Source organism: Lepidochelys olivacea (genome assembly GCF_965140295.1).
Source record: "Lepidochelys olivacea isolate rLepOli2 genome assembly, chromosome: 10".
NCBI lineage: Eukaryota > Metazoa > Chordata > Testudines > Cheloniidae > Lepidochelys > Lepidochelys olivacea.
Window position 1 is genome coordinate 19,467,287 of NC_140420.1, and position 288,358 is coordinate 19,755,644.

The window sequence follows — 288,358 nt, forward strand, 5'->3', positions numbered from 1 at the left end:
TATCTTGATTAAAAACCTCTCTAGTATTCTATAGTGATGGTTCAAAATCCAATGGCATTATGAAGATCATTCATTCTTACACTTCTATATCTATCTATCTTTGTTTAGATTTCAGATGCTTTAGATATTTTAGTATTGGAATTGTTGATGTTTACGGTTACTTGTATTTGGAGAAAAAAGTCAAGTCAAGGTCACAGACAACTTCCAATTAAATAGTAGTCTCAGGATAGGACCAAAAGAGATAGAGGTGCTCTCTGCCCTCCCCCACCTCAGTGTGGTCTCATACTGGGAAGTGCATGAATGTTGGTGCTCTTTGGCTTGGGTTACACTATGTTTTCTTCTTGCCAATACTGTTGTATAGCAGAATGAAACAAACTGAGTACAGAGTCTTGACTTCAGTCCTGATTCAGCAAAGCTTTCAAGCACATTAAATTGAAGCTCATGCTTAGTCCAGTTGATTTCAGTGAGATTACACGCATTTTAAAGCTGCTGGATCGGAGCCCAACGTAATTACGTAGCACAGAGTAACTGAAGAGGCCTCCGTGGGAAACAAAGTAAAAGGTTGTTTCAAATTGGTGTGTGTCATTTCATCAACAGATTTTAAATGTAAATAAGCTTTGGTATTCATCAGAAGATCTGTTTCTGTTTAGGCACATTCACCATAGCTGAAAGAGCCCCATGTGTAAAGTTTAGTCACCCTTTGATAATAAAAAGGCCTTGCATCAACTTTTATATACTGTCTATAAGCTGTCCGCAGGGTTAGCCTTAAGCACAGATATGCTTAGGGCCCTGACTTTTTACAGCTTCCACACAGATTCGCATTTCATGGGCTCATCTGCTCCCCGCTTACAAATCCATGTCCAATTCCACCCAATCTACCCAACAGCTTAGGCTCACCACAAATCATAAAAGCTTTTCTTCCTGTGAAAAAAGGATACTAGACTTATATAATGGTGCAAATGAAGGCCCGCAGATCCTTAATCATGTACCACAAATGCAGAATGTGTTCTGATAAAGAATAATCTCTGCACTGAATTACTTGTAATTGTAGATATTATGCATCACAACTTCTGCTCCAGAGGCTTTTAGACCAGTCATTTTTCCATATGCACCGGTGAGTACACTCAGATCCAGTGCACTCACCAAAAAGCACAACAATTTAGAGTTACTGTGACAGGGCTAAAGTGGAGACTGCGGTGTCTCAGTAAAGACAAGATAATTTGGTTCCTACTGTTAAGGTACACACAATTCCAGCACATAAGAACTCCTTTGTATATTAGGAAATATAATAGATAGGAACATACAAAAGACAAGATATAAAAAAAAACATAGAAAATAAGATTGGTTCAGTATTGAAAGAGATAGAAAGTCAATTTCCTCTGCTACTACTGATGGCTTGATTTTGAAATAAGATAATTTGCAGTTTATGGAAGGATCACCCCCAAAGTAGCTTGTCTGAATTAAAAGAGAAAAAATTGTATTATATTCTGTAAAATTCTCCTTTTCATTAAGCCAAACACCTGCTCTGTTTTAATGCAGTTTGGATGTTTAAATACAAAGTAATGTCATTTAGGGATAGCAATGAATTACAGATGTTATCAATGAAAAAAAGAGCTATTGCTCTGTGCAGTGTTGTTGCAGCCCTGTCGGTCCCAGGATATTAAAGAAACAAGATGGGTGAGGTAACACCTTTTATTGCACCAACTTCTGTTGGTGCGAGAGATGTGTAAACTCGAGAGCTTTTCTTTCTTTCACAAACAGAAGTTGGTCCAACAAAAGATATTTCCTCACTCACCTTGTCTCTCTAAAGAGCTATTGGATCATCCAATCTATTCCCTGCCAAATGTAGGATTGTTCCCTACGGGATAATTTCTAGTGTTTAGAAAATGTAGTCTAGTTTTAAAAGTCCAAAGATATGGGACTTTTCCTACACAGAAAAATGGACAGCCTAATAGAGCCTCTCCTCTTGAAGTCTTCAAAGACTGGATGCCTTTCTAAGAGATATGCTTTAGTTTAGGAACAAGTTATTGACGTAATAGACAAGAATAATTCCTTCTACTACTGGAATTATTGGGTGTAAAACTATATCCCTGGGGTTCTAAGGTCAAGTTACATGATCACAGTTGTCCCTTCTGAGCTTAAAATAAGAATGGCACTGCCAAAGTTTTTCTTGTCCTTAATTTGATCTCATTGCTCCTATTTCTAGTCCAATGACCCACACTAAAGCAATTTCTCTCAATCCTGGGTGTTGACATTTTTTGTGGTTTGTGTATGGACCAAACCTCCTGAATGAATCCTAAAGAGAAAGTAGACGGGGAGGAGGCTCTCTGGATGTTGCTTTCATTTTTCCCAAGAGCACATTTTTTGTTTTTTGTTTTTGTTTTAATTTTTAAGAGGTTTTTTTAGGGGTTTGCATACCTGTTCATAAGCACCAATATCTATACAATAGTCAGACCCTTAAAATAAAGGACAACCAGTAAGTCACTTCTTGACAAGAATGATTTCATAAATAAAGAGGAGCTAAAAAAGAAATCCCTACCCTTTGTCTTCCTAGCAGTGATTCTCAAGGAAACTGGAAGACAAAGAGATATATGGGTCTATTTTAAAACATAGTACTCAGTGGCCACTTCTTTTTGCAGGAAAAATGAAAATATGTTTATTCACACTCTTACCTGCTTACTATCTTTAATATGCTGTGAATAATTCACCTAAATATGGGGTACCATAGCACTCATGCTCAGCCTCAGAAACTCGAAGCGATGAGGTGCTCTGTGCTAACACTAAAAATATGTATTTATCAAATGCTGTAAATGTGATTTTATTTCAAGGAAACTAAACATATCTATCTACAATATATGATTACCCTTTTATAATTATGTTTGAACAAGTAAAATGAGTTTCCTGTAACCTTTGTGCTTTCAGTTTTAAAGGACCATAGCAAAAGGCTAGTAAAGTATAGTCCTGTACACAGAGACCTAAATCACTGTTTTATCATTTTGAATATCCTTTTTAAAATGTACTCAGAGCAGCATATTTCTGTGTTTATCCATTACTAGTCCATAATTCTTTTTGAACTGAACTCTCTCTCCTCATTAAGACTTTGTCATTCTAGTTGTCATGCCAATAGAGAGAAAAGTCATGTCATACATATGTATGAATAAACAAAGTAAGTGCTCATTTACTCATAACACACATTGAACTAATATTTTGTTTCTGTTGATAAGTGTTTCCAGTTTTGTTTGCTATTAAATATGCCAGTTAAACGAGTGGTCTAGTGTATCCTACTCTTTAGAAGATGATTTACAATGCATGAGATCTAAATGAATGTGCAACATGATGTGTGGTTCATATAAATCTGACAGATTTACTAAAACCCTTCCCACTCTATATTGTAAACATTTCTCAAAGTAAGGTTTCCTAATAATTTTGCCTACTAGCTTTTCACATGAAAATAGCTTACAGTGAGAGACTTAAGGAGCTCAATCTGTTTGGCTTACTGCAAAGGAAAATCAGGTGGTGACTTGATTGTGGGAGAAATTACCAACTCCCAAAGAGCTGCTTAATCAAGCAGGCAAGGCATAACAAGAATCATAGGCTCTCTGAGGCAGGGAACATTTTTTTGTTCTGTGTTTGTACAGCGTCTAGCACAACAATGACGAGCGCTCCTCATCACTAGCATACTACTAGTGATAATAATCATCAGCATCAGCATCATCAGTGGCAGGAAGTTACAGCAAGACAAAGTCAAGTTTTTAGAAATAAGGGACAGGTTTTCAGAACAAAGAGTGATTACTTTTGGAACAAGCTACCCAAGGAAGTGGTGGATTCTCCATCTCTTTAACTACCGGCCCCACAAACTCAGCCTAGGATGTGCAAGTCAAGCTGCATTCCTCCCTTTTCATACTTCAACACTAGGAACAAGAGCCCTGGAGGCTAAATTGGCTCCTCACTGAGACCAATGCACTATTGTACTTTCAGTGAATTTGCACAGGAGTAACTGAAACAGATTAGATAATTCTGTTGATGACGCACATGATTGAATAGAATCCAGCAACCTCTTTTATACCTGCACTGGCTCAATAGCAGTAACAAGGGAAGAGCCAGACTGACTTGCATGCTCTGGCTGCTTTGCAATGCTGGTGAATCTGGCCCTTATTTTGTCATTGAAGTCAGCAGATATAATACATCCACAGAGCAGGTCTGTTGAGTAAAAAGGGGCCATTTTTTTCCTACTCATCTTCCATGGCAGAACCATACAAATACTGAGGGGATTGAACAGTGATCAAAGAGGAAGTATTTTCATAACATAAATGATAGTGGCAATACATACTTGTGTGAGTGATATCAGAATTTGGCATTACATCTACAGTCAATAAAATTCTTCCTGTGTTCTTACCTGGCACTCACTTATCCCCTTAATGTAGGATAAAGTTTGCAAAAGGTTGTTACTCTTGTCACAGATACACAGATATTCAGATACTAATATTTGTCTGTAGCAAGAGGCAATTAAGGAAAAAGTGAATAAAATTCTGAAACAAGGCCTGAAGGAAGGTCCTTGGATACTTGAAGCCAAGCCTATCATATAAACTGAAAGCTGAAATTTTGAGGGGAGCTATTTCTCTGAACATTTTTCCTGGTGTTTTTCCACAGAAATCCCTTTCATCCTTGAAATACATCCATGACACTATTATTAGTGACTAGGCTCAAAAATGTACCACCTTGTATGATCCGAATGGGTCCAGTAAAGAATTCTTTGAAAAGTACCATTAAGATGATTTATAGCCTAATTTTGGTTGCTATCGCACTTAAGAGTCAGACTTATGCCTGGGGCGTGGTGCCTGGGGTGGGGGGAGAAGAGTCTCCCGCTCACTTGAAATTCAGGAAAAGATTTCAGTATTGTGAGAGAAGCTCGAATGGCTGAAGTCATATTTTTAAGTTTACAGAGGCTACTCCTGGTTTGGTGTTGCTATGGTGACAAAAACAGCCTATAGTGGTTTTGCTGGTGTTTGGTTACGGAGCCCTGAATGATACCTCTCAAGAATGCAGTTTTAGCCACTTTAGTCGAAGAATCCATCTAATATGAGTTTATTACAATATATATTATATTGCCACATTCATTTTTCTGCACACTTTTAAACGCTGATTATTATAATAGCCATTACTCTGCAAAATTAACAACTAATGTGGATTAACAGAATGCAAACAATGAATATGTAATACAAGAAAGCTTTGTAGACCTTAGAGGTAGGTAATCTTCATTATTGCTATCAACCCTTTTTATTGTCCTAGACTAAAAAGTTTAAAAGATAGTGACCTAGAGACCACTCCATCTTAGTGTTTCAAACTCTGATCCAAAGAAGCAGAGAGGTATATTGGGTCATAAAAAACACAAGTCAGGTCAAAATTAAAAGCAGATGGAGAGAGAGGATAAATCTGATTTATCCTCACTCTCCATTTTAATACTTTAACTGTAATATCTTCATTTACGTAGCAGCTTTTAACAGAGGATCTCAAAGCACTATATTTGTGGGGAGGGGTGTACACACCCTAACACCCACCAGTTCCTCTCAATATCACCCTGTGAGGTGGCTAATTTTTATCCTCATTTTATAATGAGGAAAGTCTCTAATTCTGAAAGTTTCAGTTTTGGGGTTCTGAATCCAACATGCTTTAAGTGTGATTTTCTAAATGCTGAGCCTCAACATGTGCCACCATTCAGCACCTTTGAAAAAAGTGTCTACTTATTGAAGTGTCTAAATAGGACGGCCAGTGTTCAGGGATTTGGTACTCAGTTTCAGCATTACCAACCCACGTGGTTAAAAACCATGATCCACGTGCCCCAGAATCATGAGTTTTTAAAAATAAAACGTTGGATTCTTTGTGTTTCAGCCTTTCAGATACACTTCTGTACATTTCCAAGGTTTCCTCTGCTATCATGAGGGCTAGAAACTTAAGGCTTGTCTACACACACACAACCACCCCCCACTCCTTTCCCCAGAATATACCTATATAATTGTATCCAAAGGTGCTTTATACTGGTTGGGGACATACCAGTACAGAAAGGGGTACACAATATCTTTATCCTGGTAGAACTGCATCCACACAAGGGTCTGTACCAGGATAACTACGTCAGTAAAAAAAAATAAGAAGTCATACGCCTCACAGAGCTATACTTTGTATAGACCAGACCTAATTTTTTTCATTAAAAATAAGAGTCTCACATTAATCTTACGACTTCAGGACCTTGAGATTTAAGAAACACAGCAAATACCAGCCTGAGGGTTTTTTTTGTTTTTTGGCTGCAGTTTTGGGTCATAAAATCAAATCCTGTCTCGCCCAATCTCTACACATTTAAAAACCCCTCTATTTACTTCAGCTCTGCAGGATTTACCCCAGAATGGTTTGATGATACCTTGCTGGGAACCATACTAACGGATTAGTCTTTCAAATGAAATGCAATGCCATACCCCCACTCCCACCCCGGACACAGATGCACACGCCTTATCCAGTTCAGCATAACCGTATGTGAAATATTCTTATCTCTAACAATGTTTCTCTGAAATATGTCTCTTGGAGATCTGATCACCTTGTGACTTCCTGTTCCAGACTTCTTCCTTTCTACAATCTCGCTGCCTCATTATCAGCCTGAAAACCATTCTCGAAACTGTATTTCAAATGGAACCACAGTATCACCCAGTGGCCATGTAAGCTAATTCATAATGCATAACTCCTCTGAATGTTCTCAAGAACCATCGACGTCTACACTCTGATATTTGAAGAGGGCACTCTGCATTAACAATTATTGACCCTGCTGGACTCATTATTGGGCTTTCCCCCCACCACTTTCTCCTTTTTAATTTCCATGGGATTCTACTTTTTGCTCCTTTGCAGAAGTCCTAGAACGAGATTTTTATCTAGCCACAAGTCAATATATAGTTTATAGATCTGTGTCTGACAGCAAGATTTTATTGCAAAGAGTAGGCGCATATTGTTGTTTGAATCTACCAAATATGGTTGTGCATTTGCGTCCACAAAGTGGACTGGCCCAGGAAACACAAGTGCATAAGATCTGCTGCCATTCCTTAATGTAGGCAGAGCAACATGATCATAATTCTGCTAGGATACCAATGGTTCTGGATTATGCCTCATAGATTCTGTACATGGATGCAAGGATGTGCTTTCCTTGATGAAGAATCAAGTAGTACTCTTCCATCTCAGTTCCAAATCCCCTTTAGACTCCTCATAAAAGACCAGAAGTAATAGTTCAGTTATTTTGGGGGTTGGTTTGACTTTTTTGGTCAAATCCATATGTGAAAAACCCACTCCTCTTTTGAATCTAAAAAGGAAGAGCCCTTAATTACTAATCTTGTTACAGTAATACACTCCATAAGCCTTTTTCTCTACCTCCACGAGCAGAGTATTATTTTTCTCTGTGATACCAGCTGCACTCTTACTTTTAAGCCCTACATTGAGCAAATCAAATCAACCTAACAATTGCTAAAGAATGTGTCTAATTCATCTAACATTTATTCACAATTACTCTCATGTGATCTCAATGAAAATTCACAAAAAGAAAAGGAGTACTTGTGGCACCTTAGAGACTAACCAATTTATTAGAGCATAAGCTTTCGTGAGCTACAGCTCACTTCCTCAGATGCATATCGTGGAAACTGCAGCAGGCTTTATATATACACAGAGAATATGAAACAATACCTACTCCCACCCCACTGTCCTGCTGGTAATAGCTTATCTAAAGTGATCATCAGGTGGGCCATTTCCAGCACAAATCCAGGTTTTCTCACCCTCCACCCCCCCCCCCCACAAATTGACTCTCCTGCTGGTGATAGCCCATCCAAAGTGACAACTCTTTACACAATGTGCATGACAATCAAGTTGGGCTATTTCCTGCACAAATCCAGGTTTTCTCACATCCCCCCCACCCCCATACACACACAAACTCACTCTCCTGCTGGTAATAGCTCATCCAAACTGACCACTCTTCAATGACACTTGTGTCCCTGTAGCCAATCTCTCTGGCAAGGAACCCATCTGCTGAGTGACCGGTGGTATGAAGGTGAAGGCCGACAGAGACAAGTCTTCATCCATGTTGGCAGCCCAGGATGTTGCCCAGCGGTGCAAGGAGCTGGGCCTCTCTGCCCCTCACCTCAAGCTGCGAGCTTCAGGTGGAAATAGGACCAAGACTCCTGGACCTGGTGCCCAGTCAGCCCTCGGAGCTCTCACTCATTCTGGAATGAAGATTGGGTGCATTGAGGATGTCATCCCCATCCCCTCTGACAGCACTCGTAGAAAGGGTGGTCGCCGGGGTCGTCGTCTGTAAACCATGGCTGGCTTTTGTTTCATCATTAAATCTCTCAAAGAAAAAAAAAACATACAAAACAAAACAAACATATATTACTATAATGAAAGAGGACTTTCTGATCATGAATGCTGTACCCTGGGAAGCCCATGAAGAACAGAAGTGTCCCATAAACAGCAAAAGTTGGGGATAAAAGGACTGCTGGTGAACTTTTCATTTTTTCCCCCCATTTGGATTGTACAGTACCGTGGGATTTCAAATAATCGAACATACTGAATTAAAATGTACAATTACAAAGTTCTTACCAAAGAGAATTATGCTCCTCTTCAAATTTACCTTAGAAACTACCAACCATGGCACATGAATGATCTCAACAGGACACCTCCCTTGACCCACCCCATCCTCTTTATTGCCCCTCTCCCCCATCCCACACAACTCTTTACCGCTGCATAAGTGCTCATGTTCCTATCACTTAAGTGTTACCAACCAATGCTTCTAAATACAACACTGTGTTTCCAGCACAGTGCTTAAATGGTAAACAGAGAATTTAGAATCCTGAGGTTTGATGCAAACCCACATTTACAGTAAGCACACAAGGAAATTTTGTTTTGTAAGCTATCTATAAATTTTGAAAAGAAAACTATTATTGGATTACTGTAAATTTTTTCTTTGGTTTGGTTTCTAAAATAGGTTTTTGGGAAATCCTGATTGTTTCCCAGCACTTATTTCAGAAAGTGTATTTTGGCAGAACATGACATGATCCATAAGAGTCTAATATAGGGTTGCCAGTTTTGGTTGGACATATTCCTGGAGGTTTCATCACATGACAATCTAAATTAAAGATTAATTTTTATTCCTGGAGACTCTAGGACAATTCTGGAGGGTTGGCAACCCTATTATTGAGAAAACAGACTGCTAAATACTTTTATTTTTTGCTTAAATAAGTGTTTGGGTTTTTTCTTATTTTTTAATCTTCATAGTTTCCCCAGTAGCTCTAATCTGTAATAGAATATTAAACTGTAAAACATCTCACGTAGCTTTAGTTACTGATAAGATTTGATTCCTACTGTTCTTAAAAGCCAAGTGACAGGCTCTCTCAGTGCTTTCATGGCCTTTATAAAGTAGTGGCCCACTAGGAACTGCGTCAATTGCACTAACCTGTCAAAGAACAATACACTGCAGAACAAGTCTTGATGCCTGTACTTGAATAAGAGCACCCTAGGAGAACACATTTATGAAATAGCTACAGGTCTGAAAGGTCATTCTCAATGTATCTACTATTTCTCAGAAGTAAGTATGGTTGTTTTCCAGTGACGCTCTCCCTGATTGGATTGGGCTATTACGTTGGGGCTTGGATCTGAAGGAGCAGGACGACAATGATTTATATCAGAAGGTCTTATATACAGAGCCTTTGTTCATACAATTTTACTGTATTTCGGTAGCACTAAAGTTATGTCAAGAACTGATAAAAGCCGCGAACTTGAAGGCCTACTGCTCTCTCTAAGTTGTGTGTGGAATAAAACGCATGCTGGTGTATCTGAAGTGCACATCTTTTCAATCTCCTATATCTTACTCTCTCCCTCAAACTCTCACACAGTTGTCCTACAATAAGGGAGTCACCCTGGTCTGGTGAAATCCCACAAAGCATTCCTAAAAAGAAAAGGAGTACTTGTGGCACCTTAGAGACTAACCGATTTATTTGAGCATAAGCTTTCGTGAACTACAGCTCACATCATCAGATGCATACTGTGGAAACTGCAGAAGACATTATGTACACAGAGACCATGAAACAATACCTCCTCCCACCCCACGCTCCTGCTGGTAATAGCTTATCTAAAGTGATCACTCTCCTTACAATGTGTATGATAATCAAGTTGGGCCATTTCCAGCACAAATCCAGGTTTTCTCACCCTCCACCCCCGCCCCCCACAAACTCACTCTCCTGCTGGTAATAGCTCATCCAAACTGACCACTCTCCTTACAATGTGTATGATAATCACGGTGGGCCATTTCCAGCATAAATCCAAGTTTAACCAGAATGTCTGGGGGGGAGGGGAGGAGGAAAAAACAAGGGGAAATAGGCTACCTTGCATAATGACTTAGCCACTCCCAGTCTCTATTTAAGCCTAAATTAATAGTATCCAATTTGCAAATGAATTCCAATTCAGCAGTTTCTAGCTGGAGTCTGGATTTGAAGTTTTTTTGTTGTAAGATAGCGACCTTCATGTCTGTAATTGCGTGACCAGAGAGATTGAAGTATTCTCCGACTGGTTTTTGAATGTTATAATTCTTGACGTCTGATTTGTGTCCATTTATTCTTTTACGTAGAGACTGTCCAGTTTGACCAATGTACATGGCAGAGGGGCATTGCTGGCACATGATGGCATATAACACATTGGTAGATGTGCAGGTGAACGAGCCTCTGATAGTGTGGCTGATGTTATTAGGCCCTGTGATGGTGTCCCCTGAATAGATAGGTGGGCACAGTTGGCAATGGGCTTTGTTGCAAGGATAGGTTCCTGGGTTAGTGGTTCTGTTGTGTGGTATGTGGTTGTTGGTGAGTATTTGCTTCAGATTGGGGGGCTGTCTGTAGGCAAGGACTGGCCTGTCTCCCAAGATTTGTGAGAGTGTTGGGTCATCCTTCAGGATAGGTTGTAGATCGTTAATAATGCGTTGGAGGGGTTTTAGTTGAGGGCTGAAGGTGATGGCTAGTGGCGTTCTGTTATTTTCTTTGTTAGGCCTGTCCTGTAGTAGGTGACTTCTGGGAACTCTTCTGACTCTATCAATCTGTTTCTTCACTTCCGCAGGTGGGTACTGTAGTTGTAAGAATGCTTGATAGAGATCTTGTAGGTGTTTGTCTCTGTCTGAGGGGTTGGAGCAAATGCGGCTGTATCGCCGAGCTTGGCTGTAGACGATGGATCATGTGGTGTGGTCAGGGTGAAAGCTGGAGGCATGTAGGTAGGAATAGCGGTCAGTAGGTTTCCGGTATAGGGTGTGACATAGCCCCTCTGCCATGTATATTGGTCAAACTGGACAGTCTCTACGTAAAAGAATAAATGGACACAAATCAGACGTCAAGAATTATAACATTCAAAAAACAGTCGGAGAATACTTCAATCTCTCTGGTCACGCAATTACAGACATGAAGGTCGCTATCTTACAACAAAAAAACTTCAAATCCAGACTCCAGCGAGAAACTGCTGAATTGGAATTCATTTGCAAATTGGATACTATTAATTTAGGCTTAAATAGAGACTGGGAGTGGCTAAGTCATTATGCAAGGTAGCCTATTTCCCCTTGTTTTTTCCTCCTCCCCTCCCCCCCAGACATTCTGGTTAAACTTGGATTTATGCTGGAAATGGCCCACCGTGATCATCATACACATTGTAAGGAGAGTGGTCAGTTTGGATGAGCTATTACCAGCAGGAGAGTGAGTTTGTGTGTGTGGGGTGGAGGGTGAGAAAACCTGGATTTGTGCTGGAAATGGCCCACCTTGATTATCGTGCACATTGTGGGGAGAGTGGTTGCTTTGAATGGGCTGTTACCAGCAGGAGAGTGAGTTTGTGTGTGTATAGGGGTGGGGGGGGGGTGAGAAAACCTGGATTTGTGCTGGAAATGGCCCAACTTGATTATCATACACATTGTAAGGAGAGTGATCACTTTAGATAAGCTATTACCAGCAGGAGCGTGGGGTGGGAGGAGGTATTGTTTCATGGTCTCTGTGTACATAATGTCTTCTGCAGTTTCCACAGTATGCATCCGATGAAGTGAGCTGTAACTCACGAAAGCTTATGCTCAAATAAATTGGTTAGTCTCTAAGGCGCCACAAGTACTCCTTTTCTTTTTGCAAATATAGACTAACAGGGCTGTTCCTCTGAAACCTGTCACAAAACATTCCTGCATCACAGACACCTTTTGTTGACTAAAGATAAGGGCCCCCTTTTTTGCCTGCAGTGATGCTTACACTTTTGCAAACACTTTACAAGTGGAGTTTACAAATGTAAAGTGTCTAAAGTTTACCACAAAACTCAGACTCAAAAATTATTCCCAGTGGTTTGACTCAGCAGACTCCATACAACTTTGAAGCTTTCTCAGCTAAGAGAAAGCATGAGTGTTTGAGTTTGAGCTAAAAGAAAATCCTGTCCCACCCACTAAAGTCATTGCAAGCTTTGCCACTAACTTCAGTTGGAGCAGGATCAAGCCCAATCTGTCCTGCTCCTTCAGGTGCACAGTAGTTCTGTGAATCAGGCTTCACATTCCTTATGCTTATGCTCAAATAAATTGGTTAGTCTCTAAGGTGCCACAAGTACTCCTTTTCTTATTCCTTGCTCTGTGAAGGAAAAGTATAAGCAGGAAAGGCAGGGAGCCCTGGCGACAAAAAATCAAGTAGAAGAGTCCAGGCATTGGGATCTTGGCAATGAACATCTTATTTCAGAACTTGAGGCCATCTGTGATACCATGTAGAACATTGCAAGACGTGCTGGGCTAACCCAAACCCACAAAAATGCTCCCATCTTATACAAATTGTTACCCCTTTTGGCTCAAGTGGTTGGCAAATATTCATGGAATGGTGCGTTGTTTCATAATCAATTTCTTCTTCTAACAGAGAGAAAGATATTTCGTTGGTGCAATCCTATTTTTGCACAAAGAATGTACAAAAAGTCCTATTTGCGTGAACACAGTAGGAACAGAAAACCCGAAGCAGTTTCCTTGCTCACAGTTCTAAGCCTACCTTTCCAGCCAGCTCTCTGCTCAGAAGTCTCTCGCCTGGCTCTCTCCCACGGCTACACTACGAACACTTCTCATGCAGTCTCCTGCTTTCAGGCTGCTCTCTCGGTTTTCCTACACTGCTTTCTGCCTGCTTTCTGCAGCTGTCTGATATATAGACAGCTGCAACCAAATCAATCCCCAACTCCTGTTGTATATTCAGACTAGTCTTTGGGCAGTGGCTTCCCTTGCTTCAGCTATCGCTATACGAAAGAACATTTAATTGTTCTCTCACTTAGTCTGAATGGAAGGCGGCTAGTATGCCCCATCAGCTTCAACAAGATCTGACTGCCCATAGATCAAAGAAATGCTTGATGAGAGCCATCTAACCTCCAGCGGAACAATATTAATATCCAAAAACTGAACTAGCCATTCAAAGTGTGCAAAACCTACCTGGTTTCATTGCCAACCCAGAATAAAGACCATGTATGGCAAGAAGGACTAAATATGCAAGAGTAGACCCCGATAGAAACCTGCAGTAAAGCTTTCACTGTAAAACAGTGTGAATTTGAAGTGACAAAATCCAGATAGCTTTTTTTTTTTTTACTTCCTCCAATCTCCAGTGTGTCATGTTTCCGCCCCTTGGAAGAAAGTAGGTCTGTGGTCTGGGGTGGTGTAATAAACTCAACACTGGAGCATGCACAGTCAAGTCCAGCTGTGTTACATGGCAGCACTGTCTTCTTACTGGTTTTCCAAAACACATTAGTAGTGTCTCCTAATGTTCCAGGGAGTAGAAGAAATAAAACCAAACCTAAACTGTGCAACCTCTGTAAAATGCTGGAGCTGACCTGGCATTGGACTACCTGGCACAATCACACAATTCAAAATGGGATTTTTATCATAGTATTTTCGTCCCCAGTCAATCATGGTCTGTATTTATAGATCATTTTTCATGTACATTGGCCACCGACTGCTCTTTCTATCTCTACACTGGTAAATATTTTTTTCCTTGTACAAAGGAAATAAGAACATCATAACCAAGATGAATTCCAGCATTAGAGCCTGGTAGCTGAGGTGACAGTGACATACAGCATGATTTTAGAGTACTGTAGTATCAGAAGTGTACAGTAAATTTGAGTTAGGGATGTAGCCTTGAGGTTTTATAGCAACAGTCCAAGGAGAACAAAGATGGAGTGTGCCTACTCCAGCAAGACAGAGTCAAGTTGGCTCGTTCAGAATAATCTGCCATGTCAATTAAATGTAACCTATAGATTGATCTTCCTGCAGGAGCCAGTCCAGGTGCTGTAGTTGGCATTTGGGCCTGTTTCATACAACCCTCCAAGATGGATCAATAAAAGGAAGGTAGAGTGCAATATATGGTGCTTATGTATCTGGCTAAAAGAATTAATTGACTCAGTAAATGCAATTTAGCCATGCCACTTTAGTCCTGCTAGATAAATATAGGTATTGTATGGTTTATTCCATATGATGTAATTTAAAGGATTTAAAGGTTATTTTAGTACTGAAAAAGGTGCATTTTTCAAATGGGTGGGGACAGGGGAGGTATAATTTTGTACCTCTGCTTTCTGGGAGACTTTTCAGTATCGGTTTTATTTCCAAACTATAGCTAGTTGAAAAGCAGACACAGTACATGTCATATAAGCAAAGAGTCTAATACATTTACAGTAGGTCTCCATTTTTCAGCAGACATGAATCTCGGGTCTTAGGAAATTAGAATTATTTAGGAAGCAGACAGTAGATTAAATCATCTTTTGCTTCTGCTGTCATGCACAAAAATAAATGACTACAGCCCTGTCTATGTTCCAAGTTGCATCAATGTAATCAAAACTGTGATTTTTAAACCCATTTATTTAAGCTTGTGAAAAATCCTGAGTGTGGACACTCTTAAATCTGTGCAAATCTGCTTTACATTGATCAACTGTGTTTATAAGACAGCTTTATACCCAATTGAGAGTGTCCATACTGGAATGTGCACTGGTATAACTAAACTGTTCTTTTTTTAAAAAAAGAGACACACCTTTAATTAAATGGCTGTAACTCTGGGTATAGACAAAGCCTAGCTGCCAATCTTGCTAGCTGCTTTGCATAAACTGATGTATGTGCAAGCCTGGGCCCCCAAGGACTTCAGTGGAGCTCTCTGCAGGTGTCTGCCCACCTAGAGCAACTTGCAGGATTAGGGCCTAACATTTTCCATTTGAAAATCCTGCCATTTATTCAGGCTTTTTCCTTCTGGGATGTAGCAGAACCTTGCGAATCTGCGGAGTTCTAATCATCACTAACAACCTGGTGATATTTTCCCCCATCTCTCAGCTACGATTTAATGCAATTACTGAGAACTCATCATTACAATACACACACAGTGCAATACACCTAGCCTAGTCCATCATACATTATAAATTATACAAACTAAACTACAAACTATAAAAAAATCAACAGAGTACATTTACGTAAGGCATCATTTCCCCTTTTTAGGAGGGTGCTTCTTCACTTCTTTGATCATTCATAAAACTCCTTAACTCAAACTTGGGTCACCAGCACTGCATTGTGCCATCAGGGGAGTTCTGCTTAAAAACAAATGTTGCATTACAGCTCCCATTTATTAGTAGTGAGGTTCTACCTTAGTTGCCTTTCAACTGAAAAAAAACAAACAAACAATTATTCATGGATACCAAACAAATATCCAAAATACACCAGGTAATTCTAACTTATTTATCTGGATTTAAGCTAAAGAGCACAGGATAAATGGGTGTTATGGGCATTTGTCATTTAAAAGTCTACCTAGAAAACAGCAGTGCATTTTTCTAGCTCAATATTACAAATCAAGATCCAAATCTTGTGAAGACATAAGTACATGCTTAACTTCACACACGGCAAGTAACCCCCATTGATTCAATGGGACAAACAGAATGTAAAGTAAAACACTAAGCCTACAGGGTCAGGGCCTAGCAAAAAAAATCTCCACTGCCCACATCCATCTCAGCCCTCTCCAAATACCCTTCTCCCTGATTATATGAGAGGAAAATTAGGTGTTACTTGTACCCAGGTTTGGTTATGGCAATAAACTCTACCCTACATTAAACTCCTTCCACTGGAACTCTCTCTAAGCAGGGCATATGTTATTGTTCCAAATGGAATCTGATCAGCATTTAGAGCTACATGTTTATGTCTGCTCAATACCCTGTTATATAAGAATTTGTAGTCATCTGGCATGCAGAACTGTTACTGGCATCAAAGGAAGCTATATACCCTGAACAAGTGCAGTTTATGCACCAGTGCCTATGGAAAATCCCCAGTGTGTCGTAAATTAGGGAGAGACACTTGCATGATTCTGAAAGAGAAGAATAGCACCTTTAGCATCATATTAGTCAACTCACTAACATGATGCAGATGGAGTATTTTGGGACATGGAGCCTGAGTAAAGTGGATATTGAATTCTCCTAATAAGATTGCTGTACTTTACTCTTCATATTTGTAAGTTTATATAAAATGTCATAAATTTATATGTATAAATAACAAAGAAACATTTCTTGCAGTTTGAAATAATCCATAAAATCCTATCACAGTAACAGCCTCTTTAAATTTTACCCCTAAGGTTTTTGATAACTCTATCCAATAAAGAGTACAATAATTTCATCAAGCAAGAACTGGAAAGGCAGGGTGGTAACTGGGTTTGGGAAGTAATGGCAATGAAACTCTATGCATGCAGCTCTTCAAACTGGCACTGATTTGATAAATATGCAAAATGCAAAGTCATTTTAGGCTCATTTTTCTACATCTTTCAGAGAGTTAAAATACTTTTAAAGTGATTGTTTGAAACCCTGGGCCTTCTAATAAAACTCTCTCTATGGGTAGAAAGACAAAGACGTCACTGCTAGCATTTCTAATCACACTTGGACCATGGGCTCAATCCTTTTTCATGCCTTACTCAGTCTAAACTCCCATTGACTTAATCACCATACATCCCTTGGTTGAATTTTAACAGCCTCAGCTGGCACTTGGGCAGCCTCCACAGAGATAACAAAGGCTGAACTAATTCATTTTCTCACTCATAGGGGTTGCCTTTCTAGGCAGAAGTTGGGACATACTGGCAAGGTGGTATGTGGAGACTTGTACTTCTGCTGCCCATGTTGTATGTACTCTATTAGATTAACAGGTGTTTTATTATTAATTATTATTATTATTGTGTGTGTTGCAATAGCACCTGGAGGCCCCAATGGAGAACAGAGCCCCACTTGATTAGGCACTGTCCATATTGTTATATACAATCTAGATTAATGAGCAGCTGTGCCATTCTTGCCCTGCAACCTTGGGTGACTTATGATATCTTGTTGAAAGTTTCCAGCTGGGCCGCTCACAAGCAGGGTTCTAGCTTGCAAGCCACACTCTGAACGTTTGTGTGAAACTGCAGCCTGCCAGCCACACTTGGGTTACACTCTAGCTCTCACCAGCCTTGATTATACTGCAGGGGACCCCAACATACTCCCAGTCTTAGATTCCCCCTCCAGAAATGTAGGTCCTGTACTGCCCAGCCCTCTCCTGGACAAGACAAGTCCATTATTCTTGAACAGAAATAACATGCACACAACTTGCCACCACAAATGGAGTTTCCCCAGACACTTCAATTTAAAGACACGGGATTAGAAAAAGGGCACGTCCACACTATACATTTAAGTCGACCTATGTTAGATTGATTTACAGCCACCGCAGTAATTACTGCGTTTTTTCACATCCACATTATCCTCCTTCTGTCGGTGTTGTGAAGAAGCGTTTCCACTGACTTAAGATTGGCAACGTGGGGAGCTGCTCCCTGGGCTCTTGGCTCCCTGCTCCCCACTGGGAGCCCAGGCGGCAACCTGGCTGGAAGCTGAGGAGCCCGGGCAGCAACCAGGGAGCCAGGACGGGAGCCATGAGGGCTCTAGCTGGAGCCCCCCACCTGGCCCAGGATGACCACCTGTGCTGTGAGCCTGGCACATGGTTCACAGCAGGGAGTCTACCAGCCTTCCTTGTCAGTTTCACGGCTGCAGCAGGGAGCTGTAAAATTGACAAAAAGGACAGTCCACAGCCCAAGTAAGTGTATTGCCCTAACTACACTGATATAAGCCCTATGCCTCTTGTGGAGGTGGACTTATTATGTTGCTGTAGTAGGGCACTTACACTGATGGGAGCAAAGCTATAGTGTAGACACTGACATAATTATGTCAACATAAGCTGGAACAGAAACTTGGTCTCCCAACTCCCTGTCCAGTAGACCATATCGTATAGGGCTGTAAACAGGTCATCTTTCATCAGCACTAAACTCATGTCACTACTTTGGGAGGTTAGGGTTTTTGAGAGAAAGCTCTTGCACCAGAGGAAATCAATAGGGAGCCAGATCTCTTTCACTCTTAGTTTACATCAGAGCATGAGGACCACATGCTGACATCGCCTCTGTCAATGCCTTCTCCAAAAGATACAAACGTTTTCAGTATTCTTAGACCAGACTTATTTAGAAAATAAATATGGTAGGTAACCTCCAGGTGGAAAGGATACATTACACATTTCTCTTTCAGTTTATGCTCTTCCCTCAAAAATATGCAAGAATAAATCATTCCTTCTGTGTCTCTAATATGATTTTGTCATATCCTAAAAGGTCAGAGCATGTAACTGGTAACATATGAGAGAGCAAGAGAGAGAGAGAGAGAGAGAGAATTAATGTTTATAGAGGATTGGGTTAGAGGAGTATTGTCATGCCAGTTTCAGACTTTATGTTTATGTTGCTTTTCTACAAACCTTTCCAATGGGAAAGTAATTCATGGGTGACCTAGCACGTACAGGTGTGCAAATCTCTGGTTTTTTGGTTTGCTGGCAATTCAAAAAAAGTTTCATTTTGTTAGATACAAAATGTTTTGTTCAGATTTCGAGCATTTTAAATTTAGAGAAGATTGGAGATTTTTAAACAAAAAGTTGTTTGACTCAAAACATTTCTTTTTAAAAATGTTGAGATAAAATATTGACTTTCTGAAAGTTTTGGGTTTTTTTTACTAAAACTATACAGCAAAACTGACATGAATTCACAAAAAACATGTTGGTGTCTCCAAATCTGCATTTTTTTGCCCATCTCTACTAGCAACAGAACTGTGTACAAGCTTACAAGTAGAAACATTTTTCACTGTTTGCTCTTTTGTCATTCCCTTACTTTTGCTGATCAAGTGCAATACGCAATTACCCCGATTTGTATAAAATGCTGCATGCATTTGAATTATGAAAAGGTATCACTAATGTAATATACTTTGTTTAAATCAGTGGCTCTCAACCTTTCCAGACTCCTGTACTCCTTTCAGGAATGTGATGTGTCTTGTGTTCCCCAAGTTTAACCTCACTTAAAAACTATGTGCTTACAAACTCAGACATACAAATACAAAAGTGCCTCAGCACATTATTACTGACAAACTCCTTGATTTTTCATTTTTACCATATAATTATAAAATAAAGCAACTGGAATATAAATATTGTACTTACATATCAGTGTACAGTATATATACACACTATACTACAGAGCAGTATAAACAAGTTATTGTCTGTATAAATTTTTTAATCAAACTGACTTCAGTAGTGCTTTTTATGTAGCTGGTTGTAAAACTAGGTAAATATCTAGATGAATTGATGTACCCCTGGGAAGACCTCTGCATACCCCTAGTTGAGAACCACTGGTTTAAATTATATGGTGTGTCCCCCCCGGTTGCTAATTTAATACATTACATGTTTTTTTCTTTGTCATATCCATACTTGACAACTCCCTGAAGAGTTGGATAGGAGAGAAGTAGAGACAGACGTTCCCACATATAAACATACTAGTCACTTGGAAGGGAAGCATCTCGCCCAGGAGAGAATAGGACTGAGGCCATGGCCTCCTAAAGACAAGAGTGGTTGGAGGCTCAACAGCAGTAAAGTTATGTCTTTGTAAAATGGCTTCAGATTTATTCCAGCAAGTCTGTTATCTCCAATGTTACAAAGGCCTCTGTATTTACAACATGATTCTGTAATCTGTGAAGCTTTCCTCGTAGATTCATTCACATAGGTTTAAATTTCCTTCATACACTGAAGAACCAGTAATTCGTCTGAATGTTTCTTCTACCGCATATGTATGGGACTATGCCAGATATTTCCTGCAAGCTTTGTAGCTCATGGTTGTCTAACTCTTTCACTGGAGCGCTGATTAAAATTATTGCTGTAATAGCTATCTGAGTAGCACTAGCCTGGATTCAGTGTTGTACTGGTTGAGTAAGGGGGTTTAGGACACTCTTTCTGCCAGGGCGGATGCAGGCAGAATGCCTCAGGAAGCCATGAAGGGAACATATTAGACAGTGCTTCTAAGCACTATTGGTGAAAGAATGTAGCATGAGCTCCCAATGACCTTGTCGGTGATGCGTAGTCTAGATGACGAACCCTTCTGCATGCACCATCTTGTTCTTAGAGTGCTGCAGGCCTACTGGCTGGGACGCTTCACCCTTGCATTCAAGCCAGCAATGGGAGGGACACGGATCACCGTTCACATTGCACTCCCCGTCAGTACCTGGCCCAAACTGGGGAAGCTTGATTCAACCAGCGTACCAAATGCATCTTGGTCACGTGCCACCTGAGGAACATTGTGCAAATGCCATGAAGAAGTAGTGCCACCATGCTGCTAGGGCCTCCCCAGAAGAGCTGCAAGACCCCATCGTAACATTGTATGTGATAGCAGACAGCTGACATCTCTGAATAGATGCATCTTTGTCATAGAAATAAATGGATAAAATTAGAGAAATTTTGGTTCCTAGGGCCATCAATCCAGTACCATTGACAAACATTAAATCCATTTAAACAGATCAACAAACCTTAGGGGCCGAGACACATTCTCTCCTGTTATTTTATTCTCATTCCTCTCTGATGTGTTGAAATTGGCTTTCTATCTCCTAGATGTATGTCCTTGTCTCATTCTTGCTGATGTTCAGGTCCTCCTTCATGCTTTTGTTTCATCCACTCTTTCGATTACTGTACCTTTTTTTTTTCCCTAATAAGATCCCTGAATGTGCAATTAAGAGATTACAGCTTGGTAGAAAGTGCTGCTAGGATCTTGAGTGCCCAGTGTCAGCTGGAATAAGCATGTAGTTTGCTTGACTCCGCTGCACTGGTTGTCAGTCAGTCTCTGTTAGTTTTAAGCTGCTTTTCTTATCTTATTGTCTTAATACCAGCTCAGCTCTGCTCCCCTCCTTCCTGAATTAGAGAGGTAGGACAATTCATCCCCAGCCTACCTCCCTAGCAGTGCCACGGGGTCACCTCAGTATCCAAAACTGTTATGGTAAATACATCAGTGCCTCTAACTAGGAAGGATAATGACCATAAAAGTCACTTTGATATAAACAGAGAAACATCCATTTTTTCCATTTAATACCAGATACTCAGCTAAGTTTATAAGAGATGCCCCAAGGGTATAAGTTGAATAATAGAAAAATCCAATTGGTTTCTTCAATGAGTTAATTATAGTTAACTCCATAATAGACTGAAGAAGCGAGAAAGAATAAGCGATGGCTCAGAAATAGCCAAAACACAAGTCTTGCAGTGTGTTTCAGGTGGGTTATGTGAATGGAACCATGCAGGTTCACTTGGGGGGGTTGGTATTTGTCCCTCCCCTGCTAGTTTTCAGGGAGGGGTTTCTGTTAGAGCTACCCATGCCTCCATCCACTCTTGCCATGGCCTCAGTCCTACTCTGCCCTGGACCAGATGCCTCCCTTCCAAGTGACTATATGTGGGAACACCTGTCTCTCCTTCATTTCAGTTTCCTGTTTCTTCACTTAAAAATAAGTGTGTGTGTGCGCGCGAGTGAGAGAGCAATATATATGTTAATACATAAACACACACCCCTAAAGAGATCATAGAATATCAGGGTTGGAAGGGACCTCAGGAGGTCATCTAGTTCAACCCCCTGCTCAAAGCAGGACCAATCCCCAATTAAATCATCCCAACCAGGGCTTTGTCAAGCCTGAACTTAAAAACTTCTAAGGAAGGAGATTCTACCACCTCCCTAGGTAACGCATTCCAGTGTTTCACCACCCTCCTAGTGAAGAAATTTTTCCTAATATCCAACCTAAACTTCCCCCACTGCAACTTGAGACCATTACTCCTTGTCCTGTCCTCTTCTACCACTGAGAATAGTCTAGAACCATCCTCTCTGGAACCACCTCTCAGGTAGTTGAAAGCAGCTATCAAATCCCCTCTCATTCTTCTCTTCTGCAGACTAAACAACCCCAGTTCCCTCAGCCTCTCCTCATAAGTCATGTGTTCCAGACCCCTAATCATTTTTGTTGCCCTTCGCTGGACTCTCTCCAATTTATCCACATCCTTCTTGTAGTGTGGAGCCCAAAACTGGACACAGTACTCCAGATGAGGCCTCACCAATGTCGAATAGAGGGGGACGATCACGTCCCTTGATCTGCTCGCTATGCCCCTACTTATACATCCCAAAATGCCATTGGCCTTCTTGGCAACAAGGGCACACTGCTGACTCATATCCAGCTTCTCATCCACTGTCACCCCCTAGGTCCTTTTCCGCAGAACTGCTGCCTAGCCATTCGGTCCCTAGTCTGTAGCTGTGCATCGGGTTCTTCCGTCCTAAGTGCAGGACCCTGCACTTATCCTTATTGAACCTCATCAGATTTCTTTTGGCCCAATCCTCCAATTTGTCTAGGTCCCTCTGTATCCTATCCCTGCCCTCCAGCGTATCAACCACTCCTCCCAGTTTAGTATCATCCGCAAATTTGCTGAGAGTGCAATCCACACCATCCTCCAGATCATTTATGAAGATATTGAACAAAATCGGCCCCAGAACCAACCTTTGGGGCACTCCACTTGACACCGGCTGCCAACTAGACATGGAGCCATTGATCACTACCCGTTGAGCCCGACAATCTAGCCAACTTTCTACCCACCTTATAGTGCATTCATCCAGCCCGTACTTCTTTAACTTGCTGACAAGAATACTGTGGGACTCCCTTGTCTTTGAAAGGGAATGTAAACCCATATGTAGTTCACGAGTTGTACAATGTTTTTTTGGATTACAAGATAAGCTTTCAGAAGGTCTGAGGCTCAGCTAACCTATGAATTGCAGAGGCAAATCTGGGAACCTGCACTTTTGATTTCCATTATAGGTACAAACCATCTGCATAATAAATAAGGGGTGGGGGGAAAACACTTTATTCTTTTAAGTCTTGTTATGTAGCTTTTCTCAAAGGCACAGAGGTGTTCAACTGCCATAGACTTTTAATGGGACAAGGTGGGTGAGATAATATCTTTCATTGGACCAGTGTCTGCTGGTGAGAGAGACAAGCTTTGGAGCTTACAGAAAGCTCTTCAGGACTTTTAATGGAAATTAGGTGCCTAACTCCTATTTGTACCTCTGAAAAATCTCTCCCCTTAAATCCCTATTTTACCAATACTTAAGCCATATGCTTGATCTCCATACTGTGAGCTACTCCGCTTGAAGTCAATGAGACTACTCGCATGCTTAAAGTTAAGCACATCTTTGTCTTTGCAGGATCTGGGACATAGATTGGTGTAGTGGAAAAGTGGATACTCTAGCAGGGGGGCCACTAATATGGTCTTTTATAGATTTGGAATGAAATAAAGTTCTAATTCTTCATAATTTCTCGTATACTGTAAATTCCTCTTTTAGGGAACTCAGTGTGTTACTTAACAGCACTTACTTTGCAGACTGAGAGAAATTCTAAAGGGACAGTATTGTTGTGCAAACTATTCGAAGACTACTGTGCTAATTCGCTTGAACAAACAACAAAATATTACATTAAGGAACAACAATTAAATGTGTGTTCAGTCATAATTGATAAGATTTGATTACAATAATTGGTTAGAAGCTAAACCAATGCACCAAACTTCAGGTATCAAAAGTGCATACCCAGGCACATAGGTGCTTGGTTACTATGGTGATGAGGACCTAGGACATGAGAATGCTTTCATAACAAATACATAAGTATGATGGATAGTTTCCCGCCTGTTCTAGTTCCTACCCCAGAGGCACCTATGAGTCAGGAGGAGGAGAAATTATTTGTTTTTGGGGGTTTTCTCAGGAGCCTTCTCCTCATTCCTGGAACTTCATTCTTGAAATTACATCACCAGCCTATCAGGACTTTCCACCTTCATTCTCTTAAGCAGCTGACTTTACGGAAGTGAAATTACAGTTTGGGGATATGGAGCTAATCTGGGAATTAAATCTGTTATTAGCCATCAATGTTTCCAGGATGCCTAATATAAGGGTGAAAATAAATAGTGGTATTTAGCATCCCTATAGGTGGGGTATTTCCTGAGTTGTACCTTCTTTGTATATACAGAATTTGTATTCCCATTATTTCTATATACTTTGTCGAAGCCAGAAAACCATCTTTTCCCTAATCAATTAACTATTGAATTGTTTGCGAATGGTTAAAATCTCATTTACAGTACCTAGCGATATGTTTAGACTAGAAAAAATATATATCGCAGCCCATTTATAATGTGTATTGTTCCATACCAGTGGCTTTTGAATTCTGAATGAACAATAGTAACAGGAGGAGAGACCAATATGGGAGTATTTTTAAACAGATGGAATTTTAATATGATATCCCATAGCAATTTCACAAAGGGACTCCAGTGTGTGAACAAACCATATTTCAACACAGTCTACCACTCTGCCCTCCTTGGTCACTTCTGAGACATTGGGTGACTTATCCTGTAATCTAAAAAACATTGTGCAACTAGTGAACTGACTACATATGGGCTTACATTTACTTTCAAAGACAAGGGAGTCATATATATATATCTCATTTTTAAGTGAAGAAATTCAAATTCTGTGCCTTACTCACTTTCAGTATCTGGCAGACCCTTCTTTGCATCCACTCATGCTTCTGTATTCTCTGTAAAGGACTGTGAGTCTGCAGACTTCAGCCTGCTTCAGTCAGTTCTAATTACCAGTTAACAGCTAAGGATGTTTTCAATTTAGACAGTCTGTAGAAGGGAAAGCCAGGCATTTCAGCTGCAAAGCAGAAGAAAGGATTTGTTCTTTGTTTCCCAGGATGGTAAATGATGCTTCTCATCTATAATGAAGATGCACATTGCAGCAAGGAAGTGAATGAGCTGATGGGCAAATCTGATCAGGGCCAAGATCATACTGTTTCATAAACTCTTTTAAAATCACCTTTTTAATCCCATTGGAGACTGGGCTGGAAAAGTGGACAAGTGCACATTGCTGTCCAAGATGCCACCAGGCACCGGAACAACTACAGGAAGTTAACATAAAGGGTCTCTTGCATTTTTTTTAAAAAGATACAGGGAGATTTTCAAAAGCACCTAAGGGATTAAGGAGCACAAGTGATAGTGCAACAGTAATAGAGCTGGTCAAACTATTCCTTATGGGCTGTGGCACCTTACTCACGTGAGCAGTTACTCACTCAATGGGACTGCTCATGTAAGCAATACGAGTAAAGGATTTGCAATTTGCCCATATGAATGTAGATCCTTCTCTTCCTCCCCCACCCAAACAGTGAGGAGTTTGTAAACTGATCCTCATTTTCTTCAGACATATTCATTATTCGTAAATATTGGCCAAATACTTTGGATTTTCAGATTATGAGTGATACGCAAGTTCACATTACTTTTGTGAATGGATCCCATAAAGTTGGATGTTTGTTCCTTTAGTGTAATTAGTTAAAAAAATGTAGGTGAAGATTAGTTTTAAAAAAAGTATTATGCTCCAAAACCATTGACGATGCATTTGAAAACCAAGTCTTTTGAGGAAGGGAGAAAAAAAAAATCTAGAAAGTCTACATTAAAAGAATGCACATCCAACATTTGGGAGCCCTGGGCAATCTGTTACAAATATACTAACAAACAAAACAGACCTTCATATATGCTCTTTGGAATGGGGATTGTCTCTGTTTGTACAGTGCTCAGTATAATGAAGCCCCCATAATACTGAGGCCATTGAGAGTTCCCACAATATAATTGTTCAGTAACAACAAGATAACACTAATGTTAATATACTCCACAGAATCCCCACTGGGCTCTTCAAATATGGTTACCCATAGCAAACTTAATTCACTTCTATTATTTATTGAAATAGCCATGAGTCAGGGTTTGTTTTTATTATGGAACCAAATGAACTAACACAAGAAAAAGGTGTAGTAACTAGACCTCCAAGATGGGCGAGCCCAGAAAGCCAAGGGTTCTTTGTGTCTCCAGTATCTGCCAAGTGCCTGACCTCCTAAAGGCACTCCAGGCTGGTATTCTTGGAAATACCACCTCCAGATAACAAGCTCATTTGGGAAGACATAATCGAGTGACAGATAATCAGCATCTGGTAGTATCTCAATGTCACTCCTGGAAATACAACCCCTTTTGCACAGTCGTGCTACCAACATGAGTTGCAAACAGGTGAAACTCATTCAGTTTGAAAGTTCTACAGTTTGGTTACCAATGCACTCAGCTCCCTCCTCTTTCCTCAATGACTCACATTTTGCCAGAACAGTTCACTTACTAATCTGTGTCACATGCTATATTTAGGAAAAGAAGGATTACTCTTTGCCCAATTAAACTGAACACAAGCAGCTATGGTACAACCAGTGGAGCGTTAGTTAAACAAAACATAAGCTTCCAAATGATCTCACTGATGATCAGTAATCAGACAGCCTGTTTCTTACTTGCGAAGGAGTAGGCATTCAGTTACTGTTTTAATTAAAAGTATCTTGGTTAAGGTACTGGTTCAATGGAAATAAATTGAATTTGTTTTGTAGAAGTGTCTTGGATGAAACCTTAAAAACCCTACGTCCAAGTGTCAACTGAATAAAGTATTAAATATGCCCTTTGAGACTCAGAATATACAGTTTTCAGAAATCACTTTAGATAAGCTATTACCAGCAGGACAGTGGGGTGGGAATAGGTATTGTTTCATATTCTCTGTGTATATAAGTCATTATGCAAGGTAGCCTGTTTCCTCTTGTTTTTTCCTACCCCCCACCCCCAGATGTTCTGGTTTAACTTGGATTTTAACTTGAAGAGTGGTCAGTTTGGATGAGCTATTACCAGCAGGAGAGTGAGTTTGTGTGTGTATGGGGGTGGGGGGGATGTGAGAACCTGGATTTATGCAGGAAATAGCCCAGCTTGATTGTCATGCACATTGTGTAAAGAGTTGTCACTTTGGATGGGCTATCACCAGCAGGAGAGTGAATTTGTGGGGGGGGGTGGAGGGTGAGAAAACCTGGATTTGTGCTGGAAATCACTTTAGATAAGCTATTACCAGCAGGACAGTGGGGTGGGAATAGGTATTGTTTCATATTCTCTGTGTATATATAAAGCCTGCTGCAGTTTCCACGATATGCATCTGAGGAAGTGAGCTGTAGCTCACGAAAGCTTATGCTCTAATAAATTGGTTAGTCTCTAAGGTGCCACAAGTCCTCCTTTTCTTTTTGCGAATACAGACTAACACGGCTGTTACTCTGAAACAAGTTTTCAAAGAGTGAGTCATGTTCATATAATCTCCAGTTCTGCATGAAATAGATCTCAGTTATAAATCACAAATTTCAGGGAGGGGAAGGAGACTAGAGATCTGGATCCTTACTTCCAACTCTATTTCAGACTTCCCGTGTGGCCTGGGCAAGTCACTTAACCTAAGATTTTCCATTAGTAAAGTGCGGGTAACAGTACACATTCCTCTCAAGGGAGCTGGGAGGCAGAGTTCATTTGTAAAACTTGAGATCCTTGGATAGGACAGGTTATACAAGTGCAATCCATTCTTATTTATGTGGGCTAGTCAGCTAATAATAATAATTAACAGCATCCTCAGTAATTCCAGTAAGACTGGTGTGGAATTAGGGACTTTTTAAATGGGAATAATGTACAGTAATGAAAGCGTAGAAAGACCCAGAGCCTGCTAGTCATTTTGCACAGGTTACAGTGAGGCCTATGCTGCATGGTTGGCAGGTTAGTTCTCCACAGATTAATTAGCTGAACCCAGCTACTTCCATTTTGCCAACCTATGATTTCAATTTCAAAACTACAGGTTTTTTCCTAAAGCCACAGGCCCTGGAATCACATGAGAATCTCACTTTTCATTTTTAAAAAAGAAGAAATCGCTAGCCCTCATGGGTGTGGAGCAGATCTTGAAAACGTATACTTTAAAGACCCCAAAACCCATTGGGCAAATAAAAATATAGAAGGCATATTTGCGGTTGGCAATGTTGAATTTTCTTTTCATAACCATTTACCCAATTCAACTATAAGTCCTCTGTAATTTGATTTTTTAACTTCCATAGCGGTCATCTCCAAGCCTTTCTATTAGGAAATGGAAGAACATGTCTCCTAGATTTTGACTATAAGACAACAGTGGGTGTCAAAGTGTTCAAGGCCACTTCCTAGGTCACTAGAGGTTTGCTGTCTAGTGGAGCCAGCTGAAAAATGCTCCTCTGTACCAGAGGGACTGAAGAAAATCAACGGCACCTCCATTAAAGTGTAGTCTCTTGCAGTGAAGGATTTGCAAAACCCACAGGAAAGCAACTTTCTACCACAGTTAGTTTCTAGTCTCTTGTAAAAGATAACTCTATAGCCTGGTTTGAACCCTCGGACACATATCCGATATCACCTTATGTTTTACAAGACTAGTGTTTAGTCTCCCCAGATGCTTATACTTGCTATAGTGGCAAAGTATGACCAGGCTACACATATTGCTGTCCTGAATGAAATTTCTAGTGTTTCCTTCTTCAGTGTTGTTCCACATGAGAACCCTTCTCGTTTGGTACGGGCTTCTTGACATATGAGTCCTGCCTTTCTACTTCTTTAGTTGTTGCCTCCCTCTGTTAAGCTAAGGTGGTGAATTCACGAAAGACAGCTTTGTCTTTGATTTGAGCAATGGACGAGGAACAAGAAAGTACCGAGTTCTGATTCCAGCTCTATCTAGAACATGAGTGGCCTCAGACAAATCTATTAACTTCTGATAGCAAAATCCTGCCCTCAACTGCTCCAATGTCAATCCAGAGTAACTTCTGGCACTCGACAAGTCGTCATGTCAAGGTGAATCTTAGTGTAGCAAAGACTGAGCAGTTTTAGTGAGTCACCCAAAAGGTAACATACAAAGTTTTAAAGCATATTGTACACGTGCTCAAGTACTTAGGCAATGAGTGCCCTGTCACTAATTAAACAAATGAATAAAGTTCAGCAAGAAGTCAAGGAAAAAGTCATTTAACTAAATTTCCATAAATTAATGAAAAATGTTATCAGTATATATTAAAATAATCTTATTAAAAATTCAGCAAACTTGGATACAAAACTTCTGGTTTCATCTATGCCCAACTTAAAATTCACAACATAGTTTGTGTAGTTGGTAAAATTGCTAAGAGGAAACCAGAGGAGGCAGACAGCATCACTTATTGCATGCTATACCAGCTTTTCCACATAACATTGGATTTCTCTTCATTGTTAGAGTTAGTGTTTTCCAAAAACAAATCATCATTAGAAAAATACAAATCTCTCCTCACCCAAAATAGTTATTCTCCGAAGAAAGTATGAGAAGTATTTAGACAGGATATGCAGTAAATATCTAATTTAGCCATCTGACTGGTTTGGAGAGAGATGACCAAATATAGCCAACTGGACAGAACTGATAATTATTCAGCATGAGCCAAACTAACCAGATGGGCATTTTGAACTGGTTAGAAGGACAGGTGGTCATAGTGCTTTCATAGAACCATCCTGAAAGCTCTATATCAAAAGAACAGTGCCAGCTATCATGTATTATTACAAGAAAACCCACTTTCAGAGGGCTTCATTCTGCCATCTTAATGCCTGTTAAGTAGCACTTATTCATAAAGGGGATGAAGAGTCCAGCAGGAGTCCAACATCCACTAATGAACAGCTAGTGTGGTGGACCTACTGTCTCAGGAGGAGGGTGGGTAGGGAAATAACTTGTAGCATCCTACCTCAAGGCCTGCAAACAAACTCTAAATTCATTGAACCTAATGCTGCTTTGACCTAGAAGTAGTCAGACCTTTTACACAATAGTATAACTATTCACAACCTCATGGTGTTTCTAAAACAAAACATTTGTCGCAACAGGAGAAATTTAATCTCTGACCTTTATTTATGTTTCTCCCAATTCCCCAAACAATCAGCCTGCAACTGGAACAGGGAGATATTGACAGGTTGATTTCTATTCCCAAACAATGGAGAGTCTGTCACCTCCCCTCCTCGCTGGTATATTGACATCAGTGTGGAGTTACAAGGTCATGTTGATTTGCAGCCCCTTGGGGGTTACAGAAGCCACAATCATCTGTCATAGCCCTCAGCATTCCATTAGAAGCTTGCTGATCTATTTCCAAATTTGCTAGTATGGTGAACATCTGTAGAGGAATCTCATTGCCCGCAACAACAGAGAGAGAGACAGACAGAGAGAGAGTGTGTCACTGGTACACCCAATAATAAATAAAGTTTCCAAGAGACATGAGGCAATATCAAGTTATTGCTTGTAATCGGTTAGATGAAAGGAATTATATCACTCCTTTACTTTTTATTTAAATTTTCTAAAGATTATGTGGGGATCCTTGAAGATACTCAGTTGGAAGTGGGATGGTGACACTGATCTGAGAATAGGCTGGTTAGTCAAAGTACTTTTGATGTTTCCCCAACTCACAGTCTCAGGACACAGCTGTGATGGATTAGGAATATAAGAACAGCCATACTGGTTCAGACCAAAGGCCCATCTAGCCCAGTGTCCTGTCTTCTGACAGTGGCCAATGCCAGGTGCGTCAGAGGGAACGAACAGGTAATCATCAAGTGAGCCATTCCCAATCTTCTGGCAAACATCCTGGCTAATAGCCATTGACCATCCTGACTAATAGCCATGGATGGACCTATCCTCCATGAATTTATCAAGTTCTTTTTTGAACCCTGTTATAGTCTTGGACTTCACAACATTTTCTGGCAAGGAGTTCCACAGGTTGACTGTGGGATATGTAAAGAAATACTTCCTTTTGTTTGTTTTAAACCAACTGCCTAATAGTTTCATCTGGTGACCCCCTAGTTCTTGTGCTATGAGGAGTAAATAACACTTCCTTATTTACTTTCTCCACACCAGTCATGATTTTATAGACCTTAATCATATCTCCCCGTATTCGTCTCTTTTCCAAGCTGAAAAGTCCTAGTTTATTAATCTCTCCTCAGATGGAAGCTCTTCCATACCCCTAAATCATTTGTCAACCTTTTCTGTACCTTTTCCAATTCCAATATATCTTTTTTGAGATGGGGTGAACATATCTGCATGAAGTATTCAAGATGTTGGTATACCATGGATTTATATAGCGGCATTATGATATTTACTGCCTGTCTATCCCTTTCCTAATTGTTCCTAACATTGCTAGCTTTTTGACTGTCGCTGGACATTGAGTGGATGTTTTCAGAGAACTATCCATAAGACTCCAAGATTTTTTTGAGTGGTAACAGCTAATCTAGATACCATAATGTTATATGTATAGTAGGGATGATGTTTTCCAATGTGTATTACTTTGCCTTTATCAACACTGAATTTCATCTGCCATTTTGTTGCCCAGTCACCCAGTTTTGTGAGATCCCTTCGTAACTCCTTGCAGTCTGCTTTGGACATACAAAACTAGTCAAGATTGTTATCACCTGCAAATTTTGCCACCTCACGGTTTGCCCCTTTTTTCCAAGATCATTTATGAATATGTTGGATAGGACAGGTTCCATTACAGACTCCTGGGAGACACTACTATATACACCTCTCTCCATTCTGAAAACTGACCATGTATTGCTACCCTTTGTTTCCTATCTTTTAACCATTCCCTTAAGGGGCTGTTCTGCTCTGAAGTATTTCTGTAAAAATAGCATTGTGGAACTCCATGTTTGTTGCATCAGCAATTTCTCCATCAGAGGTGCTCAATTTCCAGCAGCCCTCCGACTCAGCAGGGAAGGAAAACTGGATTCTTTCCTTCTCATGTATTGGGACAAATATTAGGACTTCAGCAAGCCAAATTATACCTCCAGTGATGGAGTGGCTTACCTGGTCTAGCATCATGTTGTTCAAGTCTCAGTTTCCCCTTCATCAGTGCCTCACTTTCTCCTCAGAGGTCAGCAGCCTCCCTCTGGCTGGGCAGTTGATTTGGGATTTAGTCCTTTAGTCAAACCAATGAATCCTCCCCTGCAGGGACACAAAAAATTCCAGCAAAGAGTCCAAGTCTTCCACCCGCCTCTTTGTTGAGTCACAGCACTCTTGAAGGCCTGTCATTCTCCCCTTTCCAGGCCACGACAATTTCCTGTCTGGGGCCTTCCCCTCGGATGGAGGAGTTTTTCCACTACCATTTAGTGTTAGCATTAGAGAGCTCAGGCCATGCCTCTACTCAAGGTTCTAGCCAGGGGACACTATTCTTTGCACAGCTGGCTGCTGTCAAACCCCAGGATGCCCTGCTTCTGTGCTTCACAGAGACACCTCCTCCAAAGCTTTGTTTGCCAGTTTTCTTCTTTCCAGACAACCCATCTCAGTATCCTTCTCCCTAGATCATTCCCTGGCCCTTACCCAGTCCATCTTCAGCTCATTTCCCCAGGTCACCAGGAGTCTGATCTCTCCTTGAAATGAACAGGCACTTCTTGTATAGTCCAGCCTCTTTTCCCAGGAGGTCTTGTTGTAGGCTGTGGTCCCATTTGTGGGAACAAGTCTCAGATTGCCTCGGGTAAAGGGCCAGAATTTGGAGCAGAGACTGCCTGGATCCATGCCTGACTCGAAAGGGACAACTCACCTTATTATGATGCCTGTGCAAGCCTCATTTTCTTCAGATTATGCCCTTTGATACCTTTGGGTAAACTTATTGCAATGATTTAATAAATGGAGCTTTGTGGCAAATGAACATAAAAGAGGCGAGAACAAAGCTGAAGCAAAATTCATTAAAAAGTTTGACTCTGAAGTGCTTTCTGGAAGTTTTTCACAGCATTTGACCAGCTCCCATACTGAAAGAGGACTGTAAAACAAAAAGCCATGAAGAGAAAAAAAATCTGGTTTTGTTGGATTTATTTAAATCAAACCCTTTCAATATGTGGAAGAACTTTTGAACCTCATGAAGGCAAAAGGAATTTTGGGGAAGCCAATAGGAGTTTGACATGCATTGGGAGTACAAGCTGTGGCCTATAAACAGTCACAAAAGTGACTTAGTGAACTAAGATAAGAGAAGGTCAAATATAGCAAAGGAAACTGTCCATGATGATATGATCAAACTGAGATTAGAGATCATGAATGGTCTGTGGACAGAAGAGGACAATTCCAGTTACTCTAAATGAACAACTCAGGAAAGGTGCCTGGATGTATAAAAGAGCTATTTACTTCTAAAATGCTTGGGGGGTGGAGGGAAGGGGGAGAATCAGAGCTGTACAGGAAAAGAGGCGGTTATGATGGAACATGTAGGTACAAAGTGGACTTTAGGGAATAAAGATTAGATACTTAGAGGGAGGAGGAAGCTGTGTCTATATTAAGGAATGACATACCCAGTTTAACAAACACAGCATAGACCGGAAATAAGCCAGGTATGATAAATAAGATAGGTGGAAAACTTCCAAGGTTTAGTGATCAAGATAACGTGAGCTGTAATATTTTCCTGAGAGTGTTATTTCAAAGAAAGCAATTTGAACAGTTTAAAAAAAAACCACCACAGGGTTTAAAGGAGTGTGAATTGAAGAAAAACTGATTGTACTCAATTATTGTCTACAACACTTGGGAGTGTAAAAGTGGAAAGCATTTAAGTCATGGTTAAAGAGAGTGTGCACTACACTCAGCCTAGTAACATCAGCTGAGTAATTTCAAACAGGCCAAATCATGCAGCCTTTTAGACACAACTCAGGCTGAAATTGCTGGATTTGTGTTTAGGATCTAGAGAAGTATGTACTAAGCACCACAAACCAGCATAGGCAGCAATGATGAAATGAGCGTTCGTGTGAACAGATTAACAAAATTCATTCAGTGGAGGACATTGACTACTAGGCCAAGGTGAGATAAAAATAGCAACATCCTGAAGAAATGAGTAATGAATGTTAAATAGAGCATCCTGACTTTGGGCTAAATTTGAGTTTGTTTGTTTAAGCTTATACTGATTTACCCTTTTCCTTGTGTAGAGTCTGATTTACATTGACACCATCTGGCAGCATTAAGGAACATTACATTCACACCTATATTAAGACCCCTTTACACTGCCAGAACAATGGAGATTGGCAGTCTGATTTTATGCTCAGGGAGGGATTCTGGCAAAATAACAGTCCATTTACTCAGTGACGCCAGCTACAGTTTGCAAGATAATCCTGAAGAAACTGAGCCTAATGTCGTCATCTGATTCAATTCCACGATATCATCAACTTGAAAACAGGGCAAGAAAAGGCAAGACCTGAGCCTTCATCTTTCTCTCTTTTTTTATTTTTCATTTCATTTCAGTTTCCTGGTCCCAGTATATGAGAGCGGAAACATGTCAGTTACACGCTAGTGAGAATGTATTTCTTTATGATGATGACAAAGAATGTAATCATCATACATTCCCTTAAATATATATTTACAGTTAAAATTGAATAGTGGGGCATCTTTTCCTCTATCTGGGTTTTTCTAAGTGCTTTAAATGTATTTAATGCATTTAAGTGGACACATAAGGGATCAGATGTCCAGCTGGTATAAATCAATGTAGGTTTACTGACTTCAGTAGAAATACTCCAGCAAGTTCCAAATAGTCCAACATTCTCTGTGTCAGCAGAGAGTGTCTCATGGTTATTATAGGAAACATTATGTCAAACCAGTTGGGTTACTTCTTTAAGTTGGTACACTACCATAATTTGGCCACAAAACAGGTGCATGTTAGTGGAACTGAAGTAGGATTTATGTGGCTTTCTGGCACAGTTGCCAATATTTGAAGTTTTCTCAGGGGACCACAGAAGCTAAGACTCTGTGGATGGCAAGGAAGTTGTGCGCACATGATAGTGAATTTTTTGAATCTCTTATTAGAGACTCAAAATTATGATATCTTCAGGCTGTTCTGCCCTCTTACCAGCCCAGAGGTCCACTCAGTACTTTTTGCCCCTTAAGTAGCATCACCACGTGATGTTTCATCACAATAAGGCAATGCCAGAAAGACCCAGCAAAACCAATAGCAAATATACAATGTGTGTGGGGGAAGTAGAGAATACTGGAGGTTTGGCGTTCAGAGACAAGCTGAAATCTAGAGGTTTGCTTATTTCTACACCAGTTCCTGACAGGCTCAGGGATCCTGCATCTGGAACAGCTCTGCTTCTCAACACAAGCTGGCTCCCACTACCTATTATTTCTTAGAAGTAAAATGTTGTAGCCTCCTACTGTGACTGAGGGCAGCCCATAAGCCTACCACCTCTTCTGTGCCCACTGTGGAGGTCTTATCCCGCTCCTGTGGTATTTTTTTGAAACTCACTTACCCAGTGCCTCCTTGCTCCATTCACTCAATGAACAGAGCTAGATCCGCTGACACTGTGCACTGGCTTGTAGTCAGCAGCGAAGAAGAGCAAGAGACAATGAATGGCCCCTCTAACAGCAGCTTGACGTGACCAACTTCAAGAGATTGGTGGGTTGTTTTTTCCCCCCCAATCCCAGCCATTCAGCATAGATAGGGGACCTAGAAGAGGGCTATGTCTCAAGACTGTCCAGCTCATAGCAGTTCAAGAGAAGTTCCCTCTAAGTAGGGTGACCACATGTCCTGTTTTCATCAGATGGTCCCCTTTTTAAGCTCTGTCCCGAATGTTTTTTTTTTTGGCAACAATGGGCTTTTATCACATTTTCTCTTGCCTTAGGGGCTGCAGAGAAACGTTTGGGCAAGAGCAAATGGGACAAATGCCCAGTTTTGCCAAAATAGTTGTGATGTCAGCTTTGGCGGGTGGCCCCACATAGTGAGGTTTGGGCAAGCGGTGATGCCAGGTGGGGCTGGCCTGAGCCACCGGGCATCAGTGCTGACCCAGTGTCCCATTTTCACGGTCAGGAAATATGGTCACCCGACCTTTAAGGCACATTTTTCCTGACTATAGTAGGATAATCTACAAAGGGGAGAGACTGGAGAAGATCAGCTATATAGGACAGTATGCTCCCCCATCTGTATGAGGGTGCCCTGTTAAGTATGCCCAGCAGCCTTCTAGAATTTGAGCCATGATGCTTAATATCAACTCCAGACATTATATCTGCAAAACAAGATGAAAAGAAACAGAATATGAATGGAAAGTCATATGTCTGTCCAGGCAATTTGATAACAGCCTCCTTTGTAACACTGTTCCAACACTTCTACTTGGGCCACTCACTTTTTTTGGTAAGGTGGTCAAGGACAAAGAGAAACCAAAGCAGAATCTGGTTTCTAAGGAATGTTCCATTTCTGTACGTAGTACGCAGAGAGTGGACAGATGTTGCTTTGCTGGAGGCACTAAAACGGGATGCAGGAGATCTGTGTCTGATTCCCAGGCCTCAGTTCCCCATTTTAAAATAGGAGAAATGAAGTATTATGCCCAACAGTTGTCCATCTCATCTACCTATACTGGAAGTTTCTCAGGGAGGGGCTCTCTTGCTATGTTGTTGTACAGGGGTCATCAATTTTTTTTTTTTTGGGCCAGGATCCAAATTTCTTGGTCAAGGTATAGTCAAGATTCAGACTCCAGAGAAAACAAACAACAAAAAGATTTTATGGTCCATTCAAGAGCATCTGGATTTGACCGATAGCCTGCCTATTGACTACCCCGGCCTAGGACAACAGGGTCCCGAACATGGTTTGGGTCTCTGCGGAAGCCAGCATAATACAAACATGCACATGCTAAGTAATTCTGAAGTGGGCACCATTAAAACATGAGTATACTTTACATCTTCCTGTATTGACAGGGGTTGATACTGCTGCACCACAATTGCTGCAGAATGCCAAAGGTTGAGTTTGTAATGGAACCTGTCACACTATTCAAAAGGAACTGGGAGGTGGAGGGTGAAACTATAAATAGAAAAATCTCTCTAAACTAAATAGGCAATATAGCTGGAGCCAGCAAAGGAACTGAGCTTCAGAATTAAAGCCACATTTCTATAGTCCTTCAGTTGTTTCATTATAGCAGCACACATGAGGATATAGAACAGACAGTATGATCACTTATGGTTTTACGAATACCAGTTCCAAATGTGTGCTGACCCAATAGGAAAACAATGTTGGCTAGCCTGCAGACTGTCTCATTCTTCAACTGCACAAAAACCTGGGAACGGCACTATATGAGGGTAATTTGTTTTTGTCATGATGCAGTCGTCTAGAAATCATATTTGTCCATCTGTTATTTGGCATCCTTCCTTTTCCTAAGGCACAGCACATATTGCCTTTATGCTGGAAGGAATTTAGGATTCTAGGTTGGCAAATGAGTTCATTGATCATAATGAAATATGGCAAAATATCAATAGTCCCTGTGCTGAGATACTAGAAGGATTCACAGTGACTGGTTCCATGAACAGTAAAAGAAAATCCTGTTTCAACTTTTATTTGGAGTTTAGTTGTCACCAGTGTAACTTAACTATTTGCAAAATTTAATTTTCTCCTACTAGTAAAGTACAATGTAGGAATGTGTGGGGTCCAGTTGCACAAAGCTTTAGCTACATGAGTAATCATTACTCATGTAAGTAGGTCCACTGCTTAATACAGCTACTTTACTCTTGAAAGGTTTGCATGATCTGGTCTCGTATCTTCTAATTATGGGCTATGGTGACCACAAAGAAGGAGGATCAGTTTCTACAGTGTCCATTGCCTCTTAAAAGGTGAAATTCACCCCTATGCACTGCATAGACCTTGTGTTGGTCCTCTGTCCAGGGATGAATTTCACTGTAACTGAGCCTGTCATAAATATAAAGGGAAGGGTAACAACCTTCCTGTATACAGTACTATAAAATCCCTCCTGGCCAGAGGCACAAAATCCCTTTACCTGTAATGGGTTAAGAAGCTCAGGTAACCTGGCTGGCACCTGACCAAAAAGACCAATAAGGGGACAAGATAGTTTCAGATCTGGAGGGGAGGGGGAAGGTTTTGGTCTGTCTGTTCTCTGTGCTTGCCGGACACAGATCAAGGAAGCAAGCAATCCAACTCCATTAGAATCAGTAAGTACTAGCGAGGGAATGCATTAGCTTATTTTTCTTTTGGCTTGTGATTTTCTCTGTGCTGAGAGGAAGGTGTATTCCTTGTTTTCTTTTTGTAACTTTAAAGTTTGGCCCAGAGGGAAATCCTCTGTGTTTTTGAATCTGATTGCCCTGTAAGATTATCTTCCATTCTAATGTTACAGAGGTGCTTCTTTTACCTTTTTTCCTTTATAATAAAGTTCTGTTTCTTTTAGAATCTGATTGGGTTGTTTTTTTTTAAGTGTACTAAAAAAAAAACCCCAAGGTTGGTCTGTGCTCACCTTGGTTATTCTCAAGCCACCCCAGGAAAGGGGGTGTGGGGGCTTTGGGGGATATTTGGGCGGGGGGGGGGTAGGAATTCCAAATGGTTCTTTCCCTGAGTTTGTCTAAATCACTTGGGGGTGGCAACGTTACCTAATCCAAGGCACAAGGGAGAATTTGTGCCTCGGGGAGTTTTTAAACCTAAGCTGATAGAAATAAGCTTAGGGGGTCTTTCATGCGGGTCCCCACGTCTGTACCCTACAGTTCAGAGTGGGGAGGGAACCCTGACAGAGCCAAAAAGTGCTCATAAAGTTATTACTTCCACCACTTTTCATTTTCCAAGCCAGCAAAATCAGTTAGTAATAATGTCAAGAAAGAAAGGAATTTACTGCTAGATTAGTACTGAATACCTAAAACACCTGAAAGGCACCACAGTCCAGATTCACTGAGGTTAAAAAAAATCTCTCTCCATTCATATTTTTAAAAAATGATTGGCCTGATTTTCAGAAGTGCTGAGTACCCAGAGCTCCCATTGACCTGGCTGAGAACGACAGGTGCTCAGCACCACTGAAGCCATCGGGTTACAGGGGACTAGCACTGCAAGAAACGTAAGCATGACGTTTATCTAGACGCCCTCAACACAGGCAGTGGCATAGTGCATTCATAGTTACCAGTCATGATTTTAACCTAGTCTAGACGGACCAAGCTCTCAAGTGGAGAGAGGGGATTTCGATTACATGCTAATTTATATCTGGGTCTCTCCTGTGAGCAGCTTGTGCCAAATTGAATATGGTGCTTTTGTGATATGGGATTACAGTTAAAAGAATTAAGGAGGAACGACCTAATTAATTTCAGTTAATTTTATTAAAAGATTTACGGCTGTATGTGAACCAGCCTCCCAGAGGTGAAAGAGTGCAGTAGTATTTCATTCACAAGGCCAGCCAGCCTCCATAACATATTATAATTAATAGAATTGTTACCAGTGCAGAAGATCTGTATTTGCATATCTAAACAGCACACGTGGATACCCAGTCTTCTCCTTTAGTGCAGAACTTCACAGCAGATACTGCTGTCTACTCAAAATGCTGTGGGCAGCCCAGTCTTTGCTGGGGGTGACATATCTTGATGCGTTTGATTGCTGTTTTGCTGCAGACTACTGTTTTCAAATATCATTGTAATATACACAGAATGACAATAGCTCTAATTATAATGAGTAAGGAGGTAACATTCTGTGGTAAGGTGCTATTTATAACTAGGATGACACTTTATATGAGCTAAGAAGCAGAATAAACAGGCTGTAAGTGGACTAATTACCTGGAGGCTTGGGAAGGTCTGAACTTTCTTCTCCTAATGAGGGGCACAGCACGGAGCATCTTCATATCCGCTCCATGATTGCTATAAGACTTCAACACTGTCCACTACATGCCACTACATGCAGGGTTAAGCCCCAGGGAGAACCTGCCTCGTTGCAGACCGACTGACCCCTCCGGCATCCATCAAGCCCTTCCCACAGTCTGCCAGTGCCATGTCCTCAAAAGTCCCCTTTGAAGGTCTGCTAATGTGATCTTTGTGATCCTTCAACCCTGGATAGCTGTTCAAACCTTGACCTACTGATTCTGCTATCGTCCTGTCTTACCGTGGCCCTTACCGAACCAACCATGTCTACTGAGGGTAGTTAAACACTGGAACAAATTACATAGTGAGATTGTGGAATTGCTGTCCTTGGAGGTTTTTAGGAACAGGTTACACAAACACCTGTCAGGGATGGTCCTAGATAATACTTAGCCCTGCCCTGCCCTGCAGGACTCTGCACTAAATAAACCATCAAGATGCCATCCAGTCCTACATTTCTACGCACCAACCCTACAAACACTGATGCACATGCTTATCTTTAGATGTAGAAAAAGTCAAGTTATACATTGAAGTCAACTAGACTATTCACAGTGTGCAAGATTAAGCATTTGTGTAAGCATTTGCAGGACTGGCACCTCAGGGAGTGCTTCTTACAATATTCTGTTAGACCATACGTCCACTGTAAATGCAAAGTTAACAATAGACTGTGGGGCCCACCCCATTCTCCCTTGCTCTTCCCCAAATCTGACCTCCTTGCCTTTATCCATCCCTCACTGTGGCACCTTTCGTTCCAGCAGGGAAGGCAGAATTTATAATGCGATTGGTGTCAATGCCAGAAGTCAAACCAATTTTTTTTAAGATGGAATAAAGGTACTATGAAAGGTACTGTGCAAAAGGCATAAAAGGGAGCCAAGTTCAACTAATGAACAAGATCACCTACAGAAATTGATGTGTGCATTAGCATTATATCTTCATGTGACACCAGTTCTTTTTGTATAAAAATACCCTTTGCAGAAATTCAGCTCAGCGCAATCTTCCTAATCGTTTAGAACAGGGGTGGGAAAACTTTTTGGGCTGAGGACCACATCTGGGTGGGGAAATTGTATGCAGGGCTAGGGCTGGAGCAGGAGTTTGGGAGGGGGTGTGGTGTGCAGGAACAGGCTCAGGGCAAGGGACTGGGGCAGAGGAGGGGCTCAGGAAATGGGGTTAGGGTGCAGGAAAGGTGTGGAGTGCAGGAAGGGGCTCAGGGCAGGGGTGCAGGAGGGGTGTGGAGTGCAGGAGGAAGCTCAGGGCAGGGGGTTGGGGTGCAGGAGGGATGCGGGGTGCGACGGGGGCTCAGGGCAGGATGTTGGGGTGCAGGAGAGGTGCGAGGTGCAGGCAGGGAGTTGGAGGGCGGGGGGCAGGAGGAGTTCGGGCTCTGGCACAGCGCTGCTTACCTAAAGCGGCTCCGGGGTGGCCCTGCTCCGGGAAGCAGCCGGCATCACGTGCCTGAGCGGCCCCCTGGGGGAGTGCGGGGGGGGGGGGGGGGCATAAGGCTCTGCGTGCTGCCCTTCTCACACCTCCAGGTACCTCCCCTGAAGCTCCCATTGGCTGCGGTTCCCTGTTTCCGGCCAATGCCTGGAGGCAAGGGCAACACACAGAGCCCTCTGCCCCACCCCACCTGGGGCCCCAGGGACATGGTGCCGGCCGCTTCTGAGAGTGGCGTGGGGCCTGCGTTACCATGGGGGGCAATCCCGTGGGCCAGATCCAAAGCCCTGATGAGCCAGATCCGGCCCGCGGGCCGTAGTTTGCCCACCCCTGGTTTAGAAGATACGCCTATTCAGAGACACTGGGATTATTATTATTTAAAATGCTATCCAAACCATACTGCAGCATTCATGGAGTTATTTAGAATACTCTAATTAGTCCAGCCTGCCAAGAGCCTTGACCTGCTATCACTAGTCATCATCATTCTACTCTTAACATACCAAGTTCAAACCTGTAGTCGGCGATAGGGTTAAGCCTACTCATAACCAATCTGTAAGCACTGCATAGAAGAACTGCAGGAAAGGGTAACATCTGCAAAAGTCATGCTTAAAGCAGATCAATACAATTCACCTTTTGAGGAGAATGGAGCCTTCCCAATACTGTTTATGTGCATGCAGATAGTCCTATCTCAATTTGCTCAGCTAGATTAGAAACCTAATACAGTTGCAATGTTTTAAACTAAAGAGCCTCAAGTGCTTTGTTTTTCTTTTACTGATGTACAACATGAGGTTTTATTGGCCAATGATTCCTGTTTCAGGGTACAGTAACCTTGTGTAGCCACTGGTATAAGTTAAGGTTAGAATTTAAATCAATATAATCAAACGTATTCAAATCTTGGTGTGAATACTCATATTTCAACATTACACTGGATTGTTTAGCTCAAGTCGGTTAGAACCAGGTTTAACAAAACCAAAATAAGCCATTCTTAAATCAAAATAAGTTTGTCCACGCAGCCCTTTGCGTCAGTTTAACTATATTGTCTTAAAAGCCAATTAAGATTATACCAGTGCAATTTTCTTATGCAGCCCTAAGTAAAAAGGAATAGGATTGTAAAACAAAAACATATTAAAAATACATAGGCAAATGCACACATACTAATTTTATAGTACATTTTAATGTATAAGACCATGAGTGGGTAAGTTTTTTGTAATTAGTAACTGCACAGGAGCAGTTGATTTCATAATACCTGAAGGCGACTAGCTGTTCATCAGTTAAAATAATCATGGCATTTCTTTAGTGCATATTCTGTACACTATATCCTACAGGGTCAACTAAAACAGAGTAAAAATGAAAAACAGAATGTGACACTTTCCCGGTATGGCTGAGTTTTTTCTGAAATCCTTTAGAGATTTTGCATTTTCACACAGTTTTAGTTAACTCTCTATCATATGCTCTACAGTATACACATTAAGAAAATCCTATGCATCACCCTACATGAGGATCTGGCCTTCTGTTTTTCCTCTCTTAGAAGATACTACTGTAGAATATATTGAATTCTATTTAATTACAAAATTTCTAAACTTCTCCCATGCTTCCCAGCTAGGAAAGGGATTCACAGGAACAGGGAGGAAGAATCTGGCCCTCAAAGAAGGAATGCAGTTTACCAAACAGAACATCTTAATCTGTGAAAAACAAAAGGAAAGTTCTAAGCAGCTCTATTTGGTACTACATTTAAAAGCTATTTGATGTTAAAATGCTTTAAAAAATTCTGTGTGTATTTTCTAAATGTCTGTGTCGATCACAATCACTGAATGATAAGCATAGCTGTTGTCCCACCTGGAGTCTGACATGCATCTGCCAGCAGAGGCTGGGTAGAGAAGAGGACTAGGATGAAAAAAAATATTACTTAAAATGTATTCCATGACTGATCTCTCTCTCTCTCTCTTCCCATCCCCTCAGTCCTTCTGTCTCCAGCTAACTGTTATTCTCAAAACCCAAACACACTCGGATGTATTTGACTACTATAGATTGTACATGCATCCTATGGCCATGTTGGTATCTTCAGTATATCATAGGCCTTATAAACAGACAGAACCTTTTTGTTTATCATAAGCTCTTTGGAGCAGGGAATGCCATGTAAAATATGTTTGCATGGTGCCTAGCACAATGGGGTCCCCACTGTTTGAAGCCTCCATGTACGAGTGCAATATAAACATATAAGAGTAAAATATACAAATAATGCTCAAGTGTAATCTGTAATACCAGAAGAGCTTCAGCAGGTGGCAGCAAAGGCAGACCTGACCCCAGGCCCAAATCACAAACCTGGGTTCCAGTCACTTTCAGACTAGAGAGAACTGGGAGGTGGCACAGATGAAGACTACCCGGTGAGAACAGATGTATCAGTGAGGGCTAGACTGTGCCGATCTTGCTCAGATTGTTGGTGTGCACTTACAAGAGGAAGAGAGTTTCACAATAGTAGTAGCTGTTTTTTCGTGGGGGGGAGGGAAGAGAATTAAATAGGTATTTTTAAAAAGTAACAACTAACTTTTTCAGTTGAAACTATTAGGAAAGTAAGGGAATGGTCATTTTCTTAATTACTGCTTTCTCGCATATTTCAGCCTTCCCTTTGCACCACCTTCTGATGTGCAATTTCTGAAGAGGTATTTGCTTAACCTCTGGGTTGCATGATGTCAAAATAAAAATAGATAGTTTTGCTTTAGATAGTAATACTAATTGCTAAATTTGCATCAGAATATTTCCCCTTATCAATTCGGTTGAATGTTAAGAAGAGTCACCTCCCAAAGTTTCCCCAAACTGAACTGCATCTGCCTTTTACTCTGCATGAATAATAATGTCACATTTTAAAAGTCAGAGTTACACATACCGTGTAGTAAGAGATAAAAAAAAAAAGTCCTCAACTGAATGGTGATAAGGTTATAGTTCTATTCCTTCAACTAGGGTTTTTAATTTCTCCGAAACCATGTGTTGTATGTAAATTCAAACCAAGGAATTACTGTGCCACATTTGTTATAAAACTTACACAGAAGAGCCAGAGAGAAAGAGCCTTAGATTTTATCATTATTTTAAGCCTATTGTCATCTTCAAAATGGCATCAGTTATTGTGGTGGCTTTAAGTACTTCATGCAAAACCCATTTTTCTTTGTCAAATGCTTTATATGATATGAGGCTATATTAGGCACACAGACTGCGTACTTTTCTTAGCAACTCAGCCAAGCATGTGCATGTCTTTCTCCTACTCTCCCCCCGGATTTATGTTAAGAAAAGATACATATATTGAAACAAATCATTTTCTCTGCACAGGAAAAACAAAAAGAAGTTAGACAGAAGAGATGGTGAGGAAAATAGAACAGCAGTAAATAATTTGAATCCCAAAAATATATTTAAAGGCAAGTCCAACATATGTTTCAATTGTTGTGATAAAGCATACGGAGCTTATCAAGAAGCTGTGTTTGGATGGCAGTTTGTATGTGGCTTGAAGATAAGGGAACAAAGACATTTTCTAGCTCTCTCCAGTCCCTTGTGTGGGCAACTTTTAAGATCTCTGTAAATGAAGGATGATGTTATGAGGAGAAATAAGGTGTATTTGGTTATTTTTGCTCCTAATTTTATTCAAACAATTTATGAAAATGGTGTACCCAAAGAGCTACAGGGTACAATGCTTATTACCAGGAATTAGTTCCATTCCCTTCAGTGGGGACTCAGAGAAGTACGTACGTACTACACCTGATAGTGTTTGCAAGACTGGACCTTAAATGATTGCTGCATTTCATGCAGCTTAGAACCACATGCACTAAAGTTTTAGTTTAATAAAATGCAAAGTAGTTTTACTTTCACATCTAATGGGTCCATCACCATAACACAGGGCCCTTACACACATTCAGAGGATGCAGAGAAGTTTGGGGAGAAAAAAGCATCCTTCTTCCTCTCCCTCCCACATTACAAATACTGCCTTCTTCCCAACACTAAGCAAGTTAAAAAGTCCAGCAAATTAAGTTAAAAGACAACTACTGTAGGCCTCAGTCTACCAGGACACACATATGCATAACTTAAACACATTAATAGTCCCACTAATATCACATACTTAAGCACTTTGCTCAATTAGGGCCTTACACATCCTTATCCAAAGATCATTTCTATCAATGGGAATCTTTCCATTGTTGTCACAGGGCTTTCAATCAGACCCTTAGTGAATAGTTCTTCACCCATTAAATTGATGGCAAATTTCTCCCAGAGTTTAATCAGAGCAGGATTGGGCTCTTAATCCTTGCACACTCCATTTTCTCAATAGCAAACCAACATGATGGTAGGAATGATAAAGATCAAATGAATTTCAAGAAAGGCAGAATTTAGCAAACTCAGGGAGCTGGTAGGTAAGATCCCATGGGAAGCAAGTCTAATGGGAAAAACAGTTCAAGAGAGTGGCCAGTTTTTCAAAGAGACATGATGAAGGGCAGAAGAGCAAACTATCCCACTGCGTAGGAAAGACAGGAAGTATAGCAAAAGACCTGTCTTAACCAGGAGATCTTCAATAATCTGAAACTCAAAAACAAACAAACAAACAAAACAAACAAACAAACAAAACCCCAAGAGTCCTGCAAATGTGAAAACGAGATCAAATTACAAAGGATGAATATAAACAAACACCACAAATCAGTAGGGACAAAATTAGAAAGGCACAAAACAAGATTACTTTACCTAGAGATGTAAAGGGTAACAAGAAAACATTCTACAAATACATTAGAAGCATGAGGAAGACCAAGGACAGGGTAAGGCTGTTACTCATGGTGGGGGGAGGGGGAAGAGAAAGGGACACGACACAACAGAATATGTGGAAATGGCTAAATGACTTTGTTTCAGTTTTCACCAAAAAGATTAGTAGTGATTGGACATCTAACATAGTGAATGCCAGTGAAAATGAGGTGGGATCAGAAGCTAAAATAGGAAAAGAACAAGTTAAAGACTAGTTAAACAAGTTAGATGTTTTCAAGTCACCAGAGCCTGATGAAATATATCCTAGAATACTCAAGGAACTGACAGAGGAGATATCTGAGCCATTAGTGATTAATTTAGAAAAGTCATGGAGGACTAGAAAAGGGCAAATACAATGCTAATCTATAAAAAGGGGAATAAGGACAACCAAGGGAATTACAGACCAGTCATCTTAACTTCAGCACCTGGAAAGATAATGGTGCAAATAATTAAGCAATCAATTTGCAAACAGAAGATAATAAGGTGATAAGTAAGGTTAAGATTGTGTCACGGTTATTTTTAGAAAAGGTCACGGACAGGTCATGCGCAACAAAGAAAATTCATTGCAGCCCGTGACCAGTTTGTGACTTTTTCTAAAAATAAACCGGGGGGGCAGGGCTAGATGTGGGAAGGAACAACAGCTGGAGTCCAATGGGGGGTGGGTGAGACTGACAGGCCAAGCCCTGGCTCCAGCCTCCCCCGCCCCCACAAGCCAGGAGTGCACAGCCCTGGCTCCAACCCCGGCTTCAGCCACTGACAACTGAAGCAGAAGAAGTCATGGAGGTCTGCTAAAGTCACGGAATCTGTGACTGCCATGACCTCTGTGACTAATCGTAGCCTTAGTGATAAGTAACAGTCAGCATGGATTGGTCAAGAACAAATCATGTCAAACCAACCTAATAACTTTCTTTGACAGGGTAACAAGCCTTGTGAATGGGAGGGGGGAGTGGAAGAGAGTAGATGTGGTACATCTTTATGTTAGTAAGGCTTTTGATACGGTCTCACATGACCTTCTCATAAAGAAACTAGAGAAATACAACCTAGATGGAGCTACGATAAGATGGGTGCATAACTAGTTCCCAAAGAGTAGTTACCAGGGGGTCTCAGGGATCAGTTCTGGGTCTGGTTCTGTTTAATATCTTCATCAATGGCTTAGAAAATGGCATAGGGAGTACACTTATACAGTTTGTGGATGATACCGCACTGGGAGGGATTGCAAGTGCTTTGGAGAATAGGATTAAAATTCAAAATGATCTGGACAAAGTGGAGAAATAGTCTGAAGAAAATAGGATGAATGCAATAAGGCCAAATGTAAAATATTCCACCTAGGAAGGAACAATCATTTGCACACATACAAAAGGGGAATGACTGCCTTGGAAGGAGTTCTGCAGAATGGATTTGGAGGTTATAGTAGATCACAAGCTAAGTATGAGTCAACAGTATAACACTGCTGCAAAAGAAGCAAACATCATTCTGGGATGTATTAACAGGAATGTTGTAAGTAAGACACAAGTAGTAATTCTTCTGCTCTTCTCCATGCGGATTAGGCCTCAGCTGGTGTATGATGTCCAGTTCTAGATGCCACATTTCAGGAAAGATGTGGACAAATTAGAGAAAGTCCAGAGACGAGCAACACAAATAATTAAAGGTCTAGAAAACATGATCTTAGAGGGCAGATTAAACAAACCCAATTTTTTTCAGTCTGAAGAAGAGAAGTCGGGGGGGGGACACACGATAACAGTTTTCAAATATATAAAAGGAGAAGGGAGAAAAATTTAACCTCTCTTTAGCCTCTGAGGATAGGACAAGCAGCAATGGGCTTAAACTGCAGCAAGGGCAGTTTAGGTTGAACATTAGGAAAAGCTTCCTAACTATCAGGGCAGTTAATCACCGGAATAAATTGTCTAGGGAGGTTGTGGAATCTCCATCATTGGAGATTTTTAAGAGCAGGTTAGACAAACACCATCAGACATGGTCTAGATAATACTTAGTTCTGCCGTGAGTGCAGGGGACTGGAGTAGAAGACCTCTCAAGTTCCCTTCCAGTCCTACGACTCTATGATCGCTGCATATGCAGAAGTACACCATGAGAAATCCAGGAATATTAAAAGGTAAAGGCCTGATACCCTGTTGACACCAATTAGCATTTCTGTGAGAGCTGGACAAATTAAAATATAGTGTAAGAGGATGCAGATCAATTGGCGTCAGCAGAGTAGTGCTGGGACAGAATTTTGACCCATGCACTCCCTTGATTGATTTTAAGAACATTTAATGAAACCTAAATTCATTGAGAAGTATCATAACTGTTCGAATATCCCTAATAGATGTGTAGTTTTCTTTCTATGAAAGAAGTTTTTATGAATTTTAGCACAGGTTCTTCTAAAAAAGAATATTTCCACACTGGAAACTAGTGTAATATTTGTAACAGTTCAAACAGTATTTTACAAGGATAATGGTTCATTATATACTCTGGCGGCAATGCAGAGATTTGAAAGCAAAAAGCAGAAGGAATATAAACAAATATTAATGCCTGTTTCATCTGCCGTGTAATATTTTAGCTGGTGATCTGCCAGATTCTTTGTCTGAAATTCAGCTAGAATTTGATTATTACAAGCAAACGGCTTTTTTTGACTCACCATACTTATTATCAGTAATAAAAGAAAGAAATTAATAAGTGAATGCTACTGTTATTACTAGCTAGTGTTTAAACCTTTCTGGAACTTGGAAATGAATTGAGGCCACCTTTTGAAATTTCATATTCCTTCAGCAGAGGTTTTCTGAAAGCTACATTTTTCAATTATTCCGCATGATGTGCTGCCTTCTGGTTTGGATCACTTATGCCACATTAGGATGCATTCTCGGCAGGGTTCCACAAGGACTTTTATGTTTTACAGAATGCTTTTTAATTTATTCTGAAATGGCTTCAGAACTCAGGGCACACATGTAGCTTTCTGACTGGTTATCACGGATGTCAAACAAACTTTTGTAGTGCCCAGAATGGCATTTGCCTTATAAATTCCATTACGTAACAGAGATGGCACACTCCAGACAGTGCATTTCTAAAGGCCTATTGCCAGAGAAGGGGCAACTAGTTCAGGTAAATTAAGGAATGACTGGAAATTTTATCCAAGACCCTGAACCAAAAAAAAACAAAAAAAAAAAACACCCTCTCGGTCCAGATAAAGTCCTCTCCTGCCACCTGCATTTTCTATTCCATTTCTCTCATAATAAAAATTTTAAAAAATTCTTTTTGGGTTAAACCAAATCTGAAATTTTTATGAGAATTTTCAGTGAATTGAAAAAGTCAATTTCTGGTCTGTTCAATGGCACCAATTCAAACCTGGGTCTCCCACATCCCAGATAAGTGCCCTAACCAGTGGGCTAAAGATTATAAAGGTATGGAGAAGGGTGGGAAGACAAAGGAAATAAAAGAGATGGCATCCCCAGAATGACATTTGCCTCCTGTTTTGTGAAGGGCCAAAACTATTTATGTCAAATTCATGAACAGTTTTGGATCAACCAAAATAGCATTTTTCAGCAAATAAATTTGAAAAATTTCACCCAGCTCTGCTCTCCCCACTAATTCAGTCAACCTCCCCTCCCCATGTTTCACACCCCGTGCAATCTCTCACATACCTCATTGGAATATAAAATAGCAACAGTTAAGCCACTACTTGGTTCCTCCTTGTCGTTCGAATATTCCATCCATTCAACTTCCAAACCTACTGCCAGTGCAGCTGCCAACCCAGTCTGACTGCCCCATTGCCACTTGCACTTACAATGCTACTTAACACAACCTCTGGCTTCCTCTCCCTGCCCCAATTTGGTCTCCTCCCAATAGAAACTTGACTCTAGCCCACCCACGTTGGGTCATTGGGTTCCAAAATTGACTTGTTCTTCTCTGATTGCAGGGGAGAATAGCTCTGAATGAGGATAGATTGATTTTTCTCCATTAATCTGAAAAATAAATTGATGAACACAGCAATCATAACTTCCAACTTTAGGGCCTGATCTAAACCCCTTTGAAAGCAAGATCCCCATCAATTCCAATGAACTATGGATCAGACTCTTCGTGCAAATACAGATACACGAGTAAAATGGGACGTTATTCTATCTTTGAAAGATATCCTCTTTCCACATGCATGGTGATCATGGCTTTGGACATTAACTCAGTGAAACAGGAAAACACCTTCCACTCCTGAAGATTTTGTTGATACATTATTTTTCCCTCTTTGCCTGAACAAATGGCTGATGGAGGATGAAAAAAGGGAATAGTAGAGTTTTAGAAAAATCTGAGCCTGACTCTAAAGTGGCAGGACTTTCTAGAGCCAAGATCTGTCTCTATCTTTAGCTTTTCCTGACACGCAGTGCCCCATTGGTATAGGTATGTTGTGTTTGATAAACTAGTAATTTTAACTGTTACACTAGAACCTCAGAGTTAGCAAGTTACAAACTGACCAGTCAACCACACACACACGCGCACACACCTCATTTGGAACTGGAAGTACACAATCAAGTAGCAGCAGAGACACACACAAAAAGCAAATACAGCACAGTGTTAAACATAAACTACTAAAAAAAATAAAGGGAAAAGCAGGATTTTTCTTCTGCATAGTAAAGTTTCAAAGCTGTATGAAGACCATGCTCAGTTGTAAACGTTTGAAAAAACCATAACGTTTTGTTCAGAGTTACGAACAACCTCCATTCCTGAGGGGTTTGTAACTCTGAGGTACTACTGTAGTCCTACAAGATTTTTTCCCAAAACTTACCCAGAAACATCACACACAATGATATATAATAGAAATTGGGGTTGGAAGGGACCTCAAAAAGACATTAGTCCATTCCCCTGTGCTGAAGCAAGATCGAGTATACCTAGACCATCCCCGACAGACATCTTTCTAGTGTATTCTTTAAAGCCTCTAATGATGGAGATTCTACAGCTAGCCTTGAAAACTTATTCCAGTACCTGACTATTCTTACAGTTAGAGAGTTTGTCCTAGTATCCAACCTAAATCTCCCTTGCTACAGATTAAACTGATTACTTCTTGTCCTGCCCTCTGGGGGCATGGAGACCAGTGATGACTGTCCTCTTTATAAACACCCTTACTGGATCTGAATTCCATTATCAGGTCCCCTTCCAGTCTTTCTTCTCTCAAGACTACAGTTTCTTTAACCTTTTCTCATAAGTCAGATTTGCTAAACCTTTTATCATTTTTGTTGCTCTCCTCTGCATTCTCTCCTATTTGCCCACATCTTTCTTAAAGTGAGGCATCCAGAACTAGACACAGTACCCTAACTGAGGCCTCAGCACTGCCAAGTACAGCAGACAGTTACCTCCCATGTCTTACATAGGACGCTTCTGTTAATCCACCCCAGAATGACATTTGCTATTTTTATTGCAGCATCACACTGCTGAGTCATATTAAATTTGTGACTTACTATAACTCACAGATCCTTTTCTGCAGTACTACTGCCTAGCCCAGGGGTGGGCAAACTTTTTGGCCCGAGGGCCACATCGGGGTGCGAAACTGTATGGAGGGCCAGGTAGGGAAGGCTGTGCCTCCCCAAACAGCATGGCCCCTGCCCCTATCCAACCCCTTCCACTTCCTGCCCCCTGACTGCCCCCTCAGAACCCTCCACCCTTTCAAACCCCCTCCCCCCCCGCTCCTTGTCCCCTGACCGCCCCCTCCTGGGACCCTGGTCCCTTACCACCCCCCTGGAACCCCAGCTCCTATCCAACCCCCCATTCCCTGTCCCAACTGCCCCCCCAAACCTCCACTCCATCCAACTGCCCCCTGGGACCCTTATCCAACCCTCCAGCCCCCTTACCATGCTGCTCAGAGCAGCATGTCTGGCAGCCGCGCCACGTGGCCAGAGCCAGACATGCTGCCGTGCTGCCCTGCATGAGCGCGTGGCAGTCTAGAGGAGGAACAGCAGGGGAGGGGGCCAGGGGCTAGCCTCCCTGGCCAGGAGCTCAGGGCCAGGCAGGACTGTCCCGCAGGCCGGATGTGGCCTGCAGGCCGTAGTTTGCCCACCTCTGGCCTAGCCAGTTATTCCCAATTCTATATGTGTGCATTTGATTTTTCCTTCTTAAGTGTAATACTTTGCAGTGGTCTTTATTGAATTTCACCTGGTTGATTTCACACCAATTCTCCAATTTATCCAGGTCATTTTGAATTCTAATCCTGTCCTCCAAAGTGCTTGCAACTCCTTCAGGTATGGTGTCATCCACAACTTCTATAAGGGTACTCTCTACTCCATCAGCCAAGTCATTAATGAAAATATTGACTGGTACTGGACTCAGGACAGACCCCTGCAGCACCCCACTATATCATTCTCCCAGTTTGACAGCAAACCACTGATAGCTTCTCTTGGAGCATGGTTTTTCAACCAGTGTGCAGCCACCTGTAGCGAGGGGAGACTCACCAGTGCAGCGCCTCCTGCTGGTCATCTCGGGAATTAGCTCTTTCCAGCCCGGAGCGCCCTCTGCAGGCTGGTGTCTCGCCTGCCGCTGGCCCCTTGTCCTCCCAGACCTCGTGCCCTTTACCATCTAGCCCCTGCTCACTGGAGCAGACTTCAGTGTAATGGCTATTCATCATTGGCAAGGAGTTAGGACCTGTTGCCTATCCCCAGGCTGCCCCTCTGCAGCCCCAGTACCTTTTATAGGCCTTCACCAAGGCCTGCAGCCTTGGGGTTTACCAGGTTGGAGCTCCCCAGCTCCCTTTGCCCTTCCCCAGCACTGCTCCACCTCAGGTGCCTTGCTTCCAGGCAGCTAGCCCTTCCCACTCCAGGGCTAGAGTGAGACTCCTTCAGGTTCTGGCCCACATCCCTCTTATAAGGGCCAGCTGTGGCCTGATTGGGGCGTGGCCCCAACTGTGGCTGCTTCCCCCAATCAGCCTAGCTGTTCCCAGCCACAGCCCTCTCCAGGGCTGCTTTAACCCCTTCAGGGCCGGAGAAGGGTGACCACCCCACTACAACACCTTATAGTAGTTTCACTTCGATCACACTTCCCTATTATGCTTATGGGAACATGCACTTAGATGAAACATTTCTTACAAAATCTTACAGGGAACACTTAACGAAGGATATGCAAAACTGTTCATTTATAGCCATCAAAAATCAATACACCCTAATAAGGGTTCTATTTAAAAGGCAGTTGGCCTCACTGAATGATCATTTTTAACGTATCTACCAAGGTTTCTTTGCTCTGTCGCTTGCTTTTTGAAAAAGGAAAAGGAAAAAACCTACATATAGCTGGTCATATTTGGTCTCTTTCTGAATTTCTCAACCCTCTTTCCCTCATAACTCCAACTTGTCTGTAACATGTGCAGGCATTTTTCAGCTGCAGATCTCTGTTTAAACATACATCACATAACATGACCCACTCATGTAAATTACACAAAAATTCCAGATACAGGCTAAATACGGCCTTACATTATTCTCTTGTGCATTCTGTTGCCTTAAAAAATAACCAAAATAAAACCCAAAAAACCCACAGACATTCCATAGTCACAGTCCTACACTTTAAAAGTATATCAACTGGATTTAAATGGTAGACATCATACTCAGAAGTATGTTTCTGTAAGAGACAATAACCTGAAAATGTACTTAGACCTTCAGTAAGCTAGCCCTGCCTATATAACACCCTCTAAAATGTCCGCCTCCCCGGTGTCTATTCTATTACCCAATGCCCAGAGCACTGAATCTGTACTTTTGCATTTTCCATTGTCTCTGTTTTGTGTCATGATTTAAAACATTCCTAACAAACTGGACTAATAAAGCTTATGCTCCCAGACGGGTAAAATCTTAACAGCATAAAATGTAACAAATGATTATGTTTACTCTGTGGTAAGATATTATGTGCAGTACACCCAGATGAGGAATTTGAATTGACAGATCCTAAAATCAATATGGATAGCAACAGCTTGAAAGAAAAGAAAAATCATCCAGAGATTTAGCTTCAAGCCTTTCTGAAGCCACTTGATGACAGTTATGACTAAAAACAATTGTATGAGATGCAAGCACTTGGGGAATAGCATTTAAATGGGAAAACAAATAGGGCTTTAGCCAACTTCCAAGCTCTCTGAAGAAACTAAGCAAATTATACACCAGTGACGCACCCAAGTAAGACAATAATAGACCAATTCTCACAGGATTTGATCTGAAAATTGTCATCACAAACAATCCCTGTTAATCTTACTTTAGCCATTCCATCAAATAGGTAGGAGAAACTTAAGGATAGCATTACATATATTAACTATATATGCTAGCCAGGCCTTAAAATGTACATTTATTATAGAAGGAAATGGAGCTTGTGTTTTGAGTACTAATACCACCACTGTACTAGAGAGAGATTTTTATGGTCACCAAAGGTGCTCTGTTGCAAGTGAGGCAGGCTTATCACAGCTTATGCTGGTTCCCTGGCTATTGAAGAGGAATGGTTTTGCCCTCCTTAGACGACGCAAAGCCCTTTTATATCAGTACAATTACATTCATACCAACACAAGCTCTCATGTAGAAGTGTCACAACCACCTTACCCCCCCTTCCACCAAACTGACAGTTTTAAGTGTAGAGCGGGCCTTAGAGGAATCCCCATTGGTGGCCTGGCTCCCTTCTCTTGAGTTACTGCTGAGATTTGAAAGAGACATTTTTGACACAGCTAAGTGTGAACTGCAAAGGAGTTCTGTTGGAACCATCTTAATACCAAAAGCAAAGTGAAAGTGGCCTGTAATGTCATCAACAGCCTAATCTAGCTAGATAGTCTGAATAGTTGATGGGTCACACAAAATATTACAAGAATAGCATTACAATCATCCATTATGGCAAATTTCCTATGGCATAACTCTTTTGACTTCACCCGAAATCCAAGGATAATCATCAAGGATATACATGTATTTGTAGAGCCATGCTTTTGGATTCAGGAATAATCATAAAATACCACAGTGGGGCCTGAGCTCAACGCTCATGCAGAATAAAAGTTTTGAAAGTATAGGAAAAGAGAGCCTACTCCTCAAGCTGAGTGCAATCACTTCCCACTGACTTCATAGGAAGTTGAAGGGATGCGGCATCTTCCATTATTGAGTCCCATGTCACAGATAACATTATGTTATTCATGAAGATGTTTGTCATGAGATGCTTGGGTCCCCATCTCATTTGTTCATTCATAGGCTGACAGTATGGTTTGGTACATAAAGTACATGTCATTCTCCAAACATTACTATCATGGTACTGGGGTGTGATATTAGCTTCTAGGTCGCTCAGTATTACTCAGAACCTACGATGATAAAGATGTACATTTCTTTATCCAAAGCACCTCCTGACATTTGGGGAGTTTCCTGTGTCATACACACAAGTCCCAGATAGCAGAGAAGGTACACTGGGAATAGATGTAGATGAAAAAAAGCAATGTCAGATTAAAGGATAGAAAATAAAAATCCATATTTTTAATCCCCTCTCTTGCCCCTCACCGCATAATTTAGGCATATACAGTTTTCATCATTTTGTAAATCTTAAATCTCCACTGTGTCTAATCCACTGTCAGAAATCCCATTCTGAAGGCATTGCCTCTCCCCAAATATCTGTGAGGTATCTGCAGAAAGTGTATTTTTAATTATACAGCACTGTGGATTTGTAAGTGGGAAAGTCTTCAGTTGCACCATAACGCTGTACAATGTTTAGTAATTAAGTGAGAAGACAATTTATTAGAGCTCTGTGTGTGCATGTCTTGATAATTGGGAAGTCAAACTACAGTGGATCAGCATTTTCTTCCTGAATACTAATTCAGAAATGGGCCAAATTTCAGGGGCCTGAATCTCCTCTCGAACCAGATTTACACCAGCGTAACTCAACTTCAATGGAGTTGTTGCTGATTTACACCAGCATAACCCAAAGGAGAATCAGGCCCCAAGAATGTTATCCTAAATATGCAGGTTACCATGTTCAAGAATCTACCACCAGAGGATCTCCTGTATATTTAAAATAAGGGTTCATGTTACATGTAGTAACAATTGAGACTAGTTTGGGTAAAGGTTTGAGAATACAGCACCGCAAACATCCCTGGAGAATTGTTGTTTTAAAAAGTCATACAAAATGCAAGGCTCTTACACAAAAAAGTGAAGGGTGTAAGACCCAATCCTGCAAACCCTTACTGACATGAGAAGACCATACCCAGTCCAATGGACGGTGTAGGTAAGGACTACTCATGCGAGTCAGTGTTTGCAGGATCAGGTCCCTTTCCTCAAAGAAACAATTCAGGTTTTCATTGCTATCTGGTTTGTCCTGTTTTTCGATACTGCAGTGCCTAGACTGGCTTCTAGAACATCAGACACTTATTTTTGGGTCCTGTCCTTTAACCTTTGCTCCTGTGAGCAGTCCCAAGGAGATCCCAGGGAGTACTCCCACGAGAATCCATGAGGGGAGTGAGACCATGCTCCCTTATGCCAAGGCAAAATGAGTCAAATTAAAACAGTTATGAAGTCCTAGTGATACAGTGCACTGGCTGTTTGCCTTTGGAGACCAAGGTTCATATTCTGAGATAGGTTAAGTGGAAATGAGTCAAGGTGTTATCACTGCCCAATGTGACACTTCTTATATTCTCTGCTAAAGAAGGGCCCTGGACTAGAGTAGCAGGATTCAGATATTACCTGTGATTTAAGAACATATTCCATTTCAGGGGACTCGTACTTTTTTGCCACCTAAATATTAATGCAGGAGCAAAAAGTGACTACTAAAGTTAAAACTGCACAACAGTTTCACATACTCATGGTTTAAAAATTAATCAAATGGACTCCTGGCATAACTCAGCTGAGAATCAGGTCTAGACATTTTTTTGCTAAGAATGGAGCAGATTTTGGTGAGTAAGACAGAGCCTCGGTACAATTTTCCTCGGTGTTAGCTGGCATGACTCCATTTTGAAAAGGCTTTGGACGTCATAAAGCTGGTGTAAATGGGCAAAGTGCCACTGAAGTCAACGAAGCTGCACCGATTAGCAGCAGACAACTTGGCCCATTTTTTGGTTTTGTTAGGACCATGATTTCTATAAGAAAACCCTTATGTACTATAACTTTCATTCCTCGAGATGAAGTTTATGCTTGTTCTCCATTTCAAATTGAACAGAATTGGCAACACCCTTTTAGTCAGTACTCAGCCTGTCAGACAGGCTGAGTTGTGTGTGGAAGCTTCCATTACAGCCCGCAATGTCTTCTCATTCTACACTCATGCCTGCACTTTACTTGACCTTACTGGTTCTCTCTCATGTTGCTTAGAGTTTGGTTTTGATGTTATATGACTAGTATGTGGGAGCTTCAGCTCTGAATTGCCTTTGTTTTTTTTACAGTTTACATCAGATTCTTAATGGTGCTGTAAAGGAATTAATGTTTTCTATTATTAATAAAACTAAGTAGTTACATCATCATAGCCCCCACAATATTCCACTCAGATACCCAGCAGAATCAGAAAGATTAGAGTAATTCAAACAAGCACACTAGCAACAGACAAAATATTTTTAATTAATTATTTACCAATCTGCAGGGTTTCAGTGCCACACAGAGTTAGCATAGCTTTCTAGATTAATTATTCAAATCTTTACAGTTCAAGAACAAGGCAGCTAGAAGAGGCACAACACACAGCACATACTAGGAAAGCCACCCTCTTTTGTCCCAGGTCTCAATAGTTTGCCTGGCTCAGTGCCAAATCCGATCCTAAGGATCAGTCAATATATAAATTCAGACCAATTATAACCTTCTAGCATTTCATATCTGCTCAACCCCTCCCCTGCGTCTATAATTAGCATTAGAGGCTCCGCCTACCCCCCCCCCCCCAGGCACAAGTAAAGAGTATCAGTAACATCAAGGAAACATGTCAGAGAAGGAACATAATTGCTAAGTGGATCGGACAAGTAGTCCATAAAAGGCAGTATTCTGTCTCTGCAAGTGGCCAGTGCTTTGGAGGCAGATTCAAGAAACCCTGAAATAAGCAGTTATGGGAAAACCTGTCCCTATGGAAAGTCTCTTTCTAACCCTCCCATAATTAGAGATTGGCTTATACCCTGTTGCTGGAGGTTTTACCCTTTCCCAAACTCATGTGTGTTGAATATTTAGTATTAAAGCTCGGATAACTGTGTTAGCTATACAAGAGTCCAATTCTTTTTAAAACCTTGCTAAGCCTTTGGCTTTTAAGTATATCCTGGAGCAATAGTTCAACCAGCTTAATTGTGCATTATGTGGAAAAGGTGGCATGCCCAAGACACCCCCTCTACCTTCAGCCACCACAAAGTGGTTGATGAGAGGTTTATTATTTTTCCCTAATTAGGAGGAGTCTGGACCAGATCACTCTCAAATTTCAAGGCCAGAAAGGACCTCTTGAATAGCACAGGCCATAGAACTTCCCCAAAATAACTCCTCGAGCAAATCTGAAGTGAAGCAGCTGTGGATTTTTCCTGTACAGTCACTGATGTTGTGAGAATGACATTTGAAGTGTGATACAAAGACATCAGATTTTCAATTTTATCATGTCTTGCAACACTGCTGGGAGGATAGGCCCCACTGACACTAGTGAGCTCTGATTCAAAGTGGCGCCTCACAGCGATGACCTTACAGACAGATACAGCAGTTTGGCATATTAAACAATGGTTTTGCATTTAAATGAGGTGGCATTATAAAAAAAAAAATCCACTGTCCAGTTTGGGTTAAAAGCTCAGTTTTTGCTGTCTAATTTGTGACGTTTACTTCCACTCGCATTCAAATGCCTTACTGAAGTCTAAGTGTATTATATCAAAGCTGTTACCTTTATTAAACTTGTAATCTCATCAAAAACGATATCAAGTTAGTCTGACAGGATCTATTGTCCATAAATCCAAGTTGATTTGCATTAATTATATTATCCTCCTTTAATTCTTTAGTAATCGAGTCCCATATCAGACACTCCATTATCGTGCCCCGTATTGATGTCAGGCCCACAGGCCTTTAACGTCCCACGTCATCCCATTAACTCTTTTTAAAATTGGCACATTAGCTTTCTTCCAGTATTCTGAAACTTCCCCAGTGCTCCAAGGCTGGTTGAAAAGTCAATTAACGGTCCAGCAAGCTCCTGAGCCAATTCTTTTAAAAGTTATGAGCTTGCTGATTTAAAAGGGGCTAAGTTTAGTAACCTCCATTTAACATTCTCCAGTGATACTAGTGGAATGGGAAGAGTGTTATCACCATATGATGAGACTAGATCAGCAGTTCTCAAACTGTGAGATTTTAATGAGGTCACCAGAGCCAGCATTATATGTGCTGGGACCCAGGGCTGAAGCCCAAGTTTCACCCCCACCCAGGGTGGCAGGGCTCAGGCTGCAGCCTCTCCCCCGACCCCCGGAGTGGCAGGGCTTGGGCTCCACCCCCCCCCCCCGAGGTCATATAGTAACTTTGTCAGAAGTGGGGGTCATGGTGCAATGAAATTTGAGAACCCTGGGACTAGGAATACACCATCTGTCCCCCTGCACCGAATATAGAACAAGAATATGAAGAACTGCCTTTTTTACAATTGCTAATTCTGCCATTTCCATCTCGTAATGAACCAATACCATTGTCAGGATTCTTTTTGTTCTAATATATTTTAAAACACTCATTCTTATTGTCTTTAATTGTGCTGGCCATAGGTTTCTCCTTGTGTCGCTTGGCTTCCCTCATCAATTTTGTATAATTCCTAATTTCTGATTAATATTAATTACTATCAACTTTCTTTTTCTTTCATGTATATTTTTATTTATACACACACACTTACAGCTGCCTTCACTTCCCCTGTAAAGCCAGGTCAGTTTTTTAAACCGAACAGACTTGCCCCCAAACCCACAATCGAGGAACATCTAGTAAGGTGTTATAAAAATTATTCCCAATTATCATTCACATTTTTCTAATTAAGTTCTTCCTCCCAGCTGATCTGGCTCATAATTGTTTTCAGCTCTGTGAAGTTGGCCCTATTAAAGCACAGTATTTTCTTTTTTATACATTTTACTGGTCTGGACTATATTCTGCTTGCACATTATAAATGTGATCAAGTCATAATCACTTTTACCTAAGCTACCATTTATTTTTTGGTCTATGATCGTAGTTTCTCTTTTTCTGTCAAGAAAAGATCAAACAAAGAACACCCTGTGTTTGCTGCAACACTTTTTGAATTATAAATCTTTATGAATTTTTAAATCTATAATGTTTAAAAATTCCAAGGATGCTTTAGTACTGGCAACATGAGACCTCCGACATGTGTCACTCAAATGGAAGCTCATTCTCTTTGTGACAGTTACCTATGCAGTAACCTCCATGGTCTAGGGAATGGGATAGGGATGAGGAGACCGAGCTCACTTGCTCAAATGGCAGATGACCGTGTCCATCTTCAACAGTTCCCAGGAATGGTCCATGCAATGCACAGCTCAGTTATGCAGGAACAACAAGTCTGTGTCCCTTTATTCTTGCATAAGGGTCCTTGGATCTAACTCCCATTGATTTAGTTTTCCAAGGATCAATCCCTTAAACAAGGCTAGGATTAGGTTCTTAGTGGCAATAAAAGAGTTCCTAAACAAGGAATCTGGACATCCTCTTTAGGTGTACACATTTGAACCAATGGCTAGGCTAGAAATTGGTGAATAGATTCTCCCACTGTCTCATGCAATGGATACCTGAGAACTGACCTCCAGACTGGGATTTTCAAGTGTGTCTTGGAGAGTTAGGCATTCAAATCCGATTGAAATCTATAGGATTTGGGTACCTAACTCCCATAGGCACCTTTGAAAATCCCAGCCTGGAGGTCCATTCTTTCCTGTATCTCAAACTACAGGAGTTGACAGCTTAGGCAACCACCAAAAAAAAAAGTTTCCTAATGGATTATAAATTATAGAAGGAACATTCTTTGCTATGTAATTAATGGAAATTTACCATTTTTAAGCTTCCTGCAGGAAATTTTCCATGTCAAATCAATTTGCAGATGGGACCCAAGAGGCAGAAAAATCACAACTGCTTCAGTATGCTTCTTCATTAGATTGTTGCTGCGGGTTTAATTTTCAGTCACGTTCTTTGATGACTTTGATCTTTGATGACAGTGTTAACTCTATTTGGTCCTCAGTACCACATTGATTTTTAAACAGTCTTTTGAGATACCCTCACTAATTATTTTGCTGGAAGTTTAATTAAATCTGTTCACACAGGAATCAGCTTTCCCCCACCCCACTTTGGAATAGCAGCTAAACATTAGAAGGCATGTAATCAGTGAAAAAGAAGGATGCATAATTGTAGCTGGCAGACATGCACAGAAGGAAATAAAGCAGAATATGGCTGAAAAGTACCAATTTCAGTGCAAGCAAATGTCTACTAGCCTTCTCAGAATCCATTGTCCAACACACACAACAGAATTCATGCCTGTTTGAGAACAACAGGGGCTTTTGAAAATCTGGATTTATTCTACCTAGGGAGGTAATCTACCTAGGGAGGTGGTAGAATCTCCTTCCTTAGAGGTTTTTAAGGTCAGGCTTGACAAAGCCCTGGCTGGGATGATTTAACTGGGAATTGGTCCTGCTTCAAGCAGGGGGTTGGACTAGATGACCTTCTGGGGTCCCTTCCAACCCTGATATTCTATGATTCTATTTTCAGTATAAATAGTTCTGTATAAGAGGTTTCCATTTGAATCAGACATTACATTTATATGGCACAGTGGCACTGTTGGAATTTTAAGGATTTTACATGAGTTTGTGTTAAATTTAGACTCAGATGATTATAATGGATGTAAAATATCTTAATTAACGTTTTGATATTTACAAGTCTGACACAAAATTGCAGGCAACTCTGCCAACATTTATTTTTATGAAAAAAGAGAAGACATGGAACAAGTGTTTCTTTAGGAACATACAGTTCTTTTGTCTGCAGTTGTGTGTCTGGGGCTGTAACTAACATATATAGTTTTCTAGTAGAATCCTAGGGGTTTAGAACATTAGATTATAATGGAGATCAATTGTTCCGCATCTCCTCCCAGCCATGCATTCATTTTTAGAAAAAAGAAAAGGAGGACTTGTGGCACCTTAGAGACTAACAAATTTATTTGAGCATAAGCCTGGACCAGTCCACACAAGAGATCCACTTCCTGGACACTACGGTGCTAATAAGCGATGGTCACATAAACCTACTGACCGCTATGCCTACCTACATGCCTCCAGCTTTCATCCAGACCATACCACACGATCCATTGTCTACAGCCAAGCTCTATGATACAACCGCATTTGCTCCAACCCCTCAGACAGAGACAAACACCTACAAGATCTCTATCAAGCGTTCTTACAACTATAATACCCACCTGCTGAAGTGAAGAAACAGATTGACAGAGCCAGAAGAGTACCCAGAAGTTACCTACTACAGGACAGGCCCAACAAAGAAAATAACTGAACACCACTAGCCATCACCTTCAGCCCCCAAATAAAACCTCTCCAATGCATCATCAAGGATCTACAACCTATCCTGAAGGACGACCCATCACTCTCACGGATCTTGGGAGACAGGCCAGTGCTTGCTTACAGACAGCCCCACAACCTGAAGCAAATACTCACCAGCAACCACACACCACACAACAGAACCACTAACCCAGGAACCTATCCCTCTAACAAAGCCCGTTGCCAACTGTGTCCACATATATCTATTCAGGGGACACCATCATAGGGCCTAATCACATCAGCCACACTATCAGAGGCTCGTTCACCTGCACATCTACCAATGTGATATATGCCAGCATGTGCCAGCAATGCCCCTCTGCCATGTACATTGGCCAAACTGGACAGTATCTATGTAAAAGAATAAATGGACACAAATCAGACGTCAAGAATTATAACATTCAAAAACCAGTCGGAGAACACTTCAATCTCTTTGGTCACTTGGTTACAGACCTAAAAGTGGCAATTCTTCAACAAAAACACTTCAAAAACAGACTCCAACGAGAGACTGCTGAATTGGAATTAATTTGCAAACTGGATACAATTAACTTAGGCTTGAATAAAGACTGGGAATGGATGGGTCATTACACAAAGAAACTATTTCCCCATGTTTATTCCCCCCCCCTCCCACCGCTGTTGCTCAGACGTTCTTGTCAACTGCTGGAAATGGCCCACCTTGATTGTCACTACAAGAGATTTTTTCCCTCCTGCTCTCCTGCTGGTAATAGCTCATCTTACCTGATCACTCTCCTTACAGTGTGTATGGTAACACCCAATGTTTCATGTTCTTTGTGTATATAAATCTTCCCACTGTATTTTCCACTAAATGCATCCGATGAAGTGAGCTGTAGCTCACGAAAGCTTATGCTCAAATAAATTGGTTAGTCTCTAAGGTGCCACAAGTCCTCCTTTTCTTTTTGTGGATACAGACTAACACAGCTGCTACTCTGAAACCTTTCATTTTTAGGGATTTCCTCCTCTCTCCATTTATTCCTTCCCACAGCTTCCACTTTCTCGTAGCAAAATGAATGAATTGTTCACCATATCTCACTCACACAGCTCTAATTAGCAAACTGCTGTCTCAAAGATGCAAAACCTACATCCAGAAAACATTCTGCCTGTGCACACCATATATGTATGGGTATATACACACATTTTTCATGCTGAATCAATGGATACCTGTTTAGGACTCGAGTTAGCACACGCCTACATTCAAAGGCTGGGCAAAGCATTCCTTAGGTCAGACATCTGTTTGTCAGCTAACATATGTTCTAATGCTAATGGTATAAAATAGTGACATTCATACATAAATAGCCCATTTTTGAAGAACACATCAATATCGGTTACAAAAACATGCTATTCTTTCTATAAATGCTGTTTAGGAGCAAAAGAAAACTGTTTGGAAGCATAAGATTAACTAAATAAACCCGGAGCGTGGAGGAGCATATGGATCAGACACAGTACAGGTAGGATCTGACAGAAAAAAGTCAAATGAAAAAGTCCCATTCAATTACATCATGGCAGACAGCTAAAAAGTGACAAATGTATAAGTGCTTACATACAAATACTAGAAGTCTAAATACTAAGATGGGTGAACTTGCGTGCCTGCTATTAAATGAGGATATTGATATAATAGGCACCACAGAAACTTGGTGGAATGATGATAATTAATGGGCCATGCTAATACCAGGGTAAAAAAATATATAGGAATGACGGAATAGATCATGCTGGTGGGGGAGTGGCACTTTATGTGAAAGAAAGCAGAGTCTCAAATATAGTAAAAATCTTAAATGATCCACACCTTACCATACAATCTCTATGGACAGAAATTCCATGCTTGAATAATAAGAATATAGCAGTAGGGATCACTACCGACCACCTGACCAGGATGGTGACATGACCATGAAATGATCAGGGAAGTTAGAGAGGCTATAAAAATAGAAAACTCAGTAATAAATGGGGAATTTAACTATCCCCCTATTTACTGGGTACATGTCACCTCAAGACAGGATGCAGAGATAAAGTTTCTTTAAACCTTAAATGACTGCTTCTTGGAGCAGCTAGTCCTGGAACCCACAAGAGGAGAGGCAATTCTTGATTTTAGTCCTAAGTGGAGCACAGGATCTCATCCAAGAGGTGAATATAGCTGAACTGCTTGGTAATAGCGACCATAATATATTTACATTTAACATGGAGGGGAAGCATCAAAGAAGCCTACCACAGTAGTATTTAACTTCATAGAGGGGAACTACACAAAAATGAGGAAGCTAGTTAAACAAATTTAAAAGGTACAGTCCCCAAAGTGAAATGCCTGCAAGCTGCATGGAAACTTTTTTAAAACCACTATAGAGGTTCAAATTAATGCCTCTATAGAAATCTATGGTATGCCCACAACTGGAATACTGCATGCTGGTCCCCCCACCTCAAAAAAAGTATTAGCATTGGAAAAGATACAGAGAAGGGCAACAAAAGTGATTGGGGTATGGAATAGCTTCCGTATGAGGAGCGATTAATAAAACTGGGACTCTTCAGTTTGGAAAAGAAATGACTAAAGGGAATATGATAGAGGTTTATAAAATCTTGACTGGTGTGGAGAAAGTGAGTAAGGAAATATTATTTACTCCTTCACACAACACAAGAACTAGGGGTCACCCATATAAAATTAATAGGCAGCAGGTTTAAAACAAAACAAAAGAATGTACCTCTTTACACAACATTCAGTCAGCTGTAGAACTCATTGCTGGGGAACGTTGCGCAGGCCAAAACTATAACAGGATTAAAAAAAAAACCATAAAACCCCCACACAATGAACTAGATAAGTTCATGGAGGATAGGTCCATCAATTGCTATTGGCCAAGATGGCCAGGGATGCAGCACCATGCTCTGAGTGTCCTTAGCCTCGGTTTGCCAGAAGCTGGCAGTGGACAACAGGCGATGGATCACTTGATGATTGCCTGTTCTGTGCATTTCCTCTGAAGCACCTGGCATTGGCTACCGTCGGAAGACAGGATACTGAGCTAGATGAACCACTGGTCTGACCCAGTATGGCCATTCTTATGTTCTAACAAGTATGCAAAAAGCAGAATTAACGCTTATTGACAGGTGGAATAATGTAGTGAAAGATATTCATGTTCTAATCTGAATTTTAATTCAGTAGAATTTACTCCACACACATTCACAGGTGTAATTCCATTGGCTTCAAGAGGACTATATAAGGGCTTGAAGGATTGGACCCTAAATTAGCAGAGGCTCCAGTTTACTCAGTCCCAAGCTCCACATGTGGCGAGTTCAAAATGATCAAAGCAGACTTAATACAAGGAAAGTGAATAGGGGCCTTTGCTAGACAAGTGCAAGGAAGAAAGGAAGCAACTCGACAGAAGCTGTATCGGAGGTGGTGTTTGGTGACAGAGATGAACTGAATAGAAAAGATAGTGCAAACCAAGGCCTATCTCAAAACAAGCACGGGTGCTAAGGGAATGAGCTGAAGACCCCCCATGGGGACTTGGTTCTTCATGTCACATAGCTAACACGTCCAATTCAACAGCACACACTGAGCACAACCGGTTGAGGAAAAGGCTAGTCATTTCTGAGACCTTGAAAGAATGACCTTGTGCAATTGAGTGCAGAGCTCCTCATCCAGACAAGACTAAAAACAGGCACTGCTGTCAGTAAATAAACTGAAACTCAGACCTTAACACTGCACTGTCTTAATCCGTCTAAAGCAGTGGCTTTAGACGGATTAAGACAGTGCAGTGTTAAGGTCTGAGTTTCAAACTTTAAAACTGGTGCTTTGCTATCTTTGTTCAGGGAGAAGAATCTTTGGTGGGAGCTCGTAAATATCATACCTTTTCAGGCACATGTGATCTTCAAGCAGATGGTGTCTCCTAGCTGGAAACTGAGATAAGCTGTATACTAAATTCTTACTGCTTCAGGTTCTCATGCTCTCGCTGGAGCAATTTCTAGAACAGTGCACAATACAGAATTATTATTGAAATGAAGCTGGCTGTCAGCAAAACCGATAGGGGGCCCAATCCTGCAGTCCAGCCAGCATGCAAAACCCCCACTGAGTTCACTCTTGTGATTAAAACGCTTGAAATAAGCTAAAAATCAGTTCCTGTGGTGATGTTAGTGCTTGCCTCGGAACCAGATGCCCTATAAACCTTCTGTCTTGCACAACGTGAGTGCAGAAAATCCCTTTTCAACAACATATTCTCAAGCACTATTGCAAATGGAATAAATGCCATCTTCAGTATCTGTCACTGACCTGTAGAAGACTATGGGATATTGTACAGAGATGCAAGTGTAATGCCTAGAAAGTGGCCTTTACTTCCCAATGACTCCTGCTGAAGGAAAAACTGCACCAGCTTCTCTCAACAGCCTCTCCTGGCTGACCATTGAGTAATTTGTAATGGGAAACTAACACAAACCTTTGAAAGAATAATTTCCCAGAGAGCTGGGAACATCCTGGGAGCTTTCATCAGAGAACTTTGAAATTAACCCAGCCCATCAACCCACTAGTACAGTTCCCAGCATACACCATAGTGATATTCTACACGGCTAAATTACAAAGAAACTTAGCACAGTGAAAGGATTTAATTAAACTTGGCACGTCAAGTGCTGAATATTTGTGTTTGACACAGACTAAGTCCATTGCCAAATGCTGTTGCTATCTATTTTATTTCTGCAGGCACAATATTGACCCTGCACTGGCCTTAGAACCCACAGAGGGATGAATCGAGTCCAGGGTGTTTACATCTCTAATTTTAGCAGGTTTTTCCCATCAAGAGCATTCTGAGAATCCCCAAGCAGCTGCACCCTTGCAATGCATTTCTGTGTAACTAGGTTATTGGAAATATTGTTCAGGCCCTTTTAGCAATATTACAGGTTTTGTATCTTTACACATCGGCAAGCATTAGTGAGTCAACAAAGCTAAATGGAAGTGATATTTGCACCTGCCAGCCACACTTCTTGTCAGAGCTGAAAGTCATTTTGAAACTGCTACAGGGTCAATGGGGAGGAATTCAGGCTAATTAGCACACAAGTTATCTGGTCCAATTATTCAACATAAAAAATAGCTGCAGAAGAAGAAACAGCACCAATCTCACATGCTAGAATGTTCCTGTAATGCCTTAGGAACACAATACAGCTGGAAAGCTTATGTTCCTAATCTCTCAAATTAAGATCTGTAAGCTTTTTAAAATAAAAGAAAATAAAGTCACCCCAAGTATACAGTTAAATCAAATCAGCTATCTGAAAAGGAAAGGAAAAAATATCTGAAAATATCTACCATAGAGACAGATTGATAGTTAGATTTGTTTAGAGGCTGTTGAATGTTTAAGAAAGTCCCCCATTTTGATCAGAGTGGGAGAAAATATAGATCTCTGTGGAAATTTGATTAGAATGGATTTTCTTCCCCAGCTTCAGTTCAAGTAGAGTGCATTCACCCTTCATAGGATTTGTTCATTGTTTTCTGCTACATGTGAATCCAGCTCAATTTCAGATCTCATTGTTAGACAAGGTGAGACATTCAAAATAATATATTCAGCAACTTGTTCGATTCAGCAGTAAGTAACAGCTACAGAGAGAGTAGAAGTTTGTTCCAAGTTTTAGCTAAATCTGGGTCTCCCTCTCCAAACTTCAGCATTCTAGGGACTTGAGAAGAAAGGGGTCCACAAATCTCTTATTTTTCTAACGTATTTGTCAAAAATACAAATTAAGGAATATCTGAGATATTTGGGAATAAGTTTCACCAATAACTAGAGTTAAACATACATTTAATAGAAGTTATTCAGCCAAGTCTTAGCTCTTTTCTCCAAACATTTTTCAGGTTCAAAAGTGGCAGCATTTTCCATCTGTTCACTACATCCCTACCTTTGCCAATATTCCATTCAGTGGGCTGCGTTCTCTGCTCGGTCCATTTCTGCTGTTCTCAGGCTCGCTACAGATCAGCATGTCCACTTGTATTCACCTGGGCTTAGAGCTGCATGAGTGAGAATAGGCAGGGGCACATAAAGAGTTAAAAGGAAAGGAGGACTTGTGGCACCTTAGAGAGGTGCCACAAGTCCTCCTTTTCTTTTTGCGGATACAAACTAACACAGCTGCTACTCTGAATCCTACCATAAAGAGTTAAGAGAGCCATTTACAACTTCAATATGGCTATTCTTAAATATTAACCTGTTTTCCAAGGTGACCTAGCTATAGCAATTCAGCATGGAAACAGATAAAAGTAGATTAGGAAGAGCCACTCCAGGTGCAGAAGTGTGAGAACACCTGGTTGCTTTAATTGGCACTGAGGAGGCAATGAAATGATAACACCTAACACTTTTAGATAACACTCTTCAACTGGAGATCTCAGAGCACTTTGCAAAGAAGGGGAAAGATTAGTGCTACCTTCCTGTCGGTGCTCCTGCAGTGCACAGATTTCAGGCTCCTAAGAAAGGAAATCATATAACTCCAAGGGCCAGGCTATCTCTGAAAACTCTTGATCTACATCAGCATAGGATTTAAAAGCACAAATCACTGAGGAGATTACAATGAAATAACTTCAATTTGCAAAACAGCAAAAAGGGGGGGGGGCTTTACAGTCCCAAGTTTTAAGAATGTTTATATTTGATCTATTCTTACAGTTCCTCCAAATAACCTGCATGTCCTTAGGAAAACATTTATCACAGACATAGGCCCCAGTTCTGGGCTGTGGTCAAGCTGAGTCTGGCACAGTCTAGGAAAGGGTGGACTTTATGCCATCCTTACACCTCCTCAGTTCAGGGGATGTCAGGAGCTAGATCAACTCTCAGTGTAAACTAGAGCAGCCCTAGAGACTGCTCATATTTACATTCTGATTACAATGGTCCTCAAGGGTCCAGCCGGCAATAGCTGGCACAGAGAATGCTCCAATTTCACTCCTCCTCTCTTTGGGGCAAACCCCCAGCACAGTCCTGCATCAGCCACTGTGAGGAAGCCTATCCTAGGGCTAGTCTGCCACCCCATATATTTCCAGGGATCCTGCCTTATGCCTGGGCTATTCCCAGAATGAAAAGATCCAGCGGCCTCCTTTATACCACTGGTAGAGTAGAAAGAGGCCAGGACACAGCCTGGAATCAATCATCCCTCTTCAAATTAAGTGAAATTAAGTCTGCATAGAAACTAGTCCTTCTCTGCTCATCCTCCAGGGCCCAAATATCAGAGGGAGGAAAAAGAAACAAAAAAGGACCCCCCCCCCCCCATGCCAAACCCAGAGCACACTGCCTGGTCCTCAGAAAATACATTCCCCTAGGGACTGGACAGTCCCAAACTGGTGACAGATATCCTTATTTTACATACAGGAAAACTAAAGCACAGAGAACTTAAGGCCCAAAGGAGAGATTTTTAAGTGCCTAAGGGATTTAGGAGCACACACTCCACTAACTTTTAAATGGGACTTGTGCTTCTAAATCCCTTTTGCACTTTTAAAATACTTCCCCACCTCCAAGTTTCAAGTGCTACTAATTTTGAGTGCCCAGATTGAGACACATGGGGCCTGGTTTGCAAAGATTGCACAGCACAATCTTGGACTTTTCTCTGCCAGCAAGCCCACTTTTCAGCTCTTTGTGTTTCTGTCAGGAAAGCTCATCACACTGACTGTCAAGATGCATTGCTGGGATGAGAGATGAAATGAAAGGAGAGGAAACAGAAGCAGTTCAAGGGAGTTTTTATGAGTTTTACAATACTTTGAAATAAAGTGACTTCTCAGTTTCGGACTGTTTCAGACTGAGTCTAGCCCCACCTTTATGCTTTTCATCTAATGTTGTATCTATAACCAACTCTCTGCCACCATAGCATTAAGTGTATCTGGCAGTTTCCTGATCATTGTGTGTAACTAACAAAGAGATGCTAAGTTGAAGTGGCAAAGATTAGGGGGAAGTGAACAAATGTGAACAATGGAAAAATGAGGGGACATTCGGGAGAGGGAGAAAAAATAAGAGGAAAAGAGCAGTCAATAGGACTACTCATGTTGAAAACTAAACATGAGCATAAGTGCTTTGCTGGTCTCGGGGTAGCGTGCTCAGCACTGCAGAGGCTCAAACCCTTAAATCATGAGCCAAAGCTCAAGGAAGTCAGTGGAAGTCTATTGACATTTATAGATTTTGGATCAGGCCCTTAAACCACTCTCCTAGCCATCATTACCTATGGACATGAATGGAAGCAGCCTCTCCTCCAGCACAGCCATGCCATACAGCAACCAGCTACTAGGAGACTGGACAGAAGAAATCAAGCTTGATATAGTGAAGACTTGCCCACTCCTAACATCCATGTTCTGCTGTGTAGCACCGAATACCCAAGCCACAAGCAGTGTTGGATATTTTAACTGTGTTTCAAACTCTAATTTTTCATTAAGCCAACATGTCAAGAGCATTCACAATTTTGTTTGATTGCAAATATGTTTAATCCTTTGTCCATTGGAGCATTACAAAAACTCATCGAAGCATATAATTCAGAAAAAAGCAAATCTGCCCAGCAGAACTGTTAATTTTGAGACACTCTGTGGAATTCTAGAATTAAAGACAAACACATCTTTCATATTGGCAAATTATATTGTTTACAAGTCTTCCTGCAGCCTTGTTGAAGCAGCAGCTAATGATCCTTCTCTTTTTAGTAATCTACTCCATGATGCTTGAAATATTTTTGCATTAAAAAAAAAAGAGACTGGAATAACCTGAGCATCTTGAATGGGTGTGATATAACACCAAGGGATGTAAAAAAGAATCAATACGGCAATCACCTACACCTGGGATAGAATATCTTGATTTATATTTAAAGATCCCTAGATAGTATAATCTTATGAACACCGCTGTCCCCCCAAAAGCACGTTTAAGAGCAAATTTCAACTATTAATTTCACTGCTTACTAGCATCTAAAGCAGTAGTTCCCAAACTGGGGTTCGTGAACACCTGGGGGTTCACGAAATGTTACAGAGAGTTCTCGGGAAAAAATTCCCTAATGGTGGACAGAGCCTTGTGGACTTCCAAGAGCTAAGCAGATCAAAGCAAGCATATCTATCACACTGAGGAGATTTAAACTTCAAGACTCCTTATACAAAATAGAAAGGGAGGTGGATATTTTTTTCTGTTTTTAAAATTAAATAGGCCACTAGTGTTGTTTTAAAATTATTATGAAGAACAAGTTTAAACTTTGTTGTAATGTACGTTGTTTGCCTGGCCTGCTCAAGACCTGAATGCGTGTGTAGGAGGAATTCTTTGATTTGGCTTCTTAAATACCTTCATGCTGTTTCACATCTGATACTCCTTGATGAAACATAGGTGCCAGAGGCTCCAGTATGGGTCACGGATGAGGGTCACGTGCCTCCCCCATGCTGGCACCTCCCCCCGCACTGGTTCCTCACCTTTTTTTCCAGCAGCCCCAGCAGGGCCTCCCCACTTTTCCAGCAGCCCCAGCAGGGCCCCCCCACTTTTCCAGCAGTGCCCCCCCCAGACTCCTTTTTTCTATTGACGCCTCTGATAGGAGCCTTGTCTTATAATAGGTTTAATCAAAAGCGATACAAGCTACAGAAGTGAGATCTTGGAAGAGTGTTGCCGTTTTCATAATGTAATAAAAATACTGTAATGATAATTAATAAATAGTGTGTAATAAGCATGACATAAAACAAATTTTATATTTCCAAGATCACTGCTTTTATAATTTATGGTGAGGTAAGCGAGAAAATCCCTGGAAATATTCATTTTTAGAAGGGGGTTCACGAGGCTTGACATTTTAGTGAAAGGGGTTCACGGGTTGTTAAAGTTTGGGAACCATTGATCTAGAGGTACCTTGAATCTGTAGCTTTGTCTTCTTAGCAAATTCTTGGAAATTAATGATTCAACAAACACCCTTAAGAGGCGAACATAGGTAAACAGAGAAACAAGGGGTAATTTTTATTAATTATTAAGCATTTATATAGCACTGTACATAGAATTGGAGTTAGAACTGTTCCGTGCCTCAAAGAGTCAAATAAGATATAACAAAAGATCACGAGAGAGAAGTTTTAGGGGTTATTAATCGTAAGTGATAATGCAAGGGGAGAGGCAGCCTTCCTACGGAGGGGGTTTTGAAGGCTGGTTGCTGGCTGCCTTCACAAAGACAGGGGCTTCAGCTTCCAGACACTTTAAAAATTAATCTAAATATTGCTTTTGCATTTCAAGCATTATCTCACGATACCTCCCCATACACACCCATCCATCTAAAAGCATGATATCATCCACATGTTGGAGGTCCTTGAGGATAAATACGTTAGCAGATTGGGAAGTGCTTCAAGACGTACTGTATAAGAGCAAGTACTATTATTTGTGTTTAAATATTAAATGGATTTTGGGAATCTAAACTGTCTCTTGAAAGGAAGAGTCCAAGGAAAATTCTTTTAGGGCCATTATTTTCCCAAGGGAGTTTTCTGGTATGACATTCAGACCTGTTTGCATATTGATACTATGGTGATGAATGAATTAGAAATACTTTTAAAGAGACGGATAATCCAATTTATTTTTCAAACTGCTAATGACTATATCATCACTGTATTAACTGAGACACTAATTTTACCTGAAAAACTATTGCAGCCTATGGAGCAGTGTTTATTTTATTCACAATCATGTGGCTAGATTAGACAGTCAGAATTAAGGATTTATAAGAGAATAAAACAGCAACTGCTTTATCACCATATTCATTGTGTTTCAATTTGAACCTTAGGATATGCTGAACTGAGAGAAGCATTTTGTGAAATCAATGCACACTGTGTATACACAGCCTGTTTCAAGTATTAGTGTGCAGGCTGGTCCGTGTTTTAATGGAAACATCATCTACTGTAAGTAGCCAGCTGTGATACCACTGAAAGATGTGTTTAGATTGGCAATGCTAATAGTGTTATGATATTGCAAGTATTTTTGATGTGCCTGTAAGCCGAAAGCTATAATGGCCTGTGGAGAACTTGCTTCATACAAATCACGTTACAGTAGATTGATAGTTAGTATAGCACAGAGGTATATTTTAAAAATAGCTAAAGAACCGTATTCGGACATAATATTTGAACCCATTCTTTGAATCACATTTAATCTTCCACTTGGCTCCCTACAGGCTAGAATGAGAAGAAGGATGGTTTTAGGATTAAGGCACTGGACAGGGACTCAGAAGGCCTGGGTTCAATTCTCTGTGCTGCCACAGACTCCCTGTGTGACCTTGAGCAAATCACTTAATCTCTCTGAACCTCAGTTCCCACATGTATAGTGTAGATAACAGTATTTCCTTCCTTCCACCCTTTGTCAATCATGTGGATTCAGACTGTGGGCTCTTCAGGGCACCATGTGAGTGCAGAGCACCTAGGTGCTGCCATAACACACTCAGTAATAATAATTAATACAGAATCATAGAATATCAGGGTTGGAAGAAACCTCAGGAGAAGGCAAAACACACATTTCCTAGCTTATTGTGAATGACGGCGCATGGGCAGAATCAGTAGATTATTCGCCAAATTGCTGTAACTTAAAACAACAAATGGCAACATGTCCTGGCAACAGTGAAAGTGGAAGGCAATGGCTGTGCTCAAGCTGTTACCATTAGAACCGGATGAATAACCAACACTTTAGTTCAGTGGCCAGTCCGAAACATAGTGGAAATAAATGTTTTACATTGAGCCCCAACTCAATAAAGAAAACAAAAGAAAAAAGGTTTGGGGTCAAATTAACATTTTTTTTTGGTTTTTTTTTGTTTGTTTTTTTGGAGGGGAGGGGGTGGGGGGGGGAAATGTTTTAAATTTAATAAAACGTTAGGAAATGCCAAAACAATGTCCTTCTGAAACAAAACAGTCAAAACTTTTCATTTCGGAAATGCTAAAGCAAACCATTTTTGACATTTCCAACTTTTTTTTAAACTAAGACCTTTTCAGATGACCTGAATCTACATTTTTTGGCAAAACAAAAATACCACTTGCATTAAAAATTTCACCCAGCTCTAGTCACCAACCTAAATCCATAGTATTTCAACTGCTCAACATGTAACCAGCCTGCTTAAGCCTTGGGCTAAAATGTAACCAAGCATTTCCAAGGCCAATTCAGGATCTGCTACCCCAGGCAGGTTACTACATGAGAAAAACCCAAACACCTGAACAAGAGCTCAGGCATTCTTACAGATCCAAGCATTAATCGCACACCTCTGTTTGACCCTCTTCACTTACTGTACTTCATCACTTGGCAAACATTGGCACAGTTCTATTGTGGTCTCATGATCTGGAGTGATTAAATATCAGAAAAAGTTAATGGCGCAAAGCTGAAAAAGTTCAAATCTTTTGAATGGGAAGTTTATTTTTAAAAAACTTCTGGATGGTTCTCTGGATAAAAAAAAATGGTTATATGTAACTACGTAACCCACACACCTTCTAGGTGTGGTATTCTGTCCCATCTAGGGGCACTGAGACCTCCAGTTGGCTTTTAGTTTATGCGGTAGAGGCTTATGCATTTAGCTCCAGAGATCCCAGGTTCAATCCTGCCCGCCCACGACCGAGGTCTATCGGTGTCATAGTTATAAAAATATCTATAAATAAATTTAAATTGGTATTCTATTATTGCTTAACAGTACAATTAAATGTGTGATTAATCACTGCTTTTTTTAATCTTGTGCAATTTTTTAATCGTTTGATAGCCCTATATTATATATTAGTAGTGAAAAACCCATGCTGTTGCACAGCGTAATTTGTAGTCACTTTTGTAAAAAAGCTGAAAATGGCGGAGAGTTTAAAAACTGGACAGCAACAGACTGAATCCCAGTGATGACTGAACCTGGTGATAAGTCTAAACCAAAAGAGCCCTCAGCCATGCTTGTAGCTGTTTCCATCAATTCACACTGACTCAAGAGACACTGTAGGCTCCAGAGTGATGTTTGGGGTTATTGTGTAATTGGTTGCGATGATTTGCATGTGGGTTGTGTTGTGCTGGAGAGTTGTGTGGATTTATGTGGGTGGCAAATGAGGGATGTGTTGTGTGATGATAGACTACATGTGTTAGGGGTTATTGAGTGTGCTGGTTGTGGTGTGTGGGTGGTTGTCTTGATTTGTGTCTAAGGGAGACATGTACCCATTTATGCAGGTGGCAGTTGGGCCAAGTAGTCCACTTATCTGTGCAGTTATCCTTGTACAATGGAATTGCTGCCTGTAAATTAGCTGGAGTCAGGATGGTGACTGGTTGAGTTACCTCTGACATCACAATGGTCTAGGACTCTTGGCATGGCATAGACATGCGCCTTACTGTAGCCATACACCCCATGGCTATAATTTGTAAAGTTAAAATGGCTGAGAACTTAAAAACTGGACTGTCACAGATCATGAAACCCAGTGATGATGCAACCTGGTGCTATTCTGAACAAAAAGAGCTTGCAGCTGCTTCCATCACTTCATGCTGACTCAGACTTGTAGGCTTCAGAGTGACATTCCTGGAATGACTGAATAAATGGATGAATGAATCTATCTATGGCAGTGGGGCAGGATGGGTCCAGTCCTGTAGAGTGCAGAGAGTTCTCAACTGCCATTGAAGTCAATGAGGATCCAGGGAGATCAGCACCTCACAGATCAGGGCCCATATTCACATTGGGCCTGCACCGAGTACAGTATTTCTGTTAATTTGGACAAACCTCCATGTGATTTAGATTAATAGTGTTAAACAAAACAGATTCATTGAGCAGAACGCACAGATTCTTGTACTACTATTTCTCTGTCTAGTTTATTTATTTGGGGGTATGCTTAGCCATAATTAAATTATACTGATGCACTGTTTAAACAATTTCTGCATGAATTCACCCATGGGGGCTGCCTGCAAACTCTCTCTTCTCATTCAAATGAACAAAAAATGCAAGAGTTTTCATCAAAGAGACACATTTTATAGCTCTTTTTAAATGATAAAATAATGATTATTTTATTGTTGTAGTTTCTATTTAAAATGGGATGGCTGTGATTTATTTTGGGAATTTCCTGAAATGGACTCAATTCTAATCTGCTGGTGTTGTAAATAGTAATTTTTCTATTATTCTGCCTGGGTTTTATTTTTATGGTACAATAATCAGATAGTTTTATGACCTTGATGTCAAATAGGCAAAGCAGCAAGGGAATTAAACAGTAAGGTAGATAACTAGTCTGAATCAAATAGAATACAACAGTTTTCAAATCTCCTTATCAAAACAATTTAGCAAATATACATTTGCATCCTGGACCTAGAGAGATAATATATAGTTTTAAAATGTATGCTACAGTGTGATCAGAAAGGTCCGCTGAATAGTTGTATTATCTTGATGTATTTGGGTTAGTTATAATCTTGAAATTTTAGAAATCTTGAAATTTGGCCAAAAGACAAACAGGATAATTCTAAAATTAAATATATAGTAGATTTGGTAGCCATCTGGAGAAACCTTATAGTTACTGTAAATCTGTTAATTTTTGGAAACCGATGAGCTCTACATGGTGAGTTTATTCTTGAAAAATTAATCATATTCTAAAAAGTCTCCAGAAACATGTATACAAATTTCTCAGTAATTAATGAAAATGGAGAGTATTAATGACTGTGACATTGAGGTCAAGGTCAAACCCCAGATTTTCATTGAAAATCCAAGGAAAATTATCTTTCAAGTACCATATAACAGAATGTCCAATTTACCGATAGGAGGTTGCATCCAATTTATTATATATTCAAAAGAACTAGATTTCATGTGGGGCTTATTTTTTTCCTAAACACTGATGTAGATTTTGACATTCTATATAGTTCTGTGCTATGATTTATCTTGTTCAGTTGTCCCCTACATCCATTCATTACCATCTTAAAGTACTTGAAAAGATGACTAACCCTAGTGGTTCCCTTCCTCTCTTCTCAATGCTCCTCTATGCATCTTATATTACCAAGTACCATTTTTTATCAAGAAACAAGAGACCCTTTGGAAATACACAACACAGGAATTGTTTCAGGATAGTGGGATGTAGAAGGGTTCTATGAATAAGGAGTGCTTTATCAGAGTTAAAGCTGATGACATTTTTTAGAAGGGATATAAAAATCTCAGATGGGGTGGACCGGAAGCAGGGTCTTAACCAAAGTCCCTTTAGCATTGCTGGTCCTTCATTTAGGGCTAAAATTCTTGCGCCAGATTTTTAAAGGTATTTAGGGGCCTAAAGATGCAGATAGATACTTAATGTTTTTTTTTTTCCAAAAATGCCAAACGTAATGGGCGTTAGAGGCCTAGTTGCTTTCAAAAGTCCAGTTAGGTGCCTATCTGCATCTTTAGGTACCTAAATACCTTTGAAAATTTGGCCCCTTGATACCTGCACAGCAAGTAACAGGGCTCCCTGTGGTTTCTTTCTCCCCATAGGGGAGCCAGAATATGGCCTTTGCACACTTCTAGGGTGAAGGGGGTTGACACCCATAATTCTGCTTTGCATATGTAAATGGTCACAAGTATTTAGGCATATAACTGCTCAATTTACTTATACAAATGCTATTTGTACATGCAGTTTGAAGCGACTGGGTGCCCCAGAACTTGGATACCTGATGCTTGGATACCTGGGCATCCATCTGGGCATCTAAATTAGCTGTTTATTTAATATCATTTGGAAAAATTGGCCTGCGGTCTTAATTAACACAAAGAGCTCATCATTATTTAGTGTCTGTATCTACCCAGGATAGTAATTACAGAATTGCACATTATAATTCTTCTTCTAGAAATTGTTTAAACTAGAACCCATACAAGCCTGAATGGAGCTGCTTTTACAAAGTGCACTAAATCAAGCCAAGTCTTAACTTTTCCCTTAACTTTTATTACAGCATCGTGACAGTGCACACATCAATACATCTAGAAACATTCAATGTGGCGTCTCTCCCATGCCCAGTCTTGCATTCTTGTTTCAGTTCATGTCAAAATAATAATAATAATAATAATCCCTGAAAATTACTTTGCAGTGAACAACACACACCGTAAATAGCAGTTCTCTTACTCCTGGTAAAGAGCAGCAATGCGGAAAATTTACAATTCCCTGCTTGGATCAACTATACAGTAATTCAAAGCAAACAGGATAAATACAAGTTTAGTTTCAGCACACGTGTAAAGCTGTTATATAAAAATGCGATTCGACAATGTTTCAACAAAGAACCCCTGATATTATTTTTAAAGCTATTTTTCTCCTGGTGTGTGTGTCTGGTTAGTGTGTAAAAGATACTGACCCAGTCCTATCACTGGCAGGTATAGACCCAGATTTTTCAAGATATTTAGGCATTGCTGCACTCAGCATTGTAACACCTAACTGATTTAGGAGCCTAATTTCATTTTCAAAAGGGATTTAGGCACTTAGAAGGCTGGATTCAATGTTACTAGCACTGGGGTCAGTGGGCCTGCAGACCCTGCAGTATGCTGTGGGTGTGGGTTAAAGTAAGGGGTTAAGAGATGATGGGGAAAGCACAGCTCATCCTCTGCTGTTAAAATCAGAGGTAGATTTCTTCTCCTTGGCTTGAGTAAGCAGTACACCCCACAGCTCCCATCCATGGCTGGTGCCGTGAGAGCTCCCTGTCTGCTTCAATCTTCCTTTAACCACTGGCTATGATCCCTGTGCTCTGCCAGAGTAGTACAAAGGCTACATCTTCTCTACGAGCTAGGGCTGTGATTCCCTGGCTCACATACACATACTCCCGTGGGCTCTCATCCAGCTCGCATGAATGTAAATACCAGTGTAGCTGTGGTAGCAGCTGCAGAGGTTTAGCCATGACAAGCACAAAGTACCGAGTACACCTGAAACCTAGGCCTCTGCTGCTACTACCTGAGCTACCATGGCTTCACTGCTCCGTATACACGTGAGCAGGGCAATCATGCTCTGAGTTCATAGTACTCACCACCAGGGGTGATAAAGCTACCCTAAACAGGCTATGCAGCTACCACCCCCTCCCCTCCCAGCACTGGGGTTTGTCTCACGTGCAGGAGGAACATGGCTGAAGCATCAACCGACATCCATTCTCAAGCTACTGCCATAGTTACCTCTTTCTCCCAGCTCCTGCAACCCTCCCAACACTGTATTCACAAAAGGGTATTGTGCAAATTGTCTGCTCTTTCATGGGCTAGATGGCTCCCTCTTCAGATCTTTGGTGTCCTTTCGTGGCTGCTCCCTGCAGCCAAGTCTTTCAGAATCACCAAGTAGAGGCCATTAACTGCCAGACCTCTAACTACCTTACGGGAAACAGGTTTCACCTTCCCTTCCATAAAGCAAAAGGACAGGGGAACTACTCCCACTGGCAGGACACAGCACTCCTAGCAAATGCCCCATAATCCCTAGTGCATTGATGTGACCATGGTAGCTCCATCAGATACAATAGAAAAGCAAGTGGTTCATGCTGTGTATATGAAATTGACCCCACTGGCTGTAGTAAAGGGAGGGACACACAGGAGTGCTGTAAGAGGTGGCTTGTTAATTGCCTGGCCCAACTTGTGGTTATGATAATTGTGGAGGGGAGGACAATTTAAAATAAAGAGGTGGGAACCCATCTAGTTTGGCCTTGGACAGTTATGGTAGTAATGCAGAGGACGGCTAATAACAACAAGGTACTGCAATAGCAGAAATCGAACATGTTTTCTTTAAAAGACAAAAACACATTGCTTTTTCTAGAGGCCTTTAATTTTATGAACAGCATCTGCAATGAGCTGCTAATAATCATACAGCATGCCATCAGGGTTCTGCACCTATTTACATATAAATAGTTCAGATCAGAGCTGGCTACCAACAATGGTTAATTTAATTTATTGTCCTTTGGCAAGTGAATAGTCACTGGTTTCCTAGCACTCTTAACCTTGGTAAACCCTTGGGAAATAAAAATTAGATTGAGAGAAAATTACTAGTGGTGGAGAACAGTATAAAAGTGACAGTAGCATATATAAACCGCAGGCAGCAGTGGAATAAAGTGTCATATTATTGTATGCTGTCTTCTAAAGTTCAATATTGCTTTCTTGATTTATACTTCTGTAATTTTTTCCTCAGTAATTTTTCTTGCTTTGGGGAGTCTTGCACCTAACTTTATGATTTTTAGCTGGGAGAAAGGATTAACCTACTTAGCATGAAAATCTATCAGAGTCCATAAGAGGAAGAAAGCAATGTGCAACCAACAACAGCTAAACGAGGTGACGGTTACTGACCATTAGTGACTGAACATTACGATGAGAATATTTTCTCACCACTCCCATATTGCTTGCATGGTAATAAACATGAAAAGCTAGATCTCAGCTTCTGGAGCCCCAGGAGAAAACACTACACCCAGAGCCATGTCTTTCCTTTTGGAACACAAACTGCTGTCTCCTGGCTTTCACTTCAAATGCAAAAGGCTTGATCATTTACTACTGATGTTGTGTGAATGCAGTGAAGTAAAGGTTTGGATAATTTATATAATAAAGATCATGAATTTAATAATAAAGACTGTCAGTTCTGGAGTTGCTGGGAGTGTTAATAATTTGACAGGCTTTTTAACGTACAAAGATGTGATTTTTTCCCCATAGTTCAGTGTAATTCTTTGGAACAAAACAGTAAAGAAAATAAAAATCACATGAGTATATCCAGTGAGCCAAATATTAGTCACTCACTGAACTCGGGAAAAGGCTTGCCATTGGAGAGGAAGAGGTAAAGGACTGGCCCAAGGGCCTGGGTTCAATTCCCAACTTCATTTATTTATTTAACTACTTGTGCTGCTGGAAAACTTTGGAGCCACAGTTATGGATCAGGATCCCATTATGCTAGGCACCGTGCAAACACAGAAGAAAGAGATACTTGTCAGAGACTCCTATTAGACCTTGGGCAAGTCATTTAATCTCTAGGTCTCAGTTCCCCAGCAGTAATCATTCCTTTCTCCCACCCTATGTCAGCCTTGTCATTTTAGATTGTAAACTCTGTCTGTTATTTTATGTTCATACAATGCCTAACACAAGAGGACTCATATCTTGGATGGGGCCTTTTAAACACTACTATCACCCAAAGAATGACGACAACATCAATACAACCAAAAGCTGGCCCTGTACTTTCACCATCAAGTTGCAGCTGTACTATTGTCAAATAGACAATCTATTCATGGAGAGTGAAAAGGCCCGGGTCCAGCATCCCACCACAAGGTTTATGGTGAATTCCAGTTAAGCCGTATATTTAGGTTTTAAGATTTAAACTAGGATTTAAGTTACACCTAGGCCTTGTGCAGAGGTCAACTTCACTCTTACAAGTTACAGTTTTCAAACAGATAAGTTCTGCCCGCTGGTGAATTATGGGAGAGGGGAAGCTTATAGTCTCCCTCTCACTTGATATATATTGTTCATTGCTAGAGGCGTTTCTTCCTGTTCTCATGTGGTAGGTCTTTCCTAAACCATTCCCAGCCCCTCCAGCCCTGGCCAATATTATTCTTAGTGGTCTGTTTTTTTTCTCCTCAATGCTTAACTTGGATCAGCTCCTCTGCCTTCCACATAAAATACCATATTTCATTATTAGATTTTTCTCATCTCCCCAGCTGCGATCTGTAGAGAAGAGATTGTCCTGGACTATTCTCCCAACGTTAGTTTTACACGTAACGTTTATTGGGTTACCTATAGGATACAGCATGACATAAAATGCAAGTAGCCATTTTTTTGCAATTGCTCTAAAGTCCAATTATTACATAGTAAATATACCCAATGAGGTTGCCTTATTGTCATGACAAATCAGCTACAGATACACGGAAGTAAACTGCACCAAAAAGCCAGGCTGTAAAATGAGGAATTCAGTAATGTGACATCCCTAAATCCAGCCACAGATGCAAAAGATTATCACTTTAAGTGCCTCTGTGTAACAGGAAAATTCAGAGTAACCTGGATGCTATCATAGTAATTTTGAAAAGATAGGGAAAAAAGAAACTTAAAGGCCAATTTCTCAACCTAAGTTCACTTGCTTTTGAGCTGCTCCAGCAGCACGAAGGGGACGTTAAGCTGCCTAGAATGAACAGATGCAGAATTCCCAGCTTGGATGAGTGTGAATTTGCCGAAAATTCCAAACAAGAAGACAGTGATACCGGTACGAAAGGAGAAACCTCAGGTGGGATGAGATATTTGCCTGTCTTGCTGATGAATGAGACTCCATTTTGTCAAGGAAATCCATAACCTAGGAGATGCTTCCAACTCCTCAATTGCTCCTGGATTTCCAGTTTGTCTTGGTAGCTAGAAACTTCTTTTCCATCTGCACCTCATTAGATGATGTAGCTCTTGCCACAGCAACTCATGCCTTTGTGAACTCTTGGACTGGCTTACTGTAACACACACTCCTCTGGGAGACTGCTTGGACATTTGTGCTTCTGGAGGCTATAACCATCTGCATCCATGGTAGAATCTCCCAGAAGGAATACTCAGCACCTCTGCTATGGTGGTGCTTATTTTGTACATTTATATTCTGAAACACTTCATACTGTAGGGGCAGAAAAGCCAAATGCAAATGAACAATTCAACCACATAAATAAACAATTCAAGGAAACCAGGGCCCCCCAGTAGACACTCAAGTTGTTTTTGCCACAAGAGTAACCTTACCAAAAGGTACCTACCTCAGTAACCTTATCCAAAAAAGGAAGGATATGTATATTACATTCCATGTAAATCTCCAGATAATCTAATCAAACCTCATCTTGCATGTAAAAGGGTTACATAGCATAAATTATCTGACAGGGCCACAGTTGCTATTTACCTCAGATCAATTACAGGAGCAAATTAATAACCAGCACTGTAAAGAATGATGGATAATACTATGTAAATGTCCATGTATCAATAAAGCTAAATTACTGCAATGCCCATGCTGTCGGATAAAAACGCTCAGACATTTATTTTGCCAAGGTGGAAACAGTTACCATATGCTGGTGTTTGGGACACCATCCTCACTGCTTATTAAATCGGTAAATTTTGCGAGGAGAAATTGAGACAGAACCTTTGGAAGGTAAGCAGTGAATATTTTCATTGCCGTCTTAGTAATGCAATGTGCATTTTCCAGTATACAGGAAAAACTAGTTTTAATAAGATGCCAACAGGACCTTACTTGTCAACTTTGGGGGTTGTTAAAATCTTTATTTAGTATGTGACGCTTTGGGGATAGTACTCTCCTTTGCACTTTAATTTTGTACTATTCTAAGGTAGTTGGTATAATTATTCAGTGTGTCATAGTTTGTGGTAGGAGCATCCAGGGTTTTTTTTTTTTTTTTGGTTTTTTTTTTTTACAACTTCTACATGACTGGCTGATAAAAGAACAAAAGCATGCATATCTATATGTGTGTGTGTCCAAATGCTCCATTTCAGGAGCCAGCTGTTTGGCCTTTGCTGACGTGAAGTAAACCCAGCCCTCCTAACAGAATGTTCAGGGGGAAATTTTTGCAACGTTTATTTCCTTCTCTTTAGCTCCCTACTGTGGGCTCCCTCGTGAAAAGGGGTGATCTGGCTGAAAGCATGGAAACATGCCCTGCGGGTACAGTCCATTCAGCTAACTGACCTGCCAGGATTGGATCCCTCAAAGGCAATCTGACTTTCTCTTTTAAAGGCATTTTCTCTCTCTCTCTTCAGAGACCATCTACTCTCTTCTCTTTCCCTCTGCACTTCTTTAATTTACTGCTTGAATGTACGCATTCACCATCACCCTCTGCTACTCAGTGGATAAAATCCATCCTTGCTATAATTCTACTGGCTTCATTGGGCCTACACCATGATGAATTTGGTCCAGTATGTTGGATTAGATGTGATTCTAGGGACATGTGATTATTTTAACTTCTGTAGGTAACCCTCTAGATGGCATCAACCATAATGTTACAGGGCAGTTTGGATCACATCCAGTCCACTGGTACTCACTGAGCAGTAAGCACACAGGAAACTATCACCCCTCTTCCAGTGCCTGCAGATAGTCCAACATTTCCAAATTGGTCACTCCTTGGCTTCAATACCCTTCTTTATTCTTGAGCCCTGCTGCTTTACACCTCTTACTAAGGAAGTGTTCTTCACTCTCTGTGCTGCCAGGGTCTTGGAATAACATCCCCCTGCTTCTACAGTCATATCTGCAGAAATTTTTCAGAACCTAATTTCTGCTCCTAAGGGCTTGGGTATACTGTGACATTGCTAGATCCATTATTGCATCGGGAAGTTGTAGTCTGAGTTTGGAAAAACTAAAATGAAGCAGGGGAAAAAAAAGCGTGAGTAGATGGATGTCACAGCCGAGTCAAAGGCCCCTGTACTACAGCTGTTTGTGGAGCTGCATGGATTGTTGTTTTAAATTAAAACAAACAAACAAACAAAAAAACCTTCATTAGATTTTCCTCTTTTGGTCTCAGCCTCTGCTATTCCACAAACTAGTGATGAGGAGGGCACTCCTGCCCCTGAATGCACCTGCACCCTTTCTTCAAAGCCCAGCTGTGCCTCCAACTGCTTTTAATGTTGGATTAGAGCGTTTGAGAACTATGTCCTTATTTCCAAACCAAGAAAACATGCTCCTCTTATTCACTGCCTTGGAGCAGATAAATGATAAATATGATAATGCACTCACTGCGTTACAGAGGTTTTTGTGTGTGTCTAAAGTAAATATGGTAGCTGAACACTGTGCATTTCACCAGCATGAACAGAAGCTAGGGGTATCAGCATATTGCTGCTTTAAAGGAATTGATTGTCACATGTAATTTTGGCAACACGGCAGATGAAATGATTCAAGATCAGCTTGTGAAGAAAATAATTATGTCCCATATCAGAGAACACGGACTACTTGAATTGGACCTGACATTACAGAACACCATAACCATTGCTAATCACATTGAGTCAGTTATGGTGGAGGCAAAAACAACAAGTGCAGGTGTAATCCAAGCCATGCAATCCCTACAGATGTTTACTACAACAAAGCAGTTGAAACATTACAAGGGCAATGCAAAGGAGAAGTTAGAGGCGCAGTGACTTCAAAACACAGGAGGAAAAGTATGCTACTGCTGTGGATCTACACAACGTGTCCTGCAAAGGCATTTCAGTGCAATCACTGCAAAAAGACCAGACATTTTGCTAAGGTACCCCAAAGCAACAAGCCTAATCAACAAATATATGCAATTACTGTGCCTGACATTACTGTGGGTTTGTCTATGCTACCGCTTAAGTCAATGTAACTTATGTCGCTCAGGGGCTAAAAAAGCCACCGCCCCGAGCAACGTAAGTTACATCGACTTAAAGCATTGTGCACACCGTGCTATGTGGGCAGGAGACACTCTCCTGGTGACTTGGCTTCCACCTCTCGTTGAGGTGGAGTAATTATGCTGACGGGAGGATGCGTCTGATGCGGCTGCGCCGATGTAGTGCGGTAGGGTAGACTTGCCCTGTTTTGAGCATGGACGGAAGGGATACATGTTTTGAGCATGCCTTGTGGATACAATAATGTGTGCTATTCATGTTTCTGCTACCGAAGGAGGGACTCCCCAGGCAGTGGAATGAATGTCAGACAATGGCTCTGCAGTTTCTATACTACCTGAATTGATTTACTTGCAATACTTTGGATGCGTGACACTTACTGAACCAAGCTTACGCCTAGTACACTACTTGATGACCCGCATTCTTGTGCTTAGTTGCTTACCTGTAACTGTGACTTCTGATGTAGAATTCTATATTGTGCACAGGGGTACTCCATCCTAAGCAGAGATTTGTTTGCCACACTACATATGCAGTTAGTCAATGAGGGCATTTCTTGTGCTCCACTTGGCACCACTACCCACAAACTCCAGTCTCCCTGCTTAATGAGGATGGGGAAAAGGAGCCTTTGGCTGTGTATTTGGATTTGTTCACAAAATTAGACTTCGACCTAATGTGACACCCATACGACAGAATTTGTGCCATCTAACATTCTCAGTCAGGGAGGCGGTATCACAAGATTTAAAAATAGCTGGTACAGAATGATATTATTGAAGAGATTGCACAGTGGTGACAAAAGAAGAAGACTGGCATTCGTCTCTGTGTAGACAAAAAGGAGCTTGATATAGCGGTTGTGATTGACAGTCATCCACTTCCACATATGGAAGAAATGTTTGTGGAACTCCACTGCACAAAGATGTTTCCTACTCTTGATCTATAGAGTGCATGTCACCAACTTATGCTACAGGAGGACAGCAGAGATCTCACAGCATCTATTATGCATGATGGATTATTCTGCTTGAAATGTGTACCATATGACTAGCATCAGCCCCCAACACTTTCCAAAGAATGATGTCAGTGATTCTAAAGAACCAGCCTGGAATCAGAATGAAACAGCATCTACAGGACCTGTACTGGTGGCTGGGAATAGATGCTCAAGTTGAAGCCGTTATAAAAAACATGCATTGCTTGCCAGTTACATGACAAGATGGTGGTGATCCATGCCACCATAACAGACTGTTCCTCTTTCAGATGCAGCATGGGAAAAAGCTCGTCATTGTTGTTATAGGTACATTTGACAATGCACTGAGTGACTGTTGCTACGCTATCACCCTGTGCAACTAATTCAGTAAATGTCCAGAAGGGGCATTTATGTCCCAGAGCACATTTGCTACAGTGATCAAGTTCTTGTTGACAGTCTTCAGTAGGAAAGGACACCCAAAAAAATTGGTATTGGACAATGCGCTGTAATTTATCTCACTGGAATTTGAAATTTTTCTTTCAGAGAGGAACGTTAGATATAGAAGCTCACCCGTGTATTAACCTGAGGGTAATGGGGAAATATGAATGATTCAATATAAGTTTGAAAGACAGTATCCAGACAGCTACGCGGGAAAGAAAAATCAGCGACTACCTTCCCTACAGATTTCTCACAAATCTACAGGGCTACACCCCATGCCACAACGTAAAGCTCACCTGCTGAATTATTGCATGGCAGAGAGATGTACACTAAATTAAACGCTGCTGGATTACAAAGACCTACATCGGATAAATCTGTACAGCCAGATGCAAGACAAATAGTTCAACATAAACAGCAAAAATATAAGACCCATACAGATAAATGTTGTGGGGATAAGGAACCAAAATTTGAATGTGGTTCATTTGTAAGAGATGATAACCTGGAATATTATGAAAAGGAGAACATAAGTTCAAATCACCCCTGAAAATTGTTGCCAAAAAAGGACCATACACTTACACGCTGTCAGATGTTCAGGTATGGAATGCTATTCATCTTGGTACCTGCTTACCAAGAGTGAAGCAGAGATGTTTCAGCCTTCTAACCGGTCCTGATTATTTTACTTTGCCACTAACACTATAGATTAAACAATAGGACATTGGGCCTGACAGACATGCCGTCAAAGCCAGATAGCCACCTGTAAGCGGGGGAATAGTCCCGCTATTGTGGGGAACTTTCCTGGCTTCTGCACTACCCTGGTGAAGTGGGCTAGCGAAAGGATCTGAGTCCTCACTCTCACTTCCTTTACCCAGTGGCCTCCCTGCCCTTGAAGACTCCCCTTCCACTCTCCTGCCTGGCAGAGGCCTCGTAACCCCAACAAGGCTGGGCCCAGGATTCCTGGGGGGCTCGACCCCCAACACTGCTGTGGTCACCTAGGACAGAGGCTAGGGTGTCCCCACTCCGGGTACTCTCTCTGCACCGGGCACTTCTCTGACCCACTGACCATTACATACAATTTAAAGCAAATGCAAGCTATTTAATCAACAATTAATTTTAAAAAGACTAAGGAAAAATGGGAAAGGTTAAGGAAACACACCAACCCACTCTGTGGCAGGGAACATCACAAACAGTGTCTCTGAAATGTCAGGGCAGTTCACAGTCTGTTCCTTAAAATGAAAAGGAGTACTAGTGGCACCCTAGAGACCAACAAATTTATTTGAGCATAAGCTTTCGTGAGCTACAGCTCACTTCATCGGATGCATCTGATGAAGTGAGCTGTAGCTCACGAAAGCTTATGCTCAAATAAATTTGTTGGTCTCTAGGGTGCCACAAGTACTCCTTTTCTATTTGCAAATACAGACTAACACGGCTGCTACTCTCAAACCAGTCTGTTCCTTGTAAGTCCCAGGCCTTCTTCTCAGGCCCTGGCTGTGCTGCGGGGATGCTGTGGGTTGGACACTTGCTCTGGTGGTGGCCACACGCCCTCAGGCTCTAAGTGGTAGACCCTTCTTCCCAGTGTCACCCCCTGCCCTGTCGGGGTTACAATCCAAGTCTGGCCTGCAGAGCCTCTTGGCTGAGGCGTCTCCCTGTGCTGGGCCCGCTGCCCCTCGCTCTCCCCAGCTGCTCACCACACCCAGCTCCGGACTGCTCCAGCCCCAGCTCCACCACTCTGTCTCAGCACTGCTGCTCTGCCTCCAGCTCCCTGGGCTGCTTCTTTGGCCCCTCTGGCTCTGGTTGCTGCAGCTCTGCTCCCAGGACAGGTCTGCTCTGCAGGGTGCTTCTGTGACTCTGCTCCCAACCCTGACCTGCTTCGTGGGCTGCTTTTCTGGCCCCTCCAGCTCTGGTTGCTGCATCTCTGCTCCCAGGGCAAGTCTGCTCTCTCTGGGCTGTGCCTCTGGCTTTGGGGCTGCAGCTGTGCTCCCAGGACAGGTGCTGCTCCCTCTAGATCTGGCACAGCTCTGCTCCCCAGCTCAGCTCAGGCCCCTGCTTTCTCCTTAGCTTGGCCCCACTCTGTCTGACCCAGGCAATTCCAGCTCCCATGGAGGACAGGAGCTCCCTGGCCTCCTGACTCTCTGATTAGCTGCCCGCCCTGTCATTCAGGCGGACCTGGAGCATTGGCCTCTCCCCATTGTTCCTGGGGACTATCAGTCTCAGGGTCCTGATTTCCGATCGACCCTTCCCCTTTTAGTATTGGGAGCTAGCCAACCAAAACACACGCACTGAATGTTAGTAAGGGGGCAACAGTCCTCTTACACACCTATATGGACTAGAGACGTACATAATTATTAAAGGAAAAGGGATTAGTTTTCGATTATAACTAGAATTCTAATTGTAGTTACATAAACAATAACAAAGAAGAAATGTTATTTATTTTCTAATTACTTAATTGGTGTTTAATATAGTAGCAAAGTATTGCATTATTATTGTTGTGAGATTGGGTTTGTTCTTAACGTGAGGGGAAAATGTCATGTTGCTAGATCCAGTATTGCATGCTGGGAGTTGTAGTCTCTGAGTTAAGAAAAACTAACAGGAAGCAAGAAGTGTTTCATACGAACACCTAGTTACTTCCTATTGCATTATTGACTTTTTTGAGAGCATGGATATAGCTTAACCCTATCTTATGCTTGCACCATGAGAGACAGAAAAGGAAATGCCCACAGAAGCCCCTATCCAAAGCCCATTTAAATCAATCTGAGTCTTTCCATCAACAATGGTCAGGCCCAAAAGGTTGGGATCTTATTGGCATCAAGACTGAGAAAATTTGAAATCCATATATAGCTAAGCTGATTCAAAATTTACTTGAACAAACTCTCTTTCTCTATTTGATTCCTTAAACCTTGTTCCTACCATCTGAGGATATTTTCTTACTTCTAGCACCTTTGTTGTCAAAGAAAAGCTGGAACCCTGAGATGTTCAAAGACTTTTTTTTTAACCAAACTATTTTAACTAAAGTATCTTTTATGTCAAGGCTGTGTTATCAGTGATGCTTTTTCATCCCACAGAATATTTCTGTTAAAAAAAGAAAATCAATAACTAGTGATAGGAAGTGAATTTCATCCTCAGCTTAGCAAATACTTCCATTCTCTTCCCCCCCGCCCACCCCCCCACCCCAATAAGACCATTTTTGAGTCTCCATCAAATCTGGAGAGTTGTTTACCAAAATATGCTTCTGTATTTTGAGAGGTATAAATATTGGCTTGTCGTTTTTACAAACCCATAGTTAAGAAGTGTATTTATTTGGTAGTAATGTGACTGTCAGGTGTATTGCCAGCTATTTCAGTACAAGTTAACATAGTATCTGAAAAAAGATGTTTGCAAATGACACTTGATAATATATAAAGGAATTATATTACTCTTAGATTTTTCTGAGATGGTATCTTCTATCTTAGGTACTTACATGGCTTCCAATAACATAGCACCCGAGTACCCCACAAGCTTTAATGTAGTTATATTCAAAACACCATTGTGATGCAGGAAAGTACTATCGTTTCCATTTAACAGAGGAGGGACACATATTTAATGACTAAAGATGCAGGTAGGCACCTACTGGAATTTTGAAAATGCCTAGGTGCCTAACTCCCATTGAAATCAAATGGGAATTAGGTGCCTACGTACATCTTTAGGTGCTTAAATACCTTCGAAAAGTTTACCCAAATTAAAACTTTTAAATGCTCCTAAATAATAGCTGCTCAGGAATTTTCTCATAATACAGATTTCTCTCTGAGCAAGATGTGTGGTGCATCATGGGAGTCATGTGACTCTGGAGGCATCATGGGTGATGTAGTCTGGCCAGAGAGCCTGGGCCATAGGGAATAATGGGAGCAGGCTCCTGAACTACAACTCCTAGGAGGCAACGCATCATTTTGGGATAATGCTGTGTAAAATTGAACTCTCTCAAAACTAAGTGTTTCATGTCAGTTCCATACACTGCAATGACTCCTTTTTGTTTTCAGGAATCTAGTTTTGAAATTTTCCTCCCACTAGCCCATCCCCTTTTTCTATCCTCCCTCTCTATCTTGGTACAGTATTAGTGTTAGCATGGATGAAAAAGCTGAACACATTTTTAAAGCTGTACTCTAAATATCTTGCCATGCATTTCAATTGCCATCTATTACTAGCAGAAGTCACCATATACTTAGTTTGACAATTGGTAAAAAGAATATATATTAATTAATTGGAATGCATTTCTAGCCTGACATAATGGTTGCTGTTATTACACCAGTTCTGTAAAAGAGGGGAGTCTTGTTACTAATTTTCACTCAGTGCAACCTCTAATCTACTCTGACAGCTCCCAAATAAAACATTCACTATAAATCAGGTTTTGAAGGGAAAAGGACAATACTCATCAACAAGTGGTAAATGTTCATTAAATTTCCCTCTGAAGGTCGTATTCATATGAAAAACTAGATTGCCATTGATGTAGGTGTGGTATGTTATAAATTTCATGAAAATCCTATGGTAGCTCTGCCTTAGTTATATCTGCTTGAGATAATATTAGTGGTTTGCTTGTAAATTCACTATTTAGCGAGCAGCCAGTTTGTTTTGCTGTCACTTTTGTACGTTGTATAAAGGATATTGATTTTAATCTGTCGGGCATATTATTGTCCCAGTCCTGCAAAGAGAACCAGTCTGGCAGGCCTCTGTGTCTGCATGGAACCCTACTGAAGCCAATGGGCCTCTGTATGGATGTGGAAGGCTGAGGCCTGCATAGTTCTCTGTAGAATTAAGATGTCCAAGTAATTAGTTGATAAAATGTATTCAGCATAAACCAGTCAGGTGTCAGTTGAAATCCCATATAAAACATAGCTCACACCCAACTATATATACCATAAATCAATTACGTGAGGTTATATTTGCTATGGGATGGTCCAGAGTCCATTGAAATTAGTGGGATCCTTACCAGCGACTTCAATGTGCATTGAATCAGGCCTTCTGGAAGCAAAGGTCAAGAGGGATCCAGTACCATGAGATGTATTTATGAGTTTCTGTATCTTTGAGGAATTCAGCTGAGTCAGCTAGGCTATGCAAGCTACATAAAGTTGCCCTTGAAGCCTTCAGCTGTGGGCATCTAAGTCTATGCACTCAGATATGGACTTTGAGTTGACTGGGACAATGTTTCTTAGGCTATTGAATTCTTAAATCTATTAGTCTGTAGGCTTATCACAAGAGGATTTATGGCCCTCACGAACTCCAAGGCATCTCATGTTTGGATAAAATGTCATCAAATAGCTCCAAAACTAAACCACCACACTTCCCAGAAATAGACAAAAATCTACACCTTGGTGAGATCAGCAGAACAAAAGAGATTTGAAATTTCAAGACCAACCCATTTGTTTTTAAATGAGGCAACAACAAAAGTAGGACATTTTTGGAAAAGTGGATTTTCGAAACTCTCATGTCCCACATATCTACACTGACTAATCTCCAGTTTTGTTTTGTGACATTTCAGTTTGTCATGGGAAGCACCACTCACCGCTGGTCTGGCACCTCCTTCTGTCTCTCTGAGGATTAGCTCTAAACTTTCCTCCCTCTTCCCAGGGAGTAAATGTCCTTTCTCAGCAGCAGCCCCATCTCCTGCCAGCTACCTGGCTTTATACAGCCTCCGTCTGTTCCGGCACAGCTGAGTCTGCTTTCCATTAGTTCCCTGCTCCCCAGCTCCTCCTCTAGGTGCAGCCTGCAGAATTAATTGGCCTCCCTGGCCACTTAACCCATGTACAAAGCTATGTGGGGTGGACACCCCATCACAAAGTTGACTTGCCTTACATTTGGCAAAATTAAAGAGTGAACCAAACAGTGCTTTAAATGGAAACCTAGTCAAGACAGACAGGTAAGCCAAAGTAAACAGGAAGCCCACAGTGCTTTTGATTTAACTGCAAGTAAAAAAAGTTAGTTCTGCTGAGGGAAAGATCTAATGAAAGCAGCCAACAGTTCAGTTACAGAGTGCTCTTTAAGGAGCTGTGGTACAGTAAGGAACTCAAACAGCATTGCTAAGGCAGCTTCTGAACAAGAGTAGCTTCTATTGAAACATATACATCCCCTCCCACTCCCCCTCCCCATACTTGAGCACCCCTTTCAAAAATCCTTTTGGTATAACTTACGTTGATCGAAACTTGAGTCATGCCAATGTAAACCCTGATGGAGGTCGCTACTGTTAGAAAGGCAGGCAGGTGCCACAATCACTCTTACAGCAATGTGGCCAGCTCAGCCCAAGCTTAGGTGAGGCTCATGGGTAGGAGTCATGTGGGCAGATGGGGACTGATTCAGCATATCCAAAGCAAAGGTCAATCCAGCTAATGCCACAAGGGACGATGAGAGTATTGCTTGCCCTCCTTTGGAATTAATAATCCCCCAGATGGTGCAGGGACCCACACTTGTGCATGCTAGACTTTTTAACCTAGAGTTAGTGTTCTCTAGGCAGTTTATAGCTTTCAGACATTTTAGCAGCTTGAAATACAGACTATGGGGGATTTTAGGACGTACCTTGACCTGTTAACACGTGTTAATACTACAAACTGCCTTGTCTTCACAAGGATTTTCCCTTGTACTAGTTACCACATGTTAGCTAACCTGAGGTAAGAACTCCCTTTTTCCCTAGTTCAGGGAGGTGTTATTTATACCTCACTGCACCAACACCAGTGAATCTCATATAGGCTCAGACCTTCTCACAATGGGATTGTGTTTTCTTAGTAGATTGTTGTGACAGGATGTGCAGAGCTAAGAAGCTGAACTTAGTCGTGACACTGTTGCCGAAATTACAGACAATGATAGTATAATGCAGGTGGGAAAGAAAGTAAGGGAGGGAAGTTGAGAGTAGAAGCCAAGCATGCATGGATCTAAGGAAGGCAGAAAAAAAAGGATATAATCATTAATTGCTTTTTCATGACTGTAAAATAATGCGCTCCTATTGGTTAGATGCTGCTCATTAGATGGACACAGTCTTCAATGTTTAAAAAGGATTCTTGAAGGTTTATTATTGTGGGGAATTATCAGAATGGCTCCCTCCAAGCTCTCCCTCCTGCTTCACATTCCTTTTCTTTTTCAGATTTCCATCTTTTCCTTTAAAAAGTAAACAACAAGCAGCCCAGGTCTGCTTTTCAGAGCTGAAGGACTCATTAACCCTCAGAGCAGGGAGTGGGAGGAAAAGGACATTATGGTTAGACTGTCTGATTGCAGTAAAGGGCAAAACTATTAGCAGCATTAATGCAGAGAGATGAGAAACTTCAATATGAAGGTATTAAAAATGCACACAATATTGATCGACAGACTTACCATAACTATGAAGTAGAACAAGCTGATTCAGCTGACTGTGCTTTCAAACAGTCTGGGTGATATATCTCCCCCAGCTCATGAAATACAGGAGTCTGGCTGTAAGAATATTGACTGACAGCTTCATTTTAATAATTTTGCTATGGAGCACTAGAACTATTCTGTACATCACTTTATCTGAAGCTCAGTAAGGGCCTGATCTAAAACCCATTGAAGTAAATGGAAAACTCTCTTGACTTTAGTGGGCTTTGGATCAGGCACTAGCTTCCATTTGTGAAAAGATGACGGGCCCCATTTGTGAAAAGATTTTCAAAGGGCAGTTAGGTGCTTAGCTCTCACTGGAAATTAATGGGATTTGGGGTTCCTAACTCCCATTTGTGCCTGTGAAAATCTTCCCCTATATACTCACAAAAGAACTACATTAAAGGAGCACAAAGGGGACAAAGTCAAGCTCTCAGAAGCTGGGAAATGCCAGAATTAAGGTTGTCTGTGCAATGAGTCCCTGTCTCAGTTCTCTCTCTCTCCTCCCTCTCCATCCAGACCCACTCTCCTCACCTACTCAATTACTCTCCAGTCCTCAGGCTTCTGATTCCAGTCCCAGCATTCTTTCCTGCAACTCCTAGTCTTACCTTTCTGGACTGCCCGGTCCAAGTTTCCCCCAATCCCAATATTTTTGTTCAGCTGTTCTCAACCCCCCACTCCTTGTCCCGTCTCCTTTCCAGCTGTTCCAAGTCCTACTGCTCCCCACTAGTCCCATTCCCCCTGTCCACCCCCTCTGATCTCTCTTTCTCCCCTCCACCCATGTTCCCCATCCCCACTGGGTCCTAGTCTCCCTCCCCAGCCTTCTCATCTACTCTCATTGTCTCCACATCCCCTAACTCCTTGTCCCAATCTTAGTCCAGCGAGCCAGGTATCACCCCCACACCTATGCTCTTTGTGAGGTTTGTCTGTCCTCTTCCCCAAGTACACTGGCTACCAGTCACCTGATTTTCCTCTCGGTACACATTCTGTGGGAATGGTGTACATGCAGTCCAGTCAAACGTATGAGCTGTGAGGAGATGAAGCATACTCAGTGCACATGGAATCTTCGGAGCTTTTAATTGCTGAAATCTAAGTCTCTAGTGAACATGTGCAAACTGAGATTTTTCACGGGAACAGCAAGAGGCACCTCTCTGCCCCAAAGGATGGGAGTGCTAGATGTTTCAAAGTAAAGGCCCCCAGAATGTTTTAAGATTGCAAAACTGCATTTTCCTTTCACTTCATTTTTAGAAAGGGCTGAATTGTTTTGGCTGAAATTTAAACAAACGAACAGGCCAGATGGTTAAAGTTATAAGCAACAGGTCTTCTATGGAAAGTGCTGAGCAACCTTAATAGGCAGCACTACCAGTTCCACTGATAATTTATATATTAGCATTCCTTTCCTACGGTGTCTACATCAGCCTTTACAGCTGCTGCAAACCATTATGTTGCTCTTGAGGAGGCCTTCTACCAGGTTTACCTATTTTCCCCTTTACTGCATTGTTTTGTAACCTTGACGGTCAAAGCTACTGAGCTAAATATACATAGGGACAAAGAATGGATCTATGTTGCTAAAGTGCCATTACCTCTTCGGTTTCAAATAACTTCAAGAGGACTTTTTCTTTGAACCTAGGTAGGGCTTGATCCAAAGGCCACTGAACTCAGTAGCAGCACCTCAACCTCAATGACCTTTGGATTAGCTCCCACACCCCCTAGCCAAAAAAAGAAAAAAGCTTTTCAGATATGGTGGCCTCTGATTGATTCTGTCATTAGAAGGAAAAGGAGCACTCGGGCACGGCTAGTGTCACTCCTCCTTATTTCAACCTTTACAGTTGCATTTTAATGTCATTCCTCATTTGTTTTCCCTTAAAGATTAAAAGGTTTACTCCCCTTTACCAAAGTCCCACTCCTAGAGATTTAATAGATACTTCATGTCAAAGGATCATTAATGGGACCAGAACAAACTGGAGTTTTATTAAAAATTGCCTATCTGTGAGTGCTAATTTACAAGCTACTACAGTTAATTTTATGACAAGATGGTATTTGGAAAACAGGCTGAGGGGAGGGGAAGGAGAGAAAAAACAAAGTACAAAGCTTATCAGGTGAATATGTTAATTATGCTTGAAAATTCTTAGTTGCCTAAGCTGCTGTTGACAATAACAAGCAGCTTCCTAAATTATAAATGTGTAATTTTTTTTAATGGCGATTACCGTTCTAGTTGCTCCTTCTTCTTTATGTTTGTTCTTCTTTGCTGCATTGCATAACTGGAGGAATACCAGGCATTCTGAAGACAGTGTTATCACTTTTTACGGAATGCTTTATGAGCTTATTCCAATGAACACAAATAGTGAGGTGCCTGGAACTGTGTAGATGGTTGAACCCCTTGACAATGACTGTCACTTCTGATAAAACAAAAAAATATATAGTTCTGCTTGTGTCAATCTGCAAAACACAGGGTGCCCGGAAATGAGACCTAGGAGCACCCCCAAGAAATCTCACTACCTGCTATTTCATGGTACTAGTTTTAAAAGTGAAACGGGGAAAAGGACTTGGACGCTGGTGCAGAGTATGCCCATAAAATTTGCAGGTGGGAAGGTTTGCAAGGATTTTGAAGGACCCGATTAGAATTTAAAAAAAACTTGATAAATTGGAGAATGTGTCTGAAATCAACAAAATGAAATTCAATAAAAAAAAAATTCAAAGTACAACAATTAGTGCTTGTCTTCACTACTGGGGTAAGTCAACCTAAGTTACGCTACTCTAGCTACATGAATAATAATGTAGCTGGAGTCTACGTAACTTAGGTTGACTTACCCTGGTGTCTACACCATGCTGCATCAACAGGAGACACTCTCCGGTCAACTTACCTTACCCTTCACGGAGAGCTGTAATACCGGAGTCCACCGGAGAGTGCTCTGCCATCGATTTAGTGGGTCTTTGTTCCTAAGGGCTTGTCTTGACTAGACCCACTAAATCGACACTCGCTGCATTGATTGTAGCAGCGTCAATCTCTCTGGTAGTGAAGACAAGCCCTTAGGAACGAAAAGTTAAATGCACCAATATAAAATGGGAGATAACGGTTAGGCAGCAGGACTGTAGAAAAGGATCTGGGGGCAACAGTGGATCACAATTTGAAAATGAGTCAACAGCGTGATGCTGTTGTGAAAAAAGCAAATGTCATTCTGGAGCATATTAAGAGGAGTGTCCTATGTAAGACATGGGAGATGATCATCCTGCTCTACTCAGCACTGGTGAGGCCTCAGCTGAGGTACTACATCTAGTTGTGTGTGTCACACTTAAAGAAAGATGTGGACAAACAGCAGAGAGCAAGGAGGAGTGCAACAAAAATGATAAAAAGTTCACAAAACATGACCTATGGAGAAAGATTTAAAGAATTGGGCATGATTAATCTAGCAAAGAGAAGGCTAAGTGGGGACCTGATAACAGTATTCAAATAAGTAAAAGGTTGTTATAAATAGAACAGTGATCAATTCTTCTCCATGTTCACTGGGGGTAGGACAAGAAGCAATTGGCTTAGCTTACAACAAAGTCAGTACATACATAACTGAAGAAAACATATAGAATCATAGCTCTGCCAGACAAAAATAAGCAGCTGGGAACTCAGCCATTGCATAATTCCATTGAAGCCATTCAAGTAGCACCAGAATCAAATTCATCCCTCTCATACCTATGTGAGATTCTAGTGAAGTCAGTGGGAAGCTGCATGTGCATACCTGAAAGCAGACTGTCGCCTGCTCTCTTCTCAAGTGCATATGCATTTCGGTCCTTGATCCTGCACAGCTGATTCAGGTTAAACTCCCATTGGCTTCTATGGAACAGCAGGATTGGGGCATATGACATTACAAATGCACAAACTCTTACAACTCCACATCCTCTTCCCCACAGGTTGTGTGCGTGCATCTGTCCTTTCAGCTTTCATTCAAAAAAAAAAAAAAAAAGAGCTAACTATGATGCTCCCACCTCCAACCATACTAACAAGAATTGTGTGTCTCTTTTTGCAAGTAATTAGTGTTTTAATTGGGGCAGGGGAAAGGAGGGAGGATTACACACTGCATCATGGGATGGTTGCCAATATGCTTGCTACAGAAATATTCCAAGTACACAGAGGGAGTCCACTCACTTCTGGACACTAGTTCACAGTTCACTAGCACACACACTTTGGAATAGAAATTCACCTAAAACACTCAAATCTGGAGACCACTAAGGTGTGGGGTGTTCTGGAGTTCAGTTTTGCAGCTGGAAGCCATCGCTAGATTTTTTTTCCCCCTGTGATAGTTACAGGTAAGTAAAAAAATAAAATTGCTAATGAGCTATGGATGAATTCCAATTACTCTGCCACAACTCTTCACTGCAGGAAATGGTTTCCAGGTTTGAAAACCAACAGATACCTTGGGGCCGTATCGTGCCACTGATTCACAAGCAGAACTCCAGTGGTGCAAGTAGAATTCATTTCTTACCGATACGCTGCACCAGTTGGGGAGCGGGGGGGCACTTGACCCCTCACATGACCCGCCCTCTCCCCAGCCCCCCACACTCTCCTCCTCCCCTCCCCATTATCCATCCCACGTTAGCTGGGTGGGCGGGTGGCGGGGGGGGACTCTGTCCTCCTCCTGCTGTTCTAGAGACTTCTCCACCGCAGGGCTCTCCGGAACCGCAGCGGCAAAAGGAGCACAACGTCAGGCAGCCCCACGCTGGCAGCTCCTCCAGCACCGCTGTACTGCCCCCAGCTCCACTCCCAGCCCTGTCCTCCTTGGGGCTGCCTACAGACCCCAGACAGGAGACGCTAGATGCAGCTGCGTGGAAGGGCTGGGGGCGGTACAGCCGCACCGGAGGAGCTGCCGGCATTCTGCTCCTCTTGTGTCTTTCCGGTATGGTGTACCGGCTATAAATAGCTTACTGGTATGGCATACTGGACCATACTGCCATACTTGCACCACTGGAGAACTCCTAGATTAAATCAATGGGCTGAATCACTGGCATGACATGCTCCGGTTTTTTAAATACTCAGGTTACTATCCAGCCATTCAGCAAAGCCCCCCCCTCAAATAAAATTCTCCCTGCCTCAGCCCTGCTTCCCCCACTCACTACCCTGGGACTATGACAGCTCTGTTAAAATGCATAAAGGAAGCCACACATTTAACATGGACAAATGCTGAAACAGCTCTGAGTGAGAGCAAACCCGAAGGGATAGAAACAATCGTTAGAATCATATTTGCACTGAGAAATGTTAATGTTCAAGGCTTCAGTGTTCTGCTTTGTCCTAAATCAGCCTGATCACCTCTCCTGCCTCCTTGTCTATCACAAACCCCTGTGCCCTTCCAGTTGGGCCAGCTATGGGTCTGAGGTGAGATGAGAATAGGCAATGTGTCCACACTTGGAGCTGGGTGGGTATATGTGAGGGACGCTAGGGGAGTAGTGGATGGTTTCCTGTTCAAAAGAAAGAAGGGGAGGAACCAGTGGTAACCCCCAGCCAGGGCTGCAATAGAAAAGGAGACAATTTTTTTCCTAGGGCCTGGAGTTATTACTACCACCTACAGAGTTCTGTCAGCATGTACCATGTCATACTGGAGCAATAAATGCCACATTGCATGTTTGGCAGCATTACCTAAACCATACTAGAGGCTGTACTAACAGTACTATGGAAACCTCCCCACCCACCAACACAGAGGAAACCCCAAGCCAAAGTATATTTCTTCACAGTGCAGTGGATTTTCCTTCATTACTAGTCTGGGCTTCGTTAACTGCCTTGTGCACAAACTCTGCCGCAGAATCTGTTTTGGGGAATAAAGGCAAACCTCCCACCATCATATCCAGATCTGACTGCGTTCCCGCTTTAGGAAGAGTCGCTGGACCTCAAAGAGCTAACACACATTTCATGGTTTTGTACGCTAGCCTCTGAAATGGCTATTTCTGTGGCAATGAATAGAAGTCATTGTACATGTGCACTGAGTGAAACTGAAACCTGTTCTACTGCAGACTGCTGCTAGGACTTGGCATGAAATATTAAAAAGAAGCCTTCATGCCTGGAGTCTTTACTGGGTCACCTTAGAATTCAGCAAGCCTGTAAGCTCAATCTTCTCCTTGGGGCGTAATTAAATAAGGGCAAAATGTTGTGAACCTGCTAATGGCTTCTCATTGTCCAAAAGGAAATAGCTGAATTCCCTGGGATGCTCCGTCTGATTAAGAATAGCACTTGCTTGACTGAGGTACTTCATTTGGCAGTGAGGCTAACAGTATATAAGCTGTGGAACTGAAGAGCATGAAAGAAAAACCACCTCAGAATTTGCTTTTGCAAAGGAGAAGAGCAGTGAGGTTTAAAAAAAAAAAAACTATCACAGAATATATGTTCATGTTCTCTTTGGAAGAATTTGGTCCAGATTCGGATTTCACGTGTGCTAGTATAACATTGCAGTTACTCTGTTGAAAATCAATAGAGTTACAAAGAATTACACCAGTGCAGCAGATCTCAGGAATCTGGTTCATAGAGGTGAAAACTAATATTTGATCCAACAAGACATAGTTTAACTCAAAAGTTGTGTATTGGCATATGTCAACCTCTAAGTATTGGGGGATAGGAGGAAACTTTCTCTGGGGGCAGATTATTGCACAGCTGCCTACTGGAGGGTTTCTTGCCCCTTTTCCTGAAGTGTCTGGTGCTGGTGAGTGTTGGAGACAGGATACTGAACTAGATGGAAAATGGGTCTGATCCAGTCTCTCAAACTCTATGTTCTCTTTGTCTGTGTGGTGCAAGCAAAAGTGGAACAAAGCTGTGCTGGGAAGATAGACACACACACACACACACACACACACACACACATCCCTATGAAAAATAAGTTGCAAGGTTTCAATGGCCCCTTTTTCAGATGTAATTATCTTCAAAGTAATTATCTCTGGAGGAAGATAACTCTGCTCCATTACATTACGCTAGCGTTATTTTCCCTTTCGGAAGCAGACAAAGCAGGACTAAATCTTAATACAAAGTAGCATGTTTAGCAAGTGAAAAAACACTTGTTCAATTATAAAAGAGCAGCTTAATTTTTGCTGAGGGACAGGAATTGAGAGACTGAGTAATGGCCATAGTTTTTTCATTTGGAGAACAGAGCTTCTTTGGATACAGTTAGTAGCACTTAAATGACAGAATTAATGGTACAGCAGGATGCCTTTCCAACCTACATACATTACTGTTGGGGAAAATATGTGGAATTGTTGGATCATATTAAAGAAGTTCTGTATTAAAATCACAAATGAGTTTGATTCCCCATAGTTTAAATTCCAGGGTATTACTAATTAAGAGGTCTCTTGGTTTTTGGTGCTGTTTCTCTCCCTCTATGTGTGAAACTTGCAAGCTGCTAATTGTGTTAGTACATTCTAAGACAGAGTCTGTTCTCAAAGCAATTCACACAGAGAGAGAGACTCAAAGCAATACTCTAACAACAGAAACAGCCCCCAGAGACTCCCCGCCCTTTTGTTGTATTAACAATTGTGATTAAAATAGAGATAGAGGATGTATGTGGATGGATGCTTGGTGTGGATAATAACTGAATGATCAGGGAGGTGCCAGCCTAAGAATCCAGTGTCCATCGGCTGAAGAAGGCAACAAGTGGAAATAACCAGAGGACCCCCAGAGGGCAGACTGGAATCCACCCAACAGCCTCAAGAATGGGAGAACCAAAGAACAAGATAACATCTAGCAGCACGGAGCCATCAGGAATGTGCTATCTGCCGATTGATTCAGCAACAGCATGATGAAGCAATTCCCATAGACTGGCATAGGAAGAAATTCCTATAAAAATAGGCTCTAAAAAGTGAGAACTTTGGGGTCTGATTCTGCAAACCAACTTCCAGGAGCATCAGATGAGCATCTGACAAGGCCCTGCTCCCTCCTCATGTCCAGGCCACCTGGCCAGTGGCTTGGCATGAGCAACTCTAAGGCTGGTAACTATGATAACAAGCTTGCAGAACCTGTGTGTGTGTGTTTGTATGAATGAATGTGTGAATAAATATGAGATTGAATGGAATGTTTTAGCTATAACTAACTGCTTACTATGATTCTTTCTGTATTCACAATAAATGTGGTATTTTGCCTTTTTCCCTTTAATAAGATCCTGCTGGTTTTTATTTTATTGGTACAACAGAATTACACATGGAAGTTATTAAGATTTATTTCCACTGTCCACAACATGATAGCCACTGTTTATATACCCAGGAAGATACAGCCAATGTCGGAGAAAACTCAGCCTCAGAAGACAGGCAACAGACCAAGGCTGTGGGATAAATACAAAGTTATTCTTTTATAAGCACAAAATGTACTATACCCAACCACCCAGCTCCTTAGCCATTATTAGTGGGCAAAGCATTGCAGATGTTGCAGTAGAGATGGGCATTGTGGGTGGATTTGAAAGAGAAAAGGGTACCTTTCAGACCAGATGAGGGAGGACATTCCATGCATAAGGGGTAGTATGGCTGATGAAGCAAAGAGGGCCATGGGAGAAATGTGCGGAAAGGGGGCCCGCATAGTTGGCGGAGTGGAGGAGATGGGAGCAGGGGTATGAAAGGGACAACAGCAGATGAGTAAGAAGGGACAGGGTTGTGAAAGACCTTGAGGCTCACAACAAGAAGCTTGGCTTGCAGTAGTAGAAGAGAAGCCAGTGGAGAGAAGCAAAAAGTGTGTGGGGGAGGTGTCATGGCCAGAGTGACTGCTAAGGATGATTACCCTGACAGCATCATGTTGTGTGGCCTGAAGGGGGGCAACATAGGTGACAGAGACCAAAGAACAATCAAAACAGGCAATAACTAGGGCCTGGATGACGAGGCTAGTTCTTAAAAAAGTGTTGAATTGGAAGAAGCGGGAAGTTCTGAGCATTTTCTGGACGTCCTGGGGACAAGATAGAAACAAGTCAAAGATGATCCTCTCAGTTATGGGCCTGAGCATTGGGGAAGATGGCATTAAAACTGAATTACTTCTTCAAACCATTTCCTTTTCTCTATCAGTGCTGATTTGTTTGCTCTATATACCTTAAACCTGGAGAATTAACATACAATTGTCAATTTCACTTTCAAGTTCACCTGCATTAGCCCAAAGCTGTGACGTTTGAGGGAGGGAACGCTTGGATTTAAACAAAGAACAGTTGTCAATGAAAATGTAAATAATGGAAACATTTACTGATATTTGTTAGTAAAACCCTATTTTTGTTTGGGCTGGTTCTTGATGAAATACTAACATTTTGAGTCTGAATTACCCACTTCCCTGTACATTTGTAACAGATCTTTCTGCCTCTTCTCACCAGCAGCAACCCTGGAAAATCCTGTCCTGACATTTGACACAGATGTCATAGTCATAGCACACTGGGTGGAGACATGAGGGGAATGGTATTGATTCATAAAACAATGCAGAAGAGACTAGCTCACTGGCAGCTAACCCAGCTCTCTATTCTCTCAGCAGTATGGATTTGTAGCTGCTAAGTATGGGTTAGATGTATAAATATATGTTTAGCTAGAACCAGCTAGCTGTAGTGTGGAAAGATATTGTATGGAAAAACACAGAGAAAAATTCAGTGAGATTCTGATTTTGATCTCACAGATGTAAATCAGCACAAATTCTACCAAAGCTGAACAAGCAATATTGGGGTAACAGTGGAGGACACAGGATCTGAATCCAGACCTTTGTGCCTCTGATTTCATTAGAGTTGGTTTAGCTAATGACACATTTACATATAATTTTTGCAAATTATTTTCTCTACCACTTTTGACCAGTTCTAACAGACATCTGCTTTTTTCCTTATTAACACCTTTGTGACATCTTTGACTTCAACAGATTTCAGAGTAGCCGTGTTAGTCTGTATTCGCAAAAAGAAAAGGAGTACTTGTGGCACCTTAGAGACTAACCAATTTATTTGAGCATGAGCTTTCGTGAGCTACAGCTCACTTCATCAGATGCATAAAATAAATTGGTTAGTCTCTAAGGTGCCACTAGTACTCCTATTCTTTTGACTTCAATAGAGTAACTCCTAATTTACTGAGTGTGTATGAGAGCAGAATCAGGCCCAGTATTATTTACTATTGGTATTCCAGTAGTGTCTAGAGGCTCCAAGCAGGCTCAGGATTCAGTTGTGGTAGTCACCATACAGGTACATGGTAAGAGAGTCTCTGCCCCAAAAAGCTTACAATTACATAGACCAGTGCTTCTCAAGCTATCTGATGTGGGGGACCGACAATTTTTTTTTCCCAATGTGTGCACAGACCGGCAGCTGATGGCTCACAGACCACCACTTTGAGTAGCACTGACATAGACAACACAAAGGGTAGGAGGAGAAAGATGCACTGACATTTGCCCAAGGTTACGCAATAGGTCCTTGGAAAAGCATAATCAAACTATGTGAATAAGCATTAATAGAACCCAAATTTTGAGGGGGTTTGAATCCATTTTGGGGTGGGAGGAGGGCAGTTAGAAAGATGGGCTAATTGGAAAACTAAGATTCAACCTGAGTTAGATTTTGAACAACCCTAAAGCTCCAGAGGTTTGATTCAAACCCATCCCTAGTTACCAGAGATGCAAAGGTAATAACCTTGGTATCCAGCCAAGAATGATAATAAATCTTCTATAGAGTTGGACTTTTGGGGCATGTCACAGAATTCTCTAAAGCATCTTCTTTCAAAATCATCTGATTCTGGGAGCTGTGGTACTATTTTGCATTTATACTATATGGCCCATCTACCTTAACAAACATTAATTTCAACTCATGGCACACCACTGAGGTAGGCAGTAACCTAATTTTATAGCTGAGTAGCCTGAGTCAACTTTCTGCTGCCCTAATTCACCTTGAGTAGAATCTTAATCCTCAAATACTCCTATAGAAATCAATAGGAGCCCTTGCAGAATGAGGTACTACTCAACGTGAGAAGGAGTGGCAGATCTGAACCACTGCAAGTTAGAGTCAGCTCTGGGCATAGATCCCAGGGAGTTCCGATTCTCCTCTCCCGTATACCAGTTTCACATTGACCTTAATGGAGCAACTTCTGATCTACACTGGAGTACATGAGAGGTGAATTGGAATCAAGCCCCTCATCTCCTTCTCTAATCATCCAAGGCCCAATTTTTCGCACATTGCCACTAGTGTAAATCAGGAATAACTCAGTTGAGGACAATGGATTTACACTGATGTAAAACAGACATAACTGGGAGAAAATTTAGGCCTTCTTTTTCCTACCAGTACCTTTTTAATTTAGAGAGAAGCAAAATAAACTGGAAAGCTCAAACACAAGACTGCATAGATACTGGTGTATCTAAATACTGTAAGCCCTGTGTGCAGATACATGTCTACAGGACAGTCTCCTTGCTGTTGTGTGTCAGCATCATTTATCATCAGTGTCTCTAGCAGAATGCCAGCCCTCCTGCAGGACCTTTTAATGCTGCTTTAAAGGGTCTCATGAAACAATTTTCTATCCCAGCAAACTTTGGAAATTTCATTAGACCCCAGGAAATTATATCAGTCAAAGATGCCACCAGAGGCCTGTTTGGGAAACCTGAGCTGCACAAAGCCACCCAGCCCCACAGATATGGAAATATCTCAGTGTCATCCTCTCTACTGAGCCCAGCATAACTTACTGAAGCATATGGGCCCAGCTGGCTGTGAGGTGGAGAAGGAAGGGCTCCCCCACCCTGCAGCCCAGAAAGAAAATGCGTCCTGCAAGATTTACTGCAAGCGGCTTATATCTTCAACTTGGATGCTGATGCTGTCTTGGTCTGCGACTATCCAGGCAACTCCCTTGACTACATAATCATTCTGAACCTGAGCATGTGTAATGACCCTCCAAGTGGGTAGCCAGCAGGGTTTGAATCTTGGACCTTAAGCACTAAAGCACAGAACACTACCTCATGAACAAAAGGAGCAACTCCATTAAGTGGGCTCCAATAATAGGCTCTTATCTTCTGTGGATGAGGTGCTAGAGGGGAGATATGACCCACACTTTAAAGCGTGTTACACATATGGATGGACTAAAGCACATCCTCACTTGTTTTTTCAGCAACAATTCCACAAACAAGCAACTGAATGTGGGAACAAAGGGCAGCATTAGTATGGGGCCAAAACTAGCTATCTACAGAGGGCCTCAAATTGGAAGGAATGCTCACAGGTATGGGGTACGTGGTCTGGGTTTGTTTGCCTCCCCTTAAAAAGTAATCATTTTAAGAAGCCATAGACTGATTAAAAAAATTTAAGCCACCTACAGCAGAGTTTGTCATCTCTGGCTTTTTATCTTTGCACATCCCTAACATTAATAAACTCTTCATTGAACCAAATCCTATTCTTGTTGTTTTGGTTGGCGAAGACAAGGGAAATTCTATACCTTTAATTTAGTTAGTGAAAACTCCTGCTTAGATCTCTTCTATCTCTAAACTCTATCTGTCTAATCTCATGGTGTAGAAGAGTTGTGATCCTACAAGTACCATCCCCTTCTTCAAGTCTCTTTTGAAACCACTCCTGACTCTGCGGACGTGCACACACCAAACTGCTACTTGTCTGTTTGTGACTTCAGTTTATAAACACTGCAGGTCAGCGACTGTATTTGCTTGCTTAGCATAATGAACCTGCTACAGAGTGTAATATGCAGTTATGTCACAGCTATGCCAATAATACTAGCTGAAGTCCTGCTAGTTAGTTTGCTACTTACGTTATTGGGCAGTTCAGATGTCTCTTCTCCTGTCAGACACAAGTGGTTTTTTCAAGGCTGTTAATGGAGGAGTTTGGAAAGAAAGTGAATGTTAATTGCCTGCTCAGAGTCAAATAGACTTCCTCATTTACTTTTTAAAATTTTAACTGCCTGACTTGACATTAATGTGAATTAACCAGCATCCCATCCTGCTACCCCACTGCCATTAATGCCAGTGCAATGTGCACTATAATTATGATATATTATATTACTGGCAGCTCATCTCCATATTATTCACCTTTTTTCCCCAAATTGGTCTGATGGTAGGATCACACATTTCCTAATTAACACCTTTTTATGGTTCCTAATGAGTGTGTTGATGTTACTCCTTCAGGCTGCTTCTCTTATAATAAATTCTTGTGGGTATAACAGACTCCAACCGTCCACTTTAATTAAGAGACAGATGTCACTGACTCACTTTCATTTAACACACACATTTTTCTCTGGATGTTAGCAGGGTTTGGGGGGGGGGGAGGATGTTTCATCCTTTGACTGTTTCTCCTTTATACATGTCACATAAACCAAACAGGGCTCTGGGGAAACACAGTATTTTGGAAAGGGAAATAGGAAGCAATACTAGGAATAGTGCAGTTTGGAAGAAGACCAGCCTTAGACTTTCTGAGAGAAAAAACTGGGCTAAGAAAGTGAATTATGGAGAGAATGGAGACTAATTAGAGCGATCATGGGAAAGAATAACTGATCTTTTTAACAATAATTATCAGTCTCGCCTACAGTTCTGTCTGAAGATCCACTAGTATCCAGAGTTTACCAGCTGTGCTCACTGGATATTTCTGGGACAAAGGGCCTGAGCCACAGCCCATTGGAGTCACTGGAAAGACTCTGACTGACTTTGATGGTCTTTGGATCATGTTCCCGATATTGAAGAGATTCCATGTTGGACATGTTCATTCAGAAAAACAGCCTAACAGCAGAGACAAGTTTTTTGCAGAATAGATACACAATGTGTGCTAAAGGGAACATTTCAGAAACTTACTATCGTGGGCTTTTTTAATTGACAAGCAAAATCTAAACTAACCTTTAAAAAGAAATCACTGTGAAATGTGTATAAACTTCGTAAGAGCAGATTTATTCGTTTAAGAGACCCTGTAATCACATTTCTCCTGTTAGTACACAATGCTGTCATAGGCCCAATATTTTTATAAGCATATTAGGAAAGTAAATTTTGTCTTAATTGTTAAAGCTGGAATGTAGGATGCAGAGTTTAAATTACAAAGGCTCAGTTTATAGTTTGCTTGTTTTTTAAAGGCAATTTCTAAGCAATAACTTTCAACAAACAAGGATGTTTTAAAATATTGTTTCATGTCGGGCCACATCCTCAGCTGATGTAATTCAGCATCACACCACTGCAGGCAGTGGTGTTAGGTCAATTTTCAGCAGCTGATGATCTGGCTTTCAGATGGCATTCAACAACAATCCCTACACTGGCAAGGCTTAGTTTTCCTACTTACATTTCTCCAGTGACAGTTACAGGCAGGTTCACTCTTTTCCCTGTAGTCAGATCTTGTTCACATTGGTATTGATTAATGGAGCCCAGTTCTCCTCCGCCCCGCACATTGTGTCATCATTTATACCTTTGTAAGACAAGTGCAAAGTGCTAGCAGTTTACACCCTCTGTGCAGAGGGTACAAGGTTCAGGACAGGACCATACTCTGTGTTCTTAAGGTCAGGAACCTGAATGTTACTTGCAGTCCCTTTGACACTTGCAGTTTGGTTTCAGAGGTGTTGACTGTGTGAGAAAATCAACCAGATGCAAATAAAGACGTAATCTGTGCCCATACCGATCCCTGATTGTTCCATACAAAGAATGGATTTCACTCTCCCCAGCAGCTTGCACCCTGGGGTAGATCTACCCCCCACCCACACCCGACATTGGGGCTCAGCACATGGGTAGAGCTATGTACCTGGAGTCCCTGTATCTCCACACCAGATTTGGATGCTGTTGTGGGGTAGGTACACCCCATCACAGGGACCGGGTACATATGGGGGGAAGAAGGGAAAAAGAACTGAATAGCAGTTTGTCAGGTCCTATGTCAGTGACCCTGACTACAAATGTGGCAGCGCGGCCTAGTGGCCAGAGAGTCTGTACGCAGCCCTTTGGCTCAGGGCAGTCCCAGTGGTGGGGGTGCTTACCACCGAGTCAGCGGGGATCCTCCCGAAACACACTGACCAGTTCCCCCTTTCACTCACCGGAGAAGATTCTAAGTCTCCTGGGCTGCTTCCTCCCCTTTCTCCCTCAGTGAAGCTCCACATTTCCCCCGGGTCTGCAATGGCCTAGCTCCCTCCAGTACGGTCTCTTCCTGGGGCTCATCAGGCATTCTGGAGTCTGTCTGGGCCTCTACATGCCCTGCTCCTGGGGTCAGAGCCTGCAGTCTGTGTCCTCTCCCTTCAGCAACCTGCCTAGACTGAGCTGGGCTGCTTCCTTTTATAGTCCACCTCCAGGTTGAGCATGCCCAGAAGAGTCTGAGGGGTGGGACTTCCTCAGCCTGTAAAGCAGAGTTAACCCTTTCTGGGCTGCTGCAGGGTAAGTACACCCCATCACAGATGCTCATTGATTTTCACAGCAGCATGGCATCAAAAGTTCAGCTTCTTCAGCACTATTGGATGGCTGTGCCTAATCAAGGCCCACAAGTTGGGGAAAGTGGGTGGGAAGACCATGAGAATAATTTCCCCAATATTATCAGAAGTATAAACAATAGGGGGAAACTATTGATATGGGGAGGGAGGAGCAAGCATTGCTCTTCCAGGAAGAGCACAATACCCTGTAAAAAGAAAAGGAGGACTTGTGGCACCTTAGAGACTAACCAATTTATTAGAGCATAAGCTTTCGTGAGCTACAGCTCACTTCCTCAGATGCATATCGTGGAAACTGCAGCAGGCTTTATATATACACAGAGAATATGAAACAATACCTATTCCCACCCCACTGTCCTGCTGGTAATAGCTTATCTAAAGTGATTTCCAGCACAAATCCAGGTTTTCTCACCCTCCACCCCCCCACACAAATTCACTCTCCTGCTGGTGATAGCCCATCCAAAGTGACAACTCTTTACACAATGTGCATGACAATCAAGCTGGGCTATTTCCTGCATAAATCCAGGTTCTCACATCCCCCCACCCCCATACACACACAAACTCACTCTCCTGCTGGTAATAGCTCATCCAAACTCTCCAACACGAGTTTCTACAAGCCATTACCCTCTGATCCCACTGAGAGTTACCAAAAGCAACTACAGCATTTGCTCAAGAAACTTCCTGAAAAAGCACAAGATCAAATCCGCACAGACACACCCCTGGAACCCCGACCTGGGATATTCTATCTACTACCCAAGATCCATAAACCTGGAAATCCTGGGCGCCCCATCATCTCAGGCATTGGCACCCTGACAGCAGGATTGTCTGGCTATGTAGACTCCCTCCTCAGGCCCTACGCTACCAGCACTCCCAGCTACCTTCGAGACACCACTGACTTCCTGAGGAAACTACAATCCATCGGTGATCTTCCTGATAACACCATCCTGGCCACTATGGATGTAGAAGCCCTCTACACCAACATTCCACACAAAGATGGACTACAAGCCGTCAAGAACACTATCCCCGATAATGTCACGGCTAACCTGGTGGCTGAACTTTGTGACTTTGTCCTTACCCATAACTACTTCACATTTGGGGACAATGTATACCTTCAGATCAGCGGCACTGCTATGGGTACCCGCATGGCCCCACAGTATGCCAACATTTTTATGGCTGATTTAGAACAACGCTTCCTCAGCTCTCGTCCCCTAAAGCCCCTACTCTACTTGCGCTATATTGATGACATCTTCATCATCTGGACCCATGGAAAAGAAGCCCTTGAGGAATTCCACCATGATTTCAACAATTTCCATACCACCATCAACCTCAGCCTGGTCCAGTCCACACAAGAGATCCACTTCCTGGACACTACAGTGCTAATAAACAATGGTCACATAAACACCACCCTATACCGGAAACCTACTGACCGCTATTCCTACCTGCATGCCTCCAGCTTTCACCCTGACCACACCACACAATCCATCGTCTACAGCCAAGCTCTGCGATACAACCGCATTTGCTCCAACCCCTCAGACAGAGACAAACACCTACAAGATCTCTGTCAAGCTTTCTTACAACTACAATACCCACCTGCAGAAGTAAAGAAACAGATTGATAGAGCCAGAAGAGTTCCCAGAAGTTACCTACTACAGGACAGGCCTAACAAAGAAAATAACAGAACGCCACTAGCCGTCACCTTCAGCCCCCAACTAAAACCCCTCCAACGCATTATTAAGGATCTACAACCTATCCTAAAGGATGACCCAACACTCTCACAAATCTTGGGAGACAGGCCAGTCCTTGCCTACAGACAGCCCCGCAACCTGAAGCAAATACTCACCAACAACCACATACCACACAACAGAACCACTAACCCAGGAACTTATCCTTGCAACAAAGCCCGTTGCCAACTGTGCCCACATATCTATTCAGGGGACACCATCACAGGGCCTAATAACATCAGCCACACTATCAGAGGCTCGTTCACCTGCACATCCACCAATGTGATATATGCCATCATGTGCCAGCAATGCCCCTCTGCCATGTACATTGGTCAAACTGGACAGTCTCTACGTAAAAGAATAAATGGACACAAATCAGATGTCAAGAATTGTAACATTCATAAACCAGTCGGAGAACACTTCAATCTCTCTGGTCACGCGATCACAGACATGAAGGTCGCTATCTTAAAACAAAAAAACTTCAAATCCAGACTCCAGCGAGAAACTGCTGAATTGGAATTCATTTGCAAATTGGATACTATTAATTTAGGCTTAAATAGAGACTTGGAGTGGCTAAGTCATTATGCAAGGTAGCCTGTTTCCTCTTGTTTTTTCCTACCCCCCCCCCCAGATGTTCTGGTTTAACTTGGATTTTAACTTGAAGAGTGGTCAGTTTGGATGAGCTATTACCAGCAGGAGAGAGAGTTTGTGTGTGTATGGGGGTGGGGGGATGTGAGAACCTGGATTTATGCAGGAAATAGCCCAGCTTGATTGTCATGCACATTGTGTAAAGAGTTGTCACTTTGGATGGGCTATCACCAGCAGGAGAGTGAATTTGTGTGGGGGGGTGGAGGGTGAGAAAACCTGGATTTGTGCTGGAAATCACTTTAGATAAGCTATTACCAGCAGGACAGTGGGGTGGGAATAGGTATTGTTTCATATTCTCTGTGTATATATAAAGCCTGCTGCAGTTTCCACGATATGCATCTGAGGAAGTGAGCTGTAGCTCACGAAAGCTTATGCTCTAATAAATTGGTTAGTCTCTAAGGTGCCACAAGTCCTCCTTTTCTTTTTGCGAATACAGACTAACACGGCTGCTACTCTAATACCCTGTAAGCTGCTCTAATATAATTCACTTTTCTTCATCAAAGCATGAGTCTTTTACATTCATAAGCTCTTCTCTAATGCATAGGCCCTTTATAATTGTAGCACAGTGCGACTGGGATCCCAGTGCGGGCCAGCTGTGGTCACTCAATTAGGGTGAACTGCAAAGAATGGGGCAGACAATCCCCATAAAACTGGTAGATATTCCAGTACTTAGATTTACCAAGCCAGCATAAAACAGTTTCTTTATTACCTTTCTAGTTACTCTGAAGTGCAAACACCACAATTCCCTTAAAGTGATCCAGCCTCAGGCCTCCATCCAGGTACCTGTATCAAATATGATGATTTCTGAAAATCTTATTTCATCATATAAAAGAAATGGTTCTACGAATTCCAAAGGATCGGACACATTACCTCCCAGGTTATTGAATATTCCAGATCTTACCCAAATACATGCTACATCCAATTCTTATTAACTAAGCTAAAATGTATTAAAAAACAAAAGAGAAAGAGAATGGTTAAAAGATCAATATATGTACAAACATGAGTTCAATTCTTAAGATTCAGATTCATAGCAGTGACGGTGAGCTTTGTAGTTGCAAAGGGTTCTTTCAGAAATAGTTCCTAGGTTATAGTCCAAATATCATATTCAGGCCATACCAGCAAACAAAGAAAGAAGAAGTGGGACAGCTAAACACTGAGGATGGAGTGGAGGTCAAGGATAATCTAGGCATGGCCCAATATCTAAACAAATACTTTGCCTCAGTCTTTAATAAGGCTAACGAGGATCTTAGGGATAATGGTAGCATGACAAATGGGAATGAGGATATGGAGGTAGATATTATCATATCTGAGGTAGAAGCGAAACTCAAACAGCTTAAAGGGACTAAATCGGAGGGCCCAGATAAACTTCATCCAAGAATATTAAAGGAATTGGCACCCAAAATTGCAAGCCCATTAGCAACAATTTTTAATGAATCTGTAAACTCACAGGTTGTACCGTATGATTGGAGAATTGCTAACATAGTTCCTGTTTTTCAGAAAGGGAAAAAAAAAGTGATCCGGGTAACTACAGGCCAGTTAGTTTGACATCTGTAGTATGCAAGGTCTTGGAAAAAATTTTGAAGGAGAAAGTAGTTAAGGACATTGAAGTCAATGGTAAATGGGACAAAATACAACATGGTTTTACAAAAGATAGATCGCGCCAAACCAACCTGATCTCCTTCTTTGAGAAAGTAACAGATTTTTTAGACAAAGGAAATGCAGTGGATCTCATTTACCTCAATTTCAGTAAGGCATTTGATACCATGCTACATGGGGAATTATTAGTTAAATTGGAAAAGATGGGGATCAATATGAAAATTGAAAGGTGGATAAGGAATTGGTTAAAGGGGAGACTACAACGGGTCCTACTGAAAGGTGAACTGTCAGGCTGGAGGGAGGTTACCAGTGGAGTTCCTCAAGGATCAGGTTGGGGACCAATCTTATTTAATCTTTTTATTACTGACCTTGGCACAAAAAGTGGGAGTGTGCTAATAAGGTTTGCGGATGATACAAAGCTGGGAGGTATTGCCAATTTAGAGAAGGACCGGGATATCATACAGGAGGATCTGGATGACCTTGTAAACTGGAGTAATAGTAATAGGATGAAATTTAATAGTGAGAAGTGTAAGGTCGTACATTTAGGGATTAATAACAAGAATTTTAGTTATAAGCTGGGGACGCATCAATTAGAAGTAATGGAGGAGGAGAAGGACCTTGGAGTATTGGTTGGTCATAGGATGACTATGAGCTGCCAATGTGATATGGCCGTGAAAAAAGCTAATGCGGTCTTGGGATGTATCAGGAGAGGTATTTCCAGTAGAGATAAGGAGGTTTTAGTACCGTTATACAAGGCACTGGTGAGACCTCACCTGGAATACTGTGTGCAGTTCTGGTCTCCCATGTTTAAGAAGGATGAATTCAAACTGGAACAGGTACAGAGAAGGGCTACTAAGATGATCCGAGGAATGGAAAACTTGTCTTATGAAAGGAGACTCCAGGAGCTTGGCTTGTTTAGCCTAACTAAAAGAAGGTTGAGGGGAGATATGATTGCTCTCTATAAATATATCAGAGGGATAAATACCGGAGAGGGAGAGGAATTATTTAAGCTCAGTACCAATGTGGACACAAGAACAAATGGATATAAACTGGTCATTGGGAAGTTTAGACTTGAAATTAGACCAAGGTTTTAACCATCAGAGGAGTGAAGTTTTGGAATAGCCTTCCAAGGGAAGCAGTGGGGGCAAAAGATCTACCTGGCTTTAAGATTAAACTCGATAAGTTTATGGAGGAGATGGTATGATGGGATAACGTGATTTTGGTAATTAATTGATCTTTAACTATTCATGGTAAATAGGCCCAATGGCCTGTGATGGGATGTTAGATGGGGTGGGATCTGAGTTACCCAGGAAAGAATTTTCTGTAGTATCTGACTGGTGAATCTTGCCCATATGTTGAGGGTTTAGCTGATCGCCATATTTGGGATCGGGAAGGAATTTTCCTCCAGAGAAGATTGGAAGAGGCCCTGGAGGTTTTTCGCCTTCCTCTGTAGTATGGGGCACGGATCACGTACTAGAGGATTCTCTGCTCCTTGAAGTCTTTAAACCACGGTTTGAGGACTTCAATAGCTCAGACATAGGTGAGAGGTTTTTCGCAGGAGTGGGTGGGTGAGATTCTGTGGCCTGCATTGTGCAGGAGGTCGGACTAGATGATCATAATGGTCCCTTCTGACCTTAGTATCTATGAAACTGGGACCTGAGTCTTGTGACTCAAACTTCCCTGATGAAGCCTAAACAAATCTGAGATGAACAGGATCAGGACCCAAGGGTCTTTTTATACAGTGTTCTAGCATCCACTTGATCACACAGTCCTAGTTAAACAATAGGCTTTTGATGTAACCTTTTGCTTTCTAACCACCACCAGTAATTAATTACACAAATTAACATAGGGCAATTTATCCATTAGGCAGTCTATTACAAACTTCAAAGAGACATATAGACAATGACATTATTTTACCCAAGATTCATCTAAATGTTAATATTCCCTTTTGATCTCTGAATTAATAGTTATAGTGACAGACAGAAATGGTCTGTTTCCATGCTAGCATCAAAGATACCCACAATTAGTATCACTTCTAACAATACAGGTTTGCCTTTCAAAGTTCTAGCCTACCTAGCCATACAATGACCCTCATTACCATTCGCATACCTTTTTAACATGACTTTAAAGGTGGGCTTTGGGTCATTCAGCCTGCAAGCTGTTTAACCCTTTCTGGCCATGAGTTATATCTTGTATAAGATTTGCTGCCATTATATAGCAGTGGTAGCAATAACGATTTGCATGGTTATATTTTAATCACACAACGTCACAATAGGAGGAACTAATGATATGGAGAGAGAGGAGCAAGCATTGCTCTTCCAGGAAGAGCACAATACCCTGTAAGCTGCTCTAATATAATTCACGTTTCTTCATCAAAACATGAGTCTTTTACATTCATAAGTTCTTCTCTAATGCATAGGCCCTTTATAATTGTACCATAGGCACATGGCCATTTTTAGTCTTCTAGTATATGAAAGGCATCACAGGATTCAATGTGTTTTTTCCCTCATTGTCCCTGTGCTTAATACATGGTTGTTGTACTTTTGCATGTCATAGGTTAATGTCTTCAGCAAGATAAATCGGTAAGGATAAACACCAGACTTCTAAAGCTGCTACCTCCGAGTAATGACTACAAGCAAAAGGCTGACACACTTTGACTTCAGAAGCTGACCCCATTTTCCAAAAAGGATATGCTAATATCTTGTTTATTTACTCTTCTTTTATTAGGCTGTTTATTTCCCTAAGCCAAGTTCTCTCAGTCATTTGTGATTATTAAATCACCACCCTGTTAATATAACTAAAGGGTGCTCATAAGGATTTCTCCTGAGATAGCACCCATTCCCAACTGGCAAGCAGCAAAGCAGTGACGAGAGTGAAAAGGCACCATCTCCAAAGGTGTGGTGTATCTGGCAGTAATCATGAAAGGGAAACAGGTAGGGGCTAATGATACTGGTGTTTCTTAATATTGTTTCCAAACAAAGACACCTTTTAATGCCTTGTATTTATTATTTCAGACATTCTATCTAGTAAAACACTATTATTGCTATTGTTTTGTATGCCACAAAGTATGCACTTCTCTCTACAATTTTCTTTTTAGTAGGTTATCTATCTAGGTAAATTGAGGCTATATTTTCCTCAGCTGAGCAGCCTGAACAGGGATGCTTTATAAACACTTGATCAGATTAGAACTTTTCCAAGGAAGAAACGTGATTAATTACTCCCATTACAGCCTCACATGCAGTAGCAACAATCATTTAACTACACTCTGTCAATTGAACACACAGGTTTATTCACCATTAATGCTGTGCTCGTGAAAGGTGACAAATTGCCCTGCTAAGGGACCCCAACACTGATCTACAGGGATGGTTGGTAAAAGAGAAAATGTCTCCATGCACATTCGGTTCTAGTCCTCTCTGCTGAGATCACAAACAAGAATGCCAGTTGGTGACAACTGGTTTTCAAGGCTGACTGTATCTGACTATTAAGAACTGGATGAAACCACTCACTCATCTCACTCAGACCACCTGTAATCTTATTTTTCATAGTTATTCTCTGTCTTGAGGCCAGAGAGCCTGAGTTTACAAGTACAAATAGCATTCTGCTTACCTTGAAGTCAATGGGACTGTGTGTATATGAGTAATGTGAGCAGGATTGTACCCTTTGTCTGCATCATCTTCAACAAGTTACTTTGAACAATACCTTACAATAAATATTGAGTAATAGTAGGAAGTCAGAATTGCTTGTGATCATTGTTTGCAAAATGAAATCAATGGGACTTCTTATTGCTATATATAGCACTATAGCCAGGTCTCTTTCAAAGAGACAGTCAAAATGTTTTGTTTTCATCTGATGCAGTGACCTTGGGACCATCAATCCATGCAAACTATCATAGAGGAGGTTGAAATCATTGAGTAAGGGCCAATGACTTAATACCCTCTCCTCTTTTTCCTCTTCTCACGGTCCTGTCCTTCCCTATTCATGTATGTCTTCGCCTGTTTCATGACTGCTACCCCCATGACCCCACCTTAACATGTTACGGCTATGTCATACTGTATTTTTCATTGTGTTCTGTTTACGAAAAAAATGTATCCCCCCTGCCAAACAACTATTAATGAGTTAAGTCCCACAGAGACCCCGCCGTGAGGCAGAGAAGGACAAAGAGTTCCCAGAGTTATCAGAGGGTAGAACTGGGCTCTGTAGATTCTGTTTTGCCTCTCATGAAGCTGATCCATGCTGGGGAGAGGGAGGAAGTGCACTGCCATTAGAATGGTTCCTGAAATGATTTTGTTCTAAAGGTCTCACATCTCTGGGGCACTGGATGCAAGACTTGCTACACCAGGGACAGCTAGCACACCCTCGGCAGAACTGCTGGCTTGTCGACAGACAGGCTCACAGCCACTCAGACATGCACCCTATGGGACCACCAGCACTGCCAGCATCCCTAGCTGATCCCACACATTGTGCTTCCCAGCAGCCAGCCAAACTCCAACTGCCCTGCATGTGTGCTTACAGTGCTCCCCGCACCTTTACCTCCCACTCATACCGGGACAACCATAATGTAGGCATTACATACACATGCATCACTTGTCAGAAATATTTGACAATGATACTAGAGATACTACAGACTCGGATATCTGGAACCTTTTCCAGTGAAGTAACCAGTCCTGGGTCAATTTCACGTCAATAAACCCAGGCTCATGTCTCTTGCAGTCAGGCTGTATATCACAGACTGTCCTTAAGAGTCCAAGGTTATCTCTTAACTAGTGGTTGAATGGAAAGGGATTGTCCTTGCCTGTGGTGGCATTTGCTCCTCTCTCTGGATAGTACAGCACTAAAACATTCCTTCCAGGCATGCCTTGTATTCCTGCCTCAAAGACACTTCTGCTGAGCAGATTTTTTGCCTTTGGACTGTACCAAATGGCATAGTTTTTTCCTCTTAAAATCCTATGGTGATGATATATTGACACACACACCCCCCACCCCACACACCACCACCAGGACTTTATCCCCTTCCCCCCTGAAAGTTATTCACTTCAAGCACTGCCCTTACGTTAATTCTTGCCCCATTGCCTCAGCTGGCCAGCCTGTTCTCTGATTACACACTTGGAGGAAGCGACTCCTAGAGAAGGGAACAGAGCTTTGCTTTCCTAAAGAAAGCAATTGAGAGGGATAGACCATGATATCTGGACTTAAACAGTAAGTAATAGTGGCTATAAACTTAAAAAGAAAAGATTTCATGACCTCAGTTCTGTGGGCAGTGTAAATCCTTTGAATTACACAGGATCCTGGTTAAAAACTCATTATTTGCTGCTCTGGAGTCTTCCAGCAGTTTTCATCCTTTGCTACATTTATAAGCACTAAATCCTTTCCCTGAGAGCAATGTCTTTTGGGATACAGATGCTGAAAGATTTAAAAGGCATACAATCCAAGGGGACTTTACAGTGAAAACAGGCTTCAATAACATATTCTTAATTGTCACTATAAATTGACATTATATAATATCGCAGTCTCATCTGCAACAGAAAGATTTTGTCAGTGGGAATTACTGATTTGCAGGCCCTGTCTATTGCCTTACACATATTTATAATCTTGATAAGACAGGGAGCTTTTTCTCCAGAGATCCCAGGAATAAACACACTAGTTAATTGAGGAAAAAATGGTGATAGCTGCTCTTTCATAGGATAGCTTCTGGGACCTTTTGAGTGGAACTTCTTAGTAGTACATTTCATCCCCATTATCTGAGACACACACACACACACACACACACTTCTAAGGTTCACGTATTCTACTGTTTTTTTTAACGGAAGGATCTTTCTTATATATTTTTTGCCTTCAGGGCAGGACTTCATATTGGGAACAAATGAGACTTTCAGGCCAATGAGGGCCGAATCCAAAATCCACTGAAGTCAACTGGAGCCAATGGAAAGATTATTACTAATTTCCCAGGTGTTCTAGAAACATTTACCATTACAATATAAACGTGGGTGGGAGAAGGCAAGAACCAACAACACGAAAGCAATCTACCTACATAAAGGACTTCTGTACTAACTACTTGTATGGTATTCAAGCACATTATCCAACATCTCATTCAAACTGCTAATTCAGTTAGAAATTTGGTTGTTCCTCTGCACTGGTACGGCACTATAATCTTTAAAAGTTATCTTTAATTTTCAGAATTTTGTGGGCCACAAAAAAAAAAAGCTTGAGAAATTCTGGAAGATCAGTGGAAAAGAATTATCTGATGAATTTCATACACTGTCTGGATAGAGAGAGAGAGATCTGTACAAAACACCAGTCACTTTAAAATCTTCACTGCAAAAAGAGACATCCTTTTTGCACTGAAATAGTTAATTCAATGTAATATCCTAGTGGAGATAAGATACAAGCAGTTTTTATGTCAGTGTAGCTAGTCATGGTCAACCCATTACCCAACACCCAGGGTTCACCTCAACTAGCTACACAGAGAAACTACTTGTGGATTCTAACCACTAGAATTTACACTAAGATCGCTCTCTTTATGTAAAAACACCCCCATTGCCATCCCCCCTGAAGGCGTAGCCTAGAGGGTGTATCTAGAAGAGGTTTGTATGGTACTTTTCTTTAGTTCTTATTTGATTGGCTTCACATCCCCACAAGTCTCACTTTGAATTTTTGATCGGAACAAACCCAAAAACTCCAAGCAAAACTCATTCATACCAGTGTAAAATCACAGACTTCATATGGTTCGAGAGGTGCGGGAGCATCAGAATTTACATTCAGATCTGGATACAAACTTTTCCAAAGTTCAAGGGATGTATTCTCAAAAGTTTGTGTCGGACATTTCCCATGTTTTGCAAAACCATAAATGGACGCAAGTTTTTGCTTGAAAAAGGGTTCCCTGCTTTCTCAAGAGTTTTGTGAATGGTAGCAAAATTTGTAACCAGTTTTAGTGGTGTTTGCAAAAAAACACAAAAGTAGGCGAGACTCATGTGGTTTCAGACTTTATAATGAAAGTTTGGCACTGCTCTGCCATGGGCAGGAAATGGGTGATTTGGAGGTTGTGCATGCTATAAGCAAACAATCCAAGTGCCTGTTTGGGAGGTGACATCAAGATTCTACTTTCCTCAGTATATCTGTTCAGATCCTTTCAGACAACAAAACATTGGGGTGTAATGTCAGCAATAGAGGGTGGGCTGAAATCTCACTGGATGAAAGGTGCAGAGTCATGCAGCAGAGATTTGGTAGCTAGAATGAGGATACTGTGTTTTGTAATACAATTACAAGCGGCAGTTTGTGCTTTTCTGCTAAACTCTGTTTGTTTTATTGAAACCTCAGCCTCCCATCCACTTGTTTGCTTTGTCCACCATCCTATCTAACATGTAAATGGTGAGCTCTCTGGGAGAAGGACTATATTCTTCATTATTTAACCATAAAGTGCCTAGACTGGTCTTTGTTCAGACTCTTATTCTACTGCAATATAAATAATCTATATGATAAGATTCCAGTAATGTGACTCTGTGTTACTCTGAGGCCTAAATTGTCTGTAGAGTCAGTGTGAAATGATGGAGGCAGCTACAAGAGTGGCTGAGAACTTCTGTTCAGAATATCACTCGGATGAATTGTCATGGGAATTCACAGCCTGTTACCATCCAATTTTCAAGATCTCAGTCATTTTGACTTTACAAATTACATCTGTGTGGTGTACAGCTACAGTAAGCTATATCACGCCAAGAGTATTAGATCATTCTGATATCAGAGGTAATTCAACCAATCACCACCCTTATTCTACAGCTAATTTGCATGCAACCATTTCATTGGTTGTATGAGGGAGACTGCATAAATGTTAGATTATCTGGTCTATCTGACACACCCTGCACCCAGCTGGACAAAGACAGAAAAGACCCTTGCTATCTCAAAGATTTTTTTAAAAAGGCCAAAACAAGGTATTAATACATCACAATGCAGCAAGAGAAGGCAAAAAAATGTTTTTTTTCTTTGCAAGTCACCTTTAAAGCTTCATGTTTTCAGATTTTTTTCTTGAATTAACTTGTTAAAGGATGCAGCTTCTTAACCTGTTTGGCACATTTTAGGTCCAGAAAGGCAATTTGATACAGTTATCTTTTGCCATGTCAGCAACTTTTGCAAAATGCCCACTTTCAACTATGATTGTGATTTCTATAACTTCATTATAAATGAAAGTGAAAGGGCAATACACTCCCTTCTTGATGGAAACAGGAACTGTCTTTCCCTTCTACTTTTGTTCAACTGATAAACATCTGTCCAGATGTGAGCATGACTTCATCTTTTGTAATACATTTAATAGTGTGAAATTTTATATTAATGAGTAAGGTTAATATTTGCTTGGAAATAATGTTTGTGGCAAAACTGCAGAATTGCATTTACCTAATAAAATCCAAATATTCTGAAAAAGAATGTGGAATATAAGGAAGTTAATTATAAAGCTTTACAATTTACCTACACAAGGGCTCGATCTTCCTTCCCATATTTATGTGAGTAATTACCTTTATCAATAATCCCATTGAATTGATTCAGTGACAGGTTATGCCCTTCTTTGGTAATAGTATCAGGATCAGGTCCATGGTGTAGCTGATCAAACGAAAGGAATGCCTACCATGTTGTGAATGAGAACTATTAGATTTAATAACATTTCTGAGCCTGCTCTTTTTTATGTCAAGGGAAATTAGGCTGAGTTCTGTTCCCATGGAAGTTAATTGGCCAATTGATGATAAATTAGTTCCCTTTTTGTTTTTTCCAAATATATCCACTTTAAAATTTCACATTCTTGCGGTGGGCGTTGAGAGTTTTTCGAGAGCTACCTCGTGCGTAACTGCAAACAGAGGGAACAAAACTGATCCACTTACTGTGAGACCATCATACTTTTCAAAAGAAAGCACTATTTGTGCCCCTAATGCAAGAGACATTGACACAGCAGTGAAAAATCCCCAAAGAGATGGACATGTTACGCAGATGGGAGGAGGAGGAGCCAAGGAAAATGTCACTTTTATTGAATTGTGCAGCATATATTTTGGGCAAGCTCCTCAGCTGGTGTAAATCAGTGATTCTCCATTGAAGTTAGATACCAATTTATACCAGCCAATGATCTGGCCCTCTAATTTTTTTTTCTTGAGTGTAGACAAGTAGGATTGAGCCCTGGTGTAGGTAAACTGTAAAGCTTTATAATTATCTGCCTTTATAAAGTAATGGGAACCAATTTCTAATTGTAGGCTTGATTCTGGTCAGGTCCTGTATGGATATATGAAGGGTGTACTGGGAGGATGGGAGGCATTTTTCAGTTTCACCCTCTTTTCCCATCAGTTGGGCTATGTTCACTCTTCTGCTGAAATACAGTGAGAATCACCATTGCTACCGAGATTAGAAAGGAAAAGGACCTCATTCCTGGCCATGTATGTTTGTTCCTGCCCACCATTCTTTTCTGACAGGGATTCATAGATTCCAAGGCCAGAAGCGACTACTATGATCATCTAGTCTGCCCTCCTGTATGACACAGCCCATAGAATTTTCCCCACATAATTCCTAGAGCAGATCTTTTAGAAAAACATCCAATCTAGATTTAACATGATCAGTGATGGAGAATCCACCCTGTCCCTTGGTAAATTGTTCCAATTGTCAATTACCCTCACTGTTAAAAACGTGCCCCTTATTTCTAGCTATCTTCAATCATGCTATACCTTTCTCTGCTAGATTAACGAGCCCATTATCCAGTGTTTATTCTCTATGTGGAGATTTATAGTCCCTAAATAGATTGAGCTCCTTGACTCTATTGCTATAAGGCGTGTTTTCTAATCCTTTAATCATTCTAGTATGCAATATTCACACATGCCGTCCTGTTGCACCTCACTGCTTATCTTGAGACGTACAGGTAGATATAGAAATCTCTCTGAATCAATTTAAGCTAATTATTGCACTATTCCCCTTTTGTGGACTACAACAAACATAAAATCAAAACTCAGTTTTGCTTCACGACTCTTTAAGGTTGATTTACATGGACATGCTTAACTGCATCACCTTAATGCGTACTAGGGACTAAGCCAGAGGTGAGTAAACTACGGCCCGCGGGCCACATCTGGCCTGCAGGACCCTTCTGCCCAGCCCCTGAGCTCCTGGCCCCGGAGGCTAGCCCCCTCCCCCGCAGCCTCAGCTCACTGTGCTGCCGGCGCACTGCTCTGAGCGGGGCTGTGAGCTCCTGCCGGGCACCGTGCTGCATGGTGGCGTGGCTGGCTCCAGCTGGGTGTAAGGGGGCAGGGAGCAGGGGGGGTTGGATAGAGGGCAGGGGAGCTTGGGGTGGTGTTCGAGGGCAGGTGTGTGGATAGGGGTCGGGGCGGTCAGAGGGAGGGGAACAGGGGGGTTGAATGGGGGCAGGGGTCCCAGGGGGAGCAGTCAGGAAGGAGAGCAGGGGTTAGATGGGGTGGCAGGGGCAGTCAGGGGTTCCGGGGGCGTTCAGGGGACAGGGAGAAGGGGTGGTTGGATGGGGCAGAGGTCCCAGGGTGGCAGTCAGGAATGAGAGAGGGGGTTGAATGGGGCAGCAGGGGACAGTCAGGGGCATGGGGTCCAGGGGCGGTCAGGGGACAGGGAGAGGGTGGGTGGTGGATAGGGCAGGGGTCCTGGGGGGGCCGTCAGGGGGCGAGAAGAAGTGGGGGTTGGATAGGGAACAGGGGCCGGGCCACGCCTGGCTGTTTGGGAAGGCACAGCCTAACCGTCTCTCTGTACAATTTCAGAAACCCGATGTGGCCCTCAGGCCAAAAAGTTTGCCCGCCCCTGGCCAAAGGAGAAGATTTTCCAAGGCACAGTAGGAGGCCAATTCTCATTGAGTTTCAATGAGAGTTGGAAACCTAACTTTTCTTTGTGCCTTTGAAAATCTACACCTCAGTTTTTAAATGTGGTGCCCTGGCAGCTGAACCAGGGTTTAAATGCTTCTTTACCACCCAAAGTAAGGTAGTTGGGTATTTCTTGAACACAATTATGGGCATGAATAGTACACTATTGTTAGAAGCCAGGTTTAACATCAGGGCCTTTACATTTGTAACTTGTCCTCCCAGTAAGGCCTGAAATTTTTATCCAAGCATGATCACCAAAAATGTTTTAGCACATCATCTGTTGTAGCTGCAATACCCAGGTTTTTGTACCAGTTCTCTTGGGCTTGAGTCTCCTCATTTATACTGGTGAAGTCCTAATGACTTCAGAGGTGTTTCTGTTGGTTTACACCAAAATAACTTATTTCAGAATCGGGTCTTATCCTTTCATTATCTCCAAATCTCCCATAGAATTGAGGCTTGGGTGAACAAAGAATGTACCATTGGTTCCATAATGACATCTCAGCAATAAAAGAGATATTTTAAAAGAGTTAAATCTATGAGCTATAGGGGGATTTTTAGTATATTCAAAAGCCTGTGATACTTAAATAAATAAATGAACTTATTATAGCACTTTTCACTCACATGCCTGAAAACATGTATTGTTACCCAATAACTATAGACTTCCATGAGTTTAAATATGTAAATAAGGATCACTTCTGTCAGTTAAGGTTTGGCAAATCAGACCCCAGATGACAACCCAAGAAATTATTTTATTAAGTTACCAAGTTACTGAGCCCAACATTTCTGAGACAATGTTGTGGAACTTCTGAACAAGCAAAGGTTAATATTAATGGTCCAGTGCTGCACAGAAATACCCAGATGTACCCCTAAATACTGGTACAATCTTTGAATCCTAACTCATCTGAGTAGCCCCTCCTCACCTCAACCCAAAAAAACTGTCCAGCTTTCAAATGAGGACTAAAAGGAAGAAAATGGATAATGCATATAAGAGAAGAGGGGTTTAATCACACAACAGATAAATTAATAAATGGAATGTCATTCTTACTTACTCATATCCGATGATACGGTAGTTGGAAATAAGTTGGAGAACTGAAAGCCCCTAGAACAGGGGTTCTCAAACATTTTTATAGTGTGAACCACACCTTAACATGGAAATGGTCTTGCAAGCCACCAGGGCCAGCCCTAGGTTTTTTGCCGCCCCAAGCTCTGAGAGCTCAACGGCCCAAGCAAAAAGAAAAAAAGAAAAAGAAAAAAGGATGGCCAGAATGCTGCCCCTGGAATTGTGCCACCCCAAGCACGTGCTTGCTTTGCTGGTGCCTACAGCCGGTCCTGCAAGCCACCTCCCCACTTGTACAGCAACTACAGCAATCATCTACATGGAAATTTAACATTAGGAAAGTATCACTTGTATTTGGAGCTGTCTTCTACTGAAATTCAGCAGGAGGAAATGAGGAAAGCCAGTACCACGTCACCAGTCAGCTTTCTGATTACCATTGCCAAGCACACCTTGGACCTAACTGTTATAGGCCACTTTGGATACCTCTGCTTTAAATGCTAGGGGGCAAGCAATGAAGTGCTAATGAAAGAAGGCGGGGGGGGGGGGATTATTCTTCAGGCAGTAAGTATCTGTCCATGACATTTTTTAAATGCTCTCCCGTTTAATATTCTGGTAAAGTTAAGAGATTTCCTAATCTGGATATTTTAAACATGAGGAACAGGTTAACTTTTTTTTTGCCCTTTTCTATTATTCATAGCTTCTCCACCTTGTTCTGTTGCACTAGTCCTTTACCTATTTTATAGTATCCTTCACTTGTATTAAAACTGAGAAGTACCATGGGCCAGATCCTCAGCTATTGTAAATCAGAGTAGTTCTGAAGTGCAAGTGAAATTTAAAATCTGAGAATAAATGTTAAATACTAGAGCAGTGAGCAACTCTTCCCTTTTTCCACCTAACAAAATGAGGTATTTTTTGGTTTGGTTTTAAGGATACAAAGCAATTGAGGTGTGTGTGGGGGGGGGGAGGGAGTTATACTCCTCTCCTTGCTGCAAAAGCAGTGTAAATTCATTTCTACATCATATATAAACTGTGGATAATCTCCACTCAGCAAAGAAATAAATGCTGCATCAAACTGTCTCTCAAACCTTGTGTGTGTGCAAAAAAGAGAAACTAGATCAGCCAGGAATGTAAAGTAGAAAAAGAAGTGGGTGTGCAGCAAAGACATCAGCTATTATTGTTTTAGGGAGATTGGGAGAGAGATTTAAGAGTTTTTTCAGAAGGAAACTGACATTCGTATCTGATTGGAAATATGTATGTACATAATACCACTTAAAATCCATGCTACTATTCCCACTTAGCTATTATAGCTCTTTCCATCCACAGATCACCAAGCACTTTGCAAATGTCATTAAATCCATCATTTATGGATGGGAGACTGCTGCGCAGTAAGGTGATGCAACTTGCCCAAAGTCACACTACAGCTCAGTGGCAAGGTGGTAACAGAAGCCACGTTTCCTAACTCCCAATCCAGCAACCTTGCATGAAACAGAGTCAAACTCCATTAACAGTCAGAATCTTCTGCATGCAAAGCATGTGCACTGAATTTTTACTGCGGTTGCTTTTGCCAAGAGTTTAAATCTGTGGGGTGCTGAGCTCCCATTTTACGCTCAGAATCTTGTAGGATCAGGAACTGTAACTGTTGTCATGCCCCAGGTTGTGCTTGCACTGAAGTCAGTGGTATTTCTGCCACTGAATACAGCGAGAGCAGGACTGAGTACCATGACATCAAGTCTCACTGCTAGTGTTGAAGAGTTGCTCAGCTCTAAATGAGCAATCGTTACTTGCACTGGCTAATAGGTAGTATGGGTGCTTAGCACTTCTCAGGCTCACATCCTGAGACCCTGCTCCTACAGGATCCTAAACTCCTTCTGAAAGGTATTAAGTGCCCCAGCTCTCATTAAGATAATGACATGAGTAGTCATGCTGAAGTCTAGATGGGACTAATCTTAGTAAGAGCTACAGATTGGACCATTATCCACTGAGGATGAGTTTGTTACTTAGAGACGATCCATACGCTTGCACTACTAGGTCAGCATTAAAGAAAGTGAAATCTATAGCTTAACAGCAGAGGTGAATATTGTTGTGAACTCTAGGTGCATGGTGGTTTAGACAGCTATTCTCCAGAATTCATGTGTTTCAAATAGCTTTGAGAAGATAAGGAGGGAGTACGCAAACACAAAGAATAAAGAAATTGAAAATTGGATGGACTGATGTACATTCCTCGTCTATACACGGTAAGTAATTAGCCTTTAATAAAAATTCAATTTGGAAGCAATTTTACTTTTATGGGAAAAGTCAGTGTATGGGCTTTGTGATGTTACACCCCATATTCTTTATGGAAATATGGTATGACTAAGACATACTTTATGCAAGATGGGTCTTGTAAGGTATCATTGGAAAAGTTATGATTTACTGAATGTGTTTATCCAATTTGTATTCATGTAGCATTTTTGTATCTTAAGCTGGGAATATTGACCATGTCTCTGTATTTCAAATGTGCTACATTGGATGAGGCCAAACAATGTTAGTGGCTTATTGAAGAAATGCAGACAAGCATACAGATTACCCCAGGAACCGTGTGCAATAGAAACCTCTCAGAATAGCTCTACACAATGGGAACTGTTTGACGCAGGTCACAGCAAAAAAGCTTTCCAGCGAGTGCGGGGGGGGGGGGAAGATATATAAAAGAGGGATAACGACAACATGAAGGGTCCTCACTCTCCCTACAACAACACACCTGAAAACACCCAAGGAATAAAGACTGAACTGTGAGAAGTGATGGTCCCAGGGTAAGATCTTTAGCGTGTGTAAGAAAACCTGGGAAAGCCAAGGCAACTTGTGCCTTAAGAATCTGCCACCCTGTTTATCACTCAGGGTGAGAATTTGTTAATTTGTATCCTACCTATCTAGTGTGTTAAGCTCAGTCTGCGGCTTTTGTTTATTTACTAAAGTAATCTGCTTTGTTCAGTTTGCTCTCCCTTTAACCACTTAAAATTCACCATTTGTAGTTAATAAATTGCCTTGTTTATAATAAAACCCAGTTTATGTAATTTCTAACTCGGGGACAAGAAGTCGTGCACATCTCCCTTCACATTGAGGAAGAGGGCAGATTTTTATGAGCCTGGACTGCGCAGATTTTTCTATACAGTGCAAGACAGTATTATTTTGGGTTTATCTCCCAAAAGGGGTGTGCACATGAGTGCTGGGGGAGGTCTCTCACACAGAGCTGACTTCAGTCTGTGACTGCAGCGGGGTGTGTCCCTACCTGTGTGTGTGTACTGCAAGAGGCCAGAGAGCCTAATTCAGCAAATCAGGGAGCGGGAATCCTGGCTGGTTGAGCAAGCGGGGCTCAGTGATTTCCAGTACATCAGGTGGCACCCAGAACGGGAGTCCAACCCATCACAGGCTTACAATGACTTGTCCATCTAAAACACAGACAGAACATATTTTAGGTCACTTTCAGTTTTCAGGGATGGATGAGATTTCCTGTCATTTATGTTGGGAAATGAAGAAATGTATCCATACTTTAATGGAGAAAGACTGCTAGTTCTTGCAGTGTAAAAGCTAATGCAAAATGGCACAGTGTAAACTATATGAATGCTAGGTATAAACTGGCAAGTCATCCATCTTTGACAAAGTTCACCTCTTAGAAAAGAGGTTCACCTCTCTTTGACCCACCTCTTAGAAAAATGTATATTCGTTAGATATTTATAAAGAGTTGGTCGATAGCAGCAAATATTCTCTCATTGCAGGGGTTGTCTACACATGAACATTAATCTGGAATAAAGTACAATGTGAATTTAAAGCAGATTATCTATTCCTGATTTATTCCATGTGTGGATGCTTTTATTTCAGAACAGAAGTGTCCCCACCTGGAGTTAATTAAGAATAACTCTCCATGTGTACTAGCCCTCAGCCCCCCAGATATAATTTATGAGAAGATTTTTTAATATTAAAAATATTAATGCTGTATGATTTTTTGGGGTGAATGACATCAGTAATCGTGCTTTGCGTTTAGTTAGAGGCTGTATTCTTCCATAAATAAATAATACAGAGATAGTGATCTGTAGCAGCAACATTGTATCTATTATAGAACAAACTTCATAGAAAAGCAGCTGTGAGTCACCTTTGCAAGCAGGTTTCAAAATTGTCCTTGACAAGTTATCAGTAGTTAGTACAGTACCCTGAAATACATTTGATTTCTGATCAACTATATAGAGAAATATACAAATATGGAGAAATGTCCATTTCCCCACATTCAGAGCACTACAGTGTATTCCTATCCCATTTTCCCCCTTTCAGAAAAATAGAAATTTCAATTCCCAAAACAACATGCCACAAGTCCTGCCCTTGGATAACATTTTAGATAATATTATGTATTTTGTGGTACTGCCCCAAACCCCAATCAAGATCATGGCACCATTTTGCTGGGAGCTTGGCAAACCTAGTCCCTGCCCTCAGGAACATTCCTGATTCCAGTGTGTTTGCTCCTTTCTGCCCATATGATTTAGAAGCCTCACATCACTATCTATGTATTTTACATGTGCATCAAAGGAGCAGTGGTGCATAGTAGAGGTCTGAGGTACTGTGTACATAAGGGCAGAGTGAAAAGCTATACTGAGAGTGCATGGGAATCTAATCCAACTTTAATGAGATCACTGCTACAGAGCCATCAAGTTAGACCTATCTAACAACAGGAAATAAAACCAAAGAGAGGAGAGCATAACATTCATACCAGCAGCATTGTGCTTAAATTCATGCCTCCTAAGACAAAGGTAACCTGCACATACACTCTACCTCCTTTTTATTCTGTAATCAAGGGAGCTGGAACACAAAGACTTGCGCAGTGCAGAGGACTACACTTACTTAAGCCCACACACACGCTCCTGCATTAGAACACAATAAACTTGATGTGCACTGTGCTCAAGGTCTTTGCAGGATTAAGACCTAGACACGGATGCTACAGACACTTACAATGTGTGCATCTATATATGGGGGCTTTCTTGAGGATGTAGGGAAGGAGCCTTATGTGTGGAGGAAAGGGGTATTAAATTATTTGTGGATGTGGAAATGAGTAGTCAAGAAGGGACTTTAAGAAAGTGTAACATTCTAACAGATATTTACAGCTAGACTGGACAAAGCATCAGACGATATACCAGAGGTAGGAAACAAAGCTACTTTGGTAAGGACTGAGCTATGTTATCTGACATGTCTTTGATGGCTATCCTAGGCTTCATGTTTTGAAGTTCAACACCACAAGGCCTTTAAAAAATCTCAATCGCAAACAAGTTAAATCCCACAATAAAAACTCTTTTCAAAACAGCTGAACAGGAACTTTGGGCACTAACTGCAGTGGTAGCACAGGTAGGATTTCAGCTTCTGTCTGCTAGGTTTCTCTTCATGACAACAAATTGAAAAATTCTTCAATTTGTAAATATAGTGGGATGGATTCTGCTCTCAGGGTCACAAGTTTAACTCCACGTGAACTTCACTGAAGCTCTAATGAGGTTTTGCTGGAGTACATTGGGAACAAAGTCTGGCCTAACATCTCCAGCGGTCTGAAGGTGAGATCCATCACATCTAATAAACTGTGATGGCCAGATATGACACTTTTATTGCATAAATATGCAGTGATGTCTAACAAGAGAATCAAATGGATGGAGTTACAGTCCCTTGGTGAAGGACATGGTCCCCATGTCAGAATAAGCAGAGCAGTTCCTCGAGAAGGGCACTGAACTGCAAAGAGCCCTTGCATTTCATCAAAAGCTGTAGTATTAGCAATGTGTAAAAGGCTATGTACAGCACTTGTTAGTGGTTTCTACCCTCTCTGAATTCTGCTTTTCACAGCTTTGTATTATGCTTCTTTGTTTTCTTCACTTCACTAAGTGTTGAAAGCCCTGTTTAAAAAACCCCTCATTTCTATTTTCACCAAATTACCTCCTTTCTGGAATCTACTCTTCAGTCACTGACAAAGGCCAGGTTTGGCTGTACTTAAACACAACTCACCATGATTTCATTCTTTCCCCGTTACACCCATAGAACCCTACGAGCTGCAGCTTTGTCCAGCCAGGGCCCAATCCTGTTTTTCTGTTGCCCTTTTACACTGCTCCAGTGGTGAAAATAAGCCCTATAACAGGCACAATTGGTTCCCCAGGAATAACCCTGATGTGCATAGTAGGGTGTTCCTTGCTTATTATAAAGTCAGTGGAATTGATTTGTGCCATCTCCTCCCTCTTCTCTCTACAGCCCCCAGCAGGAGGAAGCAAGCCTAGAGAGAGTGGGGGGGGGGGCAACATGTCACAGGCATGACTGGAACACATTGTGCTCTGGCTACTGGCTTCCCATGGAACTTACAGAGCTGTGAACAGCTGGAGCAAGACTCAGGGCACTAATGAGGTTGCTCTGACTTCCAACTGGGACCAGTCAGGCCCTTGGCTCCCATGAGAAATCTGGGAGTGCAAAGATGGCTTCGGCTACCTCTGCACCATCCCCTCCATTCCTACAAGCACAAAAATAGAGCAACTGAGATTTGGGGCTCTGGAGTACAGATCACATTCTGGCCCATTGACTTTACAATTGGGAACACTGGAAACATCACATAGGACTAAGAGGACCTTCTGCTTCTAGGGCCCGATTCTGCTCTTATGAACACAAGTATAAATGCAGAGCGAGCCTATTGACTGCTGTGGAGTTACAGTACGTGCCGAGCATACCAGAGATGGGAGTCTGGTTCCCACAGCTTGTTATTCACTTTTATGTCACAGTAGCAAAGACTAGACTCTGAGGAAATAATTGATGTGATGCTTGTGCTGTCTGTTTAGGAATGGGTAATTGGTTTTATAGCTTTTTATGAAGTCTCATTTATAATAGAGCCAACTGCTTTATCAGCCACCACTTTGTCTTGAGCCCTTTCTTGATGCTGCTAACTTTTCCTCTTGACCCCTGCCTTGGTCAGTTCTCAGAAGATACACAAATCCTTTTCCAGTGCCATTTTCCTCAAAATCCAGCATTGTCCCTATCTATCCAAGAGGAGAAAGCTCTAAGTCTCAGAAACCATAATTCCTCATATATTTTCTCACTTTGGCTTATCATTGCTCATCTCTGGAGAACTTCAGCCTTTGAAATTAATCTTTAATAAACTTGTGTGGAGCTCTGAATTTCAACTTCTCTGTATATCCAGTATCTACTACATGCCATACAGTACATCTAGCAGGTGCTCTGGGCAAGCTTCCCATACACAATACCACCAGTGCACCTCACTCCTTACACCATGCCTCTTAATTGAGTTTTAAATCTCTGAGCAGAGGCAGATGGTTGCATCAAGATGTGTGGTAATCTTTGAGATGTTCAGGAATAGACAGTAAACTCAGACTGCAGATCTTGCTTCACTTGTGTGAAACCTAACCTAGATTTTAACTCATGCCTCCAGGTCCCTTGTGTTCCACTTACAGCTCCCATATGTTCCACCTACTTCACTACTATTTTTAATGTGGTGCATTCATCTTGTCCAAACAGCTTCATAGAACTATTGCGATAAGGGTTCCTTTTCTACTGGAGAATGTTCGGAAAAGCTCCAGCTATTAATGTGATGGAAGAGGTGCTAGAACCTACAGCAAATATCAGAAACCCATACAAGAGCTCTGCAGTGTTTTTACTCCAAGTTTATGCAACTGGGAGATGCAGAGAATGTTTTGTTCATGGTCACCGTTTCAGGCATTCAATGATCTTCTATCAGATGTTGTGGCCCCATTTCCCGTGTTTCTGTTTCACCTCCGTCTGACTTAGTATCACTCTCCATGGGAGAATGCTCAGTTGTCTCCAGGCCTATTACACCTACTATTTCCAGGTAGTGGTACCAAATACTGAGTGGTAAGAAATTTGGAAAATACTTGTTCTCTTATAAATTAAGAAAATACTTGTTCTCTTATAAATCCAAACCTATATATTGAATATAGGTCACCATGATTATCCTCCTAATATATCTAACCATTCTTCAGCTTGCTGGGGGTATTTTAAATGTAATGCTGAATTGATATTTTTGGAGACTCAAGTCCTCTGTTTAGGTGAGTAAAGGCAATGCTGACAATACACAATACTTTCTGGGTGGATGATCTCTAAAGGTGTAATAGTTCAGTCTCCATGTCCATGTTATTCTGTCCTTATTCAAGCTGCCTACAATGGTGACAGCTATGGTTTTATATGACAGGGATTTATCTGACTTCTAGGAACTGGCCTCAGACTACTTAATCACCCCTTTGTTCACCCTTATTTCCTTAGGTAAGAACAGTAATAGTTTCTAATTCTAATCAAGTTGACTCATTTCTCTGCAAAGTCATGATGCTTGGAAAGTTAGTACTTTATGACATCCAGTTACATCTACTCTGTGATTTAAAAGAGTGATTCATTTAAAAGAGTGATCAGACCTTAGTTTATTCTTGTTTTCTGGCTCGCAAAACTTTTTAATTAAAATTTGAAAACTAATAATAATGGGAGACCACCAAACTAATGCCTGACAAACCCCAAAAGGGTTTTGTAGTTCTATTTGGTTTTGATTAGGGACAGGTGAATTCTCTTTGCCTAATTTTGGCTTTATGGGGTCATAAGTCCCACTCAAGTGAAAGGCTTTTGGTTTCAAGTTTCACTTAGCCTGCAAAAACAGCAGATGGGGGAAAGTTAAAGAAAACAAGAAGTTGAAGATGGAGCAGAGAGGGGGGAAACTGAAAAAAAAATCAAAGCTAAGAGAAGGAGAGAGAGACCATTTCTAAGGAAAACACTGATACAGCATGTATGCTTAGTGCTGAGGTGGTTGGTTATTGGTCTGTTGAAACATTGTATTAGCTGATTTAAAAAAAGAAAGCGGAGGTAAACCCTGAAATGCTTAAGTCCCTAACACTGGGGAGGAGAGGAGAGGCTACATCTGCCCAATTCCCCAGCCTCTACCTGGCTGTGTATACAGCAGTATTAGAAGGGCAAACTTCACCAATTATGTGAAAAATCCTTGGAAAGCTCCTCTAGTGGCTACACTGGTTTGATAACTATCCAAATTAAAGCTGGGCAGTTCCACACATCCCTTGTGTAGAGGCAAAACAGTGCCAGAAATGGTTGATACGGCAGCCACTTCCCTGTCAAGTTCTCCTGCAGAACCACTTAAAAGCCGCCTCACCCAACTATCCACACAACATACTCTGCACACAAGTTACCAGTGTGGAGAAGCCCTTACATAAAACATGTACACTTGCAGCCATGTTATATCCTTCACCCCTCTGCCTGCCTCCCCAACCCCTAATTACCCATAGGCAGAGCTCCTCTTTGCTGCAACATGTAGTAGTAGTAGCAGGCTGGGCCAGGCTCCTGTTCTTCGTTTCCTACCCTCCAGAGAACACTGCTGAGATCTGTGGCTCCCACTCATGTTCTGCAGTGAGACCCAGAACAAAGAGAGGAGAATGCTGGGAGTCAGAAAGTCCCTGCATGACCCAGAGGGAGAAGAACTGCCCTGGCCACCTGTCTCCTACCTACCCAGCAGCAGCAAGAGGAGAACTTCCTCTGCGATGCCAGTTGGTGGAGTAGGATAGAGATCTGGTTTTCTTCTCCGAGTCCCCAGACAAGAGGTCTGAGTACTAGGCAGGTCTAGCTACTACTAGCCCTACAAAAATTGGATGGAGCACTCTTCCTTCTCAAAAAACATCTCTTCAGAGTTTCCTGTACACCTCCAAGAACCTGACTAAGCTTCTGCAGTCCCCCAAAGTCCTGCCCCATTGCTTGCTGGAAACTAGGTGGTGCTTATGGATCCTGTCTCAGGTGTTTTATATATTTCTAGTGCTCTGTGACCTTTGCATTTTGTCAGATTCGGAGCTCACTTTTTTAAATTAACGGTTGCTCCAACATGGGCCTCCATCATTGTTGTTGCTTGAGGCACTTCTTTTTACAGATATAATGATGTAATGATGAACAATGAGGTCAATGAAATGTGTGACTAATATATCCTACATGGAAGAAATACACCAGGCAGAAAGCAGTTACTACTGAAGTCACATGAAAGGTCTCTCAAGCAATTCATTTTTTCAATTAAAACAAATATGCTCCAAATAAAAGCAAGTAAAGCTATCAAGATCTGATCCTGCCCCATTAGTCAATGGGAATCTTGCCTATAATGTCATGGGAGCAGGATGGGGACTAAAATGATCAAACACAGGGCCCCATGTTCCCCTCCACGTCTGTGTATAAAGGAGAACCTGTGCCTGAAATGGATAGATGGGGAATCCTACCTCAGTGGCATGCTGTGTCCTTTCCTCAGAACACATGGAAGGCCCTCTGCAGGGCTCCTGTGCAATTTCAACTCGGGGCAGAGAGGAGGAGGGGTTAGGGTTCCTCCAGGTTAATCTCATGAACTCACCGCAGATTAATATGCCTGAGTCTGTATTCACATGCACTGCTCCCCCTCATCACCCAGGGAAAGAGGGCGAGTTACAGGGGCAGCCTCAGAAGGGGGAGCTCCTGGATGTATTGCTACTACACAAGCTGGGAAGTGCAGAGGTCAATGGGATAGCAGTACAGACAGGTGTCAGAAGAGAGAGGTAAGGGGTATCGTCCTTACCCCTTGCCTCTGATGGATTCTTTAAGGCAACCGTATAGCTCAGGTTATCTGTGTGATATGGGAGTGGTGTAATTCAGACCCTGAGAAGCCAGAAGTGAGGGGTAGCAAGAAAAAGCAATGGAATAAGAAGAACATTAAAGTAGCCCCTGCCCATTTCTAATTTACACCTTCATTTGAGACTCTGTGGCATTAACTGGCTTCCAGCTCAATGGTCTATGTCAACTTAGACCCCCTTGCACAATAGTAAGAAGCCCTAGAGGAGCATAACTGAGTAAAAGGAAGTCTAACTTATACCATCTCACCCAGCTTCTCTGACACAACTCCTCTGAACTAAAATGCTAAGAACATAAGAATGGCCATACTGGATCAGACCAATGGTCCATCTTGCCAAGTATAATGTCTTCCAACAGTGTCCAATGCCAGGTGCTTCAGAGGAAATTAACACAACAGGCAATCAAGTAATCTATCCCCTGTTGTCCACTCCCAGCTTTTGGCAATCAGAAGCTAGGAACACTCAGAGCATGGGGTTGCATCCCTGACCATCTTGGCCAGAAGCCATTGATGGACCTATCCTCCAGTATTCAAAGTGTGGCTGTACCATGGATTTAAATAGTGGCATTATGATATTTTTTGTTTTATTATCTATCCCTTTCCTAATGGTTCCTAACATTGTGTTAGGTTTTTTGACTGTTGCTGCATACTGAGCGGATGTTTTCAGAGAACGATCCACAACGACTCCAATATATCTCTTTCTTGAGTGATAACAGTTAATTTAGAACCCATCATTTTGTATGTATAGTTGGGATTATGTTTTCCAGTGTGCATTACTTTTTTGCATTTATCAACTTTGAATTTCAACTGCCATTTTGTTGCCCAGTAACCCAGTTTTGTGAGATCGCTATGTAACTCTTTAGAGTTTCTTTCGACTTAACTATCTTGAGTAATTTTGTATCATCTGCAAATTTTGCCACCTTACTGTTTACCCCTTTTTCCAGATCATTTATGAATACATTGATCTCAACTATTTAATCCTTGCTGAATTTTCCATTGGCTTTTTTCATCATTTGCGGTTATAGACTTTCTGGAATCCACTTAACTAGAAATAGGCCCAAACCAAATTGTTAATCCAAACAAATCCAAACTTTGAAGATTTAGCAACATCTCGATTAGGATCCCCATAAAACATTTGCAAACTGCCCCTTCCAAATTCATGAATCCAAGGAGCCTTGAAATTTGGGAAGAGAGTTTTCAAATCTGGTTTCTAATTGTGCCACATACGGTTAAACCTGAAATGTATTACAGTTCAGTGTGTAAAATGATGAGCTGCTTGTAGAGCTGACAATGATGATTGTATGGCTGCTATTAAACTGCGATGCCTTTGTTTTCTGCATACTTCCTCTTTACATTTCCAAGAATTTGCTTTGGTGCAGACACAGAAGCCATTTTCGTTTTCAGAATTATTGCAGCTTGTTATAAAGGACAGACATATATGTGCTGTGACAAAGTTCCTCCTCTACCTTGGTGGGTCTTGCGCTTATTGGCAGATTTGCTCGCCTTGGAGCTTCACAGCAGCCCTTAGTTTGGCTGTTTTCGTGAACCCACAGTCCAGGTCAACTCCTCCTGTGTCTGACCAGGAGTTGGGAGGTTTGGGGGGAACCCGGGCCCACCCTCTACTCTGGGTTCCAGCCCAGGGCCCTGTGGAATGCAGCTGTCCAGAGTGCCTCCTGGAACAGCTGTGCGACAGCTACAACTCCCTGGGCTACGTCCCCATGGCCTCCTCCCAACACCTTCTTTATCCTCACCATAGGACCTTCCTTCTGGTGTCTGATAATGCTTGTACTCCTCAGTCCTCCAACAGTCCGCGTTCTCACTCTCAGCTCCTAGTGCCTTTTGCTCCCAGCTCCTTACACGCGCACCACAAACTGAAGTGAGCTCCCTTTTAAACCCAGGTGCCCTGATTAGCCTTCCTTAATTGATTCTAGCAGCTTCTTGATTGGCTGCAGGTGTTCTAATCAGCCTGTCTGTCTTAATTGTCTCCAGAAGGTTCCTGATTGTTCTGGAATCTTTCCTGTTACCTTACCCAGGGAAAAGGGACCTACTTAACCTGGGGCTAATATATCTGCCTTCTCTTACCCTCCTGTAGCCATCTGGCCCAACTCTGTCACAATGCTCTTGAACTTTTGTTCTCTCTTGTTGTTCCTTAATCTTAAATAAATAGTTCAGGACTGATTCTTCTTTGTGTATGAAAAGATACAACAGCATCTGATGAGGATAACCTGATTTGGGACACCTACTCCTTTCTGTACTGGGCATTCTCTACAATTATTACTAGATTCTGATGGAGAACACTGATGTTGATGTCCATAAAAAATATTTCAGCATTGCCAACTCTCAGTTTTATCATGAATCTCATAACAATTGGTGTTTTATTTGAAGCCCCAGATCTGGAATCATGAGAATTTCAGCTTTCCTAATTTTAAGGGTGCTTTTCTAGCCCTCATGGGTGTGGGAAAAGGTTGAGAATGTACCCAAGTGGAACCTAAAGATTCAAAAACTAGAAGGCAAAGAAGTTGAACCTAATATTTATTAGTAGTATTTTAAATCTCATTATTTTTAAGATAATCTCACAATTTTGGGGGGCCTGACTCAATTTCTGAATGCTGTGGGTTAGCATTACTGTTTCTTAACTTTTAAAAATTAAGATCATACTGCACCGAAAACCAGAAAAAACAGAACCACTGCTTAGAAGTTCATATGCTTTGTCCAAGATAAGGGGACAAAGGCTCTCTTTAGCAGAGAAGTTGACAGCAAATAAGTCTCAGAATTTTCTGAACTGAAGGCTCAGACACAACTTCCCTTCCCTTCTGCCTTTAAAGCTAACCCAAGGCTTTTTTTGATGTTTTGATAAAAGTTAGCTCCTGTAGAAATTAGCCGCTCCGCTGACGCTGTCTGAACGATTGCTATGGTCCCGTTAAGGACGGTCTAAAATGGCTGCTATTGCAGCCGCCTTTAAGATGTCTGCTGTGGGTTCTCTGTCTCTAGCTACAGCCTCACTCCCTGACCTTTATTTGGCTCAAAGTCTTTAGCTTCCCCTTCACTTTTATTGTCATTCTTCTTTCCTTGGCAGACTCTTTTGCTTTCACTTCCATTTCTTAAGCTTGCTATCACCATTTGCATAAGTGTGTGAATAGACCTGAGTTCTCCTACCAGTCCCCAAAGGAGATAACCTTTTTTAAATCCCAGGCCATATTATGGCACTGAATTCACTTTAAGTAAATTTCTTACATTGCCTATGAGTGCGGATGAAAACTCAAATGCTATTTCCTGTTCTTAGGATGAAATTTGCTAGCAGATAAATTCTCACAGGCTTTTGAAGTCCTTTCATTCATGTGACCACTCTACTCTATGCCTATCAGCTCTCATTACTTTATGTTTGTTACCTATCATAGAATCATAGACTTTAAGGTCAGAAGGGACCATTATGATAGTCTGGTCTGACCTCCTGCACAACGCAGGCCATGGAATCTCACCCACCAACTCCTGTAACAAACCCCTAACTTATGTCTGAGCTATTGCAGTCTTCACATTGTGGTTTAAAGACTTCAAGGTGCAGAGAATCCTCCAGCAAATGACCAGTGCCCCACGCTGCAGAAGAAGGCAAAACATCACCTTTTGGTTACTTCTACCCTATCCAAAAAAATGCAATGCCCTAACCAGCATAGCTTCTGAAAAGAAAAACTGAACTTCTCCAACTATCATTCTTTGAGCAAGTCAATTTTAGGCTATTAAAAAGCTTTTCACAAAATCCCTCACAAGGTCTATTAAGGAAACCAAGTCATCATGGTATGAGAGGTCAAGTTCCATCAAGGATTAGAAACTAACTAAGAGACAAAAAATAAGGATTGGAATAAATGGTCAGTTTTCAGCAAGGCAAAAGGTTAACAGCGGGGAGCACCAAGATTCCACGGTAGATCTCATGGTGTTTAACAGATCATCAATGAATATATTGAAGGGGGTGAATGCTGAGATGTTAGCATTTGCAGAGGGCATTAAATTACTTAGGACAGTCAAAACTAAAGAAAAGACTGAGGAACTTCAGTGAACAAAGGTAGGTGAATGGTAATAGTGACAGCAATGAAATTCATTGTTGGTAAGTGCCCGGTAATGCACATTAGAAGGAATAATAATTACACATACATGTTTCTAGGTCCAAATTAACTGACTACCCAACAGAAAGGCCTAGGTGTCGATGTGCAGCAATGGTCAAAACAGCAATCAAGACGATGCAATGCACAAGGAGCAGGGTAGACAATAATGCTGAAAATGTTACAGTGACATCATATACATCTATGGGGTGCCTATCATTCCTGGAATATTGTGTGGCGTTCTCATCATCCCATCTTGAAAATAGATCACAGACACAGAAGAGGTTCAGAGGACAAAAATTATTCTATATGAAGAGAAAATGAGAAAATTGGGACTATTTAGTTTAAGAAGAGATGAATAAAAGGGGTCATGATAAATGTACACAAAATAATAAATGACATGGGGAAGGTAGAAAGGGTGCTCCTCTTTATCTGTTCTTTTAAGAACAAGACAACATCCACTGAAATGAATATTTCAAACTGGAAAATTTAAACTGGAAAACTGTTTAAAACTGGAAAAAGGAAATACCGTAATGTGTTGAGCTTACTGAATGATGTATCAGTTAGTCCAAGAATTTAGCAGAATTCAGAAAGGATTAGACATTTATATGGATAAAGAAATGGTCCACAGTTCCATTATACAAGATAAAAATAGGGGCTTTGTTTTTCTGAAAGCTTTTGCACACCTCAGTCTTGACAATCAAATCAAACTTGTTAGCTAAATTCATTAAATGACATTACAATCCCTTAATGCCAACGGCACTGAAATGTCTGTTGACTTTTATTATATGTGAAATGAAAAAAACAAAACAAAACAAAAACACCAGTAAGACAGATCACCAAGTAAACAACAGCATCTCAGAACAAGTCTAAATTAGGTACTTGTTTCCAAATTATGGGCCAAAGCTAGATGTAATGTAAGAAGCTGCAACACAACAGAAATCAATGGAGTTCAACCTGCTTGTACCAGGTCAGCACTTGTTTCATTCAGAATTCATAGAAAGGGGATGCATATGATTTCAGGATGTGTCCTCTGCTCTCAATAAGATTTGGTGTATATTTTAGGAATGCACTGGAAAATGTGACCTTTGAAATATTCAGGTAATTGGACTCACAACTGCCAGGTTTTCAGATCCCAACAGCAACTTCCGTCTAATTGCATTGAGGCCGATTTCTCTATTCCAAAGCCCAGAGGCCTGTAATTATGCAATAACCTGAAGGCAGCAGATGTTGATTTATCTTGCCTCCCGCTTCCGCCCCCCCCAACCTTGTTTAAAAACAGGACATGATTTCTCTAATATTATGTGGGTTTCATCTAAATGATTCTGTGTGATCTGAAACACAGCCTCCTGTAAATTCTTTAGTTTGGGCTAGTTAAGAATCCCACTGTATGGAATATGCTGCTTTCCTCTGCAATTTGTTCAGAACTAAAACTCACTGAAGTTATAGCCTCATTCATTATGACCTAAATCCTGACCTCACTGTGTTAGTTATGTGCTAGAGCAGTGGTTCTCAACCAGGGGTACATGTACCCCTTCGGGTATACAGGGGTCTTCCATGGGGTACATCAACTCATCTAGGTATTTGCCTAGTTTTACAAAAGGCTACATAAAAAGCACTAGCGAAATCAGTGCAAACTAAAATTTCATACAATGACTTGTTTATACTGCTCCCTATACTATAAATTATATACTATAAACAGTACTATATACTGTAAATACCATATTTATATTCCATTCAATTTATTTTATAATGATATGGTAACAATAAGAAAGTAAGCAATGTTTCAGTAATAATGTGCTGTGGCACTTTTGTACTTTCATGTCTGATTTTGTAAGCGAGTAGTTTTTTTAGTGAGGTGAAAGAGGACAAAGTAGAAATCCAACCTGCACCCTCAGTGCCAAATCTCTGCTGCTCAGGGACTACCAACGGCCTGTGCTCCGATACCTTTTCCCCTCCTATCTCATGCTAATATATTAATTCCACTGCAATAGGGCTTTTTGCATCTGCAGAAGAGGAGTTGGTTTTCCTCCTAAACATGACTTCTGCTCCATCTGACAGCCAGAGCAGATCACAGAGTGCTGGTGTAGTGTATTCTCAGCAAGACATTCCACTTCAAAAAGGAGCCACTGCCTTCTGCACTAGCCTCGGTTTCTGAGTTGGTTTAAGGCATAAGCCCATGTATAGTGCATTGCTGGAGACATGTATGACTAATGTGTGGGTTGGTTCATGCACAGTGTGATGGCATACTAATATTTTCAGCTATTTAGTAACTGGTTAATAAAACATCCTCCAAGCTATCCAACAGTATGGCCTATCTGGGCATCTTATAACATTACACTGCAGTACATTTCTCCATCTTACTTAAAGATGAGCGGCACTGGAACAAGGATTCTGCATAATACTGTATATTACACTTCTGAATTAACAAAATAAATGCATGTTAGCATTTAAAAATAAACATACAATTCAATATAGAACACCTGGAGAAAAACAGAGGAAGGATGATCTAGTTGGTTATATTTAGATTATAAACACTTCTGAGCAGAGACCATTTCCTACTATGTGTTTGTACAGCACCTAACACGAGGCTCTGCTCTCAGTTGAGATCTCCAGGTGCTACTTGTATTTAATAAATATTTAATAATAAAGATAATTGTGATTAAACTGTGCTCAATCAGAGAGAAACATGGCTTTTTATTCATTATCTTTAATATCAAATAAAGATCACCATTCTTATTCATGTCAAGACATTTTATTCATATGGGTTTTTAGACTTCTAATTTAATCATATGACGATTTTTTCTGCCACTTAAGATGATTTAAGTTTAGATTCAAATTTAAACAGCTTCAAGATATGTTTATATTCACTGTCAATGAACAGTTTAACTAATGCACTATTTATTTTTATCTGTCTCATGTAATGATGGCAGGTGAAGGGGATGAAAACTGTTTTCACATTAATTATAAATACCCCATTACAAAGGCAGACAGTGTCTTTACATTTCAAGGTCCTTAGATCTCTCCAGGCCAATAACCCAGAAATTCTAACTTTCTTTTTGCCGCTTCAAGCCTTAGAAAACTAATCTTTCCTGCTTTCTTTTCTTATATAGCCTCCAATCACTCAAACAAAATTGTTTTCTTTTATTTTCTTCTTCATCACTTACTGTACCTGTTGATTCCATTGAACTTAGATCCATGATTAGGACATATTATCTAACCTTACAAGGCCAATTTTCTCAAGGTTCTTTCCCTTTTGGAAAGGCAAATCCATTCTTAGCTGTTCTTCATTTCAAGAGGTTTAAATATGGGTATAATACAAAAATAATAATAAAATATGTCTCAACAGATGTGTTGAACAAATACTCTGAAAGCATTTAATCCCTTCTGTTATAAATCTAACATATAGTGTTTCTGATTTCATTGGTTTCCTCCATGCAGTCAAGGCTGAAGTTTAATCAGCACGACAACGGGAAATATTTGTTCAAGAATGATGGAGTTAACAATGTGGGTTTTTTATGCAAATGACAGTGTAACCTCTACCATCATTCCTATCAAAAACATACATTTGATACTTGAAAGAGAGATTTCCTAAGTCCTTTGTAGTTTCATTTAAAGAGAAAACACATCAATAAAGGACCAAAAGTGTGTGGACGTCGATTCTTTACAAGAAATGCATGATCCACGTTGTGAATACCTGTTCAGCCATTTAAATTCCATTGTTCATTGTGTCCGTCTGAAAGAAAGTTTTGCTCTGATCCATACTGCCCTAAGTCTTATAATGTTGGGTGAAATCTTTTGCAGCTACATTTATGTACTTCCAAGATAAAGGCAGTGTGTGCTGCTGATTATTCTTCATCCACAGAATTTTTTTAACCGTATTATCTGAAGGGCTGCATGGGCCAAACCTGCCTCAGCATGTCACCCTGCAGAGGATTATTTTTGCTTATAGTCATATCACATATGGCCTGGAGAATTACCTCCTTAAGATATGTTTCAGAGTAGCAGCCGTGTTAGTCTGTATCCACAAAAAGAAAAGGAGTACTTGTGGCACCTTAGAGACTAACTAATTTATTTGAGCATAAGCTTTTATGCTCAAATAAATTTGTTAGTCTCTAAGGTGCCACAAGTACTCCTTTTCTCCTTAAGATATAGCATTTGTCAGGGGGCGGGAGAAGGGTTCCCTGCTTTGTTCAGTTTTACGGATTAGATAGGATCTGAACTTTTGGTTTCATTTAGTTAGTCTCAAAATCAACATGTATTGCAATTTGCATTATCTCTTGGTGCTTTGAAGATTTCACTTCAAAAAATTCTGAGTCAGCCAGTGCATCTCTGAAAGCTGTTTACATAATTGATTACATGATCTACTCCTCATCTTAGTTCAAATCAAAGGCCTGGCCCTGGGGTAATTTTATTTAGAGATGTGCCGGAGTGAGGCTATGCACTTGCTCTAACAGAACATACCCTTTCAGTAACCATAAGTATTTAACCTGAGTAGTTGCTGCAGTATCTCACTTCTTTGACACTCAGCTGGCACTCAGTCATCAAAAGCACTACTTCGATCTCCAGCCAGTGAGAAGGCTCCATCTATTCCACTCAAATGACAATCTGGCTACAGGATTCCATGCATGTGTAATGCGCGCTACTTAAGTATGGACAAACACATGTAACCCTTCTGCCCGTCAGAGTTGGCAGCAACAAGGGCCAGGTTCAATATCTAGGGGATCCATTCCAATAACACAATGCAAACCGGCTCAAGCCCCCACCCAGTGACCTGGGACAAATATATACCACCCCCGCTGGGCGCCTCCAAGAGGCAATACTTCCCCTCTCGCAAGCACATAGTCTGAGTGTAGCAAAAAGCCTTTTAATAACAGAGAGAAAGAATGTGGCATTATGTTGGGGAAACACCACCAACAGGATTCATACCACAACCCATGAGCAAAAAAAACCCACCCCAAGCAAATTGGGGCGTGCCCCTTTCCCTTTGGTTCTTGAGTCCAGAAACCCCAAATCACCCAAACTCCCAAAAGTCCAATGACCCAAAAGTCTCTGTCCCAGGTCAGGGCAGCCCCAGAGTTCGAAAGTTTATCTGCGGAGCTTTACCTCCCAACCTGGTTGGAGGTGGGATGAGGGTAAGAGGCACCTTACATGATCTGAAGCTGACCGCCCCACAGCTCCATAGGCCTTCGCTCCGCTCTGCCAGCCGCCCCATGAACTCCTTCGCTCAGCTCCACTCCACGGCCCACAAGCAGCTCCCGCCGTCCCACGAACTGCTCCACCAGCCGGTCCACAAACTGCTCCGCGTCCCACCAGCAGCTCCCGCCGTCCTACGAACTGCTCCACCAGCCTGTCCACAAGGCACTCCAGCCTCCCGCAAACTGCTCCACAATATATCTTCAGGCTCCCCCACTACTTAACACAACGCTCAGTGATTTCAGCTCTTAGTCAGTTCAGCTCTTTGGTGAATTCAGCTTGTAGTAGGGGAGCCTCAGTGCTGGTGCACTGTTAGCCCAAAGTGAGCTCAGCAGCCTGTAACTAGATGTCTAATGAAATCAAAATTAGCTCTGATATTTCACAGTGGAGAGAGGAGGAAGTGCTATTAGCATGTAAGACCCTCACCAAGGGGCCCATGCCACCAAGTATTAATACTTGTCCCCAGCCTCTCTCAATTCACAGAGTTTTGGAACCCATGACCCTTGCCTAGTGAGTGCCACTTAGTTGATGGTGAGTCCCTCCATCATAACAAAAGGCCAAGTACAGTTCCAAGCACAGTTCCCATAATCAGGGTAATAACAAATTTATTTTTCCTGCCCCAATAACAGAGACACTGGGGATCCCACAGTAGCCAAAGTGACCATTTGGGCAGCTATGGCCTCATTCTAGGCGGGGTGGGTGTGCCTATGCAAATGAGATTGGCCCCTGAAGTTCTTTTCCACAACTTGCCACACCTCACCACCAGATGTCAGGGTGGAGCTCATCCTGACACTGCTTACACACATTTATGGGGAAGCTGTGCGGCCACCCATCTCCTGAGTAGGATGAACTGAAAAGAACATATTCCACTGGTTCTCTACTACGTATTCTGCCTCTCTGTTTACTCCCAGTTTTAATTCAAGGTTTGGCACTGGCCTACAAAACTCTGTGTGAGAGAGGACCTCTCAAGGGCCTCTTGTGGCACCCACCAGAGCAGTTACAAACATCTACCAATATTCCATTAACAAACCCAAGTATTAACTCAAGGAAGCCAGATGAAGAGATCCCTCAATAGCTGGCAAAGTCTATGTAACAGCTTTCCATTGCTATCTTCATATCACATTGAAAAACCCACTTCTTCCCTCTGTCTAGGATTAAGGTACCTGAAAATGTAGCATGTTAATAGCTAACTCAAATGGCAGAAGACAGCCCACTGGAGTGGTGGTGCTGTCTTTTTGGTTTTTAAATCATCCATGCACTGTACCTAGATACCATTGCACTATGTACTTTAATACCACAAAGGATGGATGAAAATATGACAAAGCACTGTGCATCTGTGCCAGACAAAAAGTGAACAGAAGACAAAAGAAACTACATAGTTTAATGATATGTCCTCTGTTTTCCCCTTAGTATCTGGAGCATCTAAGAAAGAAATGGGCAAGAAACATGCCAAAAACAAGTCTGCAGTATAATATTGGTTATCCATATGTTACCAGAGACAGTGACTAAGTTTGGGTAAACTAGGAAATTTTCAATATGGGGAAATGACTGTTTTAAATAAAAGAGCTTTGGATAATAGAAGTTGCTCTATATATTGAAAGGTGCTTATTGTATAAGGGTGAGACTTTCAAAGCACAGTGTTTTAGGATTTAGTGATAAATAATGGGATTTGTGCTCTGGAGTCACTTACACCATGTCTACACTAGGGAAAAAAAGTTATATATTTAACATGGGCTAAAATTGTAGTTTTAATGTGTTAGCAAGTAGAGGGAAGTGATGTAGCAGTTAACACATGTTCAAATGACAACTGGCTATCTTCACTAGGATTTTAGCATGTATATGTTAAAACACACTTTTTTCCCAGTGAAGGCAAGGCCTTGGGTGCTTTTGAAATTGCACCTTAAATCCTTTTCATTTCACAGAAGCAGTATTTCAGTCTGATGTGATCAGAGCAAAGGAATTAATTCTCTACCATGGAAGGCCCAAATTGCTATCGCTTCATTTATAAGCATAGCTCAAGGGGACTTCTCATGCAAGTGAAATAATCATATTTTGGCCCTTAAAGAACATGGAGAGTAGCCAACAAAGTGGTTTTTATTGCAGTCCAAAGAGAATGACTGAAATTAGAAAAGAAAAGCTGTTTTCTTATTATGATTCCAACATAATGCACAAAAGTATATTTTACCTCTAGGTAAAATTTTGCTTAAATACTGCCCCAAATCATCCTAAAATATTTCCACAAGGTAGACTGAAGATTGCAGCTCCTAAGGGTTGTTGGCAACACTGCCCAATCAGAAACCCCACTTTTCTTCCATGACTCATCTTTATCCCATTTAATACTGCAGTCAGGAACACGTCACATGAATCAGCCACCATAAATCAGAGAATCTGATGAGTAAAATCTATAACACTCCCTGGGTCCTGAGAAACAACATTTGGATCACTTAAAGTGCAACAGACTCTTAGAAAGTGGCACACAACTACAACTAGCTGTGTCTAATTAAAAAATGTGCAGTCAGTTCAACAATTATGAGAATATTAATGGGATGTGTCATGCCTTAAATTATACCCTTACCATTCTCATGTGTCCTTTGAAGTCACTCATGACTCATACCCTGATTGTGAAGATTTGATACTTCAAAAAGTTAAACGAGCACTGGGTCAGCATACCTAGGATCACTTACCATAGGAGCCTCCATGTGCCAGCGTAAGCCTTCACTTTCCATCTACGGCACCTCTTACTGCAGAAACTCCTTCCCAATATCCCTTTTGTAACCTTGACATTGATGGATCAATAAACTTCCTATTTTGGCATTTATTTTCCAGATATTAGAGACATTCTCATCTCCTTGGGCAGAATCAGCCTTTGTTTCCATAGTATTAACAGCCAAAATCAGTTCATGTCAGCAACATAGTGAAGACTTGGTAGAAATAGATGGGATATTCAAATGAACCCAAGGGAATTAGGTGCTTGTTTCCAATGGGATTCAAGTGCCTAACTCTCAGACAAACTTTGTAATATTCCAGCCATGCGGTCTTTGGACTTTCAAAAGAGACTGTGACAATGTTCCCCACAAGATTATTTAGGAAACAGTGGACACAGCTGAGAGGTAATACACTGTTACGGGAAAAGGTGCTGATGACTTGCATGTTCGGGGTCACTGATGTATAAGCACCCAGTATATAGCACTCTGTGAAGTCAAAGATGCCTTTCTGAGCTCCCTTTGTGTTGCAGAGCAGCTGCACAAAAGGAGAGCTAATGGCCAGGCCACCTTTCTGGACAGTCCAGTCCAGTCCAAGGAGAGCCTTGGACTAGGGGATTCTTAGGTATAAAGTAAAGTAAAGGGCTGAAGGAGGAAAAGAGAGACGGAGTATGTCTAGGCAGTTGGGTTTGATTGGAATTGACAAGAGACCAGAGAGAGAGAGAGAGAAAGTGGGCGGGGGCTCAAGACACCTGTTTCTTAGGAGCGGGTAATCAGGCCTTTCCTGAGCTTTCTGCTTGCGTGCAGTTTGTAACCACCACTGTCAAAGAAATGGAGCCTCTGTACATTTTGTTAATAAACCAATTTCACCAACCAAATACCTGACTCCATGTCATTAATTTCTCCACCAAACAGGAAACTAACTTACAAGGCACCCAAATTTGCTACTGGCTCAGCAGAGGGGCAACAAAACTCACATGGATCTGAAATTGGACAAGAGACCAGAGTGGGAGTAAATGGACAATTTTCACGATGGCAAAATGCTACTAACAAGATGCCATTGAGATATTTATCAATGATCTGGAAACAGGCGGAAAAGGGAGGTGGCAAAATTTGTTGAGGACACAAAATTAAATTAGTCTAGTCAAGAGCACAATGTGAGGAACTTAAATACCTAAGAAATCCAAGGTGACTGGGTAGCACAGTGGCAGACTCGAAATAAGGCATATACTTAACCATTGGTACAATTTACCAAGGGTCGTGGTGGTTGCTCCATCCCTGACCATTTTTAAATCAAGACTGGATGTTTTTCTAAAAGATCTGCTCTAGGAATTATTTTGGGGATGTTCCACAGCCTGGTGTGATGCAGGAGCTCAGACTAGATGATCATAAGGGTCCTTCTGGTTTTGGAATCTATGAATCTAGTTACTACAATTTTCTGTTTGCACAGGTTATGGACAAGCACAGAATAACTGAGAATGATCTGACTGTTTAAAAATAGAAGCCTCCAGCTATTTAAAAAAAAATACAGCAGCAGATGTTCCTGCTCTGCATGCAGCTGTATGTGGCAAAAAATTCTTAAACTCACCAATAAATCTCTCCACATACACAACAGTTGGGCAGATTGCTCTGAAGGAAGACATGCCCCACAAATATCACACCATTGGAAGAATTTATTAAGTGTCAAACAAGCTAGCAAGAGGCAAAGTTTAGTCATTGTCCCTCCTTTTTTACTTCAGACTCTCTCCTTCCCTCTCCCGAGGCCAAATTCTGCAGCCTTTACTCAAGTAAGATGGTCTTCCTCTCACCCCTTTCATTCACAAGAGTTTCTGTTTGAGTAAGAACTGTGGGATTTGACCCTAACACAGCAGTCAGACATCTAACCACTTCCTGGCTTTGTGGGAGCGGACACTAGACAATGCCTTGGCTTTTGCAAAATGGCATCTGTGAAGGCTACTGTCAAGGTTCCTTCCCCACTCTGAACTCTAGGGTACAGATATGGGAACCTGCATGAAAACCTCCTAAGCTTACTTTTACTAGCTTAGGTTAAAACTTCCCCAAGGTACAAACTATTTTACCTTTTGCCCTTGGACTTTCGCTGCCACCACCAAACGTCTAACCGGGTTTATTATTAGGAAAGAGTCATTTGGAAACATCTTTCCCCCCAAAACCCTCATCAAAACCTTGCACCTCCCTTCCTGGGGAAGGTTTGATAAAAATCCTCATCAATTTGCATAGGTGACCACAGACCCAAACCCTTGGATCTTAAGAACAATGAAAAAAGCATTCAGTTTCTTACAAGAAGAATTTTAATAGAAGAAAAAGTAAAAAGAATCACCTCTGTAAAATCAGGATGGTAAATACCTTACAGGGTAATTAGATTCAAAACATAGATAATCCCTCTAGGCAAAACCTTAAGTTACAAAAAGACACAAAGACAGGAATATCCATTCCATTCAGCACAGCTTATTTTCTCAGCCATTTGAAGAAATCATAATCTAACGCATATCTAGCTAGATTACTTACTAAATTCTAAGACTCCATTCCTGTTCTGTCCCAGGCAAAAGCATCACACAGACAGACCCAGACCCTTTGTTTCTCCCCCCCTCCAGCTTTGAAAATATCTTGTCTCCTCATTGGTCATTTTGGTCAGGTGCCAGCGAGGTTATACTAGCTTCTTAACCCTTTACAGGTGAAAGGGCTTTTCCTCTGGCCAGGAGGGATTTTAAAGGTGTTCACCCTTCCCTTTATATTTATAATACGCCCCCCCAAATCACAGACAGGGTGAAAAACTGGCTGGGATTTCTTCCTGGAGCTCTACGAAAAAACAGTGTGAATAAGACACATGCACCAAGTATATAAAGACTAACAATATTTTCCACATCTCAAGGACGATTTTAACCAGTTGATTCTGGGAAACTTTCATGGGAGAGTGCATCAGCCGCTTTGTTAGAAGCTCCTGAGATGTGTTGGATGTCGAAATCAAAATCTTGGAGAGCTAAAGTCCACCGAATAAGTTTTTTGTTATTTCCCGTGGTGGTATGAAGCTTTCGTGAGCTACAGCTCACTTCATCAGATGCATCTAACATATCTAATGTGTTGCTCCTTAGTTGTGTTGCCCCTGTTCAGCAGAGCAGCTCTTTTCCAGCCTGCAGCTAAGTCAGAAGTTTTGCAGCAGGTGACAATGAAATCCCCTCATGTTCCCTGTCCTCTTGTCATAGCCCTGGATTGGTCTGGGGTCCCCCATGTCTCTAGTATCACAGCCACATGACAGACACAGAGGAGTCATGACTAACAAATCACTTTCTGGAGAAATCACCTTGCTAAACTCTCCATCCTAGTATCTGGGTCACATTTCCAAGGCTGTTCCCTCAACATTAAGAGCTAGAGACTCACTTGTCTTTAATGAAAGCTGAGATTAGCCTTGACATGTATAGAAAGGAGATCCATGGCTGGGGGCTTTGGGTCCCAAAGGCCAACTCTGGCAGTAAGACTGTTTCTGAAGATGACTTCTGGGGGTTGCACAGCTCTAATCACATCCTCCTTCTCCATTATTTCCACTGCGATGACGCCACCGACTGTCCTCCCCAAACACAATGAAGGCAATCAGTCTGGAGTCTACTCCTGCCAAGTATCAAAGTGAGGCCAGAAGTATGAAACATCTCCACATCCTCTGGGAATGTGCTTTCCTCATCATATACAGTACACAGACCAGACAAGCTGCTTGTCTGACCTAAACTTCCACATAAAGGTTTGATTCAGGCCGAACTGCTCTTCTACAGGGAATTTGTAATTTACCTGCTTTATTCCACAAAACTGGCCTCAAGTCAGCACTTGACTGTGGCAAATGCTGCTATGGAGACAAGGCTACTTAGTTCCAAGCTAACCGCTTAAGATTACTGAAGCAGTCCCAGAACGTTTTATAGTGGATTAAAATGTTCCTAGTTATCTTCTTCTGGCATCATTTCCCCTCCTGTCCTCCCAGAGATACATGGACATCAGGGGTCTCCAAGAGAAAACTTAAAAATGACCATGAAAACCATCACCCAACTCTCTATGGTGTAGAGCTCTATAGATGCCTAGGTTTATATCAGCTCTGCAAGCATTTACATTCACCACTAGCAGAAGATGCATGTGTCTTGGCATCAGCTAAGGAGGTGGGTGCTTAACAAAGGTGTTAGCTCTTCATAATAAATTCATAATCCATGTTCAGCTTAAGGAGGACACACAGTTGTAAACAAGAGAAGGGACAATGACTCTATGTTGTTAGATACCGTGGTGAAACGTTCAGTACAAAAGTCCAGAGAGAACAGAATGATCAAATTCCCATCTCCACTTTCAAATACTCATTTACTGTCTTGAAAGGCACCACTCCATAAGAATGCACACCAAGCCAAGGCCACTGCTTAAAGACCCCAATCTAGCAAAGCACTATGCACTTGTTTAAACAGATGTCAGTGCAACTATTCACATGTTTCAAGGCCAAAGCACCGTTATCGTGAGAAAAGTTACTTTGTAGAAACGGCAGCTTCGTAAACAACTGATCTGCTGAGCGGTTTCTGATCTCACTTACACCAATGAAAATCATGAGTAACTCTGTACAACTCACGTTACGCTGGTGTAAAATGGTATAAGTGAGGTCCGAGTCAGGCCGAGAGTGTCTTCAGAGTCACATCTGCTGACCTTTGTGACAACAATAAGGTTTATACTCCTTTTTACTCCAGTGAAGCTGTACAACAATAGTATGGGAAAGGTCTGGAGTCTATCCTGCTGCAAATATCAATAGAACAGTTAATAATGTCCACCTGAGAGCCTAATTCTTATCTCATACACATCCATGCAATCCCAAAACAATTAGAAAGAACATAGCTTGACATTCAGGTCCTAGGATGAGTTTGCAGGACTGGCAGCTAGAGGAAAAACCCTCACGATGCTATTTGTACATAGTCACTTGCCATGAAACTTAAATATTACAGTAACACTCAGAGGCACTGCTCAGGATTAGGGCCCCGCTGTGCAACTACTGTACAAACACAGCAGCAGACACAGTTCTTTCCTTGAAAACTTTGTAAGCTAAGAAATAATCCAGTACAGGACTATTTTGTGCTAAATTACTTTGCTTTCTGACTTTTTTACCTTCCTTACCAATAATTTTTAAAATGTTGCCAACACTCACAATTTTACCATGAGTCTTGCAATATTTAGTGTTTTTAAGACCCCAGGTGCTGGACTTGGATCATTACCTGGGAATCTCTACTTTCATTGTTTTTAAAAAGTAAATTTCTAACTCTTGGGGTGTGGGAAAAGCTTGGAAGTGCTCCCCCCCAAGTTTTTTTTAAAGTTTCATGATTTATAAGGTAATCTCCTGATTTGGGGAGGAGGAGGCTGATAGAATTTTAAATGCTTAGGCTTTTTACTGTTGCTTTGATTATTCATTCAATCAATTATTAGCCATTAATTATTACTAGTTTCATCCTTAGGATTTATATCAAGTACTATTAATGCTAATACTTCAAGCTCATTTAGTGCTTTTCATGTTGAAATCACTCGACCAACATTAACTGAGGCTTACAATAAAATACTGTCTTGCTAAGACAAAAAGAGGCACTTTGATCATCTTAGGCTCCCTGTTAAATGTTTCTTTAATGATCCCCACATACTGCTAAGACCTTGGCTATTTTCCTTTCCTCTTACTTGATCAGTCAATTGTCCAGTCATCTCTTTTCTTTGGTCTAATTCATTGGATGGCAGCAGCAGCTGGTATATGTCAGCATTCCTGAAACTGCTACCGTCATACATGAAGAAGGGCTTTCTTCTCGCATGCTTTTGTGACCCTTGTTATTCACCTCTCCTCATATAATGACTGATCCACAGCTCTTTCTGCAGAGCTCATGTTCTGGTCAACCCTGGGCTGTTCACTTCATTATTATTTTACCAAATTATTTGCCTTTATTGTTCTTATTGCTCTCCTGGCCCAGAAAACTACCCCTTTTCAGTTCTCTTTTCTCCTATGGGTATGCATGGGAGAAATGCATTAAAAGAGACTGCTAAGGCCAAATTCTGTTATCTCCTGAAATAAATGGAGATACTTCGGATTTACATAGGTGCAACTGAGAGCAGAATTTGGCCCTACGTTTTTCAGCATGTGTTGATTACCACTGGTCCAAAGGGGGAATAGTTTAATGGGTTTTTTTCAAATTTCCCTCTTGCTTTTTTTCATTGAAATTCAGAATTCCCACAGCCCCCCCCCATCATAATTTTAAATACAGAAAAAGTTTTAACTAGCTCCAATGTTAATTTCATATTACAGACCGTTATATATTAAGGGCCACATTCTCCACTGAGTTGCACCTGACTTCAGAGTGGTTTCACTATTGTAAGGCAGAAATATTTCACCCTAAGTATGCCGCTTGTGCACATGAATATACATTGGTAATTTCTCCTAACGTTAATAAGGCTACATTTTTTTGCAGCACACCCTTTTTAATTTAGTTTCCAAAGTTTATCATCATCTGATTCTTTTCAGATTACTTGATGAAACTCTAAATGGTTTGTGGCATAGAAATTTTTCCCTGTCAGTGTTCTCTCCTTTTCTAGGAACAAAGTTAAAAAAAAATCTTTAGATTCTACCAGACGTTTCTTAAAAAAAATGGTAGAGCAATTTATAAATGCAAGACTTAAGGAAACCTTATTTTTTGGCATATGGAGAATAAAAGCTGTGCGCTAAATCAAAGACTTAATTTTATATGAGCCTGTACTGTGCAACTTACAGCTGACATTTGTAATTAATGCTTGCCATTCAGCTATATCTCCTCTAGCTGGGATGTCTAGGGCCCACACTCCTTCAGTACAGTTTCCTCTAGGATTGATGATATTTCTTCTCTCATAAAACCATGGTTTGCTGCAGCAGCACTGCAAACACCGATTTAGATGGCTGCCTTTTCTTAGCCAATCTGTCCATATTTGCATGCCAGATGTGAGTGCCAGCTAAAAACCTAATGTACCATTCAATAAGCTGATATCAAGTGTAGGACACAATACCCTGAATGCTTTTTAATGTACAAAATAGGACAGAATGGTGAGCAGAAGATTTTCTAATTTAAACTACAGGAAGCTCACAATATTTGTGAATGATCATGATCAGCACTCATGCTACAAAGCAGGGTGCAGGAAAGGGGAGAGAGTGCCATATAATTATTCCATGCTCTGATTCTCTCTGCTAATTAAAAAGAAAGAAATAAAAATAAAGGAATGGAGCGGCAGAAGAGTTGGAGATGGATGAAACATTGAGACAAAACCAATGAGGAGAGGGGAAGACAGACAGGTGCCTCTCCCATTTCTGATGTGGATCACATTTAAAGCCAGATTAAACCATGAGCTTGCAATAAAATAGGATTTTAAAGCAATTACATGCCAACATTCTAACATAAACATGACTTATGTCCAGTACAAGTTGTTCACTCTCTGCACGTGTAAATGCAAACACCTCTTGGGATACCATCTACCCACTGTGCTGAAATATGAAATAAAGGGCCCTTTCTCTGTGTAGCGGCCCAGTGGGGAGGTGCATGGAGCACCCAGAAGAGCACAAGTACTGTTCCCGTTTAGCATCCCAGAGTTGCAAGCTACTCCAAAAGCTACCCCATGTCCCAGCATCTATTCTGCCCAACCCAGTGGTGTTGACCAAAGAGGGAAGCAGACTGTATTATCCTAAGCGACTTTCCTGAGGCACAATTCAGCCTAGAGCTCCTGCTGGGCTCGGCAGATGTGCACTACCCCCAGCATGGACCTGTGTACAAACCAGCCCCTAGCCCAGTGGTTCTCAAACTTTTGTACTGGTGACCCCTTTCATATAGTGCGACGCTCCCCCCACCCCTTATAAATTAAAAACACTTTTAAATATATCTAACACCATTATAAATGTTGGAGCCAAAGCGGGGTTTGGGGTGAAGGCTTACAGCTCGCGACCCCCCATGTAATAACCTCACGACCCCCTGAGGGGTCCCAACGCCCACTTTGAGAATCATAGAATCATAGAATATCAGGGTTGGAATGGACCCCAGAAGGTCATCTAGTCCAACCCCCAAAATCATACAATCATAGACTATCAGGGTTGGAAGGGACCTCAGAAAGTCATCTAGTCCAATCCCCTTGCTCAAAGCAGGACCAATCCTTAATTTTTGCCCCCGATCCCTAAATGGCCCCCTCAAGGATTGAACTCACAACCCTGGGTCTAGCAGGCCAATGCTCAAACCACTGAGCTATCCCTCCCCCCTGCCCTAGCCAGTAACAGAGCAGAAAGGTTGCTGCAAATAGCAGTGGAAGGTGTCATGTCATCAAATATGATGCATGAATGCAAAACCCTGTGTCCAAAATGGGATTGCTGATAGCAATAGGCGCCACAGCATTTTTACTCACTGCAGTTACATTTTATCGATTGAAAACAGAGAGGTTTCAGCAGCAGGAGTTTTCAGAGCACAAGTGTGGACTGGAAAAGGTACCCTTCTGCAAACAAATCAACCCACCAATGCTGGGGCTAAGGTGTCACACTTACGTTCAGCTTCAAAAGAACTTTGGTGTAAAGAGGCATTGTTAATCATGCCCCTCAGTTCCCCAGAGGGCCGGGTACAGTAGGCGCTAACTCACGCCAATGTTTCCATTAAGATAGCTGGATAACTGTGCGGTATGCTTGTCTCATACCAGTTTGCATGTCCCTCTACCTTAAAAGAGGATATTTTCTAGAAGTAACGTCTGTCCACATTAGCTGCTGAAGTACTGCAAATTGTATCACTAAACTATATGGACGAGAGAAAGCGCAGAAGTGATCACCCTATGCTGACAAATGAAGACCCATCATTACACAGGTGTTGAAGACAGTCCATGCCTTGTTGTGGCGGGACAGCTTGCATGCTCTAACGATCCCCAGAGTCTGTGTCTCAAGGGCTTTTTGCTCCTGGCAGGTTCAACCACGCCAGATTGGTATGTGGGGGGAGGAGCCAGACAAAACAGACACCCTGGTCCTCCAGGTTGGGGGTTAGGCACAGGGCTAACAACCCCGTCCCATAAAAAACAAAATATGTTATGGAAACAGCAGCAGAGAAATCGACTATTACTGTGTGTGATGGCCTTCAAGAGTCAATGACCCGTATGACTGCCAGTGGTGAAAGCTGAAAGGAAGCCACTGGCATGAAGACTGAAGTGCTCAATACCCAGACAAAACCAGACTTGGTTTTTGGAATGTATGGATAATGTACGAAACAGGGAAGCCAGCTGAGGTCACAGCGGAGATGAGACGCTACAGCTTACACATCCTGGGTGTCAGTGAGAGCAGATGAACAGGATCAGGAACATTAACAACAGCCTCGGGAGAAATTTTGCTAGATTCTGGATGGGATGAGGGACAACACCATGAGGTTATGGTTATGAGAAGACATTGCCATCCTTTTGGAGAAGGGAGTGGAGCATTCCTGACTTGACTGGAAGTCCTTCAGCAGCAGATTTATAAGAGTCAAACTGAAAGGGAAACACAATAATCTCACCCTGATTCAGTGCTATGCTCCGACAAATGACAGTGATGAAGAAGCAAAGGACAAATTTTACCTTACAGTACAGGTGGAGTTAGAGAGAGTACCATGCCATGACCTAACTATCTTCACGGGAAACCTGAATGCCAAGGTCAGTACGGACAACACAATTGACAGAGCATGGGAAGACCTGGGTGTGGCACCATGAATGAAAATAGAGAGAGGCTTGTTGATTTCTGTAATATGAATGACCTAGTCATCGGTGGAACCCTATTTCAACATTGTGAAATTCACAAGCTGACATGGTGTTCTCGTGTATATAAGCCAGATTGACCATAAGATGATCAATGGCAGATGGTGACACTCAGGCCCACCGACAGAAATTCCGGGTCTCAGGGCCAGGGCCATCCCTAGGGGGAGCGGTGCCCCGGGCGGAATTTATCACTTCTAGGACTCCCCACGCTGGCCAATCGTGCTGGCCTGCAGGGCCCCCCAAAGCACAGGGCCCAGAGCAGCCGTGTGCACCTAGGAGCCCTGCAGCCCACCTGGGTGATTTAAAAGGGCCTGGGGCTCCTGGCTGCTGCCAGTGCTACCTCAGCAGCAGCAACAGCAGCTGGGGGCCACTGGGCCCTTTTAAATCGCCCAGGCTCCTGGGCAATTTCCCCCTTTGTATTGTGTAAGATCGTAGTCCAGTGTATATCAGAGGCAGTTGATAGCATTCTCAGAAAAGAGCAAGCCAGTTTTCGGAAGGGACGTGGATGCACAGACCAGATCTTCATGCTATGAAACGTAAAGAACAATGCTTAGAAATGCATGGCAACTCTACATTAAACTCAGACTTTGAGAAAACTTTTGATAGCTTTCACAGGATCAGCCTACAACACATTCTGTGGGCATATGGAATCCTTCTCCATATAATCAACATCATCAAAAACTCCTATTCCAACTTTACATGCAGTATTGATCACAGTGAGCTCAGTTTTGAAGTCAAAACAGGAGTACATCAGGAGTCTGCAATCCTCTTCAACACTGCCATTGACTGGATACTATGGTGTACAACAGAAGACATGCCAAGAGGCATTAAATGGACACTCTTCTCATCCCTTGTAGACCTGGACCATCACCAGTACGGATAGAGGATCATGTTCTCACCAATGTAGAAACATTCATATACTCCGGCAGCATCACCATCCAGGATGATGGAACAAGCCAGGACATCCGGAACAGAATCTATGAAGCCACACCCTCAGAAGCTTAAATACAGTCTGGAAATCATCAAAATACAACACCAAAACCAAAGTCAAGATTTATCAGAGCTGTTCTGATAGAGTCAATAGGACTTTACAGTGTGGAATGCTGGGGAATGAGGAAGTATGACATGTCCAAACTATCTTCATTCCATACAAGCTTCCTCAGAAAAATCCTCTATCTTTTGACCCAAAACAATCTCAAACCAACGTCTAGTCACACAGGGCAGCCAAGAAGATATGAACACCATAATTGCCAGGAGATGTTGGAGATGGATTGGTCATGTGCTTCAGATGGAAACTGATTCCATCACCAGAGTGGCAATAAGATGGACACCTGAAGGCAAGCGAAAACAAAGCCGAAAACAACATGGTGAAGAGATGTGGAAGGTGAGCTGAAAAACCTGGGGCACAGCTGGGGAACCACTGAAAGACTTGCCAGAAAACAGGTGTGGAGGAACTTTGCCGCTGCCCTAAACACCAGAGGCGTAACGGGAACAGGATGATGATGATGATATTGCAGTAGTAACAGACTCCATCAGAGCCATATTTGAACCTCCTGAACAAAAAGCTAAGGAAAAAGCTACCGTGTGGGGTAATAATATTCATGGGGTAGTCTTTTTACTTCAGGTGGCCACAGCTTCTCATTCTGTGGTTTACGAGCCTTGTAGGACCATGGTTCATTTTATATGGACAGTTATAGCTAAGAATGCAATATGTAAGCTGTAAGCTCTTTGATGCATAGACCATTTTTTGTTCTTTGTTTGTATAAAGCTTAGTGCAACAATGTCCTGATCTATGACTGGGGTTCTTCAGGTGCTACCGTATACAATACATACATACACAAACAAACATCAGGTCAGATTCCTCTACTCACCATCCAGACACTCTTGAGGAAGTGAGCTGTAGCTCACGAAAGCTTATGCTCTAATAAATTGGTTAGTCTCTAAGGTGCCACAAGTCCTCCTTTTCTTTTTGCGAATACAGACTAACACGGCTGTTACTCTGAATCTTGACATACTGTCTCTCATTATGTCCATCTCCATCATGGTAGAGGTGTAGCAAACTCCAATTATTTGTCATCTTCCGTACACTTTTTAAATATATCCCAAAACATGCCTTTCAACAACCTAGGGCTGTCATAGCCTGACAAATACAGTTAGTTTTCTATGCATCCATGTTATGGGTAAGCAGCAACAGAATTGCCTTAAACAGCAATACCTCAGAACTTCTGAGCAATGGTGCCCTTCAAAGCTCCAGTTTAGTGCTGCATTAATTCCCAGGTGGTTGTTGTCATCATGACTGTGGAGACTGAGGGAGTTATATGTATTTTTAGCCATTATTTATATTGTGGTAGCATCTAAGTGCGTTAGCCATGGATCAGGACCCCATTGTACTAGGCAGCATAGAAACACAGAACAAAAAGACAGTCCCTGTCTCTAGTGTCTTACAATTTAAGTATAAGACAAAAGACAACAGATGGATTAGATAGATAAAGGAGTAAAAGGGAAAATATTGGTCAGCCTGATAAACTGCTAGCATCCAGAGACCAAAAGGTGTCACGGCAAAGGACAGATTTGAGAGAGGATTTGAAGGTGGATAATGAGGTAGATTACAGATGTTTATGCCGATCTCTTCCCAAGTACATGGGGCAGCATGGGAGAAAGCACAAAAATGTAAGAAGTGGGCAGTGGAGGATGGCATCATTGACCAATCAGAGGTGAGCATCAACGGCTCGATATTGAATGCGAGATGACAGATAGGGTGGGGATTGACTGCAGAGGGTCTTAAAAGTCAATATTTGTTTTAAATATCATGCACCTCAGTGTGCCTGGTTGGTATTATTCCGCCTGGCTGTATAGAGTTAAAGCAAAGGAGACTCAGAGGGAAAACCAAAAGAAACAAAACAATGGCAAAGAGAAGGTACCATCACAGGGAATACTGTGGGCACGTCTATGCAGTGATTTGGTGCATGGCAAGCTGGGGTATAAACCTACAGCACTCCTGCATGCCACACACTAAGTGGTCACGTGTACCCTGCTACTGCACACTAAAAGTTCAGAAGTTCCTTTGGGTTAAACGGCAGTAGATGAAAGTGGACAACAGACCTTAGTGCTCAGCAGCTGGGTCCCCACAGCCACTCAGTGCACGGCAGGCTGGAGCACTGTAGATTCTGTGCATTCTAAATTGCCAAAAAGACAAGGTCTAAGAGTTGCTGGGGAAACAATGGGGAAGCTATTAATTGGGAGATACCCCTAGCTAGGCTGGCAAGGTTTACTCTTCCCAGTCCAAAACTAAGAACAAAGGGGGTACTAAAATCTTACAGCATTGACCTTGGGATGAAGACGGGGGGAGAGAAGGGGTTGAGTGGATGATCATCAGCTGCCCAGTGGGGAGACATTAATGGAGACACAGTGAGAAAGAGACACAAACTGCACCATGCAGGCATCTTTCCTACCCCACAGATGGGGTAACTGGAGTGAATGGAACTTACAAAAGCTTGTGAGGAAAGATTAAAGTTTAGGTAAGGGGAAGTGCTTATAGGTAGGGCTGTCAATTAATCGCAGTTAACTCATGCAATTAACTCAAAAAATTAATCGTGATTAATCACAGTTTTAATCGCACCGTTAAACAATAGAATACCAATTGAAATTTATTAAATATTTTTGGATGTTTTTCTACATTTTCAAATATATTGATTTCAATTACAACACAGAATACAAAGTGTATAGTGATCAATTTATCATTTTTACAGTGCAAGTATTTGTAATAAAAATAATATAAACAAAAGAAAGTATTTTTCAATTCACCTCATACAAGCACTGTAGTGCAATCTCTTTATCATTAAAGAGTAACTTACAAATGTAGATTTTTTTTGTTACATAACTGCACTCAAAAACAAAACAATGTAAAACTTTAGCGCCTACAAGTCCACTCAGTCCTACTTCTTGTTCAGCCAATCGCTAAGACAAACAAATTTTGTTTACATTTATGGAAGATAATGCTGCCCACTTCTTATTTACAATGTCACCTGAAAGAGAGAACAGACGTTTGCATGGCACTTCTGTAGCTGACATTGCAAGGAATTTACATGCCAGAACATGCTAAACATTCATGCGGCATCGATTTAGCGGGTCTAGTGAAGAGCGCTCTCCCATCGATTTCTGTACACCACCTCAACAAGAGGCAGAAGCAATGTTGGTGGGAGAACGTCTTCCATCGACATAGCATAGTGTGGACCCCGCAGTAAGTATATCTAAGCTAGGTCGACTTGAGTTACGCTACCAATGTAACTCAAATTGCATAGCTTAGATCGACTGGCAGCGGTAGTGTAGACCTGGCCTAAGAGTGGCAGGACAGTGTGGTTTCAATCGGAGAAGGGTGAAGGTAGCAAAACCTGTCCACAAAGAGGTGCATTTGAAAGGAGTCTAAAGTGCGGTTCGCCCTGTAACTGTGAAAACGACCCATCTCATTTTTTTAAATAGGATAGGCTCCAAGAAATGTTGATAACAAGAGTAAAATAATTAATTGGGTCATTTTACTGGAATTTAGCATTTGTGGTTCATACCGGGCTCCAATTTGCTGCTTTCATTTTAAAATTGCTTATTATTCCAAAAAAATGAATTGCCCCTATCTAAGTAAGGGCATTTTAAGGTTCATGGTGATTAGAGTAACAGCACTTACAACTCTCCATTAATACTTGCTTTGCATTAACCTTGCTTTCCTGATTTAGGAAGTAAATGCTACCGCAGAAAATCAGTCTCTCCCAATGTCTCCTTGAAACCTACGTCTTTTTTGTACAGGACAGAAAACACGGACAAAAATCACATTCCAACAGCAAGACAAAGGAAGTTAAAGCTTTGACTTAAAAACACAAAAAGGCAGAGAATTCAGATTTAAATCCACAGTGCCAGGATCATCTCTCTCCATTGTGACTAATTAGAATATGATGGGAATAACAGTTGTTCAAAGCTGCAAGCTGATTGGCTATTGGCTATTTGGACTTTTGGAAATCACCACAGCTGTACAATTTTTCACTCAAACAAAGCAAAACCAAAAACCCATCGCTACATCCATTCTGTTTAATTGCTGAAAGATGAAAAATAGAAAGGTTTTTTAAAAAAAATAATAAACACTCAGACTCACCTCTCACTTTCAAAGTGATCCATTTGTTTGTAGCTGCAAAACATTTGCAAGATTCTGTGCTTCAAACATCTATCCAGCTTTCTCCTTGATACCTGCTTTTCCTCACATCTACCTTCCCTCCTCCACTGTTGTGATGCATCAGGAACTGAAGGGCCAAAGAAAAAAATCTTACAGTTCATTGTAAATTGGTTTCTTGGGAGGCTGGGAGGGGAATTAGATTAATTCAGACAAGTACAGTACAAACGACAGTTTGAGATTTGCAAAGGCAACCACAGTTATTGTAACCACAAAACTTCAACTGACATGCACAGGACTTGTGTGGCTACATCCCCAGCATAGCTTTGACATTCTTAACCTAAGGATTTAATAATAGTACGTCAGAGGAAATGCCCCTCAGAGGAGCCAGCTGTAAGGGAAGAAGGTGCTCAATCCCTTCTGTTTGGAGTGAAACTGGTTTGTTGTTTGTTTGGGAGGAAGGTTGTGGAGGGGGGCGGTTGTTTGTTTTTTTAAAGAAAAAGTATTTTTCCTATAGAACTATCTTAAAGGCAAGGGGTTTATTATTTACTAGTACTAGGGAATCTGAAACTCACTTAGATGATCTGTGCTGTTTACAGCATTAGAAGGGGCACGGCTGGGATTGTCAAAGGAAGTTGGGTGCTCAAATCTATTGAAATTCAATGGGAGTTAGACTCCTAAATCCTTTAGGCTCCTCTTAAAGTCCCACCCTTACCAGTCAATCCTCTCTTGTTTAGCCTAGTTCCTAATTCTTCATCAGTCTTAGCACTTCTTCTACCCTAATGGGAATCATCGGCAATGGCTGGCTGGTAGCTGCTTATCCAGGCAGCAGTAGACTAAAATGCCCTAACAGTGGCTTGTGAATAAGAGAGACAGACTGATGGAGGAGAGGGTTAAGGGGTTAAGGAGTCAATAAAGATGTCTGACAAATTAAGTGTTTGCCTGACTTATGAATTCCCGTCATTAGCAAGCTACTGATGTGACATAAAAAGCAATGCTTTTAACTTTACAGGTGTTCAGTTGCTGGCTTGCTGATTATTACAAAGAATGAAGAAAGGCAGAATGAATGATTGCCTAATAGGATTCTAAAATGTCCTCCTGCGGTGAAAAGATATTTTAGGTGCGAAATAGAAGCCCTGTAATGTGCATGTTTTTCAGTTTTATCATCAGAAAAGTATTATCTGCCTAATGATCCTTATGAAATTGGGTAGGCACAGAGTTAAGCTAGATTTGGGATGTCTTTAATGTTAAAAGATGGCAGCTACCACCTCAAAGAATGAACACGGCTGAGGACAAGCAGTTTAAGTAGCAATGAAACCTCTTTGGAATTACTTGTGTAGAAAATTGTTACTGATAATCCATTCTTAAAATACCAGCAATTAAAGGGTTCCCATACCAAGGGGATGAGTATGGCATGAATGCCAACAGGTGATAGATTAGACAGAGATTCCATACCTGGCATGATATACTGAAAACTAACATTTGGTGTATTCTGATATTGTTGGTTACTCTTCCGTGTATTACGTTCCCTTATGTCATATAGCAATAGCACATTAGGCCATCACAATAAACACCCTAATTACAGGGTCATACCCAGGGTAAGCAGGCTGCATTTTCTGAAACCAACATTTCTATTCAAACACATAGGTTGGCACTAGAGGGGGCCAGAGTGGAAGCTGACAGAAAGACCCTTTGTGTTCATTTTACTTTGCATCGTACTTGTGTTGTGTCTAATTTAAATTGTATGTTCCTCAGAAGGGAAACTGCCTTTCTTGCTGGTAAAGTGCAGATATATACGGTGATTGATACATAATAGAAATGAGTGAACAATAGAAAAGATATTCAAATATATTTCAGCCACTTATAAAATGAGTTTTGCCCCAGTTGTATTCACTCCCCTTTCTATTTGCTTTTGGAGTACATTTGAGGGAGCAAAGGTGTGCTCATATGACCGTTTGCCAAAAGAAAATTCTAGGTTTGAAGCAAAGATTTGTTTAAACAGGAAAAGAACTTTGTTTTGGGGAATTTCAGGCAGCACACATTTATAAAAGTTTGGATCAGGCAAACAGGGACAGCAACAACACCATCAGCCACTTCCTGACTTGGGGCAGGAGGCGTTTAGATCCTCTCTAATGGAACTGTGGGTGTTTTCATTGTCCCATATAAATATCTAATATTTCCTGAATCCAAATAGACTCCTGGACTCAGTGATACTTTTAAGTGATGAGTTCCATTGCTTTGTTTCATTAACAATAAGTATTGCAGCAAACAGGCAGGGCTGTAAGAGGACTCTGCTCTTTGTCTCTATATCACACCTGGGAGCAACACCCAAGCTTGTGTTCCTGAGCCACTGGTCTTACAACATTGTATGTCCCTCCTGATATCTGAAGTTCTTTATGCAATTCTACTCACCACACTGCAAGGTTAATTATGTTGTTGATGTAAAAACTAGGCCGGGACTGCAGATTTGCTTCACATCAGCCACTGAACAGCCAGACAACAGTAACTTTTGGTCAATTCACATCAGAGCTTAATTCAGATTAGCAGCTCTCAGGTGAAAGGATTCAAAGCCTAGTACCAATTCCCCAAGCCATCTAGTCTTTTGGAAAGTAGAAAATGCCATGTATCACTTCCTAAAGCTCTGTGCTTCCTGTAATTATCAGTTTTAATATTAAAATATCAGATATACAGAACAGCCACAATTTGCCTTCCTTCTAAAATGAGTTGTGGCTGATGCTGAGTGAAGGATCCAAAGCGAACGGAGAGCATCGGGGCAGAGTTAAGAAAAACAAGACAGGCTCTCGCCAGTGGCAGGTCCTAAATCCTACAATGTACATTGAAAGGAAAGAACTGGCAATGATTACTCCTTCATCTCCTGAAAGCCAAAGCTGTGTATAGGGAAACAAGCATGGCTTTCACTACACTCAGGAAACAACCATGGCTTCCACATAGTCAGGCCAAAATTCTGATTAGCCACTCATCCATTCGTTGAGCCAAAATCTTCCCTTCCTGGCATGGCTGAATGAGTCCTAAGAGTCCTAACATAATGTCAGTGCTCTGAGTCGTGGCCATGTGATGTCAGCTTTGGATGTGATGCTTACACTATCCATTTATATTTTATCATAGAGCAATAGTGAAGTAGCTGTTCAATATCAGCATTAACAAACCATTGATCCAATTATCTGCCTTTCTATTTCATTTCAAATTTACAGCTTGGTTACTGCCTCCATGACAGGAATAGATTTTCTGGTGATTTCAGAAACAGTTAAGATGCCATTATGACTCAATAAAGGTGATCAAACATATCTCTGAATGATTCTCTTAGATTAATAAAGCCGTTTGATGAATTAAGTCTGAACTGCAGCAAAGAGCAGTGTATAATATCCCAACATTGGGAAGATTTCTTTCCTCCTTTGTGCTGTTTTCAGTTTCATTTAATGTTAAGGACAAATTTGCAGTTATCAGGGGTTCTGAAAACTGAACCCTAAAGGACTCTCTACCCATCTGCAATGCTATGAGAGGGCTCCCCACATCACAAGTCTGGGGGTGCAGATTGTAAGTAGGCAGGAAGGAAACAGAGAAGGATTAGATGTAGGTGAAGCATGGGCATAGCCATAGCTGACCTACGAAGCTGAGACAACGTGAGGGGAAGAAGCTGCACCCAGTAAGTTATTTTGCCCCAGGAGCAAAGTGGGAGCGGAGGAGAGATTTGGACTGAGTCACAATTCCTTCCCGCAGTTGTTCCTGGAACAGCACAGCTCTGAGCTACCCCTTACTCAGTGCTAAGTCTTACAGCTCAATCTAACTTAGGGTGACCAAAGCTGGCAGCTTCCCTTTAGAACCTCCAAGAGGTAGAAAAGAAAGTAAGTCTCAAAGAGCGGTGCATTAGCATTTTAGGCTGGAATTTCAAAGAGCAAGCATCCATTTCTCCTATTGAACTTATATGGGCACCCAGCTCCCTTAGTAAATTGCAGCCATAGCTTTGATCCAAGTCCACTAAAAAAGACAAAACAAACAGAAACTTGATTAGAATGAAGGTGCCAGAATTTATTCTTTTAATACTTGGAATTACATTTAGTACCGGTGAGAATAACAACATGAAATACTTCAAATAATATATAGATTAGATTGAATTTTTAATAGCAAATTATAATAAGCTAAAGAAAGTGTTACACCTTCAGACAAGCTCTGGATGTGCGAAGAGGTTGCATTCTTCGTCATCATGAAGCAGAGCTGGAAGTGCCCAAGTTGCATTGTCAGAATATATTAGACTATGCTGCTATTGAATGGTGGCACCGTAATTCATCATTTGTGACATCCTGTCAAATGATGTCACTGCCACCTGAAGTAACAGCTGTGAAGAGTAAAATGCATTTTGGAAGGGAGTTTGGAGTTACAGCCTTCTTTATTGTCAAGTATTTAAGATACACCCTACACTAACAACATAATTACCCCTATATCACACTGCTCTCAGCAATTTCTACAACTCTATTAGATAGGGGGCAAGTAGGTCTGTCTTTCAAAGCTGGTAAAACAACTAGCCACAAATTCAGGCTCACTTCTCTTTTTTTCCTCCTCCAGTGGGTGGAGACTGATCTTGCAAATGGAGTATCAGCAGCCACCCAACCCACTCAGAGCTATTCAGACTGGTAACCTGAGGGGGGGGGTATGCAAATACTGAGCACAGGAGCTACCAGGCATCAGAGGGTGTCTGAGATAAAGTTTATGGGTCCTCCCTGCAACCTCCTTTCTCAATCACCCTGGACAATATCACCATCCTGCCTGTCACTTAGGCACATCACCTGGGCTCATCTTCAACTGAGACCTGTATCTAGGTCCTCACATCTAGGCTCAAAGATTCTTTCTGTATAAGATCTTTAATGCAGGGTCTTACCTATCCAGCCACACAGCTAAAAACCATGGGTGGCAGATAATGGAGGCCGGGGGACGCTAAGTCTCCCAAAACCCCCGCTAATGCTCTCTGCCACAGCCCTGGGGCTGGGCCACGGCGGGACTCAGAGCTCCTCTCAGTGGCCTGGGCTCAGGGCTTGGCCCTGGCTGACTGCCTGCGGCTCCTCCGGACTGCTCTGGGCACCGACGGGCTAGCCAGAGTTCGGAGCTGCACTAGCGGGCCAGCCAGCGGGGTGTGGGGGCAGAATGGGCAGAGTGGGGACGGGGCCTCAGGGAGAAGGGGCAGAGCAGGGGGGATGCATGCACCACCCATGGCTAAAACTCTGTCCAGTTTCTCATAATCTCGTACCTCGTACCTCAACTGAAACATCCTTCTCTCTGCTTTGACCTTCACAAATGCAATTTTATCCCGCTCATATCCATTCCAAATGCTGCTGCAAAGACCATTTTCCTAGCCAATAGCTTTGACCACATCATCTCTCTTTGCATCCCTCCAGTGGTCCCCCACCTCTAGAGCATCAGACAAACTGCTTGTCTTCACTTTCAAGTCCCTTCACAGTCAATCCCCACCCTATCCACCATAGGTGCCGACTCCATGGGTGCTCCGGGGCTGGAGCACCCACAGGGAAAAACTAGTGGGTGCTCCGCACCCACCCGCAGCCAAGCTCCCCTCCCCCAAACAGCTGTTTGGCTGCTCCGGAGGCGCAGGGAGCAGCGGGAACATGGCACGCTCAGGGGAAGAGACAGGGCCAGGTCAGGGCTTTGGGGAAGGAGTCGGAATATGGACAGGGAGGGAGCAGAGCTGGGGCGGGGACTTTGGGAAAGGGGTTGGAATGGGGGTGGGGCAGGGCCTCATGGAAGGGGTGGAGTTGAGGCGGGGCCAAGGGCAGAGTGGGGGTCGAGCACCCACCGGTGGGAGCAGAAGTCGGCACCTATGCTATCTACCATCTCTCTCATTCATTAGTGAGCCATCAGTGCTTGCCTGGAGATTTGTTATAGATACCAACTGGTGCAAGATCAGGCCCACGGTACACAGATTTAATCTATCTTCAGTTATTTCATTTTATTCCTTCTCACAAAGGAAGACTTTTTCCCCCTCAGAATTATTCCTGGCTCAGTTAGTGTTCTTGCCTTAAACTGCAAAGCTTGATGCCTGAAAGTAGCAATGATTTGGACTTAATATTTTCTGCATTTACAACATTGGAAAAATCACGACATTTCAGACTGTGTGGTGCTCACAGCTGCTAACACAAAGTAATACGGTAAATAAATTAGAAAAGGCCTGACAACAGGAGTCTGCTCTTTTATGTTCGTGATCACTCTGGGCTTGGCAGAATCCAATTTATTTTTTGTAATTTTGACAGATAATACTGATGTTTATTTTTAAGTGTTTTTTTCTATTTTTATTCATTAAAATTGTCAGTTGCACAAGATTATGCATTTTAAGCTTTTTTCTATTTTTATCTGTTTAAATTTTCACAGCTGTTGGAAATTAGGTGTGGGGTTCAGACAATAATTACCGAATGATAGGCATTGAGATTTTAAAAGTGAAAGCTTCATAACCATTAAAACAGATTTCCAACATCACATCTCAAAATATTCATAGTAAATATCCTTACACCAAACTTGACTAAGTTCTCAAGCTGCATTTTCTTTACTTTGCCTATCTGTACATTTCTATTATTGTCGATGGAAATATCCTTTTCAAGCTGTGTATGTGTGTACGATGAAATCGATATTTACCAGCATTTACTGATCATCTAATCCTTCCAAGCCAAATCATTTTGCAGTAACACAGGGATAGTGTGGAGTAAGACTGCATTATTGGAGGCAAGTCAAGGCTCTTAATGTCAGATGCTTCTCTCTCTAAAACACTGCAAACTATAATTCGCATCCAAAATACCAATGGACTGTCAATCCCTACTAAAACGCCATCAATGACTCTGTAGTCCAGTAGTTAGGGCACCCACCTCAGAGGTGGGTGCACTGGGGTCCAGTCCCCCTACTCCAGTCACTCTTTCATTATTTATTCAGTGCAACAGCTTCCACAGGAGAGACTGAGGGAGCCGCACGTCAGAATATACCAAAGCTCAGTGGTTAGAGCCTCTCCTGAGAGGTGTGAGACCCCTGTTCAAATGTTTTCTCCCCCTCTGGGGGATGGGAGGGAGAACTGAACCTGTGTTCCCCAGGCAAGTACTCTAACCACTGGGCTAAAAGTTATAAGGTGGGCACTTCCACCAGGATTTTGAATGGGTTCCAATCTGGTTGGCGTACAGAGGGTGCCTAGGGAATTTTTACCCTGAAAAACTAGAGAGTTTAGATGCCTGCAGTGATTGGCGAGAGTTTTGTGGATCACAGTGGAGGCAAAACTGGGACTTAGATGCCTAAAACAGGAACTTAGAAGCCTAAGTCAGGGCTTTACACACTTAAGTTATTTTGTAGATCCCAACCCAAGTGGGTAATTAGTGTAGTCCCAGATCCCTGGCCATGCCTTCTCTTTCATAACCTCCCCTCTTCACTGCACTCTGCTCCATTGGTGGAGCAGGAGGGGACCGCCGGAGCCTTAGTTATTTCCCCTGTAATGTATGTGTTCAAGGCTGAAGCTAGCGCAGTGTCACTAACAGCACCTGTGAGTCTCTGTTATGTAGCACAAGCATCAGCAAGGCTCGTATCCTGTAAAATTCATTCACGGAATAATGCCAATGAAATCTAACCCCAAAGGTGTGAATCTTCCCAACTACAGATTTTAGTGACATTTAAGTGCAAAAGCTATTTGGTGGGTGACATATGATCCAACATAGCTTTTGTCGCATGCATGCCTTCCATCTTTTTCCAAGTAGCCTCTTATTTCTGATCACTGACGTGAATATCAATTTTGAACTGGCACGGCCTTCCATCTGTTCCACTCATCTGCTGGATTTTTGCTCCCGTTACTTCAGAGCATGGGGAATTATCTCCTCTTTTCATCTGTTCTCACATTCCTTGGGAATTTGTTTCTGATCTATTTCATGAGGGTTTCTGCTGAATATACTTACTTTTACTCCAGTGACAAAATGATGACATGATTCAGCTTTGTAAGCTATCATGATAGTTCTGCCTGCTAATTAAAGCATTCAGATGGGAGAGACTCATCTACAGATTCCAATCAGGCTTGGATAGATCACTGTGGTGGGTCACAGAAGAAGAGATTTGTATAGAGGTTTATGTAATGTAAAGTTCCCTTTTCCTTGTTGCTGCCAATCACCCCTCACTCAGGCCAAGCAGGACCAGATGACAATCACTTGACCTCCCAATTCTGGCTCCTGTACAGCCGGTTTTGAAGCCATCATAATTTACTGTACATCAAACTACAGCATGGTATCTTGATAATGTTACCAAAAAAATAATGCATTTATAATGTAATAACAATAATTCCTGAGCTCTCATAAGCGTTTTTGTCACAGATCTCAAAGCATCCTTGTAAAACGCTTTATCCCCTTTTTACAGATAGAGAAACTGAGGCACGGAGTGGTGAAGTGATTTGCTTGAAGTTGCACAGCTGACTTGTGCAAGAGCCGGGAATAGAACTCAAGTGTCCTGAGTCAGTCCAGTCCTCTTCCCACTTTAGAGAGACAGGGTTTGGGGGCACCTCAGTCTCTCCTGTTCTCCGCCTGTGGCGCACAATTGGATCTCCTGAGGTCTGTATGCTTTAGTTTAACTTTGGACGGAATGTAGTCCTGCAATACACAGGAAACCAGACTAGATGATCTAATCATTATGTCTGCCCTTAAACTCTGAGACTATGAAGTAGCATGAGTAGTTCCCAGTCTTTCATATATTAACAGTTACATCAATCTTTAACAATATTTGGAAAAGGGATCTAATGACATTAAGTCCATGTTACCCCAAACACAAACTACCCCACATAGAGGAGCCAGGAAACTAGGATTTTGAACTGTGGCGTTTCCTCTGAATTCATCCCTTGGGAGACCCTTTTGCACTCTCACCTCTCCTCTCCCTCAAACAGACAGAAATAGGAGCTGGTTGAATACCTAAATGAGAGAACCCTCAAGATCAGCACAGTGCTTAGAGGATCTGCGGAGGCCATATGCTTCTGCACTTGCTCCTGGTTCTTCAGCTCCAATATCTTGACAACATAGCTCCTGCTAGGGAATCCCCCATCAGCTACTTCATGTGGAAAGTCAGTAGGGATAAAGGCCCTATAACATCTGCATACCGAGCTGTGCATAGATTAATATGTAGGCAGATGGCAGCTGTTAAAAGAGCTGGTGGTGCAATATTAAAATGACAGGTCCCAACCAAATACAGAAGAGGTAGGGTAACCTCTTAGCAGGCATAGGAACACTACTGAATCCTGCAGGTTAGTCCCTATTGTACAATATAAAGGGAGAGAGGAGTAACCCACCATAGAGAAAACTAGGTTCTGTAGTGTATAGGAATTTGGTAGTATTCCTTTAAATAGTTTGGGAGCCCTCCAGCGGGCCTCCCTGACTTCTACTGCAGAAGCCACCAGATCGTAACAGAGCAGAAGTGGAATGTATGTTTGTAGCTAGACTTCATATGTTTGTATATCATTAGTAACAGGATTATTTGGAACCCAACTGTGTCTGTGTAGTTTCCACATGTTATTAATGTTGTACAGAGAGCAAAGACACAACAGAACCCTTTGGCAGCCAGGCTGGAGCTTACATGATACTTAGTTTGAGTTACTTTCAGAGATAAAGCCACTCCCTCCCCTTTATGGGACCAGAGAGTCCATCCGGATACAGGCAGGGAAATCAGAATGCTGGCTGGTCATGCACCCACATCCATTCCATTCCACCTAGACTTTTCATTACTGCTGCACAATGCTGTGGTCAGCTCCCTTCACCTATTCTTAATGGTAGCATGAAAGTGTGGCCAAAAAAAAGTTTAGTCAATCAACTCAGGAAGAACTTAAAGTGCCTTTTTAAACAGAGTCCAAACATTTTGAGAGAGATTCAATACATTGATTACCTTTTCATAACTACACACATTTTCCCTTCTGCTTTCTGCATTTTAGCATTTGAGGCTCAGTCAGTTCTCTTGTGCACGGCCCTTGCCTGCTGTGTTAGACTAATCAATAAGAAATTATACTTTTACCTTGCTATTTTTCAAGTAATGTAACTGCAACACATTTCTCTCTCATTCATTACATTATCGATTGAGAAACAAAAACAGAGAAAACAAATGGAAATTCCTAATCGCATTCCTAATGCTGCAATCTAGTTATGAAGAATTGCTCTGCCAATGCTAACTTCATCTGCAGAGAAGATTCCTTTAACTGTGTGTACGCTCTAGGTTGCATGGAGCTGTTTTTGTTATCAGTAAAATAAACTAATTATCATAAGATTAATTTCTCTCAAAGAACTTTTGCTCAATTAAGAATCAGTCAGCACAGGTGTGCTATCTGATTACCCCACAGGTTGGGTCGACCAGCTGTGACTGCTCTTTCCTACATGTATTCACGATCTGTCTTATTTTACTGATAAATGGTTGTTTTCCATGGGAAGAGCCAGCAACAATCAGTTAGAGATATTAACATCAATTTAAGAGAATACAGCAGATTAGGCATAAAAGATGAGCACAGTTTATATATTCAGTTGGCTTGTGCAATAAGTGCTACAAGTGAATTGCCTTGTTGTTTACAAGTAGACGAGTCAAAATCAGAGTTTGGTCCTGTTGTCTTTATGCATGCAAGCCTCCCGCTGGACTCACCAAGCGGGCTTGCCCAGCAGTCCTTGCACAAACATGGGGGTTAGGAGGTGCCACACAGTTACACACTTTGTTTTCCTCTAGAGCATTAAAGCCTAGCTTGGTGAAAGTTTCCCTTCCTGTGTAGGACATCTGGAACATGATGCAACCACCTGACAATGTAACCATTTGTTTTCTGGACAAGTTTATGTGAATTAGACCCAGACCATCAGATGGTCCCTAAACCTTGCACAGCTGCACAGGAAAGAGGGGATGTCACAAAGGCTCTCCCTCCTCCCATGCCACCTTAGGCAGCGGTCCTGAATTTTCTTGTATCCATGCAAGGATACACATCTTACATTCTTTTCCTGTTTGAATGAGGCAGTCAAAGTTAATTTGGACATTTGTCATTTCATTTTCCCTGTAAAAAGGATAGCTACAATTCTGAGCATAGACCACACCCATCAGTGGCCACACAAACATTTTCTGTCAGGTTCACCGGGGACATGGAAGAACTATCTGATGCACACTTTGATGGACTGAATACATTATTGGGGCAGAGATATGCATTTCCTCATATAAAGCAATGCCCGGCACAAGGATGTACAAAGGCTGCCGGATGGGATTCTAAAATTCATCCAACTCCTTCGAAACATTTTTAGCAAAGGTAAGTGCAGAGCGAGAAAAGGTTGTTGTACATTAACCTTTTCATTAAAGTGTCATCATACAAAGACACTGTCATGGAAAGAGGGAGCCTGCTGAACAGATGGTAACATTCCAAGCGGGAGAATGAGCCTGTCTGAGTGTTGACGTAATACCCCAGAAGGATGAATCTCACTGGGAATGGGGGTTGAAGGAATAAGAGTCAATAAAACAAATAAATAAATGGCACACTCCCCTCGCGATTAATCTGTTGTTACATTGGGAGCCTCTCCCCCAGAAGAATTTGCCAGACCTGCACATTAACACTTGAATGGTTTTAGTCATATAAGTGTATGAGTAGAATGCATCTCAGAGAAAAAAAATTCATGAAAGGTACTAAATGTCTTTACTGTATGGCCTCCAGGGGTGAAAGTAAGTTAAATGACTTACCGGTACACCGGAGTCCTGAGCAGGGGGCATGGCCTCAACTGGAATAGGCGTGGCCTCAACCAGAGGAGGCAGAGCCTTAAATCTTGATTTCAAGGGCCCGGGGCTCCAGCTGCAGTAGTGGCAGCTGGGAGCCCCAGGCCCTTTAAATCACCCCCGAGCTACCAGCTGCTGTGGCTCTCTTTAGGAGAGTGATCACTTTAGATAAGCTATTACCAGCAGGAGAGTGGGGTGGGGGGAGAGAAAACCTTTTGTAGTGATAAACACCCATTTTTTCATGGTTTGTGTGTATAAAAACATCTTCTGTATTTTCCACAGTATGCATCTGATGAAGTGAGCTGTAGCTCACGAAAGCTTATGCTCAAATAAATTGGTTAGTCTCTAAGGTGCCACAAGCACTCCTTTTCTTTTTTTATAAATGCTATGAAAATACAGCAATAGTAAGTTTGCACCCAAGGTAAGATTTGTAGTTGGCTAAACCATGGTTGAACATTTGAGATACTGACAACAATGAGTATATCTATTCTACTCGAAAGGTGAGTGCTATGGGCTGGATTTTAAAGAGCTCCCCTCCCATTTAGGCATCAAAACAAATGGTCAAATTTTCAAGCGAGCTCGGCACATTGGGTGCTTTTGAAAAATCTGTCTCTTATTTAGCCCTAATTGGCAGCTCAGCTCTTCCAAGTCTGTACTTGGTTATAAGTGCTGAGTATTATAAAGAAAGTAAAAGAAAGTAAATATTATAAAGTATAATAAAGAAATTATTATTAATTATTATTATTATAAAGAAATTATAAAGAAAGTAAATATATTCCCACAGAGTGGACATTTTTCACCATAATTCACAAGGAATTAGGGATCCAACTGCTATTATTAACACAAATTGCAAACCAAGTCCATTACCCAACCATCCATCCATCTTCATGCCAACGAAAATATGCCCCTGGATGACATGCAGCTTGACAATTGATCTTTCATAAATATTAGATGGTTCTAAATTCAAGAAACTAACAGAGTAGTCCTGTTTGGGAATCAATACATCTGTTCACTGGCTACATCAAAGATAATAGCAGGGAAATAGTTTTGAACTATTGGGGTGGGGTGGCCCTTAAAAGAAATTAATACTATCGGGCTATGTTCTAGAAAATCCAGTGACTTGGGAGTTCTCCCTGAGAGGATGTGATGCCTACAAACAAACTAGAGTTTACCTGGAATCGTCTGTGAAGGGGACACTCACCAGCCAGTGTGCCCCCTCATGTCTGGGCATGGGGCAGCAGCCTCTAACTCTGGGACCCGTGTCAGCTCCCTCACCACCACCACCCCCGAGCCTGCGATGGTTTGTCCCTTCCCACAACTCAGCCCTGCAGCCTGGTTGCTTATAATCCCCACCCTTTCCTTGGATTCTAAGGAATCAAACAAAAAAATCTAGTGACGTCCTGCAAGGTTGTCAGCCCCACCCTACACTCAATAGTCCTTTCCCCCGGGCATCAGGAGCCTACAAATTTACCCTAACAGTAAGCTCACTTGTGAAAAGTGAGTGAACATTCATAAAACGTCACAATAACCCACAACTTTAATCTGGAGCGATGTCCTGACCAAACTTGCCAAAGAGAGGGAAAGCTGCTAAATCGCACATCATCTGGGATGTTAGACTTTGTCATCCACCTCCTGCACGTGTCCTTTTCTTTCCCTGCCATATTTCTTCTCTTTCCTATCCCTCTTTTTCCTTCTGTCTAATAAGAGTCTGACTTTGCAGCCAAGACTGGATATTTAGCAACAATACTGTAATTGTGTGATCAGAAAGGCAGGTAAAAGCAATGTCCTAAACAGCCCCAGGATGGTACAAGTTTGCCAGGTTTTGGAGTGGCTGCTAAGACCGTATGCAATGCCTCTGTTCTTCCAGCAGTAAGATTGCAAATAAAAGTCAAAGTGATTTCAACTATCTTCTTTTCTTGTCCCCCAAAAGGACAGTTATAACTGTCTTTAATACCATCTGAAAGACTGACAAATAGACCGGTGCATGAATAGGATTCTTCTACATTTGTCTGGGCCTGTCTGAACGGCATCCACCTTTATGTCTCTTGAGGTTTCTTATACATTTATTGCCTTGGAAGTGCTTGAATAGTCTTCTTCTGTGTTAGCTTGGAGCGGCCTGAATTGAGCTGATTACTCTGTTCCAGTGCTCTCACCTCATTACTTTGGAAGGATTTTCCTTTGTGACTAAAAAGAACGAGGAGTACTTGTGGCACCTTAGAGACTAACAAATTTATGTGAGCATAAGCTTTCGTGGGCTAAAACCCACTTCATCAGATGCATGCAGTGGAAAATACAAGATAGATAGATAGATAGATATACCCACACACACACACATAGAGAACATGAAAAAATGGGTGTTGCCATACCCACTATAACGAGAGTGATCAGTTAAGGTGAACTATTATCAGCAGGAGAAAAAAAACCTTTTGTAGTGATAATCAGGATGGCCCATTTCCAACAGTTGACAAGAAGGTATGAGTAACACAGTAGGGGGAAAAAATAAGCATGGGGAAATAGTTTTACTTTGTGTAATGACCCATCCACTCCCAGTCTTTATTCAAGCCTAATTTAATGGTGTCCAGTTTGCAAATTAATTCCAATTCAGCTGTCTCTCATTGGAGTCTGTTTTTGAAGTTTTTTTTGTTGTAATATTGTGACTTTTAGGTCTGTAATCGAGTGACCAGGGAGATTGAAGTGTTCTCTGACTGCTTTTTGAATGTTATAATTCTTGACGTCTGATTTGTGTCCATTTATTCTTTTACGTAGAGACTGTCCGGTTTGGCCAATGTACAAGGCAGAGGGGCATTGCTGGCACATGATGGCATATATCACATTGGTAGATGTGCAGGTGAACGAGCCTCTGATAGTGTAGCTGTTGTGATTAAGTCCTCTGATGGTGTCCCCTGAATAGAAATGTGGACAGAGTTGGCAACGGGCTTTGTTGCAAGGACAGGCTCATGGGTTAGTGTTTTTGTTGTGTGGTGCGTGGTTGCTGGTGAGTATTTGCTTCAGGTGTGCCTTTGTGACTGTGGCCATTCTTAAACAAGATTTTTCTTGTTCACTTATGGATGTGCTTGAACAGGCTTCTTCAGAATTGGTGTTTCCTGCAACAGTGACACAGTAATTGTGAATTGAAGCTGCGGCAAAATATTATGGGGAAAAGTCTCAGGCGAGCTCCTAATAACTCCCATACGTGTGCCATTACTGTGTGCCACTCACCATGGTGTGTTACTGTGGAAGTGGTTTGGATTGGGTTTTCCTTCCTTGCTGTGGAGGGACTGAATGCTGATTTCTCCCCACCCCTATTCTGTTCACACATATCCATACATACATACACACAATCAATGCAGAGGCTATAGGAAGCATTTGCCTTTCTGTTTTTCCCATATTGTGGGAACATGCATTAGAAGATACTCTGGGGCAGGTGATTGGGGTTCACTATCCCAAATGCCCCAGATTGATAGGCATTATAGTATATACCCAGCTAAACTGTAATCACATGGCCCGGTGGGTGGGTCCTCTTCTTTATACAAACAGTGACAAATTATTAAGAATAATTCTTAGCTCTTGTACAGAGATTTTATATGTTCAAAGTGCTGCACAAACATTAACCAACCGGTTAATTACTCTAGAACTACTGCCAGTAAGATTATTGGTCACTTCTGTTTTATGCACTTAGAGCCAAATGCCACCCTTTTGCCCCCGTCCTCCATCACGACCATGAAAAGCCCCAAATGCAGCAGAATTCCCCCACTTCTGCAGTAAAGGGGAAATGCAGATCTCAGAGAAGCCATTCGGTGGGTCAGAGGAGCTTTTCTGCATACTGCCTCCGTCAGCAACAGCCAAAAAGCAGGTGTGGGGATGAGGTGGTCCAAGGAGAAATTGGGGGAATGGCCCAAAAGCATAAACTCCTTGCATAGAAAGCATGCAGCAGCCCTAGCTGCCATGGGCTGTAATACTAGCAATGGAGTGACTGGGCAACAGCTCTGCACAAAAAAAACAAATTGAGGGGAGAGGGGAAGAGTCTCTCCCTAGATCATAAGAATGGGCACATTTAGTCAAGCGGAAAATGTAGGGTTGCCAATCCTCTCAGATTGTCCTGGAGTCTACAGGAATTAAATATTAATCTTTAATTAAAAATTATGCCATGTGATAAAATTTCCAGGAATTCATCCAACAAAGTTGGCAACCCTAGGAGAAGGCTCAGGATTTGGCCCTAAATTAGCCTCAGGAGTTTCTCTTAACCCTCAATATCCATGACACAGCATTGCTCAAGGGTTTCCTTTATGTTACACCTTCATGTAGCCTAGGCATGACAGGCCAAATTTTGCACTGACTTAAGGATAACGGAATTATATAAAGTGCAGAGCGGAATCTGGCCCAGAGATAATTACGACATTTCTTTCTTTCTCTCTTTCAACAGTAGTTTATAAGGCCTACATGGGAATGGTGTGGTGATAGCTCTGGGGAATGCAATGGATCAAAATGAATGATCCAAGCCACACCTAGGATGAACTTCACCTAGGGATGAACCTGTGCATAGGGCCAGCACAACACCTATGCATCACTTAAGCCCTATATTGAGAGATAACATATTAATTAAATGGAACTTACATAGTTCATAGGCCTTGTGCCGGCCCTCTGCCATGGGAGTAAATTCAGTACTGCCAACCCCAAGCTGTCAAAAATCATGAGTTTACATGTTAGGTCACAGTAGTCATGAGATTTTTAAAAGGCATAATTCATCTTCAGTTCTTTTTATTTTTATTTTCAGACCCACAAGGAAGTTTCTTTGGGCAAAGTACAAAGCGGTTTGTATCTTTCCTGCCCAGTCCCCGTCAACCATCCACAAGTAGAAAATATTCTACCTTGCCAATGAGCTCATACTCCGAGAACAACAAAGAAAGATGTGATCTGAAGTTAATCAACACAGTCATCTAATTAGGAGAAAAACAAAACAAAACTGAAGCAAGGAACAGCTATGAAGGCTGTGAGATATTCCAAATCAATAATGTAGATATCTTTGTTCATTCAGGGATTGATATTGTTAATTTGAGCTCGTTTCTCTTAACGTAAGTTTTTTCCTTGTCAACACTTCATTTGAACTGTTGTTTAAACTACTGTAATATAAAGTATTAACATAAATATGATTGAAATCCACATCAATGATCCCAAGCAATCCTGTTTTTCTGCAATTATTGTTATAACTAATTGTCGTGCATGATAACCAATTCAGCTAGATTACTGCTGGTTGAAGTCTTTGGAGTGAGTCAGACATGATACAATTTTTATTTTAGCAGATTATTTATGTTTTGCCTATATACTTTGTTCTTGAAAATGCTTTGTTCTTAAGCAGCAGATGTTGATATTTAACAATGGCCAATCAGACTGGGATTCCCATTATGCACGGTCCTGCACAGAACATATTGAAAATGACACTCCCTGCCCCCAAAAACTTACAATTTAAATCATGAGACACAAGAAATAGAGGAGATAAACAAGCAGACTGCAGTGGGAGCACATGGATAGGGTAATAAACTATAATAGGGTGTGTAATTGTTAGCCAATTATAGTGAGTATTGAAATGAGACCTGGTCAGAAAAAGAATTTCCATCCCACAGAAAATTCTGACATTTTGAAATTGGTCTTCATCCCAAATCAGGACAAAAATTAATCTCAAAATATTTTGCAGAACAGAAATCCTGAAAGATTTCCATCTGGAAACATTAAATGGACCTTATTAAAATATTTTGTTTCAACAGTGTCAAAATATTTTATTTTGATAATGTTTAAACATAATATAATATATATATAAATAATATAATTTTAAATTATAATCTAAGTGAAACAAGAAAGTCAAAAATAATTGATATGAGAATGTCAAAATAAAATAGGTAAAAAAAACAACTCCCCTTCAATTTTGTTTCATTTTGAATTTTAGTCTGTTGAAAATTGCATTGAAATCCACATATTCCCATGACTCCCTTTCAATTTCAAACAAAGCAGTGTTTTCCAGTAGAAAACTGCTCTGTCAAAAGCTTTTTTTAACCAGCTCTGATTGAAATATCAGCATCACTTGTATTGGCTGAGCTGAATGCCAGGCAAAATATAAATTGGTCAATGGGCTTGCACTGATGTGAGCATGAACTGAAGTTGGCCCTGCACTTTCATAGAAACCAATATTTTGAGTCCACATTTACCCTCTGGTATACACATGCAGCTTTCGTTCACTTTGTGATCATGCCTCAAGCTCTTCCTGTTGTCCACAAATATGAAATGCTGAAACTGGCCCATCAGGAGACTCCAACTAACTCCAACATTTCAAAGCAGATTTTCTATTCTGATAGAGTGACAAGTACCCCAGCCTCATGAAAAAATATTTGGGCATCGGGCAGGTGAAGTATGAAGGGCTGCAGAGTGAAATCTACTCCTCGTCCAATGCCAGGCTGCAGTTTTCCCTCTGCCCACATCTGCTACTCCAGCTCCACCCCCTGTGTCAGTTGCAGAGGGAGTCTGGGCCCTAGATCTATGTGAAGTCAGATCCCTTGGCTGCCCTCATCACAGCCTTCTATGCCTGCGCAGAGACAATAGCAATAATACAAACTAGCTCTTATATAGTGCTTTTCATCAGCAGGGCTTAAAGAATTTCACAGTCTTTAATGTATTTATCCTCACAAAGCCTCTGTGAAGTACAGAAGTGCTACAATTCCCATTTTTACAGATGGGGAACTAAGGCACTGAGAGCTTAAGTGACTTGCCCCAAGTCACACAGGAAGTCTGTGGCAGAGCATGGAATTGAACCTGAGTCTCCCAAGGCCTATGCTAGTGCCCTAACCCTTCCTCTCTTTCCGTGGTTCACTGGGGGTATGTGCAGGTGCCCCAGGGAGATTCCTTAGCCCTGGCTCAACCAGTGCAACCCCTCTGAGGTGTGGATAGCCTAGCATTGAGCAGGTAAAGTACACCACAGAAAACATGGACACACTTTTGGCTTCCTTTGAATTCCCTGAGATGGAGAATTGGAGAATGTGGAGATAAGTGAGACTGTTGTCATCCAATACCATCCTCCCACCCCCACCTCCAGCCCCCAAACAATCCATCTCTTGCTCTCCAAAAGCCTCAGTAAGAGTTGAGCTTTACAGCACCCCCTCAAAGGCAACAAATTGGTGCTATTTTGGACCAAGGGGTGGGGGAGCAAGTCTTAAAGTGCAAGGCCCCCACCATCCCCAGAGAGGGCATTGCCGGCAGCTCCATCTCCCAAACCAAGAGAGCAGCAGCTTGATCACAACTGCAGTGCTACTGCACAAGGAGACAGGTGGTGTCTCCAATACTCAGATCCTAGGTTTTGCAAGTCAAAAACAATTCCATAAATTACTCCTGGTGACCCATAAGTAGCCAGTGCAAATTAGAAGGCACTAGTGTAATGCACATGTGATGAGATATCTTGCTAAACAAGTGGCTGCCAGCTTCAACTTCCAAATGGATTTAATGAAAAGATGGGTGCTTTATACTCTGGGTGGCATTTTCAAAAGCCTTTAGTGTTGGCCTAACTTCTACTCCCATTAGAGTCATTGGTAAAACTCCCATGCACTTCAGTAGGAGTGGAGTTAGGCTGTCACAGTTCAGGCAACTGCACCTCTATCTCCCCTCAGTGGTTCACCAAAAGCACCCACCCACTGTCAGGCATCCAGCTTCCCAGCTGTTGCCTCCATTAGGAGGAGGCCCACATCTCTCCCCATTCTGACCAGCCGATTGCCAGGCTGCACAGTTCCCTGCCTTCTCTGTGTAATTCTCAGCACACATAATCTGTCTGAACACACCTGCTTGCTTTCTCTTCAGAGACTGATAACAGTGTACTTAGTTACCACACCGTTCTTTCTAAGCAAGCCTACTTCATTCTTAAAGTTAAATAAAAAGATTACAGAGAAGACATTACAAACAATAAAAGAACCTACATGCATACTAATAAACTTGCCAGGCATCACCCCACCCTAGGGATTTCTCGATGGTCATAGCTTCAGAACTTCAGTTCAGAACAAGTAAAGTCTTATGAGGCATCAGTAGGCCAAGTCCTTCCAATCCTCCCCTAAGGACTTGGGCTCTCCAGGGATCAGGGTCCTGTCCATTTGCTGGATCACAAAGGTGGCTCTGAGTCAGCCTAAACTCGGACTTTTTATCCAAAAGTATTTTCCTTTGTCTGCTGGTCTCTGGAGAATCCATCTTCAACTAGGATATGCATCTTTCTCCAGGGAGCCTGAAAGACTGATAACTGAGGAAGTTCATCAGCATCTCCCCTCCCTACTAGAGAAGGTACATACACATCCACAATAACACATACACAACTGCAATTTTTACTACAGTGTACCCCAACAGTGTTAACTCTAATTCAATAAGGTTTAAACTTTATTGAATTAGGTTATGGAATTAAGATAAACTTTTGTTCAGGATATGACAGGATATTGTCAGTCTGTCATAGCTAAGGCTCATCATGTTGGAAAATCCAATCCTATCTGCATTATATTTTCATATGAGAAATTGTAATAATTAAATCTGGAGGCAGCACTTTCATTTAAGCCAATAGTTTCCGACCACTTATAATTCTAAAAAAATCCAACCTGCCTTTGGGCTGAAATACGAATTTTTTTTGGAAAACTAGATACAATTCAATTTGGAAGGTTTGAAGTTAAGAGCTCAAATCTGTTAATCTGTGGCACATACATCCAAGCCCTCGCTATGCTAAACATGCACTTATGTTGACATAGCACATTACAAACCAAAGATCTCAAAGCACATTACAAAGGCATCTCAGTATTACCCTGACTTTAGGGATGGAGAGACTAGTGACAGGCACACAAAAGACAGGGGATTTACTCAAAGTCACATAGCAAGTCAGTGTCAAGGCTGAGAGTAGAACTCTGTGAAATCCTCTGGACTACCTGGTAGGCCATGAAGATGCTCTTATTAATATGGCATCATTGAGGTAGCTGTCAAGGTTCCTCCCCCACTCTGAACTCTAGGGTACAGATGTGGGGACCTGCATGAAAAACCTCCTAAGCTTATCTTTACCAGCTTAGGTCAAAACTTCCCCAAGGTACAAAATATTACACCCGTTATCCTTGGACTGGCCGCTACCACCACCAAACTAATACTGGTTACTGGGGAAGAGCTGTTTGGACGCGTCCTTCCCCCCAAAATACTTCCCAAAACCTTGCACCCCACTTCCTGGACAAGGTTTGGTAAAAAGCCTCACCAATTTGCCTAGGTGACTACAGACCCAGACCCTTGGATCTTAAGAACAATGAACAATCCTCCCAACACTTGCACCCCCCCTTTCCTGGGAAATGTTGGATAAAAAGCCTCACCAATTTGCATAGGTGACCACAGACCCAAACCCTTGGATCTGAGAACAATGAAAAAGCATTCAGTGTTTTACAAGAAGACTTTTAATAAAAAATAGAAGTAAATAGAAATAAAGAAATCCCCCTGTAAAATCAGGATGGTAGATATCTTACAGGGTAATTAGCTTCAAAAACATAGAGAACCCCTCTAGGCAAAACCTTAAGTTACAAAAAAGATACACAGACAGAAATAGTTATTCTATTCAGCACAATTCTTTTCTCAGCCATTTAAAGAAATCATAATCTAACACATACCTAGCTAGATTACTTACTAAAAGTTCTAAGGCTCCATTCCTGGTCTATCCCTGGCAGAAACCAGCATACAGACAGACACAGACCCTTTGTTTCTCTCCCTCCTCCCAGCTTTTGAAAGTATCTTGTCTCCTCATTGGTCATTTTGGTCAGGTGCCAGCGAGGTTACCTTTAGCTTCTTAACCCTTTACAGGTGAGAGGAGCTTTCCCCTGGCCAGGAGGGATTTCAAAGGGGTTTACCCTTCCCTTTATATTTATGACATAGCCGGTATTACCACCATTACGGAGCTACAGTGAAAAATGAACCCTTAGGAAGAATTAGAGCAGTTTAACTGGTCATACGTCACACAATTAATGATAGAGCTTTTCTCGGGATGCTTTGATGAGGGAGAATTCTGAATCTGATGGGGAGAAATCTATTTAGTATTAAGCAGGGAAATGGGGGAGGCAATGTTAAGTCTTTTTTGTATGCAAATACAGTGAAAGTTTACCAAATCAGCCTTCCAAATGAGGTTCAGTGCTCAAGAACAAAGTTGCTACAATTACTTCTTTGTTACTAGCCCTTTGCCCTTCAATTCTAGCTGGTTAGAATCTGTGTAAAGGGGACTTCTGGAATGAGCAAGTTTTGCAAAATAATCATAGCATAAGATAAAGAATGTTTCCCAAAATAAAACTGACTAAACCACAATGTGGAAGCTTCTGATGAATGAAGGTACTTTAGGTTCAGGTGGAAATGCTGAGACCCCTACTGCATGCAAACACCTCCTACTGAGGATATCCTATATTGCAATTAAACACCCGCAGCTGGCCCATGTCAGTTGACTCAGGCTCACGGGGCTTGGGCAGCAGAGTTGTAAAATTTTGGTGTAGATGTTCGGGCTCTGGCTGGAGCCTGGGCTTCGGGAACCCACAAACCCAAGTCAGTTGACATGGGTCAGCCGGGGGTGTTCAACTGCAATGTAGACATACAGTGAGAGTTCTGTTTACTATGGGCCAGCTCACAGAGATGTGTGAGGACATGAAAGAGAGAAATGTGCTCTGGGGCCAGTCACAATGCAATTCTTGTGCTTGTCTAAGTGCAGACATGGCTCCTCCTATTCACCTCACCCAAAGTGGGCCTGGACTCCTTAGCACTGGATTGCAAAGCAAGCTAAATGCAGTTGCACCAGCAGGTATATTTCTCCTTTGGCTGGTGAACTCCCGGAAGAATTCTCCCAGAGTTCCCCTAAGAATAGTGCAGTTCCACACTCTCCAGTGCAAGCCTGCATACACGGGGTCAGATCTAATGTTTATTGGCAATGGAAGGATTCTCATTTAGTGGACATAGGACTGGGCCAATACTGCACACCTCAGCCCTATCATATAGCCCCTTTCTTTGAAGTCATTGAGACAATTCACTGAATAAGCACTATGCTCGGTGCTGGCAAGACTGAGCACATGGGCGGAAACCTCCAAGGACAGCCATAACTGTTACTGCTATCAAGAGCTGGATGGGAGTTTTCCACCAAAAAAAAAAAAAACTTGACAAAAAAAGGGAGGAGAATTGTAAAAATGTTTGCTAAAAGGGTTTTCCATTATCCAGCCAGCTCTAGTGATGCCTTAGCCTGGAGAACATGGCTAGGTAACATCCACAGGTCTCCTGAGGGACACTGGCTTTCCTCATATTCTCTGCTTTCTTGAGAAGCTCGTCCATTTGTTGACTAATGCCTTTTAGGTGGCAGGGGTGGTAACCCTGCATGCTGCCTTTATGCTGTATGTCAGGAACAAGGCCTTCATGTTGGCTAAATCTATATTTTGCTCTTTTGGTCATACATCATTAACTCAAATAACTCTTGGATTGGACTAGGCTTCTAGGGATAACCAGAACCAGAACCTTCCCTTTTATTGCATGTTAAAGCTCTTAGCAGATGAGAACTCAGAATTTTCTTGACTGACAAGATAGAACGAGAACGTTTTCAGGACTGAGTGTAATACTGAACAGCCATCACGTGGCTCTGTTGATGCTTTTATAATCTCCATGATAACTTTCTCCTGAGTAGTGCGTATTCTCTGCCAAGTTTTTCTGTAGTTGTCTAGCTAAATGAAAACCACATACAGTCTTTTTTTTTTTAAATAGAATTCCTTATTTTAGGGTTTTATACTGCTGCCCCTCACCACAATTATTAGGCACCTTCCATATCAAATCAACAGCAGAGTTCCTAAAGCTCTAACCCAACTCCTATCATCACATATTCCTTTGTAAAGCTATAGTAGCTCTGTTGGAATCAATGGAGTGGAACTAAGGCCCTAATTTAGCAAAGGACTTAAGCACATGCTGAAGTCTAATTGTACTCAATTAGACTATTGAATCTGGGTCTGCCAGCAGAATTTAGCTCCGTAACTGCAAGATGGAAGAAATTCAGGAAAGGCATTGTGTATACTCTATGTGTCACCTCAGTCTTTCCACAAGTAAATGCTGCAAATATACAGCAACAGTAACTTTTCATCCAAGTTAATGTGCGCAGTCTGTTCAAAACAGCATTAGCCCACTATGATATATTGATGTACTGAAAGGATTATACCTCTTGCTCAATTAATGCTATCTAGAGGTCAAATTTTCAGCATGATGCACAAGGAATAACTTCCATTTTTAACACAAACTGAGGATTAAATCCACCTAACCATCCTCAGAGCAATGAAAAATTTCCCTTAGCAGTGCAGGACCTCTGGCAGATGCAAACATTAAATTTTCAGAAACACCTGGATCCAGGACGTTTTAAACTAAAAACAATTCACAGAAGTATTGCTTGTGAAGATCAGTTCAGAAAACACATCTCTTCACTGGCATTCTATACATTCTTCGGGCTTCTGTTAGCTTAAACCTTTCAGTAATGTATGGGGTACATAGTCATTATGCACTGTCATTAACAAAAGTGGGGTGCACTCACCCCCTCGTATTGGGCTATAAATCCTTTGCTTTACAACAAGCAGAACGGCAGACATCCAGTTAACAAGGAGAAAACTCCCAAAGAAGTTCTTTCCATTTACTTTACAGGGACTAGTGTTACTCTTTTGGAAGATGCTTGACTATATTAGAGGGAGATGCTTGCAATGAAGTCATTTTCCTTCAATAAAAGAGTACATTTGAGATGAGATACCGAAGAGAGAAAAAAGGCACATGAAAATCCCAAAATAGACACAAAATGGAACAGTCGTATACAATATGGTTCTACTTACAATACAAGAGGTGAACATCCTGCTCTAACTAGCAGGTGGTGAAAGAGGAGATTTGAACATTTGCAACAAAAGAGGCTTCAGCAGAGCACAATGAGTCTCCTGGCCCTAGAAGACCTTTTTTCTTCCAAAGGCAGCTCAACACTCGGTGTGTTGACAGCAAACACACACCACTCACACCTTACTTTGATTAGTCATCCTTTATAGTCTACAAATAGGCATGCCACTTTTCTTGCGCATTAAAATCACAGCACAGACACCCAAATGGTCAGAGTGAGAGGAAACTTCTGCACATTTAGAGTATGTCTACACTGCAATTAAAGACCCGTGGCTGGCCCGTGCCAGCTGACTTGGACTAAGGGGATCATGATAATAGCCTGTTTAATTGTGGAAAGAAAAGGAGTACTAGTGGCACCTTAGAGACTAACCAATTTATTTGAGCATAAGCTTTCATGAGCTACAGCTCACTTCATCGGATGCATTCAGTGGAAAATACAGTGAGGACATTTATATACACACAGAACATGAAAAAATGGGTGTTACCATACGACACTGTAAGGAGAGTGATCACTTAAGATGAGCTATTACCAGCAGGAGAGCGGGGGGGAAAAAACCTTTTGTACTGATAATCAAGGTGGGCCATTTCCAGCAGTTAACAGGAACATCCGAGGAGCAGTGGAGGGTGGGGGAAATAAACATGTGTAATGACACATCCACTCCCAGTTTTTATTCAAGCCTAAGTTAATTGTATCCAGTTTGTAAATTAATTCCAATTCAGCAGTCTCTCGTTGGAGTCTGTTTTTGAAGTCTTTTTGTTCTAATATTGCAACCTTTAGGTCTGAAATCGAGTGACCAGAGAGATTGAAGTGTTCTCCGACTGGTTTATGAATATTATAATTCTTGACATCTGATTTGTGTCCATTTATTCTTTTACGTAGACACTGTCCAGTTTGACCAATGCACATGGCAGAGGGGCATTGCTGGCACATGATGGCATATATCACATTGGTAGATGTGCAGGTGAACGAGCCTCTGATAGTGTGGCTGATGTGATTAGGCCCTATGATGGTGTCCCCTGAATAGGTATGTGGACACAGTTGGCAACCGGCTTTGTTGCAAGGATAGGTTCCTGGGTTAGTAGTTCTGTTGTGTGGTGTGTGGTTGCTGGTGAGTATTTGCTTCAGGTTGGGGGGGCTGTCTGTAGGCAAGGACTGGCCTGTCTCCCAAGACTTGTGAGAGTGGTGGGTCGTCCTTCAGGATAGGTTGTAGATCCTTGACGATGCGCTGGAGAGGTTTTAGTTGGGGGCTGAAGGTGATGGCTAGTGGCATTCTGTTATTATCTTTGTTGGGTCTGTTCTGTAGTAGGTGACTTCTGGGTACTCTTCTGGCTCTGTCAATTTGTTTCTTCACTTCAGCAGGTGGGTATTATAGTTGTAAGAATGCTTGATAGAGATCTTATGGGTGTTTGTCTCTGTCTGAGGGGTTGGAGCAAATTAGAAGTAGAAAAAACAACCTGTGTCTTAATCGTTCTGTGGACTTTCTCTCCAAAAGATCTCCAGCCCAGCCTAATGCCCAACAGAGCAATGAGAATGGGAACAGAGGTTAAAATTCACACCATGTACAGGACCTGCATACAAATATTTGCTCAGTTTTAGTCCCACTTAAACCCTGTTTTGCTTTGTAACTCCCTTGTCCTGGGGCTGGCAGAGACTAGATAGGCCCTTGGAGCAGCCTAATGGCTGCTCTAAATACATCCCATTGCTGTTATAGCCCAGGGGCCTTGCGCTATGGGCAATTCCTAGAGCACAGCACTGCCCCAGCCATGCTTCCTCCATAGCACGCTGACAAATCCCCAGTCGGCTTTGAATTCCCCCTTGCACTGGAGGCCCCTGTGGGTTCCATGGATGGAAGGTTCTGCATCTGTTGGAGGTCATTTACATTGGCAGAATTCACCGAGCGGGCTGGAGGGGGAGTGAAGCCTTTGTGGGCACTTCAGACCAGGATAGCTGGTGCAAAGCGCACCTAGAACAGTAAGCAATGGCATCCATGCAGGAGCTACACACATTTCAAATGGTCTATATTTGTTTTTAACCTGTCCCTCCCTTCCCACACTACTTTCTTTGTTGCCATAGTCTCCTGTTTCTCAGATTCATACTGTAAGCTCTTCAGTGCAGGGACAATCTTTTTCTTCAGCAAACAGACAGCCAGGATTTATTATGGAGGGAGCGAACTCAGTGGGGAAACTGGGGAAGAAACTCACAGTTATTGTACACAGAGTGGTTGATTGGCACTAATGAATCAATACTCCTCCATCTCAGACTCACTGCTCAGGAATGAAGTGTTACCCTCCCTCCCTTCCTCAGATAGACCCGCTCTGCAGAAAAACCTGAAGCCAGGAGCCAAGAAAATCTGAGGGCTTATCTATACGGTGGAGTGATGGGCACTACAGGAGAGTGATGTCTGAAGTGCACTAACATGTTGTGCATTAATTGGTCTGTGTAGACTCTGCTGATGCACACTAAAATTTCCCTAGTGCACGTCAATGCAGTACGGTTTCAGTATTATGTTAAAATGCATGACTGAACTCTTAGTGCATGCCAACGGGGTTTACATGGATCAATGAATATGCAACATGTAAGTGAGCTTTAGAAATCACTCCCCTGTCGTGCACATTATCCCACCATCTAGCCAAGCCCTTCAGTTCACCCTCTCAGGGCACATGAGGACTCTAGGAAGATTAGGTCACTCAAACTTCCCATTTTTTCAGGAGGTTCAGGCAGCTCTGATAACGCTTTGGAGAAGTATCCATGATGTATGTTGCTTGTCCAGTAAAGCTACGGACCTTTGGGCATGACTAACTGTAAGCTCAGAGCACAGCTGGGGAAAACACTCAACAAAATATCTACAAACACTCATTCACGTTTTTAAAATTACTTTGACTTCATTCACGCTCTTTGTGCTGGAGGCTTTAAGCAGTGCATAAGTCTAGTGCTGGCTCTCTGCCCTTTTCTGAATATTTACCAACATCTAATATTCCAGCACCAGGTTGTACACAAAACTGAAACAAGCAGAAACAAAATGGAAAGTGAACTCCATGAAGGCTGGGCTGCACCTAAAAACAGTTACAGAATTCCCACCAATGGAAGCTATCACCAGGGATGCCTCATCAGTAGCAACAACGTAACTCACTACCAGTTTTCCATTTGTCTTAATGAACCCAAAATCTTGTCACAATGCACTGAAGCCATTTTCTCAGAGCACATTGACATTTCAAATGTATTGATAACAGAGGGAAAACTAGGTTTGGGAAAAAATAGTTTAATTGATTTTATTACTTGCAGAAAAATAGAACAAACATGGGCACTTTTGTGTGAGGATAAAAACAAAATTATTGGTTGAAGACGGCTGAATTAAGCACTTAAAGTTCAGCTTCTACAGAGTGCTGACAATGCAGGCTTGGATCAATACAGAAACAATTTTCACTGTAAGAGCCCTGGCTCTGGCTATTAACTACTAATTATACGAAGTTTGCCGTTCAATTGCTTTAACTCCTTCCAAGGTGCAAACTGAGTTATGGCAGAACTTGTTAACAATGTCAGACTGAGAAAAATGATATGGCTTGCATTAATACTCCTGGAATGTCTACTTAATACGGCTTGCTATATTCAACTTTGACTCCTTAAAGCCATTCTTTGAGCCCATACAACCCTATTGACCTACACTGAATCAATTCTTATTCCAACCTCTGAATTTTCCCATAGTTCTTTGTCAGACATATGCATTAGGGGCGAACTTCCCTTGGTGCAGAGGCCAGTAATAAGGCCTAAGCCTCCTTTAAGTCCCACACAGGCCTTGAGTTGGCCCTTTGCACGACGATGGATTTCACCCTAGGTGCCCCAACCTGTTTTTGTAAAAAACAGCGATGGGAAAGAGCTACTGAATTCATCTCCAGCAATGCAAGGCTCTCCAAGTCCTGTGCCATTCAGGTCCAAGGTTTTAGTTTGCCCCATTAGAGAAATTTATTTTTTTTAACGATAGAAAATGGTTCCGATCCCAGAGCAGTAATATGTGAAGACACAAACATTACAAGTGAGTCTATATTCTAAAGCAGTGATTAAAATCAGTTTGTTGTCATTTCCTGGCCAAATCTTCTGTTCCCACTGCAACAGCTATGGATGCCAAACGCCTTAACTGTTGCCTGACCTATTATCTAACCCCAGAAATAGTCCCTTTCAAGCCCAGGTTCAGACACACTGCTGTGACAGTTGTGGGAGAGTTGCACATCGACAGCCTATTAATAACAATCAGCTGATTCTTCAGTCCTTATTCAGTAAAAATTCCCACTTAAGTTAATGAGAGTCTCTTCAAAGGATGAGTCCAGTCCTTTGTCAGTCTCTCGTTGTAGACATCAGAAAGGCAAGATCTGGGAGAAGACCACTGCTCCATTCCACTTGCACCTAGTGGGCACAGAGTCAGTGTAACGGATTCATGCACAGTGCTCTTCCTGGAACCTGGCATTGGGTGGGGAGCGGGGAGCCCGAGTCCACTGTGCTCTGTTCCCAGCTGTTGGACGATTACCTGGTAGCATAGGTTAGAGCAGCCCACAGGCTGACATCTCCGCATTTCTGTTGTGCTGAATGGATCACAGCAGCACCACAGTACTTCCCCAATTAACAGGAATGGGTAATTGTCTGCAGTGCAGAGATTTCCTATTGACAAGCAAAGCAAGGTAAGGCACACATTTTCCCACAGCACACATGAAGGACTTAAGAGAAATGGGTACGTACTGAAAAACTCAACTCAGATAAGTACCCATAAATGCTGCTGAAATATCCATAGCCAAATAGGGATAACAACACTCCAACAGTTGAGTACCCAGTTAGCAGCACCCATAATGATCGTCTGTGGTTGTGTAACCCACACACCTTCTGGGTGTGGTGTTCTGCCCCAGCAAGAGAGAGAAATGAGTCTGCTTTACGCCTTTAGTTAACAGCCAGTTGGCTTTTAGCTCATGCAGCAGAAGCCCATGCACTACACTCCACAGGTCCCACGTCTGATCCCGCCTGCCGACAATTGGGGTCTGTCGGTGTTACTAAGCACTAACTCGGTCGCATTCTACCCTCATGTTGTAGAAATAAGAGAATTAAAAGCAAAGCAGAGCACAGGAAACTGTGCTATGAGTTAACTGAGCTGGGAATGGGGAGGAGGAGACCACCTGTAGTTGTGTGTCTATAAGAACATTCTTCTATGTGGAGTCCTTCTGGCACCTTAGAGACTAACAAATGTATTTGGACATAAGCTTTCGTGGGCTTTTTCATGCGTTTTAGCCCATGAAAGCTTATGCCCAAATACATTTGTTAGTCTCTAAGGTGCCACAAGGACTCCTCGTTGTTTTTGCTGATACAGACTAACACAGTTACCACTCTGAAACCTGTCATTCTTCCATGTGTTACTGTATGAGATGAAAATACAATGCCACTCTAAATTGGTTTTCAAAATGTTGGATACCAGGAAGCAATTGATGAGCATTTTAATAATGTGCAAATTAGTGTGTATAGGAGAATTGGCTACACACATTACAGTATATTGACACCATTGTCTACATCAACATTTCCTTATGCTGTGGAGAGTCCACAACATCCCCATCTGCCATCACAACATGCCAAGCCAGTGTAAGTAACCGCCGCATGCTGTGCACTGCATTAGCACAGCACACACATAGAATAATGGGGTCTTATTTTTGTATTTGTTGGTTATCCTGTATAGCTGGATCTTTGGCTTGCTCTTACTGAAAGCAAATGCCCATGAGAAGAAGTATTCTACACCGAATACTCAAAGTCAGATCACTACCTCCATAATTTTCCATAGCTGTGAAATATAAATTGATTAAAAAAAATGCTTGATAACATTGATACTGTGATCCACAGGCACTGATTTTTTCCTTTGCCCAGGACAGTCTGTCACGCTTACACATTACTGTTGTGCTTACCACTGTTGCTCTTGATCTTTTAACAGTGAATCTAGTGGCAGAGGAGAAGATGACAGCCTTGAAAAGCCATTTTTCATGTCATTTACCAGTAACATTGTTTCCTTACATGGATTGCTAATACCGACAGGATGCTGATCATCAGGAAATACGCTTTTGAGGCACACTGGGAAGGGCGGCAACAAAGGAAGCAACAGACTTATCTTGTTGTTGTTTTTTTAATGAATATTTGCAACATGTGTACCAGACATTTGCAAATGGGGCAGGCAACATTTTCGACTGTAACTTTTCCTTCCAGATAATTTAACATCTTCTAGAATTCACTTAGGGCTGGAGTGTGCAGCAGGCACACTGCCTGGAAGGGAGAACAGAGAGATTGTGCCTCAGGCTGCCCAGCTGGCACCACCCATATTCGGTACATCAGCCCCTCTCTGAAGGCAATGAACAGTTGAGGGGGAAGGAGGCTGCACATGACCTAGCCTCCTGCCACCCCTATCTGAGTGATGTGCTCCTCAGAGGAAGCAAAGATTTGGCATTCCCTGATCACAGGAACTGCAGCTGCGATCTGTCACAAGGGTGAGCAAAAGCGTCTTGCGTGCCTTTCTCCCACTCACAGGGTAGATCTCATTCTAGCCCTGAGAACTGCAATGCACCAAGCAGGAATATGTTTTAATTCAAAAACCAGAAGGACAATATTCCCTGCTAGTAGGTAACCCAACTACTCTATTGCCCGCAAAGAAGTACAAGTGATATTCTCTCTCTCTCTCTTTCTCTCTCTCTCACACACACACACACACACACACCACCCTCATTTCAAAAAAAGCAATTTAAGAATCCATGGGAACAAATCACAATTTAGATAATTCCACTGACTGGGAGTGGCTGGGTCACTACAAAAAGTAATTTTCCTTCTGTTGATACTCACCCAGTCTTGTCAACTGTTGAGAGTAGACCACTTCCACCTTGATTGAATTGGCTCGTTCGCACTGAACCCCCACTTGGTAAGGCAACTCCCATCTTTTCATGTGCTGTAATATATATATACTGCTACTGTTTTTTTCACTCCACACATCTGATGAAGTGGGTTTTAGCCCACAAAAACTTATGTCCAAATAAATGTGTTAGTCTCTAAGGTGCCACAAGGACTCCTCGGTTTTTTTTGTTATTGTTTTTTTTGCTGATACAGGCTAACAGCTACCATTTTGTACACAGGTGCCTGTGTGACTTTTCCTTTTCAAGGCTCTCAAACCAAGAGGAACAATGAACAAGTCGAAGCCATTGCACCAAAGACAGGTCAGTTTAACAGGCTAAGTCACAACCTGGGCCTACAATAAGAAGTATTGGCAAAGAACTCAGGATAGGATCTTCCAACACGCAAGGAAACAGGTGAAAGTACTCTACGCTACTAACTTACAGGTTTCTCCCTTGGTCCTAGCTCTCGCCAGACATGCTCAGAAAAAGTTGGCAAACAGTTACGCCCTTAGCAGGCCTAACAGAAGTTTGAAAAGTACAGTACCCATGCAAGCACACAGATACATTGCACTCCCTGGGATAACTGGGCCAAATGCTGCGATATGAAATGTGTGTGCCCAGCTCCATTAACTACGGGAGCCATAAATATGTTGAAGGACAGAATTTGTTCCACAGTGTTCAGGTAGTAAGTTGTCAAGCAAAGAATTCAAGTTTGACTGGACTTCAGGCTCAGGTTACTAGACTCTCTTGCACAGGTGGACCCTTTAGTAATGCTGAGAGATGAAACAGAAATAGGCCACAGTAGTGTCCCACAAGGTGAACACCAATTAATGGAATAATTCTTTTAGTTCAGCTCTTCGGGGCAAGGGAATCTGTTTTTATATCTTTTGTACAGTACCCAGCACAAGGGGCCCCAGATCATGATTCCAGCCTTTGAATGTTATTGTAATATAAATATTTTTAATAATAATCAGAATTATCATCAACCATACATTCTGACTGTAATTTGTTACTATGATTGTCTGGATATAAAGAGATGACAAACTGAATCTGACTATATAGCTGCCTTAAACCAAATCTGTGCCTAGGGCTTTCTTTTAAGCATATTCAGCACATTTTCCCCAAAGGATCTACACAGCAGGATGGATGAGTTAAATGCAGCATATTCTGCAAAAAAGACAGCCTGGTTCTCCTCTCACTTATGCATGAGTAAATCAGAAGTAATTTCACTGGAGTCAGTGGAATTACAGAGTGAAATCAGTGTGAGGGAAGAATCAAGCCCCGGCTATCCATGAGATAGGACTGTTCACTAGTATGTTAACAGGTGTTTTTAGCCGCATGCCTGTGTGTGGCTTTGAAATACAGCCACAGGCATTTTTCTGTCAACATATGGAGGAAGAGCAACAGTCTTAATTCTGACAGACATTTTGCGTGTTGTATCGAGTGTAGCTGTAGCTTTGTCAGTCCCAGAATATTAGAGAGACAAGGTGGGTGAGGGAATATCTTTTATTGGTCCAACTTCTGCTTTTGGTAGCGTCTACACTGAAGCGCTACATTGGCGCAGCTGCAGCTGCTGCATTTCAAATGTAGACAAGCCCTAAGCTGGACTCTTTCACCAACAGCAGTTGGTCCAGTAAGAGAGATTATCTCACCCACCTTGTCTCGCCAATATCCTGGGACCAATACAGCTGCAACAAGACTGCAAATAAAAAAGTAAGTAATTGAATTCCCAAAGATAGATGGTCACTAAATACCACCATCTGTACTAGCATCAGAGTCTTGAAAGGTCTCCTACAAAATCATCCATCTGTACTCTGCTTAATCAATATCCCAAGCTACAGTAGGTGGATATAGAAAATCTATGAGAGAAATGAAAAATAGGACTGTTCCCCCAGGTATGTTTTCTATGTCTGATTAAGAAAAAAGGAAAACAAGATTATAGCCGTACCCAATGGTTTGTGCCTAACGTGATATTGTTGCAAATTGATTACACAAGAAGAAGGAGGATGTTCTTGTGGTTGAAACCACAGACTACCTCAAGAGCTCAGGGTTCGATTCCCTGCTCCACCACTGGCTTCCCTGTGTGAATTTGGTCAACTCACTTCATTTCTTCCTGCATTCCCACCTGTAAAATGGGGGGAGTAGTTTTTTCAAGACAGGGACTGTCTCTTTTTAGACATATGTACAGTCCCTAGCACAATGGGGCCCGCCATCTCAGCTGGTGCTATAAGCGCTACTATCAAACAAATAAATGATAATAAAACACACCATGTATTACTGTATTTGAAGCAAGGTTGCTAACTTTCTGTTGGAAGCAGTTATGTTCCCTTAGGAACCAGAACCCCTTACTCACATGAGTAGTCCTGTTGACTACTTCTGAGAGTCATAGCTCACCAGCATAAGAAAGGGGTTCACACGCTCTGGTAGATGGTCACCTGAATGTCTCACCTGTACACTGGAGAACATATTCAGGATCAATCCCTCGTTAAAGATTATCCTCTAATACTGTTAAGGTCAATGGAACCTTGGGTCAGTGGCCATAAGCCTTCTGCTTGTATAAAGGTAAAGTTTTCTGCGTTCAGGTTTACCTTGTACAGTTGATATTTTTAAAGAAAATGCCATTGTGTCCATAAGTAGGGGATAAGTGTGGGAGGTCTCTACCCCGTTAGCCTCTAACGCTTCTAACTCACCTATCTCTAATCTCAACTCTTTTGTTCCATATTATCTGGAGAGTTTGTTCTACAACCAAAAGTCTCGCTGCAAAAATGCCTAAATATAGGGGGGGAAAGATGGTACTTCAGGTCTGACTTTCAGAATGCTAGGCATCCCTGCTCAAAATTAAGTCAATGGAAGCTGCTAGCGGTCAGCATCTCTGAAAACCAGGCCCCCAATGCTCCATAAAAACCAGAGTTCCACAGGGTGTCAATCTCGGCAATAATTACAAATAAAAGCCTGGCAGCATATCTCAAAGTGATATTGGCATCTCTTATTAAATCCCTTCCCTCATGTCATTGATTTCTACCCCCTGATAGAACCAGATACCTAGCGGCCGTGTGGAACAGTTTAACAGTCAATACTGAAGCCAGAAAAATATATAAAAGGTTGTTCAACTGTGGGGGTTTTCAGTCATTTACTCGGAGGAAAAACTAAGAAAATATTACAATCATGCTACAGTCTTCTGATAAATGTAACATATATACTTTTCCAAGCATAAATATTTTGGACATTCAAAAAAAAGAAAAGCAAATACCCTGTCAAAAATGTCAGCTTCTCATACTGATTTATTTCACGGAAACGTGACCAGAAACTCAAAATCCAAGATTGCTAGGTTGATCATTCCAAATCCTATCTACTAAACACTACAAATTGGGTACTTGCTTGGACTTCAAAAGATAAAAATGAGGGTTTAGACAAGGCAGATTAGTTTTGCCAACTAAAATCCTTCCTTTACATAAAATAAATTGTTTGATAAAAGATTAGGTTGTTTACCAAGTAGTAAGTACTTGCCGTTAGCATTTTCTTTTCTGCTGAACATTGCGCCAGCCATTACCGAGCTTGATGTGGTAGCAAATGAGTGTTGTAAGAGTGCCATCTAGATGCAGAGATCACTGCAGGAGCACCCACTCAGTCACTTTTCTCATGAATGCACTGCAGTTCATACTGGGTTCAAAGCCATTGGGTTGATTCATCATGGCTGTAACTCTACTGGAATCAACAGAGTTACATCAGGAATGAATCTGGCCTATTTTTAAAAAATATTTCCTCCTGCTTATATTTTCTTTGGTCTTTACTTCCTATCCCTCTCCCCCACACAGAGGAAACCACCATCCTGTTGATTACAAAAACCCATAGGGAAGTGCAAGGTCTATGTACTGTGACAGGGTCAGGCCAGATGGTTATAGGAGAGTAACAGAAGGCAGATATATTAGCCCCAGGCTAAGTAGGTCCCTTTTCCCTGGGTAAGGTAACAGGGAAGGTTCCAGAACAATCAGGAACCTTCTGGAGACAATTAAGACAGGCTGATTAGAACACCTGCAGCCAATCAAGAAGCTGCTAGAATCAATTAAGGCAGGCTAATCAGGGCACCTGGGTTTTAAAAAGGAGCTCACTTCAGTTTGTGGTGTGTGTGTGAGGAGCTGGGAGCAAGAGGCGCTAGGAGCTGAGAGTGAGAACACAGACTATTGGAGGACTGAGGTGTACAAGCATTATCAGACACCAGGAGGAAGGTCCTATGGTGAGGATAAAGAAGGTGTTGGGAGGAGGCCATGGGGACATAGCCCAGGGAGTTGTAGCTGTCTAGAGGAGGCACTCTAGACAGCTGCATTCCACAGGGCCCCGGGCTGGAACCCAGAGTAGAGGGCAGGCCCGGGTTCCCCCCAAATCCTCCCAACTCCTGGTCAGGCACAGACAGGAGTCGTCGACCTGGACTGTGGGTTCAGAAAAACGGCCAACCCTGAGGGCTGCCGTGATGCTCCAAGGCGAGCAAATCCGCCAATAAGTGCAAGACCCACCAAGGTAGAGCAGGAACTTTGTCACAGTAGCACATAAGAACTCACATAGTACATAGCCATTGTCCTTGCCCTCTGCACAGGGGTAACAGTAAAGCTCCTAAATACCTATCAAATGAGTAGGTGACAAATACATTCTTGTGGCTTACGGAACTAAACACTGCTCGCATTTAGGAGACTGGAGGCCTCACTTCTCCATTTTCGATTTGGTTTTTGTCTTCGCTGAACTTTCCCTACCACCACTTCTTCCCCCCCCCCCTCCCCAATTATCCCATCTCTGTCATTCTTCATCATTATTTTTCATTCATTTTATTCAAAAAAAGGCTAGTCCATTTCTGCATGTTAATCTCACATCACCCAAAACAGGTGAAATCCATCTTAGTTCAGAAACCCTGCATAAGGGCCCTAGCATTGCTTATCACCCACAGTAGGCATGTAAGCCACCCCACCCACCTTGCCTTGGGAGGAATGAACACACTGAAACAGAAACAGTTGGACAAGCTCACTGGGGGAAAATTGTGGCTAGCTCTTACGCAGACATGAGGGAGGGAGTAAGGAAACACACACGCGCGCGCACACACACACACACACACACACCCTTCTGTAGCCCACGTAGGGTATGTCAACACTGCACACTAAGCCCAAGTTTCTGGGACCCAGGTTTGCGGACTCTGTTTCCAAGCCCATGCTTGAACGTCCACACTGTATTGTGGACCTGGGTTTACAATGTCTGGTCCTGGGTCTCTCAGCCAAGCGAATGAGTCCATACAGCACTATCCAGACCTTCTGACTTGGGTCTGTGGCTTGAGCTGCATCCACACTGCAAAATAACAGGGCTTGGACCTGAATCGCAGTGGGACTGGGGGCATACCTAAACTGGACGCTAAGGCCACGTCTATATGTACAGCAGCTCTCCTGCCAACACAGCGCTGTGCATACGAGCACTTATCTCACTCATGGGGTAGTTTATTCACACCCAAGTGACATAAGTTATGCTGACATAGGCTATGTCTACACTATGGCCTAAGCCTGAGCTCTGACTCAGGTTTGAGCCCAAGCCCCCCTTCCGTCCACACACAAACCAGTCTGACTCAGATCAGCAAGCACACAGGACCCAGGTTCTAGGACCTGCTAGGGAAACGTCAGAGCCCGTGTCCTGCTGTGACATGGGTCCAAGCCTTGTCACTTTGCAGTGTGGACTCAGGTCAAGCCAAGGATCTGAGTCAGAAGTTTGGTGCCAGGATTTCATCCCCACTGTTTGGGATCTCTGGATCCTCCTCCTGGATGAAAGCAAATGTTCACATAATCACAAATACACTGTGGTATTTTGATTAGCACAGTGTGAATACAGTTTGTTGGCACCAAGAATATCCTGCCATCACTGCAGATTGAACGCTGGGAAGCGGTTACTATTTCCCCTTTAAATGAGAAGGATTCATATCCCAACATCTTTCTCCTGAGGAAAACAGTCTCCAGCTCTCAAGGTAGGAAATGAACGTACACTCATTTACAAGAAAAAAATTCTTAAGTGGTGTTGTTTATTTTTGTGGTAAAAACAAAACAATACATTTTCATGATTTTAAAATGTGAGATTTTTTTGATATTCAAGTTCACCATTTGTACCAAGACACTGTTTACTGGCAACGGATTTGTGAAAGCAAGAAGCAATCTGGTGTCTGGAGGTGGTGGTGGGGGGGAACCTTTTGCAATGATATAAAAATGCAAGATGTTTAGGCCTTGATCCTACTAACTCATCTGCATGCGTGGAATACTGCCTCCACATGGAGACCCATTAACTTCATTCAGTTCCTCTCCACTCAGGTGCAGGGATCCCACCAATGTGTAAAAGCTTGCAGGATCCTTGCTTAAGGTGAAAAGACACAATTTATCACCTGGGTTATGGAGTTGTGGGCTGCGAGGAGCTGGGGCCATATTGGAATCTCCAGGCAGGGGAAGCTGCAAGAATACTGGACTGTCACAGGGAGCAAAGAGAGGCCAAGACGTTATTGGAGAGCATGGGAGTGAATGTGACTATGCTGAAAGTTGGAAAGAGCAGGGAAGGTCCTTGTCTGAACCTATAAAGGTTCAGATACAATTAAATGAATAATTTTAATAATGAAATTATGTTACCTTAAATCAATGCAGCATGATGCACAGATCTCATCAATGCAGTTTGATGGGGGAGAGGGGAACCCCACAAATCAGCTGCTAGGCAGATCATGACAAAAAGCCGACAAAGATCTGTTTATCCTAATTTAACATAATGGAGGTTTGGCTCTGTAGGATTAAGTGCAGTTTGTGATATCGTAGTAGGATGACGCCTGTACCTAATATGTTAATGCTTAGAAAGAATTCTCAGAAAAATATCCATACCACAAATGTACATTTCTCCGCCACTTTCCCTGTGTATTAATGGATATGGATTGACTTTGTGAAATCGCTGCAGCAGCTAAGAATGATGTAGGAAGTGAAAAATCCCTGCCCAATGCACAGAAAATATGGATGTGCTGTGTTATTTGCTGTGCATTACACAGATACACAATATTCATTTCAGAGTTGCAGCCAGTAAAGCCTTCAAAACCCAGAAGTGCAGTGTGGACCTGATCCAAAGCCCAATGAAATCAAATGTTAAGATAACGTCCGTGGGGTTTGGGGAAAACCCGATGACCACAAAAGGCAGAGGAAGGGGTGTTGGGGTAGGGAGGGTTTTATTAACTCTAATGAATTTTTAAAAAATAATGTTCCTGTTTATTTTTCTGTCTGTCCTGAAGCTTCCTACGCAGCTAAGTTATTGTTATTTATTGTTGTTAAATATTGATGACGTACTTGGCACTGCACAAAGAGAGGCAGACAGGCACACAGATGATTACAGATGCATCTTGTTTGCTCTAAAAGTTCATAAGATGAGCATATGCTGGTTTATGTGACCCTACATCCCATCATCCTATCACTCCAAATATGTAACACCCCCTTCCCAACTAGTCAGGAACCTGAAGTGACAATGTTGTTTGCTGGAGAAACAAAGTGGGTGAGGTAATGTCTCTTATTGGACCAACCGTTGGTGAGAGGCAAGCTTTCCAGCCACACAGAGCTCTTCTTCAGGTCTAGGAAAAGTACTCCAAAGTCACAGCTAAATACAAGGTGGAACAGATTGTTCAGCATAAGTAGTTAGCACATATTCTAAGGGACCATTAAAGGTCGAGTGGCCCGTTAACACCTCTGCAGTCATAGAACAAAGTTCTGGGCTACAGATTGTTGTAATAAGCCATAAATCCAGAGTCTCTGTTCAGTTCATGATTTTTAGTGGCTAGCAGAGTTATGAATTTAAGCTCCCAGGCTCATCTTTTGAAAGTGTTTTGCACGTTTCCTTTGAGGATGAGGACTGATAGGCCAGAATTAGAGTGATTGCTTTGTCCTCTCTTACACACACACACACGGTATTACTCATGAATGGATGTCTATGATCCTCTCTGCACTGGACAAAGTACTCGATTTTTATGATGTGTTCCCCAATCCATTCTAAATACACATCCAAGATTTCACAAAAACACAATATAAAGCACATTAAAGATTCCCTTCCCCAATCCCAGCATTTAGATGAACCATCAGGACTGAAAAAAAAGATCAGGGCTTAGGCTCTGCTGGAGTAACAGGGACCTCTCTCCTGACAATGTCCTTCCCCTCAAAAGCCAGATGACCAAATCATGGGGTTCAGGGTGCTAGCTCCTATGCCTGCTTGTTTTGTCATAGGGACTTTCCATTGGTCAGGCTAAGTTAACGTCCAGGACCTGCCGCAGTTTATTAAAAGCTTGTATCATAGAAAGGATAACTTCAAAGGAAAAAGACAGATCAATTTAAGGCCCAGTCCTTCTCTCAGTGATGTCAATGGCAAATGGCTCTGATGTCAATGACACAGCAGGGTTCCACTTTGAAAATGAGTTTCTTCTAGGTCAGTTCCACAGAATTGGCAGCATGGCCCATGCCCCAGGCATAAATGGTACGTGCGGAGTTTGGACATTCACACTTGCCGGGACCATCTCCAGATGGAAGAACATTGGATGAGTGGACATAGGCTGCAGGATAGGTATGGGACTGGAAATTAATGAACCAAAATTGGTATGTCAAAAATTAGGCCTAACTGGTGGACAAAATAACGAGGGGATAGGCTGTTCCTCCCATCACTCCCTTGTGGGGTCCTTAAAAGAAAATACTTTTGGGGGGAATAAGAAGGAAGCAACCACAATGCAGACTGACTGAAAGATAAAAGGGGAAGGAGCAAGCCCCACCATCAGCCACCATCTTCTGGGATACCAGGATCTAGCATGACACCATTGTGGCTTCTTCTTCCTGATCCTGAAAAATGTCCTGGACTGGACTGGGCCAGAGAGAGGTACCCATAGCCACCAACACCGGCTCCATCTAAATCCCAACCACCACCTGGGATGTGAGACTGTCTCACCCTCCCCCTCTACCTCGCTCCGCAGTGACTCCTTTACCTGCTCCACCTTTTGTCTTTGCTTTCTTGTCCTTCTCCTTTTGCCTTCTGTCTAATAAGAGTCTTGTAAAGCCAACCAAAACTATATATTTTGCAACATTATTGTGAGTCTGTGGCCAGAAAGAAGCAGTTAAAAAGTAATGCTCTAAACAGCCTGATGCTGGCATAAGTTTGCCAGGTCTCAGAGTCTGCTGTGCCTGTTTTTTCACAGCAGCAAGGTTGCAAATGAAAATCAACACCAGAGACAGAAGCTCTATTTTTGTTGTTCTTTCCTTTCCCTTTGGTGTGTGTTTGTCTTGTTTTGAGTCAGACTTTAAGGCCAGAAGGGGCCACCAGATCATCCCTCCCACCTGTCTCAATGCTAACCAGTGCCCACACACAAAACCCAACCACCGAAATTAGGCCAATGAGGAGGGACCATGGTGCACCAGTGCCCAAGGCCCTCTGCAATGGAAGGGAGATGGTTAAATAAGATATACCCAGATAATCCTGGCAAGTGATCCATACCCTCACACTACAGAGGAAGCCAAAACACCTCCAAGGACATTGCCAGTCTTACTTGGGGGGAAAATTCCTTCCAGGACCCACAAATGGTGATCAGTTAGACCTTGAGCATGCGAGCAAGAATCAGCCAGTCAAACACCTGAGAGAGAGAAAGAACGCTCAATTGTGCCTTCTAGGAAATGGGACTGGACTTTAGCAGCAGCAGCAGCTCCAGCCTGTCTCAACTAACTTCTTCTATTTCTCCCCCGCCCCCACAGGACAGTTGGTACCATCCTGAATACCATTTAAGAGATTGCCAGAAGGGGAGAAGGGACCTTTCCAGCTAAAGGGAACAGGTACAAGGACTGTTGTTAAAATGAAAGTCTTACTTAACACTTTACATTTCAAATGCTCTATTTTACTTTATTTTTCTGTATCTCCAAATACAGGGGTTCCCAAACTTGGTTCGTGGCTTGTTCAGGGTAAGCCCCTGGTGGGCCGTGAGATGCTTTGTTTACCTGAGCATCCGCAGGTACAGCCGCTCATAGCTCCCAGTGGCCACGGTTCACTGTTCCCGGCCAATGGGAGCTGCAGAAAACGGCACCACTTCCCATTGGCCGGGAACAGCGTCTCTCAGCCCGCCAGGGGCTTACTCTGAACAAGCCGCGAACCAAGTTTGGGAACCCCTGCTCCAATAAAAGGTTAATAAGGGTTTTAATGGAGTGTTTGCCATGACACTACACAGGTTGAGGTCTCTGTATACCAAACCCTGAACCGTGTTTAAAACTGTTTAATATTGGACAGTTTCAGGGTCCTGTTAACACTTGACTCTTTGGGCCTGTATTTCCATCTAAAATTAATGCAATAGGCCCCTTTCCACTTCAAAACATGCAGAGTAAAATAAAGGTGCCACTTCCCGCTGATAATGTGAGAATAGCTCTTCCGGATTATCCCTGTAATTCAACAGTTCTGTGCTCCAAACAGTATCATGCATTTTCCAGCAGGAGTTTCAAAGCAGCACTTCACTGAATAGCCCAGGAACCACAGCAGAGCATTAAAGGATACTTTCTAAAGTGCCCTTAAGCACTGAGCATGCTGTGTGTGCACATTCCTGCAGGTGGATACAAAGCAGCAGTAGCAGGACCTCATTCACCAGGCTGCTAGCCACAGCAATACCGAGGAGCACTTTAAAACGTGCCTTCTCATAATGAGCCGAAGTAGAGCTAAGGCAAGTTACACTCTAATACGTACCTTTTTAAATGGAGAGCAACCTCTGGTGATGCTCTTAGCCCCCATAGGGGAGAATTAGCTTATTTCCCATTAGGAGAATATCCTAGTGAATGCAGGCATGCATTGCATGCAACAGCAGCTGGGAGCAGGAAGGCAGTTGTGAAAGTATAGTGTGGCATAGCAGTAACCTGGAACAAAGTCCAAGCTGACCTGTACCTGACCTTATATGCTTGCCTGGAGAAGTGAGTGTTCCTTCTGCAAACACCCTTAGTTGAATTCAAGGGAGAATCCAGGCTTAAATATCTTCCTCTTCAGGCCCAAAAGAAAATATCAAGACATTTTAAAAGCAAAAACTCATTTACATTTTTGTCCTACGTTAGCAGGAGCCAGCCTTTGTGCCTTCGCTGAGTCAAAAATAGGCTACTTCACAGCCATTTGCCAGTGTGTGTAAATCAATCTTAAAATAAACCTGGGAATGTGCTGACCACATCAATGATTCTGTGCTTCATGCCATACAGTACATGACCTGCATCATGATAAAATGAAATGGTTTGTCATTCTAGAAACTCACCTCACCTAATTATGTGGCAAAGCGCCAGGAGCAATCTGTGAACAGTTTGCAGCTCCTGGGACAGATGGAAGTCAGTGGTGTCACAGAATTGATACATTGCTTACTGTTGATGCTGAGGTTCTTATGGAGAACTAAATACTAAGTAGTGATAAGGAGGGTGAAAAAATGCCCCTGAAGAAAATTGTCCTAGTCACTGCCCAAATGATGGTTTAAAATGCTGCAGCTGTAGAATCCTTTATGCTAAAGCAGAGGTCACTTTATCAACAACCTATAGTCTGCATCCACCCTGCATCCACTATCTGGATAACCCTTCATCTCACTATAAAGATTATCAAATCCTCTAACAAGGGTCTAGAAGAGAGACTTGCAGAAGTATTAGTGTGCAATGTAGACTCTGCATATAAAGTGCTAGACATAAAGGACCTATTCTTTCCAGCTGCGTTATGCTTTGCCTATTTCTCTCTCGCAGCTTCTTCTGTCTTTCTCCGCTCCCTCTCCTCAGGACATCTGGATGGAACCTTGCTCACATCTAAGAGAGCTGTCACACTGCACTCAGCACTTCTGTCACTTCTTCCTAGATGCAGACAGGAGTCCATGTAGAGAAAAACTCTTCCTCCTCTATCCTGTGTGGTCCCAATTTTTAGAGCTGCTGGGCTCCTATGGACTTCAGCTGGAGCTGTGGCTGCTCAGCACTTTGCATGAAAATTCAGGGCCACACCGCATATTAATGACCAGTCCATGGCACCAGCAACCTTGTGTCCACAAATAATGGCCTTCCAGGGAAGTTACTTAAGCTGGACAGTTGGCTAACACTGAAAATGATGACAAAAGCCAAACTGTTGCAATTTCAACTGGCCTGTGCATCTCTCTTTGCTGCAATGGACAGGCCTGCGATATGCTATGCCTTGGTATAATCCACTCTGTGGCACTGGCCTAAAAGCGTGTGGAAATCTACTGCTGGAAATACTGCATTGTTGAAGTTGACTGTTTTTGATAAATGCTCAGCAAACTACTGCAAATTTAAACTACCTATGGACATTATTCTGTTTCCTTTGAAGTCAGTAGGTGCAGGATCTGGCCCCATATAAGTACATCTAATGCTTGTCGCATAGTGTGTTCCTGATTAGTTTTAGCATTATTTAAAAAAAACCCACTCACCTGGGCAAATATTTTCATTTGGATGCAGCTTGAATGCAGAATGCAGAACACTGTATGCTAAAGAAACCTACCCTTATACTACATTCTATACACATCTTCACCAAGTTCTGGAAAAAAAGTCACGTCCGCTAAGAGGAGAAAACATTTTAAGAGCCAAACAGAGCTGTAGCCACACATCTCCTACTGATTTAAATAGAGAAATATTGATGAGTTCTATACGTTACCATCCTTGCAAAGTTTTAAAAATACAGAATTTGCTAATGACAACTGTATTTCTTTGCTGAATTTGAGCCTGAGTGATTGCACCTATAAGTAGTAAAACATGTAACATGTACTCACCAGTGTGCTACAAGATCCGCTCTGTGCTGATCCACTGAGGATATGAGTTGCCACAACCCCCCAGCCCTTAAGACTTGGCTCTTCGGCTCCTGCTGTAGCACCTCAAGGCTTTTAGCTCTAGAGGTCCCCAGACCAGCCCCTGGAGTGTCAGGCAAGAGTGAGGCTGTCACACATGTGCTTACTTTTACGCTTTGCTGGAGAAGGATAGATGCAAGGGTGTATGCAAGTGCTTTGCTGAACTGGGGCCTCATTAAACCTAAACAGAGGAGAGAGTCAGAGCAAAAGTAGCAATGGAGGAGAAGGGAAATAAGGATTGAAGAAGAGGAGAAAGAACGGGTAATCCATTGCTTCTGACAAGTGGTCAGTGGTGTCACAAAATGAAGACGATAGTACACAACAATCTAGTATCCTCTTGACTCTACTGGGATTACCAACATATTCATCTGGTGTTCTGTCATAGATTCCCTTTTACATCATTATTCACTGATGTCTTAAAGGATGGCCTGTAGGGTTCATTTAAGTCTTAGCAGTTTCTCTGGATGATGGCCATGTCAGGGAAGTCTGTCCTACTACTTTAAAATGACAGGTTTCAGAGTAACAGCCGTGTTAGTCTGTATTCGCAAAAAGAAAAGGAGTACTTGTGGCACCTTAGAGACTAACCAATTTATTAGAGCATAAGCTTTCGTGAGCTACAGCTCACTTCATCAGATGCATATCGTGGAAACTGCAGCAGACTTTATATAAACACAGAGAATATGAAACAATACCTCCTCCCACCCCACTGTCCTGCTGGTAATAGCTTATCTAAAGTGATCATCAGGTGGGCCATTTCCAGCACAAATCCAGGTTTTCTCACCCTCCACCCCCCCACACAAATTCACTCTCCTGCTGGTGATAGCCCATCCAAAGTGACAACTCTTTACACAATGTGCATGACAATCAAGTTGGGCTATTTCCTGCACAAATCCAGGTTTTCTCAGAACCTCTGAGAAATTCCCAGAATTTCTGAGAAAACCTGGATTTGTGCAGGAAATAGCCCAACTTGATTGTCATGCACATTGTGTAAAGAGTTGTCACTTTGGATGGGCTATCACCAGCAGGAGAGTGAATTTGTGTGTGGGGGGGTGGAGGGTGAGAAAACCTGGATTTGTGCTGGAAATGGCCCACCTGATGATCACTTTAGATAAGCTATTACCAGCAGGAGAGTGGGGTGGGAGGAGGTATTGTTTCATATTCTCTGTGTATATATAAAGTCTGCTGCAGTTTCCACGATATGCATCTGATGAAGTGAGCTGTAGCTCACGAAAGCTTATGCTCTAATAAATTGGTTAGTCTCTAAGGTGCCACAAGTACTCCTTTTCTTTTTACTTTAAAATGAGTTTGCTTTTGCACCATCAGTTTTGAGTAGCACTCTCCGTTTTCCTCAAGGGGGAATGCTGCTTCAAAATCAGTGGTCCCTAAAACTACTTTTGTATGTATTTGTTACTCTTTTAGGAAAGGAATATTTGTTCTAAGTTTTCTCACTTCTTAAATGGCTAATCCTGTTCCCAATTACTTCATCGGAACAATCAAATCCCAAGTTCTGCAATGAAAGTTCCAATTTCCCATGTTGATTATTTTAAAGAAACGAATCCCTCATTCTGATTTTTTTAATAGATTGCAGTATTATGCACCACAAGTCACATTTTCTGAAGGAAGGAGGTGAAAGTCCATTCTCTCCTGCTCTCTCTGCTTCATATTCTTGTGACACCTGTTTCCAGTATCTGAATGACATTTTCATTGCAACTGTCAAAAACAAAACAACACACACCTCACTGGAGAAAGAACACAGTTCAGTAATTTCCTCAGCAATATATTCAGCATTAATTTTGCATGATGTGTTCATTCTAGGGTTTGAAGGCAGGCTTTAGCTTAAAGCCACTTGCGGCTAAAAATGCAAATCTTGGGATTAGGTAATTACTTTTGCCTTTCTTTTCTAAAAGCATGAAATAGAGTGTAAATAATCCAATATTGGGAGTTAAGCTAATCACAGAGGGTTATTTGTTATCTGAAGAGGGGCCCAGTATCTCTGCTTCACACTGAGATAATTCAGGCCACATTTCCTCTGCAGTTTCAAATAGATACATTCATCTTCACTTCCGGCCCTAAATAGTTATGCTTGTACTGTTGTGCCCCTTGAAACCAAGATGGCTTCATTTCAGTGGCAGGTGAAGCGAGCCCTATATGTAAACCATAAAATACTTAGGGATCTTTAAAAGGGTGTAAAGGCAAACAATGAAAATATTACTAATACCTTCTTGCTTTCTGGGGCCTAAATTAAATTCTTTGGTTAACTATACAGAACCTATATGAGACATTAATGACTAAAAGTGATATTATGTCAGAGAAAATAGCCTCATATCTTATTTTTACTACCTGTTACTGTAAGTTTCCAAAATAAAATTATTGTTGCTTTGACATCAACAGAATTCTTTACTCCGTGTAAAGGCATATTACTTAAATCCTTTCTTTTGATGAGCAATATACAATTCAGAAGCAGAGTTATAACCCAATAGATTACAGCACATTGTGACCAATTTTTGAATTGACCCATCCAAAAGCCTGTTTAATGAATGATACACATTGTCTCTGCTTACCTAAATTCACACAGCCTGCTAGCCTTGATGTGTTTTCATAACGATCAAATGCAATAAATGAATTAGTGTCCTGAGGGATTCTGGGTTGGAATGAAGGAACGCCATGGAAGATAAATAAAGTCTCAACTAACTTTATGATTTATTGATTCCCCCTCTTTGCTCATCTTGCAGTGTGGGAGAGCTCATTTTTGTGTCTGGCAGATAGCTGTGTCACCTTTGCTAGTAGATATTACCATCCCATAAAGGTGTGTGACAATAAGTGTGGTTTCAATCTCATGCTGGCCTCAGCAGTTTAGTTTTATTATGCACACAAGATCTGCCAGTGGCAGAAATTGATGCACGTATCCAGGGACTCTGCTTGTCTATCACCAGCATTTTACCCAATTTTCTCACAAAAGTTTCTCTTTAAGACATCTTTAAATGGTTTAAATTACTCTCCTGACACATCATTTTTTGTGCATTGTTACAAAAAATATAATTTCCACAGTCCTTCAGGGGACAAAGAATCAATGTTAACTATCTTTGTGTCCACTGTACCAATCAGAATTTAAGACGTACGGTACAAGCCATAGCAGACTGGAAACCGTATTTGAAGGATGGCCTGGAAAGGTATTCCCAACCTCAGCAGGAAGCTTCAGTACTAACTATTCAAGAGTGGGAATTTTTGGTCTGATTTTCAAAAGCACTCAGCACAGACTCAGCTATGTTCCCACTGAAGTCAGTGGGAATTTTACCACTCAATGGGAACAGACTTATGCCAGTTCTGAATGATTTTGAAAATCTGATCCCTCGTATGAGGGCTGTCTTTAGGGCAAATTGAACATAAGAAAGCATGCAGCACCACAGTTTTAAACCTCACACCAGCTAATAAGCATTGATATATGTTTCACTGGAAAAAACAGATCAATTCATATTCTATGCTGTATTCATCCTCTAGGCTGGGGACAGCCTCAGGGGAGAATGACATAGGGGCTGTCAGGAAGAGAGTTATACAGTTCTCTGGTTCTGAAAGCAGTTTTGCATTGAACCAGGCAGTTTAGAGCAGTCTTAGGCTGCTCTAAACTCTGCCAGATGGAAACGGGCCACAAAGGAACATCCACCAACACAGCACATTCCAGCAATGCCTTCTCCAGGCGCTTATACCATATGATTTATATACTTTTCTTTTTAGAAAACCTGACATGCATTGACATGCATTCCACTTTTAAACGTGATGTTTTCTTAGCAGTGTATGACTGACTAAACAAAATACAGAAGAGTGTGGGCAGGGCTTTGGAGGCTCGTTCTGAATTGCTTGCTTCCTCTATTTGTAGTGCCAATGCAATAAAAAGTGATTCTGAAGTACTCTGACATTCAGAGTGTTTCCATTCAATTGTATCATTCCAAACAGAACTCTCATGCCAGATGTTTTTGGATTGGTTGAGGGTTTTTACTATCCACTTCTTATATTAGCTACCAAAATGTTCAGTTTATGTCATAAAAAGAATATTTATTAGGGTGTGGTCATTGCCTTTTCTGCAAACACAGGACTTTTGCCAAGGCATTGTCTTCTTCATAGGACACCACACCACACACAATCTATTTTTATAAGCACTTGCAACCCTTATTATCCATCCTTCTCTAGCAACCACCCAGGAGAGGAATACATTAAAGATACAATGAGGGAGTCATTTGTCCAAACATCATCATTTTACAAAACTACACTTGGGATTTGCACTCATCTTCCCTGCCCTGCCGCCAACAAAACTCAAAGGCTAACGAAAGCCCATTGCTTTCTGTTGACACAAGACAGCTACTGATCTTTGCAATACTAATAATACAACCTGACTTTAACATAGCACTTTTTGTTCTAATGAATCTCAAAATGCAAACTGGAAACTATGGGCCCCAATTTCTTAGCTATGTTCTGCCTGCTTTACAATGCTACGAAGGATGCAAAACAGGTGGGAAAACAGTTTAGTCAGCAATCTGGGAATTTCCCAATGTAAGAAGCATCCCCAAGTGATGTAAAGCCACTAGAGTGGTTCTACATCATCCTCACTGCAGTCCCAGCAAAGGGAGTGTGGCCAGAAAAAGGGGGATATGGCTAGAAAGCCTTCTCCCAGCAGCTGTACTGGCCCTTTTGGGCTACTGGCAGCCAGGTGTTAATTAGAGTGGCCAAAGGGCTGCTCTAACATACAGTGTAGGCCAGATCTGTCCCTGGTTGGCCCCAGACTTCAGAGATAACAAGTGATGTAAAGTCACTTTTGTTTCTAGTTTGAGTCATAGCTCAGCCGGACCCACAGACTGGGGCCTCTGTTGTGTACATGAGGTCGCAAAGAAGCAACTGAAAGCAAAATTAGGCCCTTTGATTATTAAAATCTACATGTACCTACAATGATATAAACCCAAGTTCCTTAATGTGTAGGGAAAGTCTTTTCTAAAGAAGATGAGTTGGTTATCTTGTTCCTTTACCCTATAGTGGTTTGATGCTACATATTTGATAAGAGCTTCACCACAGAAGATAAAATCACTGAGGATATAAAGCATTCAACCTCAATCTATTCTTTGTGTCCCAACTTTTCCTCAAAAATCTCAAAGAACAGGAGGAAATTCAGGTCACACGTTTTGTCTAGAGAAGGCCTATGTTTTCAAATTTGGATCTGTTTTTTTACTCAGAGGACTGGAGGTTTTAAACAGTCTTTGCCAGTTCAGTGCATTTACTAAAATAGCATTGTCGTGTTTATCAACTTGCCCTTTTACAAGCTGCATTTTAACTCAATTGTGTGTATTTTTACAGACATGGTTATTTTAACTATTCATTTATTTTTTCAACCCAACTTAAAATATTTTCTGAACCTTTAGCATGTTCACGATAAGTAGTATGAGTCACTTGTTCAAAGAACACAGCAAAAACAACAAGGATAACGAACAAAATGGCACAGGGAAAAATTCCAAATATTTTTGTCCTTATTAACTGTGTATGACCTCCCATAACCTACAATATGAAGGCATGAACTTACTTGCACTGATGATTTTTTCCACAAAGGTTTCCACAGTTTATCATGTCCAGTTGCAAATTACATTGGCAAGTAGGGGATTAAATATTTCATGCCTACATACCTTGTGAAGGAGGTCACAGGAAGTATTTCACTTTCCCATTTCTTTTAGGGGTTCACCTTGGTTCATTTAGAACTGGTCCTGATGCTTTATCATATTATTTTCTATCACATACACTTACCCCTAGAAGTTCCACTGGAAAGTCAATGCCTAAACAGTGCAACACCACAAGGTATAACAACTACTCATTAGAAAGGCTAAAGAACTTTAGCACCTGCTTTGCTCAAGAGGGGTCAGTAATAACAGGTTTCCTGAGTAAATCCAAACTAAATGCTGGTACAGGAGCTGGAGAAGCACATCTTCTGTTTCTTAGACATTCCTCTATTTTAAAAGATTTTGTGTAGTCTCACACAGCAGATATCACACTAAGCCTAGATTGAGTGATATGGTAACCACATCTAGTTAATTGGAAAGCCCTTTTTTTAAAATCACATACGGTATTTAAAAAAAAAGGTTAAGGTCCATCGCAAGAACCCAGGGCTGATTGACATTTCATATAGGAAGTTGAGTCGTGCTTGTGTTAAACCTGGGCAAGGTCCAGCTGAGTCAGTCAGCTAAATTATTGCACTGCCAGTTTAATATTTTGCCATCTGCTAACTGAAAGCTCTGCTGCTTGCTAGGTCTCATAAAGACTTTTATTTATTATATTACACATGGCAACATCTGCCACAGGATCCAGCTTGACTCAGCTTCCTAATTAAACAAACAAACACAACAACTTCAGTACACGACTAGGTCTAAACTATTATTTATAAAATGTAGGGTAGATATTAAAAAATATGTCATCTAACCTTGGTGATCAAAAAGCCTACATGGAATTAACCAGGAGGGTTACAACAACTTTGATTAAACTCTTCAAATAGCCTGTTTTGCAATCACAAAACAGCAGCAAACAAACAGCTATAAGTATTTTTGCCTTTATTTTAAGCTGTTTATTTTGTACTGATTATGAACAACAGAAAAGGTAAGTGTTTCAAAAAGTTTTCAGCTCTTTCCCCTTTAGAACACGCCTCCTGTCACTCTCATACTACACCCCTACATATAATGTTCAAACATTTTCTAAGGTGGTGGGGGAATGGTGGGAGGGAACTGGGACTGTACTGTAACTAGGACAGAAAAGTAGCACTTGATGAAAAGCGACGCTTGAGCAGAACCATACTGCATGGTTCATCCAGCAAACAAGAAGCCATAATTGCCTCATCTGAGAACATTCCTAATGCCTTGGTCTAAATAAAAGGGAAACCTCTGGCAAAAAATAGCATTAGCTACAATAATGCAGTGAGATGATGCCTTTTCAACTTGTTTTACAGAGGCTACCAAATAAATATCAGATGGTCATGACCTGCAAGCAGCTGCAACCTGGAACATTGATCAACAGCAGAAAGGAGAAAGGATGGCTAAAATGGGTGATGGTAGTAAAGAAGGCAAAGCCCATTTGGGTTTTTTTAAATGTAGGTAAGTCACCTGCAGTAAAACTACTTTAGAAGGATAACTGGGTGAAATCCTGGACCTAGTCAAGTCAGTGAGAGTTTCTCCATTTACTTCAGTGAGGCCAGGATTTCACCCACTGTCTTATCGTGTAAAGTAACATTACCAACTAAATTAACATTTCAGTATTTCATAACCTATACCACATCTATAGGACTTGATCCAACTCCCACTGAAATCAATGGGAGTCTTTGCATTGGCTTCAATGGCAGTTGGATTATTGGCACTTCGTATCTGTCTTATATTCAGACAGGCAAGAATCCACGAAAAGAAAATGCTGTACAAGGAAGAAATACATTAGGAACAATCTGCTCTAGTGACTTTAAATTGAAGCTGAGCTGGCTGACTTAAAAGAAGATAGTTAATCTGGTGTAGTTTTGCTGGATTCAAGTAAACACATAATTTTTTTTAAAATGAAGTGACTTGGTAAGTCTTTGAGACTCTCGTTTTCAAAACCTGGCATTTGGGGAGAAGAGCTTTAGCTTTAATATGAGATCACAATAAATAATGCCATCTCTTTAGGACTAGCTAAGGAAGCATAAGGTACTAGTAGTGGCCTGCAAACGACAAACTCCTTCTACCAGCTTAAAAGGAAGATCTCCTTCAGTGTCAGTGAGAGACCTGTGGTGAAATACCGGCCCCAATACAGTCAATGGGAAAGTTTTGCCATGGTCATCAATGGAATCAGGATTCTACCATTGAGATTTTGGAGCCAACAGTGCTACAACTATTGCTCCATGTATGTATATGAAGAAGCTAGAACAACAATGAGGTCTGTATGCATGCAAGCCATTCATTCGCTGAAATAGCTAGAACCCACAGATACCCATGAGAGACTATTCCTTCCCTGTGTCGGTCCTGCGGCAGTGCAGTTATCCACCGACTGTTACATAGAGTGGACTGTAAACACCCAATCTAGCCACCAGTTTCACTCAGGCACAGGGGCCAACTTGTAGACATTTAGATTCCTTCCATTTTTAAATAAACCAACCAATATAATATAGCACAGTATGTAAGATTGCTCGTCAAACGGCCCCTGCTAGTGGATGCATCTGATGAAGTGAGCTGTAGCTCATGAAAGTTTATGCTCAAATAAATTGGTTAGTCTCTAAGGTGCCACAAGTACTCCTGTTCTTTTTGCCAATACAGACTAACACGGCTGCTACTCTGAAACCTGATACTTACAACTGGGTATGTTTATAGCCTCAAGCCTTGAGAAATGACAACAACCCTGTATTAACATATGCCTTTTAATTTAGCAGGGCAGGAGTCCTAATACCCTCAGGTTAATTAGACCCCCATCTTTGTAGATACATAAATATAAGTTTCCTGTACAATTGGTAGTTTATCACATCACAAATAAGGTAAGCCCATACTAAGCCACTCTTTTCTTCAGGATCCAGAGCATCTATAAAAGTAATGCCTGTAAAATCCTTTGAGTTTCAAAGCCTGAAATGTTGGCAGCTTTACACGTTCAGTTTAAGCAAGATACACTACAGGATGTTTGATCTAAACTGCTTTTAATTAATTTTGGAGTGTAACATTTGGCTATGTTCAGGCTCAAAGAAATAATGAATCCTTTCCTATTTCATTGATGTTGCACAATGAATTATTTATGACTGAATCACATGAAGACAAAAATACCAAACAATATGCACTCTATATTATCCTTCCTCTCTAGTTTAAATATTAAGTCTACTGTTGCTTATTTGAAAAGCTAGCATAAAAGGAGATGATCAAGGGGCAAGAGTAAAATCTAATTTGGTGTGGCACAAAATGACAAATACATATGTTATTTTTCTAAGTGTAACTCTTCTACAAGATGCCATTGCGATCAAAAAGCTGTAGGTCCTTCTTCAAACCAGCCATCACCAGCCCAACCTCCCACCCAGAATTTCTAGGATAACTAAATACCATCCCTGGGCACATTTAATAGGCAATACTTCCCCATTCAAAAGTTCAAGAAAGAATACTGTATTAGGGGGGAAAGGAACACATCATCAACAATATACCTAAAGGAATGATCAATAAAACACACACCTCCATGGTAACTCTGGCAGTAGTCCATTAACTCGGTCCCCGCCCCCACCAGTGAGATCATCCAATAGGTAAATGTCTCTTTACCAGGTACAGTTACGGTGGCTCCTAAAAAGAGAGTCATTGGAGGAATTCTAGGTAGATAACTTGTGCAAATGAAGCTCTCTGTAGCTATGCTTCCCCTGTTCACTAATAGATGGAGGAGTCTGAAGAGCCTTCTCCTCTGGAACTTCTGTCCATCTGGAGTTTGGGTAAATAGCTTATATTTAGTGGCTGGGTAGAAGGGGCCACACCGGAGTTCACTTAGCTCTGCTAAAATCCTCTGTGGCTTCAGCGAAGAGCCCTTTTGGTATTGCACCTAGCTGAAGAGCTGCCTGTGCATTGTCTCTGTCATGGAGTCATCTGTGCATTGTCGCCAATCAAAGAGCCACCTCTGCAGTGACTCTTACAGCAAAGTCCTCAGCCTGAGTCATCTCTCACCATGATGTGCTCTGCTCTCAACATAGCAGGATCCTCAGGGTAGGAGAACCAACAGCATACTGGACCTTTGAGCAGTGTCCCCACCACAAGGAGCTCTTTTCTCTCAGGCCACAACTGAACTGCAGCTGGGAGCATGCTTCCCAGCTCTGCTCAAGCTAGTTGCTAAACATTGCAGCCTAGCCGCCTGAGTGCAAACCCTCCCAAACCCCTAGGTATGTTTTGGGGCAGGTGGCCCAAACCACCATCTGTACTACCCCTGGTTACTCTGCTATTTTTAGCATGCTAGGTTAAGCAGATTAGCACGCTGGTTAAGCAGATTAGCACATCTGTCTACCCAAGATGGGAAGCATGCTCCCATCTCAGTGTAGATGTACCGTCAGTTCAGTTCTCTTACCCAACCAGTTCGGAGTTTGTGTACAGTTACGGTGGCTCCTAAAAAGAGAGTCATTGGAGGAATTCTAGGTAGATAACTTGTGCAAATGAAGCTCTCTGTAGCTATGCTTCCCCTGTTCACTAATAGATGGAGGAGTCTGAAGAGCCTTCTCCTCTGGAACTTCTGTCCATCTGGAGTTTGGGTAAATAGCTTATATTGATGAAGCAGCTTGGGTAAATAGCTTATATTGATGAAGTAACCATTCTTCCCCATATTCACCAGACAGGCATAGAAACTCCTTATCCTAGACCAGTGGTTTTCAACCTGGGAGTCCGCAGACCCCTGGGAATCTGCAGTCTATGTCTAAAAGGTCCGCAAAAGGTGGTTGTTACATAGAACAGTGGTTTTCAGTCTGTGGTCTGCAGACCCCTGGGGGTTCACAGACTACATCTAAGATTTCCAAAAGGGTCCGCACCTCCATTCAAAATTTTGTAGGGGTCCGCAAATGAAAAAGGTTGAAAACCATTGCCCTTGACTAGAGCTTCAGTCCACCTAGTTTACACAAGTAATGAAGACTGTACTTAGTGATCAGCCAGCTCTAAATTTCTTATGTGAACAAACTGCAAATGAGGATTATCTTCTTGATAATTAAACTATAACAAATAAAAATGTAGATCTGAAGCAGCTGACTTGAGCAATGTTCATGCTCTTGTGACTATCTCATGTGGGAAGCCATCTCATAGGTCAGTGGAAAGATGTCAAAAGCTACACACCTCACAACACAGAAGGTAGAAAAGGGAACTTTTTTCCTTCTACTCCACCCCATCTCCCCACCTATATAATTTCATTGCATTTTCCAGAATTTAAGTCTAAATATTTGTCACGTAGTATGTGGCCTTCTCTTAGGGTGATGTTCCGCATACTGGATTCCAAAATATTAAATCGAACCCTAATGACCCCCGTTTCGTAAACTCCTTATCATACATTTTACACACATACGCAGGAAATGTCAAATACATGAGAGGACTTCAGTGGAGCTCTAACAATTTATACCAGCTGAGAATCTGCTCTGAGATCTTCTCAGAAAATTTCCTTCTAAGTCTTGTCTCAGGTGCTATACAGTCCATGCTACCTAAACATGTGACTGTCCTAACCAGAAGGAAAAATTATCTTGAGTTCCATTGAGTTCTTGCCAATCAGACACACTCTTCACTACAAAGTATTAACATTTTTAGGTGACATGAGCTGTACAACAGTATCTGTCAAACTGACAGGTTTTCCACTTTTTTTAATAGTTGCTCTTTCAGTGCACATTCCCTGACTAGCCCCTGCAATTATTCAGTTTAACTGATCTGAGTCCCAGTCTTCATGTGAGAATCAAAGGATTTTGCACTGACACAGCAAATCCTCCTTTATGCTATATAATTCCTTGTGCTCTTGAGTCAGTTCCCAAGTTGATCCAGAGCGTGTCCCAGATGTTTCCTAATGCTATTAAAATTCATTTCCATTCAAGCTCATTGGTAGGGAATGCCTTGTTGACAGATTAGCCTTTATTTGCAGAGACATATACCAAAAAGGATATGCACAATTAACCGTAATTATCTCCTACAAAGTGTTAGAGCTAAAGAGCAGGTCTAAGGCTGTACATTTCCCTGACATGGAGCCTGGCATTTCAGCTTGTTCACTCAGAAAAACCAGTGGGTCTCTCTATAGAAGCAGTAGCAATGGAGGAAGAGAATTAAAAATCAAGATTTTAAATTAAAATACATATAGTATCTAAAGGATGAGCTCTTATTGTAAACAGAATGTAGCCATTATCCTAACAGCATAGTCTTAATCAGTGTCTCAACTAGATTCCTCAGTGATTCTGGCCTCCTGATAATTTCAGTAGCCATCATGTCTGTCTACAGTTATCTCCTTTTCCTTGATTTGTCTTTCAAATCCTTCTGATGCTAAAATGCTTCTTTCAAAATCATTATCCAGTGCAGTGGTGAGAATACATTAATGGTATCATTATCACCCAATAACCAATAATCATACCATAGCATGGGAATACTTGGTAGCAAGCCAGCATTTCATATGGATGCTCCAGTTTATAGTGATACAATTCAGCATGAAATCTCATGAGGGCATGTAAATATTTATCATTATTGTTATCCATAAACCACATCCAAATTTTCACTAAGGCTGCCAAATCCTGCTTATCCTGCGCCACCCAACGATCTGGAATTGAACGCTGACAGGCCCTAATCCAAGTGGTTGTAGGCTTGTCAGCAAACAATAGAAAGTGTCGAACCTAGTTGATTTTTGGCACAGTCAGATCTGCTCAAATGAGACTGCACCTCTTCATGGAAAAGTCCTATAGACTTGAACAGAAAATAATAATCTTTATTGTGTAGCAGGGATAATATTTGCTATTATAATGTCTATAGGTTGGTTAGTAAATCTTGATGAAAGGGTATCATTCTCAATTTAATTCTATAGGTTGTGTGTGCAATTTCTACAAAATCCTTTTAAACGTGTATAGAACTTTATTAAATCTCTGTGGAAGTGTGTTGGCTAGAGCATTATTTAATTGGACTTTTTCATTAGAGGTAGTGATTGGTCAAATAAACCCTCATTCAGTACTAACACTAATCCTGATTCCCTTTTAGTTCAAAACAGTAGGGTTTGTGTTGTATCCACACTTACAACCAACAAGTCCTACGTGGCTTATGGATTTGTGAGAGTAAATGCATCCTCTTCCCATAGAATTCTAGATTTTAACCTGGAAATTTTTCCTTAGAGATATCAAGTATCAGGTGATAGCCGTGTTAGTCTGTATCCACAAAACCAACAGGGAGTCCGGTGGGACCTTAAAGATTAACAGATTTATTTGGGCATAAGCTTTCATGGGTAGAAAACCATTTCTTCAGATGCATGGAGAGGTACTTCACCTGGGTTTTCCCCCATGTAAAACACTGACCAGCCTTCACTCTATTTAGCTTGAGAGAGATGAAAGTGGAAAACCTAATATCAAGATCATATTTACAACAAATATCTGGGCACCCTTTTATGAAGGCATGTGTATCCTGTGAGATAAGTGAGACTTCATCCTAATTAAAGTACAAATTGGAAAGAAAACTGAAGATCTCGGAGATATGGCAAATTCATTATTAATGGAGAAGCTAGATAAACATTGCATGATTTCCCTGGACCCTCCGAGACACAGACAATGCAATTAAATGGGAACATTTACTTGCACTCTTGATGGTATTACCTGAGGGATGGCAGATGCCAGATAGTTCAGTGTTTATTAGAGGCAAGTAGCAAGTTTGGCAACTGGAATTGGCTCATCCCCCTCTCTCATTTTTGTAATTTTATAACACCATATGGCCACTACAGATTTCTCCGGCTATCTTTTGGGTTACATTCAGCTGTTTCATAGAACATTTAAAGTGAAGTTAAACATATTGAAGATATAATGATGAGTACTGAAGATACATTAATAGGGATTGTTAAAAACCCCACCAATATAGAAGTGCAGACTACTGTTTCAGACATTTATAAATAGCTAATATTTGTTAATCACTTGCTTGGTATTTCTGCTTTTCAGACTCTGACCAAACACACAGATCTCACAGTATAGCCAGAACCCCAGACTGCCTCTGGCAAAACTTCCAAGGGAACAGGCTCCAGAAACATGTTCCCCTCATAGATGACAGTCTTCCCCCTGACTTAGAGTTCAACCCTTTACCTGAAACAGCAGCCATCCACCAGACCACAACCACTGTGATGAGACACAGGGATAGGGGCGATTTGTCAGATAACTGGGTCCCAGACCATTTATGGCTTTATAGAGCATTACCAACATCTTTAGCTGCACCCAAAAGTGAACTGTAGGCCAGAGCAGAGTATGGAGTACTGATGATATGTATTCAACAGAGTTCACCTTACTCAAATGAAAAGCCATTGCATTTTGCTAATGCTGTTTGTATAGCCTGCCCCACAACAGTGGAGGTATTGAAACATCATACAGAAAACGCTCATGGTATATCTAGTCTTGGAGTTCTTGGTTTATAGATTTTCAGGCCATAGGGGCCTCACAATCATCTAGTTTGACCTTCTGCACAAAAACAAACCACAGAATTTCACCAAGTTCTCTCCAAACTGAACCTTTTGAAATTCAGCCATTATTCATTTCAAGACAGATTGGACTCTGATTCCATAATCCCAACAGCAATTCAGACCTCATGAGCTGCTATGGCTACTTCACCCTAATAAATTAAGAGAAGCACTGTAGTTAAGTGGTAATGATGTTGCTGGAATATTTCTATAACTCTGGATTTACATTTAAGATTTAGGGCGAACGTTTTGGGCTTGGGTGGAAGTCCAGTCTCCTTCTAGCTAAATCATCTCTTCCTTTTTTGCAACTTTTCATATTGGTTTTATGGGACTGAATGTTCTTCTTTACTATACTTGCAAAAATTTCCACAGTCCACTTGTCTCCTCAAATCCCATCTCTCTTCCCCCAAATCCCCCACCAACACACACACTTCTTCACCGTAAACCAAACAAGCAGGCTGGGATTAACAGGTCTCCACCTGTGTGAATTCTTAAAGTGACACCAGGGACTGTAAAACTCTTTTTCTAGTTCTAGTGAATCAAATTGGACAATGTATTGTTTGAAAAAATTTTGATCTAAATGGATCCTAGTTCTACCCACCCTTCCAAGTTCCCTCTATTAAATGAGAGCTACATACGTGTTATGGATACTTGTGGCCACATAGAGTCAGAAAACCTAAACAGTGATGCCAATGAGTTAGCAAGTAGCTCAGAGCTTGACTCTCTGAAGTTCCAAGTGCCTTCCAATTCCCACTGAATTCACAGAGTTGAAGGCACTTGGCATTTCATATGATGAAGCCCTGTGTTGGCCTGATTAACAGCAAAGTATTTATGCTACAAGCACACACCATAATGGTTAGTGTAGTGTTGCAATTTATTCAGTAAATATCTTAGTTATCTATTCATTTGTCTCTGAGATCTGTGGGAGGGTAAAGCATTCAAAGTTCATGCTCCTCCAAAGTGCCCAGCAAAATAACTCAAGATGGTATTTACATTCTACTGTTCTTTCAGATTCTCAGACTTAAACATCAACAAGTTCAAGCCCGAATGCTGTGGCATGCCAATGAGGCTGGGCCTCATTAACTTTTAATCAACCTTTATCCACCCTAGTTTTTTAAACGAACTGTTACTAATGACTAGTCATATGTCAGTCTAATGAATGGGATGCAGACGTGCATTAAAATAACCAAATTAGCTTTTTTGGAATTTTGTTACATTTCTATGGCACAGTGCCCCAGGTAATTATAGTTCAGCACTACTTGGCCATATTAAAGTCTGTTTATTTGAAGTCTTTAGGCAGGGCATCCCAATTTAGCTCATGTAAGCTGTTTTAGAGGCACTTTTCTTATTAACAAAGAAATAAATACATACAGACTGTGTAAAGTGGATGCTAGAACATCAATTAACCACACACAGGATATACAAGAATAGAAAACATAACCATGAAAAACAGAAAACTATGAGTGAACTCAATCTTTAAGCATCTGATCATATCTCAGGGTGTCCTTGAATGAGGAAGGCTGAGCCTAATGCTCAAGATAGTAAAGAGATCTAATTTCTGTGGATAATTTAGTACTAAGATCCAAAGTGGCCCCATGACCTTTATCACAGATTATTCAATTAAAACAAACTGAACTAAATTTTCAAAAAAAGACAGGTGATTCTGAGAGCCAAAACTGTAAACCCTAAAGGGGCCTGATTTTCAGTCACCCAAAAATACTAGTCCCTTTTGAAAATATAGGGCATTATTAAAAAGTTACTGGACAACCTATCCAGGATTTCAGAGCTTATTCTTCCATCACTATTTAAGTAAAATTCCTATGACCTTCAATCCGAACTCTGTACATAGGACAAATATGTGGTAGTACACAGAACTAGACAGCCAAGTTAACTGTCCCAGATACCACAGGAAGACAGGACCAGGCACCAGTGTAGGTCAATCTTCCTTCAATAATCTGTAGTAGTAATATGTAACCGGGTCCCAATACTATTGCTGGGACCCCACCAACCCACCCTTCATAAAATGGTTGAAGGTATTTAGAGCAAATAATTTAGAGTTGGCCCCTTATCGTACTTGACATTAGGAGCCCCAATCTGTCTACACCTGCTTTAGGCAATGTTCTCCCCTAATCTTGCTTCCAGTTCTGGTTTGTCCAGACCCCTACTGAGTGACTGCAATGGACATTTGCCAAGCTGTGAGAAGGTGAATCCTTTCCAACCTAACCTGTTTACTGGGTGCCTGGGCGGCTGAAAGGAAAGTAGAAAAATCCACCTACTTTAGGCTAATCTGGCAAAAAGGGAAACATCCCGTCCCAGCCCCACAAAGGTATATAGCAGGATTGCCCAGAACAAGTCCCACAAACCAGGCTATTCTAATCCCAAAGAGATGATGGGGTTGGGAAGAGAGATTGCTACTAGACAAAGAATGATGCCCAAGGAAGGGCAGACAGACATCCCTCAGGGGCACGGGAGCCAAAGTTCACTCCCACTGAAGCATCTGCCACTGGACACCATCAGTAGACAGGATACAGGACTAGATGGACCATTGGTCTCATCCCATATGGCCATTCTTGTGTTATGTTCTAATGGCCTTCTGGTGCACCCTTCAATCCAGCAAGGGAGACTCCCTTGGCATGCCACCCCCCATGCCAAACCTACCAGGAGGTTGAGTGCCCATGAGGAGAGGGAAAAGGGTGGGCAAAAGCATTCCAGGATTTTCTTTTCCCTTGTGGTCCCCACCTCTGAGGCTGTGATGAGTGGGTGGGACAATTTGCATTTAATTACAATTATATTCCCACTTTGGGGATCAATTATGCCTTCAGTTGTATTGTGCGCTGACATCCATAGAAGCCCCAGGCTCACATCCCCGGACAGAATCAAGGAAGATGCACAGTTCTGTAATCAGCCTCCTGTTGACAGATTACAGGAAAGGCAGAGAAAATGCTTAAATAAAGAGGAAAGTCATTGGATTCTTTCAGGCAGGAGCCTTATTTAACAAAATGTAATACAGAACAATCTTATTGCAGGCCCCCACTAAATGACTGCTAGGCTGACAGGCCCAGAGAATGAAATAATTTCTATAATATAACTACATTAAAGGGACTGTATTGGCAGCAGCAATGCAAGCTTCTTCATACCAGCCTGACCAAGGACCTAGAGGGACATCACTACAGCCTGAGAAGACAGTCATGGACTGAGTAAGGTCAAAGGTCTGGACTAAGACTGCACATTAGTCTCTAATGTGGGTGTCCCATTCATTAGACTGTCATATGACTAGCCATTAATAACAGTTTATTTCAAAAGCTATAGTGAATAAAGGTTGATTAAAAATGAATGAGGTCCAGCCTCACTGGCATGCCACAGCATTCAGGCTTGAACTTGTTAAAGTTTAAGTCTGAAAATCTGCAACAACAGTAGGATGTAAATAGCATCTCGAGTTATTTTGCTGGGCGCTTTGGAGCAACATGAACTTTGAAAGTGGTGTTGGTTTTCATATTATACGCTCTTGTCAACTGGCAACTAGTTTACCAAAGTGCCAGCGGCTGGTAATCTGAATTAGATTCAAATTGTTTACCTCAAGGTAAAGGCATCGTATCTCATTCTGAGTCCATTCCCCCATCTTGCTCTAATTCTGGTATGCTATAACAAAGTTAAAGTACATGGGAGGGATGGGCCAAGAAGGGTGAAATGTGTGGTATAGCCCCGGCCTATGACACTTAAGTGTGATAAATCTGTCACAAATTTCACAGCTTTACAAAGAAAGAGAGATTATTAGAATTACAATTACAGATTAGAATTTGGAATCCACACCCTATCATTGCAGATTATGGACCAAATCTTCAACTGGCATAAATCAGCACAGTCCCACTGACTTCAATTCAGCTATGTTAACTTACACCAACTGAGGATCTGGCTATATATGTGTGGAACAAGTAAAACCAGAAGCTACTGTACGCAGTAGCCATTGCTGCTCATAGAACGGTTTCTAAATGATTGCCATTCTGTTTTGTAACACTAAAGAAGTCTGTGATAAATAACCTCTAGTGCCACAAAAAGAGATTTATGAAAGGAAGAATGACTTACCAGGCATGACTAGAACTACCTGAAAAATGAGTAAAGCTCTCTATTGCCTCAGAGGATTTATTGTTTTCATTTTTATAGTTTTATTTTAACACTCTCTCTTTTTTGGTCTTTAGCGAACTGTTTCTATCAATGCTGCAGCCTAACTTAAAATGCCACATCATCAGTCTTCAGAGAATATTCCTCTCCTTTCCCCTCACTCCGCACACACAGGTAGGTAACCAGCAAATCTAGTAGTCTCCAGGTGCAGACAAGTTAAGTGACTTGCTCAGAGTCCCACAGGAGAGAGTCAACTCCCAGCCCCAAGCCCATAACCACTGGACCAAATTTTAATTGCTAACCACAGTTAAAAGTTTTATTTATGAATTACTGATGAGAAAAACTACAGGCATGCTTGCAGGAAAATAAACTGATTTATAAATATTGCAGCAGCCACCATCAATTATATAGCAGGTACCAATTTTTGAAGTCAAATTTTAAACAAAACATATTCATAGACACCATATAAATGTCTAACCTCTCCAAAATTTAAATGGTTTCAGAGTAGCAGCCGTGTTAGTCTGTATTCGCAAAAAGAAAAGGAGGACTTGTGGCACCTTAGAGACTAACCAATTTATTAGAGCATAAGCTTTCGTGAGCTACAGCTCACTTCCTCAGATGCATATCGTGGAAACTGCAGCAGGCTTTATATATACACAGAGAATATGAAACAATACCTATTCCCACCCCACTGTCCTGCTGGTAATAGCTTATCTAAAGTGATTTCCAGCACAAATCCAGGTTTTCTCACCCTCCACCCCCCCACACAAATTCACTCTCCTGCTGGTGATAGCCCATCCAAAGTGACAACTCTTTACACAATGTGCATGACAATCAAGCTGGGCTATTTCCTGCATAAATCCAGGTTCTCACATCCCCCCACCCCCATACACACACAAACTCACTCTCCTGCTGGTAATAGCTCATCCAAACTGACCACTCTTCAAGTTAAAATCCAAGTTAAACCAGAACATCTGGGGGGGGGGGTAGGAAAAAACAAGAGGAAACAGGCTACCTTGCATAATGACTTAGCCACTCCAAGTCTCTATTTAAGCCTAAATTAATAGTATCCAATTTGCAAATGAATTCCAATTCAGCAGTTTCTCGCTGGAGTCTGGATTTGAAGTTTTTTTGTTTTAAGATAGCGACCTTCATGTCTGTGATCGCGTGACCAGAGAGATTGAAGTGTTCTCCGACTGGTTTATGAATGTTACAATTCTTGACATCTGATTTGTGTCCATTTATTCTTTTACGTAGAGACTGTCCAGTTTGACCAATGTACATGGCAGAGGGGCATTGCTGGCACATGATGGCATATATCACATTGGTGGATGTGCAGGTGAACGAGCCTCTGATAGTGTGGCTGATGTTATTAGGCCCTGTGATGGTGTCCCCTGAATAGATATGTGGGCACAGTTGGCAACGGGCTTTGTTGCAAGGATAAGTTCCTGGGTTAGTGGTTCTGTTGTGTGGTATGTGGTTGTTGGTGAGTATTTGCTTCAGGTTGCGGGGCTGTCTGTAGGCAAGGACTGGCCTGTCTCCCAAGATTTGTGAGAGTGTTGGGTCATCCTTTAGGATAGGTTGTAGATCCTTAATAATGCGTTGGAGGGGTTTTAGTTGGGGGCTGAAGGTGACGGCTAGTGGCGTTCTGTTATTTTCTTTGTTAGGCCTGTCCTGTAGTAGGTAACTTCTGGGAACTCTTCTGGCTCTATCAATCTGTTTCTTTACTTCTGCAGGTGGGTATTGTAGTTGTAAGAAAGCTTGACAGAGATCTTGTAGGTGTTTGTCTCTGTCTGAGGGGTTGGAGCAAATGCGGTTGTATCGCAGAGCTTGGCTGTAGACGATGGATCGTGTGGTGTGGTTCTCTTTTCCTTGGACCCATTCAGCCGCCATTGGCAACCATGGGCAGATCCTCAGATGGTGTAAACTAATGTGGCTCCATTGATTTAAATGGAGCTGTGCTGATTTACACTGCTTGAAGATTGGGACCAGTGCCTGCAATGTTGCAAAAGCAAGGCAGAAATGCTGTGCCAAATTATTAGCCACAATGTGACTAACAACGACTTTCAGGTTTAAAGGTGCATTCTTAAACTGACAGCATAAAGCACTAATACGTAAACCAACCTATAAAATCCTATACACATAAAACAGAGTTGGGAACGTGCAAAGGACCCTCTGTTGTAGGAGAGGTCTATTTCCTGCATTCCTGTTTCTGTGCTGTTCATGAGCACAAAAGATGAACTGAGGATTTGGCCGATGTAAGAAATCAATATTAATAAAGTATTTTCTGTTTCTCCTGAACCTCAAGATGCATATAAATAGAGAGAACGAATTAATCACTATAAATATTGAGGAATGGGAATAATAATGCCAAGTCAATTTTGTTTTCTATTATTAGTCTCTTCTTAGAAAACAAGAGTTTAAAGTTTAGCAGATATAGTTTGAGGGAGACAAATACAGACAAACTGAAAACTTGTGTTGCTGTTTTGCTCATTCCATCGCAGGCCAGAGTGAATTCTGATCTGAATTATGTTGATTTAACCCAATAAAGAATTGTAATCATTCTCCTTAAACAAGAGCTTATTGTTATTATTTGTATGACCTTAAAGCCTAGAAGCTCCAGCTGCGACTGAGGCCCCATTGTGCTAGGCACTGTACAAACAGATCGTGAGAGGCAGTTCCTGCCCCAAAGAGCTTACAATCTAAATAGAGAAATTAGACAAAGGTGGAGAAAAGGAATTATCATCCCTGTTTTACAGAGGGGGAGCTGCAGTACAGAGTGATTAAGTGACTTGTCCAAGGTCACACGGATTTCTGTGGCAGAATCAGGAATTGAACTTGGTCTCACAAGTGCCCAGACCAGCACCTTAACTAAAACTAACCACTCTTCCCATCTTTTACAGGTCCTTCATTGCCACTTATGATCTGATCAGGGCTGGCTCTAGCATTTTTGCCACCCCAAGCAAAAAAAATTTTGGCCACCCTGCTTTTTTTTTCCTCCATGCCCTCCCTGCCCCTTTCCAATCCCTTCCCCAAATCCCCGGCCCCCCTACTCCCTTCATTCTCCACCCCCATTGCTTCCTGAGGCTCCCCCGCAACCTCCCGCCCTAGTTCACCTCTGCTCTGCCTGCTCCCCTGAACACGCCGCCGCTCCGCTTCTCCCCCTCCCTCTCAGGCGAGGGAGAGGCAGCGCGTTCAGGGGAGAGGCAGAGCGGAGATGAGCAAGGGGAGGGAGCGCAGGCAGTAATGGGAGGGGTAGAGGAGCTGCTCCCCACCCCAGCTCACCTCCGCTCCACCACCACCACCTCCCCCAAGCGTGTCGCCGCTTGGCTTCTCCTCCCTCCCTCCCAGGCTTGCCGCACGAAACAGCCATTCACCACCCCTAGAAATATGCCGCCCCAAGCACCTGCTTGTTTTGCTGGTGCTAGAGTCAGCCCTGGGTCTGATATATTAGAAAAACAAATGAGGTGCTTCCGAGAACACGGCACCATATTAAACATTGTTCTGCAAAGACTTTAGCACACAATTTATGCATGGAAGGCAGTCCTATTAACTATAGTGACACCACTCACAGTGTGTCCAGTTAAGCATGTGTGTAGGTCTTTGCAGAACTGGGGCCCTTGGGTGTTATGCTGCAACCCTCACTCAGGTGAGGCACCTACTAATGGGAGTTTTGACTGAGTGAAGACTGTAGTGTTGGGCTCAGTGTAGCCACAACTAAAATTTCTTTTGGTTTAGATTAGCGCTAATACCTGGTTAAGGTGACCAGATAACAAGTGTGAAAAATCAGGACATTTTTTTTAGGCAGAGGGTGGGGGACAGTTGCATATATAAGACAAAGCCCATAATCTCAGGACGGTCCCAATATTATCGGGATGTCTGGTCATCCTACACCTGGTCATGGAGTTCACATCTGGATTGGGAACAGATTTTCCTCAAAGACTGGGCCCCGTCTGAAGCCCATTGAAAGACTCCTGTTCATTTCAGTGGACTTTGGATCAGACTGTAGTGCGGCGTGAATAGTACAAACATTAGGATAAAGGAACAATTTTCATCTCAGGAACTATAGAATATCAGTGATACTTTTATGTTCACTTTCCTTATGCATTTGTGGTATGTAGCTAATGAATTTACTCTTCCCAGTAACCATTCCATGCTATTAATAATACTAAGTTCTGTGACAGTACTGAGAATTTATGGAAGTAATTCTAAATGCATGCAACTCATAGTATCAGATAGGAAACTGCCAGAGAGGTTAAAATATTCCTTCCTTTTTTTGTCTTAATTTTCAAAGCTTTCGTACAATAGTTAGAGTGGTGTCCGCTGGGGACTTCACAAAAATTTTGCCGCAAAACTGGGCTTAGAAAATTTAGCAAATATTTATTTGAATTTCATCACTGTTCACAAGTTTAACATCTTTTTGAAAATATTTTTGCCAAATATCCTTTTTTGGTTAAAGCTGGATACACAGAGCATGGATGAAATTATTCACTCCATATTTCCAGAGCAACTTCTACAAGGGCTCCCGGATAACACCTGTGTGTGGGTTAGACGGTATCAACCCACAACTCTGGAGGTGGTGGTCAAACTCATGGAGGAGCATCCATTTAACAGATCTGAGCTGGGACAGAGGGTTGGCAAATTAGCAGGGGTGAAGCCTGGAGAGAAGAAAAGGGAGGAAAGCAGAGTAACTCCTTCAGGTTACCTCTTTTACCAACACGGAAGACAGAGACATGCAAGAACAGACTGCCCTTGTATGGACTGTGGGCTGGCTGAATTTTGTGGCTGAACTAGGAGCTTGGGGAATTGACAGAGAAAAATGCCAACCAGCTCAGTGAAGGTGGGGTGGAGATGGGAGAGTGGCCAAAGGGACACTGCATCAGGGTGTTCACTGTCTAGGAGAGGTGTGGTGAAGCCACACTGGATCCTGCCAAGGGAAGGCGGAGTCTGGAGTGTATCCGTGGCAAGAGAAAACTCTGCCCAGTGGCTGAGATAACCCTGGAGGCCCAGAGAGTGTTTAGCTGAAAAAGAAGATGGTGTTGTGGATAGGTTGCCCCATCCAGTGGAGTCCCTTCCCCTTTAATAAGAAAGTAGGCATCTGGGATCCAGAGCAGAAGGGAAGTGAGCTGTCACTGAAGTCAGAGAAAGGGCTTGAAGTAGGGGAGCCATAGAACGCTAGACAACAGGATGCATGGCAGGGGGTGAAAGAGGGAAATGAACATTCCTGAGGAGAATGCGGAGAAAAGGAAGAACTGGCCAAGCAGGCAAGAGAGGAAGAGGGAAGCCCAAAAGTATTGGAGAAGGATGGGCTGTCCACAGAATGTTCACTACCAGGGCCTTGAGAGGAGGAACCCTGAGCTATGTTGGTATAGGAGAATGAGAGCCAAGGGCAAAAAAGCTGAAGAGATGGTGCATGCCCTGCCCCAAAAGAATGAGGCCAAGGGTGAGGAGACTAGACCCCTGAATTGCCCTCAGTGTGAAGACCAGTGATCTGAAACAGAATTACGGGCACATCCCTCACCCACAAAGTGTGACTTCTGTAGGTGGAGGCAGGATAACCACAGTGGGGCAAGCACAGGAAAAAGGTACCTGGTGCCACCTCTAAAGAAAGGCAGGTGCCAGAGGAAAGGAACCTCAGCATTTGACAAGGGAGGAAGGGAGGTGCGTGGCAGAGTGCTGGGAGCTAATGAGTGACTCAGTATGCTGACCATTTAGACACCAATCAGTTCTCCCAGAGAAGGCGGATTGGTCCTGCAGCTAATTAACTGATCAGGCCGGGAGGACCAATAACCAATTAGCAGTCAGCTGAGGGGTATAAAAGTAGAAACAGGAAGGAAGGGAGAGGGAGAGACTTGGACTAGCTGAGCCCAGAATGCTCTGAGATATCAAGAAAGGGAGACCACTGTTCCCCCTCAGTCCTATGGGAAAGGGCAAGCAGCACTGTAAATACTTTGCTGCACAAAGTATTGGTGTTGGTGACAGGAATATAAATAAATGTGCCACTTACTGGAGAGAGTCTTAGAGGTTTCTGGGACATCAGAAGATGGGAATGGAGCACGCCCTGTCACAATTAGCATTCAGGTATCTGTACCCTATGTCACATCACATGATGTTAATGGTAATACCTAAAAAAGAGCTGGGAGCGTAATGTCATGCTGCTTTTCAGACTTTGCACTGTGTTTACAGTCAATGTATTATTGTGTAGTGAAGTGAAAAAATGTCAGGAGTATGATCCCATATACACAATTATAAATACACGCAATTCACATTTATTATTATACATGACAACTTTGTCATTAGAAGAGCAAGGGTAACAACCACATTTGTACACATAACCTCTCTAAATTCCTAGAGAGACTCAAGTTTGTCTTGGCAAACTTTTGAGAAGCTTTTGTAAAACTTTGGATTTATTTTCTAAAATGCAGTATGCAGTAAAACATGTTAGATAAGGGATTGTGTCATTTATTAGCTATAGCCCTCAGTAGGGGGAGATACAGAGATGCACCACTTCAGGAGAATCCATGGAAGGGTTATTCCACAGGGGACAAATAGAAAAATATTTCAATTAATATTTTCAACAAACCAATTGTGGCACATAGGAATTGGGCAGTATCCCTTTAAATAGTTTGAGAGTCCTGTAGTAAGCCTCTGTCTTCTGTTGCAAAAGCCATCAGAAACTAACAAAGCAGCAGAGACTATATGTAGCTATGCCTTGTATGTTTGTTAATAAACATGGTTCTTTGGAGCCCAACTGTGTCCATGTGATTTCCTTATTTTCTTAATGTTGTGTGAAGAACACAACACAACACAAACCTATTTGCCTCTTATGGAATAGTCCTATGTAATTTAATACAGATGAAATCAATAGGGTTCAATAGAAATGAAATAGGTTTCTATACTCTAAAAATGTACTGAATTTAATAAGTGAATCAGATCCCTTTTATAGTATTTTAAAGCAGCCTACAGAATTGAATTGGGAATTCTGATTTTGTTACCGAATTCTGTAGGTTGGTTCAAAAATTACATAGAATGAGAATTAGTCCCCATCAAATTCTGCTGGATTTTTCCACAGAGGCCATTACTATTTAGACATATCTCTCCATTGTACGTCTAAGGGATCTGTCCCTTTGGTATCTAAGCTCAAGGTTTTGGAAGCTGCATTAAAACAGTTAGGCTAATGGAGTTGTGTGCAATAGAATATCATGCAGTACTTGGTTTACCCGGAGGATGTAGTATGCATCTTCCAGGCTAACAAAACAAGCCTAGCTGGCATTCCTATTTATTGATGAGCTATGACTGCCATCTGTTCACAGGTCTCTTGAAGGTTTACCCAGCAGGGCTTCTGGCTCACCTTTCTTAATAGTATTAACTCCCCAAATGTAAACCATAAATTTGCTTAACAGGCTGCAGATGCCATATATGGATTCACCGACTCTTCCTCAAGTTATCAGGAACCCAGACGGTACTTTTTATTTCTGCGACAAACAATGAATTTTCATCATTTTGAAAGTCTGATTGCAACTGCTCCAGGCATGCAGGCAGGTGCATGTTTCGCAAGCAGCCATCATAAAGCTCTGACAGCTTCTTCTCAGTTGCTGTCATCCTAGTCAGTAATTTCCAAAAAGGTATTCGAATATTCATAGCAGGTTCTGAACAGATTAGGCGTAGGCAGTAAATCATATGAGATTAACTTGGCAAAACATTTTTATCCTTTCATGCGCAGCTGTTCAAATTTCTGAAGCAATGGAGATTGTTTCATTATAATCTAATATCTAGGTGCTGTACCTCTGCCACATATGAAGGCAGGAAGGACTGAAGGAAGACAGCCAACTGCATTGTTAGCTTTATCACGTGAACTAAACACAACTTCCTTTCATTAGAACACATGTTGTGAAGGCTTGATGCAACTTCCCTAGAGTCAGTGGGAGTCTTTCCATTCACCTCAGTGAGAGCAGGAGCAGGCCCCGAGAGCACATGACTTGAATGATGAGGAAGGAGCCAGTGAATCAGAGAGCTGTTTTTTGTAGTGGTAGTGAGGGATGTGTGGGTGTTCAAACTGTGTTAATTTTTTAATATGACAAAACGCACAATACAAAATAGAAAAAAGAAAAAACCTACAGCACAATACCAGGGAACTTCTCCTGGTACAATGGTACTCTACAGCAACAGAAACTGCCCCTCTATGCCCAACGGGGATTACTCACATGCTTGTATTTGCAGGATCAGATGCCAATACATTTTAAAGGTTGAACATTCTTGGTTGCAGGTTTTCTAATCCATGTTGTGGATATTTTAGGGGAATATCTGGCAAGGAATTTAGGCTCCAAACTTTAAAAAGAAACTATTAAAAAATTTTTTTTTCAATATTCTCTCTTAACTCAGTAAAAAAAAGTTTTAAATTTTAAAAATATACTCTGGAATAATCTATCACTTCACATTGGATTGTGTTTGTGTATGTCATATCACAGCATAACACAGAAAATGATATAATCTGGATGCACCAAAGACAACATGAAGGCTATTTGAAAGTTCACCATTTCTTTAAGCTTCCCATTGCACCTGAACCAAAGTGTGTGTTATTCTCCAGTAAAATATATAACAGACAAGATATGACTGACATTAGCAACAACAACACACACACACAGCACCAACAAACTTACTACAGCTGCTCAGATAATGGCCTTTGATAAGGCTGCCAGCTATTGGATGGAATTTACAACACTGACTATATGTTGTAATACTGACAAAACATACTTGCTGTCACGCTGCTCAAATGTGCAATTCCTGTAGAAGCCAAAAATCTATCTACATGACAGTTTACAAGTGTAATTCCTGCTCTTCTCACACTCAATTATGTGAAAAGAATAGTAAAGGGACGTTAAAGCAAGGCAAATCCAGATTAAATGTTCTTCAGACAGGTACAATTCTGATAATCTGGAAGGAGGAACATTATATACTTGCTGATAACACAATTTATTTGCTCTTGCAACATGTAATATTTTCAGTATAGCCATCTAAAGTCTACCCCTAAAGTTTATTTTATTTTGTATTTGTGTTTTAGAGAATTTTCATGTTAGAAAGCTTGTCACACATATGCTAGAAGTGTACCATGGTTTATTTCAAGATGCTCACTTATACATTTCTTTACAGTAATTTCTATTTGAGCAATTTGGAGCAGGGACTGTTTAATCCATATTTTCTGAAGTGCCATGTATATTTATGGTATATCTAATATATGTTACAGCCTCATCCAAAACCCACTAAAGCCAAAGAGGGATCTTTCTGTTAACTTCAATGTGCTTTGGATCAGCACCTAAATGCTGAACAGTAATAATGATCCAATAACTTCTTTGGAAACCAAGAAGATTCCAAAACTAGGAAAAATATATCACAGCCAATCACAGTCCTCCATACTTTCCTCCTTCCACTTCCTGCCCTCTCGCATAAATAAATAAATAAATAAAATAAAAAACTACAAGAAATGTATGGTTTCAGAGTAGCAGCCAGTATACAGTAGTAGTCTGTATATGCAAAAAGAACAGGAGTACTTGTGGCACCTTAGAGACTAACAAATTTATTAGAGCATCTAAATGGGCCATCTTGATTATCACTACAAAAGTTTTTTTCTCCTGCTGATAATAGCTCATCTTAACTAATTAGCCTCTCACAGTTTGAATGGCAACTTCCAACTTATCTGTATGTATCTTCTTACTATATGTTCCATTCTATGCATCCAATGAAGTGGGCTGTAGCCCACGAAAGCTTATGTTCTAATAAATTTCTTAGTCTCCAAGGTGCCACAAGTACTCCTGTTCTTTTTACAAGAAATGTAGTTTTCAACAGAATCAACCCCTTTTGAGTAGCAGCTTAAATGCTCAGATGATTTGGAATTAGCTGGACTTTTGGAACTGAAGTATACATTCCAAATGCAAATGGCATTTTTGTTTCCACTGAAATGGAATAGTCTCTGTTTAAAAGTATGTTCTGCTCTGCAGTGTGACTCAGGATAGTGGGATTGTGGGGCTCATGGTTTATTGTGTCGCAATAATTTTCAAAATAAATATGCTCAGTTTACAAGGGGAGAAAAAAGTTTGTTTCCAACTGCCAACCCAGAAAGCCCCCCTAGCTGCAGTATCAGGTCTACAGGCCAATTTAAACCCTTAGTTACACCTACACAACCCCACAGACTCCACATTGTGCCCTCAGTGTTACCCGTGGAACCATTTGCCGTTTTCACCATTGAATACATGGTGAATACCATTGAATACATGGTTCTGGAATTACCATTTCAATTTAGACAGAACAGCTCTCTGGCCACTCTAGGAGCTGGACCCAAAACAGGGATCTGATCCAAAGGCCACCAAAGTCAATGAGAGTCTTCCCATTGATGTCAAAAGGATGTTGGATTGTGACCTGGGGAATCATTGCTGCATAAACAACTCAGCAAAGGCTTGAAGTTGCCTTCTAAGCTGCACTAAGGTTAGAACATAACATCTAATGGCAGAAAGGGTTGGAACCAGTCTCACAACCTCCCTGACACCACGGCAGGGCCGTGGGCACTTATAGTAGATCCACAGCCTGGAGGCCTTTTTAAATCAATGGGCCTAGCCAGGAGCCTGTCCAGGAGCCCCTAAGCAGGGGCCATGCCTGGACCACCCAACCAATGGCTGCATTAGCTCATACTGTGCTCATCTGAAAGGACTCTGGGCCCAGCCTGTGTTGTAATGCAGCACAATGGTACCTAATGGGAGCTCTATGGGCAGGGCTGCGCTTTGGCCATGGTAGGCTGAAGGATTGTCTCTGCACCAGATGTTCACGGTGGGTTGCATCCTGAAATCCTCAAACCCATCTTCCCCCTCCCCGCCCCACTCAGCTGCTGCCTCACCTTGGAGGCGCCTAAATTTCTAGCCGCTGATGTGCACAAAATTACCTCAGTCCTGACACCACCAAGCTGCTCTGCCCCTCACTCACACCTAGGCGTCCCCCCATCCCCTGTGGGCCTGATCTGGTAGGTGTGCTCCGAGCACAAAAGCTGGCCAAGGGAGTGACCATCTCAGGAATTTTTGAGACTGGCTGAATCTGTTGATCCCAAGACACCAAATAGCCCAGGTGTTTGGGCACTCCTCTGTGATATGGGCCAGCTGTTTTCAAATCCTTGCTGTGCTGGATTTAGAACTGGGCTCACCTGCCTTCCAGGCGAGTTCCCTAATTGCCTGGGCAATGATTCTCCTGGGTGGGAGTCTCTCAACCTCTTGCTGAAGCTGTTTCCCTTTGTATAACTAACTCTTGGCAGCCAGAGAGAACCTAGCAAGAGCTGTGTGGTGAGGGCACTCCCCAGGGAGGTGGGAGACAAGTTCTTGCTCCACCTCAGGAAGAGCAGGGATTTGAAAACTGGTTTCCCACCCCAGCTGAGTGCCCAAAGACCAGGGCATTGGGCTATAAGGGAGGCGTGGGCTGCTTTGCCATGTGGCTTTGCCTGGGAAAAGCTGAAGTGGCATTCTCAGGTGAGTGCCCTGTCTGGCACAGGACAAGTGAAGACAGGTGCCACATTACCTTGGAGGGGCTGGGCTTATCCTGGTGGGGGGGGGGGGGGAGATAGCTCAGTGGTTTGAGCATTGGCCTGCTAAACCTAGGGTTGTGAGTTCAATCCTTGAGGGGGCCATTTAGGGATTTGAGGCAAAAATTGGGGATGGGTCCTGCTTTGAGTGGGGGGTTGGACTAGATAACCTCCTGAGGTCCCTTCCAACCCTGATATTCTAGGATTCTATGTCATTGCTTCTGGGTCAGGCCCTAGGCATCTCTGGCATAACATAAAACACAAATATAAAAACCCCCTTCCATTCTAACTAAACTGCAGCAATTCCATGCCAGGTGACTCCCCAAGCAGGCACCTTGACAGCCGACACATCCTCCCCACTCCAACAATTAACTACCTTCACAACTCTCCCTCACCCAACTTTAAAACACTTAGCGAGAGGAGATGGACATTGTAGTCAACTTTGGGTCAGTGGGACTCCTGGCATGCATTAAGATTTGTGGAATTGGGTTCTTAATAAGTGGCTTTCCTTATCAGCGTCATTTCAATAAGATTGAATGAATAAATGAGTTGTATGTTCAATCTTTTTTAGCATGGCTATTCAATTTATTCATGAAAAAGGAGGTGCTTCCTCTGGTTTCCATGACAACAGCCATAGGAATTCTGTCTTCATATAAATGAGTTATTGCTTTTTGTGCTTCCATAATCCAGGCAGCGAAGAAATTATCATCATATGGTCCCAGAGAAGACAATCCAATCTTCCTATCCTCCCAACACCCCTGTAGACATTAAATTCATAGATATCTAGAAGTATAAATGAGCTGAAATGAGAGCCGCAGTCTGAAGAATATTAAGTTAGTGATATCTAATTTCAGCACAATTTCAATTAAAGGAGCTTCATTTGGTGCCTGTGTTTGTGTGTACGCTAATAGAAAAAAATGGGGTTATACTTACAGTATGCCTTCTTCTCTGGAACAGTATCTATAAATGAGCTTGTACATATTTTTCCATCGTTCATGATTATTGCTCAGCTTCACTAGTCCCACTTACAATTTCTTAGCTTAAGTACCAACAGTGTACAAAACAAACAAACAGTTCCTGTTCCCGAGAGATTACAATCTAAGCAAGACAAACATGGTGAAGCAAAGAGAAGGGAATTATTAAGATATCATCATCATTGCTGACTCACTTCTTGGGGTGATAATGGAAGCGCAAGTCTCGAAATTAAGTGAGCATGGGGACTTGCTGTGTCAGAAAAGGGATGGTATTCCATGAATAGATAGTGGCTCGATTTTCCTACTCTGCTATTATTTATTCTGTTTGTAAACACTTAGGTGGTGCTCAGTGAGCATGGATAACTACTGAGAGAGAACAATTTATTGTAGAACGGGGACAGTGAAAATGCTCTGCCTCCTGCATTCCAGAAATAGGGTCATTTCCCCTCCACCCCCATGATGTTCTCAACAACATGTCAAGAGTCTGCCATGTGGATTCTGATCTCTGAAGAAATCAAATAGTAAGTTTCATACAACTCAGAGCTACAATAAGGTGGGCGCATAACTGGTTGGAAAACTATTCCCACAGAGTAGCTATCAGTGGTTCACTGTTAAGCTGGAAGGGCATATCAAGTAGGTTCCTGTGCAGATTAGTTCTGGGTCCGGTTCTGTTCAATATCTTCATCAGTGATTTAGATAATGGCATAGAGAGTACACTTATAAAGTTTGTGGACAATACCAAGCTGGGAGGGGTTGCAAGTGCTTTGGAGGATAGGATTAAAATTCAAAATGATCTGGACAAACTGGAGAATTGGTCTGAAGTAAATAGGATGAAATTCAATAAGGCCAAATGCACTTAGGAAAGAATAATCAGTCGCACACAGAAAAAATGGGTCATGACTGCCTAGGAAGGACTACTACAGAAAGTGATCTGGGGGTCATAGTGAACCACAAGCTAAATGAAAGTCAACAGTATAACACTGTTGCAAAAAAACCCCAAACATCATTCTGGGATGTATTAGCAGGAGTGGTGTGAGTGAGTGAAGACCAATGCAAAAAATTAATTTAGCTTCTCTACAACAGCCTTGTCTTCCCTGAGTGCTCTTTTAGCACCTAGACTGTTCAGTGGCCCCACTGATTTTTTGGCAGGTGTCTTGCTTCTGATGTGCTTAAAAATATTTTGCTGATAGTTTTTGTATCTTTTGATAGTTGCTCTTAAAGTTCTTTCTTGGCCTGCCTAATTATACTTTTACACTTGACTTGCCAGAGTTTGTGCTCCTTTCTATTTTCATCAGTAGGATTTGACTTCCAATTTTTAAAGGATGCCTTTTTACCCTAACCACCTCTTTTACTCTAATGTTTAGCCATGGTGGCTTTGGGAGGATGGGGGGCTTCTTACTATTTTTGGGTGGGAGGCATTTAGTTTGAGCCTCTCTTATGATGTTTTTAAATAGTTTCTATGTAGCTTGCACATTTCACTCTCGTGGCTTGCCACACACAACAAAAGATGATGTGGCTGCTCAAGAGGAAATCCCTGCAACCTACCGTGCATAAACCATTTAAACTGTGATATGTGCTGGAGCCCCAGGCATAACTAATGGTGTGAACCAAAGGCTGTGAACCAGAGTAGGCCTGGCCTTGGCAAAATAACAACACACTACGTATTGGCTAACCAAGTAAGCACATTCCTGATTGCAAAGGATGGTACAAGAACACCCAGAGTTCTCAAGTAACTATGTAAACACATTCTTAAGAGATGATACAGGAACACACCGACTGCTAGTATGATAAGGATGGAATGAAGGATAATGGATGAGGATGTTTTGTTCAAACTAGCAGGTACAAGGTGCAGGGTTGGTCACTAACCACATCAGTTATATGTAACTTACGTAATACGTAACTTGATTGTATCAAAGGAAAAGTCATCGGAGGGGCACCTTTGGCCAGCCACGGGGGCAGCATCCCAGGGCACTGACTGGTGCATTGTCACAGGCGTACATGTGTTAGTGTACCGTAGCTCCTATGGGGCACTAGTACTATGCTTTGTGGACAAGAAACCTGGCCGAGTGCCTTTGCTACTGAAGCGAGCCTATGGTCTTTCTTATGAACAACATTGAGGTCTGCTGAATTAACATGCTGCGCTCTGTCCGGCTGCAGCTGACATCAGCACTCCAAGAACGGTAACAGCACTGCGGCAGCATCAGCACTCCTCAGCACTTAACAATAGGCTGGGGTAAGAAACCATCAGATGGATTAATCCCAGATTTCTGGATAATTTCAGGAGATTTCATATTGATAGACAAAGTCAAAAAGCAAGTGACGCAGGCCCCGATGATCTCCTCCCACATGGAAAAGTGCAAGGAAGATTGCAGAGAGGAAATTTCCCTGAGACTCCCCTTGTGGTATTCTTACCTGATCACGCCGTATGAGACTAAGAGAAGGTTGGGGGTTTGATGCCCACAGAATCTGCAATAGGGCCTGTCCGTAAATATAGCAGATCCTGGGGGGCTCTTGGGAAATCCCCGCAGAGTCTGGCACCTCCTTGTTGGTGCTTGCTTCTAGCATCTCTTTACTGCAGCACCCTGGAAACAATGGAATATTTAAAATCATTGTAGAAGATTGATTCAATCTTTAATATTTCTGAGAACATTTTAATCCATCTGGTTAGTAAAATTTTGGGCCTAAACTAACAGTTTTTCTATGGACAGGTGACGGGACACTAGATGGGAGTGGGGAGCTCTGAGTTACTACAGAGCATTCTTTCCCAGGTGTCTGGCTGGTGGTTCTTGCCCACATGCTCAGAGTCTAACTGATTGCCATATTTGGGGTAAGGAAGGAATTTTCCCCCAGTTCAGATTTTTTTCCACCTTCCTTTGCAGCATGGGATATGGGTCACTTTCAGGTTTAAACTAGTGAAAATGAGGGATTCTTTGTAAACTGAAGTCTTTAAATCTATAAAAGGATAGATTTGAGGACTTCAGTAACTCAGCCAGAGGTTATGGGTCTATTACAGGAGTGCATGGGTGAGATTCTGTGGCTTGTAACATGCAGGAGGTCAGATTAGATGATCATGATGGTCCCTTCTTACCTTAAAGTCTATGAGACTGGGCTATAAAATATTAGCCTTTGACATATTCAGTAATCCCCACCTCTTGGGGTTTGTTTTAAATTAGAAGAAAAAATCCTACACTATAGCAGCATTTTAGTATTGTTGGGGGGTGAGGGAGACTAATCTCAGAATCTCTAAATTCCAACCTATCAACTTCTAAACTACATTTCACAGATGGATGGTTTTAAAGGATAATAAAACCACTAGAGTATGATATCCACGGTTGAGCTCTTTGTAGGAAAATTTTGATCCACAACTAGGAAAGTCAAGTCAAGAAGCAGGAAGGACCTAAAAAAACCACCCCTAAAGCCCTAAGAGCCAGGCTTTGTGCCTGTGTGTGCTTGTTTGGCTTTAAAATACATTCAACTCTTCCACACTATCCTAAAACTTGAACTGTGGAGAAAATGAAGTGTTAATGCTTCTCTCTTTTCAAGACTCTACAATAGGAATTATGTCATACCAGGCCTAAAAGAAAATCAGCATTCTACAGATAAGAGTACACATATTTGCAATCCTTGTGATTTTTCTTCTTCCCCTTGTTAGGGAGAACTTGCTGCATACAAACATTTCAACCCACTCACGATCTAAACTCTAAAGGAGCAGCAATTTATTACAAGGAATGTCTCCAAATTCAGTACCATTCCATCCCCTGCAAGCCTTCTGTGTTATATATATGATTTGAATATACATGAACAAATTTGTGGGGAATTTTTAAAATTGAGAAGGGCTCAAGTCACAAAACTTAGGTCTTGAATCAAAATCGTCCAAAGGTCAAGATGTTCCGATCTGGAGTTTGGGGCTCATCTCTGATTTAAAACTCAGTAAAATCAGGGACTAGATGTTTTGGGCAACTAGAGATGGAATAGAGCTCTTCTCCCTTCAGTCACCACTTCTAATCCAGCCCATTTTCATTTGGGACCACATCCAAAGGCCACTGAAATCAATGGGAAGACTCCCATTGACTTCAGCGAGCTTTGGATGAGGTCCCCAGTATGTGAAAGTTGTTACCATCTGGAGACTGTGTAGAGACCTATGTGAAATGAGTTACTTCAGGAGTACACACAAATTTTAAAAAAGGCAATTTTTTTGCCATCACAGCAGACACTCCAAAGACTGAGCCAATATAGAGGGCTCTGTTATGTTGTGTGGATATTTGCACCAGTGTAAAGTGGGTAAAACATGATCTACTCAGAATGGCAGCAGTTTACATCCAAACAAGCGGTAGAACATACAATGAGGCCCAGAGACTCCAACCCTCTCAGGTGGGTTCTCGCCCTGTCTTCCTGAGGCATGTTGGCGGGTCATTGTGGGCAACAGTCATCGTGCACGCTGCTGTGACAGTTCTATCAAAGAGGACATCCGTCTCCAGGACTCCCAATCTTCCACACTGTCACTGGCAGAGTCACATCAAGATAAATATTGGGGGTTGGTGAGTGGGGGCAGGGTCACCCACATACAAAAGAAAGAAACATTAAAATAAAAAGTGGGGAAAACGTTCTCATCTGTGCTGAAGACACCTATTGTGTGTTGTGGGTGCAGAACAGGTGCGGAACATGCAACAGAGCTCCATAATGCAGAACAGAGAAGAGAAATTCGCCCTTTGTCTTTAATGCATTTGATCTGAAAGTGTCGATTGGACGTCTGGAGGTTTTAATTCCAAGGGCAGCCCAAGAAAAGAAAAGGGCAAATTTGGCTCTGTTTTACACTGGAGTGAACGCAGATATACCTCCACTGAAGACAAGGAAGTTACTCTGGATTTGTGCTGGTTAAACCAAGAGCAGAATCCGGCCTCTAAGTTCCAGAGAGTGTATCCTTAAATTTAACATAACTGATTTATTTCAAGGAGATTTATGACTCAGACTAGTCACTTTCCCTGCTTATTGGCTGGTATGTACTTAAACATAGTCTCTAATACAATGATGGTGCATAGTAGTCAGTTCCATCTGTTATGTGCAAATGTCCCATATATTTCAGTTCATTGCAGTCACGTAGAAAATATAGGCTTTCCTGACCAGAGTATAAAAGATCAGTTTGCAATTACAAACTTTTAGTATTGCCCACCACAGCATTATTTGTTTAAAAACAGTTATATTGTAAGAATAAGGTCTTGAGTTAATTTATTGTTCCAAATCTCTGTCTTCCTAATTAGACATTAAATTGTGAGCACATCTTCGAACACCACTTGAATAAGCTAAGAGCACAACAGATTATACTGTAGTTAATCTTTAAAACAACTGTAAAAGAACCAGAAATTGTCAGTTTTGCATAAAAAGTACATAATTATTCTTCCCTGTCTAGACTGAATCACACGGAAAAAATGAGGTTCAAAGAAAAAAAATCTGGATCATTTATATAATTGGACCATCAGTAGCTTGTCTGCAATGAACTAGTGCAACATGCAGTTCATTGCAAACAAACATACAATAATTAGTAATCAGAGCTAGGATTCAAGCTAGTGGATATTTGCTAAATAGAACAAGGTAGCATTCAGCACACTGAAGAGGAAAGGATTTGGCAGTTACTTTAGGAGAGTAATTGAAACCAAGAGCACATAAACAAGTTCCTATGGTAGGCTGTATTGGCAGAGGTGATTCTGTTAGCATATGTAGACCTTCAACCAAATTCATCCTGGGTGTAACTCCATTGACTTCAATTTGGTGCCTCATGTACAGGGCCTGATCCAAATCCCCTGAAGTCGGTGTACTGTCTCCCATGGGCTTGGATCAGATCTGCAATGGGCAATACTGGGCATCATAACACAAAAAGGGTGTGATTGCCTCAGAGGTGGCAGCGTGGGGCTAAACAAATAAATACAAAATAACAGGTGGGATGAGAACCCCACTCTGCAGTAATCATTTTGAAGGCACAGACTGATATTTGAGAAGGAAGAGTCCACATCTGTGCTGACAGGCTGCTCTGGAATTTGTAAGAGACACCCTTGTGCAGTCACTGTCTTGTTTTTTCCACTAAGATTCCTTGACCATTAAGCTCCTAGAGAAGGAATGGCTGGGAGTGCATTTTTCCTTTCCCTGATGAGCTGTAAATGCATTTTGGATTCTTTTTCTTTCCTTGCATGCACTAGGGATTTACAGCCTAAAGGAATAACTGAATGGTCAATGTGCTCAGTGCTTCCTGTTTTGCTTGGCTGACCAGAGAGAAGCAGCAAGACTCCTAGCACTTTAAGTGTGAGTCATTGGCTTAGTCCCTCCACAACACTGCTTTGGGGAGTGATGGGGACTCACTCACCCTCGCAGCCAGCAGTGCTGTGGACTGAGGATTGAAAGTCATCCCTCCAGCTGGGTTCCACTGGAACTTACCCTTTCTGGGTTCCATAGAGGAGAAAGGGAAAAAAACCTACCAGAAAGTACCGAGGGGTAATCATTTGGAGTCTAGCCCACCTCCTTCCCAGAGACCTTGGACAGTCTGTAGTTGTGTGAGTAGGCTTCTCCAATGGAGCTTGGGCTTTAGTGATTTTCCTCCTCCCAGGGCTGTTCCAGACTGCTCTGGGCTTCTCCCTTCCTGACCCTTCCCCCAGCTCAAGGATGCCTTGCAGATCTGGTGGGGGTGGAGTTCTTTTTGAGCCCACAGCAGCTATTTTACCTGTTCTGGTTTGGTGCAGGGTTTGTAGACCTCACCCCGGGGTGCAACACAGAAAAAGGAGACCAGTGTAGCACTTACAGACCATAGTGACGTCCACCGTAAACAGCACCTACAGCCAAAGAGCTTCAGAGAGGATGGGCTAGACTGTGCCTTTAGGCACAGCTGCTGTACAAGGTGAATGCATAAGCTGGGAGGCATTGGGCCTTCCAGTAACCTAAGAGTCATAGTTCTCTCCCTGCTTCCTCATTGCTTCTAGGATTCAGTAATTTACTGCTGGTATAAACCTGCAGTAAATTGCTACTCCCTGTGCTGGCTCAGTTACTCTGACCAGCAAGCAGGGAGGTGGAGCCAGGATTTCACCTATCCCCCACCCTCCTGCTCCAGGGAGGAAATGAGCGGTAAGTAGACTTGCTTATTCCTCCTATGCACACAGACCCAAGGTTCATGTCAAGGTGTAATGGAGTTGGGGGTTCGTACCTCCTCTTATTCCTTGGCACATAGTGAGAGTCACAATCTAGCTTTTAAGAAGTGACCAATAAAGTAGGAGAGCGCTGGGAAGGGCAAAAAGTAGGTAGCATAAACTGAATGAGAAATTTGGAGTTAACAGGGAAATGGAGCAGAATTATTTCATGTAAAAGTCAGGAAATTATTGTTGGAGATCATTGAAGCAGGGAGTGTACATTTGTTTAAGAAACAACAAGATTTGATTCTGGACTGAGAACTGAGGGAGGAGGGGGAGAGGGTGCAGATAAAATGGGAAGAAGAAAAACAAAAGGCAGACATGTATAGTGGGGATGAACAATCTTTTCTTGTTCCTCAATTCCTCTCATTTATAATCTGCCTCGCTCCCATTGTTCTATTTAGGAGGGAGAAAGAGTTTCATGTTCAGTGGCTAACTGCCATGCAGTTAGCGGAGCTTCACTATGCAATTTCAAGTCTCACTTCGGTTCCTCCATGAATGGTCATGGAGAGAAAAATACCTTTTTTTATATAATTTACCCAGGCTGATTCTTCTTTTTAATCCTTCTTGCTGTCTACTATTTCTTTGCTAAAGGTTTGTTTAAGATGATTGACTACATGTTTGACATTTACATTCTATTGGAAAGAATGCAGACTGAATTTTTCTTATCTGTTCCTAAAATATTTCCTTCGTTCTTCCATACCACATTTTTGGGGACAGTAGCTGCATCCCTATCAATTTTTTTCAATTCATTACACACTCCCTTGAATGCTGCCTTTTCAATTTCTAATATTTTTGTGCTGCTTCTCTTTGTACATATTGTAGCTTCATGAATATTTCAAATCCAATAGTATTATGATCACTCAACTTTATAAGCTTACCAGCTACTATCTTATTTATCATATGGGACCTAATTCATTTCCTGGGACTAAGTCCAAAATATCCTCTGAGGGTTTTTTTGGTTGCTTATATAAATTGTAAAAGAAAAATAATCTTACGCTACCACTGGCAGAGACATGCATCCTTTCTCAGGCATTAAACGATTTCTATTCCAGTCAAACTCTAGGTAATTGAAATCCTCTGTGATTAGTGTTCTATGCTTTTAATAAGTCTCCACAAGTGCATAAATAGTCCCTGATTTTTACACTCATCTTCTCATGGATAACGTGTCTACGATCTTCCTCTTAACCATTTCCAGCCTGTATTTTAGCCCAGATACTTGAGCAGATCCCACACATTCCCCACCATTTTCTTTACATGTAGAATGACCCTGTCCCCACTCTGTATTTCAGCATCTTTCTTGTCCATAGCCTTGTAACCCCACAGACTAAGTCACGTTGCTAAGATTCTACAAAATCTCACTCACTCAGAGGCAACTGGTGAGCCCATGATTTCATCTGTACCACACTAATCAGTGGCAGTCTGAGTGTACGGAGAGCAAAATGTGGTCTGCAGATTGCAGAGGTTTTCACTTTATCTTAGTGAACTAGGTCAAACCACTCCCAAAAGCATGAGGAGCTGAAAAAAGAGCCAGAAGGTTGGTATGACTTTAGAACTAAATCCTTAGCCCTAACTCACAAAGGGCTGGATAGTCAAACCCTATCCCTTCTGGTTAACGCTAACTCACACAAAATAGTCCTCCAGAAGTCAGGGGGTTACTTGTGAGAGTGCGGGTTGTACAACGTAGCCCACCAACAGCCCTTAATCCCACAAGCAGTCCCACTGATATCATTGGAACTATTCTAGTGATTAAGGGATTACTTACTGCAGCAGCAAGGTTTATGGCAACTAGCCCTACAGCTGTAAATCACATTGAGGGCCCCCTCCAGAACCAGTCTGGGACTCAAGCCCTTGCACAGTATCTGGCTCTATGGAGATCGATGAACAGCATGTGGGTGATGGAAGGTGAAAAGCTGGACGGGCTGCACAGATTGTCGGGCTGCTCAACTGAAGCAGCCCCCCAACTACTTCAGAGGCTTGGGGTAAGAATATCTTTTTCCCCCAGAGCCTAGCGGGTTACGGATCTGACCCCTAATGAAGTAATGTCTTCCTTCTTTTAGCACACTCCTGCATACTATAAGGCAGGAGCAGGTTTTTCAAGTGACAGAGTCTGGATGGCAAAGCTTTCGTATTCACCTGCATTGGAAGAAGTCTCTCTGTTGACAGCCACTGGCAAGACCCTGTAGCAGAATTATCCAATTAGTGGAGTGCCCCATCTATTTGGCCAAACTCTCTGGGGGTCCATGCCGCACAGCACTTGAATCTCAGCTTTGATCCAGTTCTTGCAAGTGACCGGATGCAAAGACTGCCCCTTGTACAATATGCAGAGAGCAATCTCAGCTGTGACAAAGCAGCAGCAGGTGTGCTAAGCTTGTTTTAAGGGAAATTATTTTTACTATCCAACTGATTCTTGCAAGATTTGCAGAAGATTCTACAGCTTCTTATGGGATTAAAATGTAGCCTTATCACCTCTGCCTGTGACCTTGTCTGATCTCTTTGGCTGGGAGAGCCCTAGTCGCTGGTGCTGCAGGAAGCAGTGTGGGTATTTCAGTAGCTGGTGCTATTCTCTGAGTTAGTCTTGAACTATTGACCCAGCATTCGACTATGGAGCATTGCACTGATAGAGGTTCCATCCTACAGAGGAGATGGAGAACAAGGGTTGTGAAAGATCCCATGCCACTTTGCCAGAGCAGGGGAGGTATGCTAACCGACTGCCTGCCTGATGCCTACTGTTTGGCTTCAGCTGGTTCATGTTCCCCTTTTTCTATTCTGAATGAGAACTCTTGATCACCTGGGTGTCTCCACAGCATCCATGCTGCTGTCCCCCCCACTGGGAAATCTATTTACCAAGCTCTCTTAGTTTCATTGAAATCACTGAAAAATCCACAGCTGCAGGGCTTCCTGTAAAAAGGACATATAGCCTTAAAACACAAAAGCAAGCTAACAAGCTGTGTGCCTGTCATCATCCGGACACCAGGCCTGAATCTTGCATCCCTCTCCCGCACCCACATTCTGTGGTTAAAGTTCTGGTTCTTGTTTATTTTTAGATCACAAGCTCTTTAGGGCGAGGATTTGTGCTCCTCTTTGGACCTGTACAGCACCCAGATGATGTTGGGTAATATAAATAAAAACAATAAAAACAAACAACTCGGACATCCACTTGACATTAGCACATTCCTCACACCTGAAGTTTCTCCTGTAATTTCAGAGGCAAAGCTATTTTTCCTTCCTTCCTAGATAAAAATAATTGTTACACAGCATTACTTCTGTAGAGTGGTTTCTGCATGCCAGCAGAGAGATGGGTGAATTTCAGTGCTGGGCAAGTCATCACTACCTATTATCTGTAAAGTGCTTTCCAATCCTTCAGGATGAAAGGTGCTTAATTTTCAGTTATTTAATAGTAATGGGTGGTTTGTATCATTGGGTTTAAATATAGACATCTTAATTTGTGCTCTTTTAAAAAAAATCCATCCTTTAGGTTATACAAAAAAAGTAAATTAAAAATTGCATTTGAGAGAAGGGAATATTGGACACACAAGATCTGGAAAGTGCTGTAACATGGCCATTTTTCTTCATTGCCAATTGTCTGGACTTGAAATAGGAAACCTGTCACAGTTCTGAGAATTCACCTTTTCCTGAAACAAGGGTTCAGCACCTGCAAGGTTTTGGGCTCTATGTGCCCTTCTTTCCCTCCCATGCTAGCATACCCCAGTCTCCTCTCATTGGGGAACTGTCTATGTTACAGCAGCCAGTCCATGGCTCCCTATAGCCTAGAGCACTGCCCAAAATCTCTGCAAGGTTACATGCTGCAACCCCACCAGCGGCATGTCCTAACCAAGGCTTGAGAACAGGCCCTCAGAAGACAGCCTGTGGCAATCTCCCTCACTTTCTGCTCTAGGAGAATCTCATTCTTTGATTTAAAAATTAACTGTTCCCAAAAAAAATAAAAAAAAATAAAAAATAAAAAGGTAGTGAAAACTTTTCCCTACTCCAGAACTCTGAACTCCAGAACCTTGAAAATTAAGAAACTGTTGTTTAAAAAAAAAAAAACCCACAAAAAATTGTTAATTTAGGGTGTTACAGCATTGCTCCTGTGAGTCCTTTATTGTATATTACAGTAATTTTAAGGATAGAAGACTCGTCTAATAAGGTGAAACTCGCCCCTGTGCAGAACAGCCAGTACAAAGATTATGCACAGTTTATTTAATCACATCTAAACTCTCAAAATAGGGTTTAAATTGGACTAAAATGGTGCATAGATTTTAGGCTGGCCCTCTTCACAGGGGCTAATGTAATAAAAGCAACTAGGCTGCGGTGAGGTATTTCGTGGCTTAATGCCAGTTGAACTAAGACATTGCCCTGGAGTGTAACTTTCATGCACTACATCGTCCAGTAACAAACTCTCAGGTAAATAAACAATTATTCTGTGCACTTACTCCTAGTTCAAATGTCTATACTATGCACAATACGTCTCCCTGTTAATTGGTAAGGACTTTGTTAAGTGACAAAACTGTCCACCCACTTTCCTTAATTAAGAAAAATCCAATTACCACCCAAAAATGTAAATTATAAGCCCGTAAATATCAGCCATCAGTCTTCAGGATTCAGTACCATTGGCATTTATTTTCACAAGCCATCTGTACAGGGAAGGATTCATTAAAAATCCTTTGTCAACTTATGTACTAGTTTGCAGGGCAGTCACTTGCCAGAAAGTAGAAGCAGCATCTTACCCAAAGAAGGACTGTGCCTACATGTTGAATAAGACTTCCTTCCTTATGTGGGCTGGATGTTGTTTTCTATTTGGAGTTTTGTTCCTCTTTAATTTCCATTTGCTTCGCAAGACAATCAAGTTCACATTCTAGCTCACGGTTTTCCATATCCCGTGTCTGCTTCAGGAATCTTTGATGTCCAAAGCTCACTGGACCCACCTTGTTTTTGTACGGCCAATGGAAGGTCAGACAGATTTGCAGTGATGGAAGTAGATGTGGAACAAGAGGATATAGATCAACGGCCAATAGTTTATCTAGAAGGCCTGTGTTCAATTCCTTCTAGACTAGACACTGTGGAGAGTTCTGAGGACTACAGTGTTTCCTCACATGCATGAGCAGAAACAAGGGGCCATATCTGTGGTACTGGGGACTGTGCCTTTAAAGGACTGAACTTCCCCGGGCATAGTGCTGTGAAGTGCCTGCTGTTCTGAACACCACAATATCCATCCCCAGTGCAACAGCAACATTTTCTTACAGGGTTCACTCCTGCAGACCCTTACACATGGACGTCTGTGTTACCCATGCAACCAGGCCCGTTGACTTCAACAGAACAACCCATGTCAGTGATTAGTGGCCACCCAACAGAAGCAAGCATGCACCTTCATTGTGCATGCAGGGGAAGCCATGCAGCACTCAAGGAACACCCTCCCTCTCCCGCGCCCGACTTCTCCCTTGCCACCAAGCAGGGGCTAGTCACATCATGCATCTTGCTGAGCTGAGTGCAAGGACTGCCCTTTCTCCCCTGTGCAGCAGCCCAGCAGTGCAGGCTAGCTGTGGAGAGGAGAATATACCAAAGACAACCTCAGAGGCTTCTGCCGCTGTGCACAGCCCTAGAGCGAGTCAGTGTATTAATTACATGTTGGAGCCCTTTTCATAGGAAATACAGAGTAAGGACCAAAAACAGGGGCTTATACATTTAGGGTGGGTTGCACCATGAACTGGGTTGTCTTACAGTTTAGTGGTTCCCTAACTACAATCTGAGCCAATCCAAAGCTCACTGAAGTCAACGAGAATCTTCCCATTGACTTCACTTGGCTACAGATCAGGTTGCATGTGTGCCACCTTTCTATTTTCTTTTTAACTCCCTATTGCCTAACTTCATCAATAATGAATCCATCGGCACCACCCCCAGTGGCAACTCTCTTGAGAGCAAATGGGAACGCACGCTATGTAGCAGAGTGGGGAATCAATGGCTGCCCAGCACAGCCAGCATCACTTATTTCCCTCGCTGCCAGGCAGCGACTACTCCTTCTGCTGAAAGTAAGGGTCTATAATGGAAATCCTGCCACAGCTGTAATTATAACATCTCCAGCCTGATGCTGGATTAATGTATAGCAGTGGAAGAACATTTTGGAACCTCTTACTGATGATGATATAAACAATGGATCAGGTGAGAGAGAGGACTGAAAATGCTTCTGACATTGGTCCTGCTAGATTAAAAAAAATTAAAACACGAGCAAGAACAGAATAAAATGTGACTTGCAAAAGAGAGACATTGGTTTATGATTCCCCTCATCACCCGTCCCCCACCCCATTGCTTATTTAAGATTAAAGGAGCCCATAAAAATTTACATTTTATAAAAAGGCCTCTTCTGTTTGTTTTTATACCTGAGAAATTCAAGCATTGTTTACCCAGCCTTGCTGAGAAACTATATGAATAACTAGAGAATTAGTAGGATGAAGATATCCACAAGTACCAAAGAAGTGAAATATGAGCAGTTAAGAGAAGGGAGTTTTAGACAATAGTTTGAAACTCTGTTTTGAGTACAAGTTTATGAATATAGCATTTTCGCTGTAGGCCATAGCTCACAATAAAATACAAATTTTCAAGTCAGCACAGCTTGGTAAAATAAATACAGATTTTTACAAGACAAAAAATAGAAACAAAATTAAATCTTCTCCCAAGATAAATTTAACTTTTACAATCACAACCCATAAAACAATATGAAAAATATACCAAGAAGGCTATAAATACATTATTTCATTGAGGTCATAAGGAACCTCTCTTTCACATACATTTTCCTTGTTTTTACAGCCAACCAGGCAAAAAGGGCAACGGCCCATATAATTGAAAGATTGTCACTGCATAGCAAATATCCTAGTGCACGAGCCAGTGCAGTAAAAGGCATCTAACCTAAGAACGGGGTTAACCATTTGTTTTTCAGGTGACACAACAAGTTGAAAGAACGTAAATAACTTGCTAAATCTTCAAGCAGGCCAGGCCTTCATGGACAAAACAATTATATCTATCTACGCCGCATACTCCCCTTCCAGATAGGCCAACTGCATAGCTTGAAAACGGAGAGCCGCGAAAACCCTTCTTCACATATTATTGTTTAAAAAAAAATCCAGATATTTCTCCAAACTACATATAATCTTTTGATGAAAAAACCAAGACGATTTATCTGTTGCATGGCCAACTGCCTATCTAGTTGTTTTCAAGAATCTTTGGCTGGAAGCTTAATTAAGGAATTTATATTTTTGCCTACCATCCTAGCCAGGTCAAGTTCTAAGAAGCCTAAATGAAAAAACAACGGACTTTCAAAAGTCAGGAAAACGTTAAGATTTGTGCTTTGTTAAACTTTTCCTCCAGATATAATCTCAGAAGGAGCTCTAAATTCATATGCTGAATACACAGCCAATAATTGATATAAAGGCAATGGGCTTTAGTTGAAAAAGCCTTGTTTACTTTAAGCAGCTGGGCTGTAGTTTTGCAGTCTGAGGATCCTCCTTCAAATTTTGTTTTGCACAATTTCGAAAGTCTTTCCAGCCTCAGAGGTCCACATCATAACATTTGAGCACAGACTTTAGCCCTGAAAACTCTGAAAGCTGATGCAATTAAATAGACACACACCCCCAGGACATGAGTGAAACAGAGCACTATTTACATAGATCTTAAAACTCCCCCCCCCCCCCCGCCCTTTACCTCCTCTATATGTTTATCCCACTGGCCATTATATGTAAAACAAATACCCAAATAGGTGAAAAAACCTAACCTGCTCAATATATTAGACATGGATTCTTTCACTGATGCAGCTTTGGTTTGAGGCCAAAGTAAATTTATTTAGTTTCTTACAATGCGTAGCTGAACACCCGTGTTGGCAAAAAGAGCCAAAATCCCTTAACATACACGTCAACCCAAAGAAGTCTGGGACAATAGAACTATGTCATCTGCATAAAGAAGGACCAACACCGTTCCAATTTGGGGTGGGGGCTGGGGTGGGGAGAGGGAATACTTCACCTCTTCTAAAACAGCCACAACCTTACTATTATAAAAGCTAAAAAACTTAAAGGGCTAATAGTCCTGACAGACATTTGTGATGGAAATAGGGTCGGTTATTTCACCCCTACACTCTATTTTAACCCTAGCCACAGTCTGGCTATGGAGGTCTCTCAAAAGATAGAAAAACCTAGAATCCATGCCCGTCCTTGCAAGTTTCTCCCAGAGATATCCTACAACAAGGAAATCGAATGCCAATTTTAAATCAACAAAGGCTGCATAAAATTTTTCCCCCTTAAGACCAATATTTATAAATCAAATGATGAAGGACAAAACAATTAAGAAGAGTGGAGCAGCCATTCCTGAAACAGTCTTGTTCCTTGGCAAATAAAATTACAACTCTCCACTCAGTCCTCTAAATCTCCCCAGAAGATATCTGGTATGGATTTTAAAAACCACATCTAGGGGGCTAACTGGTCAACAATTTCCAGGATCATTTCTGTCACCTTCTTTACATAAAAAGGAACTATAATACCAATGGACCAACTAGTGGGAAAAATCCCTGTACTATTTATATTAGTCAGTTCCGGTAACCGAAGAGCCCAGCATTCAATATTGTCCTTATAAACATCCGCTGGGATAAAATCCTCCTCAGGAGCTTTATTATGGTGGTGTTAGTTTATCAGAATACTAGCTTTCCTGGTGCAGCCTGGCGGCCATTCTGGAAAGGCACCACATGCAAAGTCTAATGAGACAGACAATACTGAGGTGGGGATAGATGAAGTGTCATTATAAAATGCAGATATCTCTCACGAGCATGTTTGGGGATGAGTGCTTCGATGTTTATATTAATATTATCAGAGCCAATCACCCCCAACATCCAAAATAGAGATGTTTTCTCTACAGCAGTGAGTTCAAATTCCTTCCAAAGAACTGCTTGATGATCCAACTTTTTCTTTAGAAAGGAAAACAAAAAATTGCTTAAGATAATGGTTCCTCTGATTAAGAAACTAATGTCTAATGGCCCTTGCCATAAACTGAAGATGTTTCTTTTAAATTATTCTTTTAAAAGGTAAAAATATACTTTTTCAGTAGTCAGATAATCCAGTAATTTTTTTTTCAGTTTCAATAAATGTGGCCTTGTGCTGGATCATTAAAGGTCCAGAAGTTGGTTCTTCAGCCCCTACAAATCACTGGATGGAAGTGTCTCTGATTTTCAGCTCAACTAATGGATTCCCCTCAATTCACCTCGAATTTACAGCTCCAAAACCAGGGGTACAACAGTGTTCCAGAATCCCTCCAGGAGGTGGCACCTGAAGGGCTGAATTTCACCTAGAGAGGTTACTGTTCGCTGCCTGATTCAAAAGTCACTATAAACCTAGAGAAGCAAGCTCAGCTTAAAAAGTGGAACTTCTACATACTAACTCATGCTGCCCCCTCTAGAAGATGAGTATGTGAAATGACCCTCCCCCAAGATCAGTGGCTCCTCTACCATTCACAACCTCTAGACAAACACAATTTAAAATTTAGAAAATTTACAGCCCAGGAGATCTCTTACCATGGCCGTAGACTTTTTAGGAGGAAATGAAGGTAACATCCCATTTACTGAATGAGAGGAACAATTTTAAAAGTGTCCTTATCCCCAGAACCCAGCTGAGCATTAAAATCTTCCAAAAGAACCAATATTGCTGATGAAAACTTTTCTGTAAGCAAGTCAATGAGCGATTCAAGCTCTGCCCACAAAGACTTATTATAAAAAGGGGAACACAAAGGAAATAAACATTCAGGAATAGAATAGATTAACCTGGGATCACAGTATTAAAGGCCTGAAAATAAGGTTGCCATTTGCTAGGTGTTAATTTACTAGTTATAACATTCAATGGTAGAGATTAGAAGGGACAGACCAGACCACTTGTAGTTCTTCTCTTTGCATGCTCAGTGCTCCCTTCTTGAAAGAAAGAAAGAAAGAAAGAAAGAAAGAAAGAAAGAAAGAAAGAAAGAAAGAAAGAAAAGACCGACCAGTTTCTTGGAGGAAAACTAAATCAGACATATTATTCTTAAAATCCAAATCCTGGGATTTATTTTTAAGACCCTCAGTATTCCACAAAAGGGTTGCAATAGGAGTTTTACTGGAATCCCAATCAGGTCCACCTAGTCAATCCACCTCTCTTTCTAGGATCTCAGCTGGGAAATTGTCATGAAAAACTGCACCACTAGTGTTATGATCAGAACATGCACACAGTAGTTAGATTTAAAAAAAAATACAAATACTCCTGCTGGAAGGTTGCAACGTAACACTACTTTGTTTCTTACAATTCAGAACCCTAACACAGAGCAGACACACAAAGCACTCTGGTCCCTAAAAGAGAAAGGGGGGGGGGAGGGGGAGCTCACACCATTTTACTTCTTCCTCCCAGCTGATTTGTCTCAAAATTGTTTTCAGCTTTGTCAAATTGGCCCTTTTAAAGCAACAAGTATACGTCACTGGTCTTGACTTGATCACCAATAATGCTGTTATTCCCTCATGTAACTCTGAGGTTAGGAAGCAGGTACTTGAGTTTTCACAAGTTGCTTCATCCTCTCAAAACTAAACAAAAGTTCTGTAAAATAAATTCCTGAATTATAGAGATGTCTGGAGAAATTTAAAAGAAAAACCTGATGGGGCACAGAAAGCTTAATGAAAACCACAGTGAGATAAAATGGCTTATGATCTTCAACATAGGAAATGAGCTCATCTCATGGGAACTGTAAACGAGCTTTGCCCAATCTAAAAAGTCACATCTTTTCAGAGGGATATTCTCGCTTCATAGGCAGATCTCTTGAGAGTGTATTATCTCTGGGCTAATGATGAATGATGTATCATGGAATGAAAGTTAGGTCTGCATCTTACGATAATTGGTCTTAGCATAAACAGTCCATATCTGTGGACAGTACATAAAAAGTGTTAAATAAGCAATGAGCCAAATTCATCCACGGTATGATTTGGCTGAAGTCAGAAGAGTCACACAACCTAATTTATGTGTTGGCCTTTCAGCTAAATATTGGACAAATCTATAGAGAGCATTTTATGGCCTATGTGACAATCATCATTACAGAGCCAAAATTAAAGTTATTTATTTTCCTGTCACAAAGAGGAACTAGGGTGCTTAAGACACTTAGACTTGCCTCATTTCTCACACCGCCATTGAGGCAAGTTCTCTAGGAACATAAATGCCATACCAGATTAAATCAGTGGTTTCTTTCCTCTGATCCCAATAGCTTGCTCTGTTGTGGCTCTCCTTTTGAAAGGCTAGGCTATGTATCATATAGTGCTAACTGGAAAATTGTACTAGTATCTTAGGATGCTTTTTGACACAACACAAGGGAAAGAGGATGAGAAATACCTGAGACACTGACTATATGGCATAAATTTCCTCTGTATGGAGGGGTCTTCTTGAAATTCTACCTCTGGTGATGAAGCAGGATTCATAATGGTCACAAAATATAAATTAAACCTACACAGTACTGGGAATAACTACTAAAAATGCTTAAAAATGGCCAAAATGACCTCCAAAAGGCACTTGGAAGATGTAATAACCATGAAGTAAAAATGATTTAGTTAATGGTTTTTTGGAGGTATTGTGGCCTTTGTACATCAACCATTAGATCATAAGTTTCCAATGAAATCCAGAAGTTGTTAACAGCTAGAACTGCCACAGCAGTTACAACCTCGACTAGGTAACCATTAATACCCAACAAAGTAACCAACAATTGAGCATGCACTGACTGGTGTGGGGCCACTATGCCAGCACAGTTGCAAACTATTTTCTTCTTCCAGTGCAAGGCAGAGAATTAGCGAGACAGCCAACTGCAGAAAGAATGACTTCCTCGTCATTTTTTCATGAAACCATGCAATACGTTTCAGTTTTAAACAGATGGATGGAAGAGGCAGATTTAGCCAGATGGAACAAAGAGCCATACAAAAAGAAATACAGTATGCGCAGCAGAAGTAGTACATAAATATTCCTATTTAAACTAGAAAGTTTAAGTCATTGCCTTGCTTGGAATATTTTAGACACACATTTAGAGCTCCACAGCTTGATCTTTTAAAAGTGTAATATAGGACTGGTCTTCACTAATGCTGTAAGCCCATCTAAGTTATGCTAGTTCAGTTACATAAGTCAACATAACTTAAGTCAATTTACAGCAGTGTCTACATCAATTGCAGTGGTGCTGAGTTAGCGGTAGAGTAGATATGTGAATGGGCCTGACCCTGACCTGATGTAAATTGGTGTCGCTCTGTTGACCTCAATGGTGCGACTAGGATTTGCATCAGGAGAGGCTCTAGCCCATTTTGTGCACCCATATACCATGGTCATCAGCACTGAGGTCCTAAGACTGCTGACACTGAAGTCAATGGCAAAATTTCCATTGACTTCAGTCAGAGCAAGAGCAGGCCTTTAAATTATAGCCTCCCATATAAAAGGATGAAGGGGCATTCTCACACCACTGTCTTGACTCTTCCGCTCCCTGTACTTCACATCTATCCTTATTAATTCCAATAGACTTTCTCCCATATCCAAGTATCTTGACTATCATCCACATAAGTCCTCCAAATATAAATACCACATGAACTTGCAACACTGAGATATTTGCCCAGCCCTACTGGGCACTCTTCCAACAGTACAATATGAAAATTTGTTTTATTCTAAGGAGTCCTTTAAAGCTCTGTATCTGGAACTGTGAAATTACAAGCACAGGTAATAATCACCTACAGTATCTCTGACAAATGTGATTCCCATTTGCCTCTCTCATATGCTTTGAAAGTGTGAAATCTGTCTCCCCTGCTAGAGTGTTTGTGGGACAATGGAAACTGGCAGTTCCTTTGGGTAACATTCACACTGAGTGAAAAAGTATCACCGTTAGCGACATCAGGTTTTGACCTTCAGCTTTGCCTCCGCTCTAACTTAGTATGATACCAGGAAGTGGAAAGCATTGCTTTCTTTGCAAAAGCTATTTTGCTTATGCTAGGAGATAGGTGCAGCTTTTTTCCTCACAGTGATAAGAGCACCATGATAGTTTTGTCCAGTTTCCTTTAGAGTCTGACTTTGTACATTTCTACATTTGGTGTAGTAAACTAAGCCAAGGCTGAGAGAGAGGAATATGTGGAAATAAAGGAAAATGGTATCACATCACCTGCTTGTAGTGTTCAGTATTTGCCCCTAGAATCAATCCACAAAGCATGCAATATGCAAGTCCCGCATTCATAGTTCTGTTAAAAATGTACTACAGAATTGAAATTCTGCAGGATTTAAAATGGGAGCTAGCATTGCACAATATTTAATAATGCATTTGCTCTTCAAAGCATAATTGAAATTGGATCTTCTTATATGAACTATAAAGAAAAATTATCTTATTGTAGGGCTGGTAAAAAAAATCGATCAAAACTGTTGCTGGTTTTTGAGTTTTTTTTAAACAGAAAATTAGGTTAAGTATCTACTTTCAACAGAAACTTTTTGTCAAAAAACAGAATGCCCCAAAACCAAAATATTTTGGCCAAAAGCAGATCTTTCAATGCTGCCACAGGATCTCAGAGTTTTATTTTGGATGTCTCATGCTCCCATTCTCTTCTATGGACTGGACTGCCCGTCAGACTTTATCTCTGATAATGTGTCATGGACACACAACTGTCATGGACCATGGCCGCCTCTTATCAAGAAGGGAGATCATGGTGCATTGTGGGAGACGTAATCGAACCAGGGAGCCGAGCCGAGCCTAGCCTAGCCGAGCCAGAAGAGAAGGACCATGTGACACCTGAATTATAACTTCCATGAGGCACCACTACAGCATTCTAAAAATCAAAATATTTCAATTATTTTTTTTTTCACTGAAAACTCACAATTTTTCCAGGAGGGAAAAGCCCCCCCTTTCCAACAAGATCAAGTTTCTTGCTCTCAGTCTACTTCCGAGCAGATGTTTGTCTACATTATAGCTTCTGCTCTGGACAGATCTAATCGTAGAAAAACTAACTGTGTTCCAATAGATACTGTTGCCTGAACTGAAATAAGAAGCTGCCATATAATGTTTTGAGGGCCAAATTTTCAAACATCCCCACTGAAATTATTCCTAAAAATCAGATTACACAGCACCCGTTTTGTGTTTGCAAAATATGGTGTATTTGCATGCACAAACCAACTAACTGATCATCTAACTACCCAATTTGGGCATTCAAGAAGGCACACGTGCAAATTTTGCAAGTATTATTTAGAGGCCCATATTATTTAGAGGCCAGATCAAAACATATTTAGTGATACTAATTTCATAACAATTCCTGATACTGAAAATTTGGAGGAAGAATGTCTGATCGCATGCTGGATAGACAATATTTATGTCCAGTACATGTTGGAACTCATTTGATGATGGAGCTGCTGTTAAACTGTTAGATGTTTCTGGCTAATCACAAGTGGTGGCTCATATCATAGAATCATAGAATATCAGGGTTGGAAGGGCCCTCAGGAGGTCATCTAGTCCAACCCCCTGCTCAAAGCAGAACCAATCCCCAATTTTTGCCCCAGAACCTTAAATGGCCTCCTCTAGGATTGAACTCACAACCCTGGGTTTAGCAGGCTTCTTCTTCAAAAGAAGGATCTCAGAGCAGTATTTAAATTACTGCAATAATAAATTCAGGTACGAAAACTAGGAACATGGAATTAACTAAGATTATTAGAACTTCTTTAAGTATTGGTTTCTCCCTCTTCCTTCACTTCTCTTGCTGTACATTGCAGGAATATGCCCACAAAGCTGGACCAAATAATTCTGGTTACAACAACAGTGAAACAGGATGCTACATATTTCCCATACAGTATTCTTTTTGCCATTTCATCTCAGGGCATGGGAAAGACTGGATTTCAGACAGGATTCTGGTACCTAAACTCTACGAATCTGCCTTATTAATGGCACATAAGTTTCCTCCCAGACTATTCTATGCAGACCTCTTGATCAGTAATCAGTAATTCGCTTGGCATGGTTTTATACATAAAGCAGCTGGCAGGTACAATTTTTATTTCCCTAAGCAGAGTTTCTAACGTGATTGATCACAACCTGTTATGGTACAATGCATTGGGAGGAATTAGAACGGCTCTGGACCGTTGACTGATTAGTTTGGCACTTCCCTTTATACCAGAAATGTAGATAGGAAGTGAATTTTGTAGCAAAAAAGGAGCAAAACTGGGATTGGACCAAGGCAGTGTTTTTTTCACTAACAAGCTTTCTTAACAAAACACAATGAAAACTAATCTGTACTCAGAATAAAACATTACATTGGCTGAGAGAGAGGATTCCTTGCAGGTAGTTCTTTAAAATTAATATTAGCTGCTTTATTTTTAAAAAAGTAACTAAAAAGGCACAATGCAGTTGATAACTTTAAAGTAGAAAAATAATCAAGAAATATATTGGCCTGAATGCAAATCTGGTGTAAACCCATTTAGAACATAAGAATGGCTATATTGGGCCAGACCAGTGGTCCATCTAGCCCAGTATCCTCTACGCCAGGTGCTTCAGAGGGAATGAACAGAACAGCCAATTACTGAGTGATCCATCCCCTGTCGCTCAATCCCCGCTTCTGACAGTTAGAGGCTGAAGACACCCAGAGCATGGGGTGGCATCCCTGACTACCTTGGCTTTTAGCCATCAATGGACCTATCCTCCATGAACTTATTTAATTCTTTTTAAATCCAGTTATAGTTTTGTCCTTCACAACACTCCCTGGCAACAAATTCCATTAAAGATATTTTATAATATTAAGAACATAATTGTTTCATTGGAAAGAGAGAGTAAAAGGCCCTATGCTGCGTTATGGACTAAAGTCCAGCTGAATGTCCTTCAATAAAAGATTACTGTTTTTCTATTTACAGAAGCAAAAAAATTTAACTAGTAAACTTACTTATTGCAGGTGATATGCACTCAGGTAGGCATAGGTGCTAGAACTAGGAATGCTATCGCACTCCCTGGCTTGAACTGGTTTCAATTTTATACAAGATTTACAGTTTGATTCAGAGGCTCTCAGCACCCCCACTATAAAAAAATTTCTAGCACCCCTGCATGTAAAGGGTCTATGTTCCAGTTAAGTTCATAAAACAGGTCACAAATGGCAGATATTCTGGCCCTTAGTTCGGGGCTAAGGCCTGACTTTCACCCATAAAGTAACTCGGTAGGTTTAAAACCCAATCACACTGATTTTGTTTGTTTGTTTAAAATTTCTACAAAACAAAAACTTCCCTCAGAGGGAATTGAATCTGGCCCTAAATTTAAGACCACACAGTTATCCTTATGGTATCAGAATCCTGTCTGAAATCCAGTCCTTCAAATGTCCTGAGATGAAATGGGCAAAAAAGGATACTGTACAGGAAATGCTATTCTTATGGAAGGGGGGGGGAAAGATTTAAAAATGGAAGTGCTGGCACAACCTTAATTAGAATGACACAAATGTCTTCACTATAATATGTGTTGTCTCAGCATGAAGGTTACCTCAAGGTTAATATATCGATTTCTATCCTGAGAACATTGCATTGTGTGCTCCCTGCAATTATAAATGTGGATAGTTTGTAACTTGGCTGGTTTGGTTATTTAGAACTGCTAAGTGTCTGTCTGTCGAAAGCACTAGGGTTTAAAGTGCACAACAGCATCTCTCATCTGAATTAATTAATCATTTACATTCATAAAGCTCCCTTAACACATGCATCCCTGAACACCCGCTAATGAAAATAAATAGAATAAAATTATATTGACAGCTAAAAGCAAGGACTAGAAAATGTGTTTTAGGTAAGAATGAAACACAATTATATTATGTTAGAAAATTACCAAGAACTGTGGGGATTTTCCAGTGAATAAAACAGCTTTAAAACTAATCCATACAATTTTGAAGCTTTTGTACCCTAAAGCATTCCTCTCCCCTCATAAGCTGAGGGAGATCCACAGAAGACCAGAGGAAGGCATTCAGAAAGGCCATTCACAGGTTGCTAAATCAGTAGCTGTGAAGACTGGTAAGGAACAATAGCCATTTTTCCTGCCTCAGATCATTTGTATGTGCAATACACAGCAGATTTTAGCCTCAGTAATGATAGCTGAGAAGGCATCAATGCTATGGCCTTCAATTCATTTATTGTGGATAACTGTGTACCAAAGATTAAAAAAAGAATTGAAGAAAAATCTTATTGGAAGAAGTTACTGTTCTGCAGAAAACCATAGGTAGAATAAGTGCCTGTTTGGGTGTCTGGTTTTAAAGTAAGCGGTCGCCATTAAAAAAGGCAGCATTTGCCACAGTGGACTTGAGGCCACATTTCCTCACCCATATGTACAAGAGGAAATAAGTCTAGTAATTGAATTGGCCTCCACCGGCAAACATTGTCTTTTTAAATGGAGACTTCAGTAGATGTGATACCATGAGATCTCACACAAAAGAGCAAGAGTTTCTACATGTGAGGGAGGTAAAATAGAAGCACTTTCATCTGCAAGACTGTACATGGAGAAAAGAGGAAGCTCGCTGAACTTGGTACCGTAGTCTTGAAAGGGAAGATAAGGCCATATGATCTCATTTCTGTCAACAGAAGACTATCATTGCCACACTGTACTCTGCTGGTAGCTAGTGACTTTTTAAGCACAGAAGAGTTTCTGCTGTTACTATAAGAGATCATGCTGGTTTAGCAGTGGAGTTCAGAACAGGATGTGATTGATTTGAAGAAGAAAGTGGAAAGCAGAGTGATCATAGACAGAATAGTCATGGCCAGCTTGAAGAAACAGGTGGACTGGAGAAGTATTCGATCCTGACCAGTGATCAACCTTAAGTGAAGCTCTCATCCAGTCCAAGCTCCCACTGGATCTGATGCAAGGTTTGCCTCGGTAGCAAGAGTACAGCATCAGATAATGTTCTCCCTCATACATACTTCATGTTGTGGTTAGTAGATACTTATATGCCTTTGTATAATGGTACCACCTTTATTTCTATGCCGAAAACTAATTTCTGTTTTTAAGCCCTTAATTAATGTTTATTTCAACCACTAGATTTGATTTCTTCCATGGAAGAATCAAATCAAAGGGAAGTATTCAAATCCATACCTCCTTTCCCAGAGGCTATGTTTTCTTAGTAATTCTGCAAAGTCACTATCCTCTCCTCATACAAATCCCTCCTGTAGATCCACTTCTGCCATGAAGTCTACAAGAGGCCAGTCAGCTGACTGTGTCAAGGTTGTAGGGTAATTGGGAAAGGTCATTATACTTTTCTTTTTTAAAAAAACCAAAACAAAACAAAAAAACTAAAGTTGGAAATTTAAGTCAGCAAAATTCAAACTAGAAATAAAATGCAAATTTTAACTGCAAGGGTAACTAACCAATGGACACACTCTTAAGTGATGTACTAAATTCTTCATAATGAAGATTCATTGACTTTCAAAGAGATGCATTCTTGTTAAACTACAAGATACAGGAATTACTGGGTGATATTTAAGACCTGTGTCAAACTGGAGGATCATAATGGTCTCTTCAAGCCTTAAAAATTAAAAAAAAAAATCTATGAAAACCACATTACCTTATTCATATTTTAACACAAATTGTCTAGTCACCACCGGGCCACCTTACTGGTCTGGTTTACCTCTTTTTTCTAAACTTATATAGTGTTATGGAACAGGGACTAGTCATTCTTTTGAGTCTGTTCAATGCCTACTATGCTATGGGGGCTACAAGAAACAACTACTACTGATTGTTCATTTCTCTTTCATGGTTTTAAAAACTTGGTGCAATCTCTGAGCAGTAGGAAAGATTAAATGGCAGAGACACGTACAAGCAATTCCATACTTTGCTCTGAACATGGATCTTAAGTTGAGGAAGAGGTGATTTTGTAACCTAAGATAAATTAACACTAAAAAAAGCTGGGGGCGGGAGGGTGTTTGTAATTCAGCTCTGAGAGGGAAGTGCGAAAAGAGGGTAAGATTTCTGCAATTGCATGGGGGCAAATAACTAAAACTTGTCAGATTTTTAATTTAAAAAGGTGTAGATTTCCAGCAGTGGATATTGGACAAGCATCTGGTTAATTTGTCAGCCACCCCCATAGTGCCTGCAGAGACCAAAAATAAACATGCATCATCAGCATACAACATGATATTGAAGGACATGATTGCAAACAACATCACCTTGAGGCAGAATAGAGTTCCTTATGGAACCCCATGGGCAACATCCACAGGAGTGGATGGGCAATTCTTCAGTGCTCACCAAGCAGCCTTATAAAAATAAATCCTTTAATGTGCAACTATTTTTTGTGAAATCTGTTGCCTACATGTTATGAGGTGTTGCCCGATCCTCATTTAAGTGATATATTATGTCACAGCTCAGCAAGCTATTGCTGGTATAAATTAACTACAGTTAATAAATGCCAGCAAGACACATGCTAGACGGATCTCCAGATTGGCACTGCAAAAGCATGTCGCTCTACACATTAATACGTAATCATTGAGGCAATTATCTTCTTCCCAGGGCCTAAAATTAGAAGCAAATGCTGCCAAATGTTGTTTTCAGGCTGGGCTGTTGTTCTGTCTCCTCTGTTTCCCTTCTTTTAGTGAGATTTAAAAGTTCTCTCACACCCTCACAGCAGATATCCCAAAGGGATTCTGAGAGCACAAGAAATACAGAACAGACTAATGAAAAGGTGATATCCAAAGTACTGAAGCAGGTTCTCTGGAGTCTTTTGTCTCTTTTGATTGACAGCTGGTGAAAAGTATTCCACAGGCAGATTTACCTTTAAATCAGAATTGTCTGCTCAAGCAGAAATGATGTTGGTTTGGGTCATTATGTGAATCTGCCCATGTCTGTTTCCCTTATTAGCTATTTGCTATACCTAAGTTCAGCCTTCTGGCTGCAGGTAGCATCTGCCCCATTAGGACAAATAGTTATTTACTTTATGCCATTATCTTACATAGCCATGGTAGTTATGGGGCAGGCAATGTTTCAATACACAGCTCAATTTTCAGTGACATATGCTGCATTTTGGCCATTTCCATTCCCCTTGGGTTGAAACTAACTAAACAAATGGCCATCCTGAATGCAATTTGTTCTTACGAACACTGACCCTCCCCTAGCTCCAAATGAAGACAGTGGCAAAACTCCAGAGGGTCGGGTTCATTGTTCCATATTGGTTTAGCCACTTAAGAGTTCCATTTTTGTGGTTTCTAGCTTCTCTCTTATCGAACTTACCTAAATAATGAGCTACTTCAAAAAAGTAAATGACTCCTATGTGCAGGAGGATTAGTAGTTAATGAAAATGGGTAGATTTTAAAGAGCAGTTGATACAAAATGGCTCAGATTCAGGCTCAGACAAAAAAAAATCAGATCACTGGCACAGTAGCTCTTGTTTCCCATCTTCCCTGTCAGAGGAAGACATTAACCCATTCTGTATATAGTCCTACTCCAGATCCCTTATAAGGGACAGAATTACCATGGCCTATCAGTGAGTTAGAGGAAGGTGAGAAAGAAAGACTAAAACATGAGCCAAAATTGTTCAACCAAGCAATATGTACACAATTCCCGTATATACACACATCAATTCTCAGGCTAGTTAAAGAAGAACAGGCAGACTCATAAACTCACTCTCTCTATCTCTCTTTGCTTGTTCTTTGCAAACAACATCTCTCTTATTTATAGTGGAGTATCATTCAGTGGCCTAAACTGAGACAGAGGCCCCACTATTCTAGGCACAGAATACTGTGTGCAGACGTGGTCGTCCCATCTCAAAAAAGATATATTGGAATTGGAAAAGGTTCAGAAAAGGGTAACAAAAATTATTAGGGATATGAAACAGCTTCTGTATGAGGAGAGATTAATAAGACTGGGACTTTTCAGCTTGGAAAAGAGACGACTAAAAGGGGGAATATGATTGAGGTCTATAAAATCATGACTGGTGTAGAGAAAGTAAATAAGGAAGTGCTATTTACTCCTTCTCATAACATAAAAACTAGGGGTCACCAAGTGAAATGTTGTGAGGATGTTGTGAGGGCCAAAACTATAACAGGGTTCAAAAAAGAACTAGATAAATTCATGTAAGATAGGTCCATCAATGGCTCTTAGCCAAGATGGGCAGGGATGGTGTCCCTAGCCTCTGTTTGCCAGAAGCTGGCAACAAGTGACAGGGAATGGATCACTTGATGATTGCCTAAAAGCGGCAGAGTCCTGTGGCACCTTATAGACTAACAGACGTATTGGAGCATAAGCTTTCATGGGTGAATACCCACTTCATCGGACGCATGTCCATGATTACCTGTTCATTCCCTCATTCATTCTACCTGGCATTGGCCACTGTTGGAAGACAGGATACTGGGCTAGATGGACCTTTGCTCTGACCCAGTATGGTCCTTATGTTATGTTCACTGTACATACACAGAGTAAAATGCAATCCCTTCCTCAAAGACTTTGCAATCTAAATAGACAAGCAGGAAGCACATAGAGGTATGCAAAGTTCCTGTAGTCATAGTAAGTCAGTGGCAGAGTCTGGAATAGAACTCCAGTCTTCTGAAGGCCCAATGAAACTTATTATCCACATGGCTATATTGCCCTGAGCTGCCTCTCTAAGCTGCACCCCTGCACCTATGCAAGTCCCAGTGCTATCAGGTCATGGCTGTTTGTCATGGCAAAAAAGAAGAAGTAATTGATACAGGCCCAGACTGTTTGGGCTTTGTGTTGATGCACTAGGGGTTGCGCGGTGGGGACAGGAGGACCCAGGACCCTCTCACCACAACCACCTGTACCATGGCCAGGCAATGGGCCTACTATGTTCATTTCTAGGTACCACATTATTGCAAGTATGTGAAAGAGACAAGGTGGGTGAGGGAATCTCTTTTACTGGACCTGAAGAAGAGCTCTGTGCAAGCTCAAAAGCTTGTCGTTTCTTCAATACCTTGTTCTTGGCTTTGCTGGAGTGTTGGGAGTAGTTTTCTCTTCAGAACCATTTCACTGTCAAGGATAGGCATTCCACGGATGCTCTGGGGCTCAAGCACCAACAGAAAAACAAGAGTGGGGGCTCAGCACCCACCAGCCACAGCTGTTTGGCGGCACCACCAATCAGCTGTTTTCCAGCTTGGGGAGGCACTTGTGGGGAGGGAGGAGAGCAGCAAGTGGGGAACTTGTGGGAAGGGCTTGAAGCAGGGGCGGGAAGAGGCAGAGTGAGGGTGGGGCCTCAGGGTAGAGCAGGGTGGAGCCCCCCTAGGGAAAAATAAAATAAAAGTCAGCATCTATGCCAGGGGTGGGCAAACTTTTTGACCTGAGGGCCACATCGGGGTGGGGAAATTGCATGCATGGCCATGAGTGTAGGACTGGGACAGGGGGTTGGGGTGCGGGAGAGAGTGTGGGGTATGGGAGGGGGTGCGGTGTGCAGGAAGGGGCTCAGGGCAAGGGGTTGGGGCAGAAGAGGGGTACACAGTGTATGAGGGGGCTCAGGGCAGGAGGTGGGGTGCAGGAGCGAGTGCAGGGTGCGGCAGGGGGTTGGGGTGCAGTCAGGGGCTCAGGGCAGGGGGTTGGATGCGGGGTGCAGGAGGGGTTCGGGGTGCGGGCTCCGGTCTGGAGCGGCTCCAGGGCGGCAGCGGTGCGCAGCTGGGGCGGAGGGGGGGGACAGAGGGCTCCACGTGCTGCCCTTGCCTGAGGGTACCTCCCCCAAAGTTCCCATTGGCTGTGTTCCTTGTTCCCGCAGGCCATAGTTGGCCCACCCCGACCTATACTGTCAAGTTACTAATATCTTTTATTGGACCAACTTCTGAACACCAAACAGAAGTTGATCCAATAAAAGATATTACCTCACCCACCTTGTCTCTCTAATATCTGGGACTAACATGGCTATACCATCACTGCATGCAAGTATGTTGACTGATGGAGTGAATGCAGAGAAACACAGCAATGATTAAAGGGCTAGAGGAATTACTTTAAATGCAAAGACTGAAAAAGCTAGAACTATACGGTAATTTGGCCAAACAGTAGCTAAATTGGAGGGGAACATGGCTACATGTATCTGAAGGATGTGAACACTATGTCATGACAGGAATTATTTAAAGGAATACACGGTACATAGATACCAAGATGAAAGGCACTTTAGGAAAGAACAAGTTAGGTAGGGGAATAACTAGGAATAATGGGGTGAAACACAGAAAAGGAGAATTTAGCCTCAATAGCAGGAAGACATCTAGACAGTGAGCTTCGTTAGGGTTAGGGTTTTCAAAGGAAAATGGTAAAAGCCCTATCACTTGGGAGTTTTATAATTAGGCTGGAGAAAACAGAATCAGACATACAGCATGGACCAATGACTCTAAAAACTTCTGGAAAAGCATCTTCCCAAACTGCCCCCTTCCCGAGGACATCAGCCCCATAATCATGACATTCTGAGGTTTGTTATTTTCAACTGAATCAAGATGAGTACTGTGGGCCTGATTCTGATCACACTTACAGTCAAAAGCAACAACAATGCAACCTATAAACGTACATTAGTGTAAAATTAGGTCCTTGGTTGTCAGTATCACTGCTGTCATCTCATACAATCCCTTTTAATATGATGTTTCTCCATTTTCCTGTCCCTTAATCATACACCTATTAAAAGGTCAGAGTGTGAGCTATGGTAAAATTCACTAATCCAGCATATAAAATGTTCAATTAAAATTAAAAAACAATGAAAATGCTAAGAGCTAGAATGAAATTAATTAGCCACTTCTCCCATTTCAAACCTGCATTTAAATATGTAAACAGTGTAGCACTCAAAGATTTATCTGATATAAAAAGAAAACATCAGCAATTTTCTACTACAGGGACAGATGTTAAAGTTGTTCTTGTGATTTTCACAGATGTTCCCCTTCCAGCATCTTTAAAACTGGATTTCCATGTTAATGCTGAAATCCCAAATTTCTAATATGAAACACAGATGGCAGAAAAAATTCAAACCATTAGCACATTTCATGGTACCTGCACTCACAACCATACCTGAAAGGGAGAGAATTTATGTGTGCACATATGAATTTATGTAAACATAGAAAATTCCACAGTTCTACAGATTCAAGTATACTTAGTTTATAGTCTCGCCCCATTTTCTGATGTTAAAACAGAAACTAAGTTGGTGTCTGCACTCCTTGCTGACTGACAATTCTGTTTATTATTATAAAAATATTTCTATAACAATGATGCCTCAGAGCTCGACCTGAGATCAAAGGCCCCTTGTGCAAAGAACTGTATGAACAGATAGCAAGAGAAAGTCCCTGCCCCAAACCCTTTACAGTCTAAATAGACAAGAATGGAAACAAAAGCATAGAGTAGGGAAGAGACTAGCCCCAGGTGACAACAGGTCACCTAGACAACAGGTCTAGGAACAGAATGCAGGTCTCCTAAATTCCAGTGCAGTGACTTATCCACCAGACCATGTTGACTCTGATAACCCTAATAATGGGGTTTTTTTATACCAAGTCCATTATCATGGTACCTGACACCTAAACAACGTTCTAGACAAACACAAACCAGAAGAGTGAGCGTGTTTAAGTTTCTGACTCCTGATAACTGGAATTTTTGCTCAAAAACAAATTTAATTGGATTGCAGATCACTAGGTGAGTGTTAAAATAATGGTATTATCTAACAGTGTCATTATTAATATTTTATAGCACTCGTCTCGCCTAGCACAGAAAATGGCCCATCGCTCAAAGATCTTACCGTCTAAGTCCGAGAAAACAGTGCTGCCAGTATGTAATAAATAAAACAACAGAACAACTTCATGGGAATGGAAAAGTTTCTACTCCTCAAAAGGGCCAAAAACCAGGGAGAAAAAGGCAACAAAACCAGAAAATGAAAATCAGTTAAAAACAGATAAAAGAAAAAGAGTAGCTACTTCCAGAGTTTCATCTATAATGACAAGAAGTCTGAATCAGAGATGGGAATAGTAGTAGCATCATACTCTCCTACCACAACTCCGTTTTATTTTGAAGGGTGTCTGTCAGTCCATCTATTCTCCCTGGAGCCTACAAGCCTTCTAGCTCCACAAAAGGCCACCCAGCAAAGCCAAGAGTAACAGCTGGGGGGCTTTGAGTGAAGTGCTAGTATCCCCAGTGCTAACAACTTTGGGCCTTTTTCTCTGACTTGCGGTGGTGTAAGCAGGAGTAAAGCCATTTAAGTCAGTGTCATGCTCCACTGACCAAAGACAGGTGTAATATTGGTTTAAGTGCAGGGGAAAACCTATTTGAAGAGAAATATTGTGGTTGTCCCCCCCTCCACCCGCCACTCTTACCCCCACCCAAAAATACAACTTTTTCAGGGTAAATTCCTTTCAAAGGGCTGAATCCTGCTCTGCACCTTCTCTACCTCAGATCTCAAGGGTTCCAGCACAGTTCTGCTGTTCAGGGAGAGGCTGGTAGTGCAGAAGCAGTGCATGAGGATTCTGCATACCCTGCACACCATGGAGCAACGTCTTCTCTGCAGCAGCAACGAGGGGGAGATTGGAGCAGAATGGGAAAATTCACCTCTGCCATTATGCCTAGAGTGCATTTGACAATGGCTAGGCAGTTGGAGAGCTGTGACTGTGGCTTATGACAACAATCAATCATCTCACTGCTACCTTGTACAAACACTCCTCCTCCCCATCTGTCTGTTGCATTCACTCATCTTATGCTTCGATTGTAAACACTTTGGGCCAAGAATTGTCTTTTTGCCATAGGAGTGAACAGTGCTTAGTACAATGGAGTCCCTAACCTTGACTGGGATCTCTACATGCTACAGTAATATGAATAATAAATAATAAGCTTGGCAAGTAAGTCCACAACTATCAAAAATCCCCACGTAAGTGGGAAGAACAGCTGCTGTGGCCACTACTACACCTCATGTGGAATAGTTTAGCAGCATTGCCAACCTCAAGCATTCAAAAATCATGACGCAGGCCTCCAAAATCGTGAGATTAAAAAAATATAATGTTGGGCTCTTTATTTGTTATCTGGTTTCTGAGTCGGTAGGACACATGAGGGTCACAATTTCTAACTTTTCTCTGAAACTATGAGGGCTAGAAAATTAATTCCTGAGTGAAAGCGGAGATAATCATAAAATAACATGACTCCAGGAGCTGGAACTTTAATAGAAACACCAACTATGATGAGTTTTGTGATACAATCACGAGAGTGGGCAACATTGCTATTGTTAGGCAAGACAGGCTCCCCACAATCCAGACCTTGCCTGTTAAAATGGAGGATGATTTTTTGACCTAGCAAGGAATGTTCCATCACTCCCCTCCCCCAACCTTTCAGTAGCCCTCACAGAGGTTTACTGCTGAAGGCCTGGATATACTTCTGCTCTGTGCAGGCCTCTCCTGATATCAGTGCCTGCACCTTCTCCCCTCCATCTTCCATAATGTGACAATCCCTCTAGAAAGAATCATTTCAAATAATCAACCTAATGGCAGTTGAAATGCATGAATTCTATTGTTCAGACCTAGGTAAGCAAGGACCTCCCTTGCCCTTTTAATCTGGGGCTCCAAGGTTGGGATTTTCAAAAAGCATAGAATATATGAGGAGTTACACTGATTTTCAGGGGTATTAGGGTGCCTAAATCCCCTCAGCTCCGTTGAAAACCCCAACCTAGGCCCATCAGATATTGGTCAATATCAAAAATAATGGAAGTCTGGAAATGCAAAAGATTATTCTCCGGAGTTTTACAGAAATAATTCAGTGGTAATCAGGGAAGATTGAAACTGGAGCTTGTGGAATATTTTCCTTCCTACTAGCCAGATGAATCTATGATTTGTATTCTCTGATTTTAAAATGAGATTCTCCTGCATCTTCAGTGGATTTGATTGATACTGCACATGAGGCTACTCAGTAAAATGATACAGTGTAGATCAAAGCATGAAAGATAATTTTCACTGAAATGTATGTAGCTGAGGATGAGTTATGAGTCTTTGTTTCACAGTTTATGGAACACAATTTTATTTAAAGCCTAAATCTGTCATTTCAGCATTGTTTATCAAAATGCATCCAATATCCTATTACCCCAGAAGAAGTGTCAAGTCAAAGGTAGAAAATCAAACTTGTACAAAAACATTCCTTCAAATAGCTAAGTATAAAATAAACTCAGAATACTTTGTGATTTGCATAAATATTATCCACAAACAATATGTTTGATACAAACCAAAAGTCATTCATCTGCAAGTTAAATACATAGAATGGCAAAAGGTGCTATAAAATTTATAGTAGAAAGACTGCTTGTTGTATACCTAAAGATCCCATGAATTGTGTTTACCTGCTCATATCTCTATATTTGGTAACTGTTTTATTCATGAGTGAGCTGAAAGAATCACAAACAGTGGCCATTTTTTATCTCATTTCTTCATGACCTTGTTGGCTCTGCTCAACTGCTGGGAGTAGATTTCCCCTCAATCCTTTTACTGCCAGGTTAGTATCTCCAAACATAATTAAAATCACTTATTTTTTTCATTAAACAAACACAAGTTTAGTTGTTGTTGACCACACTTCCTCATGAACAGTGGTACCACTTACTCTGTTCCTTTTCAAAGACTGGACCAAGTCCTCAGCTGGTGTAAATTGGCATAGCCCCATTGATTTCCATGGGTCTTGGTTTTCATGGTTCATGCAAATTTACACTAGCTGAGGTTCTGGCCCATTAATCTTTATTCATTGTGTGTGTGTCAACCTTCCCAAACCCCACACCAACCTGAGTCAACATGAAGATCCTAGCTGGCCAAAAAGAGGCCAAGATTTGGAAAATCCAAGACAACACACACTTGGAAGCAGTTATAAGAACATGAGAGAAAAGAAAGGGGAGATAACGTAACAGAATGAAACTCAGGATTGTTCTAAACCCACCACATACTTTAAGCTCACTGGGACTCCCTTTATTGGTAAAAACCCTGTTTTCTCCACAATCTCATCTAGAATGTCACTGAGCTTTAAGCCTCAGTGTCAAATTCAATGCTCAGTTTTGCCTAAATCACCGTTTGGGATAAATTCTGCTCTCAGACACACTCACATGACTCCACTGAGACCAACTAAGAGCAGAATTTGATCCTTGAGGCTGTATTCATCTTTGGGGCTGCTCCATTAACTACAGTGCTATATGTGACTTGCAGTAATGCCAGGCATGACTTTGGTCCCTTATGCGCAATGAAAGGTATATGCCATTGGCAGAAGGACGACATCAGACAAGAGGGTTTGTCAGCTATGATGCTTACTAAGATCATCCACATTCCTAAAAGCCACTGCTTTTGCCAAGTACTTCGCAGCTGGCAAACAAAGAGTCATTTCTAGTCATGGGTAAAATTAGTGAGAATTATATGCTAGTCCTAGTCAGCATGGGCCAAATTCTCCTCTCAGTTACATGGGTGAAACCACATTGACTGGGGTGGGGTTGTACTGGTGTAAGGGAAGAGGATCTGGTCCTATGACTCCATGCAGAAATTCATACTTTTACAATCCATTCTATACTCAAAAACACTTGTCTAGATTTGAAACACTTGTGTTTCAAAAACACTTGTCTAGATTTTTAAGATCCAGATTTAGCACAAATGATAAAGACGACACCAAACTACTACGCCGTCATGCAAAAATGGCATTCGGGATACAATGTGACAGAGTGCATGTCCTGCAAAGAAGTCAAAAACAGTTAGGCTGGCTCATATTTTTAGGCCTGACCAGCTTGATAGGAAATGCCCAGTGTACCAAATACATATGGGAACATACTGCATGGACCATAGTGGAAATTGCAGGTAAGAACATGTAATAATCTGGACCAGATCATTCCTTTTACTTCCCCCTCCCCCAACTCACTGGTGAGCACTCAGGGGGCTGCACAGAATCAAGCACAGGTGGCTGGAGAAGAGGAAATCTAGGTGGATTACCCACCAAAGGGGGAAAAGTGGCACCACATCCCTCTTCCTTCTAGTCCCTTTGGAGATTCTCCTCCCCCACTCTCCCCAAGAGTCCCACAGGGATTTGAATCTTTGGGAGACAGTAGACCAGGGGCAGAAGGGTCAGGGCAGTTGGGAGATAAGCACTGTCCACTAGCATTGCCAATTCTGGTTGGATATATTCCTGGAGGTTTCATCACATGACAATCTTTAATTAAAGATTAATCTTTAATTCCTGGAGACTTCAGGACAATCCTGGAGGGTTGGCAACCCCTACTGTCCACTCATTCAATTCCCACCAATCCCAAGGTAAGCCCAGGCCTAAATCTGTGCTGCTTCATGCATTACTTTAGGGGCTAGCCCACCTTCCACAGAAGGATGGCAGGAAAACTTCTCATAAGGAACCTTGCTGCATTTCCTGTCCCCTCTGTGTGAGGGAGGGAAGTGATCCAATCTGTTTTCTTTAACCTCTTTTTAGCCCACTGCTCGACAGAAACATGAATGCCATTATTAGAACAGCCAATCAACTTTTAGAGATTACCATCAACCATTGCATTTCTAAAACCATAAGAAAAAGAACATAAAATTCAAAGAAGGCCTCTCATTTAAGACAGAAGAGCTGTCAAGTCCCAAGAATTTCAACTCAACGCACTTTCCGAACATATTTCCTGTTTTGCTTTCCCCAGATGAGTAAAAAACAAGCTTAACTTTTTTTTAAAGCAGATCTTTGGGAAAATGTGAGCAAGCATTAATTATCTTAGACTGAGAAACAGTCTCCTGGACCAATGGAAAAGGAATAGAACAGTCAAAAGTTTCTCACACACAAAAATGCCAAGAGATTTTTTCCCTTTATTTGAGTAAATTACATCAAAACAAACACAAAATTCCTCACTTAATCTTATCAATGAAATATACCAGAATAAACTTACTATCCGCTGGAGGACAAGTGGGGTGATTAAAAGGCAGAGGGGCTTAGAAGTTACAAATCTACAATGCTGAATAATTAACTTCAGCCTATGAAAGTGAAGTGCGACAGTTACCTGAGGCTAGAGCAGGGTGCTGGATTCAGACTCCTGAGGATCTGTTTTGTCTGACCCTGAGCACATCATTGAGGCTTACATTTATTTTGACGTGATCAGTGATTTTTGGTAGCTCACTTCTTGGGTGTATGTCTAGAGGCAATGTGGGCTTGATTTTCTGAGTTGCCCACTGCTCATCATTCCTGTTGCCTTTAGTAGAGGTGAAGCAAGGAGGAGTTTGGCCCAATGAGTTTAAGGGTATAAATGAGGGCAGAGTTTAGTCCAGAAATCATGACAGCGATCTGATTTTATTTTACTAAGAGACTGACTAAAGGAACCGTAACCCTAGCTCCCATGTTTTACTATTCCTGAAGCAGTCATGAGGAAAGTATAGAGGAAATGAATATAGAACTAATCAGACTTAAAACCTTGTGCCAAATTAATCCCTGATGTTACTTCATTGGTTTAAATGGACCTACACCAGGGATGAATCTGACCCTTGTTTTTTTAAGTAGGTGAAACAATTACAAATGATAAGGCACAAGCTTTTTGTGTTTGCTAGCATACATAAATTGTAAGCTCTTTGGGGCAGGGTTTGTCGTTGAGTATGCCCACACAGCAAACAGAAACCTGTGGTAGCAAGTCTCAGAGCCTGGATCTACACACTTGGGCTCATGCTACGATGCTAAGAATAACTGTGTAGACGTTTGAGCTTGGGCTGGAACTTGGGCTGCAATAAAGATATTCATACAAGATCAGGAAAAGCAACCACCACTTTTGAAAGGATGAACAACATCTGGTCAAAGAGAGGTTCCTCTCCCCTCTCCCGCCCCCCAAACTAAAGGTCAGATTATACCATGTGCTTGTACTGATAATGCTACTGTATGGAGCACATACTTCACCAAAGACAGTGGTAACCAAAAAACATTGGAGGCTGCCCATCACAGATGGCTGAGGAAGATACTACATGCTTCATGGAAAGACAAAACAACAAACACAAGAATAAGGGAGTTGACAGAGCAGGACATGTTAGAAAATAACATCAAAGAAAGAAGACTCAGGTGGATGGGACATGTACAAGGTATGGAAGATGAGAGACATGCTAAGCAAGCGTTGAAATTTAGTATCTGAGAAAGGAAAGAGAAAGCGAGGAAGGCCAAACAAGAAGTAGCAGTTATAGAGGATATTGAATGCATTGGCATTGCTGTGAAGAAGTACCACAACTACCAAGCAGCTAATCAGTGGAGGAACTGGACTGCTTGATGTTTCAGCGGCACAGGAGGAACCAAGGACCACTCAGCAGCAGCAAGCCCCCAGAACAGTGTTGTTCATCTCTAATACATTCCACTTTGTACAGCTGATCCACTCAATATTGTACTCAGCCAGGCTGCCGATTTCAAAGAACAAACATCCTTGGCTCACTGAAATCTATGTGCACTTTATACTCAGGTCCCATCCCCCATGTCCCCTACACACACACACACACACACACACACACACACCCTAAATGCACAGGTCATCAATTTATGAAGCATCTATTGTTTTTCAATGCACACATGTAACACCCTCCCCAACACTCAGAGCAACTACCCAAAGCCATCTCCCTTTGTTCTTGAAACTTCAGGCTATGCCTGGTCATTGGTACCACACACAGTGCCAGACTCTACATCACAAGTGTCAAAATATGGCAGTCACTCCTCAGTGATCCAGTGGTCTAATTTAAACAAGCAAACTGTCTTGGAGAGCATTTATTATTCATTGTTGCTCCATTAATATAGCATGGCATAGAAGTGATCACTTTGAAAAGGTTCCTGTCAAACTAGAAAGGAACCTCTCTGTCATTACAGGAAGGTCAACGTCTAAGACTAGGACAGACGGTAACCAGCCAGTCAGTCCCACGTTGCGATGAAAAATGACAGAGACTGCAGTCAGACCCACCAGTAGGGCTTCCCTTTGAATTATTCAGTACCCTTTTGCCTCTTTTCCATGGTAACTGACAATAGCTTGCATATTTTAAAAATGGTCCTGATAAGGCTCTGGGAACAGTACTAGTGATAAGAGTATGGAATACAAATTGGAGCTGAATTTACTTAACTGCCCATAATAGATCATTCTGACACACTTTTTCCTCTTTAACAACAACATGGTTCTAAAGCAGCTTTTTGTTTCCAAATATATAACAGACAAATGTATCTATTTCAAGCTCAAATACGTCTGAAAGAACAACATGCTATAGGGAACTAATTTAGTGGATGCTTCAGATGTGCGTGAACATATGCATTCGAAAACATCACCTAGGACATCGAATTTTACTGTTACATTTTTCCAAAGGGAAGAGATTAGAAGAGGCCATAATGAAAGATGTTTTAATTAAACATTCCTCTCCCCCCAAACTCTCCACCCTCTCATCCCCCAACAGCTGTACCTTCGATTTCCTGTCATATAACCCCACAGACTGAATCTAAGCAGAGGTAACTCACCATGCAAGCAAGGAGTTCTCTCTCTTTATCCTGGGAACAATAAATCCTGTATCACTGAGGAAATTAATACCTGACTGAATTATCTGACCGAAATCCCGAAGCCTGCCATCTCCAGCTATGAAACTTGGGAAAGAACTACAATGCCACACATTTCTATAGTTATTAGCATACAAAAACTACAGTTAGAGATGACCAACACGGCTGCTACTCTGAAACCAGTTAGAGATGGTTACAGTTGTGGGAGGACCTACCCCACCTACCCAAAGCCTTAAAACCAGGGAAATGAGATGTTAAGGGGAAAGACGAGCATTCCTTTTCACCTTCCTACTTCCTACAACACTACTGGTAACACACCCAATGCTTCACAAGGCCTTCAGTTCATCTTCAACAAACACTCAAAAGCAATACAGGCACCAGCTTCATCAAACTTGATCTTGACAGTGACCTCATCTGCTTTTGTATCAAGTATATGAACAGAGCAGCACATCTGACTGTCACACACTGCATGCATCTGGAAGTTATTTTGACTGGTGAAGTCACTGTTAAGGTTTTACAGAGGAGCACAAGTTTTATTAAAATGGGCCAAATGTGGAGTTATATGGGGGAATGATGGTTAAGGCACTGGATTCGAAAGTCACAATAGGGTTGCGACTATAAATACATTAAAAGACTGTGAGGTGCTCAACCATTACATTAATGGGAGCCATATAACTACCTACAGTAAATAGCTAGATAAGTTCTAAATATTGGTATTCAATCAGAGGTCATAGCTACACGATAAAGCTGAAAAACGCAGTTAAATTATCACTATTCTGGACTTGGTCCTCCTTGCAAACCCCAAATACCCATTAGCATGTAAGAAATGAAAGCTCAGGTGCCAAGTATGTGACAGAGAACAGGTATTTAACATATCGTAAATAGGCTGCATCATTGGTCAGATTTTTAATACAGTTTACACCTGGTTAAACACATATTTTAGCTATTGCTGTGCACATAATATATGTAATGCATAACATTAAAGCTGCATACAAGCAACTAGCTAATTTCAGATTTTATTTTACAGACACCTTCTATATTAGCAAACAAACACACACACACACACAATCCCACAATCCCAACTCCAAACCACAAAGCAAATTGATCCCCTCTGGACAATATGCAACTGGTAACAAATGCAATGGAAATGTTCATTTTCTATATGAGCTATATACAGAATCTTAATACTACCCAAGCAGCATCTCCTCTTGCATTCTGACTTTTGAAGAAAAGTGAGTGTTTTCTACAATTAAGAACTTCAGAGTAGACCCCACTGCTGCCTCTGGTAGAAATAACCTGGGGGGAGGAGGAGGATGACACCAGACAAGGAAAATTCCTCTTATAAAAATCCCCTAAACTATGCTGGTTGGACCCCTGTGCCACAGGCAATTGTTTCCCCCTTGGCATGCAGATGAAGGAGGATCCAACGGAGATGAGGGGCTTCCACACAAAGCCCTTTGTCTCCACACTACAAGAAACAACCCCTGTAAACACTGACCTATTGGAACCACCCTACAAGGGTGTCTCAGCATGCAATGAGCCAGAAATCTCACTTAAAGGGGGTCAGCTCTTAGCAAGCAGAATGGGGGCTATGGAAGAGCTGATGCAGTTTGAAGCCATATTCTCTTTTCACCAGCTTTTCTGAGGGACTTCCTAGGGGGTGGTGTTCATTCCCCAACCCTGGCCCTTCACTCACTTCCTGCTTTCCATCTCAAAAGGTATTTCGGAGGGTACTAAGAAGATGGTGCCAGGGAAGCAGATGACACCCTCCCCCAACAACAAGCTTGTTGGAGATGAATCTGCACGAATTCCTAGCTGGGCATTAATCTAGCTCATTCTTACCAAAACTGTGAGACTAGAAAGCAAATACACCATAGACAATAATCTCTAGTCTAATGAATACCAAATAAAAGGCAATATTACTTTGAATCCACATTCTCAGAGTGGGGGGGGATTCTAACATCTGTAAAAAGCATAATACTACCTAATCGACTAATTTTCTGCTAATTAATTAAAACGTGAGTGGCTCTCTAATTGAAAAACTCTGGATGTGTTCCCCAGAACCTTCATTATTTTTCTATTAATCATCAGAGGACAACTATTACAGATTACCACTTTCAAGCACACTCTTCCTGATAAAAACAGCCAGGAATGCTAGCAAGGTCAAATACACAGCTAAATTCTAATGAGAGCAGGCAACCTGTGAGCTGCAGTATTCAGCAAGATTTAGAAAATGTCAAAGTCTGAAGAAGATAAATGATGGCTTTCAAAATTTAAGGCAGAACACATAAAGTGTAGTACACAAGTCAATACTTCCTCATGAATAATGTACTAATTTTTATAAGGTGGGCCAAATAATGGCTTGTTTGTCCCCTGTTTCCTTAAAGAAAAAATAATGCGTTAAGCAAATCATCTCTAGGCAAGACCAATATATTCAGAATATGGCAGCAATAAAGTAAACTCCTCTCCTTTAGGTAAAATACATTGGAACCTACCCTCCTTGCTCCTTTTAATTGTATTTGCAGGTTTCAAAGATTTGACAGCATATTACCAATAATGTCCATTAAATATATATATGGACTGACTTAATATTGGTAGCATTTTATCCATTTTCAAAAGAGCAGACATAATGCACCATGAATTCACAATCACCAGAACTGGGACTAAATAATAATAAATACAAAATGGGCATATGTCATTTTTGTATATGCTGCTGTACAGGAGCTGTCTGTGTTTAGTTTCTTCATTGATGACTATGGAGATCAAGTAGAGGAGTGCTGGCTGGCTTGAAGTATATTGCTTTCTACTCAAGAGGCTACAAGCATCACTGATGTCTCTTTTCTTCTCACCTGCTTCATTTTCGTATCTAATAGATATGAATGGACACATATTGGTATTATAAAAGGCACCTGTACTGAGAGATCTGCTTCGGGATATTACATGCCACTCCAGTCATCATGATACAGGAAGGTCATTGCAGAGATTGAAACTGACCATCTGAGATCAACAAACCCGATTTAGAATATGTGGCATATGGGAGGGAAGTTTATGATGAAAGAGTGGCCACATTTAGCCCCTATAGTTTAGGGAATAGGGAGGCAGGAAGCCGAAGGGAGAAGACATGAGGTATATGAGTTCTGGATGAGAAACAAAGAGATGTAGGTCACCATGCTCAAGAAGAAAAGTTCATGGATTGCGGCTGAGGAGAGGGCTAGCCCTTAGGAATTATTGTCAGCCAAAACCTTTCCATAATGAGAGTTGTTGCAATTATGCAGCTAATCCCCAAAGTGAGCAACAGCGGCCAGGAGGCTGAACCAGCTCTCTATTTAAATTGTACTTCATTGAAGAGACATTGCCAAGTACCTTTGATAAGTTGTACCTGTTTGTATTTTCAACTCTTCATTGTCCCCCAAAAGCCACTTGCAAACTTAGCAGAGTTTGCCTCATTTCTTGTACCAGCCACCCCTCTGTGCAACAATGTTGCTCAATGGCAATACACTGGTGTAAACGAAAGCAGAATTTAGCTTAATAGTGGTGCCCTTTCCCATTTGTTTCTCCTCCTAATGTTTCTATTTTTCAGATTAGGTCACAAAAATTATACTGAGCCAAAATTCTACTCTTGGTTCCTTCAAGTGTCAATCCAAAATAACGCCATTGCACTCAGTGAAGCTAAGCACATTTTTACTCATTACCTAATGGGGCTAAGGAGTAAACTAACGATCATTTGAAAACGCTTTTCTTTAGACTATCTTTAGACTATTAAAGTGTAGTAGATGTATATTTTAAATGTTATTTCATGCAGCATTGTGATATTTGCCAATCTTATTATAGGCTATGCTTCAAAAGAACATTCTGGAAGTGTTGATTTCCAATGGCAGAGTGAGGTCAAATGTTGGACTTGAAGCAGGAATTAATTCAGGGAATTCCTATGGCCTGTGTTATGCAGAAGGTAACACTAGATGGTCACAATGTTTGCCAGAATTCATTAACTTCAAGCCAAATACAGACAGCGGCATCTTGGCACATTCTTACTCCAAATAACTGCCTTTTCTTGTATGCTTGTCTGGAGTAATATTTCCCCATCATTTGTTCAGTCAGGCTTGTTATAAATAATTCTGAATTGAAGAAAGCTCTACTTTCTACTTCATGCTTTCAGCGCCTGCTTGGTAAACTGTACTGACCTCATTGTCCAAGCTACTTTTATGATTAAACTGGATCTTTAAAAATGCAATTCCTGTTCCCCACCCCCACTATGAAATTTGCGTGAGGGTGCACATGCACGGACAGCTGACGTGCATATTACTAGGACAAACCTGGAAGTTTGCAGTCCAACTTTTAACAACACAGATGCAAGTCTCTCTGAGAGCAGAGTTTGAGGAAGACAAGCTGCAAAGTGGGATCCAACACTAAAACTACAACCTATCCTGAAGGACAACCCATCACTCTCACAGATCTTGGGAGACAGGCCAGTCCTTGCTTACAGACAGCCCCCCAACCTGAAGCAAATACTCACCAGCAACCACACAACAGAACCACTAACCCAGGAACCTATCCTTGCAACAAAGCCCACTGCCAACTGCGTCCACATATCTATTCAGGGGACACCATCATAGGGCCTAATCGCATCAGCCACACCATCAGAGGCTCGTTCACCTGCACATCTACCAATGTGATATATGCCAGCATATGCCAGCAATGCCCCTCTGCCATGTACATTGGTCAAACTGGACAGTCTCTACGTAAAAGAATAAATGGACACAAATCAGACGTCAAGAATTATAACATTCAAAAACCAGTTGGAGAACACTTCAATCTCTTTGGTCACTTGATTACAGACCTAAAAGTGGCAATTCTTCAACAAAAAAACTTCAAAAACAGACTCCAACGAGAGACTGCTGAATTGGAATTAATTTGCAAACTGGATACAATTAACTTAGGCTTGAATAGAGACTGGGAGTAGATGGGTCATTACACAAAGTAAAACTATTTCCCCATGTTTATTCCCTCCACCCACCCCCTGCTGTTCCTCAGACGTTTTTGTCAACTACTGGAAATGGCCCACCTTGATTATCACGACAAAAGGTTTTTTCCCCCCCCCCACTCTCCTGCTGGTAATAGCTCATCTAAAGGTATCAGTCTCGTTACAGTGTGTATGGTAACAGCCATTGTTTCATGTTCTCTGTGAATATAAATCTCCCCACTGTATTTTCCACTGAATGCATCTGATGAAGTGAGCTGTAGCTCACAAAAGCTTATGCTCAAATAAATTGGTTAGTCTCTAAGGTGCCACAAGTCCTCCTTTTCTTTTTGCGAATACACACTAAAATGGCTGCTACTCTGAAACACTAAAACAATTTGTTTTCTATTTCATAAAGTCAAAACAAGTTCTTTTCTTGAGAATATCAGGTCTTAAAAAAATAAAACACACACACACCTCCATGCAGATAAGTAATAGGACATCACTCAAGTCAAGCAATCATGGACTAATTCCGGGTATGCGGTTTTCCCTGCAAAATGTTAGTGATATAGTAGCATTTTCCAACACTGGTTGATTTTATGGGCCTTGCACATGTCACATAATATATGGCTTGTCTTACACATACAAAGAATATATTAAAACAGCAAGTGTTCGCCCATGGGACAGACTTTGTTATGGCTTAATGTGCTCATGGTTATAATAAAATTTATTTCAAGAGTAATAAAACAAAATTCAGTAACTAGAATAATTGGCTAATTATTCTCTAAAACCAAAAGTGCTTTCTTGTGTCACCATTTCATAAAGTCAAAACAATGTATTGTGCCTGATAGCACTACTCCAGCTAATGGTCAGTTGCCATTTCCATAATAAACCCTGCTTTTCAAGAACTTTATATAACTCAGCCATTCTAATTTGTATTGAGCTAAAACTTGGCACTCATATAGGGTTTCCCATCTAACATGGATTGAATTGGTTAAACCATTTTTAAGATTAATGATCGGTCAAATATTTTGGGAATAGTAGGGGGATTGCTTTCAAAGATGGTGAATGAATGATGGACTCTGATCTTCTTAAACCACCAGCTGCACATTTGCCGTCACATCGCCCATTATGGTTTCATCCGCCTCACCAGGATGTTTGGGCAGAAACACTCTGGAGAGACGAATGGATATCTGTTATAATCCCCAACCAGTCCCTTGTCATCGACCCCACAATTTGCCTGCCTGGTTGTGATCTGCCCCATCGCCAATGGTCCCTGTTGAACAGGTTCCGGACCGGGAAAGGTCTCTGTGCAGCCAACCAGTATCGCTGGGGCCTTTGGGACAGCCTTTTGTGCAGCTGTGGCAGAACACAGACGATGATGCACACTGTCTGTTCAGTGGGGCCTAGAAGAACTGCATCCGGCCACTGAAGATGCCATCGCTTGACTAGACGACTATGCACTCGCTAAATAAATAATCAATGAATTTTGATGACATGATATATATTTTTATCTACAGAAAAAAATGCTTCTTAGACTTTGCAGGGATTCTCCTTCGGCCACTCAGACATCATGGTGATGAACTGTGGTAGAGACACTTAGCTAGGCACAATAGAGAGAAGTGTATGGAGCAAGGGAATTAGACAAAATACCCTGATATTTATGCACTGAAAAAAGGAACATCTTCTAAGCCATATATGAGAAAAAAGTGCAAATAAAGGATTAAGTCTTGCATTCCTTATACATCCAAAACTTTCAGGCTCCATGGAAGTTTGGGTGCATAGGCGTGCAAGAGCAAATACTAATTTTATCCTTCATACCATATATGAAGAGTAAAACTCTCAAAAGCAACTAAGTGACTCAGAAGCCTAAAATAGCATTGGTGACTGAAAAACATACCCAAAATACACAAATAAAATATAGCTAAAGTTAAATTTAATCCTTTCATGTGTTAAAGAACCAATGCTAACCGTCAATGCTCCTATTCACCACCGTATGGCTAGGATCAGAAATTGGTCATAAAAAACTAAAATGGAGATCTGATTGACTCTCAACCTTCACCATGTTACAACAGAAGAGTTTTAGGAGACTCCCTCTTACCTAGCTATGTGGAAATGGAAGGTGGTCATGACCCCTTGGAACCTATGCAGGGCTTTCTGGAGGGATCATGAAGCCTAGACCTGCAGACCTATGACTCCGGGGGAAAGGAGGGCTCCGAATCTAGCAAGAGACCAGTTTTCCGGAAAGTGGCAGCAAAGAGGAGGTCTCAGCTGAGGAGGAAGATTATGCTCCATTTTAGTAAGGGAATCTAAAAATAATAACCCATGATAGATTTCTCTTCTTTTGTACTTTTCTTTCATGCATTGCTATTCAAGGCTTCTCAGTGTGAGAAACTGGCAGTCAGTGTCTTCAGCATTAATCAAGAATCAATAATGTTATCTCACTAGAGACTTCCTAAAGGGAGGAAAGATCATCTAGTTATCAAGGAAATAACTTGATCTCTTACTAGTACATTGAGGTGACTGCATAGAAGGACGTGCACAAGTCCATGGGGCCAGATGCGTTGAATCAGAGAGTGCTAAAGGAACTGGCGGATGTGATTGCAGAGCCATTGGCCATTATCTTTGAAAACTCATGGTGATCGGGGGAAGTCCCGGAAGACTGGAAAAAGGCTAATGTAGTGCCAATCTTTAAAAAAGGGAAGGAGGAGGATCCTGGGAACTACAGGCCGGTCAGCCTCACCTCAGTCCCCGGAAAAATCATGGAGCATGTCCTCAAGGAATCAATTCTGAAGCACTTAGACGAGAGGAAAGGGATCAGGAACAGTCAGCATGGATTCACCAAGGGAAAGTCATGCCTGACTAATCTAATTGCCTTCTATGATGAGATAACTGGTTCTGTGGATGAAGGGAAAGCAGTGGACGTGTTATTCCTCGACTTTAGCAAAGCTTTTGACATGGTCTCCCACAGTATTCTTGTCAGCAAGTTAAAGAAGTATGGGCTGGATGGATGCACTACAAGGTGGGTAGAAAGTTGGCTAGATTGTCGGGCTCAACGGGTAGTGATCAATGGCTCCATGTCTAGTTGGCAGTCGGTATCTAGCGGAGTGCCCCAAGGGTCGGTCCTAGGGCCGGTTTTGTTCAATATCTTCATTAATGATCTGGAGGATGGTGTGGATTGCACCCTCAGCAAGTTTGCGGATGACACTAAACTGGGAGGAGTGGTAGATATGCTGGGTAGAGATAGGGTAGAGATAGGATACAGAGGGACCTAGACAAATTGGAGGATTGGGCCAAAAGAAATCTGATGAGGTTCAACAAGCACAAGTGCAGAGTCCTGCACTTAGGATGGAAGAATCCAATGCACCGCTATAGACTAGGGACCAAATGGCTAGGCAGCAGTTCTGCAGAGAAGGACCTAGGGGTGACAGTGGACGAGAAGCTGGATATGAGTCAACAGGGTGCCCTTTTTGCCAAGAAGGCCAATGGCATTTTGGGGTGTATAAGTAGGGCATTGCCAGCAAATCGAGGGACGTGATCGTTCCCCTCTATTCGACATTGGTGAGGCCTCATCTGGAGTACTGTGTCCAGTTTTGGGCCCCACGCTACAAGAAGGATGTGAAGAAATTGGAGAGAGCCCAGCAAAGGGCAACAAAAATGATTAGGGGTCTGGAACACATGACTTATGAGGAGAGGCTGAGGGAACTGGGGATGTTTAATCTTCAGAAGAGAAGAATGAGGGGGGATTTGATAGCTGCTTTAATTACCTGAAAGGTGGATCCAAAGAGGATGGATCTAGACTATTCTCAGTGATAGCAGATGACAGGACAAGGAGTAATGGTCTCAAGTTGCAGTGGAGGAGATTTAGGTTGGATATTAGGAAAAACTTTTTCACTAGGAGGGTGGTGAAACACTGGAATGCGTTACCTAGGGAGGTGGTGGAATCCCCTTCCTTAGAAGTTTTTAAGGTCAGGCTTGACAAAGCCTTGGCTGGGATGTTTTAGTTGGAATTGGTCCTGCTCTGGGCAGGGGGTTAGACTAGATGGCCTCCAGAGGTCCCTTCCAACTCTGTTATTCTATGATTCTATGATAAGACATCACAGCTTAACCTACCATATTAATCCTAAAAACTTTCCAATTAATTCTCCAATTCCTTAGATCAAATATAAATTAGTTTCTTTAATTGCCCTTTATGAATGCATAGCTGAAATGTTTGACTTGCCCAGAACTAATTGTCTGTCAAAGATATTTTGCAGTCAGATAGCTTAATTGGATATTTAATTTAACTTCAGGCTTTGTTCTTTAAAATTTCAAGTTTTATTCCTTAATGTTTGCTAAATTAGGTATTCTGAACATGTCCTTTGATTGTCTACCTTTAAGTGCATGTTCTGTTTTTCTTAGAAAACAAACATATTTTATTGGCTTCTAGCTCCCTGACATTTATGACATGCTGTTTTCTGTATGGAAAAAAGTCATGATAGGCAGATCCCATCAGGATATAAAATTTATATAGAAAATTGGCTATTTTTGCAACAATTTTGAGCATCTACTGGGGACTGTTAACGTGAACTGGAAATGTTTCACATACTTTTAAGAGAGACCACTGAGGGTCTCTCTGCTACTGAAGAGATCGGTGATTAGTCCATGTCATTAGCCACATATTTCATGGACAGTGCCAAGTTCAGCTCCGCAATAGCTCACCTTGGGCAAGTATGTACGGGCTGGAGCAGGGAAATCCATTGCTACCCAGTCATTCCCCCTCTGACAAGAATGCATATTGGGGGCCACCAGGCTACTCCAGAGCTTGGATGATGGGATCTTTTCCCCTCCCTGCACCTGGCACAACTTTCCAGTGCATAGCTTTGTATCCAGGCTGAGCCCTAGAATGAAGAAGTCAGGCTTAAGGAAAATATGGACAAAAAGTCAACATTTCATCCTCTCTCCGTATCCCCATGCCATGCTTCCTAAGTTTTTCACAAGGATGGAGAAATTCAGACTCCCTCTAGCAGGCCCAGCTAATGCAGTTTATGTGGTGAATTATTGCCCCAGTGCAGCCCATTGAAGCTACAGCTCTAATAGAGTGCCAAACCCAAGTTCAATGGCCTGTGTTATAGTCAAAGGATGAGGCAGAAGCCTATCGTCACTGTCTTTATTCTTAAAGATTGTCTATCAGATCCTTAGCATTCCTTTAATGAACTTTTCAGTATTGTTGTGTAATGATCAGGGTATAAAAGAGAAAAGAACATATACCCAAGATTTATATCCCACAGCATATGGCAAATTGGATAAAGAGCACACTCAACTGAATAAATTACATAGAATGGGATGTTTCTGATTTTATATCAACCTTCTCATTGGGCATCTGTTCTCTTTGAAGCGGCAGGATTAGTGCTGAAATAGCCTCACTACAGCCGATTAGCATGCCATAGCTGC